This window comes from Staurois parvus, unplaced genomic scaffold, assembly GCF_062004578.1.
Source record: "Staurois parvus isolate SC_StPar_1 unplaced genomic scaffold, SC_StPar_1.0 ptg000153l, whole genome shotgun sequence".
Classification (NCBI taxonomy): Eukaryota; Metazoa; Chordata; class Amphibia; order Anura; family Ranidae; genus Staurois; species Staurois parvus.
In genome coordinates, this window is record NW_028317949.1 from 1,257,657 (window position 1) to 1,546,014 (window position 288,358).

The following is a 288,358-nucleotide window of genomic DNA, read 5'->3' on the forward strand; positions in this document are numbered from 1 at the left end:
GACTCACCCTAATCAAATCACAGAGTGCTGTATGTTAGGGCCCATTCACACTATAGCAGAGAGCTGTGTTTTTATGCATCAGAAAAACACAGCTCTTTGTAAGGGCACAGAATAAAAAATGCTTTTCTATGTACCCCATTCACACACCCCGGCAGCTGTCATCTGCAAGGCAGAGCTGTGTAGAAATCTGCAACGCTGCTGCAAATTTCCACTCTGTGGGCTCTGTGGGACCCTACGTTTTTATGTGTGGTTGCTCAGCACAGCTGAGCTGCTGCGTATACAAATGAATAGAATGTCACTTTGTGATGTTCCACTAAAGTTTAGAAAAAAAAAAGGAAACTGTGCCTTGAGACATAAATGTAGCACTACCACCTTAGGGATTGCTGATGAATTGGGTCCCCCTATAGTCCTGTATAGCCAGTCATTCAGCATGTCCCACACAAGCATGCACTTGGAGTCAGAAATCAGTCCTTGAGCATTTGTTTTGTTATTTATTGAGTGGATTAGAACTTGGATAGGATAAGGTGGTATAGGATGCCCAAGGGAACAGAAATCTGAGGACAAACTTCCTGGAAATATTCAGAGTTTCTCTTCTCGGTTACAGTCTCTGTTGGAGTGCTAGCCAGCAGGTCCAATTGTACTACCCCAGTCCCTAGATGAACTACTCTTCACCCAACAATCTGGAGACTTCTGTTCCTGAGCAGGGGATCTGGCTCCTGTCTCTTTTAAACCCAAGTGGCCAGACCATTTTTACAATTTTTCCATTTCTTAATTATGTTTCCCTTACAGCTTTCAGAGTTTGTAAAAAAAACCCCAGACCAAATATTTTCTGAAAGTACATGACCAGTAGAACAAAAAAAAGGTGCTACTGATTTTTAAGGCCCCACGATAGCGCAAATGTTTATCAAATTGCTACTTTCACTAAAATAACACTAAAATCCCTATTAGCACACATAAACACAACACAATTTACCAATCTCCTGCTAAATTCCTACTAAGGCCTTGTTCACATGGGTGTACTAAAGTCTATGCCCATTGACAGCCTTGTTTACCTGCACGGGGATGCACAAGTGTTCTGTGCATTCTTGTGCAGGCAGTCCTATTCATGTCATTTGTGATACAGCAGCTGCAAGGACAGACCTGACATCTGTGCAGGTATAGGTGCATGGCCCAAACACCGTGTAAGTTCAGGGACACTCACCCATACAGATGTCAGGTTGGGAGTAGTGGCTGTGTCCATGCTGGCACTGCATACCAATTCACATGGATGGGACTACCTGTAGAAGACTGCACCGAATACCTGTGCATTCCTTTGCAGCTACTGTGTCCCAATTGACATTAATGGGACTACCTGCATGGGGACAAATGGAAGACCTGTGCATCCCTGTGCAGCTAAACATGGCCTCCATACAGTATGCCCGCATGAATGAGCCTTAGGCCTTGTTTAGACTTGCAGTTGGGGATGCGTGTTTACCAGCTCCCCACTCTACATGCTGACAACGATACCCTTGGCAGCAGCTGCAGCTGGTGGGAAAGGATGGAGGGTGAGCTGAGCAGCAGTGTTGCATAGACGGGCCACTGGGGATCGAAAGGGGGGGCACTGAAAGGGGGGTTGCAGTGGCTGTTCAACAATTATTTGACTATTTTTAGCCTGTGGTTCCATGCAACTGAGGTCGGGAAAGGCAGAGGAGGGAAGCTGGCAATTGCATGGGACCCACAGGGGATTGGTGTTGGTAAGGGGGGTATCTGTGCTGAGGGTCACAGGTGCGGTAGAGGAAGGGGTCAGTAAGGAGGGAACAGGAAGCACAGGGTGAGAGGCACAAAGGCGGAGGTGATTGAATCACATTTTAAGTGAATAGCTATTGGTTTATTCAGCAGAGGCTGCAGGACAGCTCTGCTATATGTTCTGTCACTAAAGTGCCCATGAGCTTATAATAGAAAGAGGAGTGCCAGGTTCAGGAGAAAGCAGAAGCAGCAGACTGATGAGCTCATCTCTCTGTCACTGCTCTCTCATACTGTTAGCAGGCTCTTTACACTGTAATAGAAGTGATCGACTGCTTGTGCTGCTTCTCTCTGCCTTTATCTCTGTTCTGCTGTACAGGGTTAGAGAAGGCTGATAACAGGTCCAATTCAGGTACATGCACTGCTTACATAAAAAAAAAATTACATCCCCTTCCAGCCCCCCTCCTTTTTTTTTATTTCTATCTTTCTCTTTCCTTCTCCTTCTTCCCCTCCTCTCTGGGCCTTTCAGTTAATCTGTCTTCTCTCTCACTGTTTGATTTTGAGTGGGATAGTTCCAGTACCCCCCCCCCCCCCCCACCCTCGTAGGAATCACAGTTCAAGTTTCTGGGATACAGGGCTATGTCGAACTTGGATGAGCATTCTGATATTTTCTGAATGTTTTCATTTTCTCTCGTTCTACATTACTTTATTTTCTAAAGCAGGGGCGGACTGACAACTCATTGGGTTCCGGGCAATAGGAGATCACGGGGCCCCCTGTGTCCCCACCCACACTCAAGCCTCATCAAGATATCATGGGCAGGTGACAGGTACTATTAGACCCCCAATATCTCTTACTAAGGCCCCTTTCATACGGGCGTTCCGTATGTCTGTTTTTCATCTGTCCGTTTACGAATGAAAAACAGACACCCGTGTATTTCTATGGACTAGGAGATAGGAACGTAATGGACGAAAAACGGATATAAACAGACAAAAACCAGATGTAAGCAGATGTAAATCGACAAAAAACGGCTGAAAACAGATGTAAATGGATGAAAAACTGATGTAAAAATGGATGAAAACCGGATGAAAAAATGCTGTAAACTAATGTAAACTGATGAAAACTGATGTGAACTGATGAAAAACTGATGTGAACTGATCTGTTTTCTCTTGGAAAAAACGTGACTGAACTGATGAAAAAGAATGGAACGCACGTGTGAAAGGGGCCTAAGTGCTATTCCCCAGATATACACTGATATGTGTATACTGCGTGCTATTCCATATATATATATATATATCTATATCTATCTAACATCTGTACATTGTGTCACTCAGTGTACACATATCAGTGTTATATATAGGGAATAGTCAGTGTACAGATATCATTGTTATATAACTCTCTATATAGAACACTGATATCTGTACACTGAGTGCTATTCCCTATATGAAACACTGATATCTGAACACTGAGTGCTATTCCCTATATGAAACACTGATATCTGAACACTGAGTGCTATTCCCTATATGAAACACTGATATCTGAACACTGAGTGCTATTCCCTATATGAAACACTGATATCTGAGCACTGAGTGGCACTCAGTGTATAGATGTCAGTGATATATATAGGGAAAGGCACTCAGTGTACAGATATTAGTGTTATATATAGGGAGGGGAATAACACTAAGTGTACAGGTATCAGTGTTATACAACGCTGATATGTGTACATTGACTGCTATTGCTATATATAAACACAGATATCTGTACACTTAGTGTTATTCCCCATGTATAACCATATATCTGTACACTGAGTGCCTTTCCCTATATATATTACTGACATCTGTACACTGAGTGCCACTCAGTGCTCAGATATCAGTGTGCACTGATGTATATGGAAATCAGGATTATTAGACATAGGGTGAGGATAGGAAATAGCACCTGGTATAGACACTGGGCAGGACAGAACAACACTCGGCCTCACTGGTATATGCCTGACTGGTATATAGACAAATTAGGCTGCACCTGGGGGTTACACACTGACCTGCTGCACACAAGGTAGGTTGCCAGCATCTCAGCGACAACTCTGCTCTCCAATGTACCATCCGCCTGCCACCTCCAGCTCTCCAAGGTAGCACCCAGGGCAGTTATGTGGACTCGCCCCTCCACTGAATCCACCAGGAGGAGAGGTGGCCGGAGTGCCCCATCCACCATCGCTCTCTGATCCCGGTCAACATGAGTCCTCTCCTATAGCTGCATGAACTGCTGGCTGGGATTCCCAATGTGCACTGCCCCCTCTGGGCTTGCTTAAACCTCCTTTCTGCAGAGAAGCTGTGGGCTCATCCAGAGGGCTGACCAACCTTCTCATGGGGCCCTTTACTGACCCTGGGCCCTTGGGCGGTGTCCAACTGCCTGAATGGTCAGTCCGCCCCTGGTCTCAAGCTGTTCAACTGAATCTTGCCTATGTACCCAGATGTTTACATACTGTCCGTCATGGATGCTAACTTATGTCAATAAACTTTAATTTGAATGAAAAAAAAATGCATTTTATTTATTACTGAATTTACAGCACCATAATCAGTTTTATATCTGCCTGAAGTTCATCTTTAATTTGGCCCATTAATAATAATAAAAGTAATAATATACTATTATGGACAGCACAGTGGCTAAATGGTTAGCACTTCCACCTGGCAGTACTAGGGTCATTGGTTCAAATCCCAACCACAGCACCACCTGCCTGGAGTTTGCATGTTCTCACTGTGCCTGCATGGATTTCCTCCAGGTACTCCAGAAGGAAGACTGGGTGAAGATGGAAGCACCACAGCACTGCGCTGGAGGGCTCTATGTGCAGGTAAGTGTGTCATAATGTTGGCAGTTTACTACTGCTTTAAGTGAGGGTAAATCCATAATTCTCTAGAATAAAAAAATGAGGAAATTTTCCAATAGGGACACTTGTTCTTGAAGAGGGGATTTCCCTCATATTGGAAATATATCTTTCTATTTTCTGTTGAGTGGGGTTCCATTCACACCAGGTGCGGTGGGACTGTGTTGGGTGGCTATATAAGCGCAGTCTCACAGCACCTTCACCACAAGACAAGGCAAATGTGTGGCTGTTTCACTGGTGTGTGGGTGGTGTGCGATGAAAGAAAGTACTGTGCGCAGTACTTTTTCTAGTGCAGTGAGGGTCATCCAAAACAGTGCAATGCACCAGTATCAGTGCATCAACACTGTATTGGTACTAGCCACTGCGTTGCAATACAGCTGCCAGTGTAAACCAGCCCTAAAGGACAATAAATAAAGAAAAATCTCCCTAATGAAACACAAATGGCAAAAAAAAAATTGCAGTTGTAACTGTCACTTACTCTGTCCAAAATGGGAAAAAAATGGCTTCCTGTCAGCTGTAGACATATACAGTATGTACGAGTACAGACTGGGCCTTAGCCACATTTATACCTACCTCTGTTTTTGCTGGAATTGTGCTCGAATGCACTCTCCCAGCACAGAAATTGAGATGCCCCTGGTCTTGCCATAACAGTTGAAAGCCAGGGGGACAGACACATGACCATGTAATCACTCTGATAGCCGGTTACAGCGATCACTAGTTTCAGAATCTCCCTCTGTATCCCTTTCTCTGTTGTGATGCATGAGGGTTGATTTACTAAAACTGGAGAGTGCAAAAGCTGTTGCAGCTGTGCATGGTTAAAATTAAAAACCAGATGAACCGCGCATGGTCATAAACATGTGCATATTTTAGACATATCATATATTTTAGACATATCATAAACCAGTCCCATAATTAGTGTAAAAGAAAGTGCTCATGCTTGTGTTCAACTTGGATTCATTATTGGGTAGCATAATGGCTAAATGGATCGCACTTCTGCCTAGCAGTACTAGGGTCATTGGTTCAAATCCCAACCATGGCACCACCTGTCTGGAGTTTGCATGTTCTCCCTGTGCCTGCATGTGTTTTTCCGGGTACTCCAGTTTCCTCCAACACTCCAAAGACATGTTGGTAGGTTAATTGGCTCCTGTCTAAACTGGCCCTAGTATGTGTATGTATGAATGTAAGTTAGGGACCTTAGATTGTACACCCCTTGAAGGTTAGGGACTGATGTGAATGTACAATATATATGTAAAGCACTACATACATTGACAGTGCTATATAAGTACCTAAAATAAATAAATATCCTGATTTGTGCTCAACAAAAGTGCCCCACATGGACTGACACTCACCCTCATTCCATGGCCATCTATCTCTAGAGTGGTCATTAACACTTTGCAGGACAATCCCAGTAAGCCAATGGTCCCTGGATTCTTTAGCCTGTGATCATCTATCCTTAAGGCAGTCTGTGACATATAAGGAACAATTTCCAAAAACTCCCGCTGTCTCCACAGCTCTGCAAGCAGAAAAATAAATGTGTCACCATATATGAAGAAAAAGATCTACCCAAAGGTAGCAGTGTCCAGCTTCAGATGTTTGTCGGCTCCCAGCACACATGCAACCCATAGACACGTCTCCTCTCTACTCCTACATTACCACCTTGGTTTTGCTGCTTAATATGGGACGGGTTTATGATATGATTTATGATATGTCTAAAATAAGCACATGTTTATGATCATGCGCAGTTCATCTGTTTTTTAATATTGCTTTTTTTTGCCAATTTTACACAATTAGAAGACTGCTGCAATCAGGTCTAGTTTGTGTTGTTGAGTGGAAGATATCCATAAGTGCAGGAGCACGTTCTCTTTATTTATTTTATCACAGCTGTGCATGGTTGCCAATCAGCTTGTTCAATTAAGCTTTGACAATAAAACCTGGTAGCTGATTGGTTTCTATACAGAGTTTCACCAGATTTTTCACTTTCCAGTTTTAGCAAATCAACCCCATTGCATCTTTGCGGAAGCTTCCTAGAAAAGAATCTAAAATAATAAAAAGATAAGGTTAGGTCCCATTTACACTATGCATAGTACTACTTGCATCCCCGCTTGTGATTTTGTTTGTGAGATTCTCATGCTGAAACGCATGTTGTGCATAGGGCAACCCATTCAGTTTAATGTGCTTCCCTATGTGTGATTGTCATGCCAAAGAAGCTCAGGGACCCAATTTTAGCCCTGATCTAGGAGCAATTTTACACTCGCGTTTTGTCACAGATACCATGATTTTTGCATGAAAAAATGCATGAGAAAACTGCTCCACTTTTGGGGTTCCATTTAGAATGAATGGCATCCATACATTCTAGCATTTTGATTCTGCCCGCAATTCCAAATTGCCCATATGTGAACGAGGCTTTAGTGCTTTAGGTCAGCTTAAAAGAGAAGTATGGGTGTCAGGGCTCCGGGAATGACCAGAGGTGTGTGGACCGACACAGGGAAACACAGACTTCAGGTATAGCATGTAAACAAGATAATTTATTTATTAAGGACAACAGAAATATAAATGCAGTGCAACAAACCAAACCCAAAGCTAACACAAATACATACAACAAGGTGAAACAAACCCAAACCTATAAATATATAAATATATAAATATATATATATATATATATATATAGCACAACGTAGTCAGGCAGGCCGCTAGCTAATGGGCAGACAAGGTACAAGGAGTAGGCAGAAGATTGGTCAGGAGTAGCTGAGGTCAGTGCAGGCAGAGATCAAGCAGAGTCAGGATAAGGCAGGAAGCAGACAGGATGCAGGTACAGGGGCTCATGGGAACAATATACCAGGCACTGACTGCAGGCCTGGCCATTCCTTAAATACACCTCCTGCAATCAGCCTCAGGTGATGGCTTGATTGCAGGAGTGAGCTTCTGGCTGCTGAGAGCACCCGCTGGCCAGCCCTGGTACTGCAGCCCACACGGCAGGTGAGTCCCACCACCAGTGGTGAATCCATTCCTGACAATGAGGATTTAAAAAAGCAACGATATACTCACCTAACTGGATGCAGCATCAATCCGATGTTGCATCTGTCCCTTGCTGGCTCTGCACCAAGAACTGAGCGATCAAACACTGCTGATTGCTCAGTTCTTGTTCTCTGGCTCTCTGCACTGCTTACTGGAGGGGCAGAAAGGGCTGGCTCAGGCTCTCAGTGGATTGCAGAGAGGCTCAGCCAGGTGTTGGTCCAGACTTCTGGGTGGATGGATACAGACCATATCAGAGCTTTGACCGGCTCTGTGACTTCAGCAACAGCAGGCTTTAGCCTCCTGTTGGCTGAAAACGGGTCATAGGAGTGCAGGATAAAGTTTTGGCTATACTTCTCTTTTAAAAAATAGGGGTTCAAGGTTTACGTCTGAGGGTAGCAGAATCACGGGCAGAATAACACTTTCTGCCTGCAATTCCAGAATGCACAAAAAATGCATCAGAATGAGCAATGTGTGTTTGCGTGCCATTCACAGCTCAACTTCTACATCCCCATTCACAGCCCAACTTCTACATCCTATGCACAACTCACCTTTGCACAGCTTGTCCACAGCTCACCTCTGTACCCGCCTGTTCACAATTGAACTCTGCATCCACCCTACAGGTCATCTCCGCTCCCCTTCCACATCTGTGCCACATCTCACTTCGAAACCCTCTGTTCACAGAACTAAGTTTCGCACCCCTCTCTATCCGCAGCTCTCACCTCTGCATTCAGCGGTTCCCATTCCCTTCCCTACTATCCACAGCTCTTCCTTCTGTGCCCAGCACCCACCTATCCACAACTTTCTCCTTTCATTGCTGCACACTCCAAAACCTCCTTAGCAGCCGACAAAGGCTCTATTAGATGTGGACATCACAGTTTTTTTCCCCCAAACACTCCCTACTCCACTTTTTCGTGCAGCAGCACTGCTCATGGGCGGCAGGTGGTACTGGCACCCGGGACAACAGTCAAGAGATGTGGGACAAGTGTTCTGGGATGCAGCGATAGCAGTGCCTCTGCCCCTGATCTACAGTGAGGTGGTCTGGAGGACTGAAATCTGGGGTGGTGCAACCCACCCCATCACCCGCTAGATCCGTATCAGGGTTGCCAACCCCTCACAATTTTTTTTTAATGGAAAAAACATGAAAAAATGACTAATGGAGCCCATTTTTTCTGACACCTTAAAATATGACAGAAACTCTTATTATAAACTAGGGAAACTGATATTTAACCAGTATATACAATATGTAAACAATACTCAGAACAATCTGCCTGGCTTTACAATTGGAAACTCAAAACAGACTGACAAGATGTGAGCATGACTAGGATTAAGAATAGAATAAAAACGAAAAAATAAGTTCTACGTCGTACCTTACTGTACCACAAATGTACCACAAAGACACATATAAACCTCAGGACAAAGGATCATTTTGTTCAGGGCTGGTTCACACCAGATGCAGTCCAGTGCGTTTTTTTTTTTCTACATCAAAAATGCATACACAGCATTTTCCATGTATTCCAATGGCCCTAGTTCTCACCAGTGCAGTCAGTTCCAGTCAGTTTCCGGTGCAGAAAAAAAAGTAAAACATGGTGCATTTTTTCTGAACAGGACTGTACTGAAACACAGCAAAACATATCACAAAATGCACCAGAACACAGTGTGGTGTGAATTGTAAGCAAACATGCATCAGAAACGCATCCAGAGTACAATTTTTTGGTGTGAACTGGCACTTAAAAATAAACGCTTTCATTGCATATACTTTTGTGCACAAAAAAAGGATATCATTTTGTCTGACGGAGCCTACCTTAAAGAAGAACTTCATTAAAACCAGCAACTGTTCAGACAATGCACACCTTGGTCAGGACTATGTACTGTACTACATGATATATAGAGCGCAGGGGTCAGGACTAAGCAACAAAACAGCATAAAGAATGCAGCAGTCAGGATGAATGCTCTTTCACATCGGAATCCCCCCTTACATCACAGTCCTCAGCATTTCCCTATAGGTCAGGATTAGCAGAGTCCATCCTTACATCAGAGTCCCCAGTGTTCCCCCTTACACCAGAGTGCCCCTTACATCAGAGTCCACAGAATTCTCCCTTAAATCAGATTCTCCCCAGCATTCCCCCCTTACATCACAGTCCCCAGCATTTCCCTATAGGTCAGGATTAGCAGAGTCCATCCTTACATCAGAGTCCCCAGTGTTCCCCCTTACACCAGAGTGCCCCTTACATCAGAGTCCACAGAATTCTCCCTTAAATCAGATTCTCCCCAGCATTCCCCCCTTACATCACAGTCCCCAGCATTTCCCTATAGGTCAGGATTAGCAGAGTCCGTCCTTACATCAGAGTCCCCAGTGTTCCCCCTTACACCAGAGTGCCCCTTACATCAGAGTCCATAGAATTCTCCCTTAAATCAGATTCTCCCCAGCATTCCCTCCTTACATCAAAGTCCATCAGACTCCTCATATTTCACAGCGTTTCCCATTAAATCTCGTCCACAAAATTCCTCTTTGCATTACAGTTCCCCCATTAAATCAGGGTTCTCAGAGCCCCCCTTAAATCAAGGTTTGCAAAAACCCCTTTACATCAGAGTCCACAGAATTCCCCTTTTACACTGTAAGGGGGGCTCTGATGTAAGGGGGAACTCTGTGGACTCTGATGTAAGGGGAGTTCTGGGAATCCTGCCTTAAGGGGGGATGCTGGGGACACTGATTTAAGAGTGGATGATGTGGAATCTGGTGTAAAAGGGAACACTGTAAGGGGTCTCTGGTCTCTGGTCACCAGAGCTCTTCCTTGCATCAGAGTTCCCAGAGTCCCCCTTTCATCAGAGCCTGCAGAGATCTTCTTTACATCAGGGTTCCAAGAGTTCCCCCTTACACTGCCATTCCTCAGTTCCCCACATTCTAGGGCATTACAAGTCCTAGCATAGCCAGCTGCCATACCTCAGTCCCCCACAGAGGGCACTGCAAGTCCCAGCATGATGGGCTGCTATTCTTCACTGAGGAATTCTGTGGAGGACTGAGATATGGCAGCTTGCTATTTTGGGACTTGTAGTGCCCTCTGTGGGGGGACTGAAGAATGTCAGCCCACTATGCTAGGGCTTGTAGTGCCCTTTGTGGGGAACTAAGGATTACTCAGTCCCCTCACAGTCTATAGCACTACAAGTCCCAGCAAATGAGGATGTCATATCTCAGTTCCCCACAGAGGGCACTACAAGTTCCAAAATAGCAGGCTGCCATATCTCAGTCCCCCACAGAGGGTACTACATGTCCCAGCATAGGAGGCTGCCATATCTCAGTTTCCCACAGAGGGCACTACAAGTCCCACAATAGTGGGCTACCATCAGCTCCCAGACCCACACACACAGCATGAGGAGACCGCAGCAGCAGCCTTCTACCCCCATACACTCCCTAGCTGCTATACACCGTGCCACTCCCCTCCCTCCCCTTACATTAGTGTCCTCCTGGCGGGTCCCCCTCCAGAGTCTGAGCATCTCACTGCAGGGCGAAACGGAGGTGGAGCAAGTCTAGACAGGAGGAGGAAGTAACAGCTCCCTCCGCTGATGTGGGGCCCCTGCAAGCACCTAATTGGTTGCTAGGACACAAGGCTGTACTAGTAACCAATAATTTGAAAGGGTGGGCAACAGGTGGGATTTTTTAGTGTAAACTGGGGTGAACAGTTACAGGGGAGCCAGATGGTTGGCAACTCTTCTCCAGTCTTGGTTCCAGGACCCCCCACCCACTGGACCTGGACAGTGCCCGAATGGTCAGTCCACACCTGATGCCTGGGCAGGAGCAGCTTTTTTTTGGCAGAAAAAATGCTTGATGTGTGTAAACACATCTGTAACGGAACCGGACCCCGTCTGCGCCAGGGTATTTCCATTAGACTCTCGCTTCCCTGTCCGAACACCATCCACGGACCCCCACCGCTGATCATGCAGGAAATACACAGCACTAGACTCTCTTAAGACAGGAAGTCAACTGCTTTATTTTTACACAGACACAAGATATAAACATTCAAGGGAACAACCCACCTCCCTGCATAAGGACACAGGGCGGGGCAAACCAAATTTAGCAACCAGAGACACATCCCAACAGACAGTCCCATTAGGAGGGCTGCTGGAAACACCCCCCACCAAGTCAATACACAAACATATTAATAGAACAATGAGACAACATGGCAGTGAATAATGTACAATCCCCACACCAATATTAGAACATTTCACCCTTATGTCACAGGGTGCCTTAGACATAAGAGGAACAGGAGGAGCTGAGACAGGGGTCCCCCCACCCCCAAAAGTCACTCCCGTCACAACATCTAAATGTGCATGAATGGTAAGCGCATTTAGCGGTTGAGCAATAATTAAATTCAATGGCCAGAATATATTTGTCAGAAATGGACTCGCCAGTGGTGGTGGGACTCACTTGCCTTGTGGGCTGCAGTACCAGGGCTGGCCAGCGGGTGCTCTCAGCAACCAGAAGCTCACTCCTGCAATTAGCCATCACCTGAGGCTGATTGCAGGAGGTGTATTTAAGGAATGGCCAGACCTGTAGTCAGTGCCTTGGTGTTTGTTTCCCATGTGCCCTGTTTCCTGTCTCCTGTCTGCTCGACTCTCCTGCTTGACTCTGACTCTGATAGTACTCCGCCTGCACTGACCCCGGCTATTCCTGACCATTCTTCTGCCTCCTCCCAATGTACCTTAGTGCCTGATTGTTCCTGACCCGGCCTGCCTGACCACTCCACCTCTCCAGCCCTGACTGCACCTGTACCTATTAGTTTAAGGTTTGTTTTGTTTTGCACTGTGTTTGTTTATTTAGTGCAGCTCATAATAAATATTATTATTATTTAATCATTTCTGAAGCCTGCTGTTTCCCTGTGTCAGTCCACACATCTCTGGTCCTACCTGGATCCCTGACAATATTATTCTGACTAATTAAATTAATTAACGCCCAATCGCTTAATGCATCAAGATGTGTTTTCAAGCGTTAGGCGTTTTTTCTGACAAAAACTGTTGTCAGGACGAAAGTGTCTAGGAGAGATGAGCAAACACCTTGTGTGCATGAGGCATGAGAACTGTCCTTAAAACAGAACTCCAGGCAAAAACATCTTTACATATTCTTGTTGCTGATTTCCTACCTTCACTGAATATGTCACCCATCTTCTGATTCACTCAGTAGTTGCTCTGAAACAGCGTATTCATTTTCAAATCAATCCATTAATTCTCTTTGGTTTTCTGTTTGTCAGACCAGTGGCTGCTATCCCCCAGCCTGTGGTCTTGGCACATCCCTTCTGTAGTTCTTTCTCCAGGAAGCAGTGATGTAATTCAGCCCCACTTGCAGTGGTGAGCGGGCCAAGACTATCAGACACATTAAACATGTACAGGCCTAGTGTACCCGCCCACATTCGCTACAATACCCCATGGTTGATGGGAACTGTAGTTTCCTGTTACTACAGCGAGAGAGAGGAGAGGATATGACGTAATCCCGGCTGTTACACCTCCTGCTTGGCAGAGCAGAGGCTGTTATCTTTTGAATTACAGAGATGAGGTCATGAACATTCAATTAGACTTTTCTCCTAAATGGTAAGGATTTTCAAAATATTATTAACTGTTTAGTGTTTTCTGTAGGAGGGTGTACTACTGGGTGATCTTTTTCTTGCAGATCCTGGAGTTCCTCTTTAAGGTGAAATGCAGTGCTAAGGATCCATTCACACTTGTGCAACTCCAAAGTTGTATGACTTTGGAGAGCAACTTTGACGCAATTTTGGATGCGTGCGACTTGGGTGCTACTTTGGCTTTGACCAAAGATAATGGACAACTGTTGCACAACTGTTGCATGTATAAGATTCAGGTGCGACTTGACCTCAAATTGCATGTAAATTGGACCAAAATAGTGCATGAACTATTTTGAAGTCGCTGCAACTTTAAATTGCATAGATATGAAAGGTAATGGGGCATATTATTTGTCACATTTCAGAGGATGGGGCACATTATTTGTCACATTAAGGGCTGGTTCACACCATAGAAATGCCATTCAGATGCGTTTCTGCATGCACATTGACACTTTTTTGGCACTATCCGGTGCGCTTTTGATGCATTTTTGGTGTGGTCCAGTTTTAATGCATTCTGGTTCATTTTTCCTCTCTCTTTTCCTTCAATTTAAATAGGAACATGTGCATTCCAGTGTTTTTGGTGATTTTTTTTGTGTGTTCTGGTGCGTTTTTGATGTGTTTTACCACATTCCAGTACAGTTCTGTGCAGGAAAAATGCAGACTGTTCTTTTTTTTCTGCAACTTGAAGGCACTGGAACTGCAAGCACTGATGTGAACTGTGACACTGACAACCATATAACCTATTTTCTGTGCATTTTGGATGCAGAAAAAAGCACACTGAAACGCATGTAGCGTGAACTGGCCCTAAGAGGAATGCGGCACATTATTTGTCACATTTCAGAGGATGAAACACATATTTTGTCACATTTCAGGGGATGGGGCCCATTATTTGTCACATTTCAGAGGATGGGGCACATTGTCACATTTCAGGGAACGGGGCACATTATTTGTCACATTTCCGAGGACGGGGCCCGTTATTTGTCACATTTCCGGGGACGGGGCCCGTTATTTGTCACATTTCCGGGGACGGGGCCCATTATTTGTCACATTTCAGGGGACGGGGCCCTCTATTTGTCACATTTCAGGGGACGGGGCACAATATTTGTCACATTTCAGTGGATGGGGCCCGTTATTTGTCACATTTCCAGGGACGGAGCCCATTATTTGTCACATTTCAGGGGATGGGGCACATTATTTGTCACATTTCAGGGGACGGGGCCCATTATTTGTCACATGTCCGGGGACGGGGCACACTATTTGTCACATTTCAGGGGACGGGGCACATTATTTGTCACATTTCAGGGGACGGGGCACATTATTTGTCACATTTCAGTGGATGGGGCCCGTTATTTGTCACATTTCAGTGGATGGGGCCCGTTATTTGTCACATTTCAGGGGACGGGGCACATTATTTGTCACATTTCAGGGGACGGGGCCCATTATTTGTCACATTTCAGTGGATGGGGCCCGTTATTTGTCACATTTCAGGGGACGGGGCACATTATTTGTCACATTTCAGGGGACAGGGCACATTATTTGTCACAGTTCAGGGTACAGGGCCCATTGTCACATTTCAGGGGATGGGGCCCATTATTTGTCACATTTCAGTGGATGGGGCACGTTATTTGTCACATTTCAGGGGACGGGGCACATTATTTGTCACATTTCAGTGGATGGGGCCCGTTATTTGTCACATTTCAGTGGATGGGGCCCGTTATTTGTCACATTTCAGGGGACGGGGCACATTATTTGTCACATTTCAGGGTACGGGGCACATTATTTGTCACATTTCAGGGGACGGGGCCCATTATTTGTCACATGTCCGGGGGCGGGGCACACTATTTGTCACATTTCAGGAGACGGGGCACATTATTTGTCACATGTCCGGGGGCGGGGCACACTATTTGTCACATTTCAGGGGACGGGGCACATTATTTGTCACATTTCAGTGGACGGGGCACATTATTTGTCACATTTCAGGGGACGGGGCACATTATTTGTCACATTTCAGGGGACGGGGCACATTATTTGTCACATTTCAGTGGATGGGGCCCGTTATTTGTCACATTTCAGTGGATGGGGCCCGTTATTTGTCACATTTTAGGGGACGGGGCACATTATTTGTCACATTTCAGGGGACGGGGCCCATTATTTGTCACATTTCAGTGGACGGGGCCCGTTATTTGTCACATTTCAGGGGACGGGGCACATTATTTGTCACATTTCAGGGGACAGGGCACATTATTTGTCACATTTCAGGGTACGGGGCACATTATTTGTCACAGTTCAGGGTACGGGGCACATTATTTGTCACAGTTCAGGGTACAGGGCCCATTGTCACATTTCAGGGGATGGGGCCCATTGTCACATTTCAGTGGATGGGGCCCATTATTTGTCACATTTCAGGGTACGGGGCACATTATTTGTCACATTTCAGAGGATGAAACACATATTTTGTCACATTTCAGGGGACGGGGCCAGTTATTTGTCACATTTCAGGGGACGGGCCCGTTATTTGTCACATTTCAGGGGACGGGGCCCATTATTTGTCACATTTCAGGGGACGGGCACATTATTTGTCACATTTCAGGGGACGGGGCCCATTATTTGTCACATTTCAGGGGACGGGGCACATTATTTGTCACATTCCATTTGATGTGGCCCATTATTTGTCACATTTCAGGGGACGGGGCCCATTATTTGTCACATTTCAGGGGACGGGGTCCATTATTTGTCACATTTCAGGGGACGGGGCACATTATTTGTCACATTTCAGGGGACGGGGTCCATTATTTGTCACATTTCAGGGGACGGAGTCCATTATTTGTCACATTTCAGGGGACGGGGCCCATTATTTGTCACATTTCAGGGGGTGGGGCCCATTATTTGTCACAATCCAGGGGATGGGGTCCATTATTTGTCACATTTCAGGGGACGGGGCCCATTATTTGTCACATTTCAGGGGATGGGGCCCATTATTTGTCACATTTCAGTGGACGGGGCCCATTATTTGTCACAATCCAGGGGATGGGGCCCATTATTTGTCACATTTCAGGGGACGGGGCCCATTATTTGTCACATTCCATTTGATGGGGCCCATTATTTGTCACATTTCAGGGGACGGGGCCCATTATTTGTCACATTTCAGGGGATGGGGCCCATTATTTGTCACATTTCAGGGGACGGGGCCCATTATTTGTCACATTTCAGGGGATGGGGCCCATTATTTGTCACAATCCAGGGGATGGGGCCCATTATTTGTCACATTTCAGGGGATGGGGCCCATTATTTGTCACATTTCAGGGGACGGGCACATTATTTGTCACATTTCAGGGGACGGGGTCCATTATTTGTCACATTTCAGGGGACGGAGTCCATTATTTGTCACATTTCAGGGGACGGGGCCCATTATTTGTCACATTTCAGGGGGTGGGGCCCATTATTTGTCACAATCCAGGGGATGGGGTCCATTATTTGTCACATTTCAGGGGACGGGGCCCATTATTTGTCACATTTCAGGGGATGGGGCCCATTATTTGTCACATTTCAGTGGACGGGGCCCATTATTTGTCACAATCCAGGGGATGGGGCCCATTATTTGTCACATTTCAGGGGACGGGGCCCATTATTTGTCACATTCCATTTGATGGGGCCCATTATTTGTCACATTTCAGGGGACGGGGCCCATTATTTGTCACATTTCAGGGGATGGGGCCCATTATTTGTCACATTTCAGGGGACGGGGCCCATTATTTGTCACATTTCAGGGGATGGGGCCCATTATTTGTCACAATCCAGGGGATGGGGCCCATTATTTGTCACATTTCAGGGGATGGGGCCCATTATTTGTCACATTTCAGGGGATGTGGCACATTATTTGTCACATTTCACAGGAATAACTTGTAGCAGGTGCAGGGAAAGTTTCCTCACAGCAGAATGCAGAGGCCGGCTCGTGGTGTGAGAAGCGGGTTCAGTCTCCGCCCCTCACACGTGTCTCCTCCCCCTTCTATACCGGAGGATGGGATGGGATGGGAGGGGGTAGTTAGTAAGCGCATCATCCGGCAGCTTCCTCCTCGTACACCCTTTGGTGGCCGGTGCAGACAGCGGCTCCTCCCCCTCCTGGTCTCCTCACCATCCTCCAGAGACGTGTCTTGTCAGCTCCCCTCACATCCTCCCTCTCTCCCCTCCTCCGTAGCTTTCGCTTTGTGTGTGACTTCCCGGCCAGCCGGCTAATCGCCGCTAAGCATCCCCCGGCCTCGCAGCTCCCTCCCCTCCTTCTGGACATCTCCGGCTCGGATTAGAACTGCCGTCTCCCCCCCACCGTTGTCGGGAGGAACAGGAAGGGGGGGAGATCTCCTCTCCCTCCACCAGGCTCCATCACCGCTCAGCAGGAGCACAGCTCCATCCGCCGGGAACTTCTGGCCACAGGAACCTTTTGGATTTGTTGCATTCTCTATCGGTCCACCATCATTGTTGTCCATTGATCGGCATGAGGCTGGTGAGGAACAAGGGAACCGGTCGGGAGCAGGAGCTGGCCAGGCCGGTCAGGAACCCCTTTGTGCATGACCTGCGCTTCACCCCTCTCCAGAAAGCCAAAGTAGGTGGTCGGTGTTGTCTGTCCGCTCCCATCACGGGAGGCTGCTGGTCCTCGGGGCCAGGATGGCACTTGGCACATCCAACTCACACCTCGCCTGCCAGGCTGGAGATGTCATGTGTGAGGTCCTGGAGGACTACAGCAACCTCCTCCTCATCTCAGCCTAGACAAGGCTCATCATTTACCATGGAGATGATCACAACTTGTGTCACGGAAATGATGGTGACATTTTGCAGTCAGAGCAATGGTGGTGATACCACCAAAGTACTGTGACCCATAGGACAGCCATTGTCAACCTTTCTACATCAGTGGTATCCCTGAGATCATTCCTAGGTCTTAGGGGAGACCCTGCTAGTAACAGTTCATTGGGGTCAGTGGGAAGAATGCTACCCTTACAGTGATGGTCCATAGCAAGAATATGGCTAGGAAGAGCTGTCCTTCCTTAGGGTGGTGGTCCCTAGAAAGAGTGGCCCTTCCTTGGGGTGGTTGTCCCTAGGAAGAGCGGCCCTTCCTTGGGGAGGTGGTCCCTTGAAAGAGCGGCCCTTCCTTGGAGAGGTGGTCCCTAGGAAGAGCGGCCTTTCCTTGGGGTGGTGATCCCTAGGAAGAGCGGCCTTTCCTTGGGGTGGTGATCCCTAGGAAGAGCGGCCTTTCCTTGGGGTGGTGATCCCTAGGAAGAGCGGCCCTTCCTTGGGGAGGTGGTCCCTTGAAAGAGCGGCCCTTCCTTGGGGAGGTGGTCCCTAGAAAGAGCGGCCCTTCCTTGGGGAGGTGGTCCCTTGAAAGAGCGGCCCTTCCTTGGGGAGGTGGTCCCTAGAAAGAGCGGCCCTTCCTTGGGGAGGTGGTCCCTAGAAAGAGCGGCCCTTCCTTGTTGAGGTGGTCCCTAGAAAGAGCGGCCCTTCCTTGGGGAGGTGGTCCCTAGAAAGAGCGGCCCTTCCTTGGGGAGGTGGTCCCTAGAAAGAGCGGCCCTTCCTTGGGGTGGTTGTCCCTAGAAAGAGCGGCCCTTCCTTGGGGAGGTTGTCCCTTGAAAGAGCGGCCCTTCCTTGGGGAGGTGGTCCCTTGAAAGAGCGGCCCTTCCTTGGGGAGGTGGTCCCTTGAAAGAGCGGCCCTTCCTTGGGGAGGTGGTCCCTTGAAAGAGCGGCCCTTCCTTGGGGCGGTGGTCCCTAGGAAGAGCGGCCCTTCCTTGGGGCGGTGGTCCCTAGGAAGAGCGGCCCTTCCTTGGGGCGGTGGTCCCTAGGAAGAGCGGCCCTTCCTTGGGGCGGTGGTCCCTAGGAAGAGCGGCCCTTCCTTGGGGCGGTGGTCCCTAGGAAGAGCGGCCCTTCCTTGGGGCGGTGGTCCCTAGGAAGAGCGGCCCTTCCTTGGGGCGGTGGTCCCTAGGAAGAGCGGCCCTTCCTTGGGGCGGTGGTCCCTAGGAAGAGCGGCCCTTCCTTGGGGCGGTGGTCCCTAGGAAGAGCGGCCCTTCCTTGGGGCGGTGGTCCCTAGGAAGAGCGGCCCTTCCTTGGGGCGGTGGTCCCTAGGAAGAGCGGCCCTTCCTTGGGGCGGTGGTCCCTAGGAAGAGCGGCCCTTCCTTGGGGCGGTGGTCCCTAGGAAGAGCGGCCCTTCCTTGGGGCGGTGGTCCCTAGGAAGAGCGGCCCTTCCTTGGGGCGGTGGTCCCTAGGAAGAGCGGCCCTTCCTTGGGGCGGTGGTCCCTAGGAAGAGCGGCCCTTCCTTGGGGCGGTGGTCCCTAGGAAGAGCTGCCCTTCCTTGGGGCGGTGGTCCCTAGGAAGAGCGGCCCTTCCTTGGGGCGGTGGTCCCTAGGAAGAGCGGCCCTTCCTTGGGGCGGTGGTCCCTAGGAAGAGCGGCCCTTCCTTGGGGCGGTGGTCCCTAGGAAGAGCGGCCCTTCCTTGGGGCGGTGGTCCCTAGGAAGAGCGGCCCTTCCTTGGGGCGGTGGTCCCTAGGAAGAGCGGCCCTTCCTTGGGGCGGTGGTCCCTAGGAAGAGCGGCCCTTCCTTGGGGCGGTGGTCCCTAGGAAGAGCGGCCCTTCCTTGGGGCGGTGGTCCCTAGGAAGAGCGGCCCTTCCTTGGGGCGGTGGTCCCTAGGAAGAGCGGCCCTTCCTTGGGGCGGTTGTCCCTAGGAAGAGCGGCCCTTCCTTGGGGCGGTGGTCCCTAGGAAGAGCGGCCCTTCCTTGGGGCGGTGGTCCCTAGGAAGAGCGGCCCTTCCTTGGGGCGGTGGTCCCTAGGAAGAGCGGCCCTTCCTTGGGGCGGTGGTCCCTAGGAAGAGCGGCCCTTCCTTGGGGCGGTGGTCCCTAGGAAGAGCGGCCCTTCCTTGGGGCGGTGGTCCCTAGGAAGAGCGGCCCTTCCTTGGGGCGGTGGTCCCTAGGAAGAGCGGCCTTTCCTTGGTGCGGTGGTCCCCAGGAAGAGCGGCCCTTCCTTGGTGCGGTGGTCCCCAGGAAGAGCGGCCCTTCCTTGGGGCGGTGGTCCCTAGGAAGAGCGGCCCTTCCTTGGTGTGGTGATCCCTAGGAAGAGCGGCCTTTCCTTGGGGCGGTGATCCCTAGGAAGAGCGGCCCTTCCTTGGGGCGGTGATCCCTAGGAAGAGCGGCCCTTCCTTGGGGCGGTGATCCCTAGGAAGAGCGGCCCTTCCTTGGGGCGGTGATCCCTAGGAAGAGCGGCCCTTCCTTGGGGCGGTGATCCCTAGGAAGAGCGGCCCTTCCTTGGGGCGGTGATCCCTAGGAAGAGCGGCCCTTCCTTGGGGCGGTGATCCCTAGGAAGAGCGGCCCTTCCTTGGGGCGGTGATCCCTAGGAAGAGCGGCCCTTCCTTGGGGCGGTGATCCCTAGGAAGAGCGGCCCTTCCTTGGTGTGGTGATCCCCAGGAAGAGCTTGGGACGGTGGTCCCCAGGAAGAGCGGCCCTTGCTTGGGGCGGTGGTCCCCAGGAAGAGCGGCCCTTGCTTGGGGCGGTGGTCCCCAGGAAGAGCGGCCCTTGCTTGGGGCGGTGGTCCCCAGGAAGAGCGGCCCTTGCTTGGGGCGGTGGTCCCCAGGAAGAGCGGCCCTTGCTTGGGGCGGTGGTCCCCAGGAAGAGCGGCCCTTGCTTGGGGCGGTGGTCCCCAGGAAGAGCGGCCCTTGCTTGGGGCGGTGGTCCCCAGGAAGAGCGGCCCTTGCTTGGGGCGGTGGTCCCCAGGAAGAGCGGCCCTTCCTTTATGGTGGTGGTCCCCAGGAAGAATGCCCCCCTCCTTTGACAGTGGCGGTCCATAGGAAGAATGCCCCCTGCTTACCATCATGGCCCATGGCTCAAAATGTCACCCCAGTTACCATGGTGATATGTTTTTTATTTTAATAATAATAATTTAAAAACCTGAAGATTTACAATCACTTTAACATTCAGCATCTACAGTATACAGTATGTAGCTGCTGGCTTTTGATTTTCACACAAATGGGAGACGTTCTTAAAAATCTGTCAAAATCTGAAGGAGCCCCAGGTGAGCTTGGCTGCTGTGGAAGGTTATCAGAAAACAACTCGGATGAACTGACCATGAGATTTGTTGGTGGTGATGGCATACAACAGTTTGCTCACCATCATTGTTCTCTGCCGTCTTACTGAATATTTCCATAGGTGTCCATTTAGGTGTATTTTTGCTGTGAATTTTGTGGTATTGCTTGTGCCGTAAAACTAACTTGTACTTTGCCTGGACTAGGCAGAGTAACAGCTTTACCTGATAGTAGGCCAAACCAGGAGTCTGTGATAAAAGTGCATGTAAACCCGATCACTAAAATCTCATAAAGTCAATTCAATATTTTTCAATTAATAGATTTAATTATTAAAATAACATCTGGTGATCCTACAGTGAAGGTCTTGTTTGAGCACTCTTTATTATAGGGTGACAATGTTCTGTCCTTGTCCCAAGATGTTCTTCTATGTTGTCACCGTGTCACATCTCCCAGTGGAACTACTAGCAGCTATGCTGATGCATGTTGCACAAACACATCAAGAGATGTTGTCACCATCAAGAGATCAGCAGTACTAAGATGCAATAAAGCAAAGATGAAAACAAGTATTTCTTAAATAAAAAGGCGTAGCAATGATATACAGTGCTTGGGCAAACAGAACATCATGTAGGTCGTGTTTAGATGTACTTTAACCTTTTTCATGCTGTCTAACCATCCAACTTTGCTGATGTTTTCCCTAAAAATTCCTGTGCAAGTTTCAGCGGTCACAAAAAATCTGAAATTGCTCACGGCTGTGCATGCTTCCCCATCCAACATGACAGTGCTCAGGCATATGGTGCTACTGTATGGGAAGCGGGGGGGGGGGGGGGGCGTCATACCTGGAAGTACCTGATCTCCGGTGGCAGGTGAGCACAGGAAAGGTAAGTATTAACCCTTGATGCATTCTATCAAACATACCTGTCACCTTGCCTTACTCAAGTGAAGCTCAGTATCCTTGAATGCATGGTTTATGTTTTCCATATTGATTTCTAGCCCTCTCCTTGGATACTTTAGAACACACTTAAACTTTTTATTTTAATACCACTCAGAGTACATTAGCTGTAACTGTACACTATACAATCTGATTGTACAATCTCACTTCGGTTTATGAAAAATATGTAATGGAAGAAGACACCCAAACAATCTATTTAGTTTGTATTAAAGTGGTTGAAAAGGTAGAAGGTTTTTTACCTTCATGCATTCTATGCATTAGAGTGCAGCTCCCTCCAGCCATTTACTACCCCCCCCCCCCATGCTTTCCCAAGCCTGATCTTGATCCAGTAATGTGCAGGAGAGCAGCGTCTCTCTCGACTCTCTCCCTTTTCAAAGGCCTTTTAGAGACAGCAGCAGAAGCCATTTGCTCCCACAGCCGTCAGTCACAGCCAGTGAGGAGGGAACAGGGGACGAGGCTGAGTCGCGATCTGTGTGTCTATGAACACACACAGCCATCTTGGAAGACCCCATAGCAAGCAGCTTGGTAGGGTGGGCACTCAACGGTGTGGGGGATCCCAGAAGAAGAGGATTGGGGCTGCTCTGTGAAAAACCATTGCATGGAGCAGGTAGGTTTAACCACTTCAGCTCCGGAAGATTTTACCCCCTCAGGCTATTTTGGCACTGCATTACTTTAACTGGCAATTGCACGGTCATGCAACATTGTATAGAAATAAAATTAATATTTTTTTTCACACAAATAGAGCTTTCTTTTGGTGGTATTTGATCACCACTGGGGTTTTTATTTTTTACTATATGAATGAAAACTTAAAAAAAAATTATCTATTTTCTGTTTATAAAACATGTCTAATCAAAAAAAAAATCAAATTTCTTCATATATTTAGGCCAAAATGTATTCTGCTACATGTGTTTGGTAAAAAAAAATCCCAATCAGTGTATATAATTCAGTCTGTAGGAAAGCTATAGCGTCCACAAACTATGGGATATACAGCATCACATTTTTGTGAGTATTTTATTCTATCTTTTCATGTGACAACACTGAAGAAATGACACTTTGCTACAATGTAAAGTAGTGAGTGTACAGCTTGTATAACAGTGTAAATTTGCTGTCCCCTCAAAATAACTCAACACACAGCCATTAATGTCTAAACTGCTGGTAACAAAATGAGTACACCCCTAAGTGACAAGGTCCAAATTGGGCCCAATTAGCCATTTTCCCTCCCCGGTGTCATGTGACTCCTTAGTGTTACAAGGTCTCAGGTGTGAATGAGGAGCAGGAGTGTTAAATTTGGTGTTATCACTCTCACTCTCTCATACTGGTCACTGGAAGTTCAACATGGCACCTCATGGCAAAGAACTCTGAGGATCTGAAAAAAGAATTGTTCCTCTACGTAAAGATGGCCTAGGCTATAAGAAGATTGCCAAGACCCTGAAACTGAGCTGCGGCACAGTGGCCAAGACTATACAGCATTTTAACAGGACAGGTTCCACTCAGAACAGGCCTCGCCATGGTTGACCAAGGAAGTTGAGTGCACGTGCTCATATCCAGAGGTTGTCTTTGGGGAATAGATGTATGAGTGCTGCCAGTATTGCTTCAGAGGTTGAAGGGGTGGGGGGGGGGGTCAGCCTGTCAGTGCTCAGACCATACGCCGCATACTGCATCAAATTGGTCTGCATGGCTGTCTTCCCAGAAGGAAGCCTCTTCTAAAGATGATGCACAAGAAGCCCGCAAACAGTTTGAAGACAAGCAGACTAAGGACATGGATTACGGGAACCATGTCCTGTGGTCTGATGAGACCAAGATCAACTGATTTGGTTCAGATGGTGTCAAGCGTGTGTGGTGGCAACCAGGTGAAGAGTACAAAGACAAGTGTGTCTTGTCTACAGTAAAGCATGATGGTGGGAGTGTCATGGTCTAGGGCTGCCAGAACTGGGGAGCTACAGTTCATTGAGGGAACCATGATTGCCAACATGCGTTGTAACATACTGAAGCAGAGTGTGATCCCCTCTCTTTGGAGACTGGGCCACAGGGCAGTATCAACATGATAACCCCAAACACACCTCCAAGATGACCACTGCTTTGCTAAAGAAGCTGAGGGTAAAGGCGATGTACTGGCCAAGCATGTCTCCAGACCTAAACCCTATTGAGCATCTGTGGGGCATCCTCAAACGGAAGGTGGAGGAGCACAAGATCTCTAACATCCACCAACTCCGTGATGTCATCATGGAGGAGTGGAAGAGGACTCCAAAGGCAACCTGTGAAGCTCCGGTGAACTCCATGCCCAAGAGGCAGTACTAGAAAATAATGGTGGCCACACAAAATATTGACACTTTGGGCCCAATTTGGACATTTTCACTTAGGGGTGTACTCACTTTTGTTGCCAGCGGTTTAGACATTAATGGCTGTGTGTTGAGTTATTTTGAGGGGACAGCAAATTTACACTTATACAAGCTGTACACTGACTACATTGTAGCAAAGTGTTATTTCTTTAGTATTGTCACATGAAAAGATAGAATAAAATATTTACAAAAATGTGAGGGGTGGACTCACTTCTGTGAGATACTGTATATTTGAAAATTGATCAATCCTGATGTACTGATGGCTGATCTCATTTCTTGAGACCCTTAAAATACAAACACAATACAAATACCCCCAAAATTACCACTTTTTGGAAAGTAAACTAAAGCATTTTGTAAGAGGCATCACAAGTTTTTTTTGAAGTTGTGTTTTTTTTTTTTTTTTTTTTTTGTCACAATTTTTTGGAAAATGAAGAAATACATTTTTTTTTTTTTTTTTTTGCAATTTCTGATGGTTTTCCAGCAAGCTCATTCGGCAGAAGATTGCCTTCTGTCAAACAAGGACCCATACAGACTGGCCAAACGTTGGCCGGTATCTACTGTACTTCATGATTTCAGACGATGTTTAGCCCGAGTGTACAGAGCTGTAGACTCCTCATACACAATACAGTCTGATTCTACAATCAATTTTAGATCTACTGACATGTAGTGTAACAAAAGTCTTCTAGGTTGGATCAAATTGACTGGATAGATTAGGGAGATCTTCATATTACAAGTTGATTCTACATTCAGACCTCCCTAATCATCTGTCCTATCAATTTATATCCATACATACCTGTTGGAAGATCGTACAGTCAAATGGTAACTTGTGTGTGGTGAGATTTAATGGTTTCTTAGTCTTGAGTTTTGATTCTAAAATGATATTCAGTAACTGCAAGGCATTTTCCTGGGCCTTGTGTAATTCAAGGCAGCACTTTTTTTTTTTTTTTTTTTTGTTTTAGTTTTAGTTGGTCCTCAGACAAGTGGGGAGTACAAAGAGGACTGAGCTGGTTTGTACAGTTTGAGATTAGATCCAAGTAGTTCAAGTTTACCTCCACTGAGATCTATGCAAATAACAAATAGGTTCAAAGTTCCGGGTTCCAGTTACTGTCTACTACCAGCTAGTTCACCCTTGCATAGCAGCAGGTTTAACAGATCTTTCAGTCACTGATTTTCCTGACATGGATGTGCAGCAGTTATCTATTAAAGTATTCACTACATTGCCAAAAGTATTGGGACACTCTTCCAAATCATTGGATTCAGGTGTTCCAATCACCTCCATGGCCACAGGTGTACAAAATCATGGCCACAAGTGTATAAAATCAAGCACATAGGCCTGCAGACTGCTTCTACAAACATTTGTGAAAGAATGGGTCGCTCTCAGGAGCTCAGTGAATTCAAGCATGGTACCGTGATAGGTTGCCACCTGTGCAATAAGGCCATCCATGAAATTTCCTTGCTACTAAATATACCACGGTCAACTGTTAGTGGTATTTAAACACAGTGGAAGCAACTGGGAACAACAGCAACTCAGCCACGAAGTGGTAGGCCACGTAAAATGACAGAGCTGGTTCAGCACATGCTGAAGCGCACAGTGCGCAGAAGTCGCCGACTGTCTGCAGAGTCAATAGCTAAAGACCTCCAAACTTCATGTGGCCTTCAGATTAGCACAAAAACAGTGCATAGAGAGCTTCATGGAATGGGCTTCCATGGCCGAGCAGCTGCATCCAAGCCTTACACCATCAAGTGCAATGCAAAGCGTTGGGAGTGGTGTAAAGCATGCCACCACTGGACTCTAGAGCAGTGGAGACGTGTTCTCTGGAGTGCGAATCACACTTCTCTGTTTGGCAATCCAATGGACGTGTCCGGGTTTGGCGATTGCCAGGAGAACGGTACTTGCCTGATTGCATTGTGCCAAGTGTAAAGTTTGGTGAAGGGGGGATTATGGTGTGGGGTTGTTTTTCAGGGGTTGGGCTTGGCCCCTTAGTTCCAATGAAGGGAACTCCTTAAGGCATCAGCATACCAAGACGTTTTGGACAATTTCATGCTCCCAACTTTGTAGGACCAGTTTGGGGGTGGTCCCTTCCTGTTCCAACATGACTGAGCACCAGTGCACAAAGCAAGGTCCATAAAGGCATGGATGAGCAAGTTTGGGGTGGAGGAACTAGACTGGCCTGTCCTGACCTCAACCCGATAGAACATCTTTGGGATGAAATGGAGCAGAGACTGCGAGCCAGGCCTTCTGGTCTGACTCTGGTCTGACATCATTGTCTGACCTCACAAATGCGCTTCTTGAAGAATGGTCAAACATTCATTCATAGACACACTCCTAAACCTTGTGGACAGTCTTCCCAGAAGCGTTGAATCTGTTATAGCTGCAAAGGGCGGGGCCAACTCAATATTGAACCCTGTGGACTAAGACTGGGATGTCATTAAAGTTCATGTGTGTGTAAAGGCAGGCGTCCCAATACTTTTGGCAATATAGTGTATGTTTAGGCAAAACTGTTTTTACATTTTGGAAAGATTGAAGAAGGGTTAACAGTGGTCATTATTTATTTATTTATTTTTTTAAAGTAATCCCATAGACTGGGTCCTGTTAGATTGCAGTGGTTGTACTGAATATCCTTCTGCAGATACAAAAAAAAAAAAAATTACACATTGTACTCAACTAGGTGGATGCTGCAATGATACAATGCTGCATCTGTCCCCTGCCGGCTATGTAGTGAGAACTGAGCAATCAGACACCACTAATCTCTTAGTTTTCCCCTTCTGCTCTGAGTAGAGAACCAAGACTGTCAGTCACCAGCTCTCTGTTCTACCCCTCCAGCGCTCACTGGAGCAATGGGCTATGGAGGGAGTGGTGGCTCAGGCTCTCGGTGGATCACGAAGTGGCTGAGCCAGGTGCCGGTCCAGGCTTCTGGGTGGATTCCGACCATACGGTCGGGATCTTTTCAGAGCCTGGACCAGCTCTGTGATGTCAGCAGGCTTTAGCTTGCTTTTGGCTAAAAACGGGTCACAGGAGGGAAGAACTAACTGCACTGCTTTTGATCTATAGACGCATAGCCAAAAAATGTTTTGGCTATATTTCTTCTTTATGGACTCATTCACATAGACACAGAGAGCCATACACCATGAAAACCAGTATCCCTTAGTTTGGGAGTGATATGTGTTTGCATACAGTGGCCTGTACAGATGAATGACAGACTGCGACTGGTAACAGTACATCTGAACATTGAGCCCTAAAAGTTTAGTCACTTTTAGGCCCCATTCACACATCATGCAGCATGTGATCCCGCTCGCGATTTTGTGTGGCTGATTGTCACGTGATATGATGCATACGGCAGCCCATTCACTTCAGTGGGCTGCCCTATATATATTTTGTCAGTGAAAACAAGCTTCTGCTCCTTTTTGGGCGATTTTATCAATCAGTGGTGGCAAAATTGCATCATGTTTGGGATACCATTTAGAATGAATGGCACCCAAATATGTGGTTTGCCACGCTATTTGGAATTGCAGGCAAAATTGTGGCAATCCTGCCCTTGATACCAAATCGCCAGGTGTAAGTGAGGCCATGGGGAAGAGTGGTTTTCTTGACTTGCCAATAGCCTCTTCATATAAATACACAATATTATTCATATAAAGAAAGCACTTCACAGGTTTTTTTTTTTTTTAAATGAAACCAACATGTTAGAAGCAATTTGTTTACAAACATTATTCCCCAGTAACTGTGGTCAGGTAGTCTGACTCTACCCTCTATAGTATTGTAACCTTCTAATTAAACCATATAAAGCTTTTCCCAGCTGGTGGACACCAACCAGCATCTGTTTCTGTCCCCGCTCAGCAGCCACGCTCTATAATTGGCAAGCTCTGTTTCTTTAGAAACAACCCCTGTATTCTGTGTGGTCTCTGCTGGGAACTAAAAATAAGTAACCTGCTTCAATGAGACCCCATGCCATTGTACGGGCTCATTTAGTATCTTCCAACTGTAGGTGTGATGCTGTCTCCTTATTCTGGCTACAAGGTCTTTCCACTCAATGGAGTGCATCAGGACTTGACTATTGCTATTGTTACATCTGATGGAGTCTCGTTGTCTGATATATTTAATGTAATTGTCATAAGAGCAGAATGGGGGTGGTCATTGCTGACCTCCCAATAAAAGTCAGAAGTGGGTGATGTGCTCACTTGTTCTGGGTTTGTGCCTCTGAAAGCATTGAAGCCAGAGGATCAGTATGATAACTAGTCAAATAGCATCTTACAGCGGAACTCTGGGAATTTGGTAAAATGTACCCTTTGCAGTGATACACACGTTACTGCTCACTGTGTCCAGGGGTGCCAAGGGGCCCCCAGGCACCCTCAATCCATGCAACTGGTCCAGCAATGCCCAGCATTCCTGCAAGTGGTCACAATCCAGCCAAGGGACTGCCCAAGGGTCCGGGAAAGGAGGAGTGCTGGAGCAGGAGTTAAGGTCAGTGATAGAGCCTGTTCATCTCCCCCATGAACTTAGTATGCAGTATTATGGGAGAGGGTGGCCCACTTCAAGGGTACGTTTTGCTTTATTTGAGGAATTTGCCTTTAATAAAGAGGCAACCTATGTATTTCATTCTTGACAAACTTCCTATAAGTCAATGAGTACTGTGCAGTGTTATACCCTGTAGCTACCATATTTATAGTAGACCTCTAACATTCTTTTCATTTTTAATTGAGGGGGAAGAGTTAGAATCTCTGTTTTTTATTACCGTCTGTCTCCACTGGGGAACTATTCCTTACATATCCAGTCCTGATGAGGCAGTAGGAAGTAAGGAAATCCCACTAAGGGGACACGGTAAAAGCCTGGCAGACATTCTGTTCTCTTCCCCATTGTAGCTGAAATTAAAAACATTTTAGCTGGAGTTTTACTTTATTAAATGTGACTGTTCCTATCTGTTGAAAGGTGAACTCTTACTGGTTGCTATTGACTTTTATTATGTGTACTTTTTCTCCTTTGTGTCAGTGCATTTCTATCAAACACCTAGTAGGATAATGCCTTGAAAACAAATTCTATGTTCTTACGGCTATTTTAACCCATGTAGACCTGATTATTTATTCGGTGCAGTAGGGGAAGATATTAATTCAGTCAGTGTCTGGCTGATTCACTGTGAAGTCACATCACCCTTCTCATTGCATGCTGTGAAATTCCCCTAGGGATATTTGTATACATATTGTTTATGCATGAATGAGGCATTTCCTGCCAATGTTTTTTCTCACTTTTTTTTTTTTTTTTTTTTTTTTGAAACCCTTGACATTTCTTCTATATGCCATGCTAGTTAATTATCTGGTCATTGAAACCTATCTGCTGGTCCCATATACGGTAGTACTACTAACAACCTGTCAGTGTGTTGAAGGCTTGCCTAATTCACACAGATATATTGCACCGCTAAGTAAATTTGCTTTGCTTTGATATGCAAACCAAATAGGAAACACAGTTGTAAAATGTGCTGACGTGTCCTTTCGTTTTTAAGAATAGACTCTTTTTGGAGTTGAAAAAGCAATATATTTAATACCCACTTTTGGTTAAAATGCAGAAATGTTTGGTGATAGGCATTCATTTGGCAGAAGTAAATAAAGAGTGTCAAAATAGAAATCCAGGAGCTGCCATTGCTGACCTTGTGAATATGTATGCTGTGTCTTTGCTTTACTGCTTGGTGAGTTGTAACTTGAAATGAGTGCACGTGAGGTGTTACCTGCACAGGAAAAAGAATAACGTGACAGCTGCTGTGTGTCTATCCTTAGGCTTTTATTTAAAAGATATATCACGTTATAATGTTTCTTTCTATAACCCACTAATTCCCAAAACAGTTATTTAAGGCATGCCATGAATGATAACTGTTAAAGCTGTTGTAAATGTTACATTTTTTTCCTAAAATAATAAACTTGGTATACTTTCCTGACCTGTGCAGTAGAATTACACAGAGTTGCCCCGATCCTCCCCTTCTGGAATATCCTTCCAGCACTCTTGGCTTCTTCTGTTCTGTGTCTGTCACCATAGCAAGTTGCTTGCTCACGAGCCAGGCTGTGTGTGTCCACAGACGCACACAGAGCACTCGCTCTCTACTCAGAGGATTTGATTGAAAGCAGCAGGAGCCAATGGCTCTTGCTATTGCCTCTGTCACGTGAATTCAGGTAGAGAGCAGAGAGCTGCTACAGACAGACACAGCGCTGGACTGAGTGAGCACTCAGGGTAAGTATTTAGGGAGGTGAGGGGGTGATTTAGACCAACATTTTCCAGTCATTGAATGTTCATACAAATGTTTATACCACAATCTACTAGTGTATGGCCAATTTTAGATGGCTTTCTTGGCTATGAAGGCTAGGAGGGGTTCGTTCCTCTTTAAAAATGTGTTATTGTACAAATATTAATGAGGGGAATTTGCTAAAACTGGAGCAGACAGAATCTGGAACAGCTGTGCATAGTAACTATTCAGCTTCTAGCTTTTGCTTTTTTTTCTGGCTTCCACTCAATGTGTTGCAGTGGAAACCGTATTGCAATACCTTGCTTTTTGGATGTGCTAGCCCAGAAAGTGACAGCGGTGACCAGGAAGCGATGTCACACACATCGCCTCTCGGGTCACAGAAAGAAGGGGTAGAGAGCAGACGTTCATCCACTCTCCTTTCTCCCCTCCACCTGCCGACAACTGCCATGGCACTCCCCTGGGCACACAAATGGGCAAGCAGGGCCCAGGTACATGGCGGGAGACGGCAATGCAGCCACCTGACTGCTTCCATCTGACAGGCAGGGGTCTGCCTGTCAGTTTTATACAATGATTGTGTATAAAACCCCCCCGGCGTACGGACCTGGCAGCTAAAGGGTTAGGAGAAGTATGGCCCAAGCTTTTTCAGTAATATTTTGGGGTCACAGGGGTACACTTATTTCTGCACTCCTGTGACCCAGATCCAGCCAACATTAGGTTAAAGATCAGCAAGGACTTTAATGTTGGGATGCTTCCAGACACCTAACCGGCAGCCGGCTCAGCCACTCAGTGTGCCGCTGAGAACCAGAGCCAACCATTGTTGCCCCCTTCACAGCCTGGCGCTCCAGTGAGGATGCTCTGAAGACTGAAAACTTGCCTTAAGGGCCAATTTACACCAGTGCATTGATCTGCATTTTATCACACCTGTAAAACACAGATCAATGGAAGGACATCTGAAAAACCATTGTTTCCAATGTGTCCAATTTACATCATATTGCTGCATATGCATGTCACAGACCTCAGCGCATGTTAAAATGGTAATGTACTCGTATTTTCCATACATTTGGCCCTAAGTGAAGACTGAGAGACTAGGAGCTGGCAGGGACAGCTGCAGCATTAGACTGATGCTGCAGCCACATAAGTGAGCATGTAGATTTGTTTTTTTATAATTCCTGCATTTCTTCTCTAAGATATGATCATAAGTTATTGATCGTATCTCTTTCCCACAGTGTAATCTCATAATCTGATTAATTGAAATATGATCATATTCTTGAAACAAAATATCTCGGTGCAGCCAATCGATGCAAAACAATGGATAATTTTTCACCCTGGCCGATCGACTTTGATCAAATTCAAACTAATTTGATTCTTATAATAAAAATCTGTATATTATTCCTGCACTACCTTTAAAACCCACACTTCGGCTGGCCATACATGGGTGGATTTTCGAATTATTTTTAGTTAAAAAATCGGACCTAAGAATAATCGACCAATTTTCACTCCTTTCACTCCGGGAAAATGGAGACCATCTTCACATGCGGGCTCTGGGAAAATGGCACCTGTTGACGAGCACTTTGTCTGGACTACAATTAAGTTTTCATAGACATCAATTAGCAGGCATATCCCTTTGAAAACGTGCGTGTGCACGAAACATGTCAGGGAAGGAGCCTGCGCGTTAACGTCACGCCGCCCGACCACACAAAGGTCCGGTGGCCATCTTAGTGAGTTGTTTTATACTGTTTGTTTGTTTATCTCCACATGATTACTCTGTACCTTTTAATTAAGTACTACACTATTAGCCGATTTTCTCTGGCTCTTTTCTGAGCTAACTCCTCAGGATTTCTCATCACGGTTTGTATGCTGCTTGGTGTCATCATCCCTATCTGAGATCATCCTAGCCTTCGTGGTCCTATGGCTGATGGGTGTGCTGGGTGACTTACCTGGGGAAGAAACCAGCTGTTCATGCGCATTTTATATGCACTTCTGGTGAGTGCATCTAAAGGAATATTTTTTTCATGGATTCACCAGCACTGGATGTCACCTGTTCACAGATTTATTTTCTAGACTTTCTTATAACTATTGTTTATCACAATTGTGCCATTTGATATATGTTCACTATCAGTCACTATTCATTTTATATCACCCAATGCTGACCACTCAGTGTCACGGATACCATCACCACAGATATCAGTATATTAATTATTGCTATATTAAGAACTCATGAACTCTCACATTTTAGACAGCTAGCGCTGATTAGAGCGCCTCACTGTGTCTGCCTTTAAATATTGATGCTATACGATTTATTGCTGCTTCTATTCACCTTATTATTTATTTATGTATATGCACATGTTTTAGTAGTATTTCATTTGATTCATTCATTACTTTAGCGCTGCACCTTTTTATATTTCAGTCACTAGTGAGGATACCAAGGGCGGTCCTTTAGTGCCAGCAGCTTATACCTTTCTACACACCCATAGCGCTCACTGACATTCTATATACATAAACCTCAGTTGCCACATAGTTGCCCAATTAAACAGTGCATTGAGGTTGGTTTGTAAGTTGGAGACGTCCTGTAAGGACATTATTCCACTGCACAGCTTGGTGTCATCTGCAAAGACTGCAACAGTATTTTTAATCCCTGTCCCTATACCATTTTTAAATATATTAAAAAGTAAGGGTCCCAACACTGAACCCTGGGGTACACCAGTAACAACCCTAGACCATTCTGAGTATGAATCATTCACCACTACTCTCTGAATACGATCTTTTAGCCAGTTTTCTATCCATTTACATACTGATTTTTCCAAGCCTGTAGACCTTACCTTACACATTAGCTGTGTGTGTGGAACTGTTTGCAAAATCCAAGTATACCATGTCCACCACCACCCCTCTGTCCAAGTATACCACGTCCACAGCCACCCCTCTGTCCAAGTATACCACGTCCACAGCCACCCCTCTGTCCAAGTATACCACGTCCACAGCCACCCCTCTGTCCAAGTATACCACGTCCACAGCCACCCCTCTGTCCAAGTATACCACGTCCACAGCCACCCCTCTGTCCAAGTATACCACGTCCACAGCCACCCCTCTGTCCAAGTATACCACGTCCACAGCCACCCCTCTGTCCAAGTATACCACGTCCACAGCCACCCCTCTGTCCAAGTATACCACGTCCACAGCCACCCCTCTGTCCAAGTATACCACGTCCACAGCCACCCCTCTGTCCAAGTATACCACGTCCACAGCCACCCCTCTGTCCAAGTATACCACGTCCACAGCCACCCCTCTGTCCAAGTATACCACGTCCACAGCCACCCCTCTGTCCAAGTATACCACGTCCACAGCCACCCCTCTGTCCAAGTATACCATGTCCACAGCCACCCCTCTGTCCAAGGTTTTGCTCACTTCCTCATGAAAAGAAATCAGATTTGTTTGACCACTTCTTTCATGAATCCATGCTGTCTATTGCTTAAAATATTTTTTTCCAGCAAGAACTCATTTATTAAACTCTCCAGTTTCTTCCCAACTATAGAAGTTAAACTAACAGGTCTATAATTACTTGGTAAAGATTTTGATTCCTTTTTAAATATAACCACCTTATTGGCCTTACGCTAATCTAGTGGTACTATGCCAGTCATTAAAGAGTCCCTAAAAATTAGAAACAATGGCTTCAATTAAATAACACAGGGAGGAGAACGGTTAGTAAACAAACAGTTCTCCTCCCCGTCAGAAATCACTGGGCGCCGGCAAGTAATCACTCGGTGTTTGACAACACAGTAATCACTCTGTGTGCGACCAAAAATGGCGGCGCGGGTAGGGCACGTGTAGCGCCCTACCCGGAGATTCAAAATCACGTATATATACATGATTTTGCGCACCCGTGCTGCCCTGTAGCAGTGTGTCCACTATAAGGCATTCGGGAAGCGATTCAGGACCTGTGGGTGTATGCCATCCAGTGTTAGTGCTTTATTCACCTTTATTCTGTCTAAATATTTCTGGATCATATCAATTGTGAGCCAATGTGGATCATCTGGAGCTGTGTCAATACCATGAACATTATGGACAAGAGCTCCCCCATGCTCCTTTGTATACACAGAGCTGAGGGTATTTAATACATTTGTTAATTATCAAAATATGCCACGCTTCACTTCAAATTGCTCAAAATAAATAATAAGTGTATCCAATTGCTACTATTTATAATGCATATTAAAATAAATAAATATAAAATAAATGAATCAACCTATAGCAATTTCCAAAAGCAATGTCCATATAAATGTCAAAAACTGTCAAAAAAGGGGTCCATATATGAACTTCTTCAAACGTGCATAGTTCACTGTAGATTAAAATATCCCGTGCTTCTTAATTGATTTTTTGTGTGAAAAAAACTTGCTTTAGTGTTCTCCCCCATCGGTTATGCTATCACCTCAAGGATATGACCAAACTGTTAAGTAAGGTCATATAACGCTTGTGTCCCTTTAAATGGGCCAAAGTATGGATGGGATGGTATCTTGCTGTTTGGGGTCCTCCTCCACTCAGTTGACGGGCTCCCCTTTCATGGTGGTTGATCTAGAGGAATGAATCAAATCATAGTGTATTATCCTTTTTAAAACAATTTTATTAATAAAAGTAATGTACTCACATATACTCTGTATATAAACCGCTTTGTGCACAAAATGTGTCCTCCAGATTTTTTTTTAGTGGTGAAAATCCTAAAATTGCCAGCTGGTATCAGTATGGAACCATCGAGTGTCATGACATCAAAGCCCCTCCCCTACGCGTTATGCCACCGTTCACGTGGCTTCATCAGAAGGAATGATTGGATGACATGTCGCACTCATGCCTTATATAGGGATACTTCCACTACTTGTTGAAGCCAGGCATGGAGATCACATCGAGGTGATGCTCCATGTCCGTGCATTATACCGCTAGCTGCTACTCTGCAATTATACATGATCTTCAGTCGGCTTGTGAAAGTATTTTGGCCCAGCTAGAAAGAATAATGGGCCTACTTAATCCTTTTAAAACATTTCAGTGCACAGAATAAATTACAATAAAGCAGCATAGTTGTACATTAATATTCCAACAATATTTACATAAGGATCAAAACAGTGCTTCATACATCAGACACCCCATTAATATATCAACATTATGTACACTATTTAATGTTATAATCATCCTGTCATTTGCCATTGGTTTATAAAGTGGCATACAGGAGCCATATTTTTGAAGGCCCTCGTGGTATATATAGTTACTTTATAATGATATATCTTGCTCTGAATCACTGCAGCTCTTTAATAATTAAACATAAAATGTTTACAACAGCGTCTATATATTATTTTATGATATATGCAACCTTTTATTAACCTTAGGCAAATGGACACCATACCTCCCTTGCTGGGGTATTGGCATGGTATCCACTACTATTTTACCAACATTCCTGCAAAACTTTCCATAAACATCAAAAGCTGCACTATTTATTATATACCACTAAGTGAAGATATATATATATATATATATATATATATATATATATATATATATATATATATATGTATATATGTGTGTGTAAAAATGTGTAATGTGCCTGTGCAAGTTAAATAATATTTTAATAAAATATATTTATTTTTATTACCAAGAACATTTTATATATTTAAAATATGATTAAATGAGAATGCATAGGAGAAATTATTTATTGATTTAAAAATGTAATTCCTGTCAGTCTATAAAACTTGAAATGAATATTAATTAAAAAAATATTAATTCAAATTCAGCAATGTGCTGGGACCAGATATAAAAACCAACTTCTCTTCATGTGAATTTTGTATATGAAGCCATTATTTAAATAATATAAAGTATGACCATAGGGACTCCATGAAAAAATTGCCCATATTCCTATATATTACTAATAAAGCATGTTAAATCAAATTCCCTGTTGAGACCCATCGGGGCCAGGGAGTTAATTTCGTATGTCCATTTTGATTCCTTTTTTGCTACGTTCCCTTACTTTGCTATCTCCTCTTCAGTGTCTAGTGTGTTTCTTTATACCACAGAATTCCAACAGGATAGCATCTTTATTATGTGTGGTCCGAAAATGTAACGATAGATGGTGATGTTTGTATCCCCTATTGATATTATAAGCATGTTCTTTTATTCTTTCTTTCATAGCTCTTTTTGTTCTACCAATGTATAGAGGGTTGCAGGGGCATTTAAGGGCATATACCGCTCCTTTAGTCTCACAAGATATAAATTGTTTTATACTGAATTCCTTTCCTGTCCTTGGATTTTGAAAAGATGATCTTTTTTTGGAATTATTTTTAACTAGACTGCGACTGTAGCATCTCCCACATGCAAAAAATCCAGTTCCCTGGAAGAATGTGGGGTGGTGTGTGGTATTAGGGGGCTCTATGACATATTTGACCAACTTATCTTAAGTTGGGAGCTTTCTTGTGTATAAATTTGGGGCGTTTTGGTATTATAGTTTTTAAATGTTTGTCGTGTCTCAATACACGGCAATGTTTATTTATAATGCGCTCTACTGCTTTATATTGTGTATTGTATCTTAACACCACCGGTACATTGAATTCTTCCTTATCAGTGGGTACCTTATCCTGTAGTAGGGTATTTCTGTCTATTTCTCCTACTTTTATTCATTCTCTCTCAATGTCTGCTGATGGGTATCCTTTCTGGATGAATCTATTCACTATAATCTGACTCTGCATGGCATAATCAGACATATTTGTGCAGTTTCTTTTGATGGGCATAAATTGCCCTCTGAGGATGTTAGTAAGCTAAGGTTTAAAGTGACAACTAATTGCAGGAATATAACCATTTCTGTCAGTGTTCTTAAAATATTTTTTTGTATAAAAGTTATTGTTTTCCTTGACGATTTCTATATCCAGGTAGTGTACTCTAACGACTGATGTCCCAGCTTAATTTTACACCTTTATTACTCTGATTCAATATTTAGAAACATTCTTGTAGCGTGCTCGTATCTCCCTCCCATAGGATTATCAGATCATCTATTAACTTTCTATACAGTACAATTTCCTCTTTATTGCTGTTGAATATCATCTGTTCTTCCCATTGGGCCATAAATAAATTTGCTATACTGGGAGCAAACTTTGCTCCCATAGCTACTGCCATTGTTTGTAGATAATATTCTCCTTTGTACCAGACGTGGTTATGTTTTAGGCAGAATGTTAGACATTTGATAATAAACTTCTGATGCTTGTGTGTGAGTGTAGAATATTTCTTTAAAGCCCATTTTACTGCTTGTATTGCCCCTTCATGGTCTATATTGGTATAAAGAGCTGACACATCAGCTGTACTCATAATAGTGTTGTGGGTAGGTTCTATATTTTGAATCAATTGAATATGTTTAGTATCCTTTAGGAATGCTGGGGTATGTGTCACTAGAGGTTGCAGATAACAATCTACATACTCTTCAGTGCTAGCCGAGAGGGAGTCTATTCCATTTATTATGGGTCTGCCTGGGGGGGGGGGGGTGCTGTCCTTATGGATTTTAGGAACATATATATCACTGGAATTTTGCAAACAGAAGGGACCAGATATTTTTCTTCCTTTTTATTTAATATTCCTTTTTTAGTCCCATATTTAACTCCTTTTTCCAGCTTTTTTATATAATTTTGTGGGATTGTTATTCAGAATGTTGTTGGTGTTTCTGTCACTCAACATACAGGTGAAACTCAAAATCTTTGAATATCATGCGAAAGTTCATTTATTTCATAATGCAACTTAAAAGGTGAAACTAATATATGAGATAGACTCATTACATGCAAAGCAAGATAGTTCAAGCCGTGATTTGTCATAATTGTGATGATTATAGCTTACAGCTCATGAAAACCCCAAATCCACAATCTCAGAAAATTAGAATATTACATGCAATCAATAAATCAAGGATTGTACATAGAACAATATCGGACCTCTGAAAAGTATAAGCATGCATATGTACTCAGTACTTGGTTTGGGCCCCTGGATGCTTCAATAGCGGCCTTCAGCTCTTCTGCATTGTTCGGTCTCATGTCTCTCATCTTTCTCTTGGCAATGCCCCATAGATTCTCTATGGGGTTCAGGTCAGGCGAGTTTGCTGGCCAATCAAGCACAGTAATGGTCACTGAACCAAGTTTTGGTGCTTTTGGCAGTGTGGGCAGGTGCCAAGTCCTGCTGGAAAATTAAGTCAGCATCCCCATAAAGCTCGTCTGCGGAAGGAAGCATGAAGTGCTTCAAAATCTCCTGGTAGACAGCTGCGTTGACCCTGGACTTAATGAAGCACAGTGGACCAACACCAGCAGACGACATGGCTCCCCAAATCAACACAGACTGTGGAAACTTCACACTGGACTTCAAGCATCTTGCAGTGTGTGCCTCTCCATTCTTCCTCCATACTCTGGGTCCTAGGTTTCCAAATGAGATGCAAAAGTTGCTCTCATCAGAAAAGAGGACTTTGGACCACTGAGCAACAGACCAGATCTGTTTTTCTTTACCCAGGTAAGATGCTTCTGACGTTGTTTGTTGTTCAGGAGCGGCTTGACAAGAGGAATACAACATTTAAAGCCCATGTCCAGGATCCATCTGTGTGTGGTGGCTCTTGGTGCACTGACTCCAGCCTCAGTCCACTCCTTGTGAAAGTCCCCAATACTTTTGAATGTCCTTTTCCTGACAATCCTCTCCAGGCTGCGGTCATCCCTGCTGCTTGTGCACCTTTTTCTTCCACACTTTTCCCTTCCACATAACTCTCTATTAATGTGCTTTGATACAGCACTTTGGGAACATCCAACTTCTTTTGCAATTCCCTTTTGAGGCTTTCCCTCCTTATGGAGGGTGTCAATGATGGTTTTCTGCACAACTGTCAGGTCAGCAGTCTTTCCCATGATTGTGATTCCTACTGAACCAGACTGGAAGACCATTGAAAGGCTCAGGAACCCTTTGCAGGTGTTATGGCTTAATTAGCTGATTAGAGTGGGACACTTTGAGCCGAGAATATTGCACCTTTTCACAATATTCTAATTTTCTGAGATTGTGGATTTGGGGTTTTCATGAGCTGTAAGCCATAATCATCACAATTATGACAAATCATGGCTTGAACTATCTTGCTTTGCATGTAATGAGTCTATCTCATATATTAGTTTCACCTTTTAAGTTGCATTACTGAAATAAATGAACTTTTGCACGATATTCTAATATTTTGAGTTTCACCTGTATTACCCATAACTTGTTCCTAATATTCTTTAGGCAGCACAACTATCCCCTCACCCTTATCTGTGAGAAAAATTAGTTAAATATGGGAGTAAGAAATGAATGCAAGTTTTGTTTTTTTTTTTCACACAAAAAATCAATTTAAGAAGCACGGGATATTTTATGCTACAGTGAACTATGCACGTTTTGAAGAAGTTCATATATGGACTCCTTTTTTTGCCTGTTGACATTTATTGCTTTTGGAAATTGCTGCAGGTTGATTCATTTATTTTAACTTTATTTTGATATGCATTATAAATAGTAGCAATTGGATGCACTTATTATTTATTTGGAGCAATTTTAAGTGAAGCGCGGCACATTTTGATCATTAGTGTTGGTTTGGCACACTAGTATGAGTGTTAGGTGCAGGCGAGTCACAATTAGCACTTAGTAGTATTCATCACTCACAGCAACTCACAAGCTTTCACTTTTTATTTGAATAAATTTGCCTTCTCATTGTCCCCAGTCACCCACTCTAGATTATTTTGTAAAGGGCCTACATGCTCGGACCGGACCTTTTTACTATTAATATATTTGAAGAATTTTTGGGGGTTTGTCCTGCCATCATTTGCAATCTGTCGTTTTCAATATTTGCGGCCTTGATTTCCTTTTTACATACTCTATTATATTCCTTGTAATGTTTAAATGATGATAGCGTTCCTTCATTTTTATATTTAATAAAAGCTCTTTTCTTATTAGTTATAGCTTTTTTAACTTTGGCTGTGAGCCACATAGGTTTGATTTTTAGCCTTTTAAACTTGTTGCCCATCAGAATATATTTTTGCATAATGTTCACATACAGTCTTTTTGAAGAACTCCCATTTCTGTGCTGTATTTATCGATGCCAATATTCCCTTCCAGTCTAAGTCTTGGAGAGCAGCTGTCAGCCATAGAAAATTTATCTCTCTTAAAGTTGAGCATTTTTATTTTTCCCGTGTGTGCTTGTTGTTTACAGCTAACAATAAATGAAATCATGTTATGGATACTGCTACCCAGATGTTCTTTTATATGGATATTCATAATAAGCTCTGCATGGTTTGAGATTACCAGGTCCAGCAGAGCATCATTCCTAGTAGGGGCCTCTATGAACTGTACCATACAATTGTCCTGTAGTAGATTTATACATTTTTGCCCTTTAACTGTTCCTGCACTACCATTACTCCAGTCAATTTCCGGGTAGTTAAAATCCCCCATTATTATCACTGTCCCAGCCCTTGCAGCCCTTTCGATCTTTGCAAGGAGCTGAGTCTCCACCTCCTCATTAACACTGTGTGGCCTATAACAAACTCTGATTACCTTTTTGTAGTATGCACCCCCATGTGCAGTTCCACCCATAATGCTTCAGCCTCATCACACTCTTCATCAACTAGGTCCTCTTTCACACTCGCTCTGAGATCACTTCTCACATAAGGGGGAGAATTTATTTTGCATTGTTTTCAGTGGCGGGTAATGGTAATAGCAAGAAATATGTAGCTTGTCTAAACAAATTGAGGAATAATTCACCTGGATATAAAGTAGTTTCAAATATTTATATACAGTTTTATCGTGACCGCACAACCTCTGATCCAGCCTGTGCTGCCACATCAATGCGTAAGGCTGGACTTATGGGTCAAGTATGCATTGTGTTTAACTTGTATATGTTTATTTTGTGGATTCTTTAAATAATATCTGTAGTGTACTGTTAACGTGTTTTTTTTTTTTTTTCCTCTGTAGTGTACATGTCTGCTATCCCATAATCAGAATACTCATGTAGACTTAACAGATGTGGGGGAAAAAAAGAAAACAATATGCTGGGAGAAAAGTGAACTCAAGCCTTTCATCTAATTAGAGATTGCTAGGTCAATCATAAATTATTAGGTTAGTAGTTAAAACATATTTAAATTCAATAACATAAATGTTATGTAATGCTGTGTTCAAGTCCGTAGAAGCGGTGGCTGCATTAGTTTTCATTTTTAGGCTTTTTGTCTTGTATTTTCAATCCTGCCAGTGACACTTTATGTTCTGGAGAGGCAGTGCTTACTGGACTGTATTTAGGGAGAAGTCATGATTGTCACCTTAGGCCAGGACTGTATTAGTTTCATTTACACAGGCGCTTAGCCTCATGCGGCATGAAGAGCTGTTTGTTTACCTTTTTGGACACATTTGGGTTGTGCACCCATCCCGTGTATCTGTCAAGCTGAGCTGTGTGTGTCCATGCAGCCACTGTGTATTCATTCACTTGTATAGGCTGCCTGCACACAACTCAGCACTACTCTAAAAAAAAAAAAAAAATAAAACATCTCTGTGGGACTGAGACATGTGTTTTTTTTGCACTTCTTGAACAGATTAAGCCCTGGTTCACACCAGTGCCACTTGTCATGCGACTTGAGAGTTCAAAGATGCATGACAAGTCACACCCCATTAGTGCTGATGGAAATGTTCAAGTCGCAGCGACTTTGAAAAAGGTTCCTGTACTATTTTTGTATTTCATTGCAGCTTGCATTGACATCTGCTAAATGTAGTCGCATAGAGTGTCAGCAAACTTTAATGAAGTCGCACAGAATATTCGGGTCACACAACTTTGAAGCTGCATAGATGTGAGCCGGGGCTTAAAACCCCTTCAATGGTATATTTATAGTAGAACTAAACCATCTTATCCCTTACAACCTCTTCTTGATCTGCAGTTGCTTTTGGGCTGTACGTTGGACATCAGGCTATGTAGTGATGTGAGCTTGTTTTATTGGTACCACATCCACTTTTGACTGGAATTACAAAACCAAAATAATATTGGACTTTTGAGGTACCCAAATTTTTTTTTTTAATATTAAGATATTAAGAAACAGCTCTTTTTGTAACTCCCTCCTCGATGTATCCCTATGCCATATATCACATAGTTATTGTACCAGATACACATAAATGAAATATAAACTCTAAAGCCTTAGTGCTTACAAATGTTAACTCTATGATATTAGAACAGATATAGGGGTGATATTAGAACAGATATAGGGGTGATATTAGAACAGATATAGGGGTGATATTAGAACAGATATAGGGGTGATATTAGAACAGATATAGGGGTGATATTAGAACAGATATAGGGATCCTGATTCTTGTATGCTTTTCCTGGACCCATCTCACTTCAGGTTGGTAAGGGAGCAGGGTGAATAAAAATCAATATTTTTTTTAAAAAAATAAAAAAAAATCGGATTTTTTTTTATTTAAATCGGATTTTTTTTATTTAAATCAGATTTTTTTGACTAAAATGCTTTTTGAGGAAAATATATTACCATCCAAAGGTTATTCCATCATGAAATAAAGATTAGTTTTTTAATTATGTAGAATAAGGCTGTATATGTTTAATTTGTTTGGTAAATAAATTCCATGAATCCATTCACAATGTCATGCTCTTCCAGAGGTTTTTGTAAGATTATTGGGCAGTTTCTCTGCCTACAAGATACTATCACAGATGCTTGCTTTACTTTTGCAGTTCTCAAAACTGAATTTGACTCAGCGGAGATCACATGCCTCTTCTTCACAGCAAAAATGTTATACCATGAACAGAGTTAAGAAAAAGACCTTAATCCTAACTTCTACAAACCTATGAATACAGAATCAACCCCTTCAGTGCTAAGTTTCAAGAAGTTCAGTGAATAGAATAGAAACAATATTTTTCTGATTGTTTGGAGTGGAATAGATCTGCACAAGAAGAAAGTGAAACTAAGTGTGAGGAGGAAGGGGCTGACAGTCTAAGTTTCTTAAAATATATATATTTTGTTTAGCCAAATTAGTTAACAAACATGGATGTTTAAGCAAATCACATATGCTGGAATGTTATTGTTTCAGTTGAATAAATCTATTTAAATTGTTATTATTAAGGTAATGATTATTTTTCTGCTTCCTAAGTACAACAGAAAAGTTGTCTAAATATGAATGATTAACCTATTAAACTGGGGATAAAAAAACTAATATAAAAAGTTGTTGTTCTAAAAATCTTCATCTACTTGCATATTAAAGTTATACCAGCAAGAATTAGTCTTTCTGTAGAAAACTAGGATTTAAATCAAGCCTTACTGACTAGTGATTTAAATCGTGATTTAAATCAGTTTGATTTAAATCAAATCCACCCTGTAAGGTAGAATACTTAAGAATACATAGAAACTGGTCAGAGGACATATACTTCAATACAAATAGATCAAGCTGTTAAATGTTACGAACTATTTGTATTTAAGTGTGTCTTATGACAGTTTTCTATGTATTCATAGAAACTGTTCTCCTTTACCCTCCTGAAGTAGCGAGTCAGGTCCATGAAACACGTCCAGGAATCGGGATCCCTGTATCTCTTATAGTATTACAGAGTTATCAATGTTTATAGGCACTTGGGCTTTAGAGTTTAAATCTCATCTATGTTTCTGATACAATTATTATTTGATACATGGTATAAGGATGCCTTGAAAGGAAGAGTAAAAAAAAAACTGACATGGTTTTAAAGATCCTTTTCTTAATATGTTATTAATAAAAAAAACAAAAAAAACTTTTGTAGTAGTCGTTCCCTTAGATACCTCAGAACTCCAGTAACATTTTGGTTTTGTAAATCCAGATATTGCATCATCTATTTGATGGCATGACAGTTCAGTTGAGAGCACAAGCAACTGTGACAGTTGTCATTTATGGCATGCCTTGAATGTAATTGTTTTGGAAATAGTTAAAAATCTGGGTTTAGTTTTGCTTTAAAGGAGTATGGCCAAAGCATTTCTGACCTACTTCTCCTGTGAGTCTCAGTAGTGCACTTATTTTTGCACTCCTATGGCCCAGATTCAGCTGATAATGAGCTAAAGCCTGCTGTCAGCTGACATCACAGAGCCAGTCCAGGCTGTGCAAGGATCCCGACTTTAATGTCAAGATCCACCCTGATGCCTGACAGGCAGCTGGCTCAATCTCTCAGCGCACTGCTGAGAGCCTGTACCAGCCGCTCTTGCCTCTTATACCTGCTAGCGCTCCAGTGAGCACTGAAGGGGCAGAGCCAAGAGCTGGTGAATGACAGGTACAGATATCTGCTCATTGAGAACTGAGGGATCAGCGGTCATGTGATAGCTTGACTTTCGGTCTTATTGATGGGGCCAATTGCAGTATCAGATTGATATTGCAGCCATATAGGTGAGTATGTATGTTTTTGATTTTTTTTTTTAAATCAGAACTTCTCTTTTAACAGACCAAAAGGGACCAAATAGGAAAAGTTCATTATTGAGGTTTGACTGTTGGAGAAGGGACAATGTAGTGAATATTGTGTCAGTTAAACTTACAGGATGATCAGTGGCAGCAGGTTTATGTGGGATCTAGAGGTATACTGAAGAAGGCACTTTCAGGGGCCAGAGCCAAAGGACATATTGGGTGCTTGGAGCACTGTATTAGACGTAATCTAAAGTAGACTGATTAATTTACAGATTACTCATACATGTGTAGGCCCAAATCTGTATGGCAAGTAGGTGCATCATCCATTGACAAGGCAATAATTGGCATTTATTTAATATAAATGTAAGCGCAGATGCTGTGTTAACAGCACTAGGTATTTCAGCTTTATTTGCTGTCTTTGTCAATCTTGAGGTGGCCATACATACATTTTTTTTTTCATTTAGCAGGTAGAGTGAATCTAATATGTTCCTCCATCCACACTAAAGGACTCTGCTGCTGGGGCCACTGTCAAAATATCCAAACCGTGCTGATTGGATGCAGGCACAGTTCAGTCGACGGCTTGGCTCCAAATCATTCAAAGGATTTTGGGTAGGAGGGTTGTCGACAGGGCCACCCATAGAGCACATTTCAACCAGTTCATCAGGTTCCAGCTGAAATCTGCTATATGTATGGCCAGGTTTAGACTCGCTTCACACTATTGTGCTGCAGTAACCTGTAGCAATGCACACTACTTGTGCTAGTGTGATGCAGTGCCATTCCTACTGAACTAATGTTAGAATAAAGAATGGGCACAGATCTCTTTTCTGGGACATTAAGCCCTGGTTCACTTCTGTGCGGTCATGCGGGCCGCTATTTGAATGGACTCCCGTGCCCCAGAATACACATTGAAGAAGTCCCTGCACTACTTTTGCCCCCACGGGAACCGAGGTTCTCAGTATGGTTGCGATTTCCAGTGCGGGCGGCATGCCATTAATATTATTATTACACAATATTTATATAGTGCCAACAGTTCGCTCAGCGATGTACATTACAATGGGAGACAGTACACGAGGCAGTACAATAACAATACAATGCGATACACGAGGGGTTAGAGGGCCCTGCTCCTCGGAGCTTACAATCTAGGAGGGAGGGGATAGTGGTATGAGAGGGATAGCTGTGGGGGATGGAGTGGTAGGAAGAGTGGAGGAGATCGGCAATTAGCTGAGGGCGGGGTAGGCTTCCCTGAAGAGATGGGTTTTCAGGGTGCGCCTAAAGGAGAGGATAGTAGGTGAAAGTCTGATGGATTGGGGTAGGGAGTTCCAGAGGATGGGGGAAGCCTTAGAGAAGTCCTGGAGGCGGGCATGGGAGGAGGAGACCAGGTAACTAGAGAGAAGGCGGTGAGGAGTGGAGAGTACAATTTGGGTGGTATTTGGATATCAGGTCGGTGATGTAGTTTGGGGCAGTGTTATGGACAGCTTTGTATGTCAATGTAAGCAACACCATTAGAATGAATGGCACCTGCCTGTGGGTCCCACATTCCTCTGTGTAAGTAGTGCGGCTGCTGGTTTTTGTGCGGGTCCCGCAGCGGCACCACCAGCACAAATGTGAACTGAGGGTAAAGAGCTTTGCTAGAAAAATAATTCTAAATGGGCTTAACGCATGTGTGCTACTGTACTACTCTCTGGTGGCCAAGTGTGAACCTAGTTAGTAGAACAGGGCAGTTGTTTGAGCTCCATTGGCAGAATTCATTTATCTGCCAGAAATCCTAGCCTTTTTCGAGTTTTCACAAAGCACGTTTTTTGGGCTGACATAGAAGGTAATGTCCTGAACTTGTAGGAGGTTATGGCCTTCCAATCCAAGATGAACTCACTGTGCTGACTTGGTGATCTTTCTTGTGAAGTCTCTAGTCTTCCTGAAAACTTCATTGTGTACATTCTGTGACGTTTACAAATCCCTGGCCATATTCCTCTGTGTGAATTTATCAATCTGCCGTCTATGTTCAGCATTTCTGTTTCCAAGGAAACTGAAAGCCAATCACAGACTTGCAAGCCGATTTCAGCTACCGAAATAGTAGAAAATGGAAACGTTGCCCTTTTTTGCATTTCTTTTCCTTTCTGTTTATACAACGAATGGTAGGGATTTAATGAATACTATAGAAGTCTTTTCCATCAGATGTGTAGGTGTTTATAGTTGGCTGTGATGATACTCTTCTTGTATACGTACAGCTTTGGGGCAGGGAATGACCCTGCCACAGATGATTGGCCCGTACAGGTGACAACTTCCTAGTGGGTTTGCATACATGGGTTTAGATTCTAGTCTGAACACTTCTGAACTTATCACTCATAGCTAACTGCTGGTAGTTACTATTTTTTTTTTTTTCATAACATGATGGTTTAGTAAGTCAGGGACTAGACTTAGAACTTTGCCCCCCCCCCTCTCTGCCCCCCTCAATATTTACCTGTTTTTCTGGATTCTTCTCAAAATACATATTCACCTACCTTGCTAACCCAACTTTGTCTTGCAGAGATCCACTGTTGAGCAGTATGTGCATGTATCCTCCACCATATTGGTCCTTCTCCACCATATTGGTCCTTCTAAGATGGCTACCTCAGTGATGCAATCTGGCCTCAACTTCTGACAGCTCTGTGAATGGAGTCCTGCAGCCTCCTGGGTATATGACAGGGACATCCTTGAACAGCCTTTCTCAACTGGGGTGCCTTCAGGCTTTTTCAGGGTTGCCTTGGGAATATGCTTAAAAATTGCCCAAAAATTGTTTTCAAGCCAGAAGGTAGATCAAGCTTGCCTTTTAGTTACAAAAAGCCATAGGTTTTCATTGCGCACTTTTACAACCTGCCAGTTGTCGGCACCCTAACGACCAATTACATCATTAGTTGATAAGGAGGATGTCAGACGCCTGCACAGCATCCTTGTTTGCCCCTCATTATCAGCAGTGGGGTCACATTAGCTGAGAGAGGGAGAGAAACTAAGGGAGAAACACTGGAATACTAGTCAACACCAGTTTGCAAAGAAATATTTGCTTTGGAACAATAAATCACCTCTAACGTGTCCTACATGTGTAGATGTTGCTGCATTATGTAAAACTATTAGAATAGTTTTTTACATTTTAGAATGGGGTGCCCTGAGATTGTGCAGAATGTTAAAGGGTGCCTTGACTGAAAAAAGGTTGAGAAACACTGTCCTAGAAGGATGTGGGAGCAGAATGCCTCATTCTCACCTAGGTCACCAGAAAGCAAAAAATGCCCCCCAACCAAAATAAAAAAATGCTAATATTATTGCATAGGAGGGGGTGGAGGCAGAGACCCAAAAGCCCCATTGCAGGTTTCTTGTGACATTAGTTTGTTTGGACCAAGGTATTACCTTCACTAACAAATGTGCCTGCTGAGAGCGCTGTATAAACTGTATGTAGCATCAGTTACATAGAGTATACAGCACTAAGTTCTGGCAGCAAGACAGGGACTTCGCCTCTCGCTCCAAGAATAAAATCGAGTCAGCCATTCACAGAAAGCTTGCTCTTTCACTAATTAATACAGGGCTTTCTCTGATTGTCAAATCAAAAATCTCTGTGTATCCCCAAAGAAAAGCAAATCTTTCACCCTTGAAAGTACAAATATCATAAACCTTTTCTGCAATCCTTCCCCAAAACTCAAATTCTACCCCAAATTTCCAAAATAAATCTGAAGAAATGTCCACAATGCAAAGTCCACAAAATGTCCACACTATTCAATCTTCCAAATGTGATAAGTATCCAATTCGCCACTTCAATCCAAGATACCTCAAAAAAATTTAAACTAAATATAGTGCATTTTCCTTCAAATAATATAATCTGTGATGTCATGCAAAAACACTCGTGACAAAAACCAAAAAAAAAAAGATATTATATTTGTAAAATAGATATCTTTTTTTTTTTTTTGGTTTTTGTCACAAGTGTTTTTGCATGACATCACAGATTATATTATTTGAAGGAAAATGCACTATATTTAGTTTAAATTTTTTTGAGGTATCTTGGATTGAAGTGGCGAATTGGATACTTATCACATTTGGAAGATTGAATAGTGTGGACATTTTGTGGACTTTCTCTGATTGGCTAGAGGCAGGCAGATGATGTCACAATCTCCACCTCAGCTGGTCAGAGGAAGCCTTTTATCCATTGATGAAATACAATGCTTTCTGTGAATGGCATAACAGTGCTCAGCCCGACTCGATTTTCTCTGCTGCCTTAACACAGTGCTGTATACTGTATATACTTGATGCTACATCTTGGTTATACAGGGAGCATCTGTTAGTGAAGAAAATAGTTTGGTTGGACTAGCTTGATCCGAACTATTTAAAGTCATAGGAAACCTGGAGTTCGGCTAACCTGGAGTTTGGGAAGAGGGAACATTTTTAGACATAGGTAATGTTAAGCTGGCATTCAACTTGAACTGAACAGGCTGAGACTGGAAGCAGATTGGATACTGCGCACAGCTGCCCCATATTCTGTTTGCTTTAGTTTCAGTAAATTTCCTTCTCTGTATACAGAGCCAATTTGAGGGGCTCTGTACCCTGTCATGACCAATCTTGGCGTTCACAAATGTAAAACTGTATAGGGTTTACATTGTTAAGCCCAGTCCTTTCTTTCCCAAAGGAGGAACTAATGAATGAATGAATGACTCTGTTATTCATTAGTTTGATCAGTGGCTAGAGCAGCAGTAACAAATCATTTTTTTTTACCCTTTTCACGCCCCTCCTCTACTGTATATGTCAGCTCATCCAGTCTCTGCCTATGTTAACACCTTTGCCTTCCTTTTCTGCACATTAACCACTTAATCTCCATCCTCAAAATAGTATGTGACCTGTACTTTAACACCCTCACATCTTCCTCCCTCTGTGTATGACATGTACATTTAATGCACCTAGTGCATCATTAGTGTCCATGTTTTAGTTCCCTCAATACCAGCTTGTTTCTTAATGTATTCAGTTGTGGCAAAGTGAGATCCCTTTGTATTGTCTACTATCGAAAAAGGGGTTATTTTGGGGGTCTTAGTACTGTCTTGTCGATTTTATGTGTTCTGTTTTATAACAGAGCAAGGGAAACTTTTTTTTTTTCCCCCAAAATTGAAGGATAGGTTCACCTAAAAAATAAATAAATAAATGTGCTTGTTTTTGCTGGTTAAAAAAAAAAAAAAAAAAAAAAGAGCATTTATTTATTTTATTAGAATTCTGTAAAGCTTTGCACCCCTGATCAGCATATCATGGGTGCAATGCAGTCTGTCAGTGTAATCTGTCTGCTCCTACTAGGTACGGGCAGGCAATTACACAATGGCAGGAACCATCAATGAACCACCTAGAGCGCTCAACAGTGCCCTGGTAGTGTATTGAATCAAAAAGCTGGCAGCCGCATAGGCTGATGGTAGTTGTAGTTTTCAAATTCACAGAATTCTGTGAATGCTTGATGCGGCTGGGTGGGTGGATTTTATAAAAATTGTGACGGCGAGTTTGGGGAGAAGATCCCTGGCTTGCTTTCACTAGAGGCTTCAGCAATGGAACCATGTTACTTTTTCCACCCTAAAAACAGGTGGAACATGTAACATGTTCCCAAAGATGAACGTATCCTTTAAAGTGACACTAAACTCTGGTTTAAAAAAATTCTATTCAAATGTATCATCTTAACTCAAAAAGATTGCTCTCAGATTTTAAATCTTCAAATTCCTTCTCAATCATACAGTACAGGGCACATGCAGCTTTTTCATACACCATGGGTTATAGGTTCATAGCTATAGGTGATTGGACACACCCTCTGGGGTGCCTCCCCTATAACACTACAGCCCTCAACATTTTGCTAGTGTCTGTAGGTGATAGACCGTAAGTTTATGTAGAATAAACATTTTTTAAATATATGAACAGTCTACCTAGTTAACCTCCTCGGCGGTATGATTCTTTCTGATTTTTTGTGCTGAAAGCGGTACCATTTTTTTGCATGGAAATATGTAGTTTTTTATTGTAGGCTGTAATTTTTAGGAATAACTCACTGAAATCTGTACGAACAAGAGTCTAGTAAACATCCCGGGTATGATAAAACTTGAAACACGAAATCATAAATTATAATTTAATAAATAATCATAAAAAATAATATAATAAATTTAATTCAATAATTTAATCAAACCAAAAACACTGAAATTTGAAATACAGAGGCAAATTCGCACATTGCTGAGCAAAGTCACAAAATAGTTTTCAGTGTCTGACGAATTTCCCCACGAATCATTATCACTCAATTCTGCAAGTGGTTCTAATTTACTATCGCTGTTCTAAAACCGCTTTTGACGTAAAGGGATGCTTTTTGGACGCCATGGACTTTTCTAAGTTTCCAGGCAGAAAGAACATTCAAAATGCAGGCAGGGCACAGGACAAAGCAGTAGGGACAAAATGTATGTGAAATGCATTGAAACAGCAATGACAGCAAAAATGACATTTTTAAAAAACTTCAAATTTCCCGCCGGTTCCGGCGCCCGTACGTCCCGACGTCACAGGGACCGGAACACGGAAGCCGGATGCCGGCATCGGCCGGAGGAGATGGCCGGGGACGCTGCAGGGGACACATCACGGGAGCAAAGGACAAGGTAAGTGCTGCAGGGACCCCCTGAGCAACGCCGCAGGGTAAGCCTGAGTGTAGCTCGGGGTTACCGCTCTTGGTATTGAAATTTTACCCCGAGCTACACTCGAGATTACCGCTAAGGAGGTTAATATAAAAATCCTTTGCACCTTGTTGTCCTATATGACACCCATTAGATTATCCTATACTTATTTATTAATTGCCATCAATGTCCACAGAAGTGTTGTTAGGACTTGCTTACATCTGCTTTGCTCTCTAAAGAGCGTTCTGCGTTTAGGTTGTTCTTCAGAGAACATTTGACTGGCAGTGAGAAGGCATTGCATTGCCTCCTCACCACCTGTATTAACCCCTTAAATACTGGACAAATGTGACGCAACTGTGCACAGTTGTGGGACAGTTACACCGTACTGTTTGCCAGTTGCAGCAGCGAGTATAATTCCTGCCGCAGCTGCGAAGTGAAGCATCACAGCCTTGGCATGTGTTCCTTCCTGGCTGCTGCGTTGCAGCAAAACAGGAAGCAGTTGAGGGGTAGTGAAAACATGGCTCAACTGTGGGGTTTTATCACCCCCTCAATCGCCAGAGTAAATGAGCCCTTATAGTGGTTTAATGGAATTTATGGGCTGCACCTGCTCCTTTGGGACTGATCGTCCAAGTCTTAATAAATTTAATCTATATCTGTAAAAATCACTATCCCTAGTCGGCTCATCCAGCGTCCTCCCCCAGATCCAAGATAGTTCCTCGCGGCTCCACAATATGGCAAGAAAGAGCCACCTGGATAACGAGCAAAAAAAAAAAAAACCTTGCCAGTGAGCAGGAAGAAAGGAAAGGGGCATCTGTCTAGTCCACATTGTGCTGACCCATATGATGGATTTGCCATCTGGAAGCCTTCCTACCGGGCCGTTATGGGGAGAGAGAGGCCCGCACCACCTCCCAGTCTCCATAACTGTCTGAAGCCAGGATTGCTGTTGGGTAGACCTGGGGCATTGCCCTGATATGATGTGAAGCCAGGAAAAGTCTGGCTTCAGTAACAAACTGAAATGACTCTGAAATGGGCGACAAGGAGGCTTTTCTGCCTAATAAAGGTTTACTTTACAGACTTGTTCTCAATCATGTATTGACAAATGGAACACAGCCCACTTTTGCACTTTAATGCATTGTGATTGATTCTTATAGGAAGAAAAAAATCTAAAATGCAAAACCCTGATCTAGTAAGTAGGTCTAAACTTACTATAAAGTTTACAGGAATTTTCCTGTTGGACCTGCAACTGGAGTTAGATTCCTCGCTAAAACTAGACAGAATCTTAAATGTGTGTTTAGTTGGACTTTTAAAGGTCTAGGTGGTGACTTTGTGATCAGGTGCAGTACTTGCATTCCCAGAATTGGAGTTACGGATCCTTAGAATTACAACAGTGATCACTGAGCCCCTCAGGCACATGCAGTGTGATTGGCAAATTGCATAATAACTATTATCGTGTTATTAATGTTTATGGACATAATTGTACTTGTCACATTTCATTGTAGCAACAAATCATAATCTTTTCTCTCTTAAATGGCTGGGAAACTCTGGACGAGAGATTGGCACTGACATTTATTTTGAATTAAACTTTGGCCGCCTGTAGAGAGTGGACCTGTGCCTGAGACCTTATGGAAAGCCCTGTTTTTCTTTTGTTTTGGATAGAGGAAAGGTTAGATGCTCTGATTCTGGTTTTTATTAGTGTGCTTCCAGTGATACAGCAAGAAACTAAGGGAAATGTTCTGAGTAGGAACGCAGCAATAAAACTTGACTGAAAGTATATCCCTTCCACACTCAAACTTGAAGGGCCCATTCACACCAAGGTGATCTGTTGCCGTGAGTTTAAAGCTGAAGTTTTAGGTTTGAATTTTATTGCATAGTTATGTTGGCCCAGATTGGACAAAGTGAAGAGGACATCCCAATCCTTTCTGTCTACCTTGTCCAATCAGGGAATACCTTGTATTTACTGAAAAAGATAAGACATTCTGTGTATGGTGGCAGTGCCAAGTGAGCAAGTCCCTTTGGTTACTATGCAGAAGGGCCGCTGCTTAGTGCAGGACCCAAAAGACTGCTTTCACTGTAGTGACTCTCCACTTCCATAGGGATCACTCAAATATGGAGCTGGACCAATGTAACTGTGCAGTAAAATTAAAGAATATGTAAACCCAACATTTCGTATTCCTGATGCACACTTTGCCAAAAATATTGGGACGCCTGCAGGACGCCTGCCTTTACACAAACATGAACATTAATGGCATCCTAGTCTTAGTCCATAGGGTACACCAGGACATGAATACAGGACCTGTTAATGTGTTTCGCATGATCTTGTGCTTAATCATAACCCATTAGCACGAGATGGTGTGAAACGCGTTAACAGGTCTTGTATTCATGTCCTGGCGTTTTGTGTGTCCTATGTATCTATAAATATACACTATATTCATCTATCCTCCGGTGTGCGGCTGACCCTTCTTCGTGTTGCACAATGCAGTCAGGAAAGTACCGTTCTGGCAACCGCCAAACCCAGACACGTCCATCCGATTGCCAGACAGAGAAGCATGATTCATCACTCCAGAGAACACATCTCCACTGCTCTAGAGTCCAGTGGCGGCGTGCTTTACACAACTGCATCCAACACTTTGCATTGCTCTTGGTGATGTAAGGCTTGGATGCAGCTTCTCGGCCATGGAAACCCATTCCATGAAGCTCTCTATACACTGTTGTTGTGCTAATCTGAAGGCCACATGAAGTTTGGAGGTCTTTAGCTATTGACTCTGCAGACAGTTGGCGACTTCTGTGCAGTGTGCACTTCAGTATGCGCTGACCCCACTTGTGTGGCCTACCACTTGGTGGCTGAGTTGCTGTTGTTCCCTGGTGCTTCCACTTTGTTTTAATACCACTAACAGCGGTGGAATATTTAGTAGCAAGAACATTTCACAAATGGACTTATTGCACAGATGACAACCTATCACAGTACCACTCTTGAATTCACTGAGCTCTTGAGAGCGACCCATTCTTTCACTAAGGGCTCGTTCATACTTGACTTTATTTCTAACTCTTGCCAAACGCCCCTATGCAATGCATTATTGTGTATTAAGGTATGTTATGAAGATTCACCAGGGTATCATACTGCATTACTGCAACCTGCCATGAACAGGGCCAAAAACTAGGCTCCTGCAGACTCTTACTTCAGCTCTATGTCCATTTGTATGGGCTTTCAGTTGGAGAGCTGGAGGAAGTGTCAATTGACTGACTGAGTACAGTGGTTACCTCATTTGAAGTTAATTTATTCACAGTTTGTTGTGCATACAAAACCTATATGAAAAGTGGCAGCTGCTGCCAGGGCAGAAGAACCCCTGCAGAGTGTCTACTGATTGTGGTGCAATGTCAGGCTCCTGCGGACACTCCTGAGCTGCAGGAAGTTTTGAGAAACTATGAGGGTGCTGATTTGTGTCCTTATAAGGCACTGAAAACTACAAGCTGTATGCTGCAGTGGCAGATGGGACTTGTAGTTCACTCATTCACAGATCTCTGTGAATGAATGACTCAGCTGTGTGGGTTGAGGCCCACACAACCATGCCATTTTTAAAATGTGACAAGGGTTGCGGGGAAGAGCCCACGCCCACTGTCATGGGTTGGGGGGGGGGGGGGTGGGATGGCTGTTGCATAGTAATATGGTACAAAGGTGAAATGCTTTAAAGTCAAACTTTTATGTGAAATTGCTAGACTCAAACAGTAGAAAAATAATGTAACTCTTGGTGAATAAATAATTGGTCAAGAGTCAGTAAGATAGATATATATATATAATTTTTTTTTTTTTTTTTTTGACTATTCACACAAGATATAAAATTTGTTAATTTCTTTGACTTTCCATTTTTTTTTTTTTTGGTTGCTTTTTGCTCTGCAGCCATTATGTAGTTGTATTCTTACTGGCTGTACGTAGGCTAAAGAGGCAGCATTAGTCTGGGGAGCGTTTCCTTAGTGGAAAGATAAGTAACAAGTGACCTGCCCCTGACTTTGTGTAATCTTCAGTAACTACAAACAGGAAATTCTTTCGATTGGCTGTTTCTTTTTCTGTGTAAAACATTTTAAGACCCTATTAATAGCAAAGCAGTACTATGTATGCAGACCCGATCCCTCGAATTGTACAAATATTATTTTGCTTTGGAGAAGGAGATATGATTGGGGAGTTGTGGGAAAATAAATAGTGAGATGTCTTTAATTGCAGTTAATGTTAAAGCTAAAATAAACAAACATAACTTAATCCACTTATTATCGGTTCATTAGAAAATACTTAAAATTCACAATATAGAGAATTAGCATAAGTACCTGAATCTATCTTCATATCAGCTTCCTATTGTCCCTGTACTCAGACTGTAGGCAGCATTGTGGCTCTATGGCTTTGCATCAAGCTGCCTTTTATGTAACATGCTTATGGCATGGGAGAGCACAGTGAACCAAGATGTTGCTGCTCTTTCACTATCCATTCACAGGATAGGCTGTATCCAGGACCAGGTTGCATTGATTAAAGTGTTACTAAACCCAGGACCCTGCATTCACTATATCTGGGCTCCCCCCCCATACACAGAACATGGAAATGCAATTATTTTAGTAAATATAAACTGCTAAATATCTTTTCCCCAGCAGTATATAGCAGTCTCGCGACTTCTATCAGCACTGATTAAAGCTTGTAGGAGTCGTTTTCATTCTTCTCTGACTGTCCTGTGAGGCTGCATGACTCCTGACCCTTTGTCTGGACTGTGCTGATTGGCCCTGTATATCCAGAGAACAAGGTTACTGCACTGGTAGATAACATTGAGTCAATGATAATTTTATATACAGTGGGGATCAAAAGTTTGGGCACCCCAGCTAAACATTTGTATTAATGTGCATAAAGAAGCCAAGGAAAGATGGAAAAATCTCCAAAAGGCTTCAAATTACAGATTAGACATTCTTATAATATGTCAACAAAAGTTAGATTTTATTTCCATCATTTACACTTTCAAAATAACAGAAAACAAAAAAATGGCGTCTGCAAAAGTTTGGGTACCCTGCAGAGTTAATATAGAAAAAGTTCAGTCCATCAATTAAAATATAAATATCATCCTTTAATTAATGTGATAAAAATGGCATCTCGCAAGTCAGTAAACTGCCATAATGTATCATAAACTCAATGGGATGGATTTAAGTAATGGGAGCTTTGGTAACCCGTTGCACCTCTAAATGCAGGTGTCGGTCTGAATCCAACCGATAAGATGGCCACTGTTTGGATCAGCAACATTTCGGCCCGGAACTGACGTCACTGCTGGTCGGACATGATGTCAACAACACCCCAATCTACAGGACGGTAGCGCCAGTAAAAACCCAAAGAAACTGCAGATCTGACTACTGGAATGTCATAGATAGCGCTGCTCTCGTCTGTGGCCTTGGCTTAAGGAGGACACAACAGACATTTGCTGCACCTTGTTTAGTCTTGTGTAGATGTTTTGCTTTACTTATGATGAGTAGGTGGTCATGTCCTATTTATCTCTGTCAGTCACTGGTAACTGTACCTACCTATGCTGCACATTGAACCATAAATGTGACATGACCACCTACCTCCTTAAGCCCAGACATATTTTACTGTTGTGGGTTTCCTAACACTTTAATTGCACTGTACTGCAGAAAGGCCCACAGTCAGGCTATTCAGTCTGACTGGGATATCTGGTGCACAGGACCGGCTGAACAAAATTACAAATGATATGGCAGGTAAACGGTACACATTTTGTCATTTCACATGTGTGTTTAGTTTTCCTAATGTTCAGGTTTACTGTAGCTTCCCAAGGTTGAAGAAAACAGAATGAAAATACAAAGGCCAATTGGACCTTTTTTTGAAACTGCATATACCTAATCCTCCTTCCACCAGGAGCCTCCTATATCTACTGTATGCAAATGTATGTACAGTGGATATAAAAAGTATACACACCCCTGTTAGAATGTCAGGTTTCTGTGATGTAAAAAAAATGAGAGGTAAATCATTTCAGAACTTTTTTCACCTTTATTGTGACCTATAAACTGTACAACTCAGTTGAAGAACAACAATTTGAAATCTTTTAGATGGAGGGATGTAGAAATACAAAACTAAAATAATATGGTTGCATAAGTGTTCACACCCTTAAACTAATACTTTGTTGAAGCACCTTTTGATTTTATTACAGCACTCAGTCTTTTTGAGTGAGTCTATCAGCATGGCACATCTTCACTTGGCAATATTTGCCCACTCTTCCTTGCAAAAAGACTCCAAATCTGTCAGATTGCGAGAGTGTCTCCTGTGCACAGCCCTCTTCAGAACACCCCACAGATTTTCGATCGGATTCAGGTCTGGGCACTGGCTGGGCCATTCCAAAACTTTAATCATCTTCTGGGGGAGCCATTTCTTTGATTTGGATGTATGCTTTGGGTCTTTGTCATACTGAAAGATGAAGTTCCTCTTCATTTCAAATGTAAGTGCAGCACTAAATCATAAGTGAAAAATGCAATCATAGAGTACTTATGTGAATAGAAGTGTTCATACAATAAAAACAGATCATATAAAATCATAGAATCATAAAAAAACTCAAAAAATCTGAACATAAATAGTGAATATAAATAGTCCGTGGCACTAGAGGTCACAGAAATGTCAAGTGATACATGTGTGCTTTTTAGCAATATTAGTGATTATACATAGTCTGTGGCACTACAAGTCACAGCACTGCCTGGTGATCGTGGAACTACAAGGTGCAGCGATACCTGCTGGGATGCTTGAGTGCTCATGATCCAACATGGGAATCCAGCACCTTCTATAGATGTGCACTCACCAGAACGCTACTTGCATTAATGCTGATCCTTATGGGGGGGTCACCATCATAGGAGCCGAAGGTATGGCAATATAGTCACGCCGCCACGGCCGGAGTTCGGAGTGACAGCTATCTTGGTATTCTTTTATGCATTTATCTCTTTGCTGTATCCACATGGATTATTTTTAACTATTTACAATAAATACTACACTATAGTGCCATACCTTCGGCTCCTGTGGTGAGCTTCTTCCCCTAGGAGGATCCTTTGTGCTGGTTTTGCATAGCCCTCACCCTGGAGAAGTCCGGTCCCTATTTATGGGTTCCTGAGACCCCCCCCCCATAAGGATCGCCATTAATGCTATTATACAAGTAGTGTTCTGGTGAGTGCACATCTATAGAAGGTGGTGAATTCCCATGTTGGAACATGAGCGCACTCAAGCATCCCAGCTGGTATTGCTGCACCTTGTAGTTCCACGATCATCGGCCATTGCTGTGACCTGTAGTGCCACGGACTATGTATAATCACTAATATTGTTAAAAAGCACATACGTATCACTTGGCACTTCTGTGACCTGTAGTGCCACAGACTATTTATATTCACTATGTTAAGAGTCTTAGAGTTTTTTTATGCTTCTATGATTTTATATTATTATTATTATTATACAGGATTTATATATTATTATTATTATTATACAGGATTTATAGCGCCAACAGTTTGCTCAGCGCTTTACAATATAAAGGGAGACAATATAGCAACAATACAGTTCAATACAAAAGGGTTAGGAGGGCCCTGCTCCTTGGAGCTTTCAGTCTATATAATCTGAGACGTCTTTATTGTATGAACACTTCTATTCACCTCAGCGCTCTATGATTGCATTTGTCACTTATGCTTTAGCGCTGCACTTACACTGAATTGATTACTGCGGGTTTGTTACCTTGTGCTAGCAGCTACCATATTCTCTGCGCTCGCCTTATATCTTGTGTTATAAGCTCCTCTTCATGTTCAGCTTTCTAGCAGAAGCCTGAAGGTTTTGTTCCAATATTGACTGGTATTTGGAACTGTATATAATTCCATCTACCTTGACTAAGGCCCCAGTTCCAACTGAAGAAAAACAGCCTCGAGGCATGATGCTGCCACCACCATGCTTCACTGTGGGTATGGTGTTCTTTTGGTGATGTGCAATGTTGTTTTTGCACCAAACATATCTTTTGGAATTATTGCCAAAAAGTTCAACCTTGTTTGCATCAGACCCAAACACATTTTCCCACATGCTTTTGGGAGACTTCAAATGTGTTTTTGCAAAATCTGTCTGGGCTTGGATGTTTTGCTTAATAAGAAAAGGCTTCCGTCTTGCCACTCTACCCCATAGCCCAGACATATGAAGAATACGGGAGATTGTTGTCACATGAACCACACAGCCAGTACTTGCCAAATATTACTGCAGCTCCTTTAATGTTGCTGTAGGCCTCTTGGCAGCCTCACATACAATCAAATAAATGCTTTGTAATGATCTGGTAAATGTAGAAACAATATTCTGAATGACACCATAATATCACTTAAAGTAGAACTAAACTGCATCCAAGAACCACAAAACAAAAATACTATTTAATTCATTGTTAAAATTAACGGCAAACTTCCCATTCGTCCATGTCTACATGCTCTATTTTGCTAAGAAATCACTGAAAAACACCCTCTAGCCTTAAGCATCTTGAGTAAGGGCAGATGATTCATGTAGCATTTACTTCCTGGAATCCAACTTCCCTTCAATTTTCCACATAAAGCACCAGTTAAAGTCATTGGCTAAGATGAGAACCTTCCTTTCACTACTGAAGACTCCTGGGATGTATGACATCATTTGCCTAGGCATGGAAACCAGGAAGTAACTGAAGAAAAATGTAAAAAAACATTTAAGACACATAAATATGATATACTTTCCTATCCATTTTTAGAAATAATCCATGTTAGTTGAGAGAGTGAAATTCCACTTTAACCACTTGCCGCCCGCCCTATGGCCGAATGGCAGGCAGCAAATGTCATCAGCGTTCCGGGTGGACGCCATATGGCGTATTCCCGCACATGTGCAGATTGCGCTCCTGCAGAGCGGCACAGTGGCATGATCTGTCACCGGCCGTGACCTCAGACATGGCCGATGATAGATCTGAGTATCGGCCCCATTGCCGGTACCATGTGACCTGCTGTGACCAATCACAGCAGGTCACATGACAGTTGCATACAATGGATGGCTTCATTCATGCCATCCATTGTATACTACTGCCTAGCTGTGAATGGTCACAGCTAATCACATGCACATGTCATGTGATTAGCTGTGGCCAAATCACAGCTAAGCACAAAAAAAACCCCCTGAATGAATCGATGTCATTCAGGTAAATGCTTGCTTATAGCAAAGTAATTCTTTGCTATAAGCAAATTGTGTAAAAAAAAAAAAAATACTGATCACTTCCCCAAAGTAGTACAATGTTACTATGGTAACATTGTACTACTTTGGTCATAGTGAAATATGAAAAAAAAAATCTTAAAACAAAGAAAAAATGTAATAAAAAATAATACAAAAAATAAAAAAAATAAAAAAATATATATATATATTTTTTTTTTCATACTGTCACTAGTCAGTGTCCCTGATCACTGCCATGCCAGTTATATGATGACGCTGTACTGCACTGGTGACAATATGTAAAAAAAAAAAAATAGTGAAACGAATTTTTTTTAATTTTCCGAAAAATTATGACAAAAAAAAATACAACTTCAAAAAACTCGCCATGCCTCTTATGAAGTACGTCGGACTGTCTACTCTGCAAAAAGGGGTCATTTGGGGGACATCTGTACTATTCTGACATTCTTGGACCTCAAGAAATTAGATTGGCCGTCAGTACTTCAGGATTGATCAATATTCAGATCTATACCATAGTTTGTGAACTCTATAACTTTCCTACAGACTAAATACATCCTAATTTGGGTTATTTTCACCAAAGACATGTAGCAGAATACATCTCGGCCTAATTTTATGAAGAACAATTATTTATTTGCAAACTTTTATAACCGAAACACAAAAAAACTTTTTTTTTTCAAAATTTTTGGTCTTTTTTTGTTAATTTAGCAAAAAATAAAAACCCCAGCGGTGACTAAATACCACCAAAAGAAAGCTCTAGTTGTGTGAAGAAAATGATAAAATGTTAGTTTGGGTACAATGTTGTATGACCGCGCAATTGTCATTCAAAGTGTGAGAGCGCTGAAACCTGAAAACTGGGCTGGGCAGGAAGGTGTAAAATTGCCCGGTATTGAATTGGTTAAGATTGGACACCAAGCTGTTTTTTTTAATTTTTTTTTTGTAATGCTGTTATTTTATTTCAGAAGTCTTATAAGATTGATTTTAACTGGTGCTTTATATGGAAAATTCTGCTATCCGCACAACTACAGTAGTAGCCAGCAGCTCTGCATTTTGGCATGCTTTCAGTTTTTTTTGTTCATCTGCACTGGTCGCTTCAATGGCCAATCAGGCCCGTTCACATAGCAGGAATGTGCGTTCCCGCTTTCAAATTTGTGCAGGCGATTTACACATGTTCGCGCATAGGGCAGCCCATTCACTTGAGGCCCCATTCACATTTCCCGTAGAGGGACCTACTCAATATCAGGTGTGTGGTCATAGGCCTCCTGCACACTGAATGTTTTAACAGGTGCTCCTAGGGGCATCTGCCTTTAAACCCCCCTGCATGTTGGCCTAGGGGAGTTTAGAGGCAGAAGAGTTTGAGCAGAAAACCCCCCCACACTGCTACGTCCAGGAGCAGCAGTATTTTGGCAGGAAAAAAGTGCTTGATGCCTGAAAATGAGTCCAAGTGCATCTAAACTTTTGTTAATGCTAGGGCATTAGTTCATTTCAATGGCCACAATAAATTATTATTCTGGTTAATGAAATGAATTAATAGCCAAGCGCTTGATGCAGCTAAATGCGGTTAAACTGCTTTACACACTTTTACAAATGCCAGGCATTTTTTTTTCTGCCATAATGCTGCTGCCAGAAGGCAAGTCTTCTGGGCATGGCATCCACTGTGTGCATGAGGTCATAAAGTTATGGCTGATTGGTGTAGGTGAGAAGTATGGAGGGTATGGCCGTGGGCAATATGTGCAGGAGAGAAGTACAAAAGGTATTAAGGGGAAATTATCTTCTAAATGACTTTATAATAAATGCTTATTATTGTAGCAGTGTGCCCATTACATTCCTATTGTATCTGCTGTTCTAGGAAAGCCTTGTCTACTAAATAACCATTTTTGTTCTGTTTCTGGCAAAAACTCTTATCATAAAAAGAGGATTAATGTTGTGTTTACATTTAACCATTTCATATACACAGAACTTGTTATAGGGTGTTTTCTATATTTTCTGGCTGGAGATTCTTGATTAGCTGTACATAAAATAACTGGGAGAACTAGACTACGTCTAAATGTCTGCAATTTGAAGTTATGCTGATGTAATAGATACTATATGTGATTTACTACTTCCTGATTGAAAAATTGGCCAAGAAAAAAGCTAATTTTTTGACAGCAGTAGTAGTATAAGGAACGATTAGGTATTCACATGTCAGGGTGCAGTATTACGCGGCAAAACATATGCAGGAGGATACGACAGTAGGTATGTGCTGGAGAGAAATGTGGAAGGTACACCACAGGCATGTACAGACGAAGAGCATGGCAGACATGACTGAGGGAAGGACCGTTTATCTTTTGACTCACAAATGGAGGTTACCCATCTTTCCAAATTTGCAACAAAACCACAAAAAAAGATTAACAAAAAGTTAAAACCATACAGATGAATGATGGGGATAGAGAAATGTGCTCCATGGGTAGTGCAATTGAAACAGGAGGAGTGTATCAGGTAAGGACATTGGAGGTTAAAAGGGGACACCAAAATGTAATCGGGCTGTGAATGTGTCATGGAGTTCAGAAACAATCAAAGTAATGCTGGGGACATGAGAGATGGGGGAAGGACCTGCCAAGGATTGTTTGAACAGGAAATTAAGCAGCGGAGCTGAGATTCCCACTGGACCAGAGTCAGTGGAGATGAGACTGATATTTGGTGTGATGAGCTGAATAAATGTCAGGGATTATGGCTCATGCACTCGGCACCTCATGGTCATTACACATTTTACATGTTTGCTGGGTGCTGGCAGCTGAGGGATTAATGCACATTAGCAGAAGAATAGGTGTTGAGAGGTTAAAGCACATACACTGGGTACCGAGGGGTTAACAAGCCTGTCTTTGGAAATAATACACAGGGGCTGAACACTGGGCATTAAAGGGTCTTCACAAAAGTACAGAGGAATAGGTGCAAATGGGTTGACACACAAAGCTGCCTCCAGCTTGGAACAGTGTAAGTATACTTTGCCATACCTATGGGACCACTGTGGAAGCATGGGAATCCCTGCATTAGTTGATACTACTATAGTGATCACTATGGCCTTGCCAGTTTTTGTGCTGATTGGCTGCCCATCTTCATAGTAAGCACAGGGGATTACTTGCTTGACACAGCCCCCATTCACAGAACGTCTTGTATTCTTTCAGTGAATACAAGGCATTCTCTGATTGGACAAGGTAGAGATTGTGACGTTGCAAGTTAATGCACATACTGTACTGGTATAAAATTGGCTCTTGTGTATTGGGAGGGCATTTAACTGCTAGCAGGGGCGGACTGACAACTCATGGGGCCCCCGGGCAATAGGGGATCATGGGGCCCCTGTGTCCTTGCCCACACTCAAACCACACCCAAAAAAGCCTATGAAAGGTACCAGGGGCATATCATGGGGTTCCCCTACTGACCTCGGGCAGTGCCCGAGTTTCCAAATGGTCAGTCTGCCCCTGACTGCTAGCAGTGAGATGTGTGTCCTAACACGCACACTCAATCTGAACTGCACACTGAGAAGCAATGAGAATCTATACTATTGTAGAGAGGGGAAGGAACAGAGACTGCTGCTGAAATGAGCTTCACTGTGAGTGCTGAACCTCCAGACTGCGTGTCTGAGCTCAATGAGCAATGTGTATGGGGAAGTCAGGGACATTATATTGTAGTCCTTTTTTTTTTTTTATTATAAAGCAGATACAATAACATAGCTTAGATATATCATCAGCTATTTCTATAAAGCCCCATTCGCTTTTGGATCTCTGCGATTCTGCCTGCAATTCCAAATCAAACTGCAATAGTGACAAAACGCACCATGCGTGTTTGGGGTGCCTTAAACAAAGTGTGGTATTGCTGTAAACTGTATCATGCAAAGCTTGTTGCCCACAAAGTAGCAGGAGCTTCTTTTGGGCGATAGGCTTTGTACGTGACGGTTTGCTGCAGCTGCCACGCTGCAAAACCACACCGTATTTTAGATGCCATTAAAAAATGAATGGCACCCACACATGCTTGGTGCATTTAGCCACTATAGCAATTTGGAATCACGGGCAGAATCATGGTGATCCTAGACGTGAGACGTGAGCTGGGGCCTAAATGTCCTCCTGAGTTTACTATTCAAATTGCCCCCCCCCCCCCCCAGATACATTGATACTCTCCATTCTTTATGTTCCCCCTGTTTTGGGACCCATGGAGTCCTGTAAGAGTCCCCACTATGTTAATGCTCTCGCTCTGCACTTCAACTCTATGTGCAGCTGTTGCAAGTGCCGCATGCACTGATAGTGCTAGAGGGACACAGAGTCGCTGTCAATCATTTCTGTAGAGGAGGAGGAGAGGTGTGACTTGTCTGCTGGCTCTGTGTGTGACGCTTGCAACGGCTATGGGCCAGAGATAGAACAGGGAGTGTATCAGTGCAGCCGGGGGACAATTTGAAAAGTAAACTCAGAGGAGGAAATTTACAGAAATAACAAAATGCATATAAGTTATGGTATTTTATTTTGTGGGAGAAAAAAAACTTTGTCACTTTTAAGGTCTCTTGCTCACAGATTGTAATTATTTTCTGATGTTTATATGCAGGATCTGGCTGGCAAAGTTCATCAGCAACAAACACATTCAGTATATGCAAGTTAGTGAGCACAATCTTAAAGCAATTAAGGTCCACTTCCACATTCAAGCCTAGCGGGGTCAAGGATTTCATTTCGAAAATCCACTTTGTTTCCAGACGTGAAACTTGTCTGGTACTGTTTGAACCCCGCCAGTGGTGCTGTGTCACGTCAATCCCTGTAAACTTAAGGGAAGATGGATCCCTATGGTGAAAATCCCTATAATGCTTTGATAGGGAATGCTCCGGAAGCCCCTTTTAATATTATAAACGTGATCTCTGAGCAACAAACACATTATATTTGGTAAAGACCTTGCATTTGCTCCCTTAAAGGTACATAAATCTGTGTATAGATATATGAGCATAACATTCTTCTTCCTCTTCTAGCTGCCAGTGTTTCAATGTAAGTGTACACTCTTGTATGTACTTGTGCATACGCTCATATACTCATAATGTACTTCACACAAACTTAAAATGTTACCAAATTGTTTGCCTTTACTTTCAAACATATAAATGAACTAAGGCATGATAAATAAGCACTTATTTTTTTTAATTGATTGTCATCTAACGTATAAATCTTTTTAACAATACACTATAATTTTTATAAAGGATAGCTAGTGAGATTTAGAGAGGTTCTGCTTTGTTTTATAATCCTTCAGTAAACTACTTTCCCTCAGTTAAGTACGTTCAGGGGTATGAGGAGATGACTGAGGAATCTCAATAGCGTTTTTGGTACAAGAGATCTTTGTAATCAGCCTCTTTGTGCTCTAGCCCAAGACAAGGAGGCAGCTAATTAAAGCAGATATTGCCAGCAGCACCAGAGGAGCACATGACACAACGAACTGCTAACAGATTTTAGGGAAAAAAAGAACACTTAAAACGAGTCTTGCTATGGACTTTAATAAAAGAACAGCAGTCAAGACGCAGGTCAAAAGCATGCACATGGTTATGTACCGTAGGTATTAATTGTGATTAAATCGAGACTATTCTAACTACATTTCTTTATTATTTTCATAAAGTTTAGATAATTACCTGCTCTGATCTATTTTACAGAAGGAGGCACTCTGATAAATTACCTTATAACATGTGTATTATTATACTAAAAGGCCCATTGCAACCATATTGCTATCTGCTGTTCTAGTAAAAGTCTTGTCTAAGTAGCCATTTTAGTGCTGGTCCAAGGAAAAACTGATCATAAAAAGGGGATTAATGTTGTGTGGTTACATAGTTGGTAAGGTTGAATAAAGACACCAGTCCATCTAGTTCAACCTGTGTGGGTATTGCCCATACCCCTGTATACTGTGTTTATCAAGGTACCTGTCCAAGAGTTTTTTTTTTTTAAAACTATCAATTCTTTCTGCTGACACCACCAAATGTGGAAGTGAGTTCCACATCTTTACCGCCCACACATTGAAAAAACCCCCCTACTCCGTTTATGATTAAACTGATTCTCCTCCAATTTCTTTGAGTATCTTCGTGTCTTCTTATACTCAGAGATTGAAAAGTTTATTCCCTATGCTAGAATCATTAAGATGTTTGAGTATTGCTATCATATCCTGGCTCAAGTGTCTCTTCTCCGGAGACGATAAGTTTAAAGCGGAGCTCCACCCAAAAGGGGAAGTTCCGCTTTAAGGACTGCTCCCCATTAAGGATTAGCACCTTTTGGGGGGCGGGGAGGGGGGGTAGCGGGTACCTGAATTTGACAGTTACCCGCTTCCACTTCCAGTCCGATCGCCTAGGCCAGTGGTGGGCAACCTTTTTTTTCAACTGAGCCAAATCTCGCCAAAACCACGATTGAAATTTATTTTGAGAGCCACATTTTTAAAACTGAAAATACATCCCCCATATAGTAATTCATCCCCCATATAGTAATTCATCCCCCATATAGTAATTCATCCCCCATATAGTAATTCATCCCCCATAGTAATTCATCCCCCATATAGTAATTCATCCCCCATAGTAATTCATCCCCCATATAGTAATTCATCCCCCCTATAGTAATTCATCCCCCCTATAGTAATTCATCCCCCCTATAGTAATTCATTCCCCATATTGTGTCAATTCACTTACCTTTGCTCCGCACGTTCCTCTCGCCGTGTTCCCGCGCCGTTCCGGTCTTCAGGGCGGACTGTGAGAGGAGAGGAGTTCGTCACGCTGCCCCGCCTACATCCTGACAGCCAATGTTTGCCACGCTCTGCGGGCCGGATTAAAAGGTCCGCCGGGCCGTAGTTTGCCCATTGCTGGGCTAGCTGCAGAGTCCTGACTTTTGGGGTGCCGCCCGAGAGGAGGGAGGGGAGCGGGCGCCCGGCACACAGAAGAGCCGCATTAAAGTGTGTAAAGAGCCACATGTGGCTCGCGAGCCGAGGCTTGCCGACCACTGGCCTAGGCGATCAGAAGCGGAAGGTGTCCTCCCTCCCTGTAGTCTTTTGGGACACGTGACAGATCCCAGAAGACTACAGGACCATTCATGAAGCGCAGCACTACTTGCGCATGTGCAGTGGGTACCCGGCTGTGAAGCCGCAAGCTGTCACAGCCGGGTGCCCACACTGAAGATGCCGGCCTCCTGGAATACAGGACAGCCGGTGAAACAGGCTGCGGAGGACACACCACATGACCGAGGAACGGGTAAATGGCTGTTTTTTAAAAGTCGGCAGCTACAGTTTTTGTAGCTGCTGACTTTTATTTTTTCACAGCGTGAGTGGAACTCCGCTTTAATGTTTAGTTGTTCCTTGTAACTGAGGCCCTCCAGTCCCCTTATTGACTTCGTTGACCGTCTCTGGAATCTCTCCAGTTCCAGCACCTCCCTCTTAAGGATTGGTGACCAGAACTGGACAGCATTTTCCAGATGTGGCCAAAGCAGAGTTTTGCAAAGTTGCAGGATTATAGTTTTATCTTGAGTAAATTTCCCTTTTTAATGCACACCAATATTTTACAAGCTTTTCATGCTACGGCTTGGCACTGCATGCCATTGCTGAGCCTGTCATCTACTTTTAAGCATTTTTATCTACATGGAAAGATTCATTTTGGGGGGCTTTCTATATTTTCTGGCTGGAGATTCTAGATTTGCTTTATATATAAAATTACTGTGAGGACTAGATTTTCTGTTGCAGCTACTAAATATATGCTGTTTATAGTTATGCCTATGTAATAGATATGCAATTTACTACTTCTTGGTTGAAAAATAGGCCAGGAATAAAAGAAAATTGCTGTGGGAGTAATAGTATATGGAACGCAAGACGTGACTAGGTGTTCGCGTTTAATTGCTTTGTGTGACAGCTCCTGGATATGCTACACTATGTAATGTGCACTTGTCAGTTTTGTTATAACTACATACTTGTATGTGGGCAGCACAGTGGCTAAATGGTTAGCACTTCTGCCTGGCAGTACTAGGGTCATTGGTTCGAAACCCAACCACGGTACCACCTGCCTGGAGTTTGCATGTTCTTCCTGTGTGGGTTTCCTCTGGGTACTCTGGTTTCCTCCCACACTCCAAAGACATGCTGGTAGGTGAATTGGCTCCTGTCTAAATTAGCCTTAGTATATGTATGTATGAATGTGAGTTAGGAACCTTAAATTGTACGCCCCTTGAGGGTTTGGGACTGATGTGAATGTACAATATATATGTATACAGTAGTGCTGCAAAAATTGATGGCGCTATATAAGTACCTGTAATAAATAAATGCTACACTTTTTGTTGTGCCTAACAATTATCATAATAGAGAACGAGTCTTTGGAAATGTTGTTCTGGTTATTTTCCTGTGTCATTCAGTGTTGCCATACTTCTGGTGTTTTGGAGTCCTAGAGATTGGGAGCTGGGAACCGTAGTGGTCAGGGACGTTTTTCTGGATGTTGTTAGTGACCCTTCCATGTAGTTCCCAGACTTCTGGTGCCTTCCTTGGATCCAGAGTCTTAATAGTTAGGAATGTTTTTCTGGTTGTTTTACTGTGTTCTTCAGTGTAGTTATTAGACTTCTGGAGTCTTGCTGGGATCTGGAGTACTAGTGATTGGGAGATGGGACTCCTAGTGATCAGGAACGTTTTCTGGATGTTTTTAGTGACCCTTCCATGTAGTTATCAGACTTCTGGAGTCTTGCTGGGATCTGGAGTACTAGTGATTGGGAGCTGGGACTCCTAGTGATCAGGAACGGGTTTCTGGATGTTTTTAGTGACCCTTCCATGTAGTTATTAGACTTCTGGAATCTTGCTTGGATCCAGAGTCTTAGTAATTAGGAATGTTTTTCTGAATGTTTTAATGTAACCTATCCATGTAGTTACCAGCCTTCTCATGGCTTGATTAGCTATGTACATGAAATAGTTGTGGGAACTAGATTTTTTTCTCTTTCAACTACTTCTAAAAATATGCTGCTTATTGTTATGCTTATGTAATAGATATGTGATTTACCATTTCCTGGTTGAAAAATAGGCCAGGAAGGAAGAGAATTGTTGTGGCAGTAATAGTATAAGGAAAGTAACAGATGACCTAGGTCTTCACATTTCACTTCTTTGTGTAACAGCTGCCTGAATATGCTACACTATGTAATGTGCACTGTTTACTGCAAATATGCACTTGTCACTTTTGTTATGTTCACATCCTTTTTTGTTGTGAAGTCAAAAAAATCACCATTATAAATAACAAGTCTTTTGGAACTGTTTTTCTGGATGCTTTACTGTGTTCTCTGTAGACACTAGACTTCTGGTGCCTTGCTGGGATCCCAAGTCCTAGTGATTGGGAATTTTTTTTGGATGGTTAACTTTGACCTTTCCATGTAGTTAGTAGACTTCTGGTGTCTTACTGGGATCCCAAGTCCTAGAGACTGAGCGTTGTGAGCCCTAGTGATTGGAAATGTTTGGCCTTTTTTTTTTTTTCTCGATGTTTACTCTGACCCTTCCATGTAGTTACTAGACTTCTGGTGTTTTGCGGGGATCCGGAGTCCTAGTGGAAGCCCCAGTGGTTGGAAGTGTTTTCTGGATGTTATATTGCAACTTATCCATTTTGTTACTAGACTTTTGGGTTCCAGAGCCCTAGTGATTGGGAGGTGTCCTGACTGTCATGTCCTGGAGCATTATACTGCAGTGCAGAGGTGCTTTCCCTTCAGACCGTACATAAAGATATACAGTGGGGATCGAAAGTTTGGGCACCCCAGCTAAAAATTTGTATTAATGTGCATAAAGAAGCCAAGGAAAGATGGAAAAATCTCCAAAAGGCATAAAATTACAGATTAGACATTCTTATAATATGTCAACAAAAGTTAGATTTTATTTCCAACATTTACAAATGTCTTATCTGTAATTTGATGCCTTTTGGAGATTTTTCCATATTTCCTTGGCTTCTTTATGCACATTAATACAAATTTTTAGCTGGGGTGCCCAAACTTTCGATCCCCACTGTAGGTAGTCCCCGAGTTACATACATGTGACTTACATATGACTCATAGTTACAAATGGAGGGAGACAACAGGAAGTGAGAGGAAATGTACCCCTCGGAAGGGAAATTTACTTCAGTAAGAGTTATCATGGTAAAAAGGTGTCTCTACTAAAGCTTTATCACTAATCCTTGTTTCTACGACAGTCCAAATGTCACAGGAACAGAAAGTGAGATGACATCTTCTGAACATGGGCACAGTCAGCAAAACAAACGTTACAGGGGTGTTAACTATTCCCCATGCTATACAAAAAAACCTAAAAATAATTTTTGGGCTGGATATGCATTTAAATAAAATGTACCTCTCCAAGTGATATACAAATTCAGCTTAAGAACAAACCTACAGAACCTGTCTTGTTTGTGACCCAGGGACTGCCTGTACTATAGCATACTGTGAAAGGGCTTTACAAACAGATAATTTAAATTCTGCAGAAGCAGAGCCCACAAGACCTGAACAACAGAGGATATACTGTACAGTACATAATGTAAATGATACAATTCAAAATGAAATGGAAGGCTATCGCAGTCAAATTGCAGTCATTAGCTCTTTGTATATTGAAGTCCTGTGAGTGCTGTTATGGATGATTGGTTGCCCCTATGACTTGTACACACGATGACGATATCAAACAAATGATCGTCCTTTTTTTTTTTTTTTTTTTTGTTTTTGCATGCTAGTCCCATATTGAAAATGAAGAAGTTACTAAAGTTAAGAAAATACTCGTACGGCAGAATACAGTTTCGCAAGCAATGTAGTATATTGTATTCTAATGTATTCTTTTTCTCTTCTCAATTTCTGAACATGCTTGGTCGCTTGATTTTTTTTTTTTTTTTTTTTACAGACAAGTACTGTACTGAATAAATGAAAATTGTTCATTCTGGGATCATATTAGAAATGTTTGTGTGCTTGTCTCTTCAGATAATTTCACATGGACTGTTGTGATTGGCTCATGAAAGCTGTGTTATGGGATTATAGGACGGTCACTTCGAAAAACAGAAAACTGCACAAAAATACTGCTTTCGGTGTACTAGGCATTAGCCACACATGGTTCTTCCATGTACAAAAGTCAAAGCAAAGGTCTTGTCAAAAGAAGTCCTGAAAGCCCAGCTGTTTAAGGTACACTTCAGTCAGAACTGACCAGTTTACCCTCGAGGTACACTCACCGGTCGTTTTATTAGGTCCACCTTGCTAGTACCGGGTTGGACCCTCTTTTGCCTTCAGAACTGCCTTAATTCTTCATGGCATAGTTTCAATAAGGTGTTGGAAATATTACTCAGAGATTTTGATCCATATTGACATGAGTTACTGTTGCCGTTCTGTCATCTTGAACCAGTCTGCCCATTCTCCTCTGACATCAACAAGGCATTTTCGTCCACACGCTCACTGGATATTTTCTATTTTTTGGACCATTCTCTGTAAAGCCTAGAGATGGTTTTGTATGAAAATCCGAGTAGCTCAGCAGTTTTTAAAATACTTAAACCAGCACGTCTGGCACCAACAACCATGCTGCATTCAAAATCACTTATATCCCCTTTCTTCCCCATTCTGAGGCTCGGTTTGAACTTCAGCATGTCGTCTTCACCATGTCTAGATGCCTAAATATATTGAGTTGCTGCCATGTGATTGGCTGATTAGGAATTTGTGTTACAAAGCAATTGAACAGGTGTACCTAATAGGTGGCTGTGAGTGTACATACAGAGCACAAGGTTTTCCTGCTCTGTAAGTTTGTTCTTTATCCATGCATTGCCATATTGCAGCAGATCATCTCTTGTCTGTTTTGGATAATCTGGTGATCCTAGAGACACACCTACTGACAGCTACCATTCAGATTTCACAAAGTCCTCATCCTGAATGCAGACTCTTCTGAAAACGGTGTTTTTTGTGCCTCCTGTGAATGAGTTCTCTTGTGGTCATGAAGACAGCAATAGAGAGGAAGTTACACAGCATAATCTCCCAAGAAAGTACACTAATGACCTTTTCTGGAGCTATACCAGGCTGGATGCAGGGGATTATAGATATTTAATGGATGGCTTAAGTAGCCCAGTGATTGCTTTCATTTTGTGCTTGGAATTGATTTTTCAAGGAAATCTAAACACTGCTGTGTTCTGAAAATGCTAGTTGCCTGGATGTTAAAGCGGTATTAAACCCCAATGGCAACATTTTATTATATTGCATTTTACCATTTCTTAGATGTGATGGCTGTATATAGTTGCTTTTTTTAGGCTCCATTCACACTTGTGCAATTTTTAAAAATCATGCTTTTTTTTCATCGTGACTTTACAGTGCGACTTGATGTGAATTTGCGGTGGCTTTGGATTATTGTGACTTTGGTGTGACTTTGACTTTGACCAAGGATTATTTTTTGTGCTGTACAAAGTTGCACACAAAAGTTGCACACAAGTCTCATGTATATCATTCAAGTGTGACATTCATGCAACTTTGAATAGTTTACATTTTGAAGTCTATGGCCCTAAAGTCGCATGAAAGCCGGACCAAAGTAGTGCAGGAACTACTTTCAAGTCACTGCGGCTTGAAGTCGCACAGATACGAATGGTACTCATTGGAAAACATGGGGTGCGACTTGTTATGCGACTTTGGACCCCAAAGTTGCATGACAAGTCGCACAAGGCTTGCTTTCTTCTATTTTTCATCTGGTGATCTGGCCAATAAGTCTTGTTTTTCAAAAGAACAACCTCTTCAGCAGAACATATCAGTTACAGGGGTGAGATAAACCATTTAACACTAACAGGAGTACTTAAATTATCAGCTTTTATTTATGTAAAATCAAAAGTAAAAAAAACCAAAAAACTGTTTTACTGTAACCGCTTATGAACTATTAGCTGGAGTTTGGCTCCAATTTGTTAGTGTAACTGCTAGTCCTTCTAACACCCCCCTCCACCCCAGAATGACAATGCTGCTGTCCAAATGTCCCTCCTGTGCTCATTCATCCACAGTGGGGTACTCTAATACAGGAGGTGTTACTGGCCAGATCATCCTGTAAAAACAGAGGGGAAAAAAGCCTTAAAGAGAAAATGAATGCAGCCACCACATCTAATGATTGGTAAACTGCAATAGATTACTTTTTGGGGTTTAATACAGCTGATCCCAAGGTTTGAATGCTATTGGTTGCATATATGGAAAAGTATGCAGTTCTGATTTCACTGTGAATTTGCTGGGTGAATGCAGTATTTCTGAAGCATTGAAGCCAGAGTCTTTCAGTAGCAGGTTAGTTGATGTTAATACAGGTTTCCTTTTAAAGTGTTAAACCCAAAAACCATAAAGAAAACAATTATTATGTATTGCAGCATGCAAATCCTTAAATGTGACGGCTGCTTAGTTTTATTAGACTTTTTACATTTTACGTTTCACCTGGTGATCTGCTCAGTAACACACTTTCACTGGAGGAGCAACCTTTGGACAGAAGCTTTGTCATACAACTCCATTTATATTTGCAGCACGATGCCAGAATGAATAACTTTTGCGCATGATCGGGAGTGACCCCATCCTGTGCAGGCCAGTCAGGGTGACCGTTACATGGATGAAGCCGGGGAGAAGTATTCCTGTCTTTAATTCCACTTTAACTGGCTTGTCTCAACTCCTGAACTTCTGCTTTGCTGCACAGCTTGTTCCGTTAAAGTTTAAAAATACCAGACTTACTGGCCTGGATCACCAGGTGAAAATAAAGGAATACAAGCCTGAAAAAAGAAAACAAATGCAGTCACCACATCTAAGAATTGGTATGCTGCAAAACAATATATACTTTTTTGGTGATTTAAAGTGTTATTAAACCCACAACAGTAAAATCCATCTGTTTATGCAGTAAAGCATGCTTGTTATACTCACTGTAGAACCCAAGAGGTAATCCTCTGCATTGTGTATAAAGGCTGTTTGATCCTAACTTCTGTGATCATTCCCTTCTTCCAGTGTTCCCCTCTTATCTCTTGATTGGACATATCGTGTGGAGACACTCTGCACATGCTCAGTTTGGTGTGTATTGCTAGATACTTTTTTTTTTATCTTGGAAGAGTGCATGTGATCAGCACAAGACCAATCAGAAGTTTCCAGACAGAGGGTCAGGGGTTCTGCATCCTCCTAGAGCAGAAAGAATACTCCTCCTACAAGCTATAACCAGTGCTCTGCTGGACACTGATAGAAATCACAGGGCTGCTCTCTTTCTGCTGATGAGAAAAGTTATTGAGCAGTTTATATTTACTAAAATAATTGCATTTCCATGTTCTGTGTACTGTGGGAGACCAGATATAGTGAATTCAGGGCCCTGGGTTTAGTAACACTTTAATACCACTTTAAAGTGGATTTCCACTCAAAAACGAAAGCTCCGCTTATTTGCCCCCCCCCCCTCCACTGCCATGTTTGGCTCCTTTTGAAGGGGAGCGGATACCCGTTTTTGAAAGGTACCTGCTCCCACTTTCGGTTCAGTTCGCCGCTGCAAAGTGAGCCGGAAGGTCGTCCTCCGTCCTGCAGTCTCCTGGGAACTTTCACAGGTCCCAGAAGACTGTCGGACCAATTAGGAAGCGCAGTGTGACTCGCGCATGCACAGTGGACACCAATCTGTGAAGCCGCAAGCTGTCACAGCCTGGTCTCCACAGTAGAGATGCCGTGGAGGGGAGAAGGGACACCGCGGGTGACAACATCGCTGGACATTGGGACAGGTAAGTGTGTGTGTATATAAGAACTAAGCAGCTGCAGTTTTTGTAGCTGCTGACTTTTAATAAACACAAAAATGGCTGGAACTTCGCGTTAAGTGCTATGTAGTTTTGTTTTGTTGAGGGTATTTGACCTGAATTTTCAAATTGTTGGCAATTATTGGAAAGTACATTTTTAATTAAAATAAATAATTCATGGATGTTTGCAGAGTTTCATTAGTGGCCATAACATTTCATAAGCCTATACCAGTTCCTCTTACCAGAGTTGAGTCATTTCTGTTCTGTAGATTGCTTATCTGTGTTTCAAACCCGTTTAACCTGCAGGAATTTCCATCTCGTTTTTCTCAAATGCTGATTTTGCGAACATCAATTTATCATCTCTTAGATTTTGGTACACTATTATCTAATGTATTTTACGTTGTAATTAAAAATCAGGGTGATGGATCATAATTGTATGGAAAATTTCCATCTATTATCTGAGCCGAAAACAGATTGCTTGGCAAAATGTATGTATTCTCCTCTTTATTCTAGAAGTATAACCGAAATCTACATATGGGTTATATTTAGAAACCCCCAGACTAGGTAGAATAGAAGAAGTAGAAAAATCAGAACCGTTTTAAAGAGTAACCGGATTTATTTATACCCCATTTAGCCTTTATTCCAACTTTTTTTTTTTTTTTCCTTTTGAGAGATTTGATGCTGTGAAAACATTGCACCAAGGAATTTCCACAGCCTTGAGAACAGTTCAAATCATTTTTTTTTTTTTCCTAGACCCTTTCTGCACAGATGGTGCATTCATGTGTTGGCAATGCTTGGCATAAGACTGAGACAAATCTATCCAATAGAAAACAAAGATAGAAAAATATTTCCACATTTTTTTTTCTCATCTAGCCTTCACTGTCCAAAAGCGAGCTTTGCTTTTAGGGCCTATTCACACCATGCATTGGCATGAAAGCAGACCTTCCAGGAAAGCCCCCCACCCCCAAAATCAAGTCACCTACAAAGGTTTCAAAATAAAGCTAATGTGAAACAAATATATATGTGCCTGATCTCCAGCTTTTGATGCTTCTATAGGGTGGTGTGGTGTGATGTGATTTCAATATTCACATCACAGCCTTCTGGGAAATGTTCTGTAGCACTTTGCTGGATTTTTGGACCCCCAGCTTTCGAAGTATGCAGCAGCTAAGCATGGTGACGGCACTCAAGCCTCCCAAAAGCTGGAAGGTAAGAGTCCCCCCCCCCCCCCCAACATCTTTTGTAGGTGATTTGACTTTGGGGGTGAGGGACTTTCAGTGGAGCAGACGTTCTGTTTTCTTGGAAGGTCAGCTTTAATGTAAAGCAGGGGTGTCCAAACTTTTTTCAAAGAGGGCCAGATTGGATGAAGTGAACATGGTGGAGGGCCGAACATTTTTCCGAACATTCTTTGAACCATTACAATTAAATGCAAATAAATTATTTTATGCCAAGTTAATTGCAAACGACATACTTTTCATTTCATAACATTAAGATCAACTGATAGCTGAGTTTTCACAATGTATTGAAAATAAATTTAAAAAAAACTTACCTGGACTAATGTGAAGGGTGAAAAAGGTAGCTGGAGCTGAAGTCTCTGCTTGGCAGCCGGGAGGGGAAGAGAAACACACTTCACGCTGGAAGCCCGGCCCTGACGTCACCACCCTCTGTCGCTTCCAGTGCGGCGCCGTCATGCATGCGCACTGCTCTCAAGCAGAAGACTGTCTGCTACAGAAGGGAGGGCCGTGCAACAGCCGCATTTACACAGACCAGGGAGAACGCGCCACAGTCAGGCATGCGCATTGCCATCTGCTCTCAAGCAGAAGACTGTCTGCCATAGAAGGGAGGGCCGTGGGAGGGCCACATTACACAGAGCAGGGAGGGCTGTTGGAGGGCCGTATTAAACCGACCCCTGGGCCGTAAATGGCCCGCGGGCCGGACTTTGGACATGCCTGATGTAATGCATTATCTGGTGTTAAGAGTTATGGCCAATTCACATCAGTGCAGTACAGTGCAGCTGTAAAACACAGATCAACGGAAGGACATCTGAAAAACAATTTGTAACGTGTCCTATTCACACCATATTGTTGCATTGCGTTGCTCTAAAATGCAAAATGTATGTCAACGGACGTCAAAATGTATGTCAACGGACGTCAAAATGTATGTCAACGGACGTCAAAATGTATGTCAACGGACATCAGCGTGCGGTAAGACACTACTGAAATGGATGGAAATGTACATGCATTTTATCACCAGTAAGTGTGAATTGGCCCTTACAGTGTTAAGGCAGTCTGTTTTTAATTGGCTGGCAGCACACTTCAACATATGAAGAAACTGACATGATTTTTTCCATTTCCAAACATTTTTGGACACAGTTTTGGACAGAATGCAGAGAACGCCTGTCAGGTTTTATTGCTGTCTGTGCCCCTGTTAGGGAGATCCACCCTATTTGTCTTGTTTACCATTATTGTTAAAAGTGAAACAAAAATTTTGGGTTGTCCCCAGAAAAGTAATAATGGGGGGGTCTTCCAATGGGGACTCTAGATCTGGTGTCCAGGGGCCCCCAAGGAATTCCATTAATTTGCATTGACTTCATGTTTGGCTATAAGACAGGAAGTGAAAGGAAATCTCAGCAACGGGACTCAGGTGGCGACAAAATTTTTTAAAGGGGTTATAACCCTCCCTTGCTCTATCCTAAATGAGAAAAAAGTTTTGCTTATAGTTCTGCACAGGGGTGGACTGACCATTTGGAAACTCGGGCACTGCCTGAGGGCCCGGGGTCAGTAGGGGGCCCCATGAGATGCCCCTGGTACCTTTTTCATAGGCTATTTTGAGTTTGGGCAAGGACACAGGAGCCTCATGATCCCCTATTGCTCGGGGGCCCCATGAGTTGTCAGTCCGCCCCTGTTTCTGCATTAAATGCAGTACACCATAATGCATTATCCTGTATGTTTGTGGCAGTGAGGATGCATTGCCCATTACTGTAGTGGTGCGTTGGGGTGCTATTAAGGATTGATTAACGTGCTTGGTGGTAATGTACACTAGAACACATCTTGCTTTAACTGTGAATAACCCTTTAGGTCTAGCCATCTCTCAGTCACTCCATCAGCTCTGCCGTTAGAGGTTCCAGGGACATCTGGTCATATAAAAGTATCCATAGCAGCATCTGGTCCAAGAAATTCCAGCTAAATGGCAGAAAGTGAAGTTCCCAGGAAGCTGTTATGTTAGATTCTGAGAATGTAACATTGTAAATTAAATTAGCAGCAGGACATCAAGAGAACTTTCCCCCTAATTCTACTGCCTTGTGCAAATGTTGTAAAGATTATTTTCTGTATGGATTGGTCACAGAGTAGTATCACTTTCAGTGTACAGCGCCATACGGCGTAGTGTACAGTACAGTAAAATGTGTAAAATGTAACATTTGGGAAATTGGCTGCCAATAAGGTGTTTTAAAACCACAGGAAAGCTCTGCTGTAGTCTTCACTTCGCAGTGCTCTCATGGATGGGCTGTCATTTGCAAGTTATAGAATTGGTGCTCAAGGAAGTTGCTCTTGGCAGGAGTCCTAAGCAGCATGTAATTGAGAACAGGCTTGAGTCGCAGAGGTGAGAGTATCAATGACTACAAAGATTTAGCCTGGGGATTTATTTGTGTTGTATACAATATCTTCTGTTTATTTCTTCTAAAGTAAACCACAACATACAACAAAGCTACAGTACTGCTTTTACCTAATTGGGCAGATTCATGTGACTAGGTACAGTAATAATTTGTAAAACCACATGTAATAATAACACAATATTTTTTTCACTATTGTGGTTGCAGAGATTCTATTTTTATTAAAATAAGCAGATGTTTTAAAGGCTAATTTATCTTTATTGCATTTTAACATCAAATTTTACATAATGAAATACAAGAGATAGTGGTAACACATACAAGGAGGTAAATGTACAGAAATCTCGAACGGGAGAATGATCCAGAAAAGTTATATAAATTATGCTATATAGTGGAAAAATAACAGGACCAACCATAAAATAAGCAGATATTTTAAAGTGGTAGTAAACCGCAGGAAAGAGATACTAGCATCGCATGTAAAACTTGCATTAAAACGAAGCCCTCCAGCGGCGCACTATCACCGCTGCAGAGGCTTCCATCTTCACCTGGTCTTCCTGCTGGGTTCGCAAGCTCCAGCCGTCTGAAAGGCCGGGCCGCGATGATGTCACTCCTGGGCCACAACACACAGCTCTGAAGGAACGGCACGGGTATGCTGTTCCTTCACAGCCCATACGCCGGCTTAAAACAAAGAGAGAATATCTCCTAAATGGTGCATGTTTAGGAGATATTTGTTTCACTTACGGGCAAGCTTTATTATAAGCTTACCTGTAGGTAAAATAAAAAAAAATAAAATGAGTTTACTACCACTTTCAATGTAGATGCAAATTCTAAACATATGCATTCAAATTTTATATATAATATATATATATATATATATATATCATTTTTAATCCTTTGTTACATTTCAGTACTTATGATTTTCTGCAGTCACATTCTGTTCACATGCACTCCAGTGAATGGTATCTCTTGAGGCAGAATTCCTGGTGGTGACAACAATAGACCACATCTGCATAATGTGTGTTGAATGGCCACTTGTAGTCACCATCAGAAGTCTGTATGATGAAGTAGCGCAGTAGCATAACTGGGAGAAAGGGACAGTGTTGTCACCCCAAATCAGGTAGTGCCTAAACAACCAGAGAGGATCACTAGATATTATTTTATTGAAAGCTATGGATTTACAAATATTGAAACATATTGCAAATGTTAATTTTTAGATTTTAGTGATTGGGTCTACATAGTATGACAGATGTTTCAGTTGTATCTTGTGGATATGTTTCACTGAGTGGTTTAGGAAATTAAATGTATTGCACAAAATTACATTTGCAATGTATATGTATGCATTTGAACTGTTTGACACATGGTCGTCTGCATCTAGTGTAAGCAAGCCCTTATCTATATTTAACATGGCATTAGAAACTTGCATTGTGAACATGTCTGTGTATATATTATATTCTGTTTGTCATGCATGTCCAGTATTTTTTGATACATTGATTTTTATCTTTTATTTAGGCCATAATATTAAAGGGTGATTTTTAGATCTGCTTAACTCCACCTAGTCTTGTGTGTTACCAGCCTTGCTGAAATGAAGGAATAATAATACAATATTACAAAGGATGAAATGTTTACGTATCCTGGAGAAATGCTGCCCGATGATCCCTCTGATTCTGTTTGTATAACCAAAATCCCAGGCATTTGGTTGCTTTTATTTCTGTTGAAGAGACTGAGCAGCAGTCCGAATTCTGATCCTGCAATTTAGCAGAGATGCCCAACTGCCTAGGTGTTTTCTACCCAGTTATTAATAGTGTCATTATTGCAACAAAAATAAAACGGAAGATGACTTATCGTTTCCTCTCTGCTGTCCAAGCCTCCTATCTTCATTATCTTTATAAGCTATTGTGGCTGAAGAATATTCTGCATCTGACTCCTTTCTGGGAATGTCGGATGCTTTCTCCCTGACTGCATTTTGTGGTACCATCTGCTGGCCCCTATATCATTACTGGACACAGGAATAAAATTAGTACTTTATTTTTCTTTTTTACATTTTTTGCCTCTGCCCTTAGGAGGTAATACAGCCCCAAAACACACTAAATCGCATGTCATCACATAAGGGATAATAGTGCTTAACCATTTCAATACCGGGCAATTTTACACCTTCCTGCTCAGGCCATTTTTCAGGTTTCAGCGCTCTCACACTTTGAATGACAATTGCGCGGTCATACAACACTGTACCCAAACTAAAATTTTATCATTTTCTTCACACAACTAGAGCTTTCTTTTGGTGGTATTTAATCACCGCTGGGGTTTTTATTTTTTGCTAAATTAACAAAAAAAGACCAAACATTTTGAAAAAAAAAACACATTTTTCTTTGTTTCTGTTATAAAAGTTTGCAAATGAATAATTGTTCTTCATAAATTTAGGCCGAGATGTATTCTACTACATGTCTTTGGTGAAAATAACCCAAATTAGGATGTATTATTTAGTTTGTAGGAAAGTTATAGAGTTCACAAACTATGGTATATATCTGAAAATTGATCAATCCTGAAGTACTGACAGCCAATCTAATTTCTTGAGGTCCAAGAATGTCAGAATAGTACAGATGTCCCCCAAATGACCCCTTTTTGCAGAGTAGACAGTCCGACGTACTTCATAAGAGGCATGGCGAGTTTTTTGAAGTTGTATTTTTTTTGTCATTTTTCGGAAAATGAAAAAATTAAAAAAATTATTTTCACTATTTTTTTTTTTACATACTGTCACCAGTGCAGTACAGTGTCATCATATAACTGGCATGGCGGTGAACAGGGACACTGACTGGTGACAGTATGAAAAAAAAAAAATATATATATTTTTTTAATTTTTTTATTGTTAATTTTTTATTACTTTTTTTTTTTTTTTTTTTAAGATTTTTTTTCATATTTTACTATGACCAAAGTAGTGCAATGTTATCATAGTAACATTGTACTACTTTGGGGAAGTGATCAGTTTTTTTTTTTTTTTTTACACAATTTGCTTATAGCAAAGAATTACTTTGCTATAAGCAAGCATTTACCTGAATGAAATCGATTCATTCAGCTTTTTTTTTTTTTTTGTGCTTAGCTGTGATTTGGTCACAGCTAATCACATGACGTGCATGTGATTAGCTGTGACCATTCACAGCTAGGCACTAGTATACAATGGATGGCATGAATGAAGCCATCCATTGTATACAACTGTCATGTGACCTGCTGTGATTGGTCACAGCAGGTCACATGGTACCAGCAACGGGAGCCGGTACTCGGATCTGTCATCGGCCGTGTCCGAGGTGCACGGCCGGTGACAGATCGCGCTGCTGCGCCGCTCTGCATTAGCGCAAACTGCGCATGTGCGGGAGCACGCCAAATGGCGTGCACCCGGAATGCAACAACACTTTTGAAGCCGCCAAACGGCCATTGGCCGGGTGGCTAATGGTTAAATGTGAATATGGCTCTGGAGTTCAACTGTTTTTTTATAATATAATAACTATTATTTTTTTTTAATTAACTTTTTTTGTCTGTTTAAATCAACTTACTGTTGACTGATGCCTAGTACAGATGATGAGAGTATTGGACACATGGTCATCCGTATTGCACGTCCCTTCGGTTATTGTCGCATGAACTCTCGTGATCAGCTCTCGAACACTGTATACGAACAATCAGTTTATTGTAAGATCGCTCCTCATACGAAAATGTTGTATGATTTCTTATCCTGTGTATGAACTTTGACTTACTACCTCAGCTGCAAGTCTGTTCCAAACATCAACTACCCTTTCAGTAAAATAATACTTTCTAAGATTAGTTTAGAAATCTCCTCCTGCTAATTTGAAGTCATGTCCCGGTGTTCTTGATCTTCGTTAAAGAACATCTATTGCCAGAAGACCAAAAAAAGAAGCCTGTTGAGTTGTCTTGGGGGGTCCCTAGAAACGTAACACTTGTCCCCGTTAAATACCGAGCCATAGCAGTTAAATTAATCTTTTTTTTTTCTGTCGTTGCTGGCTGTAGCTTTTCCCTTCCTGAAACCTAAAAGTTTGGGCATTCCCCTGGGGACAGGGAGAGCTACATACAGTCACTACTGAGTACCACCCCCTCTCCATTCTGCGGTGCCCTGTCTCCTCAACTCTCTTCTTTGTTTTACACTGCAGCCTGCTGTTCCGAGAAGAGCGTAGAATCTGTCCATTTCTGTTGTGAATGGTTGCAGCTGCAGAAAAGGGCTTTATTCACAAAAATACAAGCTGACAACAACTCTAGCAAGGTACTACATTAGGCTTTCTCAGACAAGTGTAGTAGCCGGTGTGTGCTTATTGCCAGGTTGGATTTTTTTTTTCCTGCGAATAGTAGGCTGCAACTCTTGACTGACTCGGTGTAAACTAAACGAGATATGTGGAAACAGCACAGAGATGTTCTGTCTGGCAGATTTGGAGGAGAGTGGCTCTGTGCGCACTGCCTATCAGACCCCCTCTCCTCCTGAGTGGTCACTCCGAAACCCTTCTCAGTTAATCTATGATAGATCTAGATAGAATATGCTTCAAATGGGGGTGGGAGTAGGTTTTGCCTAGTTAGATTTTGTCTGAACTTCCGCTTTTATAAGCATCTACTCCTTGTAGTCAGTGAGGCCCCACTGTAATTTTTTTTTAGTTTTCTGTGTCCATAGTGGGGCTTTAAAGGCCTGTGTCATGGACATTTGTTTAAGTCACAATTGCTTTTATCCTTATACTATCAGTGGGAATGAAAAAACATCTTAAAGCAGCTTAGGAGGTGATTAGCTACAGGTCAGATTTTCATATAAAGGCAATGATGGATCCCAGAAGCACCTCAAACTGATTTCAAAGCAAGCTAAATGCAGGGTCCTGCAAACAGCTGGCAACGAGAGGCTGACGCATGTGTGAGCCTGGCCTAATACAAATCGCATTGCCTAGAAGAGTGACATAAAAAAAAATTAAATAAAATTTAAAAAAGAAATATATATTATATGTTGTCACAGGCAGGTTTGATTCCACTTACTATTGACTAACTGATGGAAGTCTATTTCAAACATCAGCTGGTTTTGGTCTTTTCTCTTGCTAGCTTTAGATCATGTCCCCATGTTCTTGATCTTGGTTTCATATTGAAAATACTGCCCTCTTGAACCTTATTCACCCCCTTGATGTATTTAAAGATTTCAATCATGTCTTCCCTTTCCCTTCTTTCCTCCCTAATGTACATACTAGGTTCTGAAGTATCTTGATATGTTTAATCTTTCAGATTTTTTACCATCTTTTGTTTTGTCTCAGGACTCATCTTATTAACCACTTACTGACCGCCTAACTTAGATTTACGAAGGCAGTGTGGCCACTCTGCGCTGGATCACGTACCTAGTATGTGATCTGTGCCCGCCAGCCTGGTTGTGCTGCGATCTTTTTACAGCACAAGCCAATCAGCAGTTCCCGGCCAATGGTTGACTGTTGGGACCTGCTGATCCCCTCAGTGTTTTGTAAACAATACAGAGCTCTGCCCACTGATGGGGAATCTTGCTGTTTTTTATTTCCTGCTAAGCAGGCAAAAAAAAACAAGATCCATTGGTAAACGCAGCAAATATTGCACACATTACACCAAGGTTTCTCAACCAGGGTTCCCCCAGAATTTGCTAGGGGTTCCTTGAGCAATGAGCAATTTCTGCCTCTCAGATGAGTTCCCACCAACACAATTGATCTTTTTAGATAACATAACTCTAATGTATCATGAGTTGTAGATATAGTCATTTTTATTAGGGGTTCCCTGAGCCTGGAAAGTTATTTCAAGTGTTCCTCTGTGTTGAAAAGGTTGAGAGAGGCTGCATTACACATTGTTAGACACACATGTAACCCCTTGATTGCCCCTAGATGTTAACCCCTTCCCAGCCAGTGTCTTTAGTGTAGTGACAGGGTGTAGTATTAGCACTGATCACTGTATTAGTGTCACTATTGGTGTCAGTGTACCCTCCAGCCAGCGTCTGCTAGAATCAGATTGCCCGCTATAAGTTGCCGTTCGCCACCATTACTACTATAAAGAAAAAAAAAAATTTCATTATCTATACCGTAGTTTGTAGATGCTATAGCTTTCATACAACCAAATACAAAGGTGCCATTTCCTCACCGGGAGTGGGCAACCAGTACTTAAAGCAGAACTTCCTCTTGGGTGGAGCTCTGTTTTAAGTTCCCATTTAAACAAAAAAACAAAACAAAATTAAGGCAGTGGTGCAATTTCAGGCTCCTGCAGACTTTCTCCAGCTCTATGTCCATGAGTATGGGCTTTCGGTTGGAATGCTGGAGGAAGTGTCAGTTGACTACATTTGCAGCAGTGACTTCACTTGTAATTCATTCATTCACAGATCTCTATGAGTGAATAACATAGATGTGGGGGTGAAGCAAATTTTGAAAAGAGACAGCTGCCGCCAGGGTAAATGACCCCCCACAAAATATAATTGGGAAAGTAGATGTGTTATTGGTATGGGGGTTGGGTTTGCTTAGCAGGTGCAACATATTGCAAAAGGCGGTGTTAACCTTTAATAATGACCCATAATTACGTATTTAAAATTAAGCATGCACAATGCATAGTAAGTGTTATTTTAGAACTTGAGTGTTGCAATGTATTTTACTATAGCTTGCATTTGAATGTTTGTCAAGGTAGTTTTGCAACTCCACTCTTGGTAGCCTATGTTGGACAGCTTGATACGATTACTGGAATGATTCATTCACATTGATTAAAATGAAGAAGCCGTATTGTTGTCTTATGAAGAGCTGCTCCAAGTCTTAAATAACATTTCAACTGATCCTGTCTGCAGGACTGCCACTCAGGCCCATCAACTACCATGCAAGAACCGGTTATCGGTCCCTAGTGTGCCTCTTACAAGCTCTTGCATGTTTAAAATTAAAATTAAAAGCCACATTGATCTATTTAATGGGATTCAGGAAATGCTTTTGTCCCACTTCAACATTATTTCTTTCTGGTCCTGTTGGTAAGCCTCGCTACTCTTCTGAGCGGAGTGGTGAAGACTGGAGCAATGGTAGAACTGTTTTTCATAGCAACTAGTCATGTACGATCCTGCAAAGGAACCATATGATTTTTGGAGTTCCATTTTTGTACAGAAATCATCCCCCTAACATGTTATGGATAAAGTGGATGATAAAGCTGGATAAAATGGGGAATTTCTAGAAGTCCTGTCAGGTTACGTTTGTTGTTTTTGTCTTTGGAAATTTGACCCTACTTCTGTTCCAGTGTCACATTTTAGCAATGGGAAGTGAGGGGGATCAATCTCCAATGAAGATACAAGCAGAAGAAAAACCACCTCATTTAGTCGGGGGGGGGGGGGGTGAAGTTAGAATCTCTATTTTTGCGACCAGTGGGATATTTTGCCTCAATTTCAACTGCTGCCAGAACAGCGGTTTTCCTTTCCTGCATTTTTAGAGGGAAAAAACTGGCTGATTATGGTTTAGGGTCTTATGCACACCTATAATATATGAAAAAAAAATCCCGCAAGCAGCCAAACACACCAAAAAGTAGTATAAAAAAAACAACAAAACAAAAAATCACTCCAAATGAAGTCGCTTACACCCTGCACAAATGAAATTTACGTCCTTTTTTCCCCACAAATAGATCTTTCTTTTGGTGGTCTGTGCGTTTTTTTGTTTTTTTTTGCTGTACTATTAAAAAAAAAATAAAAAAAAATAAGACCGACAATTTTGAGAAAAAAACTATATTTTTTACTTTTTGCTATTAAACATGTCCAGTAAAATAAAATTTTAAAAAATCAAATTTCGTCATAAATTTAGGACAAAACGTATTCTGCTACATGTCTTTGCTAAAAAAAAAAAATCCCAGTACATGTAAATTATTTGGTTTACCTGAAAGTTATAGCGTTTACAAATGGTATAGATACTAGAATTTTATTTTTTATGTTTGCTAGTAATGGCGGCGATCAGTGAATTATACCTCGACTGCAGCAGGCATTCTGACACTGGGGGAACTGACTTGGTGTCACTGACATTTTCGGTGACACCAATACAGTGATCAGTGCTAAAAAAAAAATGGCGCAAATGGCGGCGTGGGTAGGACTCGCACGCGCCCCCTACCCAGTAAAGCGAAAATCACGTGTGTGTATATACAGTTGTGTTCAAAATAATAGCAGTCAGACATCACTAACCTGATCACTGTTTTTGGTAGAAATGATATTTCTACATGGCAAATAATTTACTAGCAGGTGTAATAGAGTAATAGAAATCCAACAGACCCAACAGTCATGACATGCATGCTGCTGATTCTGTGTAATTGAATCACTAATTGAAAGGGGCATGTTCAAAATAATAGCAGTGTGGAGTTCTATTAGTGAGGTCATTCATTCTTTGAAAAAAAGGGGGCAATTATTGCCCTTATTTAAGGAAGGAAGGCAGCAAATGTTGTACATGCTGGTTACAGTGCATTTCTCTCTGAAATTCTGAGGAAAATGGGTCGTTCCGGACATTGTTCAGAAGAACAGCGTACCTTGATTAAAAAGTTGATTGGAGAGGGGAAAACATATAAAGAAGTGCAGAAAATGATAGGCTGCTCAGCTAAAATGATCGCAAATGCTTTAAAATGGCAACCAAAACCTGAAAGACGTGGAAGAAAGCGAAAAGCTACCATTAAAATGGATAGAAGAATAGCCAAAATGGCAAGGACTCAGCCAACAATCAGCTCCAGGAAGATCAAAGAAGGCCTAAAGTTACCTGTGAGTACTGTTACAATTAGAAGACGCCTATGTGAAGCCAAGCTATCTGCAAGAAGCCCCCGCAAAGTCCCACTGTTGAAAAAAAGACGTGCTGAAGAGGTTACAATGTGCCAAAGAGCACATTGACTGGCCTAAAGAGAAATGGCGCAACATTTTGTGGACTGATAAAAGTAAGATTGTTCTTTTTGGGTCTAGTGGCCGGAGACAGTTTGTCAGACGACCCCCAAACACTGAATTCAAGCCACAGTACACTGTGAAGACAGTGAAGCATGGTTGCGCAAGCATCATGATATGGGGATGTTTCTCATACTACGGTGTTGGGCCAGTTTATCGCATACCAGGGATCATGGATCAGTTTGAATACATCAGAATACTTGAAGAGGTCATGCTTCCTTATGCTGAAGAGGAAATGCCCTTGAAATGGGTGTTCCAACAAGACAACGACCCCAAACACACCAGTAAACGTGCAACATCTTGGTTCCAGACCAACAAGATTGACATTATGGAGTGGCCAGCCCAATCCCCGGATCTTAATCCAATAGAAAACTTGTGGGGTGACATCAAAAATGCAGTTTCTGAGGCAAAACCAAGAAATAGAGAAGAACTGTGGAATGTAGTCCAATCATCCTGGGCTGGAATACCTGTTCACAGGTGCCAGAAGTTGGTTGACTCCATGCAACACAGATGTACAGCAGTTCTCAGAAACAGTGCGACTACAACTAAATATTCATTAAGTGATTCAAAGGAAAGCAAAATCTTCAAACATTTTTCAGTTTATATAGTGAATGTTTGAGTTTGTAAAGAAGAATACAAACACGGCTATTTTTTGTAACAGTCTAATATTCACTTTTCTTCAATTTTCTTAGAGGAACAACACAAATTTGATATATTTTTCTTCATGTTTTGATTTGGAATAGAATGTGTAGTGTTCCCAATCCATTTGTGTGTATGGAAATAAAAGCTATTGGAAGGATTTTGAGCTTTATTCACTTTTTTCAACACACTGCTATTATTTTGAACACAACTGTATATACGTGATTTTGCGCACCCGTGCCACCCTGTAGCAGTATATCCGCTATAGGGTGGTGGGGAAGTGGTTAAGGAAGCTTTTCAGTTCAATGTGGTAGTGAGGAGAAAGTTCTTTTTGATACCTGATCAAAGGTAACATCCAAAATGTAGCAGTGCCTTGAGACTCTTCTTTTTATTTTATTTTTTTATTAATTTCTTTGCTAAAATGAGAGCTTCAGCCATTTTTTGAGGTATGGGAGGAAGAGTATGGAGGAGTAATAACCACTGCTGTATTTTATTTACTGCCCATTTCCCACTACTCCCTGTTCTGTTGCTCAATGAAGCAGGGAAACTTAATCAGAGACACAGACAGTGACAAAAATCTGACTTGTTTTCTAACTTTTTTTCCACTCTACCAGTACCTTCTAAGTCTGTGACTTGGAAAAGGAATACCCATTGTGATTTCGTATGTCCTTTCTGTTTGTGTTCCGGGTAGTGGCTCAGAACGACCTATGGGTCATGCGGTTTGCCAGGCAACTAGCAATTTCAGGAGAACTCCTTAGTGGTAGCGTGTGCATTTTTTTTCAGTGGATGCTTCCATTGTATCGCTGTTGGCTGTTGTGGGTTTTTGCACATGCTTGCTCTTTCTGTAGTAGTGTTAACTATGCCTGTTAGTGGACTTCAGCATGCGACACTGCTATAAATTTGGACTGTTGCATTTTCCATTACTATGTAATGTTCTTTTGAACATCATATATATGTACATAATTTATGATGAGATGAGGTTTCCATGTGCTTTCATGTTCACTGAAGCAGGATAAGAAATTTGATTCCCTTGACGTTTTTTTTTTTTTAGTTCCCTCAATTGACTGTAGAATTATCAGAATGTGAATCTGCACATAATTTGCAGCTGGTATGTTGCCGATGTGTCACTATATAAAATGTGGAGGTTTTGTTAAAGTTCACAACCGGTTTTTCCTGTCCCTTGGCCCTTGAGTCGCTGTGACAACTTCAGTGCAAACGTTTGCTTGAATGCGTGGAATGGCCTTGCATTGTCAATGCTCAAGCAGTACATGTATTTCTCATTACACTATACGGAGTTCTGATTTTCTTGTATACCCCTTAGTACTGAATCTTGTTTGTGCTCTCAAATTAAAGTACCTATAATCCGTTGGAAGGTTTATTGAATTATTCATCTGATAATGGTGTGAAGGCTCTGGCTTCACATTCATATTAATAGGCCACAGGGAATGTACAGTATGTGAATGAGCTTTTGTAGCAATACCTGGTGTTTAGGTGATGTCAGACTTGGCCAATGTCTTTGTAGCAGTGTACTGTAACTGGGAGGAAGGTACAGTGGTATGTGTGCATATATTTAAAGCAGATCTTCACTCTCTGTCATCATTGACAATTATTAATCCTTTTGCTGCTAACATTAGTAAATAGATCAGAAAGTATATCAAATTTACTTGTTTTTAGCATTTTTTTTTCACATTTCTTCAGTTAATTCCTGGTTTCTAGGCCTAGGAAAATGATTCATTCCATGAGTCTTCAGGAGGGGAGGAGGGGTTTTCTTGGCTAAACACACCCACATACCTGCATGCCTGAGCTACAGGCAGATGGATTTTAGGAAATAAATGCCACATAAATCATCCCTTACTCAAAATGCCCACAGCCAGAAATGCTGGGGGGGTTTCAAAGTGATTTCCCAGCAAAATAAAGCATGCAGACATGAATGGGTGAGTTTGCTTTGAATGTTAAAAATAAATTACTGTTTTTTTCACTTCATAGGACGCACCTAGATTTTAGAGGAGGAAGGCAGGAAAAAAAATATTCTGAACCAATGGACTGCAGACAAAGTACAGGAGATGGCCAGAGGCTGTGGACATAGTACAGGGAATGACCAGAGACTGCAGACACAGTACAGGAGATGACCAGAGACTGCAGACACAGTACAGGAGATGACCAGAGACTGCGGACATAGTACAGGAGATGACCAGAGACTGCGGACATGGTACAGGAGATGACCGGAGACTGCGGAAATGGTACAGGAGATGACCGGAGACTGCGGACATGGTACAGGAGATGACCAGAGACTGCGGACATGGTACAGGAGATGACCAGAGACTGCGGACATGGTACAGGAGATGACCAGAGACTGCGGACATGGTACAGGAGATGACCAGAGACTGCGGACATGGTACAGGAGATGACCAGAGACTGCGGACATAGTACAGGAGATGACCAGAGACTGCGGACACAGTACAGGAGATGACCAGAGACTGCGGACACAGTACAGGAGATGGCCAGAGACTGCGGACATAGTACAGGAGATGACCAGAGACTGCGGACATAGTACAGGAGATGACCAGAGACTGCGGACACAGTACAGGAGATGGCCAGAGACTGCGGACACAGTACAGGAGATGGCCAGAGACTGCGGACACAGTACAGGAGATGGCCAGAGACTGCGGACACAGTACAGGAGATGGCCAGAGACTGCGGACACAGTACAGGAGATGGCCAGAGACTGCGGACACAGTACAGGAGATGGCCAGAGACTGCGGACACAGTACAGGAGATGGCCAGAGACTGTGGATACAGTACAGGGGATGACCAGAGACTACAAACATAGTACAGGAGATGACCAGAGACTGTGGACACAGTACAGGAGATGACCAGAGACTGCAGACTTTTGGGGAGTGGGTACCAGAATTTGACAGGTATCCGCTCTCACTTCCACAGAGTTGTCCTTCCCCCTCCCTCCCCGTAATCTTCTGGGACATGTGACAAGTCCCAGAAGATTACAGGGCCATTCACAAAGCACTGCGCTTCTCGCGCATACGCAGTGGGCACCCGGCTGTGAACCTGCAAGCTGTCACATCCGGGTGCCCATGCCAGTAACGGGGAGAGAAGACTGAGGACACCGCTGGACCGAGGAACAGGTAGGACCACTGGAGGTCTGCAGAAAAGAGCTGAGTTTCCGGCCCGGTATTCTAACATGGGGGGAATATTGGGCTAGCTGCTGCATAAGACGCACAGACATTTTTCCCCATTTTTATGGAGGAAAAAAGTGTGTCTTATGGAGTGAAAAATACGGTAAATGGCATTTTTTGGTTTGTAGTGCTCAGATGTAGTGTAGTTCCACTTTAAGTAGAGTTAGTATCTGATTTTCCTTGAGGTGATTGTAGCCGTATTAGTGCATTTGCAACAGAAACAATTCAGTACTGTCTGTGATACTTTTGTTATTTGCACTAACATACAATTTTGAGGACAAGCTTTCAGGGAGTGTCCCCTTCTTCAAGGTCCAAGCAGTACTGTTACAAAGTTTTAGCAGAATGTTAGAAGATATGTGGGGATTGAGAAAAAAAAAAGGCAGAAAGAAACACCAGCCTGAGGTTAGCCTAGAGATAAGAACAGCAAAGCAAAAGCAAAGACTGGGGGGGGGGGAACAGCACTCACAGAGGGAGTCATAAATATGTTGGATAATGAGTGAGGAATCCCATGTCCAAGTTAAGGCCGTTATCTCTTGTGTCAAATAGAATTATCATTCTTAGTTCAAAAGTTTTTCTTTCCTGAATGGATTTGAAATTTCCTTTAAGAACTAAAACATTGAGATCTTCCATAATGTGGTCTGATTGTGTGAAATGGTGTCCCACAGGTGTGCAGAGGTCACCTTCTTTATGTTCCTTGATGGTATGTCTGTGCAAATTCATCCTTGTTAGCAACTCCTGTCCTGTTTCACCAACATAAGATCCTTTGCTGCATTTTCTGCACTGGATAAGGTACACAACATTACTGGAGGTGCAGCTGTATGATACGGAAATATTGAAGATCCCTTTTGAGTGTCTGACACTTTTTGATGGATTGATTTGGTTGCACAGTTTGCAGCGTTTCTTATTGCAGGGTTTGCTTCCATTATTTGTGACATTTTGATCAGAAGGAAGTTTCCTACTGATTAGTTTATTTCTGAGGTTGGGGGGTTGTCTGAAGGCCAACCTCAGAAATAAACTAATCAGTAGGAAACTTCCTTCTGATCAAAAATAAGAAACGCTGCAAACTGTGCAACCAAATCAATCCATCAAAAAGTGTCAGACACTCAAAAGGGATCTTCAATATCTCCGGATCATACAGCTGCGCCTCCAGTAATGTTGTGTACCTTATCCAGTGCAGAAAATGCAGCAAAAGATCTTATGTTGGCGAAACAGGACAGGAGTTGCTAACAAGGATGAATTTGCACAGACATACCATCAAGGAACATTAAGAAGATGACCTTTTCACACCTGTGGGACACCATTTCGCACAATCAGACCACATTATGGAAGACCTCAATGTTTTGGTTGTTAAAGGAAATTTTAAATCCATTCAGGAAAGAAAAACTTGTGTCAAATAGAATTATCATTCTTAGTTCAAAAGAGATAACGGCCTTAATTTGGACATGGGATTCTTCACTCATTATCCAACATATTTATGACTCCCTCTGTGAGTGCTGTCCCCCCCCCCCCCCCCCCCAGTCTTTGCTTTTGCTTTGCTGTTCTTATCTCTGGGCTAACTTTAGGCTGGTGTTTCTTTCTGCCTTTTTTTTTTCTCAGTCCCCACATATCTTCTAACATTCTGCTAAAACTTTGTAACAGTACTGCTTGGACCTTGAATAAGGGGACACTCCCTGAAAGCTTGTCCTCAAAATTGTATGTTAGTGCAAATAAAAAAGTAACACAGACAGTACTGAATTGTTTCTATCTGATTTTCCAAAATTCAAAAATATGGTTGTGTCACACAGCTGCCAGTCAGTTTCGTTCTGCAGCCTAATCTGGGAAAATGAAACATGGAGTTTGGTTGTATGGACAGCGCCTTATCTGTAACGCTTGTGTAACACATTTTAATAAGGGATTCCATTTTTGTGGTTGGCTTTTCTCTGCATTGCATAAATTTACAAATGGTTATCCCCGACACTATTTAAATCATTTTCTGATGTGCCTTGGGCTCTACCTTGACATCACTGCCAATAATCTTCTGCATTTCACTGCTTTCTCACCTGCTGAATGTACGCTTTCAGTACAAAGAATTCCCCTGGAGTCTTTAGTGTTATCCTTGTAAAGGTCTGTAATTTCCTTTTAGAAGATAAAATGATTTTCTTTAAAGTGTCCCTTTGCATAAAATGATTGTATCCTATTATCAAAATTCTTGTTTTGGGCAGCACAGTGGCTAAATGGTTAGCATTTCCACCTGGCAGTACTAGGGTCGTTGGTTTCATTCTCAACCACAGCACCACCTGCCTGGAGTTTGCATGTTCTCCCTGTGCCATCATGGGCTTCCTCCTGGTACTCTGGCTGCCTCCCACACTACAAAGAGTGTATGTGTGTGTGTGTACGTGTGTGTGTACGTGTGTGTATATGTGTGTGTATATGTGTGTGTGTGTGTGTGTATATCTATATATATATATATATATATACACAGTGGGGATCGAAAGTTTGGGCACCCCAGCTAAAAATTTGTATTAATGTGCATAAAGAAGCCAAGAAAGATGGAAAAATCTCCAAAAGGCATCAAATTACAGATTAGACATTCTTATAATATGTCAACAAAAGTTAGATTTTATTTCCATCATTTACACTTTCAAAATAACAGAAAACAAAAAAATGGCGTCTGCAAAAGTTTGGGCACCCTGCAGAGTTAATATCTTGTATTGCCCCCTTTGGCAAGTATCACCGCTTGTAAACGCTTTTTGTAGCCAGCCAAGAGTCTTTCAATTCTTGTTTGAGGTATCTTTGCCCATTCTTCCTTATAAAAGTCTTCCAGTTCTTTGAGATTTCTGGGCTGTCTGTCACGCACTGCTCTTTTAAGGTCTATCCATAGATTTTCAATTATGTTGAGGTCAGGAGATTGTGAAGGCCATGGCAAAACCTTCAGTTTACGCCTCTTGATGTAATCCCCCGTGGATTTTGAGGTGTATTTAGGATCATTATCCATTTGTAGAAGCCATCCTCTCTTTAACTTCAGCTTTTTCACAGATGGCATCAAGTTACCATCCAAAATTTGCTGAAATTTTATTGAATCCATTTTTCCTTCTACTCGTGAGATGTTCCCTGTGCCACTGGCTGCAACACAACCCCAAAGCACGATTGATCCAACCCCATGCTTAACAGTTGGACAGAGGTTTTTTTTCATTAAATTCTGTGCCCCTTCTTCTCCAAACGTACCTTTGCTCATTCCGGTCAAAAAGTTCAATTTTAACCTCATCGGTCCACAGAACTTGTTTCCAAAATGTATCAGGCTTGTCTGTATGTTCATTTGCAAAGTTCAAACGATGATTTTTGTGGTGAGGACGTAGAAGAGGTTTTCTTGTGATGACTCTTCCATGAAGACCATATTTGTACAAGTATCTCTTTATAGTGGAATAGTGTACCACAACTGCAGTGTCTGCCAGATCTTTCTGGAGGGATCGTGCAGTCAAACGTGGGTTTTGAATTGTTTTGCTCACAATCCTGCAAGCTGTTCTGTCTGATATTTTTCTTGGTCTTCCAGATCTTGCTTTAACTTCCACTGTTCCTGATGACTGCCATTTCTTAATTACATTCCGAACAGAGGATATTGACATCTGAAAACGCTTTGCTATCTTCTTATAGCCTTCTGCAGCTTTGTGAGCGTCAACTATTTTCAGTTTCAGTTTTCTAGACAACTACTTAGAAGAACCCATGGTGCTGATTGTTGGGGCAAGGTCAGATGAGTCTGGGCATTTAAAACCTTCGAGATTGACATCACCTGGTCTTCCCAGACGATGATTGAGAACAATCCATGACATTGGCATGTCTCAGCTTTGCAAAGGGGGCAGTGCATGCTATAAATTCTGCAGGGTGCCCAAACTTTTGCAGACGTCATTTTTTTGTTTTCTGTTATTTTGAAAGTGTAAATGATGGAAATAAAATCTAACTTTTGTTGACATATTATAAGAATGTCTAATCTGTAATTTGATGCCTTTTGGAGATTTTTCCATCTTTCCTTGGCTTCTTTATGCACATTAATACAAATTTTTAGCTGGGGTGCCCAAACTTTCGATCCCCACTGTATATGACAGATAAATAGGTTTTCACCTTTGCAATAAGCCCATCCTTGAAATTTCCTTGCTACTAATTATTCCACAGTCAACTGTTCGTGGTATTCTAACACAGTGGGGTCAGTGCATGCTGAAGCGCACAGTGCGCACAAGTCGCCAACTGTTTGCAGAGACAATAGCTAAAGACCTCCAAACTTCATGTGGCCTTCAGATTAGCACAACAACAGTGTGTAGAGAACTTCATGGAATGGGCTTCCATGGCTGAGCAGCTGCATCCAAGCCTTACATCATCAAGGGCAATGAAAGGCGTCAGATGCAGTGGCGTAAAGCTCACCATTACTGGTCTCTAGAGCAATGAAGACGTGTTCTGTGGAGTGACGAATCGTGCTTCTATGTCTGGCAATTCAATGGACGTGTCTGGGTTTGGTGGTTACTAGGAGAACGGTACTTCCCTTTGCCATGAGTTCCCTTCACTGGAACTAAGGGGATAAGCCCAACCCCTGAAAAACAACCCCACACCATAATCCCTCCTCCACCAAACTTTACACTTGGCACAATGCAATCAGGCAAGTACCGTTCTCCTGGCAATCACCAAACCCAGACACGTCCAACAGATTGCCAGTCAGAGAAGTGTTGATTTGGCACTCCAGAGAACATGTTTCCACTGCTCGAGTCCAGTGGTGGCGTGCTTTACACCACTGTATCTGACACTTTGCATTGCACTTGGTGATGTAAGGCTTGGATGCAGCTGCTCGGCCATAGAAACCCATTCCATGAAGCTCTCTATGCACTGTTGTGCTAATCTGAAGGCCACATGAAGTTTGGAGGTCTTTAGCTACTGACTCTGCAGACAGTCGGCGATGTCTGCGCACTGTGCACTTCAGCATGTGCTGACCCATGTTGTTCCCATGTGCTTCCACTTTGTTATACCACAACAGTTGACTGTGGAATATTTAGTAGCAAGGAAATGGATATGGATGGATTGCACAGGTGGCAACCTATCACGGTACCACGCTTGAATTCCCTGAGCTTCTGAGAGCAACTCATTCTTTCACAAATGTTTGTAGAAGCAGTCTGCATGCCTAGGGGCTTGATTTTATACACCTGTGGTCATGGAGGTGATTGGGACACCTGAATCCAATGATTTAGAAGGGTGTCCCAATACGTTTGGCAATATAGTGTATATTGGTGGCACTGTCCAATAGTTTTATGACCATTCTCACTCTTACCCCTCCCCCTTGCCCACCATTCCATAGCACACTTCTTTCCTTTGTTAACGATTACTGTATGTGAACCCAACAATTCATATTCTTGATATGATGTGCCTGCTGCACCATGTGCTTGTATGAAAAGTATCATGTTCTCGTTGTATAGCTTACTTTGTGTAAAATCACTTGTGTTTCTACCAGCCCCCCTCCTCTGTTTCCTATCAAAAACTGGCTACACTAGGCAGGAGAGCACAGCGTGGTCAGTTTTCTAGCTGTCCCTGAAACTGAGCCTGCTCTCCTCCAGTTATCAGACTTCTGCTGACACACCATCCCCAGCAGCCATTCACTGGGATTACCAGTGTTCTGCTGTTTCTCCTTCCCTTGTTCTCAGCTGCATAAGGAGCTCAGAGAGCAGAGGGTGATCACTTATAAAAAAAAAATGGGGTAAAAATTGTGTTTATAATGTTTTTTTATATGTGTACACAAATGTTTTTCCTTTGTGTCACTGCCGCTTGGACTGAAAAGAAGACAACACTAAAAGCCTGTCCTGAAAATGTTAGTGTTGGTGCAAACAAAGTATCATGGACAGACTGTTTTTGGTTGTGCAGTAAAATGACAGTTACTTCAAGCATGATATCAGCAGCCAGAGACATTAGGGTAGCCTGCTGCAGAATACGAATGCCCTGAGTGACAGTTACAGCCACTTGCAAGGTGTCGGCTGAATAAATTTAAAGAGACCCTGTAGGCGCATTTTTTTTTTCTAACTCCTGCAGTATCCCCTTATGCGGGCCATAGATGAGATGAAAAACCACCGAAAATCGGCCGATTTTCAGATCGTTAGTGCGGTAATCGGTTTGCCTTTTAGATTATCGGTCCTGCTGGAAAATAATTTGTCGGCCAAATTTGTCGTTCTGCCGATTTTCGCGGCAATGATGGACAAATTTGCCAATCTTTTTCCGATATTTAAAAATGCACATAAGCAGTGACATGAAAGAAGAAGGAAAAGAAGAAAAGGAAAAAAATAGAATATGAATGAAAAGAAGAAATAGAATATGAAGAAGAAGCAGAAAAAGAAGAAATAGAATATGAAAAAGAAGAAGAAGAAGAAAAAAAAAGAATTTCAGTCCAATATTATATTTGACATTTAAGTGTATAGCAACATTATATCTATTTGTATCCGAATAGAAACATCTGTATCCGAAATAGATACAATGTTGCAACTTTTTCTTCTTCTGCATATTCTATTTCTTCTTTTTATTCGTATTCTATTTCTTCCTCTTCTTCATATTCTATTTCTTCATATTCTATTTTTCTTCTTCATATTCTATTTCTTCTTCTGCATAATATTCTATATAATTGCCGGCTGTAGACAGGACAAAAATCAGCCGACCTTTTTTTTTTTTTTACCAATAGTGGTAATGTCGGCTGATTGAACGACTGATTTTTCGTTTTTCAAAAAAAAAAAAAAAAGGCCGGTTTTCTCCCCGTCTATGGCCTGCATTACTCTAGTTCCCTCCAATGCAGTTTGTGCAGTCAGTTGCTGTTACACAAAATCAACACTTCTCAGTGAGTCTTGGGCTGCCCATTGCAGCTATAACCCCCCCCCCCCCCAACATTATCACTGGCCACTATATTATCAGTCTATAACTGTTTCTGTCACATTTTTGGAAGATGTGAGAGCACACTAAGCTATAATAAGACAGTGGTGAGGCTGTCACCCCGCATCCTGAGTGAATTTGCTCACAGTAGTAGCAGACTGAAGTCCAGATTAAGGCTGGGTTTACACTGATGCGGTGCGGAATTCACGTTGTTTTCTGTGAGAATTCCGCAGCGCATCAGAATCGCACCCCGTTTATGCGAACCATTGCGGGTGTGTATGTTAAGTTAACAACACCCTGAAATCGGTCTGCAAAACGCTGTGCGATGTGCAGAATCGGATCACATAGGTGTGAATACCCATGTGATCCGATTCTAGTGCAGACCCAAAAAAGGGTCCTGAGCGTTTTTGGTGCGGTACAGTTAGAGCCATACATAATGTATGGCTCCATTCGCACCGCACACAAATCGCATGTGATTTGCACAAGAATGCGGTGCGGTTCCTGTGTGGATCACATGCGATGTACCACACCGCATTAGTGTGAAATTAGCCTGAAGGACCTTTTTGAAGGCTGTGAGATTTTCTGTGAGATTAGAGTTATCAGTGGAAAGTGTATCAATTATCAGTGTGCAGTACTGAATGAATGCTTAGAACTGAAAAATGTTTTGTCCAATTGTTTGTTTTTTATAAAAAAAATCTGTCAGTTGTCCTTAATCAGCCATGAACAGGTCCTTGTGGACAATATATGAAGCCAATGTATTTTATTAAGATATATTTTGTAATATGTAACATATTAAGTCTTCAGGTTGAGCAGTACCTCATGTGGTCAAGCAATTGAGGGTTATTCATTTACTTTTTCTTTAATTACACTGTTCAACAAATTTTTATTTTTTGCCAGTTTTGGAAACAAAAGAATGCTTTAATTACACTGTTCAACAAATTTTTATTTTTTGCCAGTTTTGGAAACAAAAGGATCCATTTCTTAATGAATTTCACATTCGGAGTTCAAATATAACAATGAAATTTGTCAATTGGCTCTAGTTTTTCTGTAAACGGAAAGTTTTCTACTATAGGCGTAATGACTACATAATGCACAATAATTATATAGATAGATGTCTTTCCACAAATATAAAGCAAGTGATATTGACTACATAACAAAGCCTAAATGGCATAATATATTGCATAGGATTACCAAGAAAAATTATAGCCATAAGCTAAGTTGAATCATTTTTAATACTTAGGATTCTCACTAGTTTTGTCTTCAGTTTGTGTCGGTTTTGCTTCTCTTGGCTTTTCTCTTGTATTCGAGGAAAGGGCTATCTCTTACAACTGCACGTGACTACATGCTTCAGGTTCTTCCTCACTTGACTCAACCACGAAGGATTCTGGTGCTTTAGGAATTGGTAGCCCCTCTCCATGAGGAACTGGACGTATTGCCGATGGAATATTTGGATAGTGCACAGATAACTTTTTCTTCTTATTTAGCCCTTTTACAATTGGAGGCACCATACAAAAGTAACAATTACTAACATGATCTGTTGGCTCTCTCCAAATCATTGGCACAGCGAAAGGCATAGATGCCTTTTTTCCATTCAACCATTGCTCCAGTGCCGTCCCACAAGAATTGCAGCATATATGTGGTGCCCAGCTCTTGTCCTGGTCTCCTATCTTGCAGCCAAAATACAAGTTGTAGGCTTTCTTAATCATTCCTGTTATCCTCCTTTTTTGTGAGATAAAAGTTATTTCACCGCAGATATAGCAGAAATTATCTGCTTTATTCACACAAGTTCGAGGCATTACTGAGTAGCCTATATAAGCATAAAACGAAATGTAAAGACGCTGTCGAACTACAATCAGCTACAGATACTGCAGCTTTTATGCAGTGAAGTGATGCAATTAAAGGCTAATATTGCATCATCTCAGTATACATGCAATTTTCTATTGGTCACCAGTATCAATTGCGCAATATGCAGCTGAAGTTGCATCATAATTTTGAATGGCTTACGTCATTAGATGGGTGAATATATCATGGAAACTAGAGCCAATCAATATTTTTTAGGGTCATTTTCGTTTTCAGCACCCCAAAATTATGTAAGATTAGCTAATTTTATGCCCAAAACTTTTTACCTGTTGAACAGTGTTACTAGGGAACGGTTCTGAAGGCCAACAATGAAATGATCTGAATAGATCATGGTAAACTTTTTGTTTAATTAATTTGATAATACCCAAGTCACTCGTCCTTAGTTTTCCTTTTGCTGACCTGTGCAGAAATGATGGAATCATGTGATCTGTTGTCGTCTTGTGTGCTTTAGCTCCCTGTTGCAGTTAGTAGATGTACAGTTGGTGTTCTAGAAGTAACTACTGATTAACAGTAAGTCCTCATGCACATTGGATGTTTTTGCAGCGGCTGGTTTTGGCTTTTGACATTTTTTTCTACAGCCAGAACCACCCAGCATGTTATCCTATGTCCCCATGCACACATAGACTGTAGTCAATGTTTTTTGGCTGGGGTATTTTTTGGCTGGAAAATAACCCCAGAACTAGTGGGTTTCTAGAGGAGGTTTTTAGCTGAAAAAACGCTCTAACGCTGAAACGAGGCAAACTGGCATTGGTAAAAGGAAAACGCTAAAAAAACACAATCGTGGCTAAACGCTAATGGAAAAACGCTGAAAACTCACATTTTTTATGTGACTTTTCACAGCTAAAGTTACCAGTGTTGTTAAAATGCCCCGTGTGCATGGAGCCTACAGTGGTGGCCAGCACTACAGAGGAAAGGGATTTGGAGGCACTTACTGTATTTTTCGCTCCATAAGACTCACTTTTTTTCCTCCTCAAAAATGGGGGGAAATGTCTGTGTGTCTTATGGAGCAAATATTGAGCAGGCCTCCCCCCGTTGCTGTGTTATAATACCGGGCCAGCCAGCGGGGGGGGGGGGGGGGGTGGTTGGGGCAAGGTCCAGAAGCCCCATTGACCCCGCCCCATGCAGTCTGTATGCTGGAGACGGAGCTGCTGTTGTAGAAGTTGTGATGTGAGTGGGAGCCCCACCCCCGGACCTCAGGATGCTGAGCACGGCTGGCCAGATATGTCCCCCCCCCCCCCCCAATAGACTGCCTGTAGACTGTTATACCAAACCCTGAGCTGTTTTTCACAAACTGTACATCTGTGCATTGCTGAAAGAACTCTGTTCATCCCCTGTAATATGTCTGCAGTCTCTGGTCATCTCCTGTACTATGTCTACAGTCTCTGATCATCTCCTCTACTGTGTCCGCAGTCTCTGATCATCTCCTCTACTGTGTCCGCAGTCTCTGGTCATCTCCTGTACTGTGTCCGCAGTCTCTGGTCATCTCCTGTACTGTGTCCGCAGTCTCTGGTCATCTCCTGTACTGTGTCAGCAGTCTCTGGTCATCTCCTGTACTGTGTCAGCAGTCTCTGGTCATCTCCTGTACTGTGTCCGCAGTCTCTGGTCATCTCCTGTACTGTGTCAGCAGTCTCTGGTCATCTCCTGTACTGTGTCAGCAGTCTCTGGTCATCTCCTGTACTGTGTCAGCAGTCTCTGGTCATCTCCTGTACTGTGTCAGCAGTCTCTGGTCATCTCCTGTACTGTGTCAGCAGTCTCTGGTCATCTCCTGTACTGTCAGCAGTCTCTGGTCATCTCCTGTACTGTCAGCAGTCTCTGGTCATCTCCTGTACTGTCAGCAGTATCTGTTCATCTCCTGTACTGTGTCAGCAGTCTCTGGTCATCTCCTGTACTGTGTCAGCAGTCTCTGGTCATCTCCTGTACTGTGTCAGCAGTCTCTGGTCATCTCCTGTACTGTGTCAGCAGTCTCTGGTCATCTCCTGTACTGTGTCAGCAGTCTCTGGTCATCTCCTGTACTGTGTCAGCAGTCTCTGGTCATCTCCTGTACTGTCAGCAGTCTCTGGTCATCTCCTGTACTGTCAGCAGTCTCTGGTCATCTCCTGTACTGTCAGCAGTCTCTGGTCATCTCCTGTACTGTCAGCAGTCTCTGGTCATCTCCTGTACTGTGTCAGCAGTCTCTGGTCATCTCCTGTACTGTCAGCAGTCTCTGGTCATCTCCTGTACTGTCAGCAGTCTCTGGTCATCTCCTGTACTGTCAGCAGTCTCTGGTCATCTCCTGTACTGTGTCAGCAGTCTCTGGTCATCTCCTGTACTGTGTCAGCAGTCTCTGGTCATCTCCTGTACTGTGTCAGCAGTCTCTGGTCATTCCCTGTACTATGTCCGCAGTCTCTGGTCATCTCCTGTACTATGTCCGCAGTCTCTGGTCATCAGTACAAGAGATGACCAGAGACTGCGGACATAGTACAGGGAATGACCAGAGACTGCGGACATAGTACAGGGAATGACCAGAGACTGCGGACATAGTACAGGGAATGACCAGAGACTGCGGACATAGTACAGGGAATGACCAGAGACTGCGGACATAGTACAGGGAATGACCAGAGACTGCGGACACAGTACAGGAGATGACCAGAGACTGCGGACACAGTACAGGAGATGACCAGAGACTGCGGACACAGTACAGGAGATGACCAGAGACTGCGGACACAGTACAGGAGATGACCAGAGACTGCGGACACAGTACAGGAGATGACCAGAGACTGCGGACACAGTACAGGAGATGACCAGAGACTGCGGACACAGTACAGGAGATGACCAGAGACTGCGGACACAGTACAGGAGATGACCAGAGACTGCGGACACAGTACAGGAGATGACCAGAGACTGCGGACACAGTACAGGAGATGACCAGAGACTGCGGACACAGTACAGGAGATGACCAGAGACTGCGGACACAGTACAGGAGATGACCAGAGACTGCGGACACAGTACAGGAGATGACCAGAGACTGCGGACACAGTACAGGAGATGACCAGAGATTGCGGACATAGTACAGGAGATGACCATAGACTGTGGACATAGTAATGTGTCTGCAGTCTCTGGTCATCTCCTGTACTGTGTCCGCAGTCTCTGGTCATCTCCTGTACTGTGTCCGCAGTCTCTGGTCATCTCCTGTACTGTGTCCGCAGTCTCTGGTCATCTCCTGTACTGTGTCCGCAGTCTCTGGTCATCTCCTGTACTGTGTCTGCAGTCTCTGGTCATCTCCTGTACTATGTCTGTAGTCTCTGGTCATCTCCTGTACTATGTCTGTAGTCTTGGTTCAGAATATTTTTTTTCTTGCGTTCCTCCTCTAAAACCTAGGTACATCTTATGGTCAGAATGGTTAAAAATCCTAGATATACTGTGTGGTTCATACAAAAACAAACTCTGTATTACATGGGGGGTTGAGAGAAATTACCCTCCCCATACAAGATATTGCACTAAACCTGCAGTTATATAAGTGGAAGAGAGGGTTTCATAATAAAGTTGGCAGTGCCTCCACCCAGAACAGGGCCTCTGTGAACAGAGGGGTTTCCCATCCTGGAAAATTTAGCAATAATCTAATCAAAGTAATTGGGAACAGTAATTGAGAAACTACTGCAACCAGTATATAACATTACCATTAGTATATAGGTGCACACCAATATGGAAATAATACAAGCTTTACATAAGAAAAGATTAATAATAGTACATACATCCAATGTACAAACCGGTATGATCAGCAAAGGGCCCGATGGGAGTCCTGGTGGAATTGTGCACATATACCCGGGTATATATAGTTACTGATAGAATTTACCTCCAGATAAATGCTACAGAAAAGCCCAATTGCAAGGGCCCCTGAGGTTGATCGCAATGTAGTGTCTGTCTTTGTGTTGGGGACATGAAGACAAGATCAGTGGTGATGGGGAGAACTGTTGTCCAAGCAGTCTGGAATGCAGCTTCTCACAAGTAGAAACTGTGGTGTGGCACTGGAACACAGTCAACCTATCTACTCTGAACGTTAGTCCCTCCCTAGTAGTTTCTAATCTGACATGCAACCAGACCTCTAACTATCAGAAGTGGCTGTCAGATGCCTAACCTGGCTCTAGCAAATGCTAGTTATCGAGTCCTAAACTAAAACTAGCAGTAGAATCCCAGAAGGAACATGGTTAACTAAAATAACAGGAGCTGTATATGAACTATATTGCTATAATCAGGTTCACCTACTAATATACAGTGCCTTGAAAAAGTATTCATACTCCTTATTGAAATTTTCCACATTTTGTCAAATTACAACCAGAAACGTAAATGTATTTTATTTGGATTTTATGTGATAGACCAACACAAAGTGGAACATAATTGTGAAGTGGAAGGAAAATGATGAATGGTTTTCAAATATTTTTACAAATATCTGAAAAGTGTGGCATGCATTTGTATTTAGCCCCCATGAGTCAATACTTTGTAGAACCACCTTTCACTGCAATTACAGTTACAGGTCTTTTTGGGTTGTCTGTACCAGCTTTTCACATATAGAGAGTGCAATTTTTGCCCATTTTTCTTTGCAAAATAGCTCCAGCTCTCCAGATTGGATGGAGGGCGTCTGTGAACAGCAATTTTCAAGTCATGTGACAGATTCTCAATTGGATTTAGGTCTGAACTTTGACAGGGCAATTCTAACACATGAATATCTAAACCATTCCATTGTAGCTCTGGCTGTATGTTTACAGTTGTTGTCCTGCTGGAAGGTCAACCTCCGCCCCAGTCTCAAGTCTTTTGTAGATTCTAATTTTTTTTTAAGTTTTCTTCTAAGATTCCCCTGTATTTGCCTCCATCTATCTTCCCATCAACTCTGACCAGCTTCCCTGTCCCTGCTGAAGAAAGGCATCCCCACAACATGATGCTGACGCCACGTTTCACGGTGGTTTGCTTCTAGCAAACTGCAAACAGGACTTCTTATGACTTTTTCAACAGAGGCTTTCTTCTTGCCTCTTTTCATTTTTTTTCAAGGCCAGATTTGTGCAGTACACAACTAATAGTTGTTGTGTGGACAGATTCTCCCACCTGAGCTGTGGATTTCTGAAGCTCCTCCAGAGTTACCATGGACCTCTTGGCTGCTTCTCTGATTAATGCTCTCCTTGCCCGACCTGTCAGTTTAGATGGACGGCCATGTCTTGGTAGGTTTGCAATTGTGCCATACTCTTTCCATTTTTGGATGATGGATTGAACAGTGCTCCTTGAAATGTTCAAAGCTTGGGATATTTTTTTATAACCTAACCCTGCTTTAAACTTTTCCACAATGTTATCCCTGACCTGTCTGGTGCGTTCCTTGACCTTCATGGTGCGGTTTGTTCATTAATATTCTACCAAACCTCTGAGGGCTTCACAGAACAGCTGTATTTATACCGAGATTAAAGTACACACAGGTGGACTCTATTTCCTAATTAGGTGACTTTATTACAGGTACTTGTATAGCGCAGTCAATTTACACAGTGCTTTACATATATATTGTACATGCACATCAGTCCCTAACCCTCAAGAGGCATACAATCTAAAGTCCCTAACTTACAGTCATACATGCACATACTAGGGCCAATTTAGACAGGATCCAATTAACCTACCAGCATGTTTTTGGAGTGTGGGAGGAAACCGGAGTACCCAAAGGAAACCCATGCAGGCACAGGGAGAACATGCAAACTCCAGGCAGGTGGTGCCGTGGTTGGGATTCGAACCAATGACCCTAGTACTACCATTTAGCCACTGTTCTGCCCACTTCTGAAGACAATTGGTTCCACTAGATTTTAGTTAGGGGTATTAGAGTAAAGGGGGCTGAATACAAATATACGCTATACTTTTGAGATACTTTGGAAATAAGAACCTTCTTTAGGCAGGCAGCTGTTGAGATTCAACCAGCCTCAGTTCTGTTTTTCCTGTACTGGATCCTGTGGGCCTGTTGCCATTTTGTTTCCTGTTGTCCAAGTTGAACATCTGAACCTGTGTGCCTTATTGAACAATTATGAAATAGGATTTATAGCTTGCCGTAAAATCCTTTTCTTGGAGTTCATCGAGGGGCATAGGTCCATCCACTCTTTTAATGCTTTGCCACAAAACTGAGGCATGCTGGGAGTGGGAAGGATTATCTTGCTTGACTGACATTTTTTTTTTGCCAGTGCCCAATTTTGTAATAAGCAATATAACCCAGTTTTCTCTGGATTTCTGTTCCTGTGTCCTGTAATGAACTGCATGAAAAGGATTTAAAGACCAGTTAAGATGCCTATATTCTTTCACAGGGGGTAGAGCCACACTGCAGACTCTTGGAGCAGAACGTCTCTTGAATGTTTTTACTCCGTGATATCGTTAATATACAAATTCACATCCCACCTGAAGTTATGATCTAAAGTGGAACATCAGGGGAGAAAACAAAAGGCAAGCAGACAGAATTTTAATACAGAAGAGACACTCATTACCTGCCTGTACACACTGTACACTGAGCTGCCCATTGGCAATGCTGAGATGCATGAATGAGTTAATTCATCTCGGCTTGGCCAATGGAAATGGCTGAAGATCGATAGCCGGAATCCGACTGGCTGGAGATGTCCAGGTCCAGCAGGGAGCTCCAGGACACTGCAGCACTGGGAGAGAAGGTGCGTACAGTTGCACGTTAACCTCTTCACGCCGACCGCACACAAATATGTGGCCTCTTGGTGGCTGGGCCTTGACACCAAGCGGTCACATATTTGCATACCATTTGTAAACAAACATGTGCTGTGAGCACGCACCCAGCACGTGTTGGCGTCCCATTAAAAGGTCCCGATCTTTCCTTGCGATTGGGACCTTTCCGATCATGTGACTGCCGTGACAGCCAATCACGGCAGTCACATGACCCTAAACCCTGTCCTGCTTCACGGCGTCAGAAACCCCTTAAAGGACTGGGAGACGCCAGTGTGCAGACGCCAGTGTGAAGATGTTAAATAATGCAGAAGTGTGGTTATACATTATATTGCCAAAAGTATTGGAACACCCCTCCAAATTATTGTATTCAGGTGTTCCAATCACCTCCATGGCCACAGGTGTAATAAATCAAGCACCGAGGCATGCAGACTGCTTCTACAATCATTTGTGAAAGAATGGGTCACTCTCAGGAGCTCAGTGAATTCAAGCATGGAACTGTGATAGGTTGCCACCTGTGCATTAGGTCCATCCATGAAATTTTCTTGCTACTAAATATTCCACAGTCAACTGATAGTGGTATTATAACAAAGTGGAAGTAACTGGGAACTACAGCAACTGAGCCACAAAGTTTTAGGCCACGTAAAATGACAGAGCAGGGTCAGCGCATGCTTAAGTGCGCAGAAGTCGCCAACTGTCTGCAGAGTCAATAGCTAAAGACCTCCAAACTTCATGTGTCCTTCAGATTAGCACAACAGCAGTGCGTAGAGAGCGCTTCATGGAATGGGTTTTTCATGGCTGAGCAGCGGCATCCAAGCCTTACAACATCAAGTGCAATGCAAAGAATCGGATGCAGTGGTGTAATGCATTCCGCCGCTGAGCTCTAGAGCAGTGGAGACATGTTCTTTGGAGTGACAAATCGCGCTTCTATGTCTGCCAATCCTATGGACGTGTCTGGATTTGGCGGTTGCTAGGAAAACGAAACTTGCCTGACTGCAGTGTGCCAAGTTTAAGATTTGGTGAAGGGGGGATTATGTTGTTTTTTCATGGGTTGGGCTTGGCCCCTTAGTTCCAGTGAAGGGAACTCTTAAAGCATCAGCATATGAAGACATTTTGGCTAATTTCTTGCTCAACTTTGAGAAAACCGTTAGGGGATGCCCTCTTCCTGTTCCAACATGTCTGCGTACCAGTGCACAAAGCAAGGTCCACAAAGACCATGGATGAGTGAGTTTGGGGTGTAGGAACTTGACTGACCTCAACCCAACAGAACACCTTTGGGATGAATTAGAGCGGAGATTGCTATCCAGACCTTCTCGTCCATTATCAGTGCCTGATTTCACAAATGTGCTTCTGGAAGAATGGTCAAACATTCCCATAGACACACTCCTAAACCTTGTAGACAGCCTTCCCAGCAGAGTTGAAGCAGTTATAGCTGTGGATGTGGCCCTGATGTCTCGAGATTTTAACCACTTTTGTTTTAGCAGTTATTAGCTATGACTAAGGCCATTGAAGGCCGAAATGCATTAGATGATTACTTGAAGTAGTTACATTTATTTGAACCAGGGTGGATAAAAATCAATGATTTTTTTAAACAAATCAAAAAAAATCTGATTTTTTTTAATTTAAATTGGATTTTTTTGAATAAAATGCTTTTTGAGGAAAATATATTACCATCCAAAGGTTATTCCATTATGAAATAAAGATTAGTTTTTTAATTATGTAGAATAAGGCTGTATATGTTTAATTTTTTTGGTAAATAAATTCCATGAATCCATTCACAATGTCATGCTCTTCCAGAGGTTTTTGTAAGATTATTGGGCAGTTTCTCTGCCTACAAGATATTATCACAGATGTTTGATTTACTTTTGCAGTTCTCAAAACTGAATTTGACTCAGCGGAGATCACATGCCTCTTCTTCACAGCAAAAATGTTATAACATGAACAGAGTTAAGAAAAAGACCTTAATCCTAACTTCTACAAACCTATGAATACAGAATCAACCCCTTCAGTGCTAAGTTTCAAGAAGTTCAGTGAATAGAATAGAAATAATATTTTTCTGATTGGAGTGGAATAGATCTGCACAAGAAGAAAGTGAAACTAAGTGTGAGGCGGAAGGGGCTGACAGTCTAAGTTACTTAAAATATATATATTTTGTTTAGCCAAATTAGTTAACAAACATGGATGTTTAAGCAAATCACATATGCTGGAATGTTATTGTTTCAGTTGAATAAATCTATTTAAATTGTTATTAAGGTAATGATTATTTTTCTCCTTCCTAAGTACAACAGAAAAGTTGTCCAAATATGAATGATTAACCTATTAAACTGGGGATAAAAAAACGAATATGAAAAGTTGTTATTCTAAAAATCTTCATCTACTTGCATATTAAAGTTATACCAGCAAGAATTAGTCTTTATGTAGAAAACTAGGATTTAAATCAAGCCTTACTGACTAGTGATTTAAATCGTGATTTAAATCAGTTTGATTTAAATCAAATCCACCCTGATTTGAACAAAGTGAAATTTCAGTGCGTCAGGTAATATAGCTTGTATATCTTAGATATTGGCTTTAACTGTTGATATCTTGGTTCAGTTAACCCGAAGTAGCTACACACTTGTTATACTGAAAAAAAGAAGGCCCAGCACCATTCCTGAGTAGCAGGAAAGAGAAAATCATTTAGGTTGATGCAGTGTCTCCAGCAACATGCACATTAGCCTTTGAATTATTCACTGTAATTCCCTAGGATTTATTCACGTCAGCAATATTGCCTCTGCAAGAGAATTAGTTGGTATTTGGACTAACCAAAGCATACACTTCTCTCCATCTGGGCATTTTGCACAGTTAATTTCTTATAGCTTTTTCTTCTTTTCTAATACATAACCATTGTAACACACAAATTCCACTGAGAAATAGCATTAAATGATGTTAATAGCAGTTAAACAAGAATATTTAAATGAATAAAAAAAACAGAGTTAAAACTGATGATAGAATTAATATTAAAGTGATACTAAAGGTTTATTTTTTTAAGAAAAAATAACAAATATGTTTACCTTACCTGCTCCTCTTCTCAGGTCCCCTGCAGGCTCTCCTGGCCCCTCCCTCCTGTTGAGTGCCCCCATAGCAAGCAGCTTGCTATGGGGGTACCCGTTGCTCCATGTGTCCAATTTTTCTCGTAAGAAAACCATACACATTAAATGAAAATTGTTGTTCTGTTCACATAGGAGAACAGTTTTGGAGTTAGTCCCTTAGGAAATTTTCGCTTGGAAAGTCTGAATTGGATATTGAAAGTTGTGTACATACTATATGAAAATTGAAGAATCGTTCCTCATACAGAATTTTTTTTCCAATTTTCTCATAGTGTGTACCCCACTTAATTCTTCCCTCACTAGGAGCAGGGCTGAAAGGTTCTCTGGAAGCTGCTTGGTAGGAACATTGCTGATGGCCTGTGCCATGCAATTGTCACACGAGGGGGACCTACCACCAACCAAGACTCGCCTGGATCTAGTTTTTGGATACAGCTTTTCTTGCTTTATGTAAATTCAGTATTTTCTTTTCCTGTATTAACTTGTTAGAAGAGTTGTCATACAAAATGATGCTTTAGAGTTTTTGTTGGTTAATCAATACTGGATCAAAAGTACTTGTCAGTATCGCTTGTATGTGTGAGCTCTAACCAGCCATGGATATACCCTCTTCATTCCAAAGAGTAAAGCCAGCCATAGATGGGGCAGCACAGTGGCTAAATGGTTAGTACCTCCGCCTGGCAGTACTAGTCTTTGGTTCGAATCCCAGCCATGGAACCACCTGCCTGGAGCTTGCATGTTCTCCCTGTGCCTGTGTGGGTTTCCTCCGGGTACTCCGGTTTCCTCCCACACTCCAAAGACATGCTGGTAGGTGAATTGGATCCTGTCTAAATTGTCCCTAGTATGTGTATATATGAATGTGAGTTAGGGACCTTAGATTGTACACCCCTTGAGAGTTAGGGACTGATGTGAATTTACAATATATATGTAAAGTGCTGCGCAATTTGACGGTACTATATAAGTACCTGAAATAAATAAAATAAATGTGTCCATTCACATATGGAGCCACGGCTCGGCCCCGCCCCCTCTCTGTTCTCATTGTCTCACTGGCTGTGATTTGACAGCAGTGTGAACAAATGACTCCCACTTCTGTCTCAGCCAATAAGAAGGAGTCTCGGGATAGTGGAGACTCCAATGCACATCGCTGGATCGAGAGGGGGCTTAAGTGAGTATTAGGAGGGGCTGGTAGGGAAATGCAGCAGACATGCATAGAATGCATGAAGGTAAAAAACCTTGAGCCTTTACAACCACTTTAAGGAAACAGTATATTTTATTGCATGTAAAAGTATATGTATAGTTCATATGCTCTTTATGTATGTGTAGTGTATGGCAAATGTCAGTGCAAGTGTATTTAGTTACATACAATAAAAAAAGGGTTTTGTCCCGCTAGTTAAACCAAAAAACATATGTTAAGGGCTGGTTTACACCTTCTCTGTTTAGTGCTGTGGTTTACTTGCGGTTTGAATGCTTTACCACTGAACACTGGAACTTGCAGGTTGAAAAAGATAGCAGGATCTTTTTATACCAGACATAAAATGCACTGGTTGGTATGAACAGGGCCTAATTCAAAGTTCAAGCAGAGGACAAAAAAAAAAAATATACGGCTTTACTAATGTTTTGTGTGCAGAAAATACTATGTGTCACAATCTCTACCTCATGTAAGTAAAGGGCTTATATTCACTGGAAAAAAAATGTATTGTATGAATGGCAGTGGTGCCGAGCACGTGACTCCATGTGGTCGGTGTGCAGGGGGGTAGTGTCTTGCAAGAAATCTGAGCAGCTATCATTGTTGTAGCGCTGACTACTACAGCAGTTTCCTGCTTCCCCAGTGGTCAGGCAGGTATGAGTGATGCATACTTACACTACCAAGCACTTACATTACCAAGCTGGGCCAATGTATGTATGCAATGCAAATAATTCCTGGAGTTCTGTTTAATTTACATCTTTGAATGTTCTTGGCTCATAGAATTTACCAGAATGAAACACTTCACCAGAGGTCAAGTTTCTTAGGTTGCTAGGCCAAGTCTGGATCAAATAAGTGGAATACTGATTCAGTTTTCCAGTATGCTTACTGCTTTTCTAGTTTAGCGGTCACTCAGCTTTTAAGGATGCAATATATTATCATTTAGTTACGTTAATGCGGGGAAAAAGCTACAGGCAATGCAGCAATAAAATGAATTTTAATTTTTTACTCTGTTCCTGTGAGGATTAACAATAAATTAATGTCTTTTAATTGACAAGTTAAGAATGTGGCATTACTGTACAGATAGGTTGTTCCTTGAAGAAAATTCTGTTAATAATGGCATTGTGACATGATGCATATAGTACATAAAGCAGGAACTCAGACATTCAATATGAAAATTACCCTTTAGAATCACTTTAGGTAAATTAGTGGTTTTAACGACTGAAGGTTTTTGCATAGAATGCATGAAGGTAAAAATCCCTCTGTGTGCTGCTCTGTCCACAGCCCCCCCCCCAATACTCACCTGCACCCCCTTTCGATCCAACGATGTGCACGGGAGCCTCTGCTGTTCTGGGACTCCCTCTCCTCATTGAGCCAATAAGGAGAGGGGGCGGGGCCTAGCCTCAGCTCTGTGTTTTATGGATGCATAGAGCAGGGCTTGTGAGTGAGTACACACCAGTGCCCCCATAGCAAGTGGCTTGCTATTAGGGGCACTGGTCAAGGGGGAGGTGCCAGGAGTGCTGGCAGGGGTCCAGAAAAGAGCAAAACCATTGCTGAGGGCAAGTAAGTATGCCTTTTTTTTTTTAAAGCCAAACCTCTAATATCACTTTAAAACAGACCTTTCCCCATTTACTAAAAATTACATCTGCACACAGCTCTTCGGGCTAATATGAAATGATCTTCCATTCATTATAAATTTTTTACTTATGATTACTGCTTTTCTACTTCCGGGTTGGGTAAGGTACTGGTGATGTAACCGGGGCCTCCATATATGCATCTTGGGAAGGCTATTTTACCACAATCCAAAATTCAATCCATGTTTGACCAGCTTAAGGCATCTGAAAAGCTTGCATCTTTAATAATATAACTTGGCCAATAAAGGGCATCACATAAGCTCACAATGTTCTGCATATTAGTTCATACAAGCAGATTGAGTATTGGCAGCAGGGTTAATGGCAGATGCCTTTCAAGGATACTCAAAATGTTCAGGTTTTGAGTAAACACATTTTTACAGTATCTGTCTGATGTGTGGGTTGAAATCCTAAATTTGCAGAGCTTACTCTCTTTACTCCATTCACCGTTTGAGTAATGATTTTCTCTCTTGAAAAGAGCTGTCTGCCACTGTGCATTCACAGCTGGAAGCACTATGCCAGCTGATCAATCTCCCCCAAAATCCAAACCAAACACTGCGTACCTGCTGTGATTGTTGTGCTTACTATGATAAAGGCTCTTTTTGCTGGCTTTTAGTGTGGAAGAATGATGTTTTTATTCACTACAGAGGAAAAATCATGGCAAGAACAATATATTTAGAGTGTTTACAGGACACGTCACATTACATTTTAGAAAATTATAATATTTTAGGATTAGAAAATGTGACTAATTGAAACATCAACTCAGTGAATCATGGTTCAAACAAGGCATGTCACCCAAATAAATAGAACGATTAAAGCTCAACTCTAGCAAAAACCTTTCTTTTTAATTAAAGAAGGGTTAGAACATCTGTCAATTATTGTACCCACTTTTACCCTCTATTCTAGTTGGGAATCTGTCATCTAAAAAGGATGTGAAGCAAAGATTTCTAGATGAGAACACAGATGACAATAAAAACGTGAAAGGTTTCAACACTTCCTGGCATCTCTAACAAACAGAATTTGTCCCTTGTTCACAGTTCACACTCATCAGACTGCACTGGCTGCATGCTTGTTCCTTGTTAGCGATTTATAAGGTAGTGAAGCCAGGGTCTGGTTAATAGCCCCAGAGCCTCCACCTTTAAAAATAAGTCAGTGATAGCCTAACCTATATTTCCTCTTAAATGCTTCTGAAAGCGATCCAACACAGATCACTTTTCAGAAGAGCTGCCATCTCTGCTGCTAGTGTTAAACCCAGCCTTAGATGTGGTGGATGTGTTTAGAGGTTTTTTTTATTCCCCTTTATATTCATCTGGTTACCAATGCCAATAACACGGTTCTTGTCCAAGGTTGACAACACACACTTGCTGCATTTGTAGCTATGGAGGAGCAGTGACTTCACCCTAGGACAGGAAATATGTTAGGACTACAAATCTCTCTTCCCACCTGCATTATCATAAAATAAGTTGTTCTTTAGTCCACAGATAGAATTAGAAACACTGCTGGCTGATAAGTCAGTGGAAGCAGAGTGTACAGGAAGTTTATTTGCACTTAGTAAAAAAGGTATAAGAAAACACTTCAATGGTATATTTATGGTTTACATACACTTTAAAGTGATTGTAAACCCTTCCATTTACCCAGTGAAGTGACTAGCCTCAGGTAATACACCGAGAAACACAACTCCTCCTGCATAAGTTGTACTGGACATGCTTTTCTGCAGTCTCCTCTTTTTTAGAGCCGTTTAAAGTGCAGAATTTATAAAGCTTGTTCAGAAAAAATGAGGAGCTCAGTGAGGAGAGCTCTGAGAGCTTATTGGAGGGAAGAGACACACCCCCTCCACACAGGAACAGAGCTGTGGCTGTCAATCTGCTGAAGGTCCCTCCCCTGTCACCATTTTTTTTTTCTTAGTGTCAGAAAAACATTTTGAAATTGATTCATACTGATAGCAGAGGAATGAAGTGGTGGCACACTATAGAGGGATATGCTTTGTTCAAATTTCTTTAATGAGGTTTACAACCACTTAAATGCTACAAATAAGATACTTCAAAGCCTGATTCACAGTAGTGTGATTTCAGATGTGACCTGAGTCACACAGAATTGCATGTCGAGAGAAATTACATCATTTTCTATGTTGCCATTCATATCAATATGACTTTTTTTTTTTTAAATATCGCTGCACTGCTTTGGTGTAGTTTACAGTGCAATTTGGCATCCATAGAATATGTAAAGCACATCCAAAATGCAACCACAGTTGCACTGCAAATTAAATAAAAAAATGCATCATAGTAGTGTGAAGCAAGCCTTAATGTTTTGAGGACATGCAACTGCTATGGTACCCAGCAATACAAGGGATCCAGTACTATTCAGCTATGTAAGGATTCTTACAGGCTGCAGGATAGAACCACTGTTCATCTTTCATTGCTGCCTGTGCCATTGGGATTCTATGACCAGCTTTTATCCTTGCAACCTCAGGACATGAAATGTGTTAGTCACTGGTGCAGAAAACAAGGACAGCAGCAAAAAAAAAAAAAAAATACATTTCCCAGCAAGGACAAAGCAGTAAAGACTGACCCTGATTCTATCCCTAGTTTTGTGTTACAGCTAAACGGGTCTCATTCATGTCATTGAGTTTCAGGTGAGTTAGAAGTTTGACCCTAACATAAATCTGCTGCGAGACCCAGCATAGATACTCCATAAATTATATATGTCCAAATGTAACCAATTTTTTACATAGTAATGTGTCTCCAGTGCAGTCAGTTGCAGAGATCAGGATTGATACAATTGAACCTTTTGTTTCATCAAATCAGCATTTGAACAAATTGATATAACTAAAACTGAAAATTATTTATTAAACATCTTTAAAGATTTACAGTAAGCAGCATGCAGGAATCACGGTGGAGTTATTTCTTTGTCAGAAGGGATTATGCAGCTTTGTGAATGGCATATGGTGAAGATTTCTAATGCTTTATGAAGATTTGACATTTTACCTCTGTATCTGCTTTGGGCTCTGCTGTAAGTAAAATGACTTCAATGTGAAGTATTGATTAGCAAACAAAATGCCCATCTCTAAATCTGTACATATAAAACCTTTTTGTGAATTACAAAAATAAATTAAGTAAAATAAATAAATTAATTTTAAACATATAATGTACAATAAAGTCCAACTAATCAAAGAGATGTCCAAAAAAGAAAGTCTGAAATAGTGTCCACAAAGATCCCAAAATTTTCCACTCTTTTCATCCAATAAAAGGATTGACTCCTATTTCATCCAAAACGCACCTCGAAGTAAAAAAATAATATCTAGTGCATTACCTACACAGCCATTTCCTCCTGTACCACTACCCCCTCCCTCCTAGATTGTAAGCTCGAAAGAGTAGGGCCCTCTTACCCCTCGTGTGCTGTTTGATGTTACTGTACTGTTTCATGTATTGTTCCCCCCTCTATTGTACAGCGCTGAGCAAACCCTTTGGCGCTATATAAACTAGATAAATAAATAATAAATAAATTACCTTAATAATAATAATAGCAATAATCACCCGTGCAACCAAAATACACTTCAAAAAACCTTTTGTGCAAAAAAAAAAAAATATATATATATATATATTCAAATCCAAATTATTTTCTTATAGTGCATATAATCACACAAATCAAACTGTGAGCACTCTGTGGTCACTGCAATTCAGTGTCTACCATCAACCAACACAGAGTAGTACTAAATACTATTACCCTCTATGGGTATTGAAATGCTCAGACAATATTATGGAACAATATTCATCCACATTCTCTTCAAAGAGGTTTTTCCAAGGTCCTCAGAAAGATAAGAAGGGTCTCAGGACTAGTATTCAAAGCATAGGGATAACTTTTTTTATTCATCACTTACATTAAAATTCAAAAATATCAGCTCCAGACATGGTTCCAAGCTTTTTCTATCAAACACTATAGAAAGCCATGTGTAGAAAACCAACAAAATGGCTGCGGCGACACTTCCGGTCTATGTACGTGCGTCTTGACGTCACTCCCCTAACGCGTTCCGTCACTTCCGGACTTCGTCTGAAGGGATCCCTTCAGACGAAGACCTGGAGATAAGTGGGTGTAAACTGACACAGAGAAATGTATGGACCTTCCAATCAGGTCCGTCTGAAAAACTGACTAGTGGACCTGATAGGTCGCCCGTGTGAAAGAGGCTTAAGAGGTAACCAAGACTGAAGTAGATATATTTAGGATGCTTTCCCTGACATAAGTGTAGAGCAAGGGTTGCCTGCTCTTAACAGTAAAGCATGTGCCCATAATATAAATCTGTGTATATAAACTTTAAATACAGCATAAGAACAATGGGAGATTAGGATGTTTGTTATAGTCTACTGTTAATAATTAGCCTTCTCCTTTTTGGAATAAAGTTGGTGGTCTGCTGACGCAGAATGTTTAAGAACATGATTCCACCCAAAACTGCCCATTACAGGACTACACATGCTATCAATGTGCATTTGTAGACACGCACCTAGCCCCAATGGCTGTCAAATTGGGACTAGTGGCTGTGTCTGTGTCCCAGTTTTACACGAATGGGACTAGGTGCATGAGAACACATGGCACACCTGTTGATCCTGTGCAGGTAAAGATGGACCTTCACATGTATATATGTGTAAGTACGACCATGTGAATAAGGCTTAAAAGTCAGTTGCTTCATATTACCTACCAACTATTGTATATATGGGTGTGTTACTCCTTTACAGCAACCCACCTATAATTCCCAAAAATATATGTACACTTGCACTTTAAAAATGTCTAGCATTTTCAGGTTGATTCCATTGATTTAAACAGGAACATATTTTCTGCCTCCTTAGTAGAGTCTCCTGGATATTAGATTGGACTTGCTGGCTCCCAAATATTGCAGTGATCTTTCTACCTCCTAGATGTTTGATTCAATACACAAATACAAATATTTAACTTTGTGGCTCAAAGTACCGGTACATTTACTTTTCTAGATGTTATAAGTGTCTCGATAACTTTGAGACTGAGTGAACTGGAAAATGTTGCATTAGTCAGCTATTCAGACTTGCTTTACCGCTCTGAAGTGTAGTGTTTGGAAGCCAGGACTATTTTAGGTATGATTTCCAGACACACGTCTATGTTTTCCAGTACCTCTCTGCATTTATTATTAAAAATTAAATAATGGCGTTGGGCAAGACCTGTGGCTTTTTATAATGTCATGGTGTAAAATCAATATGTCATTTTTACTTTTGTACCAAGTTAGTCATGCACCTATTACGGCAGCCATTTTTTCCTCAACTGCCAGTTTATACTATACTTTGCTGGAAGACATTGATTATATTGTGTTTTAATAGAAATATTCTATCTCAAGTGTCAGTCCACTAAAAATTTGGCTAGAAAAGTTTGGCTCTGGTGGGCTTAATAACTTGCTGGCTTCCTATTGCTTTGGAGAATCAAGGAGTGTTTTCTTCTTCTTAAAAAAAGACAATTTAGTGTGTAAATACATTTTATATTAAAAAAACATTAGTTTTTCTTTAATAAAATATATATATATATATTTTTTTTTTTAATCTTTTGTTGCACTCTGTGCAGCTAATCTTCTGCGGCCTTTGTTTTTTTGCAGTAGCTTCTGTCTACAGGCATACTATATTGCCAAACGTTTTGGGACATACCTCCAAATCATTGGATTCAGGTGTTCCAATCACCTCCACAGCCCCAGGTGTATAAAATCAAGCATAAAGAAGCAAGAAGCAGACTACCAAAGTAGGTAATAACACACCCAAGCAGAGTAGCATCACATGAAAAACCACTATTAGTTTCCTGATAAAAATAGATATCTTTCAACAGTGAAAATCTTACACAACCACTAGTAGACAATAATGAGGTATGGTAGCTGATGCTGAATGTTCCAAACTTAACTGGGCAATGACAACAGTAAATCCCCTTAACCACTTGCCTTCCTGAGGATTTACCCCTCTTAATGGCCAGGCCTCTTTTTGCTACTCGGCGCTGCACTAATTCAACTGATAATTGCGCGGTCATGCAATGCTGCACCCAAACTAAATGTACGTCCCTTTTTTTCACACAAATAGAGCTTTCTTTTGGTGGTATTTGATCACCTGTGTGCTTTTTATTTTTCACGCTATAAACAAAAAAAGACTTTCAGCTATAAAAAATATATAGTAAACTCAAAGTTAGTTACATGTTTTTATTAAAAAAAATCCCAATAAGTGTATATTGATTGGTTTGTGTGAAAGTTGTAGCGTCTACAAACTATGGTATAGATACTGCAATCTACGGCATTTTTTTGCTGTACAGCGCTGCGCTAGTTTAACGGACAATTGCGCAGTCATGCAATATGGTACATAAATTAAATTTGTCCTTTTTTCACACAAATAGAGCTTTCTTTTGGTGGTATTTGATCACCTGTGCACTTTTTATTTTTGGCGCTATAAACAAAAAAATTTTTTTTTTTAAAAAAACATTTTCTCATTTTGGTCATAAAAAATATCCAAAAAAACTAAAATGTCGTCATAAATTTAGGCCAAAATGTATTCTGCTACATGTTTTTGGTTTAAAAAATCCCAGTAAGTGTATATTCATTGCTTTGTGTTATAGCGTCTACAAACTATGGTATAGATAATGGAATTTACACAGCTTTTACTTTATGACTGCTCATCACATCTCTTGAGGTGCTAAAATACCAGGATAGTACAAACACCCTCAAATGACCCCTTTTTGGAAAGTAGACACCCTAAGCTATCTGCTGAGAGGCATATTGAGTCCATGGAAGATTTATTTTTTTTCCACAAGTTTCTGGAAAATGACAAAAACATTTTTGTTTTTTTTTACACAAAGTTGTCATTTAAATGATTATTTCTCGCACAAGCCATGGGTATATGTGGAATTACACCCCAAAATACATTCTGCTACTTCTACCGAGTATGGGGATACCACATGTGAGACTTTTTGGGATCCTAGCCACATACAGGAGCCTGAAATCCAATGACCACTTTGAAAGTCTGAAGGTGCGTAACTTCCTCATTTCACTTCCTCAATACCTATCACAGTTTCGAAGGTCCTGACATGCCAGGATAGCACCAAACTCCCCCAAATAACCCCTTTCTTGAAAATAGACACCCCAAGGGATTTAAAAAGAGGCATGATGAGTATTTTGCAGATCTGATTTTTTTCTCACAAGGTTTTGAAATATAAAAAAAATAGAAAAAATGTTTGTTTTCTTCAGTTTCCAAAAACTTGTAGCAACAAATGAGATCTGCAAAATACTTACTGTGCTTCTTATCAAATTCTTTGGGGTGTCTACTCTCCAAAAAGGGGTCATTTGGGGGGGGGGGTTAGGTGCTATCCTGGCATTTCAGGGCCTCCAAAACTGTGATAGGTAGTCTGGAAGTGTAATGAGGAAATAAAGCCCTTTAAAAGCCTGAAGGTGCTTATTGGATTTCTGGGTTCTGTACTTGGCTAGACTGCCAAAACATCTTTCACATGTGGTACCCCCGTACTCGGGAGAAGTAGCAAAATGTATTTTGGGTAGTAATTCCACAAATACCCATGGCATGTGTGAGCAGTAAACCATTTAAGTGACAATTATGTTTAAAAAAAAAAAATTTTTTGTCATTTTCCAAAAACTTAAATAAAAATAAATTCTTCTATTGATTCAACATGCCTCTCAGCAAAAAGGTTGCGGTGTCTACTTTCCAAAAAGGGGTCGTTTTGTGGAGTGGGGGCGTTTTTTGCCTAGCATTAGAAGTTTTTATGCCACACATTCCTCACTCTTCTAACCACCTGAAGATCAAGCCTTTTCTGACACTTTTTGTTCACATGAAAAAAATCTGTATTTTTTGCTAGGAAATTAATTTAAGCCCCCAAACATTATATATATTTTTTAAAGCAGACACACTAGTAAATAAAATGGTGGGTACTACAATTTTTTATGGCACATAGTACTCACGGAGTTATTTTTCAAAATAATTAAAAAAAAGAAAACACTTTTTTTACTATTAATGCACAAAAACACAATATATTGGCCAATTATTTGGTACAATATAACAGATGATGTTATGCCGAGTAAATAGATACCAAACATGACATGCTTTAAAACTGTGCATGCCCCGTTCAATGGCGACAAACTGCATACATTTTTAATATCCATAGGGGGAGAAGGGGGGGGTAAGCGTATGGGCTGAATGCAGGTGCTGGCAGGTGCCGGGGCTGATCCCGCTAACGCTGCGTTTTTGGGAAAGCTATACTAATGTAATACTAATGTTAACGCTGGTATAGTGCTGATCTGATCAAAGATATTGATCTGTTCAGACACTATACTAGCAATGGAGGTTTATTGTGTATGAGCGTGTTCCTGGCAATCAAGGTGTTAAATGTGATGACTGGTGTACTGACGGGCAATCTGACGCTATCTGGGAGGGGCGTGAACTCCGCTGGAGCGCGAATCACGTGTGTGTGTGTGTGTATATGTATGTGTATATATATATAATGTGTGTGATTTTGTGCACCCATGCCACCCTGTAGCAGTATTTCTGCTATGTGGCGGTCAGGAAGCGGTTACAGAAGCGGTTTGTGTTACGTTGCTGCATTACTTTAACTGACAATTGTGCGGTCATGCAACACTGCACCCAAATTAAATTTACGTCCTTTCTTTCCCACGAATTGAGCTTTCTTTAAGTGGTATTTGATTTCATCATAAATTCTGTCCAAAATGTATTCTGCGACATGTCTTTGCTAAGAAAATATCCCAATACGTGTAAATTAATTGGTTTTCGTGAAAGTTATAGCGTCTACAAATGGCGGGAAAGATACTGGGATTTTTTTTTTGTAATACTAATAATGGCGGCGATCAGCGATTTATGACAGTGATCAGCGACTTATGGCGGGACTGCGGCGGACATTTTGACGCTGGGGGGAACTGACTTGGGGTCACTGACATCCCCAGTGACACCAATACAGTGATCAGTGCAAAAAAAAAAACACTGACACTGTAATAATGGCACTGGGGAGGAAGGGGGTTAATATTTTTATTTAATGAAAGGATTAACTGTGAGGGGAGTCTTTTACTAGTGGGCGGGGGTGTGTACTTCAGAGGAACACACTGGTCCCAAGAGCTAAACTCCGCTCTCAGGATCAGTGTGTTAGTCACTGACAGGGAGCAGAGCTGCAGTGTTTACACTGCAGCTCTGCTCCCTGTCAGTGATTGCTGGTAATCGCCGGGACCCGGTGGGTAATGAGCGGCTTTGACCCGGTGATTAACACCTGTGGCCGCGATCGGCGGCGCGGGTAGGGCGGTCGCACGCAATCCCTACCTGTTTTGCAAAATCACGTTTTAAAACGTGATTTTTTGCGCAGCCGTGCCGCCCTTTTAATACAGTGGCTGTTCGGCAAGTGGTTAAAGGGGTCAATGGTAATAGTATTATCAATGGATTATGTTCTCGATATCAGGGCTTAAAATTTCAAGTCTTTAGCTACTAGCAGGCCTTAAGAGTTACTCGCCACCAGTTGCCCCACCCAACCCCTACCCTTTCCCGCCCCTAAACATGCCCTCATAAATTATCTCATGAAATGACACTGTGAAATGTTTTATGCAGAATAAATATTAACCTATTTAATAATATTAATAAAGCAATGTAAACACCTCCTCCATTCTATGTCTTTCTCCTTCCCCAGCCCCATCTCCCCCATCCCATGTCCTCCTCCTACCAGTCCCCTTTTACCATTAGAGCCCCCCCCATACCAACACAGTCCCCCCGTACCAACACAGTCCCCCTGTGCCATCAGAGTCCCTCCGTACCATAACAGTCCCCCTTCGCCATCAGAATCCCCCTGTGCCATCAGAGCCCCCACTTACAGAAAGAGCCCTCCTGCTGTGCTGGAACTGTGCATGGCGGGGAAGGAGAAGAGGAAAGCAGAGAACAGGTGTGGCTTGACCGAGAAGGCAGAGAGGAGTAAAAAAAGAGACTGAAGCAGCATAGAACATCTACACTGGAGAGGAGGGGAGAGATGATCGGGGAAGAAAGTGCAGCCAGAGCAAAGAGATCTAACCTGTCAGATGAGAACCAGCTTGTCAGGGAGCCATGGTTGGTGCGTCAGCACCCTGTACACAGTGCTGGCCCGCACATGCTCCCCTTAGTGAGAGACCTGGAAGCACATGAAACCAAAGCTGAGGGAGGAGAGCAAAACACCGCAGGTGAGCGGGGAGAGGAATGGGGGAATGGTGAGGGTGACTGGTGCACATGTCTGGGACGTGGAGCGCCAGGGTCTGTCTACCCAGTTGCCTTATAGTGTCTCCGGCTTTACCAGTGATTCACCCCACATTATTTCCATTCGCCAAATGCGAGCAGGCGAATGGAAATTTTAAGCCCTGCTCTATAGTGTTCAAAACACAGTGTAAGTCCATCGATCATAAAGGAACCATATAAGGGTTCAGAGTGCAGATGTAGCAGCTGTAGAGGTTTTAAATCTTTGCTTGTTATGGTACATATTGAAAATCCATTAAAGTTATTGCATAGAGGCAAATAGAGGATTTTCTATCCAAATATATATCCAAAAATATATGCCTTAGATCACGGGTGTCAAACTGGCAGCCCTCCAGCTGTTGCCAAACTACGAGTCCCATGAGGCATTGCAAGATTGAGAATTACAGTAGCAAAAAAGGTATCTCAATGTAATGTAACAAAAACTGTTTCAGATCTTAACCTTATTTCTTACAACTATTTATGCAAAATATCAAAAATTCTTTTTAATTTAATCAAGGAAAACCTTGATATTGAGCTCTATATTTTATAATTCCTTTTGGAATTAAGGTTCCGAATGTATAGATCCACTCCTTTTTTCTTTTTGAAGTAAGAGTTTATTGAAATCTCCTCTTCTCGAAGATATGTTTAGGGCAAAAATTCCCTTCACTTTTAGACCTTCTATTTGGTCATTATGTACTTCCCTAAAGTGATGGGCCAATGGGTTTTCCTTTCCCTTTTCACTAGTTTTAGATTTACTTTTTATGTCTCTCAAATGTTCACCTATGCGAGTTCGTAAATGTCTTTTAGTTTTGCCTGTGTAAAGTTTTTTACACAGGCATTCTATCATATATACAACTTTGCTAGTGGAGCAGTTAATAAGCCATGTTGTTTGATGGTTGAGGTACATCGATGATGTACTGATAATGTGGAAGGGCTCTGAAGAGCAATTTTAGGAATTCATACTTGAGTTAAACCAAAATGACAGCAATAGCCATTTAACATCATGCTATGATTATAAGGAAATTTCATTTCTAAATGTTGTTGTTTCCATTGGACAAGGCCATTGTGGACCTTGCAGACAGCCTTCCCAGAAAATGTGAAGCTGTTATAGCTGTGGATGTGGCCCTGATGTCTTGAGATTTTAACCGCTTTTGTTTTAGCAGTTATGAGCTATGACTAAGGCCATTGAAGGCCAAAATGCATTCGATAATTACTGGAAGTAGTTACATATATTTGAAACTAAGTGAAGAGAAACGAAGATGTTTTGAAGCTGTTATAGCTGCAAAGGGTGGGCCATCTCAATATTGTGAATCCTATGGATTAAGACTGGGATGCTTTTAACGTTCGTGTGCGTGTAAAGGCAGGCGTCCCAATACTTTTGGCAACATAGTGTATGGTTCTTCAGTGGTAGCTACACAGCATTCTTGGGTATGGTTTCCTGACTGCAAAAACAGTGATCATGACTGTGTGATGTTGAAATGGCCCCTTGTAGTCTGCATAGGTAATTTATGTGATAAAGCTGGTGCACAAATGGGTGACGGACAGAGCGTTGTCATCCTAGAACAGGAGGTCGTTGAAGAAAGACCTTCATGGTAAGCAAGATCACCACTGATATGATTTTATTATTTTTAAATATTGACGTGAAAGCGATTCCTGCCATTTGTATTTTTTCATGCCAAAGGCACTGTACATTGTCATATGTTTGTTCAGCATCTCATTTTTGTAACTATGTTCATTCTTAGGTTTCATTTTTAAACCACAAAGGAGATTTAAGTGCACTCAGTTTTTGCTAAAGCAAATGCCACTTTCTTATCACTGTGTAAAGTGTTCTCCTGGGCAGACATCTCTGGTTTACATCATTGTCCCCATTGTATTACCATGAACTGAGACCCTGCATATAGAAACCTTGCCCTGTGGAGGGCTCATTCACAGCAGAACACAGTATGCCACAATGAATACCATGTATGTCAGGGTTGTCTAAATCTGTTTCATCGTGGGCCACATCAGCAATATTATCGCCTTCAAAGGGTTGGTTATATATGTAAGACTAGACAGGGCTTTTTTTCTCAGAGGAAAGGTGGTGGAACTCCCCCACCCAAACCTGGCCACGCCCCCATCAAACCCTAGGACCACCCCTTTAGAGAACAGGAATGCAAGTAAAATTTGGGAGGGGCTTCCGATGACATCATTTCCCGTACATACCATATAAGGGAAATGATGTCATCGGACCCCCGGCTGCCTCTTGCATGATCTGCATGAAACACATGCATAGATATAAAATGACTAATGTACTGACACCAGAAACACATGCATAGATATAAAATGACTAATGTACTGACACCAGAAACACATGCATAGATATAAAATGAATACCGTACTGACACCAGAAACACACGCATAGATATAAAATCAGTACCGTACTGACACCAGAAACACATGCATAGATATAAAATGACTAATGTACTGACACCAGAAACACATGCATAGATATAAAATCAGTACCGTACTGACACCAGAAACACACGCATAGATATAAAATCAGTACCGTACTGACACCAGAAACACATGCATAGATATAAAATCAGTACCGTACTGACACCAGGAACACATGCATAGATATAAAATCATGGCAGGCCGTTTGTAAACGTCCAGCATAGATATAAAATCAGTCTAGCATGCATGTGTACCCTGTCTGGTAGATGTGCCTGCTCCTACAGGCTCCCCTAGGGTTGCCACCTTTTCCTCCAAAAAATACCGTCCATCACTGAATTTATCTTTCCTGTTCCTCATGCACAGGAGGGGCGCTCTCGATCGGCGCCGCTGAGCGCTGAGCAATTGCGTTCTGAAATAGTTTAGGTGGGCTCAGGTGGGTGAGGATAGTTTAGGTGGGCTCAGATAGTTTAGGTGGGCACAGGTGGTTGGGATAGTTTAGGTGGGCACAGGCTGGGGAGAGAGTAAAAATTTAGAGCAATACATGATACTGCAGTCAGTGACAGGGAGCCGAGCGCAGCTTACCTACTCCAAGCTGTACGGCCCCTGCGTCCACGCTGTCACTGCCGTTGATGTCGCCGCGCCGCCCCCGATGTTTACACGCCGGCGGGGGGGGGGCGGTGAAGCGTGCATAGTGTCCTCGCCCATCGTCCGCGCCCCCGATGTTTACACGCTGGCGGTAGAGGGGGGGGGGGTGAAGCGTGCATGTCCCCGCTCACCGGCTGTGAGCAGCGGCAGTGACAGGTGCCGGGCACGCGCAAGCATGACATAAACAAGCCGCGTCCGGCACCTGTCACTTTCGCTGCTCTGCATAGCTTGTCAGCTCTGCAGAGGCAGTCGGTGAGCGGGGACAAGAAGAAAAAGGTGGCGGAACGCAGTACCGCCGCGTTCCGGCAGAAAGAAAGCCCTGAGACTAGATGTCTAGAGGACCCCACCCCCCTTAGATCAGATTTCACAAGCCCCCTTCACTATGGGAAGTCGAGGCCCCACATTAGTGTACCCCTGTTACCTTGTGCTGCTGCTGGGAAGAAGCTGGGGGGGGGGCAGGGAATAGGAGATGGGAATCAGAAAGTGCAGGGTCTGAAGGAGGACCAGAGGACGGTTCGAGTCAGCTACCACAGTCTGAGACCAGGGGAGGCAGAGATGAGAGAGGTGTAGCAGCTGCACAGAGAGACATAGGATCTGTAGGAGTGCTGTCCTCTCTACTGTCGACTGCTAAAATGGGAGGGGGCAGAGACGAGCCTCTGCGGCTGCACAAAGAATCGTAGGATCTGGCAGAGGAGTTCTGTCCTCTGCTGCTGACTGTTGAGACAAGGTGAGGGCAGAGATGGTGGGGGGTTGCCACAGCTGCAGGGCCTTATGAAATGGCCTGGTGGGCCAGGTTGGGGCCTATGGGACATATGTTTGACACTTGTACTGTATGTTGAGGTGCCTTGCATTGGGCAGCACATTAAAAATAATTGCTTTTTCAGCATAGCTCACTGCACAGAAATATTGGTCCTGATGTATTTTTTTGCACCACAAAAGATTTTGCACTGTTCATACTATGAGAGCCCTGCAGAGCTAAAATATCAGTTGTGGATGGACAAAATTCATGCATAATGTAGCTGCACCCCAAAAAAAAGACTAAAACCAGCTTGTGGTTCTAGCTAACAAGGCACCTGCATGCCCCCCCCCTCTTCGCCTCTGCCCTTGTATTCTGCTTTCACCAAGCATGAGCATTTTTCTCCTCACTTTCATTCAATGCCCTCCCCAAATGTATCCCATATCTGCTGGAAGTCCCCCCCCCCCCTCCCTTCACCCCCCCACTCTCTCCACTGCCACCCCCTCTCCACAACACCACCCTAATCTACAAAATGGGCTGCAAATCTTATTAGAATGACAGCAAAGTTTTTCGCCTTTAGCTCCAAGGGCTCATCACTAGTAAGTTGATGTGATCTGGGTGGCAGAGCTGCTTTTATGTACCTGGTTTGGCCCTGCTAGGAATGTTATTGATTTTATTGCTGTTGATGAGATCATCCTGACAATAAATGTGTTTGTTTTTAGATATGATAATATGTACAGCTGTAGTGAAGTGTGCTTTACCGAATTGTAATATGCATGCTGTAGTTTGCATTTCTAATGAGTGATAAATATAAAGTATGCCTTAATTACCACAGACATTTAAATAGGTGGTGGTGAAAAGGGAGGCTTCTAACCTCAGAACAATTATTTGCTATCATTTTAACTGCTTTGGAAAGATGATTAAAGATCAGTAAAATTGCTCTAATTATATTAACTCTTGGTGTCAGTCTTTTTATGGTAATTGTTTTTCCTTGAAAGGCTAGAAAATATGAATGACAATCATCATGATGCGCATTTCTGAGATAAACATTGGGAGACGTTTTGTTACTCATGGTGGCGTTCTTGTCATATAATCCCATAAAAGAAGCCGTCTGTCTTCAACATCCATAACAAATTCCAGCTATCACGGCAATCATGACTTCCATCATCCAATCATGCGCACGCAAAAATGCTTTTTTTTTTTTTTCTTTATTATTCTTTGAATGTGATTGGGTATTCTTTTAAAGTGATGCTTTACCTCATTGAATAAGCTCTGGAGCAACTACGCTTGTAGAGTGAACAGTTTATTTGCCCTCCGTAAATCAACCCCAGTGTATTCATTTTCATGATCTAAATTAACATAAATGTTATATACGTACATCCCTACCTACCACAGCATAAAATCCATGACATTAGCATTGGATGTTCCAGATTACGTGCCAATGATTAGAACCTCCTTAGGCCCACTGAGCAGGCGGATGACAGGTCTGTGTCCACTCCGCTGCCTCAGAGCAGACGCTCCCTGCTGTCTTCTACGGGGTGGTTGGATGGAAACAGACCGCCTGTCCGTTTCCATCTGACTGCCATCTGATCCGATCCATCAAACGGTTGGGGAATGCATCCCCATCCGTCTTGTTTTGGCGTACAGGATTGGATCGGTTGCCAGCGGGTGTCAGTGGACACTTGTCCACTGACACCCGCCGGTCCATAGAGGTCTATGGATGGTCTGATTTGTGACCGCCTGAAAAACTGACAGGTGGACCCAATTAGACAGCAAGTGTGAAAGGGGCCTTAGGGCATATGCAGGTGGAACCTATCTTCGCTAAACCTCAGACAGTTATGGGTCTAGTGTTCTCTTTTCAACTGACATTTGTTGTCATGCTAAGATCAGCAGATCTCTAAGGCCCTCATAAAGAAATGATGGATGCCTATGAATCCAGCAAGGGATTTAAAAAGATCACCAAATGATAAATCCTAATTAATTTGATAGTTTGCATTTAGGACAACCAACGCATTTGTGAAGCTAGAAAACACTCCCTGTTAAAACAAAATATAGATATACTTGGAATAATCAGAAACTCTTGGTTGACATTCACATACATAACATTAAAAAATGAATATAAAATGGAAAATGTGTAAAATAGTTCATTATGAATTATCATTTTTGTCATTTTGTTATGGTTTCATTGTATGAGTATATATGCACAATGGTATGTATGGATTATGTAGTGTAATTATAATTCATCATTAAGATATTTCGAAAACACAATAGAGTGGTGGATCGGACTTCTGCACAACCAGCCTGCCTGTAACTGAACCGACCCAGTCTGCGCTTGGGTACATCCGTTATAATACCAATTTCCCGTCCGAACACCAACAACAGACACCACAGCCGACCAAACAAGACTAGACGACACTAGTCTTGAAGTAATCCAGAAAGTAGACTAGTTTATTTTAACACAGATACAAGATATATACACTCAAGGGAACAAGAGACACACCAACAGACAGTCCCATCAGGAGGGAGGGCTGCTGGGGACACCCCCCACCAAGCCAATACACATAAACACATACATTCCATAATAGTTTGCTCCCAAGCAAGACACACTATAGAACAATAGGATGCAATTACATGGCATTAAACAATCCACAGCCCCCACCCCTCCTATCTCCTAGACATGTCTACACAATACTAGGACAGATTGCCCTGTACCCATAACAGGCACAGGGTGATTTACACATAAGAGGGATATGGGGAGCTGAGACAGGGGTCTTCCCACATCTCCAAAATGAGCTGGGTTCCATGGGCCCCCCACCCAAAGTGACTCCCATCACACTGCCAATACATGGATTGAAATTTGGCCAGTTCAGTAGGAACCGGTGAAATTTCAGACCATGTATGGCCGCCTTAAAGTGGTTCTAAAGTTTTAAGGTTTTTTACCTTAATGCATTCTCTGCATTAAGGTGAAAAATCTTCTGTGATTAGGATCTCGTATCCCCAGCCCCCTCTTACTTGAGCCCAGTTTCAATCTAGTGCTGTGTCTGAGAGCAGCACCTCTCTCCTCTATCTTTCTCCTTACAGGACAGAGAGGCAGCAGCGGGAGTCATGGGCTCCTGCTGCTGTCAATCAAATCTTGTGAGGAGAGAGCAGAGGCAGGGCCAAGCTGCGCTCTCTCTGTCTATGAACGCAGACAGCCCTGCTCTGAATTGAGCTTGCATGAGTGTCCCCATAGCAAGTGGCTTGCTGTGGGGGCACACGTCAGAGGAATGGTCAAGAGCTCCAGCAGGAGACCCCAGAAGAGGAGGTTCAGGGCTGCTCTGTGCAAAAACCATTTCTCAAAGCCGGTAGGTATGACAAACCTACAGAAAAAAACCCAAAGAACTTTTAAATCACTTTAGGTCCCAGCAATACTTGAGTGCTTTTCTTCATTTAATTCTAGAAGTTTCCCCTGGAAATCATAAATGGTTTATAAAAGTGTGCTAGTTCTTTTAAGTTTAGGCATTTATTCTTTCAATGTGTGATTTTGTAGCTATTTTAATGTAGTAGTAATTACATCTACAGATCATTTGCACTTGGAAGGCTCCAAAGAGTGAGTTGTTGCCTTGTTAGATAAGCAAACTGCCAGGGTTTTATTTTTTTTGTATCTGAAATGCATGTGAAAGTAACGGTTATCTGGCAGGAAGATTCATGGAGCTGATTACCTCGCCACTGTCTGTCTGGCAGCTTCAGCAGTGTGCATGTGTAAACTTTGCCACCTTTCTCCATAAAGATGTGTACATTAATGCATAACTGAGGCTTACTGTCTGTGTGTGAATGTCTGTCTGCCACCTCCCAAGAGAACACAGTCATGGACCAGACTTGTAAAAGGAATGAATAGCTATGCCTTCCATAATGTGTGAAAAGAAACCACTGTGGTCCAGCTGTTCATCAATTAGATCATTGGGATTCTATCAATAAACTTTCTTCAAAGAGCCATATTTGATCATGACTTCATTATTCAACATTCAAGTGTAAGAATTATAAAGCTGTGATTTTTTTTTTTTCCTTTTTTATTGCTATTTTAATCTAGCTCTGTCTACAGTCCCAAGCAATACATCAGATGTATTGTCAGTGGGACTTTACACACAGCTAAGGAACAATAATACAATAAGTACATAGCAATAAAACAAATATAAACCATTTACTCGTGTGTTTTCTTGTTTTGGCCTCTTGCACAAAGGTGTCCTAAGTATAAATGAGAAGATACAGTACTAGCAATGAAGAATTTTACTCGCCTATACACAACATTACTCAGGTCTTTACACACAGTCTTTGGCCCCTTGCACATGGGCGTCACAAATGCCTCAGTACACATCAGTAATTTGACGCCCGCGTGCAAGGGGCCTTAGATCGAAGAGGTTATTTTCCACCCTAAACTTTAGCCAGTGGGCAGGTAGGTTAAATTTTCCATCACAACTGGCTTTTATTATCTCACAGGAATTTTGCTATGGACCCCCATCTAATGCTGAATTTTACTGGACCATGCACACCAGATGGCTGAAAAAATGAGAGTTTGAGAGTTACGATCCTTTGCTATGATAAGTGTTTTTTCCTAAATATTGCTCTCTGCTCATTTTTCACTTTAACTACTTGGTGCCCGCTGTGATTCTACACAGCAGGAGCCTATCAGCAAGTCCCAGCCAATGATTCATGGCTGGGACCTGCTGATTGGCTGTGTACAATCACAGCCCAGAGCTCTGTGTTGATGATAATCAACACAGAGCTCTGTACAGAGGGAATGATCTGTTTCTCATCCCTGCAAAGTAAGGATCAGAAACTAAGAAGATTAGTAAAAAGCAACACATAGTAATACACCCATTTAGGAACACATTAAACCACTTGATTGCTCTAGATGTTAACCCCTTCCCAGACAGTGTCAGTCTAGAGACAGTGTATATTATTATCCCTAATCATTATATTAATATCACTGGTAATTTCAGTGGCAGTTAGTTCCCCCCAGCATTAGTTAAGGTCAGATTGGCTGCCGCACTATCGCAGTCCCATTATAAGTCACTGATCAACGCCATTAGTAGCATTAAAAAAAAAAAAATCCAGTATACATTTATTTGTTACAGGTACTTATATAGCGCCATCAATTTATGCAGAACTTATATATATATATATATATATATATATATATATATATATATATTGTACTTCACATCAGTCTTTAACCCTCAAGGGGTGTACAATCTGAGGTCCCAAACTATACCATTGTTTGTAGGCGCGATCACTTTGAGGCTAACCAATCAATACACACTTACTGGGATTTTTGGTTTATCCAAGACAAGAAGCAGAATATATTTTGCCCACAATTTATGAAGAAATTTAGATTATTTTTTTTTGATGGATATGTTTTATAGCAGAAAATGAAAAATGTTTTTCAAAATTTTCGTTTTTTTTTTTTCATTTATAGCGCAAACAATTTTGAAAAACAGTAGTGATCGAATAGCACCAAAAGAAAGCTCTTTGAGAAAATTTTTTTTTTTAGTTTGGTTACAGTGTTGCATGACCACGCAATTACCAGTTAAAGTAGCACAATGCTGTATAGCAAAAAAAAATGGCCTGGCCATTAAGGGGATAAAATCTTACAAAGCACAAGTGTTTTATAATCCGTGTACACTAGAAAACGCCAAACACTCCTAAATGCTGCATTTATTTGCATTTAGGAGTGTTTATGAGCATTCAGGTGTTTTTTTAAGATCAAAAACTACTCTTCAGAACGGGACTTTTGCAGGGGTTTTTTTCTGCTTCTAAATTCCCCTGCCACTAAACTGAAAATGCCTATAGTGTGCATGGACACATAGGCTAACATAGAGGGGAGTTTGGAGGCAGAGAAGAAAAAAAAAAAACTCAAATGGCTGTAGAAGCAGCTTTTTTGTCCTGCAGTATGCATGAGCCCAAAAGTTCACCTTCTTCTTTCTGGGTTACCGAGATTGCCACTGGAGGAATGAGACATGTTCAGGGGCGGACTGACAACTCATGGGGCCCCCAGGCAATAGGGGATCATGGGGCCCCTGTGTCCTTGCCCAAACTCAAAAAAGCCTATGAAAAAGGTACCAGGGGCATCTCATGGGGAACCCTACTGACCCCGGGCCCTCGGACAGTGCCCGAATTTCCAAAGGGTCAGTCCGCCCCTGGACCTGTTAACAGGAATGTGCATAGCTGATACTTCAAGTGATACTAAGGGATCATGCACACTGCAGCGAGCTCTCTCTCTCAATCAAAACGGCTTCAGAAACTAATTTTGCAATGCAATTGTCATTTGGGAGTGTTTGTGGAAAAAACACTTATGTGCAAAAACGTGTGTTTTTAGCAGGAGCTTCTTTAAGATCATTTTTGGGGGTTTCATTTGAGCTGCAGTGTGAATGAGCCCTTAAGGTTCAGATGTTGTCTTTTAAAAATAACAAACATATCCTACATACCTGCTGTATGCAATGGCATAGAATGCATGAAGGGAAAAGCCCTTCAGCCTTTAGAACCACTTTTAGTGGAGAGGTCTTGCCTCTGAGGTGCGAGTTAGCCCATCAACAACCTTCATAAGATCCTAATTTAATGGATGTGCTGACTCTTTAAGATAACATACTAAATGGGGTGCTATAAAGGGGATGAGGACAGAAATGTGAAGGGGGGCTGAGGATTGCACTGTGAAGGAGGGTTCTATAAATGGGGTGTTGGCAGGAATGTGAAGGAGGTTTGGGGACTGCAGTGTGAAGGAGGGGTGCTATAAAGGGGGTGAGAACAGGAAGGGGGATGATATGAAGGGGGGCTGGGAAAGGCAATTTGGGGGGGGGGTGATATAAAGGGGGCCGAGGACAAGAATGTGTAGGAGGACTAAGGACTGTAATGTGAAGGGAGGAATGAGGGGAAATGAGAACACTGATGTAATAACAGGACTGTGATGTGAAGGATCAGAGTCTAGGTTCCTTATACACAGAAACTCAGAGAAAGAAGTCCCTGATCCTGGGGCGGACTGACCATTTGGAAACTCGGGCACTGCCCGAGGGCCCGGGGTCAGTAGGGGGCCTCATGAGATGCCCCTGGTACCTTTTTCATTGGCTTTTTTGAGTTTGGGCAAGGACACAGGGGCCCCATGATCCCCTATTGCCCTGGGGCCCCATGAGTTGTCAGTCCCCCCCTGCCCTGAACCTTTTTTTTTAAATGGCACTGCCCGAGGGCCCGGGGTCAGTAGGGGGCCCCATGAGATGCCCCTGGTACCTTTTTTATTGGCTTTTTTGAGTTTGGGCAAGGACACAGGGGCCCCATGATCCCCTATTGCCCTGGGGCCCCATGAGTTGTCAGTCCCCCCCTGCCCTGAACCTTTTTTTTTTTTTTTTTAAATGGCTCCATACTGAGCTGCATTGTACTATGGCACCAAACATGCCGTGAGGTGCCTTTAAGAATCAAACATGTGATTCGGACCTCTGCTGGAAGGACATTTTACTGACTGGACCTTTGTGAATTTTAATTCAATACCTCTGCTATAGATCATATAACTACTGATGTTTCTGTGGTTAATGTCTGAGCTAAAGCATTTCCTCTCTCAATGACTTTTATTCAGATAATTCTCCGGTGTACTTTGTTACATACTGCAAATATCCAATAACCTCACGTACTGGGAAAGTTAGGTTTAATTTATTGAAAGCTTGTTTAAACCCAAAAACTAAAACTGGAATACTGGAGCTTAGCAGTTCTTAAATGTGATGGTTGCATTTCAGCCTTTTTCTCTACAACTTCGTATGCTGATCCTGCCATAAACACATTTCTTGTCCTAGGGCAACAGTGTTTGCACACTGTACTGTATCTTTGTACAATGGTGCAAAAACTGTGATGTGTCTTCATTCATAGCAACCAGTTTGTAAACTGCCCTTTTGAAACATTATATAAGGTTAGCTTGGTATTACTCATTTGACCTTGTTTCTCTTTATCTGCTTGTCTTGTTCTAAAAGGAAATTAAAAGATTTGTTGGCCTTCAGTAAACCATCAGGGTTACTTCATTTTTTATCATACAGTAGAACAAATGGACTTTTCAGTATCTTTACAAGTCCGCAGTTATAAAACTCTTGACCTGCTTCAATATTGAAGAACTGGATGAAAAAAAAGAAAAACTTTACCTTTTTGTATTTTTTCAAAAATTAGTCAGTGAGCTCCAGTCAAGTGGCTTTGCATAGGCTGAAGTCATCAGTTTGCTATAGGCAGGAGGAAGCATTTCCTCAGTCTTCTCACCTCCAGTGATCATACTACTGCATTGTAATTTTGTAGTAAGCAACATTAGAGACTGCAACAGGGAGGCTGATCTGTGTCAGACGTTTGTGAACACTGCAAAGACAAGAACATTTACATGACTAATGCATCTGAGTCATCCTCTCATGTAGGTACTGACTGTGAGAAATGCTTGAATAAAGATGGAATGAACCATCTGGAGATAGAGGCAAATGAAGGCATTGGTGGAGGTGGTACTGTAGGTACTGTAAATTCTGAGAGGCAAATGAGTACCTTTTACAAGTGCTATTACTTGGCATGGATGAATTTATCATGAAAAGTTTTATCGTATGCTAGGTCATCTTTAGTCGTAATATTTGTTTGCAGGTTCTGTATAAAATGCAGTTGTTTCATTTTTAAAGTATGAGCAACACAACGTAACAAGTTTATTGTTTTTTGTCTTGTAGATTGCCTTCATGACGGTGACTCTCTTTCCCATCCGTCTGTTTTTTGCTGCTTTTATGATGCTCCTTGCCTGGCCTTTTGCTTTTATTGCTGCTATGGGTCGCACAGGGAAAGAACTTGAGATGCCTATGTCCTGGTGGAGAAAGTAAGTGCAATTTTAACAAGTTTCATATGTTGGGTAATTTTCTTTAAACAGATGTTTCTGCACACTCATTTTACTTATGTTGTGTGGCTTGCACAAGCAGCAGCTATATGTGTTCTGTTCATAGTCTGTGCTAGGAGCTGCTGTCAGTCATGTGTGGGGGAGTGGCGGCTATACGGGGAGGGCGGGCAGTGTAGTACATATGGCAACCAGGAAGGTGTTCTTTCTCCGGGGAGCTGCTATCAGTCGTGGGCGATCAGTCGTGGGCGATCAGTCATGGGCGATCAGTCATGGGCAGGAGTGTAGCAGCAACGCATAGTTCAAGTGGGTGGTCAGTGTATTACAACACACAGCAAGGAAGTACATTCACTACCTGTGTTCCAGAAAGCCTGTCTGCTATTGCGTTCCTGCTAGAAGCTGCTGTCAGTAATGGGGGTGGGAGGTGAGCATGGTTGCTAAAAAAATAAACAAGACAGAAGTTAGACATGTGCGTAGGTATGGCATCCTTTACCCTCAATAAAAAGAATTGGAATGTATTCTGACCACGCCAGCATGAATCTGCTTCTGTGCCTGCTGTGGTCAGGTTGTAAAAGGGAAGAGGGGGGAGCAAGAGAAATTTCCCAGTGAAATAAAAAAAGTACAGACTACAGCTAATAAAACATCTATTTGGATACTCAGACATGCACATGAGATTATGTTTTAGGTAATCTATACTTTAAATGTTTATGTATCTATAGAAGTGCATGGTGTGCTTTATACTACATGTTGACTTTAAAATGATGTATTCAGCCTCTCTTTGCTGCTTAAAGCGGAGCTCCAGTCAGAACATATAAACTGTAACTGCTGACTTTTAAAAAACAGACACTCACCTGTCCCTTGATCCAGTGGTGTGCTCTCACCGCAGCCAGTTTCACTGGCCATCCTCTCTCCCTGGTGCCGGCATCTTTAAGTATGGTCACCCGGCTGTGACAGCTCACAGCTTCACAGCTGGGTGGCCACTGGGCATGCTCAAGTAGCGTTGCACCTTGTGAGTGGTCCCATAGTCTTCTGGGACCTGTCCCATGTCCCAGAAGATTGCGGGGAAGGAGAGACCACTTCCGCTTCCGATCGCCTAGGCAGTCGCAGCAAAAGTGGGAGCGGGTACCTATCAAAATCAAGCACCCGTTTCCCCAAGGTGCCAATCGTTAATGTGGAGCGGGGGATGAGGCCTTAAAGCGGAACTTCCTCTTTTGGGCAGCGTGCCGCTTTAACATAGTGATTTTAATCGCTTGGTACTGAGAGATTTACCACTTTACTGCCTATATAGCAGCAGCTGTAAAAATCAAACAAGAATAGAGCATTGTGCAATCATGAGAGATTGATTGCAAATACAAGACAATTGTGTAGTTCACTCAATAGGAAGACATTGTTTCCATTTATTTAATAATCAGCTTCTACACCTAGTGGTTCTTGGCTAATGCTTGAATTATAGGATTGAACTATTAAAAATCTTTTATGTAGATTTAGTTTATTTAGGTGACTGCCAGCCAGTGGTTAAATCTTTTAGTCGCAAGATATTAATATCGCCCATGTAGTTCAGTCCTTGGGCTTCCGAATTATAGTGCTTTGCACCACAGTTCACCTTTGCTCCACTGAAATGTCGCTCAAAACTGGAAAAAAAAAAAAACCTTGGAAAAGTCCATTGGAATGACTCATTGTTGACTATGTGTAATATGCTAGTCAGTGCTCCCAGCCATGGCCTCCTTTTCCAATGTATATATAAGAAATGTGTGTGTATGTAGATCCAGCAAACTGCTTTGAAACGTTTTGTTTATGAATGCAGGGAATTGTGGAATCGCCCTGTTCTAGTTACATAATCCCATCCTTGGTATCAGGAAGGCTTCATTAATGCTAATCCTTCAATTTAATGAAGCCTTCTGATACCAAGGATAGGATTATATAACTAGAACAGGGTGGTTCCACAATTTTAACACCTCCCACCCTGTCCTTAGACACTAGCATCTACTTCTCAATGGTAATTGGATCAAAGCATCAGGGCTACCATTGTGAATATACAGTGCCTTGAAAAAGTAATCGTACCTCTTGAAATCTTTGTCATGTTACAACCAAAAATGTAAATGTATTTTATCTGGATTTTATGTGATAGACCAACACAAAGTCCCACATAATTGTGAAGTGGAAGGAAAATGATAAATGGTTTTCACAATTTTTTACAAATAAACATTTGAAAAGTGTGGCGTGCACTTGTATTCAGCCCCCGAATCAGTACTTTTTAGAACCACCTTTCACTGCAATTACAGGTACAAGTCTTTTTGGTGATGTCTCTCCAAGCTTTGCACATAAGGAGAGTGAAATGTTTGCCCATTCTTCTTTGCAAAATAGCTCAAGCTCTTTCATTTCGATGGAGAGCGTCAATTTTCAAGTCTTGCCACAGATTTTCAGTTGGACTTGGGTCCGAACTTTGACTGGGCCATTCTAACACATGAATAGTCTTTGATCTAAACCATTCCATTGTAGCTCTGGCTGTATGTTTAGGGTCGTTGTCCTGCTGAAAGGTGGACCTCCGCACTAATTTAAAGTTTTTGGCAGACCCTAACAGGTTTTCTTCTAAGATTGCCCTGTATTTGGCTCCACCCATCTTCCCCCAACTCTGACCAGCTTCCCTGTCCCTGCTGAAGAAAAGCATCCCCACAACATGATGCTGCCACCACCATATTTCACGGTGCGGGTGGGGTGTGTTCAGGGTGATGTGCAGTGTTAGTTTTCTGCTACACATATAGTTTTGCTTTTAGGCCAAAAAGTAAAATTTTCGGACTCAGCTGCCCAGTGCACCTTCTTCCATATGTTTACTGTGTCCCCCACATGGCTTCTTGCAAAACGCAAATAGGAATTCTTATGGCTTTCTACTTGCCGCTCTTCCATAAAGACCAGATTTGTGGAGTGCGTGATTAATAGTTGTCCTGTAGACAGATTTTACCACCTGAGATGTGGATCTCTGCAGCTCCTCCAGAGTTACCATTGGCCTCTTGGCTGCTTCCCTGATTAACCACATGCCGCCCAGCCACTGTAGAAATACGTTGGCAGGGCGGCACGGCTGGGCAAAACCACGTTTTAAAATGTGTGTTTGCAAAAAAGGTAGGGGGCGCGCACGAGGCACGCCACCGCCCTACCTGTCCCGCCGATCACAGCCGCGAATGTCAGTCGCCGGGTCACAGCCAGTCGTTACCGGCTGTGTCCCGCTGTTTAGCGGCAATCACTGACAGAGAGCAGGGCTGCAGTAGCTCTGCTTTCTGTCAGTTCCTGACATGCTGAGCCGGAGAGAAGAGTTTATCTCTCCCAATCAGCTGTCCCTGTGCAGTACACACCCCCGCCCCCTAGTAAAACACTCCCCTCACACAGTTAACCCTTTCAGTAAATGAAAAAGTTAACCCCTTCTTCCCCAGTGCCATTAGTACAGTGTCAGTGTTTTTTTTGTTTTTTTTGCACTGATCACTGTATTGATGTCACTGGGGATGTCAGTGACCCCAAGTCAGTTCCACCCCAGTGTCAGAATGTCCGCCATAGTCCCGCCATAAGTCGCTGATCGCCACCATAAGTTACTGATCGCCGCCATAAGTCGCTGATCGCCGCCATTATTAGTATAAAAAAAAATTTAAAATCCCAGTATCTTTACTGCCATTTGTAAATGCTATAACTTTCACATAAACCAGTTAATTTACACGTATTGGAGTTTTTTTTTAGCAAAGACATGTCGCAGAATATATTTTGGCCGAAATTTGCCGAAATTTGATTTTTACTTTTTTTTTACTGGACATGTTTTATAGCAAAAAGTACAAAATATTGTTTTTCTCAAAATTGGCAGCCTTTTTTTTTATAGCGCAAAAAATAAAAAACGCACAGGCGATCAAATACCACCGAAATAAAGCTCTATTTGTGTGAAAAAGAGGACATAAATTTCATTTATGTACCATATTGCATGACCGCACAATTGTCCGTTAAACTAGCGCAGCGCTATATAGCAAAAAAATTGCGTAAATTGCAGTATCTATGCCATAGTTTGTAGACGCTATAACTCTCACACAAAGCAATCAATATACACTTATTGAGATTTTTTTTACCAAAAACATGTAGCAGAATACATTTTGGCCTAAATTTATAACTAACTTTGAGTTCACTATATATTTTTTTTATAGCTGAAAGTAAAAAATATCGTTTTTCTTCAAAATTTTTGGTCTTTTTTTGTTTATAGTGTGAAAAATAAAAAGCACACAGGTGATCAAATACCACCGAAAGAAAGCTCTATTTGTGTGAAAAAAAGGACGTAAATTTTGTTTGGGTGCAGCATTGCATGACCGCGCAATTATCAGTTGAATTAGTGCAGCGCAGAGTAGTAAAAAGAGGTCTGGTCATTAAGGGGGGTAAATCCTCAGGAGGGCAAGTGGTTAATGCTCTCCTTGCCTGGCCCGTAAGTTTAGGTGGAGGCCATGTCTTGGTAGGTTTGCAGTTGTGCCATACTCTTTCCATTTTCAGATAATGGATTGAACAGTGCTCCCTGAGACGTTCAAAGCTTGGGATATGCGCAACAAGGCAGGTTGAGGGGCCCCAGGTAGTTTGTGTAATGTGGAGGAAACTGGCTTTTCAGTTTCCTCATTGTTTCATATAGTCTATTTTGGGACTTGGAACCTTGAGATTTCAAAGTGATTTGGGAGGGATGAAATATCCAATGGACCAGGTTTTAGGAACAGTTGCAGCCAGCCAGGTGGGTTCTGGGATTTTTGTAGAGACAGGACCAGGGTTCTGGGCTCCACCCTCCCGAGGAATTCAGGTGTGTGCAAGGAAGAAGCCAGAGGGGTGCATCTGTGCACTGGAAAGGACAGAGTCCCAAGCCTGAGGACCAGAGCAGCAAGGGGCTGCAACTGTGTGGACGTGTTGGCGAGGAAGTGGTCTGTGGGAAACCTATAGTGAAAGGTCTTAGCAGAACTGCTGTATGTGTGAGCCAGGAGGCTGAATAACTATTTTGTTGCCTGTGTAACCCAGGAGGCTGAATTTACCAATATTTTATGTTCCCTGTGTGGGAAACATACATAGTATGGACTTTTTTTTTTCTCTAATAAAAGTGGGCCAACAAGCCCGTTAATGACAATTGTCATGGACTGTACTTGCTGTTGAGCACTACCCTGAGCTAATCAGCGCCCAAACATTACAGCGGGTGGCAAACTAGTGCCTTAGGAGGTGCAAAGTCAGAAGGACGTGCAGTGCGGTCAGTTCAGACAGCAGTCAGAAGATGAGGTCAGTACACAGGCAGCAGGTTGGTCCAGGCAGAAGATGTGGTCAGTACACAGGCAGCAGGTTGGTCCAGGCAGAAAGTGTGGACAGTACTCAGGCAGCAGATTGGTCCAGGCAGAAGATGTGGTCAGTACACAGGCAGCAGGTTGGTCCAGGCAGAAGATGTGGTCAGTACACAGGCAGCAGGTTGGTCCAGGCAGAAGATGTGGTCAGTACACAGGCAGCAGGTTGGTCCAGGCAGAAGATGTGGTCAGTACACAGGCAGCAGGTTGGTCCAGGCAGAAGATGAGGTCAGTATACAGGCATCAGGTTGGTCCAGGCAGAAAGTGTGGACAGTACTCAGGCAGCAGGTTGGTCCAGGCAGAAGATGTTTTCTTTTGTTATTGCAATATACAGTAGTGATTGATTGTAATATACAATATTAATTCATTGTTTTACTTCCTAATACACTGCACAGCTTTGCTGCTTCCTCCAGACTGGGAATCTTTATAAGACACTATAGGATAAACTGCACACAAGCATAGTAAAAACTGGTTCTAACAAACATTTTTGACATTTGGAATCCCTATAGTACATCCTGTTAGACAACATCTCTGTCTCTAGTATGCATCACCACGGACCGGTTTCAGGGGTGGAGACTTTTCATCAAAGCCTTTTAACATAATCTACTATAGGGTTTTTTGCTGTGCAGTGCATTTTGAGGGGGTTTCTTTCCTGAATGTTTTTATATGTCAAAGTGAGTTTGTAAGAATGTTTGTGAGTACCGATTTTACTGTTTTCAATAAAGGTGTCACATAATGCTTGGGTGCTTTTTGTTCTAAAGAAGTACATGGCCCGCAAACAGGCAAGGTAGCAGATGTGGTTCGTAAACAAGCAGGGGTTGGTTCAGATTGGGATACAAGTACTGGAAAACAGACAGCTGGTGAGGCACATTAGCACACAGGGCTTGTTAAGTTTAAATCAGGCAAAATATTTAATTTTTAAAGGTACTTCTATAGCACAATCAATTTACTCGGTGCTTTACATATACAGTTAGGTCCATATATATTTGTTGGACACAGGCACAGTTTTAGTTTTTTTCAGGTATTTACCAAAACATATTCAAGGGATTAGTAATATGATGGATATGGACTGAAAGTGCACAATCTCGGGTTTAATTTGAGGGTATGTACATCCAAATTGGAGGAAGGGTTTAGGAATTACAGCTCTTAAGAGTAGCCACCTCCTCCCTTTTTTCAAGGGACCAAAAGTAATTGGACAGCTGACTATAATCATAAATAAAATGTTCATTTTTAATATTTTGTTGAGAATCCTTTACTGGCAATGACTGCCTGAAGTCTGGAACCCATGGACATTACCAAAGACTGGGTTTCCTCCTTTCTGATGCTTTGCCAGGCTCTAACTGCAGCTGTCTTCAGTTGTTCTTTGTTTGTGGGTCTTTCTGCCTTTTTAGTTTTGCCTTCATCAAGTGAAATGCATGCTCAATTGGGTTGAGGTCAGGTGACTGACTCAGCCATTGCAGAATATTCCACTTCTTTTCCTTCAAAAGCTCCTGGGTTGCTTTTGCAGTGTGTTTTGGATCATTGTCCATCTGTACTGTGAAGCGCCGTCCAATCAACTTTGCTGCATTTGGCTGAATCTGGGCTAATAGTATATCTCTAAACACTGCAGAATCTTCTGTCACATCATCAATGAACCCCAATGACCCAGTGCCACTGGAAGCCATGCATGACCATGCCTCCACCATGTTTTTCAGAGGATGTTGTGTGCTTTGGATCATGAGCTGTTCCAAGCCTTCTCCACACTTTTTTCTTCCAGTCATTTTGGTACAGATTAATCTTAGTTTCATCCGTCCAAAGAATGCTTTTCCAGAAATGATCTGGCTTTTTTAGATGTTTTTTGGCAAAGTCTAATCTGGCTTTTCTATTCTTTAGGCTTATGAATGGTTTGCACCTTGTGGTGAACCCTCTGTATTTGCTCTTGTGAAGTCTTCTTTTGATTGTAGACTTTGACAATGATACACCCACCTCCTGGAGAGTGTCCTTCACTTGTCTGGATGTTAATTGGTTTTTCTTTACCATAGAGAGGATCCTGTGATCATCCACCACTGTTGTCTTCTATGGACGTCCATGCCTTTTTATTTTGCTTAGCTCACCAGTGCGTTGATTTGGCCACTCCTAATGTTGCTGCTATCTCTCTGATGGATTTGTTTCATTTTTGAAGCCTTACAATTGCCTGTTTCACTTACATGAACAGCTCCTTTGAATGCATAATGTAGGTTCACAGCAATAGATTCCAAAAGCAAATACCACACTTAGAATCAACTCCAGACCTTTTACCTGCTACATTGAATAAATAACAAAGGAGTAGCCCACACCTGGCCATGAAACAGTTTTTGATTCAATTGTCCAATTACTTTTGGCTCCTTGAAAAAGGGGGGATGGCTACTCTTAAGAGCTGTAATTCCCTTCCTCCAATTTGGATGTACATCAAATTAAACCTGAGAGTGTGCACTTTAAGCCCATATCCATTATGTAACTATAGCTTGAATATGTTTTGTAAATACCCGAAAAACTAAAATTGTGCCTGTGTCCAAATATATATGGACCTAACTGTATATTATGTATTCACATTAGTCATTGCCATCAAGGAGCTTACAATCTAAGGTCCCTCACTCTCATTCGTACACAAACTAGGGCTAATTTAGACAGGAATCAACTAACCTACCAACATGTCTTTGGAGTTCCCGGAGGAAACCCATGCAGGCACAGAGAGAATAAGCAAACACCATGCAGGTAGTGTCATGGTTGAGATTGGAACCGCCGACCCTTGAGCTGCTAAGCAGAGATGCTAACCACTTAGCCACAGTGCTACCCCAATGACACAATGCAAGCCAATAGAATTCAAGCAGGTAGGTGTAATCTGTGGAGTCAGCAGAGGTGCACTGGGATGTGATCTAATCAACGGGATGAAGCAGCAGTGGTGTTCTGGGAAGGTGGCGTGACAAGATAAACCTCTGTGCGTGTCCACTGAAGCTCTCAATGCTTCCTTCTACCAACCGCCACATCACTTCTGTGTTTTGTAGTGATTTAGAGGTTGGCAGGAAGAACCACTGAGAACATGACATGACAACCTTGCACATATATGGCTGCAAGCATATGATCTTTCGGTGAAAATGCTGAGTTTATTGAATAACTGTAAAAATTGAACAGTGAGAATAAATAATCCATTGTTTGACCTATTTGTCCAGATAAATATTAAAATGCTTAACTTTTTTTATGTCTGTTTTTTCAATAGAAAAGGTGTGTGTGTGTGTTCTTTTTTTTTTTTTTTTTTTTTTTTTATTTGAACTTTGAGCTTGATACTGTCCCATCAGCAAGCTGGTTATAGGTTGGTAACCAGACTGTTAATTTAGTGGAGAAAGGTTAGGTCACTGCCTTGACTATACCGTCTAGGATTTCAGTTGTGTGCTATATCAGTGTTGTATTTAGTTGTTTGGCTGATTTTTTTAATAGCATTAGTATTTTGGCATAATTGAAAATAAAGCTTTTTATGTGAACCAGGCAGTACGGTGACAGCCTAAATGAATTCAAACTCCCCCAACTAAGCTTCGTAACCAGTGCTTGCATCTATTGCTACATGTTGAGAATATTGTTCTATTATTCATTGTCAAGACAAAAATAGCATAAAACGTGTTCTGAAACCTAGGCACTCAATCAGACACCAAGCAAATGTAATATTCATTACATTTGATAAATATGACATGTCCGTACACCCGCCGTATTTAAAAAAAGTCTCTTCGTGTTACAGGATTTTTGGTAAAAGTCTAAATATTCATGTAACAATCTTTCCAGTTCATTGCATGTATCATATGTCATTTATGAAACTCATTTTTGTCTTCTATAGGGGAAGTAGGTTTTGCTTAGAAACTACCCAGAAGGCAAAAACTGATATCTGTCCTGCAAATATCGTTATTTTATGTTGTACAGCATATACAAAAAACAGTTTCTAGAAGGAACAATCGTTTAGGCTTCCCCTTTGCGTCCCACAAAAGAAAATGAATACGAAGCAAACCCAAGAGATGGTACTTAAAGGCAAAGCAACAGCATGAATGATTGAGACCTGAGTCCTCGTCACATGGAGGGTGTTCCGAGCTTAGTCTACAAATACTGGCTTTCCTAAAACTTGGTATTTGAGTTAATTGGTAAACAAAAAACCCTTTGCGCAATCAGTAATACAACATAAATAAAACCTATACTATATATATATATATAAAAAAACAAAAAACCTATACATACAGTATACTTATGTTGCCGCTTGCACTGTTATGTTTTTCCACACACCATTTGTAACATATAAATATATAATCATAAAATGCAGAACAATTTTCACCTTTTAATATGTATCACAAATGAGTAAGTCACATGACTGACGCAACGCATAAACACACATGGTATCACATCACTATATACATATGGTGGTATTGGATATGAAAATTGCATGTAAAGAATGTCCAGTTTGATTTCTACTTAATGGTGTTTTAAAAGGTGGTTCTTATTTTTTATTTATTTTGTTTGTGGTTTTGGTATATAATGTACATCACAATTCTTTTCTGATACATATTACAGGGTGAAAGCTGTGCTGCATTTTATGAACACACACACAATATATTGCCAAAAGTATTGGGGCGCCTGCCTTTACACACACACTTTACACACACATGAACTTTAGTGGCATCCCAGTCTTAGTCTGTACGGTTCAATATTGAATTAGGTCACCCTTTGCAGCTATAACAGCTTTAGTTCTTCTGGGAAGGCTGTGCAAAAGGTTTTGGGGTATGCCTATGGGAATGTTTGACCATTCTTCCAGAAGTGCATTTGTCAGTCACTGATGTCAGACAAGGACTGGCTCACAGTCTCCGCTCTAATTCATCCCAAAGGTGTTCTATTGGGTTGAGTTCAGGACTCTGTGCAGGCCAATCAAGTTCCTCCACCCCAAACTCACTCATCCATGTCTTTATGGACCTTGCTTTGTGCACTAGTGTGTTGGAACATGAAAGGCCATCCCCAAACTGTTCCCACAAAGTTGGGAGCATGAAATTGTCCAAAATGTCTTGGTATGCTGACGCCTTAAGAGTTCCCTTCACTGGAACAAAGGGGCCCAAACTCAACCCCTAAAAAACAACCCCACACCATAATCCCCCCCCTTCACCAAACTTTACACTTGGCACAATGCAGTCAGGCAAGTACCATGCTCCTGTCAACTGCCAAACCCAGACACGTCCATCGGATGGCCAGACAGAGAAGCGTAATTCGTCACTCCAGAGAACATGTCTCCTCCACTGGTGAGGTAAGGCTTGGATGCAGCTGCTCGGCCATGGAAACCCATTCCATGAAGCTCTCTACACACTGTTGTGCTAATCTGAAGGCCACATGAAGTTTGGAGGTCTTTAGCTATTACCTCTGCAGACAGTCGGCGACTTCTGCGCACCGTGCGCTTCAGCATGTGCTGACTCCGCTCTGTCATTTTATGTGGCCTACCACTTTGTTGCTGAGTTGCTGTTGTTCCCAATTACTTCCACTTTGTTATAATACCACTAACAGTTGGCTGTGGAATATTTAGTAGCAAGGAAATGGCACGGCTGGATTTATTGCACAGGCTGGACTTATTGCAACCTATCACAGTTCCATGCTTGAATTCACTGAGCTCCTGAGAGTGACCCATTCTTTCACACATGTTTGTAGAAGTCTGCATTCACAGGTGCTTGACTTTATATACCTGTGGCCATGGAGGTGATTGGAACACCTGAATCCAATATATATATATATATATATATATATATATATATATATATATATATATATATATATATATATGATTTACCTTTTGTAGGACGATGTTGGTGTAGATTTACCTTTTGTAGGACGATGTTGGTGTGTTGAGGTGTGCATGCCAGGTAAAGATATGTGGCACCAGGTGATTGTAACCTTCTGCTGCTATTATTACTTTGTTTGCACTATAAATGATCCCAGTAGATTGGTAATATACTGTACATACACTGAATGGGTTTACCACAATTTGAATCTCCAGGTAGCTATATGACAGGTTCTTCATTTTTTCACAGTCTCCGTTTTTGTTGTTGACAATTTCATGTCAGATTTACTTTGAAATTTGGTTTATGAACATCCGGTAATTCCAGGGAAGGATAGAACGAAACTGAAAGAATAGAAATCTGAAGGATGCAACTGCTGATTTAGGTTTTTAAAGCGGACCTTGCAGTAAAATGCAAGGTCCGTCGATTAAGTTCGGGCCCCCTCCTCTTATGAAAAATCTTCAAAATTGTACATGTTAGGAAAACGGCTACCGGTAGATTATATACTTACCTTGCCCCCATCTTAGGCATTGCAGAGTAACATCAACATCCTTCTTTCAAAATTCTTGAGGAATACCGAGCAGCCTAAATCTCACAAAAAGGCGCTCAAGTCAAGTGCAAGAGCTTTGTCTTGAGAGATTTGAGCTGCTCTGCAACCCCCAGGATCTCGGTGGAAGGAGCATGACGATGCCTTCACCTAGGAGAAGTGGACTGAAGATGGGGGTAAGCGAAGTATATACTTTTATTTTTCCTTACAGGTACATTTTTGAAGTAATATCATGCAGTGATATTTGCAGGGGGGGGGGGCAGACCTAATTAGGGGATCTTGCATTTACTTCATAGTCTGCTTTAAGGGTGCACACTTCAGGGCCGTTTTCCTTCCCCTTCTCTCACTCCTTGGTGACTCACTGACCCAGGAACAAGTGTATATTTCAGTATTTTTCTGGCTATATGCTGGATTCTCCAGTGATTTTAGCTTGACACGTTAATTTGAGGGAGACTCCCTTTTCTTCTTTCTGTCTTTTCATCAGTTCAGGAAAGCTGACTCTGTTATGCTGAGTACACACTATAAAAAAATCAGGCGATTGTCTGGTTTTTCCTTTGTGTTTCACAGCAAATCAAACCCAAGCATGGAACTAATTGTACAGAAAATTCTTGAAAGACAAAGGCTTGCTTTTTTGTTTAACGTAGAAATGTTGTAGCGTGTATTATTGTTTATTGTTTCAGATAATGCACAGTCTTTCCTATCCAATTTTTCTCGTAAGAAAACCGTACACATTAAGTGAAAATTGTTAGTTCTGTTCACATATGAAATTTTGGAGTTTGTCCCTTTGAAAATTTTCGCATGGAAAGTCTGAATTGGATATTGAAAGTTGTGTACATACTATATGAAAATTGAAGAATCGTTCCTCATACGGAATTTTTCTGCCAATTTTCTCATAGTGTGTACCCCACTTAATTCTTCCTTCACTAGGAGCAGGGCTGAAAGGTTCTCTGGAAGCTGCTTGGTAGGAACATTGCTGATGGCCTGTGCCATGCAATTGTCACAGGAGGGGAACCTACCACCAACCAAGACTCACCTGGATCTGGTTTTTGGATACAGCTTTTCTTGCTTTATGTAAATTCAGTATTTTCTTTTCCTGTATTAACTTGTTAGTAGAAAGAAAAGTTGTCATACAAAATGATGCTTTAGAGTTTTTGTTGGTTAATCAATACTGGATCAGAAGTACTTGTCAGTATCGCTTGTGTGAGCTCTAACCAGCCATGGATATACCCTCTTCATTCCAAAGAGTAAAGCCAGCCATAGATGGGGCAGCACAGTGGCTAAATGGTTAGCACTTCCGCCTGGCAGTACTAGTCGTTGGTTCGAATCCCAGCCACGGCACCACCTGCCTGGAGTTTGCATGTTCTCCCTGTGCCAGCGTGGGTTTCCTCCCACACTCCAAAGACATGCTGGTAGGTTCATTGGATCCTGTCTAAATTGGCCCTAGTATATGTATGAATGTAAGTAAGGGACTGATGTGAATGTACAATATATATGTAAAGTGCTGTGTAAATTGACAGCGCTATATATGTACCTGAAATAAATAAAATAAAAATAGATGGTTCAACTCTTGACCTGTTCAGCAGTCTCCAGCAGAGATTTACTCCATTAATGGGCAGACTGTTTGTACCCAAGTCATCCATTGATTGACTTGAATACAACCAGCATGTTGGATTTTTAGGATGCGACTATTGCCAGTGGCTATAGCCGCTAAAAATGATCACTATGTTCTCCCAGCAGGGACAACTCCCTGTGCCCCACTGCCAGGAGAACACAATAGCTCCATGGGATATATTCCCTCACCAACTTTGACTGAGTTGATAGGGGAATCAAGCAGTTTTCTTTGCTATGATGTGTGGTTGCAGTAAAGAAAATCGCATCATCTATGGCTTAAACGGGTTTGACCATGGTGATGCATCACAAGTTATGGACCTTTGATGTTCCTTACAGATGACAATTGACGTAGGCAAATTACTGACATAGTAAATCAACAGGTAGAAATGTAATCTGTGAACCGACAAACTGTGTTTAACCACTTCCCGTCCGGCCGTTGTATATAAACGGCCAGATGGTGGCAGTGCAGGGGCGGGTGACCATTTATAAACGGCCTCCCTGTCCCCTGCTTGAGCGCGCTCCCTGGGAGCACGCAGCACCGTGATCCGGTGCACGCTGTGTCCTCCGGACACTGTGGAACACCGATCGTCGTACGGGACCTCTGTGCAAGGTCCCGATCATGTGATCACTGATTGGCCAATCAGTGATCACATGCAGAGTAGTAAGCAAGATGTCACTTCTGACATCATTGCTTACTATATGTGAAATCTGTGAATGATCACAGATGTCACATGGTACAAGGTTATTCACAACAGCCTTGTACCATGTGACAAGCTGTGACCAATCACAGCTCACACAGTATTTCTCAATGGCTGCAAGAATGCAGCCAGAGAGCAGAAAAAATTATTGCTTTTACAGCCTTTGTGGGTGTAAAAGCAATCAGTGTAAAAGAAAAAATCTTCATCACCCCCCACAAGTAGTACAGTGTCACCATGGTGACACTGTACTGCTAGGGTGACAGTATGTAAAAAAAATAAATATAAAAATGTAAAAAAATGTTTTAAAAAATTATTATAATTTTTGGTTATAAACAGATTTGGTTTTTTTTTTTTTTTACTAAAAAGATAACTGAATAAATTTTGGCCAAGATTTATGATGAAATATTATTTATTTGCAAAATTTTATAAGGAAAACACTTTTTTTCAAATTTTTTTGACTTTTTCATACATATAGCAAAAAAATAAAAATCCCAGTGGTCAATAAATACCACCAAAATAAAGCTTTATCTGTCTCAAAACAATTCTAAAAAATTCATATAGGTACAGTGTTGCATGACCGCGCAATTGTCATACAAAGTGTGATAGTGCTGAAAGCTGAAAATTGGCCTGGACAGGAAGGGGGTAAAAGTGTCCGGACTTGAAGTGGTTAAGCAAAGTCTTAGATCAGGTAGGAGTTAACCTGCATTCACACCAGTGTAGTGTAGAATATAAAATCGCATGCTGTTCTTGTACAGTCATTTTATTATTAACGGTACCCCAAACACATTAAGTAAGATGCGTGTTTTTGTGTTAAAAACCTGTGCAAAGCTCAAAAGGGCTGTGTGCTTCTTTTCTGCATTTTTTTTGCCCATTAAAAGAGAAGGCTGGCCCTGAAGGTTGAAATCCACCAGCTGCCCATGGATGGTAAGCAGGAATCATTGGTTCCTTATCCATGCCTCTCATTTTCTGCTGTATGCTGGGAAACAGATGGAACCAAATGGATTGCAGCTTCTAGAAGCTGCAATTTTTTCTCATTCTAGTTTTTATGAATCATTCCCCATAACTAGCTCTTTTTATCAAGTCAGCTTATGTTTTCAGTTGTCATGTAAACAACATCATTCTTGTAATTGAAGCGGTAACCGCTTTGAAAGATTACTACTGTAGATTGATAAATGTAAACCTTGTTTTTAAAGGAAAAGTTCACCTTTACAATAAAAATATTAAATGTACATACAGTATTTTTGCAGAACAAAAAATGTCCATCAACCTCCATGGCGGTATGATTATTTCAGATTTTTGGTGCTGAAAGCTGTAATTTTTAGGAATAACTCACTGAAATCTGTCCGAACAAGAGTCTATTAAACATCCCGGGTATGATAAAATTTGAAACACGAAATCATAAATTATAATTTAATAAATAATCATAAAAAATAATAACATAATAATAATACATTTAATTCAATAATATAATCAAACCAAAAACACTGAAATTTGAAATAGAGCGCCAAGTTCCCACATTGCTGAGCAAAGTTGCAAAATCGTTTTCAGTGTCTGATGACGAATTTCCCTACAAATCATTATCACTCAATTCTGCAAGTGGTTCTGATTTACTATCGCTGTTCTCTAGCTGGTCTAAACCCGCTTTTGACCTAAAGGGACGCTTTTTGGACGCCATGGACTTTTCTCAGTTTCCAGGCAGAAAGAACAGACAAAATGCAGGCAGGGCACAGGACAAAGCACTCGGGACAAAATGTATGTGAAATGGGTTGAAACAGCAATGTTTTACTATGTAAAATTTTTTTGGAAAAAAATGACTTTTTTTAAAATTTTCAAATTTCCCGACGCCAGCGTTGGCGCTCGTACGTCCCGACATCACAGGGACCGGAACACAGAAGCCGGATGCCGGCATCGGCTGGAGGAGATGGCCGGGGATGCTGCAGGGGACACATCGCAGGAGCGAAGGACAAGGTAAGCTCTGCAGGGAATCCCAATGCAGCGCCGCATGGTAAGCCCGAGTGTAGCTCGGGGTTACCGCTTTTGGTACTGACATTTTACCCCGAACTACACTCGGGAATACCACCAGGGAGGTTAAGTGTGTTTTCCTTAGAGAGCCTGGAAAGCATTGCACCTACGATAAGTAGATCATGGGTGCAATGTGGGCTCCTGCAGACCTGTCCTCCAGTGTTCAACCTGTACCTCTGTATGGACTTTCTGTTTGAAAGCCACAGGACATGTCAGTGGGCTCTGAGAGAGCTGATCAGCGCACTGCAAGACTATTGAAATTACAAGTCTGTCTGCCATGGTGTCAGACAGTGCATGTAGTTTATTTATTCACAGGAATCTTAAAGTATATTTTGTATGTTTTTTTTTTTTTGTTTGTTTCTTTGTATTGACTATTGTAGGTTTTTGTTAATACATACAAATCTGATACTAAATGTTTCCATCTTCTGTTAGAGAGTAAGATTGGTATTTGTAATTGAAGCCACAACTCCCATTTTTTTAAATTAAGCTAGCTGTTCTGGTGCTTTACATCTGTGCCTTTGCGGTAATGTGTATTATTAGGTGTGTTATTCATTGGTGCATTGCTTTGAAGTGCTGTATAGTTTAAAAGCCTCCCCAGTGCACAGTTGTGGTGTCAGAAAACTAAGAACATATCCATTTTGTTTTAAATGGGTAACATGGAAGATGAAAGGATGGCCTTAGTGTAATGCATTTTAAACACGCAAAATACTGGATGGTAAAGTGCTTGCAGTAACACGGTACAAAGATGTGAATGGAGCCTTTACTAGAACACTCTGGATCTATTTCTAATGTTAATCAACGTTATGCTTTTTTGTAATGTGCAATTTCGTTGGGAAATTTATGTATATTGTGTGAAAGTCAAGCAATTGAGTTTATAACACCTTGCTAATTCTTCTACTGACAGCTCATTCAGGCCAGCAGATAACTGTTTGTGACCATTCTGTACATGACCCATTCTGTATGGCCTAGGTAGTATGCAGTCCATTTCATTTGAAATTAAAGCCAGTAAAAGGAAAATAGTTAATTACAGTTTAGGAAAAAAAATACCAGTCCAGTTGTATTACTGGGCGTTTTCTAGATGGCTACAGTTCAGAAATACAGCAGTCAAATCTGTACATGTGTTGTTTGTTTTTAGAAGCTTGGTTCTGGCAATGCAGTCTCATGTTTTATTAATGGTTTTTTTTATTTGCAGGTTATTGGACATCCTCCTAAAAGCAATCATGCGTACAATGTGGTTTGCTGGTGGTTTCCACTGGGTGACTGTAAAGGGAAGACAAGCACTGCCCGCTGAGGCTCCTATCCTGACCTTGGCTCCACATTCTTCGTATTTTGATGCCATTCCAGTAACGATGACAATGGCCTCCATTGTGATGAAAGCAGAAAGCAAAGACATTCCTGTTTGGGGAAGTGAGTGACACATTCAAAGCACAAACTTTAAACAGACTATAACCTTTTAGGACTTTTTGTTTTTTTAAATTAAGGGCTAGTTCACAAAAAACTGATATTTCTAGCATAAAGGCATACATGGTGAATTGAGCTAATTGTGATATTCTTAGAATTTCTCATCTCAGAGTCTCACTTCTACTGCTATAACATGGTATTTCCAGGCAACTTATTGAAAATTATTAAAACTTGTAATGACCATGCCCCATTTATACCCATGCTCTTAACTGAAGCTGTACAAGACACACAAACTTATAGCTCTGTTTAATAATATATAAATAAATGTATTTTTCAATACAAGCAATGTAAGTACTTAAAGTGGTTACATATACCTGGTGAAGTGACTGGCCTCAGGTAATACACAGAGATGAAACCATTCCTTCTACATATGTTATACCTGCTTATCTGCAGTATTTTCTTATATACAGCCATTCAAAGTACTTTATTTATATAGCTTGCCTGAGTTTTCAGAAAGAAGGCAGCAGGGAGCCAAAATTACACTCTGCAGATCTCAGTGAGGGGAGCTGAGAGCAGAGGTAAGCCCCCCCCCTTTACACAGCGTACAGGAACAGAGCTGAGGCTGTCAATCACTGGCTGTGTGCTGGAGCTCCCTCCTCTGTCACTTTTTTTTATTGGTGTCAGGAAAACATGTTAGAAATGCTTCATGCAGATAGTAGAGGAATGAGGCTGGGGGAAGAACAAGACCTGTGAATGTTGCTTCAAGTGTAATGGTGGACAAAAGAAAAAAAAGATGGTTAAGAGTGTTAAAGTGATACTAAAGTCTGTGCTTTTTTTTTTTTTCTTTTAAAATAGCAAATACATCATAACTGCTCTGTGCACTTGTTTTGCATAGAGCAGCCCAGATTCTCCTCTTCTTTGGTACCCCGCTGATGCTCTTGGCCCTCCTTCCTGTTGGGTGCCCTCATAGCAAGCAGCTTGCTATGGGTGCACCCGAGCAGGTGTGCTCTCGAGCCATGGCTCTGCGTGTCCATTCACACACAGAGCCACGGCTCGGCCCCGCGGTCCATTCACACACAGAGCCACGGCTCGGCCCCGCGTGTCCATTCACACACAGAGCCACGGCTCGGCCCCGCGTGTCCATTCACACACAGAGCCACGGCTCGGCCCCGCGTGTCCATTCACACACAGAGCCACGGCTCGGCCCCGCGTGTCCATTCACACACAGAGCCACGGCTCGGCCCCGCGTGTCCATTCACACACAGAGCCACGGCTCGGCCCCGCGTGTCCATTCACACACAGAGCCACGGCTCGGCCCCGTCCCCTACCTCTCAGCCAATCAGGATTGAGAGTCACCGGAGAACCAAGGCTCTCCTGAACATCGCTGGATGCAGAGGGGGCTCAGGTAAGTGTTAAAGGGGGCTGAGGGCGGTGGGGCTGCTACACACAAAGTTTTTTTTACCTTCATACATACAATGCATGCAGGCAAAAAAAAACCTTGAGCCTTTAGAACCATTTTAACGATATTACTAGCAATGCTAAAGAATTGTCATTGCAAGCAGTATGTGAATATTATGCGTGTGAATGGTACGGCATCAGGGGAGGAGTGTGAAGGCCATGACAATGGGCAGCGTGTGTAGGGGTAGGAGTTTGGTATTAGAGCAGACAGTAAGTGCAGTGAACAGAGCCATGCTGAGTGTATAGGAGTTGGCAGATTGTGCAAAGGAGGAGTGTGGAGAGTAGGATAGCAGACAATGTGTACAGGGGAGTCCTGCAGAGGGTTTGAAAATGGGCATTGTGCAGAAAAGAGTGCTGGAAAGTTGTGCAGTGTGGGTATGATGCCGGGGCAGTTTGGGAGGTTTGCTTAGGGTATCACTGCAGGCATCTCTTAAGTCTACTACTGTTCTTTACTACCCAGTCAACAGGCAGGGGGTGCTGCGTAACAAAGTGGTATCGTGTCTGGCTGTGTGACAGGCTTTGTAGATCTTAAGACTGGACGGATAGAAATACAAATCCTTTGGTGGGTAAAACCGCTTCATTTACATATATTTTTCATCTGTGTACTGTTTGCCTGGCCTTCAGCCTTTGGTGGTATTTTGATTGAAGCTGCCAGCGTTGTGATTTCTCCATGCTCCTAAGTTGTCCACTTCTTTCTACAATATAGGTACTTTACTATTGTATGTAGACAACATTGGTTCATGCTGAGCTTTGTGATCATATTGTTTCTCTAACAAAGTTTTAGATCTCAATGCAGAAAATTGGATGCTTTTCAAAGAAACTCGTTTGCAGTTATTCAGTAGTCTTTTCAGGATGTAGGGTACGGAAATGTATAGTTTCTGGGGAAGTTAATAGACTGAAACTGTTTATTTGGTTATAGTGAAATTTACAGATCTACATACAACTTTGGGCTGCTAAAAATAAAAAAAAAATATTACGAGCAGAGCCCAGGGAAAGCTTCAGTGTGCAGGGAAATGTCTTGAGAACCAGGGAAAAAGTCTGTGCTTAGATCCAGACTATATGTTTACTGTAAATACAAACAGCTATATGGTAATAAGATGGATATGTCTAGCAGGTTATTGCAGTATGTATTGCTTTCTTTTAGTATATTCTCAATGAGCGAGCATTTGAATTGTTTGCTTTAATTTCTCACTTCCTTAAAAGCGTTATTAAACCCCAAAATAGAAATGTATTATTGCAGATTACCAGATGTGGTAGTTGTATCAGTTTTCTTTTTTTTCTATATATTTTCATTTCCAGGTGAAAATGAAGGAAAAATATCTTAAAAAAGGAAACAAATGTAGCCACATCTAGAGACTGGAAGGCTGCAATATGTTTTTGGGCTTAATATTCCTTTTAAGGGCTTTTTTTTTTTACACTATTGTAAGATGTCTGCAATAACACCTGCACATTTGTAATACGTTTCAGTCTATTGTTTGATGATTGGTTTTTATTTTTTATTCTGTTGACTTATAAATGAGAAAAATGTAAAAAATAAGTAGGTTAATAGAAAGTATTGTCTCCTGAACATGGAGTGCATTTTATTAGTATTGTAGAAATGTATGGAAAAACTCCAGAAACACACCAATGTGAACAGCTCCTTACAATTTTGTGGTGAAGAGGTGTTAATAGGTGTAGAAAATGTCATAGAACCTTCACCTTCAAATGTAAATCAGAAATAAATGTTCCATATTTCTGTCCTGGCAGACTCTTTAATATCTTTCAAGTTTCTGCAGATATTTCAAGACCACATTTTATTGTATGTTTTCATGTGTGCTCAGTGGAAACTAGGTTTTGACTTGCTTTTCACTTTTTTTAACCTGTGGTTAATGATCAGGTTTTATATGTTGATTTGTAGGTTCTCCCTCCAGTGACAGCCTGTATGTAACTTTGCATGATTCCCAAGTGCTTTTTCTGTGAGAAAATCAACCAGATTTTTAACCTAGAGCCCTGGTACCCAGCCTGAGGGCTGCATGCAGCCATTTTTCACTTACTGTGCGTCCCTTGCAGACAGTAGTCTGTTTTTAATGGTTCTTTTGCACCAGATGCAGTTGAATGCATTTTTAGATGCAGTATGAATGCATATACAAGAAAAATGAATGTATTTCAATAAGCCTTTGTGGTGCTTTTGTGTGCGTACAGCATGCTGCTTTCTTTTTTATTACACTGCAAAAGGCATGTAATAGAAACAATGTTAAAAAATCATAATACCTAAAAGCACACCAGATGTCTGCAAATGCATTACAAATGCATGTAAACACTCATGCAGAACTGCACACAAAATGCAGGGATTGTGGTGTAAGGCAATGAAGGAAAATATTGTCTTCGACTGGCTTCTAGTAGTTAATAATTCGTTTTTTTTTTATTTCACTTTGTACATTTCTGTGCTATACATCTCTTTTCACTCTGTAAGTCTTTTGTTTTTTCATGAAAGAAATTTTAAATATGACACAAGTAATATTTAAGTGGGCTCTATCAAGCACAGATATGGAAGCCTTGATTTGGGAAGGGGCTGTAGTAGTGGTTATCTCCAGTAGTCTCATGTAATGTGTCTCCAAGCTATAACCATCTCCTGAAGCTTGCCCACAGTCTCCAAAAACTCCTTTAGCATGTTTGCAATCTCTGACCATCCCCTTTTGCAAGTGTATTGTCCCTGGCCACCTGCGGCTGCAAGTCTGTACTCTCTGACCATCTTGACCATCTCCTGCTGCATGTTTGTAGACCCTGACCATCTCCTGCTGCATGTCTGTAGACTCTGACCATCTCCTGCTGCATGTCTGTAGACCCTGACCATCTCCTGCTGCATGTCTGTAGACCCTGACCATCTCCTGCTGCATGTCTGTAGACCCTGACCATCTCCTGCTGCATGTCTGTTGTCCCTGGCCATCTCCTGCTGCATGTCTGTTGTCCCTGGCCATCTCCTGCTGCATGTCTGTTGTCCCTGGCCATCTCCTGCTGCATGTCTGTTGTCCCTGGCCATCTCCTGCTGCATGTCTGTTGTCCCTGGCCATCTCCTGCTGCATGTCTGTTGTCCCTGGCCATCTCCTGCTGCATGTCTGTTGTCCCTGGCCATCTCCTGCTGCATGTCTGTTGTCCCTGGCCATCTCCTGCTGCATGTCTCTTGTCCCTTGCCATCTCCTGCTGTAAGTCTATAGTTTTTGACCTTCTCCTGCAGTTTCTGGTGGCTTTCTGTAGCGTTGCCATCACTGAATATTATGTGCAGCCCTTTGGTGCCAAGTAGGCTGACCACCACTAACCTAAACAGTATAATGTTTTCCTTTAAAGATTACCCTGATTTTGAAGGAATGATAAAGCACAATCACTCTCTTAGCCTGGGTTCACACTGATGCGGTGAGGAATTTGTAGCATTTTCTGTGCAAATTCCGCACTGCATCAGAATCGCAGCCCGTTCATGTGAACCGCTGCAGGTGTGTATGTTAAGTTAACACCCCAAACAACGCTGTGCGAAGTGCAGAATCGGATGGCATAGGTGTGAATACCCTTGCAATCCAATTCTGGTATGGACCAAAAAAAGGGTCCTGCACCTTTCTGGTTCAGGTGCGGTGCGATCAGAGCCATACAAAATGTATGGCTTCAATTGCACCGCACACATATCGCATGTAATTTGCACAGGAATGCGGTGCGGTTCCCGTGCGAATCACATGTGATCTACCGCACCACATATATGTGAACCCAGGCTAAAGGCTATACTACCTAACAAAAGGCCCAATATATACATGTAATAAAATATGATTGCCATGTGCACACAGGTAAAACGAAAGATAAACACAAGTTTTGTGACACTATTACATGTTGATTACATAGTTCACATTCAGATAGTTAACTTTCATTATTCTGCATCAAAATGTTTAAAGCTGCTTTCATTTGCCTCCTTTCCATACAGTTTGCTAATGTAGTTCTTTTGGTGTTGACTGAATTTGATAGCTACCTTTTAAATGCAATTGTATTTTTTCTTTTTTCACAGCTCTGATCAACTATATTAGGCCAGTGTTTGTTTCTCGCTCAGATCAGGATTCACGGAAGAAGACAGTAGAGGAAATTCGAAGACGGGCCCACTCTAATGGTATATGGCCACAGGTGTGTGAAATGCTTAGCTTTTGCCTTCATTATTACAGAAAGTAAATCTTTACATAATTCATTGTACCTGCATTCTTCCTAAAGTCGTTATAAGGCGTTTCTCAAATAACCCATTTAAACTGTATTTTCCACAATTAAAATAGTAGATTTGCAAATTCTTTAGGGTAATCCGTAAACTGCCATAAAGAAACAAAGAAAACTTCTAGAACAGTGACAACTTCCTAAGAAAAACATTAAAAAAACCTATTGATACATTTTTCAATTATATCTTTGCATTTCTGTATGCAAGATTATGTTGCTTCCATTTTTTGTTAATACTCCTGGCAGATTGCTAACATTACTGGGCAGTCTCACAGTATCACTGCCTCATTAGGATACAATGCAGGTGGCCAGCTTCGAAATTGTTAACCCCTTGTTAGGACAGTGTTCAAAACAAATTTAAAGCTCTCAGATTTCCCAGCGGATTGGAGCCGAGTGGGACGTATGTCACAGCTGTGCCCATCCGATTTATGCAGAGCAGACACAAATAGGCCATGCTGAGCTCTATGGGCAGCCAGGTGTGAACAAACTCTGCTTCCTGTTTTATGAGGCTACCTCCAATCCGCTCCTGAAATTTTTTTTTTTAATCTTTTGGGGAACCGATTGGACCAGGGGGAAGGCAGGTGTAGGCTAGGTTCACATCTGTGTGGGTGGTGTCGCTGCGGATCCGCACAAAAGTCCATGCAGCCGCACCACCCGCACAGAGGACTGCGGACCGGCGGGTGGGTGCCATTAGTTCTAATGGCACGCCGCCTGCACTGGAAAACGTAACCGTACTGGGAACCGAGGTTCCCATGCGGGCTACGTTTTCCAAAGAAGTGCAGGGAATTCTTCCCTGCATGTCAAGGGGTGCGGGAGTCCATTCAAATGAATGGCCTCTCATGCCCATGAAAAACGCAGCCCCCACGGTCGCATATATGTTAACCAGGGCTAAGGCTAGGTTCACATCTGTGTGGGTGGTGCCGCTGCGGATCCACACAAAAATCCGTGCAGCCGCACCACCTGCACAGAAGAATGCGGACCCGCGGGCGGGTGCCATTAGTTCTAATGGCACACCACCCGCAATGGAAAACGCAACTGTACTGGGAACCGAGGTTCCTGTGCAGGCTGCATTTTCAGAAGAAGTGCAGGGACTTCTCTGCGTGTCACGGTGCACGGGAGTCCATTCAAATGAATGGGCTCTCGTGTCCGCTCAAAATGCGTGCCGCATATATGTGAACCAAGGCTAAATAGACACAAGTCGATTTACACACACCTGTCCATTGGGCTGCATGGACCTTCTGATCAGTGAACTGACAGGTGGATCTGATTGGAACAGCCATGTGAAAGGACCTTATGCAGGCCATAGACGGGTCGTTTGTCGGGCGAATTTTCGTTCGCACAAAAATCAGCCAATAATCACGCCGTTAGTGGGGCCAGCCCGTCGGCCGTTTTTTGCGGATCTCCTCATTTATTTTTATCGGTCATGTTGGAAAATCCATGAAAAACGGCCATTTTTCGTGGACATGGGTGGCAGCATCAGCAACGGGGCCGGCCATTTTTTTGTTTATCGACTGAAAATTCAACCGATAAACGGCCCGTCTACGGCCTGCCTAAAGAAGATGGATTCAGTTACTTCACTATCCAGAAGGATGCATCACGATAAAATGTTTAAATTAAAAGATGCATTTAATTAAAAGATAACATCACTGGTAATGTGACATAATTGTGAGTGTGGCTTAAAAGACATTTATGTGACACATGAATATAGAGTAAAGCTTTATCCACAAAAGGGAAGACAAACAAAAACCTGAATTTGTGCATGTAGATAGTGGAGTATTGACAATCCTATCCAGTTATTACTTCTCTGTACTTAATACTGTTAAGGAAATAAATTGATCTGTTTTGTAGATTCTAGTATATGTAGTGATAAAAATGTGTTACCACTTTCACTAAATCACTGCAAAAGTATAAACGGTATTCTAAGAAATGCATTGTCTTTTTTCCCTCTGATGCACCTGGCGAGAGAGAGAGAGGGAGAGAGATTTTATTTACTAAAACTGGAGAGTTAAAAATCTGGTGGCGCTCTGCATAGACAACAATCTGCTTCCAGGTTTTATTGTCAAAGCTTAACTGAATAAGCTGAAGGTAGAAGCCGATTGGCTACTGTGCACAGCTGCACCAGATTCTGAGTGTTCACATTTTAGTAAATCCACCCGTGTTTCAAAGTATTTTGTTCTATAGGGCATGCTGAATACTGGTTACTTGTGCAGCACTATTAAGTGGGAATCAAAAGAAATGTTATTTTACTATAGTCGGTTTAACAAAATCTTTTGCATTGGTTGTAGATTAGGAAAGACTTTTTATCCTCTGGATGACAAAAAGGAAGGATGTAAGGTTAAAGCTGATCTCTAGGCAAACATAAACTCTGTTAAATCCAGCTTTATTTTGCATATTGCTGTTTTTGAACACATCAACAGAAGCACATGGGGGTTTATTTACTAAAGGCAAATACACAGCACAGTTTGCAAGTGCACATGCTCTAGAGCTTAGTAAATATGGGGAAACACTGTTGACTTCCATCATCCAATCGCATGCAAGCAAAAATGCTGTTTTTTTTATTTTACTTGCATGTGATTGCAAATACCCAAAGTCAAACTTCATCTCATTTAGTAAGCTCTGGAGCAACTGCACTTGCAAAATACACAGTCTATTTGCCATTAGTAAATTAAGCCCCACAGAGACCTCTCGAGTCTGCTGCCATGCTATCATTGTTTGTGTTCCATCAGTGGTTTCTGGATCACTTGACTGGCTGCACAGAATTGCAGTTCACATGTATGTATTCAACTGTATATATAAACAGTTTTCCTGGAGTTCATCTAAGCTTACATATGTAAAATATGACTTGAAATTTAGGGCCAGTTCTCACCAAGAATCGCACAGGAACACGCTGTGCGTTCCTGTTTGATTCACATACAATGTGGGTGCAGTGCGATTTCAGCCCATTCATTTGAATGCACTATGCTTGAGACCTGCGTTTGTGGTGTTAGCATTGCACTGACACCTGCTGCAGCTCGCAAGAGCAGTGCATTTTGCACGAGGTACGGGAAACGCACATGGAACACGGTATGCCACACTGTTCAGGTGTGAACTGGCCCTAAGTGTGTTTGGAACAAACGTCTGTCTATTTGTATATGTAGTGTATATCCTTTGCTTTCTAGGTAACATTGTATTCAAAATGCATAGTAGCTCATGTTCTCTGTTCTTCCCTGCTATTGCTAGTTTTCGGCAGATAATTAACTTTTTTTCCCTTGTTTACAGGTAATGATCTTCCCAGAAGGAACCTGCACCAATAGATCATGTCTCATTACCTTCAAACCTGGTAGGAAATTAATATTTTGTGTCGGAATGTATGCCATAATTTATGCCTCTTCTCTAGGCAGGTATTCTGTCAGTACTGAAATCACAAAAGCATCATTCAGTCTATGCCAGCTCTTACAGCTGTTTGTATTGCACACTTGTTTATTCTGGTTTATCAATTTTTCTCCTGTTAAGTGCAGCTGATATTTGTACAGTATTACATTAATGTTTACCCTGTGTCCAGAATGAGTCCTTCTTTATGAACTCTATGGACTCTAATTTGCACACATGAACTCACATTTGTATGGGTGAGGTTTCATCACCATTTGTGTTTAGCTTTCCTAGAGTATTAGGTAGCAATATTGAGAGCATTAAAACTCATGCAGAGGTATTCAAAGTACTCTCAGTGAAAGTGGTTAGTGACGGTTTATAATTACTGCTAGCAAAAAATATATAAAGTTATGTATTTGTTTTACTTTTCATTGATTAAAGCAAACATTCCACTTTGCTCACATCCATCCATCTACCTCCAAATACATATAGCTTAAACCTTCTTTAAAAAAATAAAGCTTTGTGGAACAAATAGTCCTCCTGGCTTCTGAGGCTTTCAGGAGGTGTGGGTGACAGTACTTTGGATGCTCAAAATTTCAAAAATGTCAGGCTGTACCCTCAGCTTTAGTTATAGCCAGGGGCGGACTGACCATTTGGAAACTCGGGCACTGCCTAAGGGCCTGGGGTCAGTAGGGGGCCCCATGAGATGCCCCTGGTACCTTTTTCATAGGCTTTTTTCAGTTTGGGCAAGGACACAGGGGCCCCATGATCCCCTATTGCCCGGGGGCCCCATGAGTTGTCAGTCCGCCCCTGGTTATAGCCTTTTTTTCCTGTTTCAGAAGCTACAAATAGTTGCCACCAGAGACATTTTTCTGCTTTGCTTTCTCAATCTGTTCCATATTCCTATAGATTTGCTTTTGGCAGAATGATTTGTGCCTAGTAGTTTGGTTAGTTTTGTGGACAAAGAATAACTTCATGCCCAAAGCTCATTACATGGCCAACTATAATATTTCAATAAATATATGTTTGTATTTTCTTAGCAGTTTATTTTGTACTGTTTTTCCCTGTGACAGAGGGATACAGCTCTCATTGAATAGAGAATTTAAACAGAGAGTTAAAACCTCCTTTTTAATTTTTCTTTTTTTTTTCCTTTCGGTTGATAGGGTGAATTCCCTTCACACCCAGTCTTAGAGATTTGCTACCACTTCCTGTTGTATCTCCAAGTATGGGAATTCCCATATCGTAGACCGTTATCACCAGAATATTTCAGTTTCCACTGGAAGATTTTCCTCACCTCTTGCTTTCATGACAGTTTTTTGAATCTTAGGATTTCCTCTTACTTTCTGTTTTGGTGACAGTGATCACCGAGAAAGATAAAGGATAATTTTTCTTTTGTATAAGGCCCCTTTCACTTGGGCAGACCGATCGGGTCATGTGTCCATTTACACCCGCCTGCATTTGATCCGGTCCACTAAAAGCAGAAGGGGGATTCATTCCCCATCTGTCTAGCGGATTGAATGATAGTCAGATGTAAACAGACAGCTGGTTTGTTTACATTTGACCGGCCATAGAGAACAGCGGACTGTGTCTTTGCCCGCTTTGCATGAGTGGAGTGGACACGGACCTGTCTGCCTGCTCAGCGGGGAGCAGCGGACAGATCCCCGCTGAGCAGGTGGATCCGCTGGCGGAGTCTGCCCCGTGTGAAAGGGGCCTTACAGACCACAATAAAGATTTGGCAGAGGGTGCAACACTTCCCTACTCTGGGACTAAAAAAAGATTTGCTTTTACATCCACTTTAAATGGCATAGCACAGGTTAAACTGTGTCATATATTTATATAGTGTTCTGCTAATTGTTCTTGCATTTTACACATTCACAAACATCATAGAAATTATGCAAATATAAAGAATAATGAACAATTGGAGAACCTGAATATTTGCTATAGTTGTGTTTTCTACCATAAAATTATACTTTAAAATGATACTTATTTCTGTCTTGCGGTTTGTAATATAGTTCCTCCTGTTATGATATAGAAAGGCTTATCCAATCCAAAGTGAGATGCCACAGTGCATATAGTAATTGTATCAATTGTATCCTTAGAGTAGGAAATGCTGAGTAGATAAGCTGAGCTTCACCGTACATGAGTCCTGAGTCATGATAAATGTAATCCTCTTTCTAAAATCAAATATCTTGGCTTGAAGGTGATACCGCATGGTACTTGCCATGACCCATATTTGTTAATGTGTTTTATAGAATGTTTAAGTCCATTTAGATTCTGGCTTATTTATTAAGACATTATAAAATGCAGTGATCCATAACCATAAAATTCATACAGTTACAAGATTAATTTTAGATGTTTGTTGAAAATGTGATGTAAATTGAACATTTTGGCATTATGTCTCACTGTATACTTTTTTCTTCTTCTTGCAAAAAAAAAAGAAAGAAATGACAGTCTCATTTGAGGTGAACATGACTGCCATTCATTTATTTGATCTTTTTCTGAGTTTGAGTGGTATATGAACATTTGAGTTAACAACACAGACACTTTATTTCGGGTGATATAAATGTATTTTTATTGAGGATATTATTATTGTACATCAATATTTATTTTGAGTGTGCAGATAGATTGTTTCACTTTGTTTTTTTTTTTCATTTTTTGTTATATTTGCTTGTGTTAGAGTTCAATAGCGCAGAGGTTTATATTTTGATGCACTGGTGAGTTTCTATTGATTGTTTGGAATAGATCGATCACTTTTGTTGCGCTACATGTTTTTGATATAGAAAAAAATAAAATAAAGCCCTAAAAAAAAATTACAAAAAATCAACACTCTGACCTTGTCAGACTAAATTCAAAATGACATCAGTGTTCCTTTAAATGCTTGACAAACTTCTAATTAAATGCATGATGAGTTCTGCCAGTATAGTCAACAACAAACCATTCCCATCCATGCTTTATTGTGTGATCTATAAAAAAAAAAGTGTTCCGCAATAGATGGGTTGAAGAATGCAGTATATATTCATTTTAATGAAATTGTACATAAAGGGAAAACACATTAGAACCTTATTGCAGTATATGGAAAATACATTTATTGCAAGTATTTGAGTTGGACCCTTAACCTCACAATGTGTATCTTATTATATAATATCATTGATAATATAATTAGCTTTCTGTTTTCCTAGGTGCGTTCATTCCTGCTGTGCCAGTCCAGCCAGTGGTTTTAAGGTACCCAAATAAAATGGTAAGTACAACAGCCTTGGCTACAGATAAATAAATCTTTCTTGTCAACTCCTTTATAAGGTTCTGCTATTGCATTTTCTTACTGTTGTCAGAATGCTCAAGGAAGCAACAAATGGCAAGGCCTGTAAATATCGGGAGGTCAGACGTGCAGGGCATGGCCTAAGCAATCTTGTTTTTATTTCTTTATTTTTTGGTGCTATTTTTTTGTCTTGCAAACATCAGCCCAGCATACTTGTCATAGACATCTTGTGTATGAAAGATAGAGACTAGTGCTGCTAAATATAACTTTTAAATCTAATCAACAGAAATCATAAGCAGTTATAATCTGGTCACCTAAACATTTCAGCCTAATTATCCCAACAAGCCATTTATTATATGCTGTGATGGCATACATAAGGGATGCATCATTTTTGTAAATTCATACGGATTACACTGAGATTGTCTCTTGGCTGTAGAGATGAAAGCAACGTATGGGCTGAGCAGAAGTCTCTGTAACCTGCATGGGGCTGTAAATATTGATTAAATCTTATGTGCACCATCTGGGAAGGTGGGCCAGGTTTAAATCACTTCGGTCCCTGAGTCTTTATTTGTGACAGAAAATAAATAAAGATAAGTCATTTGGCTTTTGGGAATTTAAGAAATCCCTTGACTGTAATGTATCTTGTTTACAAAACCAATAGCTGCGAAGAGCAAGCAAGGACCTTTCCCTGGAGCTGAGTGCAGAACTGTCACATTAACTGGCACATGAGAACTTAACTCCTTCCATTCTGGGTAATGTTTATACTATACACAGCACAGGTGACCTGACCGAAATCTATGCTAAGTTTGTGCTTCTAGAAGAGAATTTAACCTTGGCATCCCATGTTTGTACTCTATAGAGCATTGTTTCTCAACCTTTTTCTAGTCGGGGTGCCCTTGAAAAGTATTTTCAGTTCCGAGGCACCCCTTTCCAAGGCTTGGTTCACATTACTATGTGTCACTGAACGCACGTGAAATTGCGCTCATTCCTGACACACAGACAAATGCTCTGCTCTTTAGGAGTACCCCATACATTGGCAAACGCAGGGTGTTTTTGGTGTGGTGCAATTTTAAAACTATGGTCAGGGACGACTTTCCGTGCATTTCTGCAGATAAGGCAGCCCATAGAAATGAATGGGCTGCCCTACACACAGCCACACAGATGTGAACCAAGGGCCTGTTTACCTGTGAGGTTGGAGGGCGGTAAAACCACGCAACTGAGCTGCTTTTACCACGCCCAACTGCCCCCTCTTTAGCTGCAGAAACAGCAGCTGGGGATATAAACATGCTGTTGCCACAGCTGGAAGTATACCTCCAGGTGAATGGAGTTGAATTACAACCACCTCGCAACTGTGTACACATTGCATGCAGTTGTGGTGTGGTGATTGATGCTGGGGTTAAACCAAGTGGTGAGGAGGCAACATATTTTGCCTCTTTACCACCTGTCATATGCCTCTGAAAAGCAATCTGAGCATGGATTGCTTTTCAGAGGAGCTGCAGTCCTTGCTGCTATTACGAACAAGTCCTAAAAAAGCAGCTCTGATAGGACAGGAATAGGGGGTCGAGATTAAATGTAAAATACATATACACACATATAAAAACAAGCACACATATGTACACACACACACAGATACACACATGTACGTACATACACATACACATGTACACACACATGCATACATGTACACGTACACACACACACACGTAAACATGTACACACACGTATACACACATACATGTACACGCACATACTCGTACACATACAGGCACATGTATACACAATTATGGAAAATTACAGTACCTTACCTTCCATCACACAGCTGGGTACTGCACACTAGGGGGAAGCAGAGAGCACAGAAGACACTCTTCTGCTTTTGCTTTCATTTTGCTGAGCGGTGTGACGGCTCCCAGTGCGGCTGGGGATCGGGAACCTGGGCTCAAGTGACAGCCATTCTCCCCATGGCACCCCTAAAGATCTCTGGCAGTACCCCAGTTGAGAAAGGCTGCTCTAGAGGACTATTTATAAAGGTTTGCATTTTTTTTTCTTTGTTCTACCACACAATATCACCTATAGAAAATAAGTGGTAGTAAATGCAGATAAAAAAAAATTCTGGGCCCCCTGCAAGGTACTGTCATAATGTGGTAGTATGCATCGCATAATTCCACATTTGCTGAGAAAAAACATTCCCCCCTGGGTGATAAATGTACACTACAAGGATCTTAGCAAACTTTGTTGCAGACGTGTACCTTTTCTTCTTCAAACTTCTGGGAAAATTAATGAGCCAATCACACAAGCAGGAACTGACATTTCTGGACCTTTTTTTTTACAGTTTACCAATTTTTAGATTTGGAGAAGATGCTTTAGTTTCTTTTTAATCCTTTTTTTTTAATGAACTAAGCTGTCTAGCAAAAGTGTCAGAGGGTTAAGACAAACGAGGTAGCACTGATAAGGGTGCTTGCAATGATCGGCCTTGTTCATATATGCAAGACCTTTAAGGAAACAAGCTGTTGTAACTGCTTAAAAAGTGTTAGCAGAAGTTTGACTTTTAATTCGTTAGTCAAGTCCATCTAAATCTGCTAGTGCATTTGACACTACCCCTCCCCATATTGATAATGCTGCTGTCCAAAGGTGCCTCCATTGCTGCTCCTTCCAGAGTGGAGACACCCAGGATGTCTATTACTGGCCAGTTCACCCGGTCAAAATACATTCTTAACCAATTGTCCTCCAGAGGTTTACCCCCTTCCTGAACAGGCCATTTTTTGCGACACGGCTCTGCGTAATTTTGACAATTGCTTGGTCATCCAACACTACATAAATGAAATTTATGCTTTTTCTTTCTCGCTGTGTCATCTCGAAAAAATCCATTGTGCATTATTTTAATTTAGGCTCCATCCCTGGTTACATTGTAAGACTGGTGGCATCTATACTGTGTATTCCCACAGCCACCAGTCTTGTCTTTGCTCCAATGTAGTTCTGTACAGTGAGTTGTAACGAAACTCCAGAAAGTATTCACAGCGCCTTACTTTTGCCACATTTTGTTATGTTACAGCCTTATTCGAACACGGATTGAATCCATTTTTTTTTTCACAACATTCTACAAACAATACCCCATAATGGCCACATGAAAGAAGTTCATTTTGAAATTGTTGCAATTTATTAAAAAAAAAATGAAAAAAAACCACATGTACATAAGTATTCACAGCCTTTGCTCAATGTTTTGTTGAAGCCCCTTTAGCACCAATTACAGCCTCAAGTCGTTATAAGTATGATGCTACAAGCTTGGCACAACTATTTTTGGGCAATTTCTCCCATTCTTCTTTGAAGTACCTCTCAAGCTCCATCAGGTTGGATGGGGAGTGTCGGTGCACAGCCATTTTCAGATCTCTCAAGAGATGTTCTATCAGGTTCATGTCTGGGCTCTGGCTAGGCCATTCCAGGACATTTACAGAGATGGCCCGTAGCCACTCGTTTGTTATGTGGGCTGTGTGCTTAGGGTCGTTGTCCTGTTGAAAGATGAACCGTTGCCCCAGTCTAAGGTCCAGAGCATTATGGAACAGGTTTTCATCAAGGATGTCTGTACATTGCTGCATTCATCTTTCCTTCCATTCTGACTAGTTTCACAGTTCCTGCCACTGAAAAACATCCCCCAAGCATGATGCTGTCACCACCATGCTTCACTGTAGGGATGGTATTGGCCAGGTGGTGAGTGGTGCCTGATTTCCTCCAGACATGATGCTTGGCACTCAGGCCAAAGAGTGCAATCTTTGTTTCATCAGAACAGAGAGTTTTGTTTCTCATGGTCTGAGAGTCCCTCAGGTGCCTTTTTGGCAAACTTCTGGCGGGCTGCCATTTACCTTTTACTGAGGAGTGGCTTCCGCCTGGCCACTCTACCATACAGGCCTGATTGGTGGAGTGCTGCAGAGATGGTTGTTCTTCTGGAACCTCCCTGGATAAGACCCTTCTCCCTCGTTCGCTCATTTTGGCTGTGGGGCCCACTCTAGGAAGATTCTTGGTGGTTCCAAACTTCTTCCGTTTATGGATGATGGAGGCCACTGTGCTCATTGGGACCTTCAATGCTGCAGAAATTTTTCTGTACCCTTCCCACAGATCTGTGCCTTGATACAATCCTGTCTTGGAGGTCTTCGGACAATTCCTTGGACTTCAAGGCTTGGTTTGTGCTCTGACTTTCACTATTAACTGTGGGACCTTATATAGACAGGTTTATGCCTTTCCTAATCATGTCAATCAACTGAATTTCTCACAGGTGGACTCCAATCAAGTTGTGTAAACATCTCAAGGATGATCAGTGGGAACAGGGTGCACCGGAGCTCAATTTTGAGTGTCATGGCAAAGGCTGTGAATACTTATGTACATGGAGGTTTTTTATTTTTAATAAATTGAAAAGATTTCAAAACAAACTTTTTTCACATTGTCATTATGGGGTATTGTTTGTAGAATGTTGAGGAAAAAAATTAATTGAATCCATTTTGAAATAAGGCTGTAACATAACAAAATGTTGCAAAAGTTGAGCGCTGTGAATACTTTCTGGGTGAACTGTACGTCCCTGCTCGCTGTAGTGGGTGGATTCGGTAGTCTTAGACTCCCGGTCTGAGCTGCGCACAATGTGCATGTGACTGCAGCTGGCTATGTGCGTGTGCCCGGGGTATAACCCTCGGCACGAACTCCACCTTTAACTCCTCCTCTGATTCACTTCTGGCTGTGACTTCCTGCTTTTTCCGTTGCATAATGGGGAAATGTAGTTTTTGCTTTCCCCCAATGGATATAATGTGCAGCAAGAGAGAAAGTCCTCCTCCCAGCACAAGAAAGGAGCACTCTTTTTCAAGGATTTCCTGATGTCCCTGAGGCTGAAAATTTGAAATTACAATAAAAGTAAGGCACGATCATTTGCACATTGTCAGCAGTTTAACAGAGCTTAGGGAAAGGGATATGCATTTGCAAAATAGCTAGATCCCGGAGTTCAGTTTTAAGGTTCTAACAGAGTTGCTGAGAAGACTGTAAATCCAGCCCCTACTGACTTCACGTATTTCTCACAGACTTGCATCCTGTTAGGGCTGAGTTTTTTTTTCCAGGACATGCCACTAAGGGACATTTTTCATAAGTTCAATGTCCACTGAAAAATGTTGGTTCCAGCAAGTATGTGCTATAGTTGTGGGATGTAATCTGATGAACGTGAGTACAAAGCTTAGAAGAAAACCAAATTTAGCTTCATGTTTTAAATCCAGGTCTTAGCTGCACAGCGGAAATGTCAAATGTTCTCTAAGCGGAGCTGTAAAGTTCTGTCATGATATGTTATATGCGTGGCATCTGGAGACAGGACAATGTAGCTTCCAAACTGTATGTTTACAACTAACAAGGCTTCAGCCCCCATACTAAACAACTACAAACTTCAAAATTGGACATCATCGGGTAGTTGATCATTTTTCACTCTCATTCAGAAGGGCCAAGGGGCCCATTCTTAAAGGAGATCTCTGGACACTGCAGTGTTAATTCACACTTCCCCAATTCCAAATTCAATTAAATTAATAGAGCTTCAGGATTCCCATCAGAGTTTAATGCACAATTTAAAGCACAGGGCTATGTATAGTAACACAATGAGAATTCCAGGCTCACAACACTGCTGCAGGCTTCATGTGCGCACCAAGCGAAAAGACAATTGCAAATGGTTTAATCAGTTTATTAAGCTCGGAGGAGCAGAAGGGTTAATTCACAAAGCTTACGATTTTAGGAGATCAGAAATGAGTGCAGGTAACATTTATAACCGTTTAGGTTTCATGTCAGTACTGTACTATTCTGAACTATAAACAAAACCAGTGATTTTTTTTATATTCCTGGGATATAGCATGTGCTTTACTAAATTACTCCTGGAGCTAGATTTTTTTTCAATATGAATAGTGTTTAATCACTTGCTGTCAGGGACAAATTTGGTATTTCTTACATGCATGCCAAAATCTGCATTTTTTTGCTATAAAATTACTTAGAAACCCTAAGCATTTTATATTTTCTGAAAGCAAAAGACCTTGGAGAGTAAAATGGTAGCTGATGTCAATTGATATTTGTGCAGCCATTTATAAAACACAAATTTTAGGAAAATAATACACTTAAAGGAATTTTTGTGCACTCAAACACAATATAATACCCAATTCTTTGGTAAAATATAAAAGATGTTGCCTCGAGTAAATGGATACCAAGCATTTCAAGATTTAAAATTGAAAACTCCTCTGAAATCGTGACAAACTACGGTACCTAAAATGATCAATAAGTGACGCTTTAAGAGCCTTTTGCAGGTTACCAGTTTGGAGTATAAAATGAGCTGTGGCACTGGAATTATTGTTCTCGCTCTGACATTCATGGTGATACTTCACATGTGGTGTGATCACCGTTTTACATATGTATGCGTATTTCGCATGTGCCCATTTTCGAGTGTGCATGGGGGTGGGAGTAAGACAAGGGTGTTTTGAAATTTATTTTATTTACATTTTTTGTTTACACTTTAAGATTTATTTTTTCATTCAACTTTACTGCCATCGCAAGGGTTGTATGCCAACCCTTGTGATAATTTGGCCAGTGACATGCTCTCTTTATGGCCCCTGCTCTGCCCTCCAGGGCAGCCAATCAGAGAACTGAAACCTGAAGTGATCCGTCATTAAATCATCTCCCTTTTGACACCAAGCTGAAAATGCCAAAGTACGTGTGTATACCCACCCCCTCCCTCCAGCCTCCTGAGCAGAGACGGATGGTTCTTGTACATGCGCACATACAGCGGCTAGGCCACGGTGCAGAAAATAACCACTGGTCTGCCCTACTAAGCTTACCTTTTTTTGGTCTATAGAAAAACAAATGAGATGGGGTTGTGTTGCAACATGACTAAACTAGTGCCATTCGGCATAGTGAGCTGGATTAAACACCTACATTTATAGTCACATTATTGAACGCAAAATCTGTACTCTGAAATGATGTAGCTAATTTTGGGATTGTCCTTTTAATGAATGCACTGGAATTATGTTTCTAGTAAAAATACATTTTTAATGCTACGTTACAAGAATGAACAAACACAAATTTTAACATTTAATATGTAAATAGTAAAATAAGTTGGTCAATAAGAGATCACATTTTTATTTAATTACTATTTTCGTTACATTGAAAATTTGCTGAATATGGCATTGTGTGCAGATCAAAGTATTGTCCCAAGACACTAAGAATGGCCTTATGCTGTTTTTTTTTTTTTCTCTCCATTGAGCCAGCTTGCTGAACGAAAAAAAATGGATTCCTTCATCCACACAAATGAGGAGGGAGTTGATTGACATTAGCTGCTGATAGCAAAAAGTATTTGAACATGTCTTTTCGACAGTAGTAAATCAACTAAGAGAATATTGTTGAGCAGGGATACCGTACACTGATCAAAATGTGGCCAGTTCTGCTAAACTCTGCTTAATAAATGAATCGTAATATCTGGCTTTTACACGCCATGCAGATTACACTGATCATGTGGAACCCATCTGTAATACTGACAGAGGATACCTGCTGATTACACCAGGAGAGTATCACTCCCAGTGATATTTTCTGTTTGATAGCCAGGTCCTGTAGAAGCAGGTGATGTCTATACCCAGCTACTTCCCACTGCAACCATGCTTCCAACCTTCTTTTTGTCACAATAAGCCTAGGTTCACATATCTGCGGTGCAGCAAGTGCTGTGCGTTATCCGCACTTCATTGTAATCGCACCATGTTCATGCAATCTGCTGTCAATATTAAATTAACGACACACCAAAAGAGGACTCGAAACGCAATGTCATTACCAGAATGGGATCACATGGGTGTGAACACCCATGCAATCTGATTCCAGTGCAGCAAAAAATAGAAGATGAATAGGAAAATGGTGCTGCGATACCCAAAAGAAAAACAACTTGTATACTAAAGATAATCAATATGTGTCATATGTGAGAAGATAAATAAAATAATAGATGAATATGAATAAGCATGATAAAAAGTGACAAACTAAACAGATAAAAAAAAAAAAACCAACATGAACGTGACCCAATAAGTGATCCAAATAACTAATTGCATGGACAAAAAATATATATATATATAAATATATAATAAATATATAAATTACAAATATATAATAAGTGAGCAATAACAAAAAAAAAAAGTGAAAAAAAACAGAAGTGCACAGTCCCAATAAATCTGCATATCTTCAAAACATTGTGACACATCCAGTGACCACTGCAAAGATCAATTCTCCACCAGCTAGCGTGCACGCTCACCTGCAGGCTGCGACCCACACAGGGTTATAAGGCTTTCATTGCACTCAACCAATGTTATTCCTGTATGTCCCTTTTGCAATAATCAGGGCAATCCTCTTGGCGGGAATAGTGAACACTCATAAGGATAACCACAGATGTGATGTCCTTAACGGAAATGGCCAAACAAACACCACTCAGATGACCCCCACATAGAAAAATTAAACCAGAAAACTGCCCATAGTGTACTAGGCAACAACATTTATAGGATAAAAAACAGCAAAGTGCCTGCTCACATAAGAACAAGGGTCCACAGACCCATCAGGCATAAAAACTGTAATCACACACACAAGTGTATTCCACTGAGGTGTACCAAGATGTCGGCTGCGGTCCGTGCCAGAAATGACGTCACCACGCTTCCGTCCTATGCGTTACGTCACACATCATGTAACTTCCTCAGGGCAAGGAAGGTGGTGATAGGAAGCTTCAAGATATAGAGAGCCCACAGCTGAAATCACTTAGGGGATGGACTACGGTGGCCATTTTATTGAAGCCCAAATACACGGATATCAGTAATGCATAACTACATATCCCTCCACTTAAGGCAGAAGCACTAGACATAAATAGATAAAAATGAAACATGATAAATGGTACATGGAAAAAACGGACCACAGCCTCACAAAGGGAAATATAATTGTAGCTCAACCACTCCTAAAAACAAGAGCTAAGAAGAAAAAAATAATATATAATAGACCAGGGCAATAATAGCAGCAGCAGTAGGAACTAAAGCTAAAAACTACAGCAATGTATAGTAATGAAAATAAAAATAATAAAAAAAAACATAACCTAATGGCATATAACTGAGGCAATGGTGGTAAACCCGAACAGAGACCAAAAACACAAATAATGTATAAAAATATGACCACAAGGGCCCTATATAGGACAAGAAGGCATATAAAGAATCCAGTGTAGTAAACTACGAAATATCCCCATCAAACCCAACAGTAGGAGGGGGAAACAAGGGGGGTACAAAAGGGGGGACAGACCCGAATTAGGGTACCTAAATAAAATACCTCAAGAGACTAACAGAAAAGAGAGACTGATCAATAAATACAAAACCCAAATTAATAATCGCTAATGAAACAAAATCAAAATCAATATTATGTCCTACAGGGGCCAAAGTTTGCGTGGTGAAAATCCACTGCGATTTGGCCTAACTCAGGGCTCGAATCTTGTTGCTCCCTCTCCAGTGTTGGAATTTCTCAATCCCCCAAAACACCAACGGTGAGGGATATTTACCATGATGAGTGGCAAAGTGTCTAGATATACTATGTTTGGGATAGCCTTTCTTGATATTTTGAACATGCTCCCACAATCTTTTCCACAAAGTTCTTTTCGTTCTCCCAATATATTGTAAGCCACAGGAACATTGCAAGACATAGACCACTCCCTCCAATCTACATGTAATGAAATTATTAATATGAAACTCCAGCCCTGGTCGTCACAAAGGCATAACACCGTTTACGTTCATGTTATTTGTTTTTTTTTGTCTAGATTGTCACTTTTTATCATACTTATTCATATTCATCTATTATTTTATTTATCTTCTCGCATTTGTCATATATTGATTATCTTTAGTATACGTGTTGTTTTTCCTTTGGGTAGCCCAGCACCATTTTCCTATTCATTTTTTGCACTATTGGTAGTATAGTTAGGTGTCTGCAGCCACTCGGTGTTTTTTGGTAAGGTATTGGCAGTGCAGGAGGATAGCTTTTATTAAAAAAATAGAAGATGCACCTTTTTTGTGTAGTGCGATTTGAGCCCATACAAAATGAATGGGCTCAAAGTACACTGCACAGAATCGCATGTCATTTGAACGGGAATGTGATGTTTTTCCTGTCCAAATCTCATGCAGTTCCTTGCACCGCACCAGTGTGAACCTAGGCTAAAGGATATGTTTTGCTATTAAGGTAAATGCTTTGAAATAATCTATTCAGAAACTTAAAATTGCTGCTATATCTCAGGTTTGCTTTTGTTTTTTGTTTTTAAGGATACAATAACGTGGACATGGCAAGGTCCTGGGGCGTAAGTGTTTTTTATTTTTTGGTTGGTTTGTTAAAGCATGGAGTACATTTATGTAACTGAATACAAGGCATTTTTCTATCCTTTGGGCAAACGTAATTAAATAAGGTCTCCTTTGTTGCTGTTCTCTCTGTTGTTTTAATAACTGCAAATAATAGTCTTCTTAAACATTTTTTTTTTTAATTCTATTAACTTGATCAGAAGAAGTTGTGGTTCGTACAGTTGGCAGGGCAAAAAGAAAATCCAAATACACGTCCATAGGACCCTCTGCATCCAAAGCAGTGGAAGGCAGCCTCTTATCTACATTGCTCTTTTCTTCCCACTATATTGAAGGCAATAAAAGTTGGCTGACCTGCATTTAATGTGTTTTTAAATGCACGTCCAACACAGGAAGCTGTCACACAAGATTTACTACATGCAGGATATTACCGCAATATTAAAACTTTTTAAAAATTAAAGACCCAAGTAAGATAAATATAACTTTACTCCTGCAAACACTACTTTCTGAATAATGTGGTACTTGGTACTTCCAACTCCTGTCAAAACTTTTAACTCTACTCTTGGATAGAAAAATTAACATCTGCTGTCTATGGATTCATTGTGAAGTTTTCCTTCCAAACTTTTTATCTGCTACATCAGGACAAGAAATGAGGGGCTGTGCAGGGGGTGGGGGGAATACTAAGCATGAAGGCATAAAAAGCAATAAAAAGCTCAGAGCTTCTGAAGTTTGTTTTCTTGTTTTTTTTTATTCCACAAAAATGTGTTTTTATTGATGTGTACTTATACTCTTCCCTCACTCCCTGAGCATTATTTAAAATCTAAGCAAAAAGTATTTTTGGCAGTGGTGCACCGAAATTATAATTTTAAACCGAAATTAAAAATTCAGAAATTGAACAGTTACAAAAAAAAAAAAATATTTTTTTTTTATACTTGTGCTATATTCGACTTTTTAATTAATAACATGAAATTAAATGAATATGAAATTAAAAGCTACAATTCAGTAATGTAAAATAATTTTTATTGAAAGTAACACACAAAAAATTGGACAGAAAAAAAATTAAATATATATAAAGTTTAAAAAATGTAAATAGAGGCGTTTTTGCATCGAAGTCAAGAGGGGGCATTTTTGCATTGAAGTCGAGGGGTTTTTTTTTTTGCATTGAAGTCAATGGGATGCGATTTTGCATTGAAGTCACTGGGATGTGATTTTGCATTGAAGTCAGTGAGATGTGATTTTGCATGAAAAAATCACATCCGTTTAACTTCAATGCAAAAACACCTATTGACATCGATGCAAAATTGAGTCCCATTGAAGTCAATGGGACTCAATTTTGCGTCTACGTCAATAGGAGGTGTCTTTACATTGAAATCAAAGGGATGTGTTTTTTTTCATTAAAGTCAGTGGGACGAGATTTTGCATTGAAGTCAGTTATCATTATCAGCCCCCTTTTTTTTTTTTTCTTTTTTTTTTTTTCGGACGATATATCGGTGCATCACTAATTTTTTGTTGAACTTCTGTTACAGTAAATTGACCATTGTTGTGCTCCCGAATTAATGACAGCCATGTGTTTCAGTAATGACATGGAAATATTTGTATATTCTTACTCTAACTTTGTAAATGGCAGATTGGTTCTCCCAAGTTTGTAAGGTGAGAAATGCAGATATGTACATTTGAATAAATGTATTCTTTTTCTTCAGAATGAAAATACTTTGGCTTTCTTTATGTCAGTTTCACAACTATGTAGAAATTGAGGTAAGAAGCTTTTATTTAGGAAGAGATTTGTTTGTTTTGTATAGATGATTTGCAATACATATAATTATAGCATTATTTTCTGGATGATCCTTCCTGTACGGCTGATATTTCTTGCACAAATCTACCAGTTTATGGCCTGCTTTAGACTTTGTGGGTTTGGGGGAGGGAAGAAGTATAACTGTACAATAGTACAGTTATCCTGTAGTCCATAAAATTGCAAGTCTTATGAAAAACCATTTAGTATCTAAGACAAGGTAATATCTGATGGTTTGTGTAATCACTCACCTTAATAATTTCCAAGCATTTGGTAGGTTGTTAGAATTGAGAACGTGGTTCAGAAAGAGCCCCAAAAGCTGGCAAAACACTTTAAAATAACAATTAATAGGGAAACTAGGATGAATCACATTGTGAAGAAGACCTAATACCTGCTTCCTTGAATGCTTCCATAAATTTGGGCAAGGATATTTTTGGAGTGAGTACTTGTACAAATGAGTGGCTGATGCCTGTTGTGATCACCCGGAAAGGATCAGATGCTATGCCACTGACATGCTTCTTTGTCACATTTGCTTACCGTTATACACTCACCAGCCTCTTTATTAGGTACACCTGTTCATTTGCTTGGAAACACAAATTTCGAATCAGCCAATCACATGGCAGCGCAACTAAGTGCATTTAGACGTGGTGAAGATGACTTGCTGAAGTTCAAACTGAGCATCAGAGTGGGGATTTAAGTGACTTTGAACGTGGCATGGTTGTTGGAGCCAGATGAGCTAGTCTGAGTATTTAAAAGACTGCTGATCTACTGGGATTTTCACACACAACCATCTCTAGGGTTTACAGATAATGGTCCGATAAAGAGAATATCCAGTTAGCAACAGTTGTGTGGATGAAAATGCCTGGTTGATGTCAGAGGAGAATGGGCAGACTGGTTGGAGATGATAGAAAGGCAACAGTAACTCGAATAACCACTCGTTATAACCAAGGTATGCAGAATACCATCTCTGAATGCACAACACGTCAAACCTTGAAGCAGATGGGCTACAGCAGCAGAAGACCACACCGGCAGCCACTCCTGTGAGCTAACAACAGCAAACAGAGGCTACAGGCTACAATTCACACAGGCTCACCAAAATTGGACAATAGAAGATTGGAAAAACTTTGCCTGGTCTGATGAGACTCAATTTCAGCTGCGACATTCAGATGGTAGGGTCAGAATTTGGTGTAAACATGAAAGCATGGATCCATCCTGCCTTGTATCAACGGTTCAGGCTGGTGGTGGTGGTGTAATGGTTTGGGGGATATTATCTTGGTACACCTTGGGTCCTTTAGTACCAATTGAGCATTGTTTAATTCCCTTGGCCTACCTGGGTATGTTTGCTGGCCATGTCCATCCCTTTATGACTACAGTGTACCCCTCTTCTGATGGCTACATCCAGCAGGATAATGCACCATGTCACAAAGCTCAAATCATCTCAAACGGGTTTCTTGAACTTGACAATTAGTTTACTGTACTCCAGTCACCAGATCTCAATCCAATAGAGCACCTTTGGGATATGGTGGAATGGGAGATTTGCATCATGTATGTGCAGCCGACAAATCTGCAGCTACTGCATGATGCTATCATGTCAATATGGACCAAAATCTCTGAGGAATATTTCCCACACCTTGTTGAATCTATGCCATGAAGAATTATGGCAGTTCTGAAGGCAAAAGGGGGTCCAACCTGGTACTAGCAAGGTGTACCTAATAAAGTGGCCGGTGAGTGTATATTGTACAGTGAGTGGTTGGCATGCATAGCTATGCCATCCATCAGTACTTGGCCTTAAACTACAGTATCTTTCTACAGCAACGTTTTGTTGGTGGTGCCCCTCTGGCTAATTTTGTAAACCTGTCTGTAGAACAGAATAAATTACACAACATATTGTTTTTGCTGCATATTTGATTTACTCATCTCTTCTAACACAGATTAATCGAACAATATCTTTAAAATACCACAATACTGAACACACTGGACTAATGTGTCACATCTTTATACACTATTAGGCATTATGTAAAGCCATCATGAGAATGTAGGATGAACCTATGTGTTAGGGAAAGGCTCATTGAAGAAAAACATAGCATGACTGTAGAGGTTGCCTAGTTTTTTGCAAACTCAGAGTAATCAGAACTGTAGGAATGCATTTTTCATGCAGCTGTCATCCCTATGCTGAATATTCTAAGGAACATTTTTTTCATTTATATGTTTAGTTTCTTCCAATTTATACTCCTTCTGAAGAAGAGAAGAAGAACCCTGCCTTGTATGCTCACAATGTAAGGCGTATTATGGCAAAGTACGTATTTCCGTTTGTTTTTTATTATTGGTAATAGTGGTATTTATATTTCTAGTGGCCTGTAACCCATGTTGTGTCTGGTTGCAAATAAACAGTTCCTAACACTCAGTCCAGCTAGTCAGTGCAAAAAGTGTTTTTTTTTAAATCCGGTTTTATTAACTTTATCAACCTTACAGAAACAGCACAAAATTAAAAAAACAAAACAAAAAAAGGTGCGTATATAAACACAGGGAGCAGTAAAATGCATTAAAACCCTTGCAAGTATTTTTATCATTTTGGGTGTGTTTATATTATTTAAATAAATTCAAGCAGTAGGGCAGATTCCATGAGTGCACCAGACTATTAAAAAAAAATCAAACAATGTACAATCACACAACAATGGGACATGTGAGAGCTTGAAACTCTGTGTGATACGTTTGGCCACCTATTGTAGTCCACCAATCATCTGTCTACAACGATTGTAGAATACTGTAGAATAAGATATGGGGTTGTCTCCAAAAAAGATTTACAGAGGATGGAGGATTTTAAATGAAACCAGCTTGCCTATGTTTCAAAATATGTAACAAGGATTCTAAATGGCTGCTGTAAATAATCAGAAGTTTTCCTGTATGCACCCTTCTCATACATCAGCTGCATTGACTTGCTAGTAGAAGAAGAGTGTAGATCGTTTATAACAAGTTTCCTTAAAATGAAAATGGTCTCTTGATTTTTTTTTTTAACTGAATTGCTTTAGTGACCTCTTAAGTTTAAGCAGAGTTGATTACATCCATTTCACTCTTTGCAATGTTATCACTACAGTAGTTGAACTGAATAAATAATGTGAGTTACACTGACTTTATCTTCCATTGTGTGCCAAGATGTAATGTGAGTAAATTGCTCTTTCACCCATGGAATTTATTCACTGCTTAGCAGAGGTGAAGCAAGCAGTGCATGTGCTGACATTGGACTTAATTAGTAAAGTGCACAATAAAATATTATTGTGTGCATCTGCAAGAATTCAGTCCACTGTGAATTTATGGTACAGCTAAAATCAAATCAAGCTTTAAAAGCATTGTCTGTAAAGACTGCAGAAAATATGGCACCGAGTGATATTCCTCTCAAAATTCTAGAAATGTTTGATTATTGATGTTGGAATGTTTTGATATAATTTAGGGAATTTCCTATTTTCATTTGTCTTGGCTTTTTTTTTTCCCTTTTATTTGCGCTGCCTTCTATTGGAAATAGATGAGGATTTAAACCGCAGTAAATAACCTGCATTAAAAGATTGTGATCTGCAGACACCAACAATCGTATTTATAGTCCAATTGTAATCTCTATTAAATTGTTCAGTGTATAAAACCTAAAATTGATTTTTCAGTATGTTCAGTATGTGCCTCACTTCTTCCAAACATTTCTGGTGAATCTGTTGCAAAGTTTGTAGCTTGGAGAGCCTGCCATAAAATGCATTTCCTGTTTAAGACTGACCACGGTAAGCTGCTGTCTTACAATTAACAGTAATGTTGTCGGCCACCTGTATTTACTCTTTCAGTTGGCCGTTGAGTTGCCTAGCAGGCCAGTACAAACTTGATAGGCTGCCCAACATTTAACTGAAGAATGGGACCAAAATGTCCACAAAAACACACATCCCAAAATGTGCAGCAGGTACTGGTCTGGCTTGTCACTGCAGGACTTCAAATAAACAAAGTGAGTGACTGCACACTGGGGCATCATGAACTCCTCCAGTTTCTTAATTTTAGCCATAAAAGAGTCACAACTTCACAGCAACACAAAATGAGAGACGATGTTAACGTTTTTCGTGCCAAAGGTGCTTAAAGTAGAATTCTGGGCAAAAACTTATTTACACGTACTTATTGCTGATTTCCTACCTTCACTGAATGTCACCCATCTTCTTATTCTCTCAGTAGTTGCTCTGAAATAGCCTATACATTTTTAAATCAAACCATTAATTATTTTTTTTCCTGTTTGTCAGACCAGTGACTGCTATGCTTCCTATTCCCCCAGCCACTGGTATTGGCACATCCCTTCTGTAGTTCTTTCTCCAGGAAGTAGTGATGCAATTCAGCCGCTATGGTGGGCAGACCGAGACTCTCAAACACATTCAGCATGTACAGGCCTAGTATACCTGCCCACATTCACTACAATTCCCTGTGGTTTATGGGAACTGTAGTTTCCTTTTACTGCAGTGAGAGAGGAGAGGATATGATGTAATCCCGGCTGTTACACCTCCTCCTTAGCAGAGCAGATGCTGCAGGGATGTGGAAATGTTTTAAAACACTACTTGTCCAGGGACTAAATCGGGGACCCAATCTACTTGTCCATCATGACAATCTACTTGTCCTGATAAAAAAAAATTTATTTTAACCAAAACCCTTTTTCAATCTGAGGTACTTTTAGGAATGTCTGGAGCTTTTAAAAATAAAAGGGGCTTTATGGCGACTTAAATTTTTAATATTTTTAACCTTTTGCTGTAAAGCTCCTCCTCCCCTCCCTGCCTGGCTCCAGCACCGCACCCAGGGACTAGTAGGGAGGGGAGAGACCTTGCAGTGTAATGAGCACTGATTGGGTGCTCGTCAGGAAAGGGGAGTGTCAGGCTTATCCTATATCCCTTTCGCTGCCAGGGCCTTTTTTGTGTTTTTTTTGCACACGTTTAAAAAAAAAAAAAAAATCATTGTAGGCCTGAAGATTACACAAAACCCCCCAAACATTAGCTATTTTCTGAAAGCAGAGACCCTAGAGAGCAAAATAGTGGCAGTTCCAATTTATGCACATATTACCACAAAGGTTTAGGAAACGCAAAATTTCAGTAGAAAAAAAAAATTAATTTTAGGGCACAAAACAGCATTTTTTGTTACAATATAAAAGATGAGGTTGCGCCGAGTAAATAGATATTCAACATCTCAAACCTTAAATTCGCATGTGCTCATGAAATGGCCACTAACTTTAATACCCTACATTTTCTATAGGCGACACTATTAAAGCCCCCTATAGGTCATCAATTTAGTGTTTCGGAGGGGGTCTGGTGCTAGAAATATTGCTCTTACTCTGGCGTGCGTGGCGATATGTAACGTGTTTATGTGCTTGGGTGTAACTTTTTAATTGTTTACAATTAAAAAAAAAAGTGTTTTTTTTTTTTTCATCACATGGGGGACAATAGGTTCCCTATGTGATGAGTTTTGGTGACCTGTTCTCTTTGCGACATGCACAGTCTAAAAGAGCCTGCATGTCTCTCCTTTACTGCACTGAATGTAATGCACTGCATTACATGCTTTCTCAGCCTCGATGTTCGGGAAATCTGTGAACAGGGACCAGGAAGTGACCTCATAACGTAATTTCCGGGTCATGAAGAAGAGTAGGGGAGGAGACATGTCTGCTGTCATCCTTCCCCTCTACACACTGGCACCTGCTGAACTGGTTGGTCCCAGGCCTGCAGATGGGCAATCGGAGCCCGGAAGACATAGCGGGCAGGACAGAGGTACACAGGAAGGGGGGGGCTGGGGGGCAGAGACTGGCACTGTGGGCTGTGTGGAAGCAATCGATGGCAGCACTGCCACTTGAATACTTCCACCTGACAGGTGAGCCCTGCTGCTTGCCCACAGCAGGGCTAAAGGATTAAAAAAAAAAAAAACTACCTGCCCAGCACTCAAAACTACATGTCAAATGAAACATCCCTGTGCTGTTATCTTGTGATCTTTTGAATTATGGAGAAGAGGTCATGAAAATTCAATTAGGCTTTTCTCCTAAATGGCAAGGATTTTCAGAATTGTATTAACTGATTAGTGTTTTGTGTATGGGGTGTACTAATAGGTAGGTTTTTTTGCCTATCCCAGAATTCTTCTTTAATTATAACATGCCACACCTGAAGCTACAGCTGTTTAAATCCCCCTGCACATACTTGACAGTTTAATCAGTGACCCATTCTTTCAACACACAAAACAATATATAGTTTCAATATAAAAATAATAAAGTACAAATGTTCCAGACAACAGCACAATCAGAAAAAAACATATATTGCAAAAAACTACATAAACCCACGATTATAATTAGGAAAATAATGAATAAAAGGCACAAACTGACATCTTGTAAGATAACCTTATAATCCAATGAGCACCCGCACTTAGCAAAGAAAATGTCCTTATCATAGGGGAAGAATGTATATGCTATCATCTGCAAGAGACAGACCAGGTTTCACTCAAAAAATGAGTGACATCCCAACTCAAAAATCCTGTGAGCTTCCTTTTGGGAGATCTTACCTTCTAAAAAGCCTGAACATAGGCCGAAGACATATCAGGCTGCATTGGTGGAATGGTGCTGTTCTAGATTAGGGTTCTCCAAACTTTATGGGGCCGGACTGTGGCCAGTGGGAGTAGAAAATGCCCTAGCATTGGTGGGAGAAAAATGCCAAAAGGGCCAATTACATCACTGGTGTCAGTGGGAGGAATAGGGCCCCATTATTGGTTACAGTGGGAGAATTTGTTCCCCATCTTTGGTGTCAGTGGAAGGAACAGTGCTGCGTATCAGTGGAAGGAGTAGTGCCCCAAGGGCTAGATAAAGGCAAGCAGAGTGCTACAGTTTGGAGACCCCTGTAATAGATTATAAATAAGGTCATGAACTCAATCTCTTAATCTCCTAATAGTCCTTCCCACATATTGGATGGAACAAATTTTGAAAATAATGACATATATAACAAGTATTACAATTCAAAAGGATTTGATTTTAAATCACCTCCCCAAATGTGGGAACAGCAAAGAACTTTAGTGATTCTACAATGGAAATTACTGTTAAAATGCAGTCAAGTTGCAGAAGCAAAGAGAAAGGACAAATCACCAAAATGTGCATGATGTTGATTCTGTTCCCTGGTACTATAGCATCGTTCAACAGAATTTGAAAATATCGATCTATGATTCTTTTAACATGATTAAATTGTAGACTGTATGCAGTGGGGAACACTGGTATTCCCCCCCAAACCAGGATTCCCATTATTATTCTCACATAAAAGTCCTGTCCTGGTTTTAGTTTTAGCAATGCCATATGCCCTGTTCATTATAGATCTTTGCCCTGCCAATGAAGCACTGGTACATTAGGGTAGCTTTCTGTTCAAAAAAGCTATTCAATACAAATACTTTATAATTGTAAAAACTGCCCATCAGAAGTGTTCTTGATGATATGCCTGGGATGTCCCAACTGAGCCTGCAATAAACTATTCCCTGATGGGGGCTTCCTATACAGTTCTGTGAACACCTTTCCATATTTTCCCACCAAACATACATCCAGAAATCATTATCATTCAAATAGGTAAGGAACATATCAGTCAAGGTCACCAAACTTTATCTCACACAAAATTCAAATCATCAGTGTAGCATAAATATATTTTAATATATGATCTGAATGTGTTGCCACCTTCATAGATGCAGACCTCCTCTACCAACCCATAAAGAGGTTGGCAAGTTAGGGTGAAAATTTGGGCCTCATAGCGACCTCACATCTCTTTAAGTAGCAAATCCTACTGAAAGAAAAGGAATTGTGTACGAGTAAGTATTTGAGCACTTCAAGAACAAACATGATTCTCAAAAGGATAGCCAGTGTGATATTCTAAATCAAATTATACTGCTTCAATAGCCAAGACATGCAGGATGGAGGATTATAAACTTGCAACATTACATGCAATCCAAACAAACCATTCCTCCCATATACATTTACCCATCACATTCAAAAGATGCTTCGCATCCCTCAAGTACGTTGGCAATTGAATTACTAAAGGTTGAAGGTTGGTTATCCAACCAATGGCTTATTCTTTCATTGAGTGAGCCTGTCCCACTATAATTGTTTGTCATGCAAGGGGTTTAACCCCTTGTGTGTTTCGGGTGAATAAAAGAAGGCTAAAATTTGGTACTCGGGCAACACCATTTGAGCTTTTTTCGAATTGAAGATATCCCTCTAGTCACCAAATCAGCCAGGGCAGCTCTAAAATAATTAGTAGGATCACCCTTAAGCACCATGTAGTTACCTCTATCCAGCTTCAAACCTGCATACCTAATGGATTAAATTTTGTGAGCGGGATGTCACTCATTTTTAGGAGGGACATCTGATCTCTTTCTCTTGCAGATGATCGTGTATAGACTCTTTGATAATTAGATTATATTTTCTTTGCTAATTAGATGTGGGTACTCATTGGATTATGAGTTTATCTTGCAAGTTGTCAGTTTGTGCCTCTTATTTGTTATTTTTCTAATTATACCCAGTTAGGGGTTTATCTAGTTTTTTTGTTATTAAATGTATACATATGTTTTTTTCAGACTGTGCTGTTGTCCTCAACATTTGTACTTTATTATTTAATATTAAAACTATACATTGGTTTTATCTTGTTCTGTGTGTTGAGAGAATGGGTCACCAACTATACTCAACTGCGTGTTTTAACTAAGTACAGGAGGATTTAAATGGCTGTAGTTTAAGGTGTGGCATGTTTTGAGTAAGTATCTTTGGCCAGGAAAGTGTTAATATATTCACTCACTTTGTGCTGCTGTGAATCTTTTATTAACCTCCCTGGAGGTATTCCCAAGTGTAGCTCGGGGTAAAGTTTCAGCACCACAAGCGGTAACCCCGAGCTACACTCGGGAATACCCTGCAGCGCTGCTCCGGGATCTCTTCTTCACTTACCTTGTCCTTCGCTCCCGCGATGTTCCCCCTGCAGTGTCCCCATCAATGTCCTCCGGCCAATTGCCGGCATCTGTCTTCCGGGTTCCATTCCCTGCGACGTCGGGACGTATGGGGACGGAACGGCGGGAAATTTAAAAATGTACACTACAAATACACTAAAATCACATAGTAAAACATTACTGTATCAAAGCATTTCACATATATGTTGTCCCGAGTGCTTTGTCCTGTGCCCTGCCTGCATTTTTACCATTCTTTCTGCCTGGAAACTGAGAAATGTCCATGGCGTCCAAAAAGTGTCCCTTTAGGTCAAAAGCGGTTTTAGACCAGCTAGAGAACAGCGATAGTAAATTAGAACCACTTGAAGAATTGAGTGATAATTCATGTGGAAATTCGTCATCAGACACTGAAAACGATTTTGCGACTTTGCCCAGTGATGTGTGAACTTGGCGCTCTATTTCAAATCTCAGTGTTTTTGGTTTGATTACATTATTGAATTAAAGTTATTATATTATTTTTAATGATTATTAAATTATTATTTATGTTTTCGTGTTTCAAATTTTAACATACCCAGGATGTTTACTAGACTCTTGGACAGATTTCAGTGAGTTATTCCTAAAAATTACAGCCTACAATAAAAAAAAAACATATTTCCATGCAAAAAATGTACCACTTTGAGCACAAAAATACTGACATAATCAGACCACTAGGGAGGTTAAAGAAACTGAAATTCATTGTGCACCAGTGTGCAGTCATCCACTTTGTTCCTCTGAAGTTAACTGAAGTACACACATGATGCTGACAATGTTGGTACTGATTGCAAGGCAGTGTCTTACCATTGTTAGACCTCTTTCACACGGGTGTCATGCTTTTAGTCATGTTTTTTCAAAGAAAAAACTGATTCAGTTTATATCAGTTTGCACATCCGTCTTCAGTTCAGTTTATATTAATTTAATTCAGTTCAATGTATATCTGTTTATATCAGTTCAGTTTACATTAGTCTACATCTGTTCTGTTTCAATGGATCTGGATGCCTGCTGTTTCATTTACAAAAAAGAAAAAATGGACCTGAACTGACATCGATGTAGGCAGATGTAAACTGATGATCATCCGTTTACATCCACCCACCCATAGACATACATTGTGGTTCTGTCTGGACCCGACTGAGAAAGACAGATAGATCTAGGCTAAACACCCATGTTAAAGGGACCTTAGCCTGAAATGGTAAGTGCCGTTATCAGAATAATACTTGCAGAAAATAAAATAAAAATAGTTTGCTTTGGAAAACTGTATATAGTGAGGCGTAATGTCAAACATACTGAAAATAATGTTTTGGATTCAAACACTTAAATGACTGAAGTAAACATCACTAATAAAGAGAAAAATCTTTTTTTTTTTCATTTAAAAAGTGTTTATTTACTGCACCGCCTGGCATTCACTGAAGTTGCAAAGAAGCTGGGACTTCTGTAGAGACATTATTTCTGCAGACAGTTCTTCACCCACTTTTGTGGGGCAGGCCAGGTATGAATATAGGTGCAAATTAAATAAACACATTTTCCTGCTCCAATCCAAGTATGGTAATAAATGAGACAAGCCCCTATTGAAACTCTTTAAGTTGGCGGTGTTTATTATTATTATTATTATACAAGAGGTATTTAATATTTATTTGAAGTTTTGTTTTACCTGAAAAGGTTTGATTATGTTTCTTGCAATAAGAACTGCTATCGATAGGTGGTGCTCAGACTGCATCAAGCAGCTCATTTTTATTCAAGTTCTGGTTCATTCATGGAAAGAATGAAATGTTACAATTGACTGACATTTATTTTTCTCTGTTATGTTTACTTTGAATTTTTCTCTTAAAGAGCATTGGATGTGTCTGTCACAGACTACACATTTGAAGATTGCCAGCTAGCATTAGCGGAGGGTCAGCTTCGTCTCCCATCAGACACTTCTCTCTTGGAGTTTGCAAGACTTGTAAGAAGTCTGGGGTAGGTAATGTTTACCTTCTGGAATATCCATTTACATCTGTGGAGAGATGAGCAGAATGATCCAAACAGAGTTTGCTAGCGTTTCTTGGATTGCCCATTTTTATAATTCAAGGACAGGTTCAAGGACTTTCATCTATGCAAACTATATTTACTGATTTTGTTTTTGTAATTTCCTTTTAATGATTATTTTTCATTATAGCCAGGTATGCCAGATATGTCCTTGCAGTTATTGTTACACATTATGCTATCTCAATGGCATCTTATTTTCCCTGTTTTGAAGGTGACATCCTAACTTGGTTTATTAGCAGAATGTTTAATGCTGAAATCTAGGTAAATGGCTAAATGCATAGCTGAAATACTGATGTTTTATCTGTTAAAGGATGTATACTGTAACTTTGTCCAGCCCTACCATACATGAACAGCCAGGTCAGTGACATCACTTTTCTCTACCACAGCGTGATCACCTCTCTTTACCCCAGCCTCTGGGGGGATAATGAAGGAACAGCAAATATACTGATGAGGTTACTTGCTTACAAAAATCATGTAGAAATACATTGAAAAGATGTAATACATACATAACTGCACTAACTAGTGTTATTAAATCTGCCCAGTGTTTAGCTTTTATTGACACATTCATTCTTATGTATCACAAACAATCCCACGCTTGCCAGTCAAAATACTAGATTATTATGTGCAAAATCAAAAATAACTAGTTGTTGCCGCTTGCGATTGTTGATGTGTTTCCACATCAACATATATAATACCAAAAAAGTGCTGCGCAAACCAATAATTCGTATAAATGTGCAATTGTAATACACATACAAAATAAATCCTACAAAAAAAAGTGTACCAAATATAAAACATACTTATCATAATGATAAACCGAAATAGTGTGACCATATAAAGTTCTGAAAATATGTGATCGTAGATCTAGTCCTTAAAGAAATTTGCAGAACAGTCCTCTGCTGTTAATGTGAATAACCTAAATTCACATGCTTAAAACGTGCTTGAATTATTGTCCACAAATATATATAAGTGTGCTCCAAATATCCATGTGATGTACCATCTTGTGCTTCCACCTGTCAGTGCTCCCGCTTACCTCCACTTCTTGACCCACTCTAAAGTTAGGTCTAAATGTGCCTTCCCAATATTACGGGTTATAATCCTTCACTCTGCATCAAATCTCAGAACCAACCATCCTGTCAGCAGCTCAGTAATTTAAATAGTAGCCAATTTACTAGGGAAGAAATAGACGCACTCTCATAGTATAGTAACCTAAAGGATGTAGATTTGTTAGCAAAAAAAAACAGAATAATACTCGCAAACATGGTGCACTACACCAGTGCCCAGGAATAATCACCTGTTTCATTAAAAGACAAATTGCCCCCTTAAGCATCAAAAGCCTTCCAAACTACAGAAAGAAAGATGGTCAACCTTAAATGTCTGGCGTGATGACATCACGTAACCTCAGGGAATTCATTTTTTTTGTTCATCCAGCAGGTTGAATGAAGGAAAAACAAGGACTCAATGTGGATGGGGAAATCCTCCCTGCTGCGCCTTTGTATTCTGACAGTGGAGAGACTTCCCTGTCATCAGAATACACTTATCAATGCTGCTGCCTATAGCTGGTGATGCTGATGGAACAGAAATTTTCAAACAGGGAGGTTGTACAGAAGTCAATTAGTAGATCGGCTTCTGTACAACCACCCTGCCCATACATGGATCGAAATTCAGCCGGTTCCTACTAAACTTCCTGCTGGCTTAAGAAAATGAGAATTATAACTCTATTTAGTTACTTTGTGCTTGCCTAAATATGCCTTATTTAATAGGAATTTTGTTCACAGGTTAAAGCCAGAAAAGCTTGAAAAAGAGCTAAAACAATTCTCAGAAAGTGCCAAGAAAAGGAAAGGGGAGAAGATAAACCTAAAAGAATTTGCAGAGTACCTGTCTGTTCCAGTAACAGAGAAATTAGAGGACCTATTTGCCTTATTTGATGAAGTAAGTGCTTTAATTTTCAAAAATATTTTAAAATCTTAATAGGACTAGTTTGTTAGCAGGTAATCTAAATTTGTCAGTTTTACATGGTATGTTTTTTTAAATAAAGTGGTTATAAAGGCTATGCATTCTATGAAGGTGGTTCTAAAGCCTTTAAAGTGATTCTGAAGCCTTAAGGTTTATTAACAACATCGATCCAGTGCTGTGCACTGGAGCAGTAGCAATATCTGCTCTTTCCCTCTTCACAGGGCAGACTTATAGCAGGGGGAGACATGGGCTCCTGCTGCTGTCAATCCTATAATAAGTGAGCCGAGGGTGGGGCTAAGTCTATGTTTGTGGATGCAGGCAGTAGAGCTCAGGAGCAAACCCACATAAGTACCCCCCTTAGCAAGCAGGAGGATCAGGGCTGCTCTGCACAAAACCATTGCACAGAGCAGGTAAGTAAAACATTTGTTATTTTTAAAAAAAAAGTAAAACTTTAGAAGCACTGGGTTGGATCCACTTTCTGCCTACTTACATCTTGCAGGAGCGAAGTGGTGAGATTTTCTTGACATATTGATTGTTTTTAATCCTTTTTCACATGGCTATATTAATGGTGTCAATCCCTTGTAGCTTGATTTCCACAATGTCTGCTTTTGCTCTAAGGGAGTCCATTGAGAAAAAAGACATCATTGTCAGTTATCACCCAACTGCCATGACCATTTCAAACACTATGGCAGTTGAATGAAAGTGGGAATTTTTGTAGGGATCTCATGATCTTATACAGATGTCAGGATCCAGCAAATCATTTAACTTGTCCGCAAATAAAGTTCAAAACTGCAGCAGTGATTTCTGACTTAATGATGTCACAGGCTTTGCTTAAGCCTAAGACAAAGTTTACTGAAGAACAATTTCCGAAACCTTAACAAACATTTTATTTTCTGATTGCTGTCTCTTTTCACAGAATGAAGAAGGTGCAATTGATCTAAGGGAGTATGTTATTGCATTGTCTGTTGTGTGTAGACCTTCCAAGACCTTGGACACCATTCAGTTGGCTTTTGAGGTATTTGTTTATTGTTGTGATATTAGAAGTTCGGTCTAAACCTATCTAAGCTTAAACCTGCTCCCACCCCCTTTCTAAACCCTATACTAACTATCCTGTAAAGAAAATATGTGTAAATTTACCTAATGTAAGCGTTCTCCGGTGGTCTTGTGATCTCCCCAGCAGTCCGCTTCGGGGAGAGGAAAGAGCAGCAACAATGGCTGCAGTGCCTGGGCAGTGACATCACTCATAGACTTACTATAGGGCCTCCATTGTTTGCTGTCTCTCCCCTCCCCTGAAGCTGGTGCTGAGTGCCAATCACAGGATCGCCCTTAGATGAGGTAAGTATACACGTCTTTCCTTTTACTACTTTAGTTAGTACAGGGCCTAGAATGGGGGTAGGAGCAGGTTTAATTTTTTTTCGTTTTTTTTTTCACTTTAAATCTTAAAATATTTAGAAAAGAACAAGAATAGACTAGAATAATATATACAGTGTGATAGTAATTATGCCAGTATGTTGTTGGAGAATGCATAACAGGCAGTATAAAGGCAATCAGTTGCAGGATATTCAGACGAGACTGAATAACCAGAGTAACATTAATGAAGGGAAAAGAGGAGAGGTGTAATCAGGTTATTTGTTGGCTATGGCAAAAACATATAATATCAGATATGTATAGTAAAGTGAATTATATAAATAAATGCAGTGGGTTGTTTTTACGTTTTAAAGTAGTAAAACAAAACTGGCTTATTTCTACTTATCATTGTGTGCCTAGCTACAAAACCCGCTCTAAAGAATCCTGGGAAAGCACTGGGAAAAATACCTGGGTTTTGCACACCACCTCCTGAAAATGTTGGTTGTTTGGTTATCTTGTTGTTCCAATGACTGCAGTACTTTGAATCACTAGCATGGAACAAGAGTGTAGGCCTGAAGTTTTGACTTCACTATCTGCATACCTGTTTGTCGCTGACTGAGCATGCCATTTTCTGTTTTCGTTCAGTAATGACATCTTTCATTTTTCTCTCATTACCAGCTTTCTTTAAATTAAACCTGCCACTTAGTTATATATACCTTGTCTGTGTAACCCTCTCCCATTCCTCCTACAATGCAGTGCTCATTATAGGAGGAATATGAAAGCATAACTCACAAATGTAGGATGATAAAAGTTCCAACAGACATCCTCTCGCTGTTCGTCCCTCCACAGCGGACATGATGATATTGAAGTTCTCAGCAATGTTTTTCATCCATTGTCAACTCCTAACTGTATAGCATGCTGATAACAGTTTTAGAAACATGTCTGTGGCAGAGAGATGCGATTTCAGGTACTTATTAAACTAATACATTTGATTTGGGAAGCATACGCACGGCGACCTTTGAGCTGTAGCTGGACCTGTCACTTTCAGGTTTAGCATCCAAAGGTTATGCTGAGGAAGTGATAATTTGCATGGGTGTGAATATAGGGGGTGGCTTTAAATCCCCTACAGTTTGGAACCTAGGAATGCCGTGGATGAGGTTTTACAAAGCTGGGTTGCTGGGATAATTTTGCCACTGCAGTAAAGGGACACCGTGGTAATAGTGATGCTTTGTAGTAGGGGGGCACATTGGGGATAGTGATGTCCTACAGTAAGGGGACACAAAAAGACATTTGGTGATCCTCTGCAGATAAGGGTGGCAAATGGTAGCTAACTCCAGGCTTTTCCCCACCAGTCTCCACAAATGGTTCATTCAGTTTTTCTTTTTTTGAAGAATGGGGCCCAATTTGCACACAGGCCCTACTGCATTCAGAAAATGCCCCTGATTTATATGTTTAAAAAAAAAACAGATCCTAAAACTGCTCTTCAGCTTTACTGCTCTGTCACTTTAAATAGTTTGTTTAGGCCAAGATGGCCCACACAAGCTATTTTCTACACAAACAGTTGTGCCAGTTGAGTGCTGTATGTAAGCTGGGGGTACAACCCGTTTATACAGCGTGCCCAGCGGGTACATCTGTTAGTGCACAAAATGGTTTATTTTGGCCATCTTGGCCCAAATTAACTATTTAAACAAACAGTACAGCTAGAAATCAGTTTTAAGCAAATCGTTTGTTTCACAAAGCTGCACTTTTAGGTGATATTTTGCGAAATAGTTATCTTTTCACTGGCACTTATGTTAAGCTGGCCATACATGACTTAAATTTCTGCTAATTCCCGCTGTAACAGCCAAAATTTAGGCTGTGGGTGGCTATGTAGGCACCATCCAGCACCACAAAAAAAAAACATTTCAAAAGAACTGGATAGAAAATTGTCAGTAAAACAGTGACTTCATCAAGTTTAGTGCAGTCACTGTTCAGGCATTCAATGGAAGGTGCTGTGACTGTCTAGGAGATTCCTTCATATACGCAGACTTGTATTTATTTATTAAATCAAGCTTTCTATATCCTGTTGAGGTTCAGCACTCCCTCAAAAATGTAATTTCCTGCTCATACATTTAGGTTACTGCTCTTTCTAGTAGCTTTTTCTTTTTACAATGTTGTGCCTGATTATATGACCATAGAATGTAGACCATCCCACTTAGTGTGTTGTAACACATAACACTGTGTGCACAATTATTAGGCGAGTGAGTTTTTTGGCCAAATCATAATGCATCATTTATGCGTATTGTCCAACTCCAAGCAGTATAAACTTGAATGGTTATTGGATTTAAAAGAGGTGATTTTAAATATGAGTGATGTGTATTTGTGTAATGAGGAAGGGTGTGGAGATCAACACCCTACATCAAGGTGTGCATAATTATTAGGCAGCTTCTTTCCCTCAGGCGAAATGGGCCAAAAAAGAGATTTATCAGACTCTGAAAACTGAAAAATTGCAAAAAGCAATTTCAGAGGGATGCAGCACTCTTGAAATTGAAGGTTCTGTGATCACGCCCCAATATCTTAGCAAGCGTTTTGTTGCAAATAGTCAACAGAGTTGCAAGAAGCGTGTTGAGAAAAAAACACACAAATTAACTGCCAAAGATTTGAGAAGCTTCAAGGAACCCATTATCCTCCAGTGCTGTCATATTTCAGACCTGCAACCTGACTGGAATGTCTAGAAGTACAAGGTGTTCAGTGCTCAGAGACATGGCCAAGGTAAGGAAGGCTGAAATCCAACCACCAATGAACAAGACACATAAGTTGAAACATCAAGACTGGGCCAAGAAATATCTGAAGACAGGTTTTGCAAAGGTTTTACCGACTGATAAGATGAGTGACTCGTTGGGCCCGTGGCTGGCTCAGTAATTGGTACAGAGCTGTACTTTCGACTCAGATACCAGCATGGTAGAGGTGGGGTACTATATGTGCTGGTATTATTAAAGATGAGCTAGTTGGACCTTTTTGGTTGAAGATGGACTCAAAATCTACTCCAAAACCTACTGCCAATTTTTAGAAGACACTTTCTTCAAGCAGTGGTATAGGAAAAAGTGTGCATCTTTCAAGAAAACCATGATATTTATGCAGAACAATGCTCCATCACATGCATCGAAGTACTCCACTGCGTGGATAGCCAGTAAAGGCATTAAAGATGAAAGCATAATGACATTGCCCCCTTCCTCACCTGACCCAAACCCTATTCAGAATTTGTGGGCCCTTCTTAAACTGGAGAGTTATGATGGACAACAGTATACCTCTCTGAACAGCGTTTGGGAGGCTGTGGTTGCTGTTGCACAAAAAGTTGATTGTCAGTTTCTTGATCTGTTCACAGACTCCATGCATGAATGGCTTATGACTGTTATTGAATAGAACGGTGGCTATATGGGTCACTGATTTTTTTTTTTTTTTTTTTTGAAATGTCAAAAATGTTTATTTGTAAGTTTTGAGTTTGTTATTCTCACTTCAACAGATGAAAATAAACAAGTGAGGTGGGATAATTTGGGATTTTTCATTTGCATAATAATTCTGCAAACTAATAATTGCTCAATAATTGTGCACACATAGATATTCTAAGAATCCAACACCTCACTTTTACTTTAACTATTCAGGTTTGATGTTGATTAACATTTTGGATTGTCAGAGAGCACTGTAGTTGTTCAATAATGAAATTAAGCCTCAAAAATACAACTTGCCTAATAATTGCACACAGTGTATATACGTCCATCAATTAATATAAAATGGTGTAGCGCTAATAAATATAAATGCATACAAATAAAATAATCACTACATACATGTGCATAACGTTTCACTTTCATCACGTACATGATCTTCGTTGGTGGATCACATGTTCACATGTGATTTTTTGAATTGGACTTGTTTATATGGACTGAATATTAATATTATTAATTTATGTATATTCATTTATTTGTCACTATTATTGTTTGATGTGGTCCAGTGTTTGTGACACATATCACTTTGAATTTGATTCATCCCCTTGTTAGGGGACGCACTTTATTTTTCCCCACATAGGGGACTCACCTTTATTCAACACTTATTATAATTACTTTGTTCTATTGATCCCCCAGTTGGGGATAGGGAGCTATGTACCTGTGTTCCTACTTCACAGGATTTTTCTGTGGTACACTATTCACTTAAGATTTTCATTATTTTATTTGTTTTTTGAGTGTATTTATCACTTGGGATTTATTCATGCTTGCGTTATGCACATTTATGTAGTGATTATTTTTTTTTTTATGCATTTATATTTATTAGCGCTACACCATTTTATATTAATTTGTGTTTTTCACCTACTGGGTTTAGGATTGGGTGTGAGCAGCTTAGGTATAGGGATCATCCGATAAAGCGCTGGAGAATCCATTTTGTATTACGTCCATTAATTATTGGTCTACAATGCAGTGCTAGATGAGGAATTTAGTAGCCAGAAGATATTAATACCAATACATTCAAGAAAGCCTAGTGGGCACACTCTGTACATACTTTAAATATAGCCAACTTGTAAAAGGGCAATTCTGACAGAAATGTCTTTTAGGCCAATTTGTGTTTGATGATATGATCATTTTTGTTGTTTTTAGATGTACCAGTCAGAGAATGATAAAACCATAGTAGAAGACGACTTGGCAGTGATTCTGAAGACTGCACTGGGAGTGTCAGAGCTTAGTGTAACAGATATTTTTAGAGCAATAGATGAAGAAGAAAAGAGTAAAATTACATTTGGTAAGTACAAGATGTATCAGGATAGCCGTGTATTTAGTATATTTTCATTCATGCATAGATTTAAATAGCTCAACGGCCTCATCACTGCGTCTTTTTGTAGTTATGTTTCTAGCTGTATTTATACCTAATAAAATGAATTGATTAATTTTTCTTACTAAAATGAAAAAAGCCACTAATTTCATCGACCTCCCCCAGCACCTGTAACCTACACCATGGTGTCCATAGCACCTTTAACATCATGGTACCTTGGAGATCTGGAGTGACATCACATCCTCCACTGCTAGAAAATAACACATTGTTGAGGTGTTGTGGAGCTCTTTATTTCTTTGTCTCAGGAGGATCTCATGTGCACAACAACAAAGCCTGTACTTACAGGTGAATCTTTGTCTACACAACCGTGTTCTGAGAGCTGTGGTTGGCCAGACCGCACAGTTGTGTCTCATGTATGGTCATTTCTAGCAACTTAGGGGTTATTTATATAGAACCTCAAACCTCTCTATAATGTGTCAGTACATAATTATTGTTGCACACACTGCACGTTGCCCGTGTACTATATGCTGGGCATTGTACCTCTTTATTCAAAATCATGCTTCATGTCTACCTACAATACACAGCACCTCATAATTTTCTGTTGTTTACAATGCTTTGTGTCTATACACAGTACTTCATGCCTCTCTTCTCTCTTAAATTCAGTTCCTGTCTGCCATATTTATTAGAGATTCTCATTTCTCTATACTGTACACTGGCCATACATGTTAGTCTGATTGTGCAGTTTATACACTTTCTAAGAATCTAGTGTACTGAGCATTTAACAGATTGCTTAGGTTGGCTCTGGACTATATAGTTATTGGAAAATCTAAAGGAGATTTCAGACTGTTGTAATTTGTGGGCTGCTTAAAGCAGAACTTAACTGTATCTGAGAAAACGCCATTAATCCACTTTTAACATTTTAAAACAAACTCACCCAGCCATCCATGTCTCTGTCGCAAACGCACGTCCCAGAGACTGACGCAGTCTGCCATTTTGTTAAGAGTACCCATGTATTTCCCTCATTCTCCTTTCCCCTCCCTTCCTGAGAGGCACAGTGACAGATGTGTGTGTGTACTGGTTATGGGTCACTGGCCGGCCAAGGGATCTCTAGCTAGGTGTCGAGTTGTCTGTGAAAGTTGTATCCTTTCTCACCTAGGAAGAGATAGGACCAGCTTTCCCAAGAGAGCTGGAGTCTCACTGGCCAAAGTACCTGTGTAATTTCACGCCTCGTGAAAAGATAACGGAGCCTTCCCAGGAATTCAAGGCATTCCCAAGAAGCCCACACCAGATAACATTTTTTAGAAATCAGTTTTTCCCCTATGTCTCATATCTTGGAATATGAGAGACCTACATAAAAGCCGGACATCTCATCAGATGGACGATGAGCAGGCGAACAGTTTGATGGGTCACTCGGGACCGGGAAGGCAGAGAAATAGATCTCGCTAACCGTGTAGCATACAATTTCATAATTCATATCTAAATAATTCTCAGGCTTGTCTGCATAATAATATACCCACGGGTGGACTGTCGCTTGTGCAGATGGGAAGGTATGGACCAGAATATGAATTATGAAAGATGTTGGAATAAAGTACAACAGCGCTAGGTGTCTAATACTTAATCGGATGAGTAAATCAATATATATATATGGATGAGAAAATTAATTGAATGAGCCGCTAGCATAGAAAGTAAACCTCAAAGAACTTCAGATAGTATGTGATAAAAAATATGCAGCGCTCATATATAGAGATTAACCTGATTGCATAAGTTCAATTAAAATTAAGCAAGATTCATAATGAAAATAAAACATTAGAGTATAGAAATATTGAGCTCGTGACTTCTGTGATGAATCCACGGTCGAGGAACCAGAGGGAAGTAGGTGACTCTTGTGATGTAAACATTGAGAATAGCTTGCACTAACCAGATGTCTCAGCATATGAAGCATGGAGTAATTAAGACCTACTCCTGGTGCTCTGAAAGGAAGCCACTGCAGAGGATGATGTCATCTTAATTCTCGCCACTAGATGTCATGTTCCCAGGACAGCAGGACGGGGATCCCAGAGATATACATCAGCCAATGAGGGAATTAATCCAGCAAATCAGTCAGCAACCCGGAGGAGATCAAGAGGAATCCAGCACCTTCAAAAAGCCCGGGCTCCCTCCAAATAAGAGAGCCACAGGCCCAAAAGCTCTGATAGTGTAGTATGTAATTTATTTGTGCAATAATACAGATAGGTAAAACACACTTACAAATCCAATAACAGGATCATAAGGTTGCTAAATAGTAAGTCCCCTTTGAAAACGTGTGTGTCACACAAAACGCGTCAGCGAGGTGCCCCCCAACTGTCTGGACCCCTTTGAAAACGTGTGTCAGACGAAACGCGTCAGTGGTGCCCCCAACTGTCTGGACTCCCTTTGAAAACGTGTGTCACATGAAACGCGTCAGAGAGGTGCCCCCCAACTGTCTGGACTTACTATTTAGCAACCTTATGATCCTGTTATTGGATTTGTAAGTGTGTTTTACCTATCTGTATTATTGCACAAATAAATTACATACTACACTATCAGAGCTTTTGGGCCTGTGGCTCTCTTATTTGGAGGGAGCCCGGGCTTTTTGAAGGTGCTGGATTCCTCTTGATCTCCTCCGGGTTGCTGACTGATTTGCTGGATTAATTCCCTCATTGGCTGATGTATATCTCTGGGATCCCCGTCCTGCTGTCCTGGGAACATGACATCTAGTGGCGAGAATTAAGATGACATTATCCTCTGCAGTGGCTTCCTTTCAGAGCACCAGGAGTAGGTCTTAATTACTCCATGCTTCATATGCTGAGACATCTGGTTAGTGCAAGCTATTCTCAATGTTTACATCACAAGAGTCACCTACTTCCCTCTGGTTCCTCGACCGTGGATTCATCACAGAAGTCACGAGCTCAATATTTCTATACTCTAATGTTTTATTTTCATTATGAATCTTGCTTAATTTTAATTGAACTTATGCAATCAGGTTAATCTCTATATATGTGCGCTGCATATGAAAGATGTTGGCTCCAGTCTAGGGTTCCGCCTGACGATCCCTCCTTAAACAGGGGATTGGTCTTTTACTTCAGAACCACCCCCTGCTGGGTAACTTTAAAGCAGGCTGTCAAGCCTAAGAGAAGTGAGTTGAAAACATTCTCCCATTTTTCCATGGTAACACAGGGAGATCAAAGCACCCATCTGCTCTAAAACTTGGATCTGCTAACCCAAGGCTTAATGGCAAGTAACTTAACCCTTTAACATCTCCCTGTTATCTCTTTGCTATGCTGTGTTGTTTTCTGTACATGTATGTATATATATATGTGTGTGTGTGTGTGTGTGTATATATATATATATATATATATATATCTTAGTTACATCTTCTCTGTAAATCTTTTTATTGCACCTGTTTGACCCTTTTAGTAATAAATCTCTCTTTCTGAAAGTGTTGAACTGTTTCTATAGCTCTTAATTGCAATCTACGAATCCCTGCCTTTAAAGAGACTCTACTGTTTGTTTTAACCCTCTGTATAACAGGCCTGTATTATGACCGGGTTATGCAGTCGATTATATCAACCATTATAGTGTTATAGCGGAACTCCGAGTTTCCTCTTTCTCTGATTAAAAAGGAGGAGGTGGCAGTGTGAAGGGGTTAATTGCGTAATTAACCTGACCCAGTAACAATCGATTCAGGCTGCTTGCACATCGATCGGTATCCATTAGCTGGAAAATCGTTGTGCGGGGTGCAGCTGGGTGTGGCATTGTTATGCACGTCACATCGCAGTTTTAGGTTGGCTAGCCCTTCGGTCACAGGTTTTGGTGAGAAGGTCTGGGGTCTGACGCCGCGATCGTGACAATCTCCATACCTTTTTTGTTTAGAAATCACTTTGAAAACACCCCTAGCATTTCTAGCTATGATCATCTTGAGTAAGGGTAGATGATTTAATCTAGCATTTACTTACTGGAATCCATCTGCACTTAGCTTGTGCATGCCTACCTGAGATATTCCCTTATCCCCTCCACCAGATGAAAGAACAAAAATGCTCATGACCCAGTATTAGCAAGGTATACCTAATAAATTGGCCAGTGTGCCTGTATGTATGTGTGCGTGTATGTATATATATGTGCGTGTGTGTATATATGTGTGTGTATAGATAGATAGATAGATAGATAGAGATAGATAGATATATATATATATATATATATATATATATATATATATATATTCTATTGGGACACTCCTCCAAATCACCTCCATTGCCACAAGTGTAAAAAAATCAAGTACTTAGGCATGCAGACTGTGTCTATAAACATTCGTGAAAGAATGGGTCGTTCTCAAGAGCTCAGTGAATTCAGGCGTGGTACCATGATAGGTTGCCACCTGTGCAATAAGTCCTTTGAAATTTCCTTGCTACTAAATGCTCCATGACCAACTGTTAGTGGTATTATAACAAAGTGGAAGCAACTCGGAACAACAGCAACTCAGCCACAAAGTGGTAGGCCACGTAAAATGACAGAGTGGGGTCAGCACATGCTGAAGCGCACAGTGCGCAGAAGTCGCCAACTGTATGGTGTGGGGTTGTTTGTCAGGAGTTGGGCTTGGCCCCTTATTTCCAGCGAAGGGAACTCTTAAGGCATCAGCATACCAAGACATTTTGGACAATTTCATGCCTCCAGCTTTGTGGGAACAGTTTGGGGATGGTCCCTTCCTGTGCAAACATGACTGCGCACCAGTGCACAAAGCAAGGTACATAAAGACATGGATGAGTGAGTTTGGGGTGGAGGAACTTGACTGGCCTACACAGAGTCCTGACCTCAACCTGATTAAACACCTTTGGGATGAATTTGAGCGGTCAGGGCGAGCCAGGCCTTCTGGTCCGATATCAGTGCCTGACCTCACAAATGCACTTCTGGAAGAATGGTCAAACATTCCCATAGACACACTCCTAAACCTTGTGGACAGCCTTCCCAGAAGCGTTGAAGCTATTATAGCTGCAAAAGGTGGGCCAACTCAATATTGAACCCTACGGACGAATACTGGGATACCATTAAAGTTCATGTGTGTGTAAGGGCAGACGTCCCAATACTTTTGGCAATATACTGTGTGTGTGTTACTGTGGTGCTAATGCAGGTTGATGCCCACAAAAGAAAAGTATTCACTAGTCTGGCTTTGTTCCTATGTTCAGCGAGAGCAGCTTGAAGCCCGGCATATGAGGTGTGCATGGCCAGGTCTGCCTAACCTACACAGGCAGCCTGCTAAGCTTGTCTGTGTAGGTTACGCAGACTGAGAGTGTTGGAGATTTTGAAAGGACCAAGGTAGCCCACGTCTGAACAGACAGGCTGCTCTGAGCAAGTAGCAGTCTCTATGTGAGCAGAGGACAGGTCCAGTCTGTAAACTGAAGGGACCAGTTAAGCAAGGAGGCTGACACTGGGGCAATCTATGTTAATTGCGGATAAATACTGTAGAAGTGACTACGCTGTGTGGACTGTACTCTTGGACAGGACACACACTCACACTCTTCAGTGGTGGAACAAATACCTACCCTGTACAGGTAGCAGATGAATTAAAAATATTAATAAACTTTATTAAAACTTATACTGTAGTTCTTTATTAAGCCCAAGTAGAAAAAGCTTGATGGTGAGAAGTCTGTGATCCTTGAATGCATTTTAAAGGTTCATTTTCAGTTTGGTATGAGATTTACCTCTTACAAAATCATGTAAAAATAGATTAAAAATAAAAGTTCACCTTTTAAAAGAAATATTAAATGCAAATTTTTATGCAGGTAAAAAAAGTGCATTTATTATTATTTTTCTTGGAGCCTTACAGCATTGCAACAGTGATCTCCAGTATGCGGGTGCAATGTCTGGATCAAGCCCATATCGTACCTCTGATACGGACAGACAGTTACTGAAATCTAGGAAGCTCAACGGACTACGAGATTGCTCAACATTGGGGGAGATGTGCTGGATGCTCAACATGTTGCACCCTAAGTATGGGTGTAACATGTTGAGAAAGGTGAACTTATCATTTAAGTTAGCCCAGTTATATTATATCTTTTCTTCATTACCTGGTAATTGTAATACACTGTTCTAGTGTCTTCAAGGTGTACTGCTGATTTATCCTCATGGAACTTCTTTAGGTCTGAGAACTTGTTTCCTTTCTAGGATTAATGTAATTAGTTGTGGTTATAAAAAAATCAAAGGCTTAATTAATGGGTAGACGTGTTGCTGCAGGCACTAGTGAATACAGATATAATCTGCACCTGTACTATATTACATAATATTTAATGTAACCTAATAAACTGCAAAGTGCTTCACTATGTTTAAAGACCAGTGTGCATGTATAATAATTTGACTGAAATACAAATATACACTGTAAATAATATTGCATAATTAAAGGTTTCTTAGATGTACTATATCTTGTACTCAGGAGACCAAAGAGCATATCTGGCTGAACTCTCGTTATTATCCAGCTTTCTCTTTCCTCTAACATTTTTGTTTAACCACTTGCCGAATGCGCTATAGATGAATGATGGCTACAGTGCGGTCGTCCAGCTCTGGGAGGGCGTCCTATGACGTCCTCCCAGAATGGCTTATGCTGCGGCACGCACCTGACACTCTGTGATTGCTGTGTTTTTTGGACACAGCTGATCACCTGGTAAACACACTTGCCGGTTATCAGCAGCACTTTCCTCACACTGTAACAGTGTGAGGAAAGTACTGCTGATAACCAGCTTATGTGAAGGGAGACATCATCAAGGATAATCGGTGCCCTGATTAACAGTGCACCTCCAACCGGGCCCATCAGTGCTGCCTATTATTGCCAATCCGTGCCCAACAGTGCTGTCAGTCAGTGCCACCTGTCAGTGCTGCGTATCAGGACCCTTCAGTGCTGCATTTAAGTGCAAACTCATCAGTGCACATCAGTGCAGCCTCATCAGCGCACATCAGTGAAGGAGAAAAATTACCCTTTTGCAAAATTTTAGAATAGAAACTTTAAAAAACATTTTTTTCTACATTTTCTGTCTTTTTTTTTTCTCTTTTGTTTAGCAAAAAATAAAAACCCCAGTGGTGATTAAATACCACCAAAATAAACCTCTTTGTGTGAAAAAAATGTATATGGGTACAGTGTTGCATGACCGTGCATTTGTCATTCAAAGTGCGACACTGCTGAAAGCTGAAAATTGGCCTGGGCAGGAAGGGGGTGAAAGTGCCCAGTAGGCAAGTGCTTAAAAACAGGTAATTTCTGTCAGTAATATAGATTTTTTTTTTTTTTTTTTTAAATCAGAGACAAAACGACTAGATTTCTGGGTATGGATGCACATTGGGTGGGCAAAGTACAGGTTTGATTTAACAATGAAATGCAGGTAGACATGGTATGCAGTCACCCCCTGCACTGCACTAGTTGTTGAGAGTTGCATACGCCCATAATTAAGAAAGCAACATTACATACACATTTTTGAGGCCACACAATGTGCAGATAAATTATTTTTTTGGCACCTGATGAAAGTGACAACTATCTTAATTTTGCAAATGAATTCCTTAACGCATACAGTCAGGTCCATAAATATTGGGACATAGACACAATTCTAACATTTTTGGCTCTATACACCACCACAATGGATTTGAAATGAAACGAACAAGATGTGCTTTAACTGCAGACTGTCAGCTTTAATTTGAGGTATTTACATCCAAATCAGGTGAACGGTGTAGGAATTACAACAGTTTGCATATGTGCCTCCCACTTGTTAAGGGACCAAAAGTAATGGGACAATTGGCTTCTCAGCTGTTCCATGGCCAGGTGTGTGTTATTCCCTCATTATCCCAATTACAATGAGCAGATAAAAGGTCCAGAGTTCATTTCAAGTGTGCTATTTGCATTTGGAATCTGTTGCTGTCAACTCTCAAGATGAGATCCAAAGAGCTGTCACTATCAGTGAAGCAAGCCATCATTAGGCTGAAAAAACAAAACAAACCCATCAGAGAGATAGCAAAAACATTACGACTAGCCAAAACAACTGTTTGGAACATTCTTAGAAAGAAGGAACGCAACGGTGAGCTCAGCAACACCAAAAGACCCGGAAGACCATGGAAAACACCAGTTGTGGATGACCGAAGAATTATTTCCCAGGTGAAGAAAACACCCTTCACAACAGTTGGCCAGATCAAGAACACTCTCCAGGAGGTAGGTGTATGTGTGTCAAAGTCAACAATCAAGAGAAGACTTCCCCAGAGTGAATACAGAGGGTTTACCACAAGATGTAAACCATTGGTGAGCCTCACAAACAGGAAGGCCAGATTAGAGTTTGCCAAACGACATCTAAAAAAGCCTTCACAGTTCTGGAACAACATCCTATGGACAGATGAGACCAAGATCAACTTGTACCAGAGTGCTGGGAAGAGAAGAGTATGGAGAAGGAAAGGAACTGCTCATGATCCTAAGCATACCACCTCATCAGTGAAGCATGGTGGTGGTAGTGTCATGGCGTGGGCATGTATGGCTGCCAATGGAACTGGTTCTCTTGTATTTATTGATGATGTGACTGCTGACAAAAGCAGCAGGATGAATTCTGAAGTGTTTCGGGCAATATTATCTGCTCATATTCAGCCAAATGCTTCCGAACTCATTGGATACCGCTTCACAGTGCAGATGGACAATGACCCAAAGCATACTGCAAAAGCAACCAAAGAGTTTTTTAAGGGAAAGAAGTGGAATGTTATGCAATGGCCAAGTAAATCACCTGACCTGAATCCGATTGAGCATGCATTTCACTTGCTGAAGACAAAACTGAAGGGGAAATGCCCCAAGAACAAGCAGGAACTGAAGACAGTTGCAGTAGAGGCCTGGCAGAGCATCACCAGGGATGAAACCCAGCGTCTGGTGATGTCTATGCGTTCCAGACTTCAGGCTGTAATTGACTGCAAAGGATTTGCAACCAAGTATTTAAAAAGTGAAAGTTTGATTTATGATTATTATTCTGTCCCATTACTTTTGGTCCCTTAACAAGTGGGATGCACATATGCAAACTGTTGTAATTCCTACACCGTTCACCTGATTTGGATGTAAATACCCTCAAATTAAAGCTGACAGTCTGCAGTTAAAGCACATCTTGTTAATTTCATTTCAAATCCATTGTGGTGGTGTATAGAGCCAAAAATGTTAGAATTGTGTCGATGTCCCAATATTTATGGACCTGACTGTATAGTGACCATAATCATTTTGTTTTCATTGCATGAGACTCACAACAGTCTTCACAGAGATGAAGGAAATTTCCAGTTAATTTTACCGACCATACATGCTGTATGAGCAGCACATTTGGGTCAGTTCACTAAAGGTTACCGCATGCAATAACACGATCACATGACTCATTCGCATAAATTATCACATGAGATAATAGTCAATTCATCAAAGTAAATTATCAAATGTGAGGTAATTTACTGCAAAAATATTAGATAAATCATTAAGCACTTGCTCTCCAGAGGATTCCCCCCCCCCCCTTCCTGACTAGGCCATTTTGTGCAATACGGTGCTGCGTTACTTTAACTGACAATCGCGCGATCATGCAACGCTGCACTCAAATGACATTTACATCCTTTTTTTTCCCCACAAATAGAGCTTTCTTTCAGTGGTAATTGATTGCCTCTGCATTTTTTTATTTTTTGCGCTATAAATCATAAACAACGACAAACATGTCCAGTAAAAAAATTTTAAAAATCTAATTACGTCATAAATTTAGGCCAAAAATATATTCTGATACACGTTTTTGCTAAAAAAAAAAAATCCCAATATGTGTAAATTAATTGGTTTTCCGTTAAAGTTATAGCGTCTACAAATGGCAGTATACTGTATATACTGGAATTTTTTTTTTTTTGTAACTAGTAATGGTGGCAATCAGCGATTTATAGCAGGACTGCGGCGGTCATTCTGACACTGGGGGAACTGACTTGGTGTCACTGACATCCCCAGTGACACCAATATAGTGATCAGTGCTAATAAAAAGCACTGACACTGTACTAATTGCACTGGGCAGGAAGAGGTTAACATCTGGAGCTGTTAGCTGTGTGCTATTTTACTGTGTGTGTGCTTAACACTGTAAACACACTGCTATGCAGAGCCATACAAAGCAGTGTGCAGGAGCTGACAAGAGAGATCTGTGATGTCTATACACAGGTCTCTCCCCCGTCGGTGATACTCGGCGATCGCTGGGTGCCGGCGGGAAATCACCGGCTGAGACCCAGTGATTTGACAGCTGAGGCCGCAAATGGCGGCGTGGGGAACTGCAAAATCATGTGTGTATTTACGTGATTTTGCGCACCCATGCCGCCCCGTAGAAGTATGTCTGCTATAGGGCAGCGCGGAAGCGATTAAAGTCAATTCATTAAAGACACACACATTCGTTATTTATCAGGTGTTTGCTGGCGATATTTTAGAAATGTACAAAATAACAATTTGAGTAACTCTGTATACTTTTCACTTTCTGGCCAGTGCAATGTATCAGTGTAAAAATGTTCTCTTCGCTCAGGAAGAGGGAGATCATTTTGTGAATGAAAGAACACTACAGTGTTTTCCTAGTTTCACAATATTGCTGTGTGCATTCTGATGTAATGTTAGCCTGCAAAAAAAAAAAAATTGTGAAAAAAACAACACCAAAAATAACACAAAATTTAAGTGCTAAATATTGCAAAACATAAATATTTGACGCATTTGGTAAATAACACATGGCTTTTAGTGAATTGATTACCTTTGAAATAAATACTGCATGCGTTATTTTAACTCAAAAATTCATGTGATATTTATCGCTTGGTGAATTGACCTCATAGTGATCTAAGCAGACAAGCACAGCCCATCCACATAGGGTGGCATGCAGGAAAATTTTCATTTATTAAATCCTCTATGCTAGCCATACATTAAAAATAAACTGCTTTCATGTAATAAAATTCAATGATCCACAGTACTCTTTTCAATGTGGTTTCCAGCATATCCTAATTTCCATAAACTGAGCCACTAAAACTGTGGTGTAAATGCTTTCAAAGGACATTTTGATTGATTTCCAAAGCAGGAAACAACTGAGTGGCAGATTGCTGTGGACCACTCACTTCCACACTTTTTTCAAATGGCTGAAAGAAAGCTTCCAGTATTTCTATGAAATTGTCATCTTGGTCAGCTTTAGGCCTCTAATTTATAATGTCTAGAGGGGAAGGGATAGCGACATATTGCTGAAATTATAAATCCTCCTTTAAGTCTGTGGCAGAGCCTTATGGTACCCAGAATTGGAAAATGGGTGATATATGAAGACTGCTAAAATAAAGTCATTGTGTATAGCAACAAGTCTGAATCATTGTTTCATGTTAACATGGACTGCAGGAATGATATGTAGAAGATGACTAGTTGCTATTGTCAACAAAAATGTTTTTCTGTAGTACTCATACCTGGTCCATAAGTGATTCCACAGAGGTTCCTATGAATATGCAGTGGATGTAGATACTCCCAATTCAAGCATTGTTTGCAATAATATGGCCCTCTGTAACCATCCTAGTAGGTATAAAAAAGTTAACCATTTATTAGAGCCATTCATTAAAACCCCAAGAGATTTTTTGACCTGTTGGAAAATCCTATTAGCGATGCTAAATCCTTCCCTTTTCTGTTCAGAATGTTGAATCGTTTAAGGCAGGCCATACATGGAGTAAATTTCTTTCCTGCAGCCATGGGACAGTGTTGATAGAGGAATCCCTCCCATTCAGCCATTGTATGCTCATGGGGAGGGGGGGGTGGGGGAATGCGGGGGAAGCCATCCCCACTGGGAGAAGACAGTGATTATTGCTAGAGGCCATACCAGATCAACTTTGGTACATTCAGCCTGCCCATATGTGGTTCGAATCTCAGTCGGTTCCTGCTGAAGTGGTCGAGATTTGAACCGTCTATGGTCAGCTTAACCACTAGGGGACCGCCCACAGTACATATACTGCGGCAAGGCAACCCCTGTGCGCAGGATCACGTTTATAAACATCATCCTGATTTCGGGGTAGGGGGCGAGCGACCGCCCTACCCGTGGCACCGATCGCGGCCATGGGTGTCAGTCACTGGGTCCCGGCTGGTGATTACCCTCTGGCGCCAGCAAACACTGACAGGGAGCACAGCTACATTTTCAATGGAACTCTCCTCCCTGTCTGTTTTCAGCACACTGCTCCGAATTGCTGAGTTCAGCTTTCCAGATGATTGTGTAACTGTGAAGAACACACCCCCCTACCCCCTAGTAAAACACTCCCCTCACACAGTTAACCCTTTGAATGCATTCTAATGTTAACCCCTTCCTCCCCAGTGCCATTAGTACAGTGTCAGTTCTTTTCTTTTTTTTTTTTTTTGCACTGATCACTGTATTGGTGTCACTGGGGATGTCAGTGACCCCAAGTCAGTTCCCCCCAGTGTCAGAATGTCCGCCGCAGTCCCGCCATAAGTCGCTGATCAACGCTATTATTACTTTTTTTGTTTATAGCAGCAAAAATAAAAAGCACACAGGTGATCAAATACCACCAAAAGAAAGCTGTATTTGTGTGAAAAAAGGACCATATTGCATGACCGCAAAATTGTCAGTTAAACTAGTGTAGTGCTGTATAGCAAAAAAATGGTGTAAATTGCAGTATCTATACCATAGTTTGTAGACGCAATAACTTTCACACAAAGCAATTAATATACACTTATTAGGATTTTTTTTTACCAAAAACATGTAGCAGAATACATTTTGGCCTAAAATTATAACTAACTTTGAGTTTACTATATATTTTTTATTGCCAAAAGTAAAAAATATTGTTTTTCTTCAAAATGTTATGTCTTTTTTTGATTATAGCGCAAAAAATAAAAAGCGCACATGTGATCAAATACCAGCAAAAGAAAGCTCTATTTGTGTGAAAAAAAGGACGTAAATTTAATTTGGGTGCAGCATTGCATGACCGCGCAATTATCAGTTGAATTAGTGCAGCGCCAAGTAGCAAAAAGAGGCCTGGTCATTAAGGGGGTTAAATCCTCTGGAGGGCAAGTGGTTAAGGTATTGCACAGGTGCCAACATGAATGTTTGCTAATTATTTAGGTGGGTCCTGATTCGACTGTAGAGCAATCCGTTTAAGAATGAGCAGATATCTGACTGCCTAGCATTCCATGGGAGATATCTAAAGATGTCTATTGTCTTTCCCTACCCTACAGCTTAAGGCTGACAAGAGGATAGACAGCAACAAAGGCATAATCCATCCAGCTTAAGCTATCTTGCTGGATGAAAACAATTTTGTAGAGTTGTATGGAGAGAGAGAAGACCAGTGAAGCGTTGTTACCAATGAGCAAAAAAAGCATAGCCAGTGTTTGAATAAAGCACAGTTGGTAACTAATCTATTGTGATATCTGTTTTTGAGTTCCTGTATTTGCATAACAGCTGTGTGCATGTTGAGTGTGGGGAAAGGGGGTACCACTCTGTTTTTTGTGGGTTTTTTTTATTCATTGTATAATATAGAGACTGCAACATGAGGCACTGTAACGCCCACTGAAAGGTGGGCAGAACACACAAAATTCCCAAGTGGACATGGACAGAGCACATGTAAGCAAAAGAGTTAAAAACACTATAGCATTCCTTTAAGGTGTAGTGTAAAGCAGCTCCCTCTGACACATTGATACTTGCCTCTGGAGCGTCCCCTTGCCTCATTGTCCTTTATCACAGTCAGCACAAAATACCTGGTACTTCTAGGGTGTGAAGGTGCAAGTGACGACTTCCCATGACAAAGTAGGTGAGCATTTTCACATGACAGGGACCAGGCCGCTGCTCTCTAAGCTCTGGCACCATCTGGTATTTCTGACCTGTAAGCAGAAATATATAGGGCCTGTTATCTCCTTCTAAAAATACAAGTACTAATACAAGTACTGGGCAGCACAGTGGCTAAATGGTTAGCACTTCTGCCTGGCAGTACTATGGTCGCTGGTTCGAATCCCAACCCCGGCACCACCTGCCTGGAGTTCGCATGTTCTCCCTGTGACTGCGTGGGTTTCCTCCGGGTACTCCGGTTTTCTCCCACACTCCAAAATACATGCTGTTAGGTTAATTGGCTCCTGTCTAAATTGGCCCTAGTATGTATATGTATGAATGTGAGTTAGGAACCTTAGATTGTACGCTCCTTGAGGGTTAGGGACTGATGTGACTGTACAATATATGTATGTAAAGCGCTGCATAAATTGACGGCGCTATATAAGTACCTGAAATAAATTAAAAAAAATAAAATAAAGTACTAACTTGCATGTCTGTTTTTTTTTTTTTTTTTTTTTTCTAGAGGACTTCAACAGATTTGCAGAACTGAACCCCAGTTTTGCCGAAGACTATATTTATCCAAATATGGTGGACTCTGAAACTCTTCTAAACAGCCCTTCTCCCAATGCTCCAAATGGCTTCTGTACTGATTTCACACCTGATGACATGGAAGAGACACAGTACCACAGGGATCAAAAGAAAACAAACTAAATCGGGACCTACTTCTCCCTCTCCTGGTGAGGGGCTTATGTGTATTGTACCTCTGAATATATTTAGACTCATCTATACACAGTAGTCTTTTGTTTGTGACAATTTCCATTTTTTGCCCAGCTTTCATCTATTTTATCGTCTTTATTACAATCATAAGGTGTTTAAATTGCAGAAATTGCGAGTGATCTATACTCACTGTGTACTGAAAAATAAACAACTGTCATCAAAAAAATCTTACAAAAGTGCCTTTTTCTATGATGGATTCACTGGCTGCTTTCTGACTGACTGACATTCTATGATTAGGTAGTCCCTCCATGCTTTAAAAGTGGATTATGAAAGATAAGGGTCCACCTTGCTTTAAAGTCATAGGGACAAGAGGTCTGTCATTTTCTAGTTATTACTTTGTAAGTTTTTTTGATACATGTTGTGTTGGGATATATATTTAGTCTGCTTTGCAAATAAATAGTTGCACCATTGTATAGCACTTAAGAAATGTGATATTGTATGAATTTTGGTGTGCAGAATTATATTTCATGGACCAATAAACTTAAAATAGGGTTTTTCCCCAAAATTGTTTACAGTCATGGACAGATAAAGTTTTAATAGTGAAAAAAAAAATCAGAGACAAAGATAACTTTGGGGAAAATTAAAGCTAAATTCCAGGCAAATGGCTTAAAACACCTTTAAAATACATATATGAGAGCTGTATTACCTGCCAAAGGACTTTATCTCTATTGATTCAGTCTTGCCAATGGACGTGTATTTCTGTCCATTCAGCACAACCAGCCTAGTGACCTGACTTTTTCTCTGTTGCAGTTAAGCAACACAGGTTGATCACCTGCCTTCCCCATGTCTATGATTGGAGAGTGAATGGGCAAAGAGAGACTGAAGAGGCCAGCCCCTGTTCTCTCCACCTGTTGTCTAGTGCAGCCCCCCCCTCAAAGTCTGAGTGCTGCTGTGGAGAGGATTCCAAGAGAGTGAATTCATTTTACAATTCATGCATTTATTTTTAAAAATTCATAACTGCATTCATTAGTGTTTTTTTAATATCTTCCTAGAGTCCAACGTTAAGATTTTCCTTACCTTAGCTGGTTTCCTTTCTAATAAGTACTAATAACTGGAAGACAATGTGGAATAATAAGCCACGTAATAGGTTACAGTAAATACAATATCAGCAGTGAAGATTTCTGTAGTTTTACATTTGCAAATGAGAACATTCTTTCAGATAAATATATCAATTTAATTAATATAATTAAGTTTATTGGTCCTAAGAAAAATTCCCTTGCAAACATCCAGCGCGCACATAAACATTTAGCGTGTTTTCAATGATTTGTACAATGTGTGCATGTAGAACAGATGTTTTAACTGGTGTGGAATTTATAGTGCACTTTGGTGAATAGTTGTTTTAGGTCAATGTTTTTTGTGTTCATTTGTTGCAAAAGCAAACTTTTTTAAGTGACTCTTTTGTTCACTTTTATTACAATTCAGATATGTGTAGTATTATGAACAAAGCAACTATTTTGTAAATGGCAGGTTGATTACATCAATTGGAAGTCTTTCCTCTTGTATACTGGTATGTGTACACTCAAATATCCATGCTAAGTGTGCTCAGTAGGGTAAATTGTTTTCAGGTTTTCTCTTATCTCATGCTTGCTCTGTTTTGGAATTTTTTAAGAATTTCCAGAATTGTACTTCAAAACCAGCTCCACCTTTCCAATGAATTTGGTGCTCTAAATCATGAGAGCTTATTATAACCTTTGCAAAACAAGCATAGTATTGACTTTTGACTACCTGTGAAATCAAAGTGAACCTCTGCTTGCACACTAAAGTATATAGAAGCCGTAAAAGCACTTTAATACAAGCCCTCGTTCATCTCTATATCTATAAGCATTGTATAGAAATTCACTATTAATAAGGCAGCATCTGTGTTTGCTATTGGAGCCAATCTTGGTAGGCTGTCAGCCCTCTAATGTAAAAACAACCAGCAGGTTTTGTACGTTGTAGGGCCTGAATTCATATGTTTGGGGCATACATCTCTGAGTGTATACAGCTCTAAATGCTGGGATTTAATACGAATGGGCCAAATCGTCCATGTGCTTATAACCTTTGAAACTGAAACCCCACTTTAGAGTCTTGTTGTGATTTGTGGATTTTTGAGAAGGAATAACTCAACATTAAAAGCAGCTAGAGAGGTAATTGATGGCTTTTTTTCATGCTGCATTAATGTTTAAGATTATGTAAATTAAAGACCATATCTGATCACACGTGCACATTAAAGTAACCCTGTCAAAAAAGATGACTTATCTGGAAAAGGAATACTATATACTTACCTTTCCCAGGGGCCCATGTGTTAAAACATTGCTGCTGAAGATATTCTACACTTTCAGCTTTGTAGAATGAGCTCCCCCCTGCACGCTGTGGTCCCTTTCACTGATTAGGACATATGAGCAAAGATGGAAACCACTGTGTATCAAGGGGAGCAGTTATTCAAGCCACCCAAGGTGCAGAATATTTGTAATGGCCAGAGTGCTGCAATGCACTCCATTTCAGCACAGGACCAATAGAAAGGTTAGTCTATGACATCATCCTTACAGGTACAGTATGTCTTTTTAGTTTTGACCCTGCAGTGACAGGGTCACATAGTATATTCTCAATAACTACATGAGTTTTGAGTTATTGTAATATGACATTTTGATATTGCTTTCGTATTTTACTGCCTTGCTGAAGCATGTGACAGTAAATGTATTCAATATAGAATATATAGAAAGATGTAGTTCAGTGGTGTAATTCCCTGTACATGCAATAAAATAAATTGTGAAAAGTACCCTAAAATCATCTTCTAAATGCAGATCATATAATCCTTCTAACCTGCTTACAAAAGATGTTGCCTTGGAGAACAATCACTGCAAAGGCCCAAGTTGGTAATATGTGATATAGTTATATGATATGGAGGCAATATGCTTTGCAAAACACTTAATAGGGGCAACACAAGGAAGTACTGTGCTGTGTCTGCCTGTATAGATTAAGCAAGAGGCTGTGATGTAAGTGGAGGGTGCTGCCTTAAGTGCACTCTCTAAGCCATTGAAGCACCAGAAACTTAGTGCCTGATGTATGGAGAATGCTGACTGCTGAGCAATTCACATAAAAGCTAAGGCACATTGACTATGGGTAAGGATTGCTACCAAGTGTGGGGGGGGGGAAATGTGTCTTGACTTAACTTTATTACAGACTATTATGTACTACTGCTAATCAGGAGGCAGTCTGCATATGGGTAAATATAGATGCCCCCCAGAATTGTTTACATACTAAAAAGAGAACTTTTTTTTAACAATCAAATATTTGATCAAATTTACATTCAATTTATCACATTCAAATATATCAGGATAAACAGCCTGTGGATACCCTTTAAGAAACATTAATTCCATGTAATCATTATGTAGATGGATTTAAATAGCTGTGTCTTCATATCCTCTGCAGCAGTTAGCACAATTTAAGCTTCCCATTTATCACAATTTCAGGATATTGTGCAAGAACACAGGAAAAAAAAGCTCTCATTTGAAAAACATTTCACTATCCTACCTGATCTTCAAGCACCATATTCAGTAGAAAGGTGGAATTATGATTTAAAGACTAAATCTTCTGCTGCCTAAAGATGAACTCATTTCTTATCTGTTTTTGGCAGTGAATCTGATATTTAATAGTCCCCTAGTTGAATACAGAGCACCATACTGAGCAAAGAAAGGATGTACTGCAGCATCAAGAGGCCTTGGACTTCAAATAACAGGACTTTCTGCAGGTTGTAAAATCTTTTGATTGACTGAACAGATTTTTACATTTTCAATCAATCATTACACATTGATGTAACCGTTTTCAGAAGGACCACTCAAAATCAGAAGAAAATTTTATTTTTTCAAGACCTATATTTTTGAAGGGAGTACTCTATGATCCAAATTATCTTTGGAAATGGATGGGATTGTGTAAGGTAAAGATGTGGTGGTAAAAATATAAAAATGAGCCAAGTGCTGAATGCTAGGTGTCATAAAGTGCCAAATCAACCTGTTTATAAGAAACATCCCTTTGCCAGTGGCTTCCAGAGTATGATGAGGATAAGTATTTCCCCATAACTGCAGCTCTTGAGTCCTCGGGCCCCATTTGGTGGGGTCGTGTACACAACTGTGGAAATAAAAGTACTTGCATAGGAAGCAAAGACTTGGGGCATATTCTTGCAACACAGGTATGATCATGCACCTTACAGTGTCTACCATTCAGTGGTTGCTATTTTTATTACCAGTACATTTATGCTTTCAACACAAAGCACAGTGGACTTTGAAACAGTTGGCAGTATACAGACTGCAGCACTCCTTGGCTACCAGTTACAAATATTTTTGTTAGTACTTTGATGGAATTTGGAACAAGACTGGTAGCTATAGGCAACTTCATGTCCCTATTTGTAATCTAAAACAAGACACTTTTGCCGAATTAATTGTCAAAGGTCGGCCACCCATCTATATTTTCTTATAGGTAGATGATCTCTTTACTCCTTGTTTGTTATGCATTGAAATTAGTATTCTTTTGTAAATCCATACCATTTATTTTTCATTTATGTTCTTGATTCCTGGTACATTGCAGTTTTTTTCTTAGCTTTTAAAGATTAAACAAATATTCAAGCTTTGTATTTTAAAATTAAGGCACTTTTCCCTGTTAATTTAGAGGGAACTTCTGTTACAAAGGAAAACACCTTCTCAGAAGCTAGTGATCGAAGCTGCCATTTCCCAATTCATGGACCTCCTAATAGTTCACAGTAGCAATGGTTTAACCACACTGCACCAAAACTATTGAAGTCCATGAGTTCACACTACTTTCATCAAAATCTTCTGAGACCCGGTGTTCACTTCATTGACAAATTCCATGATTTTTATTTTTTTTATAGTAAAGGATGTTCTGATTGTGCTAAATGCTATGGTCCATGAATGTTTTACATTAAGATGTCAGTGAAGAAACCTCAGGTCGAACATGTGTGGATGCAGCAAGTGAAGTTTAAACGGGTCTTCATAAGCTGTGCTTTGATGGCTCTTCTGCAGTCCATTTACACATATTTTAATACATTCACCCTTTGGGTTTGACCATGAACATTCGTATGCAGTTGACTTTTACTGATTCCATGTTATTGCTATATAAGAGATCTCAATAACTTAAGTTTTCTTGAATCATTTTTCTTTCAGTTGTTACTGTGAATTTACTAGAAGAAATTAGTTAAGGTTTTTACTGTTGCCGATTTGTGGGTATTGGGAACTCTTTAGAGCTTGCTGTTGTATTACTCCTGAAAAAACTGTGTACTCGACTTTCTTAACATTCCCATTTCTTGCAAATCTAAGAGCACACACTTGAGCTGAACAAGTGATTTATTAAAAATGTGCCACTGTTTGATGGGTCCATTGATGTTCCTTTGACCTCAAATAGCTCAAGATGGAACGTGCTATTTGAATGAGGAATGGAGAACCCGGATAGGTGGCACCTACAAAAAATGTTTTACGTAGCAAGAAAAGAAAAACTAAATCATGTATAACTATATTTCTAATACACTTTCAATGTGTGCATTTCTATAAACTGCATATGTTTGTTTCTTACAGATTGGCATATTTAGTGTTGTGTATAGCTGTGCACAACTTATATAAAATTTTCTGTTACAAAGTATTTCTGCTGTATGGGAACACTTTGGAATTTTCATTCACTGTCTTTCTGTTTTTTAGATTTTGGGAATTTGAACTGATGCTAGTTTAATTACAGACTCTATTTAGCAGTTTATATGGCAAAAATAAAGTCCTATTTACAGTACTTTGCTTCAGGTTATTTAACCACACAACATAAAGTGGGGTGTTCTGATGTTAACTTGTTCCTGTTTTACTGGTTGTTAGTTCAGCAATATGTTTTAGCCTTTTTTAGGTTTGGTACAGATGAACAGATATGTTAAATCTTTATTCCAGCAGCAGTTCACAGATTTTTTAACTGATGTCTTAACTCCAGCTATGTGTCTAAGATGGCCCTGTTTTATTTTAGGTGGATTCCCAGTAAAGGATTTCCATACAGCTTCCTCATAGCACTATGAGGTGGTATAATCATGCTGTTCCCTTTACTCCAGGCCATTCTTAAGCTTCTGGTAATACTGCCACCCTAAACCCATAAAATGCAGGGTTTGAGCCCAGGCTTACACATACAGTTGTGTCCAAAATTATTCAACCCCCACTGAAATTGAGTGTTTTGGCCAGTTTGACATTGCTTTTGATCATTCAGTCATCTTGCTTACATTTACATTAAAGAGGCACTTGTAGGTCAGACAAATATAACATAACAGTTATAATGAAATAACCACAAATGTCTTTTCTGTGCTCACAGCATTATCAGTTTTATTCAACCCCCAAGTGACATTCAATCTTAGTACTTAGTACAGCATCCTTTTACAGTTATAACAGCTTTTAAACGTGAAGCATAGCTTGACACAAGTGTCTTGCAGCGATCTACGGGTATCTTCGCCCATTCTTCATGGGCAAAGGCCTCCAGTTCAGTCACATTCTTAGGCTTGCGCACTGCAACTGCTTTCTTTAAGTCCCACCAGAGGTTCTCAATCGGATTTAAGTCTGGTGACTGCGATGGCCACTCCAAAATGTTCCAGCCTTTCCTCTGCAACCATGCTCTAGTGGACTTGGAGGTATGCTTGGGATCATTGTCCTGTTGAAAGGTCCAACGTCTCCCAAGCCTCAGGTGTGTGACGGACTGCATCACGTTTCCATCCAATATCTCCTGGTACTGAAGAGAATTCATGGTACCTTGCACACGCTGAAGCTTCCCTGTACCTGCAGAAGCAAAACAGCCCCAAAGCATGATTGACCCTCCACCATGCTTCACAGTAGGCAAGGTGTTCTTTTCATCATAGGCCTTGTTCTTCCTCCTCCAAACATAGCGTTGATCCATGGGCCCAAACAGTTCTAATTTTGTTTCATCAGTCCACAGAACACTATCCCACAACTTTTGTGGTTTGTCCACATGGCTTTTGGCATACTGCAGTCGACTCTTCTTATTCTTTGGAGACAGCAAGGGGGTACGCCTGGGAGTTCTGGCACGGAGGCCTTCATTACGCAGTGTGCGTCTTATTGTCTGGGCTGAAACTTCTGTACCCACATCTGACAAATCTTTTCTCAGTTCCTCAGCAGTCACACGGGGACTTCTCTCCACTCTACGCTTCAGGTAGCGCACAGCAGTCGAAGTCAGCATCTTCTTTCTGCCACGACCAGGTAGCGTTTCAACAGTGCCCTTTGCCTTGAATTTGCGAATGATGCTTCCTAAGGTGTCTCTTGGTATGTTTAACATCTTTGCAATCTTCTTATAGCCATTGCCCTTCCTGTGAAGAGAAATCACCTCTTCTCTTGTCTTCCTGGACCATTCTCTTGCCTTCACCATGTTTGTAACCACACCAGTAAATGTCTAGAAGGAGCTGAGTATCACAGTCATTTTAAAGCTGCCTAATTGGTGCTTATTATGCTTGATTGCTGCTCGGTGACATCCACAGGTGTTTTCAATACCTGATGGAAAGCACCTGTATGAACCTCTGTTCTTCAGAGTGGTAGTCTTTAAGGGGTTGAATAATTGTGGCAATGAAGAAACCACATAAGAACCATTTACTACTGTATTACATAAACAATTGATGTCATTTTAGTTGCATTTGGGTAGTTACAACGTCCTTGTAGGATTTGATTCTGAATACAATTCCAAATGTACACTATAGTCCCTAAACCCCTTTACAGCATTGGGGGTTGAATAATTTTGGACACAACTGTAGGTGTCCAAACAGATTAAGCCACACTGCCAATATTCTTTCTTAATATGTTAAGGTAGTTGTAAACCTCTTACATAAAATATGAACAAAGCACATTCTTCTAAACTGTGTACTTGTCTATCCAAAGAACTGAGTGTGATTTCTCTCTGTTATCTGTATGAATCACTTTTCCTGACTCCTGGAGATATATGGTGATTGAGGAGAAGTGCTCTGGCACACAGCCTGTGATTGATAGCCACAACTGTGCATTTTCCCATGCTGTGTGTGTGTGTGGGGGGGGGGGGGCGCGATGGCCATGAATGACTGCTGTGGGCAGGGAACCACCATGGCCAGGATCGTCAGTGACTGATGTACGGCCATCTTTGAAATTCCATCCAATCAGAGCTCTCCTCACTGATTTCTGCAGTGTGAGACTTCAGATCCCTGCCCCCTGCTTTTCAATGCTGGGAGATGCTTTGTTCTAGAAGGCAGTAAAGTAGGGAGGGCTGCATATAAACAGGTACAATGTATGTGTAGAAGGATTTGTTTGAGCTCTGTGTTTCACCTGAGGCTACTCATTTCACTGGATATATGTAGGGGTTTCCAACCACTTTAACTGTTGGCAGATCTGTTACCAAAAACCATCAGCAGAGATAAACCTGTGCTCATCTGGACTACCACACTGCCAAAAGCTGCTTTTACCTTTCATCCTTATTGAACCAGCATATGAAAGCAGAACAAGCATGATAAAGGAAGCAAATAACCAGGTTCAGAAAATCCCCTCTTTCTGTTAAAGGCAGTAAACAAGCACTTCCATTGTGTTTTGTTAGCATCACTTGTGGATATCTGGCCAGTTCTATTCAGTACTAAAATATGCCTGATCTTATACCTATGTTTTTCAAAATTTTGGTTTCAATCGAAACCACCACAAAATATTCCTAAAAATGCAACTGCTACTTTCTTTTATTATATGACTATTGTTTTAAGCAGGGTAATGGGGTAATAAAGATTGCAAATAATATCTATTACCTGTCTTGTAATATTATGCCTGCAGAGGCTATTAAAGGAGAAGTATTGTCAAAGCTATTTTGGCTGTACTTCTTTTATGGATTAAAGGAGTGCTCTTCGTTCTGCACTTCTGTGACTTGTTTTCAGCCGACAGCGGGCTAAAATCCACTGTCTGCTGATGTTACTGAGCAAGTCCAGGCTCTGAAAAGATCCCGACTATATGATCAAGATCCACCTAGAAGCTTGGCCCGACACCTGGCTCAGCCTCTCAGCAATCCGCTGAGAGTTTGAGCCAGCCCCTCCCGACCAGGGGTGTATTTACGACAAGGCAAACAAGGCATTTGCCTAGGGCAGCATTTTTCAGGGGGGGCAGCACAGCCCCTCGGAAGAAGGGATGGAAGCAAAGACACACGCGGCATGGGGACCTGGTGAATTCTAAAAGAAGCTGCGGGTTTCATGACGTTGTATGCACAGTCTGACTTTCATTCCTGGGGATGTCTGGAGCTGTGAAAGTGACTTTCTCTCTCTCGCCATGGGGGATGGTGGCTGGTTTATGGGGGGTTGTGGAAGGCTGTCCTGGGTGGGGGCAGGGGTGTTCTTGATCAATGTCGGGCTCTGTGTGTGTGTGTGTGGGGGGGGGGGGGCGATTTTTGTGTTGCCTAGGGCAGCACAAAAACTAAATACACCACTGCTGCCGACCCCTCAACATCCCAGTGCTCCAGTGAGCGCTGGGGGGGGGGAGAACAGAGAACCGGAGACTGACAGTCATGGCTCTCCGCTCATCGGCAGTGTCTGATCACTCAGTTCTCAGCCTTAGAGCCAGCGGGGGACAAATTTAGCATCAGATTGATGCCGCATCTACCTAAGTGCGTATACATTTTTTTTCCTATAAAGTCAATACTTCTCTTTTAATCCATTCATTGTCTCTAGATGTTAATGTTTTTTTTTTTTTATCTAGCACCCTTATTGCCAGTCTCCAAAGGCCTCTAGTTATATCCAAGCACCCACTGCATTGTCACCTGTTGACGACATTTTGTCACAATGCAGATACCACTATAGGCAGCTCTTCATCGCTGCAGACCTGGCTGCCAAATCACAGCAATGTTCACAGGGCCTGAACAAGCATTCCATAACTAGACGGGTAATAAATAAACACTGCATAGTTACCTGTTTTTCCTGCTTTCCTATATTAAATTGTGACCACCTAGAAAATTGTTAAAAGCCATAATAGAAAAATGACATCACATTTCAGATGGGTATTTTTTAAGGATTAGTCTTCCATGTGTGCAAACAGGGTATTCAGAAATGAACCTCTGGTCAGCAGGTATGGCAGGACCTCCATACTTAGGAAGGGAGCACAAGAGGGAGATGAACTGCTGCATTCTCTTTAACAAGTTAGTTAACTGGTAAGGGGTTCAGATCTCTTGCCTGTAAGCGCAAATAAGTGATCCACAGCAAACATCTGATTGCTTTGGGTCAGTCCAGTTATTACATCTATACATGTAACTATCCCTTTGTTAATAGTGATATACTAACAAAAAGATCTAAAAATTTGCTGAAAATGTAAAAAGGAAATCTTTAATATTCTCGTACATTCCAGACTTACTTTTGAATGATTCAGTAATGCAGTCAAAGAACAGCAATGATATGTGAAGTGCCATAACCTGCAGTAACCAGATTTTAGAGTGATGTGGTCAGATAACTGAAGGAGATCGGTTACGTTGGGTTGCTGCACTTTAAACATTGTTTTTTCTCTTTGCTTGCCTTCTTGAATGACTACAAGTGGGCTGGAAGTTAATCTTTATTTACTTTAACAATTCCCAGGCTGTATGTATTTCTGTATGAGCTGTGAACATAAAATGTTGCACTTTCTTTTATTTTTTTGTATGTGATATGATGTGTTTTTTTTTTAACTGATGGTCAAGGGGGAAGCCCTTTCAGTGCATGAAATTCTAGAATGTTGCTCAAAATTTAACACTGTCACAAAATAGTACTGGTGCAGTATCTGATCAATTTCATACATTGTAGAGTATGTATTTTTTATCTTGAGTTTATTGCTTTTTTCAAAACCAGTGTTTTTTTTTATTTTAGAAAGTAAATGTGTAAGAACTGTGGTCCTTCCCAAACACTTCCAACTAGCAGTAGCTCAACAAAGCAGGCATCTCTGTGCATCAGGAGCCCCAAAGGCCAATCCAAGGGGAGGCATTACCATATTTAATGTGTGAGCACACCTGCTATAGAAGAAAAATAAAAAGTATTTATAATGTGTTTTGTGGGGCTTACAAGTGGTTTAGGTGGTAGATTGGACAGAGCAGCAGTTGGACCCAGGCGCATTTTGCAATCACCCTGCTGCTCTGTCCAATCTACAGCCAATCCTAGATGGCAGATTGGACAGAGCAGCAGGGTGATTGTAAAATGTGCCTGGGGTCCACCAGAAGAAATAAGACTTAGGGAACACCTTCAGTGCTGCAGTGTGTTGTGGTGTGGTAACGTGTCATGCACGGCACTACATAAATGCATACATGCTGCATTTTTATGCAGAGCACCACACCTCAACACAGCATTATGATGGAAACAGGGCACATAGAAATTATTAGTTTTCTGTGTTCTTGCATTGAGCCTGCATTAATTTATGCAGATCAACACAGCTCAGGGGATCTTGTTTGAACGAGCCCTTATTCTTCGCATACAACCTGTTTGATGAAAATGTGTCTTTATAAGAACAAAATGGTTCATTTTTTTAGTAGTAGAATAACTGCATTCCACTCCTGTGTTATGTTGCAAGACAAAGGCTGTTTACAAAAAACCTGTCAGATACTGCTCATATATCAAAAGCCCCTTGAAGACTTGCTCACATGTAACAAGACTGTCATGCACCTTTAGAAACTGTGTGCGAGGTGCAGAAAATTGTCATAGATTGCTTGTATGTACTGCAACAAAGGACCGTAAGGCGGCAATAGACGTTAGTCTGGTTGTACAGTTTCTTTAGTCTCATTGACATTTACTAAAGCCATGTGGCAAAACATAACCCCTTTGCGCCGGCGCCTCCCGGCCCTTTAAGGGTTTCAAAAGCTGGGAGGCGGGGCTGGATTTATGGTCATGTGACCGCCGTGACGGCATGTCACATGATCAGGAAAGGTCCCGATCGAAAGAGGAGATTGGGACCTTTCCGTGAGTACCAGACATGCGTGCTGGGAGCGTGCAGGGCGCGCGTTCTCAGCATATATGTCTTTTTTTTAATAGAATGCAAATGTATGGCCGCTCGGCGCCTAGGCCCAGACGCCGGGAGGCCTCACATTTGCATTCGGCCAGCGTGAAGAGGTTAAACAATTCATTTTGTATCCAATCGCATAGGCCCTTATACTACTACTAGTAGCATGGTGTGGCACTCTGCTCCCACCTTCAATATCCTACCTTTTCATCATGGCCACGAACTTCCCATGAGAAGGGTATGTTTTTCCTATTTGGTAAGCACCCGCTGTGGGATGTTTGTAGCCACTGCCTTTGGGTATAAATCTGGGGAAGCACTGCCTTCCATGGCATCTCCATAATGCTGCCTCTATAGGGAGCCCCCCTAAATTCAGTTACAGGCATCTAGAATTTCTAAACATTACTTATCTGGCTTATAATTGGCCTGAGATTTCCCGCCAGCACCTGCGAACGCCGTAGAACAGTGACGGGAGAGACCTGTGTGTAAACAACACAAGTCTCTACTCTGCCAGCAGTAACATGCTGCTGTGTACTTCTCTGCACAGCAGAGAAATACACAGTAGCATGTTTACATAGTAAAACACACACGGCACATTCAGTAAAACATGGCACACAGTTAACCCTTTGATCACCCCAGATGTTAATCCTTTCCTACCCAGTGTCATTAGTACAGTGTCAATGCTCTTTATTAGCACTAATCACTGTATTAGTGTCATTGGCAGATAGTTCCCCCCCAGTGTCAGAATGCCCATCCCAGTCCTGCTTTAAGTCGCTGATCGCCGCCATTACTAGTATATAAAAAATTTAATTCCAGTATATATGCCGCCATTTGTAGACACTATAACTTTCACATAAACCAATTAATTTACATGTATTGGAATTGGGATTTTTTTTTTAGCAAAGGCATGTAACAGAATACATTTTGGCCTAAATTTATGCCGAAATTTGATTTTTTTACATTTTTTTTACTGAATATGTTTTATAGTAAAAAGTCAAAAATATATATATATATATATTTTTTTTTTCAAAATTGCTGGGCTTTTTTTTGTTTATAGAGCAAAAAATACAAAACACAGAGGCGATCAAATACCACTGATGGCTCTATTTGTGGGGAAAAAAAGGACACAGATTTCATTTATGTACAGCGTTGCATGATTGCGCAATTTTCAGTTAAAGTAACACAGCGCTGTATCGCAAAAAATGGCCTGGTCAGGAAGGACGGTAAATTCTCTGGAGGGCAAATGGTTAAAGCCACTTATGATGTCTGCTGGGACTGACTACTGTTAGTATGGTATGTTTGAGGATGACTTGTTCAGAATGAGTGACACTATCTAATGAGTTTTTCCATTTGCTAAAAACTGGTAATGTCAGTGACTATTTGATGTAAAATGATTGGCCAAACATTACTTCAGGCTTATTCCACAGAGAAGTATGGCTTTGAGGTATGCTAGTAAAATCCAGAACAGTACAGGTTTTGTTGGTGTGGCCCTCTCAAACAATTTAATTGAATGCTTGGCATTGTGACTTGGACTTAAATACATGGCACTCCTACAAACACAAATCCATTGGCATTTCTATCCCAATCCAGGAGCACAATATTAGCACAGAATGTATGTAAATCTGTAAAGTTTTAAATGCTGAAGTTCTCTTTGAAATTAGAATTGAAGAGTTCAGAAACTTAGTTTCAGCATGAAAAAGGCTGGTCTTTAAACTAAACTTTTCTTCACAAAATGTAGGAGCTTGAATGTAGTGCCTGGGCATACCTGTCATTATTTATAGAAGGTTACTAACAAAAAAAGGGCTGCTGTGCTCTCCTGTAACTCCCTGTTGGGTAGCATTGCGTCAGACTGCCACTGTGTAGACATTATAGTAAGGAAAGGTTTACTTTATAATTGCCTTCCTAGTCCTGCCAGGGTTTTAGAACATCAGGTATCAGGCTCCCTTACTGTTGTTTTATTAGATTAATGTTAAATAGCCTCTGGTGTTTTTCAAAGCCTGTACTGTTTGTGGATAAACTGGAGCAGTGTTTGAGTAATTATTATTATTTTAGCACTTAAATACCTTAATCATATTGCATGTAATTAAAAACCGCACAAAAAGATAGTTAACCACTTACTGCTGTGACATTTGATTTACTCCCATTCCAGCATCACACCAAACTGCAAAAATGTTTTTTTTAAAATGCTTGCCATTGTGCGTTTATTATTTCATGTTTTGCATTTTTAAGGAAGGATTAATGGTCATTTGTAGCTCAGTATACTGCAAGATATATTTATGTTGTGCTAACACTTAATATGAAGTTGGTTATACTGCACATTTAAGTATATTTTACTGTGACTGTCTAAACTCTATTTTTCAGTGTTAATCAAATAAATTACAAAACTTGTTTTGTCATTAATGAGTTCCTGTCTTTTTTCTCTTCTGGCTATATGGTTTCTTTGATAGCATTATGGTATTAAGTGATGCATTGTGCAGATACTGTATGCGTCCTTTGACCGTGCAGTGCTCAGATATAGCAGCCTAACAGTAGGCCCAAACATGTCAGCAGGGGATGATCTTACCACATCCTCTAGTCTTCATACAACACGGGGTATTTTGATGCTTGCTGTGATGGGACACTGAACAGAAGAGTATTAGTGGATAATGGGGTATTAGGGTTGGAGAGCAGGCAAGTACAGATGCAGAATCCTGGAAAGCTTGGATGTAGAATAGAACAAATCAGGAGGGTAGCAGCATTGGATAAGATTTACAACCATGACCTCCCTCCTCCATGCCTTCCTTCACCTAATATATTTTAGTTGAGCTCTCCGTAGAAAAAAAAAACTAAAGAAATGCCATTTGGTATGGTTGTCAGTCAATCAGCCGTTGCCTTTATTTTACTAATCTGCAGCCATAAAAATTATATATAGATTATGATTATTAAAGTGGTTATAAACCTTAGACATAAAATATGAACAAAGCATATCCTTCTATAGTGTGTTCCTTCTATAGTGTGTAGTCTTAATTAAGAGCACTAATTGTCGTTTCTGTCTGCTGCTTTGTTCCTCTATCAACATGAGTCACTTCTGAAAAAAAATTTTCTGACACAAAGAATAAAATGGTGGCATGGGAGGGATTTCCAGTTGGCTGACAGCCTCAGCTCAGTTCCTGTGAGGTCTGTGGACAGGGTGTGTTTCTTCCCTCCAATCAGCTTTCAGAACTCTCCTCACTGAGCTCTGCAGAGTGTAACTTCAGCTCTCCACCACCTTTTTCTCCGAATTCTCAGACAAGCTTTATAAATTCAGCACTTTGAACAGATGTAGAAAACAAATACTGCAGATAAACAGGTACAACGTATGTAGGAGGATTTGTTTAATCTGTGTATCACCGGCCAGTCACTTCACTGGGTATATATAACGGTTTACAACCACTTTAAGCATCAGCTCTTTTTTGTGCAGTGGTGTTACTTTACATTCTTATATGCCAGAAAAAAAAATTGATTTTTTTTTGCTTTTTTTTTTAAACCTAGAATGTTAAAGATAAACACACATAAAAAGTTAACATTATTCTCTTCCTATTGATGTGCACTGTAAATGTGTAAATGATGTGCCATATAAGCCCATAATAATGAGGATCCCAGTGAACTCTATGAACAGGCTGGTGCACTATCTTGGGACAGAAGACATACGATGTTTACCACATGTGTGCACCTTCATGCTATCTCTAGATAAGCTGGCACAGTATAATACATCTCATAGTCCTCATATATGCAGGAAAATAGCATCATGGAAATCGATAAGAACTAGGAAAATTGCAGCTAAAACGTTTTGAACAGCTATTTTCACAGTCGACTGTATAGCTTAGCGATGTCTTTATGTTCTGCTGAAACACTGGTGAATTCGTAAACGAAATGTAATCCAGCTGCATTATTCACAGGAAGGCTAATTAATATCACACTATTTCTTTTATTGCTGATATTTGTGTTTATTCCTTTATCTACATTTATGTGTGACAGCCTGGCCACCAAAGTGTTCAGCTTAGCTGATAGTAGCACAGAAATGCAGTTTATTCAGCTCATCTTCTGTCAGGTGTACGCCAATGCTGCCATCTAGTGGAAAGCAATACACCTTGGCGTCAAGCTGACCATGAAAAATTCTGCTTTTCTACTTGGTGGCAGGAGGTTGGACTTGCAGCAGATTTGGCCACCCACAGTAGTGTTTAAATCTGACAGATCTTGATGAGGCACAACATAAATGGTAGTCGATAGCTATACATGTACAGTGTGATAATGGCACACCTGACAGACTGTATCTTCCATCCTTCCTAATCCCTCCTAAAATTGGCCACCTATGAATTGCAAGTGTCTTTTAAATTTAAGTTGGTCATTATTATTACAATACAGGATTTATATAGCACCAACAGCGCTTTACAATATAAAGGGAGACCATACAGCAGCAATACAGTTCAATACAAGAGGGTTAGTAGGGCCCTGCTACTTGGAGCTTACAATCTAAGAGGGAGGGGCTTAGTGGTACAAAAGGTAATAACTGTGGGGGATGAACTGATAGGAGGAATAGAAGATTCCATTATTAGCTGAAGGCAGGATAGGCTTCCCTAAAAGGTTTTCAGAGATCGCCTAAAAGTGGACAGAGTATGTGATAGATTGGGGTAGAGAGTTCTAGAGGATGGGGGAGGCTCTGGAGAAGTCCTGGAGATGAGCATGGTAGAAGGAGACAAAGGAGATAGAGAGCAGGAGGTTTTGGGAGGAGCGGAGAGGACGGTTTGGGTGACAATTGGAGACAAGACTGGTGATGTAATTTGGGGCAGAGGTATAAATGCCCCTTCATAAGAAGGGACATTAGCAAATTTGTAAATGAAATACAGTTACTGAAACATGGAACTGCAAACTGTAAAATGAATGCCCAGTATTACTTTCAGATACCTTTTACAGGAATGCCACAAAGGTCTTAATATTAAAATAAAAAAAAAATTCACCTACAGAGCACAGGCTGCACACCAATGAGGTGATGATTTTGCACAAGCTTTATGCAACCACAAGCAGCATACAGCCTGCCCCTGCCTGAAAACCACCCCTCCCTTAGAGAGACTGTATGCTGCTTGTGGCTGATAAAAGCCCATACAAAGTAGTGACATTATTGGTGTGTCCTGCGGTTTGATATGGTTTTGGTGTTTAGAGCATGGATGGCTACTTTGCCGGCACTCAACGAAGCCATGGTGGATAAGGAGCTCGACTTTAGGAGTGGTGCTGCTTGGCTCAGATCACCTACCAGTATTCAGCTTGATGCACGTTGTCCTTTGTTAGCAGGACGGAAAGTGAGGATAATCTCTGTAACAAAGCCCAGATAGCTGTTAAAAAACCAACACAAATTCTAATCCTTCCACACTATCTATAACTGTTGGCTTGACATTTATACATCCAGCAACAATAATGTATTGGCCAAGTAAAATTAGGTAACCCTTTCACCGGGCCCTTAGACTTTACACAACCCTTATCCAAACCCTACAAATTACCCTAACCCCTAAATTAACACTTAACCTCAGCTCTTAACAAGACCCCTTAATACATAACTCTGGCCCTAACACTGAAAGTGTTACTAAACACACAACAGCAAAATCAGTCTGTATATATAGTAAAGCATGCTTGTTATACTCACTGTGGAACTTAAGGGGTTAATCCTCTGCATTGTGTAAAAAAGCTGTTTGATCCTGTCATCTCTGATCCCCCTTCTACTGTCCCCAATTCATTTGCTGACAGTATAGAGCTCTAGGAGTCACTCTGCACTTTCTCAGTTTAGTGTGTATTGCTAGAGATTTTTTTTTTTCTTTGGCAACGTGCTTGTGATCAGCACAGGGTCAATCGGCACTGACTGGACAGAGGGTCAAGGGATATCACAGGATAGTTAAGAGTAGGATGAAAACTCCTACAAGGTTTAACCAGTGCTTAGCTGGACACTGATAGAAGTCACAAGACTGCTCTAATGTCTGATGAGCAAAGGTATTTAGCAGTTGATCTTTACTAAAATAATTGCACTTCCATGTTCTGTGTACTGTGGGAGACTGATATATTGAATGGGTTTTGTAACCCTTTAATAGCTGTAAAACGTAACTAAAGAGAAAGTACTGGTATATATCTTTTATTTGCACACTCCCACTCTCCATTGATGCTCAATGTTTCTGCACTCCCATTTATGTTTTCTCATTCACTCCTATTCTTAACTGCCTAACAAGATCATCATCCAAACCACATGGTTTTTGCACACAAAATAAAAACAATAAATAAATAAACTCTGCTGAAATATGGGAACTGTTTTACTTGCCAAAGATTTTGTAACATATACACCCCTCCTCCAGGGGTGGACTGACAACTCATGGGACCCCCAGGCAATAGGGGATCAATGGGCCCCTGTGTCCTTGCCCAAACTCAAAAAAGCCTATGAAAAAGGTACCAGGGGCATCTCATGGGGCCCCCTACTGACCCTGGGCCCTTGGGCAGTGCCTGAGTTTCCAAATGGTCAGTCTGCCCGTGCCCTGCTCTAAAAGCAATGGAGAACCACCTGCGCTACCCTGAATACACTATTATTCTAGGAATGGGTTGCCGCTGACACCTGGCTATACACCTGGATAGAATGGGATCACAATTATAACAAAATTGGTGCTGTGCTCCCACACTTATCTAAATAAATAAAAAATGAGGTTTCAATTACATCCCTAGTGAATCCTCCTGAGTGTAATTATCCCAAACTCAATATTTCATATTAATGTACAATCTTATGCAGTGATGTTTGATAAACCATGTGACAAAAAAATGATAAAAATGTTCAAAAACACATAAAAACACAATACATAAACCCATTTGTCTCTCTAAACAGGGTGAAATCACAAACATGTATTAAACCACACGTGATAAAACACTTGGCATAAATGAATGCCCAAAGCTGCAGTGGAAACAGACTGACAAATGGCACTGTTGTGCCTATAAAACAAACAATAGGACGGTCAGGATAAATTTACCCTGACTATAAGACAATCTACAAGGACTATAACAAATCCTTCAACATAAATGTGTGACCACCACTCAACAAGTGCCCACATGTACCAAAATAAATTGCTGTGAGCTAGTCCCTAAACATGGGACTATACTGCTATATAAATAGCAGGAAGAAAAATAATTAAATAAATAAAAATAATTAATTAAAATATTGAGTGAATCCACAAATGAAAATCCAGTAACACTCTATGATAAACACATAACTTAAATTTACAACAAAGTCCACTAGAACACGTGTCACCAATTATTAATAAACAAATCGTCCATGTGTGTAATCTTCAATATGGCTGGATATATAGAAAGCTCCAGCGATCAATATAAATCTGGCAGGTGAACAAAAACTTAATCCTTCACTGGTAAGATTGCCCCCTCACCTTCATGAAGCGACCCCACAGGGTCAAACCACTTTTTTGCTATCAAGCACAGCCAACCGCTCAATCCTCCACGTCAGATTCGGTATCACAAACGGTGGTGGTATCCCCCTTCAGAACTTACAGGTATCACCTCTCCTGATATCCGGATGGTTTTCATATGATCTATTTTTACCTCAGCTTCCTCTTCGCTGTTTATAAAACAAGAAGAAGAATCCTTCCATCGTGTGATATTGTTTCATTTATTGATATAAAAGAATACTATAAATTCTCACTCATATGTGTTATGAAAAAAATGCTCACAGATCCTCATAGGAACTCCTGGGTGTACTCCTATGGGTGTATCAAGATGGCCCTTCCGCTGGAAGTGATGTCACCAAATCTCCATCTCTCGTCCGACTAGTTGCGTCACTAATCGCGTGACTTCATTCATCTGCAGACGATCAGGGCCTGGACCTCCACTTCAGCCATATGATCTATATGACCAAGAAGAAGCAGCAAACCCTGATGAGTTATCAATTCTGTTTTCTCTTATTCTATAAGAATAGTTACTTCTAGCATTCCCAACAGTGACCCTTGCCCTCCCAAAGTACTATTGTACAGAGCATTACAGGAGGCTGGATCAAGATTTGAATATTTACATTCTTTGCATGTGAAAATACATTAAACGGTAATTTAGTGAATAACTGTAATACCTTTTTAAAAAGCTGTTTGGAAGTCACCTTTAACTGCCTCCCGCCCGCCATATAGTGCAATGATGGGCGCAAGGTGGTTCTCTCATTCTGGGAGGACGTCATATGACGTCTTCCCATTCTAACCGCGCATGTGCAGCTCTGGGAACACGCAGCGTTGCGATCGGCGGTGCACTGTGTCCCTCAGACGCAGCGGATCACCGATCAACGGAAAGAGCCGAAGATGTCGGCTCGGTCATGTGATCAGCTGTGTCCAATAACAGCTGATTGCATGTAAATAGGGAAATGCCGGTTATCGGCATTTCTCTCCTCACAAGCTGTCACCCTAACAGCTCGAGAGGAGAGGAGAACCGGTAATCGGCATCCCTCAGAGGGGACATGTACACTGATCATCAGGGTACTGATGATCAGTGTGCCCTGATGATCTGTGTAGCCCCAGCAGTGCCTCCTGCCAGTGTCTATCATTGCCAGCTGTCAGTGCTCATCCATGCCAGCTGCCAGTGCCACATCAATGCCACATTTCAGTGTCTACCAGTGCACATTAATGCCACATATCAGTGCCCATCTGAGCTGCCTTTCAGTGTCACCTATCAGTGCCAGTCAGTGCCACCTATCAGTGCTGCCAATCAGTGCCAGTCAGTGCCGCCAGTCAGTGCTGCCTATCAGTGCCGCATAACAGTGCCAGTCAGTGCCAGTCAGCGCCGCCTATCAGTGCCATATATGAGTGCTGCCTTTCAGTGCCCCTCAGTGATGCCTGTCAATGCCCATCAGTGCCACCTACCAGTGCCTCCTCATCAGTGCCCATCACTGGAGCCTCATTAGCGCACATCAGTGAAGGAGAAAAATCACTTATTTACAAAATTTTATAACAAAAACTAAAAAAAAAGTTTTTTTCAAAATTTTCTGTGGTTTTTGGTTTGTTTAAGAAAAAATAAAAAATCCAGAGGTAATTAAATACCACCAAAATAAAGCTTTATCTGTCACAAAAAGATAAAAATTTCATATGGGTACAGTGTTGCATGACCGTGCAATTGTCATTCAAATTGCAACAGCGCTGAAAGCTGGAAATTGGCCTGGGCAGGAAGGGGGTATAAGTGCCCTCTAAGCTAGTGGTTAAAGTGAACATGTACCCATATCATCACACTAAAATATTTACATATTCTGAACAGTAAAGGTCATGTTTAGTGGAGATCCTAAAGCATATCTACCACCTCCAAAATTATAATTTTTCTCGTCCATTGAGGGACACTCAATCCAGGATAACCCCTCTTCTAGCCTTAGTTTTCGGCTAGTCTCTTATAAGGATGGATGCCTTTTCTTCAGCTCTCCTAAGAAAAGTCTAATCTATTTTTACTAGAATTTTGATTCTCGGATTCTTTTTCCAATAACCAATCAAGTTTCCTCACTACATTGCTGCTTGGCTGGTCTGTACACAGCAGCTATCCATATCAGCTTTTCCTTGACTTGCTTTTGGAGTGTCCAGACCTTGTTGGACTTGACATTGCACAGCTAGCCTGGAATGTTGCCTTCAGACCCTGGGCTGGGCTTGTGATGCTTTCCAGATATACACGGTAAAGGCTTTCTTGGTCCAGAGCCATTGCATTACCTCAATGATTGCCCTGTCTCGGAAATCTCACTCTGTTGAGTAGGTCAACTGGACTGAAAACCAGGAGCTACCTTTCTATTGCACTGATGAACATGTAAACGTGCAGGGGCACTGATGCAATTCATATTCAAAGAGCATCTGAATAGCTGGCCTTTGAGAGATATCATCTCTTTGGACCTACACTTGATACTACCATTGAGGATTCCACAGGAGACCAGAGTGTACACCTTCCTCTGCTGAAGGACCCCCTGAACTACTAGGTTGACTGGTACCAGTTCTGATTGTTTTTCACTTTCCACATTGTTGTCCATGTGCACCTGTTAATTCATGGATCATTGACTCCTGTGTTTGGCCTAGTGCCTTTTCTTTTCATCTCCACTGTGGGGTTCTTAGACAACCTCATGTGAAGAGAATCTGCTTCACGAATCCAGTTGTCAACATATTCCTAAATGGCATAACACCTGCAGGATCCTGCTGGATCTAGCTTCATCAAGTTCCAATGTTGGAAACTGTCTTAGCTCCTTGTTTTGAAGATCCATAACATGTGTACCTACAGGCCCCAGGGAGTTACCCTGTCTTTTCCCTTGTGGCAGCATTGGGCCCTGGTGTACCCTCCTCGCAGGGTCATCTCACGTTGTTCCCTTGTCATTTTTTTTCTGCTTGTTTCTGCCCCCTTCTCCACTGATGTGAGTCTTGTTCTGGAGTAGTCTAAAGTGTCTCTATGGACCAAGTAAGCTCCTGTGTGATAACTCTCTGTTTCCCCCTTTCGGTTGGCTGGATTGCATTTGTCTCCCCATTCTTGGGAGGCCTCTATCATTAGGAAATTATTTTTCTCTGGGGCTACTCTCTAGCTTTCCAGAACAGGTGTTTCCTTCTCCATCGTAGGATCCCTACTTGGGCAGATCTCTTGGTTCAGACACTGTTGGGACCCATCTAGCTGCTGCTGTGCTTTCACCATGAGAAGGAGTGGGAGTCCTTCCTGCAACAAGATAGGCTATCTGGTTCCTGTGCTGGACAATATAGTAAGTCACAGCCTAGTCTGTTGGATTCCCTGAAGAACGACACCTTGGGAACCGGATCTTCTCAACTGGTAGCCTCTAGATATTGAGGCTCACACACCTAAATGCACATCAAATCCTGCATGATATGTAGAGGATTTTACAGTGTGTACAAAATCCTATTATATTAGCTTCACAGGGATTTATGGAGAGCGCTTAACAGCTGTAATATAATCTGATTTATGGAGAGGCAACATGAACACCTAGGCTGCTCTCCTGATTTGTACCACAAATACTTACTCCTATCCTTATCTTTATTACATAGGCAGATATTTTTTATTCAATATTTGAAAAGAATCTTGCGAGCCCAATATAAAAATTCCTGTTTGTTGGATCGCACACCTTTAACACATAACTACCAATGTGAGAACCGTGAAAATAAAATAAATAAGGTATTGCGCTCACAACACTTCCATCTGTGCATTTACACAAAGAAATGTGTATTATTGAACACTGATGACCATATTTGTAACTCTTATGGAATCATTTGAATGAACAATATACAATGAACAATATACATGAAACCGTGAAGAAATAATCTAATAAATGAAAATAAAATATATATGAATCTGTATAGTGATAATATCTCACAGTAACAGTGACTTTGTGCTGAAGAATCTTCAATATTATCAAATAAAACAATATATATGATTCTGTATAGTAATAATGTCCCACTCAAACAGTGAATTTGTGCTGTTGAATCTTCAATATATATAAAAAATGGTGACTGCTTGTGCCTCCTCCCTTAAGTGAAGATATGCGCTCACCTCATGAATAGCCTGCAATTAGGCTATTAACGCTTGCGGTTCACCTCCTTTGGAACCTACTAGTTTTAGAAACTCCTGTGTGAAAGATATCCATAGACTGCGACATGTGATGTAAAGAAAAGATCTCCTCTCATGGGGTGTCACTCCAGTATCTTCCTGGCTCCTTGCGGTTCTCCATAAGTAAGAAAAAATCTTGACATGGTGCTTTATCGTTTAAAAGTTTTAATTATGCTGACAGGTGGCACTCACATAAATTCGTATAGTGGCAGTACAAATATATTGCAAACCGCCGCTGGCTGCTGGAGCTGTGTTCTCGTGGTCCGATTGTCGGACTGGCTTCCTCCGAGTGACGTGCACTGTCCCACCCCCGGGTGGGACAGTGCACGTCACTCGGAGGAAGCCAGTCCGACAATCGGACCACGAGAACACAGCTCCAGCAGCCAGCGGCGGTTTGCAATATATTTGTACTGCCACTATACGAATTTATGTGAGTGCCACCTGTCAGCATAATTAAAACTTTTAAACGATAAAGCACCATGTCAAGATTTTTTCTTACTTATGGAGAACCGCAAGGAGCCAGGAAGATACTGGAGTGACACCCCATGAGAGGAGATCTTTTCTTTACATCACATGTCGCAGTCTATGGATATCTTTCACACAGGAGTTTCTAAAACTAGTAGGTTCCAAAGGAGGTGAACTGCAAGCGTTAATAGCCTAATTGCAGGCTATTCATGAGGTGAGCGCATATCTTCACTTAAGGGAGGAGGCACAAGCAGTCACCATTTTTTATATATATTGAAGATTCAACAGCACAAATTCACTGTTTGAGTGGGACATTATTACTATACAGAATCATATATATTGTTTTATTTGATAATATTGAAGATTCTTCAGCACAAAGTCACTGTTACTGTGAGATATTATCACTATACAGATTCATATATATTTTATTTTCATTTATTAGATTATTTCTTCACGGTTTCAGAGATATTTTTTATTGTTCAGATAGGTGCAAAGATAGTTGATAGAATATAGCTGGGAAAGCATTTTAGTTTTGTGTTGGCTGTGTTTTTTTTTTTTAACTTGACAGTCTGATAAAGCTTGTTAAAACGTGTTTAAAACGATATCTCTCACTCACAAGATCTTTATCCAATACCTGCACTGTATTCCAAAGTATGCAATAGAGACTTCAAGAAAGTTGTGTGAAAGCAACTTGTGTTGGTCCATTTAATAAATATGTTACAGGTTTTGATTGATGCTTGGAAGAAAAACTATCTGACTTTTTTCTTTCTATCTATGGATCACTTAGTGCCTTAGACTGCACTTTCCACCAGAAATGAACTCATATAAAAAAAAACTACCGTAATCAATAACACAATGGTTAGTATTTACTAAGCACCTCAAAGCTAGACTTTTCATCTCAGTGTTGCTCTCTCCTTTGTGATCCAAGCCTTATTTATTTATTAAAAGTGAAGCAGTCCATGCTCTCTGGAGACAGGCAGATTTTTTTTTTAGCCAAAACTTGTCCTGCTTTGCTGAGAAGAAACTTGCAGCAGGCCAGGCCAGCACCCTAACCATGTATTGGGCCAGCTCTAGCCAGTGGCCCCAAACTGCTCTGTGTTACTCAGAAGAACCTGATCCAGCAACTGCTCATGCACCCATCTATAAGTGTTTGGGTTTGCTGCCCACCCCTCCATCTTTATTGTCCGATAGTGGGTACCTAGTGGCTGTTGGAGAATGGCAGCAAGTCCTCCCCCTTCTGGAGTCCCTTTTGACTGCTGTGCGTCCAGTACCCTGTTTACCAGGCCACATAGGATAGTTTCCCTTATCCCTGCCCAATCACAGTTTACCATTTTTGTAACCTTTTATAAGAGGGACAAAATGGAGCAGGAATTCCAGATGAGGAGCCACAGCCGATGGAAAACCAAATCTTGCCAGAGCCAGTCCTTATCAGGTAGTCATTCACATTTTGCTGTTGCTGATAGAGTCTCTGGAGCATAAGCAACAAATATTTCCAGCTCATGGGGGTACAGCATAATAATATGTTGGGTGCAGTTGGTTTTGTAGATGCATTTTCACCAGGTAGGAGCTGTAAAACTGTTTTCAAACCTTCCTGGTCTGACATAGCAGATCTTTAAATCCTGAGTAATTGCCCAGGAAACACTGGAATACCAAGCTGAAGACATAGGTCAGACAGAGCATGTGTGGCTTCTAAATTCATGCTGTTTTCTCTTGGGATGGCGTTTGCTTTGGGTGTTCACTCACCTGCAGAAGCGAACCTCCTGCTGCAGCCACAATGTCATTGATTTAATGTACAGTTCCTACAGTCAAACATGGTGGAGGTACACTGATGTTTTGGGGTTGCTTTGCTGCTTTAGGCACTGGATATCTTGACTGTGTGGATAGCATTATGAAATCTGAAGACTACCAAAGAATTCTGGGGAGCAATGTAAGGCCCAGTGTCAGAAAGTTGGGTCTCCATCAGAGGTCATGGGTCTTACAGCAGGACAATTGTTAGGATACTCAATTTCGTGCTGGCGGCCTCCATCCAATCATAACAGGTATAAAGTACTTTGGGAATAATGCAATTCAGGCACTAAAGTGTGAAATGCAGAATTCGAAGTCTTTATTATTGCTTGAGTTTTAATACCGAGATAACACTGAATATTTCAGACGGTGTCCATAAAGCACCAATCAAAATACATTATAGATCTTACAATAAGTCATCATATGGTGCGCAAAATAAATATAGCAAACAAAATAATAAGTTCTGCAAAACTCCATGTCTGAGGACACTTGCATAGACAACAACATACCAGTTTCCGGAGAACATTTTGTTTAGAAAAATTAAAAGTTGGTTAGTAAGCACAAAGCAAAGGTTAGTTAACTATTAACCCTTTCACAACCTTCCTTTTGTCACAATGTGACAACTAATATATTTGGCCTTTATGTCATTTTCCTGTACTGATTCACTGAACGTATCATTGTCACCAACATGGGAATACATTGTATACAACAGCATAATCCAATTAGGCCACAACATGCTATTATCAAGCTACCAGTGATTTGCCTTAAACTTCCAAGTCCAGGTATCCATCCAAATAACCTGTCCCAGCAGTTTAATTCCTGAGGCCAACTCATGTAAAGCCCATATATGTGATTGTATAGAGGTGGCATAGATTAAAACAGCACATTACTTCAGAATGTTCACAACCATAATTAGTTTTAAGCAGTAAATAATCTATAGTCAATCAATTTTGAAGCACCACTTTTTTACGGGTTCCTTGGAGGTTGAGTATCAATTCCTACAAAGCCATGGAAGTATGATTAAGACGTTTTGCCATACTACATGCTAAACATTAACAGCTCTTGTATTATATAATTCTACTACTGGTACTCCTACAATAGATACAGCTAAATTAGTGTATTCAGCTTGGGAAAGCAATGTAATATCTGATATACAGTTGCAAGAAAAAGTATGTGAACCCCTTCGGATTACGTGGAGTTTTGCATGAATTGGGCATAAAATGTGCTCTGAACGTCATCTAAATCACAACAATAGAAGAACACAGTCTGCTGAACATAATACTACACAAACATTAGATGTTGCCATGGTTTAATTGCACATAACATGTAAACATTCACAGTGTAGGGAGGAAAAAGTATGTGCACCTTTGGACTTAATAACTGGTTGACCCTCCTTTGGCAGCAATAACCTCAACCAAACATTTCCTGTAGTTGCAGATCAGACCTGCACAACGATCTTGGGTAATTTTGGACCACTCCTCTTCACAAAACTGTTTCAGTGTAGCAATATTCTTGGGATGTCTGGTGTGAATCGCTCTCTTAAGGTCATGCCACAGCATTTCAATCGGGTTGAGGTCAGGACTCTGACTGGGCCACTGCAGAAGGCGTATTCTGTGCTGTTGCAGCCATTGTTTTGTTGAATTACTTGTATGCTTTGGGTCATTGTCCTGTTGCAACACCCATCCTCTGCGGAGCTTCAGTTGGCGGACAGATGGTCATACGTTTTCCTGCAAAATGTCTTGATAAACTCTAGGATTCATTTTCCCATCAATGACAACAATCCGTCCAGGCCCTGAGGCAGCAAAGCAGCCCCAAACCATGATGCTCCCTCCACCATGTTTTACAGTGGGGATGAGGTTTTGATGTTGGTGTGCTGTGCCTTTTTTTCTCCACACATAGTGTTGTGTGTTCTTCCCAAACAACTCAATCTTGGTTTCATCTGTCCACAGTATATTTTGCCAGTAGTGCTGTGGAACATCCAGGTGCTCTTTTGCAAACTTCAAACATGCTGCAATATTCTTTTTGGACAGCAATGGTTTCCTCCGTGGTGTCCTCCCATATACTCCATTCTTGTTTAATGTTTTCCTTATTGTAGATGTGTCAACAAAAATGTTAGCATGTGCCAGAGATTTCTGTAGGTCTTTAGCTGACACTCTGGGATTCTTCTTTACCTCATGCAGCATTCTGCACTGTGCTCTCGCAGTCATTTTTACAGGACGACCACGCCTAGGGAGAGTAGCAACAGTGCTAAACTTTCTCCATTTGTAGACAGTCTGTCTTACCGTGGACACATGAACATCAAGGCTTTTGGAGATACTTTTGTAACCCTTTCTAGCTTCATGCAAGTCAACAATTCTTGATTGTAGGTCTTCTGAGAGCTCTTTTCTGCGAAGCATGGTTCACATCAGACAGTGCTTCTTGAAACCAGTAAACCCAAAACAGGTGTGTGTTTTTTAAGGGCAGGACAGCTGTCAGCAACACATCCAATATCATCACACTGATTGGAGTCAAGGTTGGCTCACTCCTGGCTCCAATTAGCTCTGGGAGAAGTCATTAAGTTAGGGCCTCACATACTTTTTCCTCCCTGCACTGTGAATGTTTACATGTTATGTGCAATTCAACCATGGCAACATCTAATGTTTGTGTAGTATTATGTTCAGCAGACTGTGTTCTTCTATTGTTGTGACTTAGATGACGTTCAGAGCACATTTTATGCCCAATTCATGCAAAACTCCACGTAATCCCAAGGGGTTCACATACTTTTTCTTGCAACTGTACAATCTTCTGATACATGCTCAGTGTCCCTTTTTGATCTTAGGTCTCTCTCCTTAGCTTTAGGATGCTCAGGCAATCAATACTCAAATGGCTCAAAGTACAGGGCGCTCCAGTAATATTGTGTGGGATATATGCATATGTGGTATTTCCACAAGAAAACAACCATTCTAAATATAGTTTGGCATGCTTAATATGGCTGGGTTGTGGTAAAACATGATCACAAGTAATTGTGCTATGTACTGAAGTAGATGTTCTATTAGATTTACATAAGATCCTATAATGAGGGGATAGGGTTGTTGGATTTGGCCCATCTTAGATACCAACACGGGGGAATCCCTTCAGAATCACATCATATTATAACATACATTTCCTTGGTCATATTTTCCCAGCGTTTAAATGAATCTGGACAATTCCGACAGTACTCATACAATGAAATACAGTAGATGGTACATCATCCATTCTCATATCAGTATCATTAGTTAGTACTCTGAAGCTATTTAGCAAAACTTGTGCTGGAGTAGGAACGGCTGCCAAACATGTAGTTAAAAGGTCAGTAGGATTGAGTAAATCTGACAAACAGAAATTGGAAGCATTCATCACTGTCCTAGCCATGTAAACCCATACATTATTCAATTGCTTTAACAATTCACATGGACATCTAGGTCTGGACAGGAGGTCAGTCTCTTCGGGTTGCGGGCAAATATACATCAAGTCCTGAGGGTAATAATAACATATACTAATCATCCAAATCGGAAGAAACACTACCAGTGTGAGACAACCTAATAAAATGAGGATTTTCCAAGAGGTTTGCAGTAGCAAAAGCATCAACATCTTGATCAGTCACTTTTTGGATGTCTTCCAGAGAGACTCTATCAACGACTTCACTCTCTAACATGTCTGTTTCAGGGGCTTCAACAACTGCTTCGTCCTCTTTGTCTGTACCCAGCTCCTTGGGTCAAGGAGAATCCGGGACTTTCTTTATTCTTGACACATGGATCCAGGCCTGAGAATCCACTGTCAAAACTGCTGTATGTGTCACGGCTGTTATCACGGTGGGCTCTGCATAAGGTGGGTTTGGGATCTTGTGTTTATGTAGGGCCTTAACAGCCACGTTGTCTCCTGGTTTGAAAAAATGTGTTGGTTCCTGTGAAGGATGTGGAAAAGAGAGAGATACATCACCGTAGATACCATTCAAAAGCCTTATAAGATTTGTCACATATGTTTCTTGGATCAGCTCTAGGTCCCCAGGCATAATCACCATTGGACCTTTGGTCCAGGAGGTAGGAAATAGTCTACCCATCAAAATTTCAAAAGGTGACAATTTAGTGGTTTTGCTTGGTGTCATCCATATTTCAGCCAATAAGGTGGGCAGATAAGTTTCCCATTTAGCAAATGTACCCCCAAAATGTACTGCAAAATACTTACTGTGCTTCTTATCAAATTCCTTGGGGTGTCTACTTTCCAAAAAGGGGTAATTTGGGGGGGGGGGGGGGTTAGGTGCTATCCTGGCATTTTAGTGCCTCCAAAACTGTGATAGGTAGTCTGGAAGTGTAATGAGGAAATAAAGCCCTTTAAAAGCCTGAAGGTGCTTATTGGATTTTGGGGTCCTGTACTTGGCTAGACTGTCAAAACGTCTCTCACATGTGGTACCCTCATACTCGGGAGAAGTAGAAGAATGTATTTTGGGGAGTAATTCCACATATACCGATGGCATGTGTGAGCAGTAAATCATTTAAGTGACAATTTTGTGTACAAAAAAAAATATTTTTTTTGTCATTTTCCAAAAACTTGTAATAAAAAAATAACTTCTATTGATTCAACATGCCTCTCAGCAAATAGTTTGGGGTGTCTACTTTCCAAAAAGGGGTCGTTTTGGGGGGTGGGGGCATTCTATGCCCAGCATTAGAAGTTTATGCCACACATCACTCACTCTTCTAACCACCTGAAGATCAAGCCTTTTCTGACACTTTTTGTTCACATGAAAAAAAATCTGTATTTTTTGCTAGGAAATTAATTTAAACCCCCAAACATTATATATTTTTTTAAAGCAGACACCCTAGTGAATAAAATGGTGGGTACTACAATTTTTTTATGGCACATAGTACTCGCGCAGCGATTTTTAAAAAACAAATGTTTTTAAAAAAATACACTTTTTTTACTTTTAATGCACAAAAACATAATATATTGGCCAATTATTTGGTAAAATATAAAAGATAATGGTATGCCTAGTAAATAGATACCAAACATGACATGCTTTAAAACTGCTCATGCCCTGTGCAATGGCGACAAACTGTAAACATTTTTAATATCCATAGGCAACGCTTTAAAAGCTACCATTTTAGATTTATAGAGGAGGTCTAGTGTTAGAATTACTGCCCTTGATCTGACGTTCACGGCAATACCTCACATGCATTATTATTTTTACATTGTACTTTTCATTTTTTTTTTCTTTTGATCACTTTTAATGTTATAACAGGGAATGCAAATATCCCCTATAACTTCAATGGGCATTGTCATATATTGTTTTTTGAGAAATCTGGGGTCTATCAGACTCTAGATATCTCCTCGGCCCTTACATTATCTAATCAAACCAAAATTGGTGTGATCAGATGCTTTCCCAATTTACAAATGGCGCTGTTTATATCCTGCGAAACTGAAGTGATGAAATGCTCGTAGCTTCTGAATTCTTAGACTATAGAGATGATTGGCACCATTCCGGTCTCTAATCAGCTCTATGGTCAGCTGGCAGAAACTCCGGCTGCAATCTCAGGTTCCCCCGATGGCACGAGACTGCCTGAGAAGGCCGTGGAAGGCAGCGGGGGAGGGGGGCATCATCTCCCGCTGCTTGTAAAAGCAATCCTGCAGCTAATTAGCCACTAGGATTGCTTTTATATGAAATCCGATCGCTAGCTGAAAAAAACGACACTAGGGTGATGCCTGCAGCTGTAGGCATCATCCTGGTATAACCATTCAAATCCAGTGATGCACCAGTGCATCGCTGGTCCTTGTTGGGTATATATGCTATGTTCTTTTTTTTTTGTATGCAGCCTGTGGACTGAATGAAAAAATGAGAAGAAATCTCTGCCAGAAAAAGTGTGTGGTATGCCCACCATTAGAATATACCGCCCTGCATCCACCCACTTCTAATGGTGGGCACACACTTTGCCACAAGCACCAGTTCCAAGATTGTACAAATGTCTAAATAGTGGCACGCTTGAATAAAAATTGTCCACGTATAAGTGGTACCCCATATGGAAAAAGCATTACACCAAGTCCCAAACTATCTTGTCACTACTCCCCATGTAGTGTGGGCATCCGGGGGGGGGGGGGCTCCACGTGACTATCTTTTCCCTCGTAAATCCGAAACATTAAAGTATAGCCTGTTGCCCTCTCACAGGTCTTCTACATCTTGACCCCATATCTGGCACGCTTGCAGGGGAGAAATTGTTTGAATGCAAGGTGGCCAGAAAAATTAATGAGGGACTCCTCAACGCAGATGTTTTGCTGGGGAGTATAAGGTAATTTGCGAAGGGCTGAATTTTGTGGAGCCGGTCAAATTCAGGGTTACCCCGAGGATGACAGAGTGTATTGTCGTTGAAATGCATAAAACACATTATACTCTCATATCTATGCCTGGCCATGGCAGCAGAGAACACGGGATATGATGAATTGGGTCTGTGGACCAATACAACCGCAATTCATTTGTTTTAGTAATGCCCATGTTGAGAGTTAGGCCCCAAAAAAATGTAAATTCGAAAACCGTAATGTTTCCATGCGAATGGTTTGGCAAGCTTTGAATTTGGGTTGGCGGCGATAAATTGTTGTGCATGTAAATTGCTTTGATCCACAATCAACGCATACAGATATTCCGTGAATAACAGCTCCAAAAATCAAGGAGGTACTCGCCAGTTCACCAAAAGGTAGAGCGGCACTAATACTGGCACTCTGCTGCATATGAGAGTCATCAAAATTTACCGGCAAGTGCTAACAGAGATCAGGCCTGATTCTGCGAACACTGCGGTTTTGTGTGCAATGTATCAAGTGACAGTGACCTACTGACACTGCACTTGCTGGGGGAGAAGGGGGGGTAAGCGTAGGGGCTAAACGCAGGTGCTGGCAGGTGTCGGGGCTGATCCCGCTAACGCTGCATTTTTGGGGACGCTATACTAATGTGAACGCTGGTATAGTGCTGATCTGATCAAAGATATTGACCCGTTCAGACACTATACTAGCAATGGAGGTTTATTGTGCATGAGCATGCTCCTGGCAATCAAGGGGTTAAATGTGATGACTGGTGTACTGACGGGCAATCTGACGCTATCTGGGAGGGGCGCGAAAACCATGGGAGCGCTAATCACGTATATATATGTGATTTTGCGCACCCGTGCCGCTCTGTAGCAACATTTCTGCTATAGGGCGGTCAGGAAGTGGTTACAGAAGCGTTTTGTGTTACGTCCCTGCATTACTTTAACTGACAATTGCGCGGTCATGCAACACTGCACCCAAATTAAATTTACATCCTTTTTTTCCCACAAATTGAGCTTTCTTTTGGTGGTATTTGATCGCCTGTGCGTTTTTTATTTTTTGCGCTATAAAAAAAAGGCTGTCAATTTGGAGAAAAAAAACAATATTTTGGACTTTTTGCTATAAAACATGTCCAGTAAAAAAATGTCAAAATCAAATTTAGTCATAAATTTCTGCCAAAATGTATTCTGCAACATGTCTTTGCTAAAAAAAAATCCCAATACGTGTAAATTAATTGGTTTACGTGAAATTTATAGCGGGAAAGATACTGGGATTTTTTACATTGTCGCCCTTGAGTTGCTCTTTTCAAGTAGTTGATGGCAGCAGTGGGGTTCCTTCGAGGATCAGGACAACCCTCTATGATGCCATAAACTTCAGTCATTTCCCCTATGATGCCATAAACTTCAGTCATTTCCATCGGCATTACCACCACATAATTACCCACAATGATGTAAGGGTAAGCTTGGATGGCTCCCTCGTTGTCTCTAGCACATTTTCTGGCTCTCAGATGATACCTACCAGATTCTTCTGATTCATCCTGCTCAGGCTTACTCACCTCTGACTCCTCACTTGCTGCGTCCCTCTCCTGTACAGCTTGCTCCTTTACAACCAATTGCTGTTTACTTAGTTTTGTTACCTTCTTGCTACCTTGCCCCTTTTACCCTTTCCCTTCTTGGTCTTGGGTGTCATAGCAGCCACAGTTTCCTGCATCTGCTCCAACGCCTTTCCCTGTATAACTTTTGTTCCTTCCCACTCTCTTCTTATTTCACATACTGATAAACCTTTAACTGATTCTTCCCCTGAAGAACCCTCACTACCCCCATCCATCAACACCAAACGGCTTTCTTGATCAGCTGGCGATGCTTGGGTAGAATCAGGGAAGGGAACACCTGATGGCTGTGGAGGGGAAACCAGTGGAGCAGTAGGCATGACCCCATGGGCTGGGGCAGAATGTAATGAATGTCTCCTCCAATTGCATGACAACAAATAATCCTCATCCTTAGGATGCAATTGAGCATAATCAGGAAGTGCAGTGGCTGGTGCCAAAGAAGTGTCAGGAAAAAGAATTATTATTCTGCTTGGCTATTGGGGTAGAAGGGGTTTGTATTGGGCACTTGTATCCTGGAGCATATTTCTACCAGTTTAACACTCACCCTTTCATATAAGTCATATCCCATTCGGGATCTGGATCAAAATATGGAAAGGCAGTTTGTCCCCTGAACATAGACCCTTTACCAAGTCCATATGAAAAATCATTATTGTCTCCATCCCTGGGAAAAGGGCTGGAACTACCCATAGTTTCAGTACATGTCGCCAAGTTGTCCAGCCATGGGTTAATATAATAATAATCCCAAGGTGACACTCTGGCAACATATTCTTTACATGTCTCATTTACTGGTGGCTGGGGTTTTCCTAGAGCTAATACCTTTTCTTTAGTTATTTTTTTAACAATTTCCTTTCTCTTAATACTTTACGTGGTGGCTTAGGAGGATCTGATCTGGGTACTTTACCTTACCTTGTCACTTAACCACTTGCCCTTCAGAGCATATACCCCCCCTTCCTCCCACATGGAAGAAAAATATATTTGAAATATATTTTACAACTACTCCTCCCAAATATACTGACATATATTTGAAATACTACAATTTTGGCCATATTCAGTATATTTCAAAACATATTTCAATACACACACACACACATATATATTGCATGTTGAAATGCATTTTTTATATATTACAAAATATATATTTTTTAAATATATTCTTCAGATATTTTTAACCTATAAAAAAGTCATTTTAACATATATTTTTACATATATTTGTAAATGCATTCCAAAAATGTAGATTAAATGTATTTTTTAAAACATACAGTATATTTGAAAATGTATTTTTAAAAATATTTTTCATATATTTTGTAATAAAATGCATTTCAACATACAGTATATATATATATATATATATATATATATATATATATATAATACAGCCTAAATTGTGGTATTTCAAATATGTTAATATATTTGGAAAGAATATTTTTAAAATATATTTCAAAAATATTTTTCTTCCATGTTGGCTGACCAAGCTATTTTTTGCGATACAGCACTGCGTTATTTTAATTGACAATTGCGCAGTCATGCAATGTTGCACCCAAATTAAATTTATGTCCTTTTTTACACACAAATGGAGCTTTCTTTTGGTGGTATTTGATTGCCTCTGTGTTTGTTATTTTTTGTGTTATAAACAAAAAAATATATATGGGGTATGTAGCGCTAAAGAATATGTGAATCAATCAATAAAAAGCATCAACATATACTAAAACAGTATATAACACTCCTATTATAGAGGCTAAAGGTCAATTAAACGTAAAAAGTTCATGTAATATATAAAATTAAGAAGAGGCAGTGGATGTAATCCAAATGTGCTTCAAATCCAACTTGATAAAATGGAAAATCTAGTGTGGTTATGCGCTTACCACATAGACATACAATCTGAGCATTGTATGTAAATCATCCTAGGCTGGACATCAAGGTCTGGTCAGCAGCATGAGCAGCATCTGGTCACCATAGTGGACAGTCAGGGATGATGGTACACACACTCGAGGGTCCCCTCAGACTCACCAGCAAGTCCAACGTTGTCCAGGTTTCTAATGGTCCTTCACTCCAGAACACCACCTTACAAAGCTCAAACATGCCAATCCTTAAAATTGTGGGCACAGTATAGCAGATATCATACAGCAGGTCTCCCATGTGCTGTGCCTTTTGCTCTTTTGCAGAATGCAAGCTGCTATCATCAGATAAAACAGTTTTATCAGTTGTAGACTGGGGAGCAGTGTCTGTTGATGTACCCTGGTGGCCATCATCCGATCTGACAAACTGAAGCATCGATCCAGGCAGTGTTTTGAGAGAATCAATTCTTCTCTTTTTTGCTTTTCTTTGCTGGCATCCACTTGGCCTCTTTGATTTATGCACTCCATGTGGCATGATAAACTATTGCTGACCGATAAAAAAACCATATTAATAAATTTGTAAATAATGAAGAAATGACAAAAATATGCACCACACCACTGTCACCACAATAATACCAGTGGTCACGCCACACGCGCTTGTTCGAGGTCGAAGTACTGACTTCAGTGAAGCTGATTGGCTCAGACTCCAAGCCTCCGACGACGTGTGACATTAGATTCGATCACATGCACAGTTTGGAACTGCCAGTTCCTACCTGTTCCTTAATCCCAGTGCTTATTATTTGTTTGAAACAAATGATCAATCCAGAATTTGGCACCACTGCCTTGCAAAAGCTTGTGGAGAGGGTCCGGCCGACCGGCCCAAATATAATTTCTGCTCTTTTTTAATTTTGGTGTCACCCGGTGTGGCGATAGGTGTCACCCGGTGTGGCACGCACCCACCTAGGGATGCCACTGCTATCCACCTAGGTAAGTATAACTGGGCAAAAAAACAAACTTTTAAATTCTCTTTTAAATTGAACTTGTATGTAAGTTGGAACAGGAACATCTTTTAAGTGTAACTCAAGCTAAAAAAAATAATTTTTCTGTTTTTTGGATAGCATAGGGAAGGGTTAACACCCTGTAACATTTGTTTTGCTGTCTGAGCCCCTGTTCAGAAGGTTATACCTCACTTTCTGTCAGTGTAACAATTGGATTTTGAACATCTTGGGTTATTGTGGAAACAAGGATTGGTGATAAAGCTTCAGTGGAGACACCTTTTCCCATGGTAACTATTACAGGAGTGAATTGCCCTTCCTAGGTGTAGATTTCCTCTCAATTCATGTTGTTTCCCTCCATTTGTAAGTATAAGTCTTATACAAGTCAGATGTATGTAACTTGGGGATTGCCTGTACAGAAGTATTAACAGCAGTTTGAAAAGTCATAGCAAGGCAAATGTTGAGTACAGTCATGCAAAGTAGCCCAGTGTTTCAGAGAAAAGTGGAGTCAGTTACCGATGGCTACAGCAAGACAGATGTAGACTACAGTCATTCAAATTGGCTTAGTGTTGCATTGATGAGTGGAGTCCGTTACCGATGGCTACAGCAAGGCAGATGTGGATTGCAGTCAGGCAAAGTTGATTAGTGTTTCAGGGATGAGTGGAGTCAGTTACCCGAAAGAGCAAAGAAGACATGATGAGAGGATGATGAGATGAGATTTGTTGAAACTGCCATGCAGTTAGCATAGAAAGGGCATTTTGCGCCCAGGACTATGCAATATATGTCAGCAACTGGTATATAATGCATAGAACAGGACTATGCAATATATACCAGCTGCTGACATAACATGTAGAGATGCTGCACAACTAACAATGCACTTCCAAGGCTATAAAGACTAGTTGGTACAGTCTTTAACTAGACACTCCCTGCAGGGCTGGGACAAGGGGTTGGCAGGAGGGGCGGCTGCCCTGGGCACAGCTCTTAACTATATGGATGGTGGCACCAGTGAGTTCATTCTGATACAAGGCATTTTGAAACGTGGATGACTGCTGGGGGTAGCATCCCCTAAGCATGCACATAATGAAGGGGGAGGTGCAGTTTGGATTCTTTGCCCTGGGCATTGGATGGCCATGTCCTGACTCCCTGCCTCTCTCTGCTGCTCATTTAATTTCAATTTCCAAAGACAGGGCTTAGGAGACTTGTTGTCTTCTTACGCTTTAAAAGACTGTCATATATCATTTTGTACTGAACTTATCTAAAATATACTGTTGGATTCAACTTGTATGTCTTATTAGACAATAGAATTACGCTGCCTATTGATTGTGCCAAGTCCGAAAGTGGTCACACCATCAACATAGACAGAGTCTAGGAGGTATGCCAATGAAACTGTGACAAAGAATACAGTGGAGGGTGCTGTGGGAAATGTGAGCTGGGAAATTACAATGACTAACTGCATTTTTTTGCATACCACTGTATGTCCATTTACAATCAAAAACTGTACAAAAATGTGACTGTAAACCCTGTCAGGACTTTAGATCTGAGAAAATAATCAGTATATAATTTATGAAAACATCTGGATCTGGAATTAAGAAGATTCCCTACTAAGTTTCATAAATTAACTGATAATCCGAGTTCTTTATTTGCACTAATTTGAAACCGAAATAAAAGCAATAATTTACAAAAATACATATTGATTAATAATAAAAATCAGTGCAAAATGGTAATTAGAATATAATAGGTGATTATAAATAATAATTCAAAAAAGCAGTAAAATGATCTAATCAAAAATAATGGTTAGAAATTCAAACCAGCAATTATTTTTAAATATTAATGCATTAAGACTAACTGTCTAAAAATGTAGCGTAGGAAACTATCAGTAACTCAACAACATATGACAATAAAAATGAACCATGTAATCTCTCTACAACCAGATATTCAAAGCTCAACGTTTACCTTGGCATGAATTGATTTAGAATACCATACACAGGCCAATCCAATAAGCTGAGAATCTATCTGAGGTCAGGAACAAATGTTCCACTAAGTTGTCTACTTTGTCATATATATACAGTTGCAAGAAAAAGTATGTGAACCCCTTGAGATTACGTAGAGTTTTGCATGAATTGGGCATAAAATGTGCTCTGAACGTCATCTAAGTCACAACAATAGAAGAACAGAGTCTGCTGAACATAATACTACACAAACATTAGATGTTGCCATGGTTTAATTGCACATAACATGTAAACATTCACAGTGCAGGGAGGAAAAAGTATGTGAACCTTTGGACTTAATAACTGGTTGACCCTCCTTTGGCAGCAATAACCTCAACCAAACGTTTCCTGTAGTTGCAGATCAGACCTGCACAATGATCTGGAGTAATTTTGGACCACTCCTCTTCACAAAACTGTTTCAGTGTAGCAATATTCTTGGGATGTCTGGTGTGAATCGCTCTCTTAAGGTCATGCCACAGCATTTCAATCGGGTTGAGGTCAGGACTCTGACTGGGCCACTCCAGAAGGCGTATTCTGTGCTGTTGCAGCCATTGTTTTGTTGAATTACTTGTATGCTTTGGGTCATTGTCCTGTTGCATCACCCATCCTCTGCGGAGCTTCAGTTGGCGGACAGATGGTCGTATGTTTTCCTGCAAAATGTCTTGATAAACTCTGGAATTCATTTTCCCATCAATGACAACAATCCGTCCAGGCCCTGAGGCAGCAAAGCAGCCCCAAACCATGATGCTCCCTCCGCCATGTTTTACAGTGGGGATGAGGTTTTGATGTTGGTGTGCTGTGCCTTTTTTTCTCCACACATAGTGTTGTGTGTTCTTCCCAAACAACTCAATCTTGGTTTCATCTGTCCACAGTATATTTTGCCAGTAGTGCTGTGGAACATCCAGGTGCTCTTTTGCAAACTTCAAACGTGCTGCAATATTCTTTTTGGACAGCAATGGCTTCCTCCGTGGTGTCCTCCCATGTACTCCATTCTTGTTTAATGTTTTCCTTATTGTAGATGTGTCAACAAAAATGTTAGCATGTGCCAGAGATTTCTGTAGGTCTTTAGCTGACACTCTGGGATTCTTCTTTACCTCATGCAGCATTCTGCGCTGTGCTCTTGCAGTCATTTTTACAGAATGACCACGCCTAGGGAGAGTAGCAACAGTGCTAAACTTTCTCCATTTGTAGACAGTCTGTCTTACCATGGACACATGAACATCAAGGCTTTTAAGGATACTTTTGTAACCCTTTCCAGCTTCATGCAAGTCAACAATTCTTGATCGTAGGTCTTCTGAGAGCTCTTTTCTGCGAGGCATGGTTCACATTAGACAGTGCTTCTTGAAACCAGTAAACCCAAAACAGGTGTGTGTTTTTTAAGGGCAGGACAGCTGTCAGCAACACATCCAATATCATCACACTGATTGGAGTCAAGGTTGGCTCACTCCTGGCTCCAATTAGCTCTGGGAGAAGTCATTAAGCTAGGGCCTCACATACTTTTTCCTCCCTGCACTGTGAATGTTTACATGTTATGTGCAATGAAACCATGGCAACATCTAATGTTTGTGTAGTATTATGTTCATCAGACTGTGTTCTTCTATTGTTGTGACTTAGATGACGTTCAGAGCACATTTTATGCCCAATTCATGCAAAACTCCACGTAATCCCAAGGAGTTCACATACTTTTTCTTGCAACTGTATATATATATCCAGCTAAACCATTGACTAGAAGCTGAAATTAGTTGTGGGATATTTCAAAGATAATCCTCCCCCCAGAGAATTGAAATGAAAATAATTTATACTGCAGTTAAAATTATTTCACATCAGCTCCTTTGCTAACCATAACCGTTATCAGACTAAACGGTTTAGTTGGAGATATAAGGCAAGTATAAACTGTCTGCAGAAAAATGAGAGTTATACGTTACCAGGGGTGGACTGACCATTTGGAAACTCGGGGACTACCCAAGGGCCCGGGGTTAGTAGGGGCCCCCATAAGATGCCCCTGGTACCTTTTTCATAGGCTTTTTTGAGTTTGGGCAAGGACACAGGGGCCCCATGATCTCCTATTGCCCGGGGGCTCCATGAGTTGTCAGTCCGCCCCTGTACATTACCAATATAGATTCTATGGTATCATTAATGTCAGCTCACTCCTGTGTGTGTCTGTGTCCATCCATTGTTTTCTTGTCTCCTGTCCTCTCCTTGTCTCTGTCCATCCTCTCACCCCAAAAAACCTAGGTGGGCACATTTTTCTCTCCTAATTATGATGTCACACTAGGTGTCATTTTCTTTCCTAATTACCTGAAGGGGGCAATATAGGATTAGGAATAATTTTGGATTTTCCTTAAATTTCCTGTACCATGTCAAGAGCTGACCTCTATCCTTCAGCTTGTAAAAATACAATAAATGTAATAGATATCTGCTCTTTTGACAGAACTGGTTAGACAAACTGGGACCAGTGTCACTGAAAATAATGTATTACCTAAGTGATTCTGGAGAAAGAAAAAAAATTCTACCTATACATTTTACAAACATTCGTTGAGGTCATTTGTACTGAGATTTCCTAATTATCTAACTTCTTCTGTAGCATACAGACATTGTAATATAATGGCCTCAAACTAATTATTTATAATGTTGAAAACATAATATCCACAATATATACCAATATGCATTAATTGGAAAAAAACAATTAATATAGATAAAATATATATGTATATAGTGATAGAATATAGTAATAATAAAAAGCCAAATTACTTAATTATGCAAGTATTAACTTCATACAATAATAATAATACAATTGACATTTTTGATTAAAATAATCCTGTCAAATAATACTAACACCATATGCAAAGTAAAGTTTAATATGAACTCTTCTCCAGATGTTCATGGAAAAAAAAAAATCATTGTGACATGGAGTCCTCAATTTATCTTGTCCAGTCTTTATCTCATAGTTGTCTGGTACTACCATACCCCCCCCCCCCACAAAAAAAAATGTATAGCCTTGGAAAATATGCTGTAAGAAACTGAGAATGTCTGCTGTTAGAATCTCTGTTTAGAAACCCTAAAAATAGAATTTAAAGAACAAAATGACTTCCACCATGTCCATGTTACTTTATGTTGATATAATAAGTTCAGGCCTTCTAGTTTAATTCTGTGAGCCCAGAATATTTCCGACAACCCACAACCAGGAAAGTCTGTTGCTGCCACTGAGGATGAGGCTGGTCACTCACAAAGCTGTCACGTAATAACCAGAGATCCATGCAAGACAAATGGGGTGCCAACAACAGCCTATAGTTAACCTCCTCTTCTGATCCATTTTGGAATAAAATAACACCCTAAGGTGTATACATTTATGAGGAGCATGTGACTCAGTTATCTCCTTCCCACATAAGGCCAGGTTCACACTAGCCCACACACTGTGGGCTAGTTGCAGAAATCAATGCAATTCCCACACCTGCAACCACCCGCAGCTGTATCGTGTTATTCTTGTGAGACATGGGGGGGTTGCCATTCAATCTGAATGGCACCCCCACACATCTCATCCCGCAGCATGATCGCAGGTGCAGGAACCACACAGAAACTGCATGGTCAAAAAGACCATGCGGGGTTCCATGCGGATGTGTTTTGGAAAAAATGCATGCACCTTTTTCTTGTGTGAAATGCGGTCACAGCAGCCCATGCAAATGAATGGGCTGCCATGTCCACGCAAATGCGGGCTGCTTGGCCCACACTAGTCTGAACCGGGCCTCAGAGTGCTAGTGCTTGGTGACTGGCTTTTCAAGCACTTAGTGGTGTGACATGGGGTGGGAAGAGGGTCCCCACCCCAAAGTAATCTTTAAGCTGATACTTGGAATATACCCAGGGCTAAGTTTTTTGGGGCCTGGTGGCTAGATTTGCTGATGGAGTTTCCACCAAAGTGAAGCAGGTGCTTTGCCTTGTAGGTCAAATTTAAGATGAATTTTACCTGAAGTGCCTCATCTACCAATGGAGCTGATGTATAGCTCCATTGGTAGATGAGGCACTTCAGGTAAAATTGTGATACCTGAAGGTTCCCTCCCTCCTGAAGCTAATCCCAACCAATTAACATTCAGATGCCAAATTCCAAATTCTCATTGGGTTGTGGAGGCTCTGGCATTTTACAGCAGGCATGGTTTTTAGTTAGAAAGGGCTGGAGATAACTCAAAGCCCTGCGTACAGCCATGTTCTACAGTTCAAGAGACTCCATAAGGAAACAGGAAGGAAGTCATTTGCAGGTACTTGACAATCTTGCCATGTTCAGGTCCCTCCTGCACCAATTTACTCCAACACCAGATATAGGTTTTCTAAAAACATACTTCCATGACCAAAATCTTGGGATTGGAGCTTCTTCCTGAATGTGATCCAAGTCACTGCTTAGCAAGCCAGATGGAGGAAAATTCATGCACCCAGAGGAAGAAAAATGCCTTAAAGGACCAATAAAAAGGAGGTAAATCCATGTTTGCAACTTCCTGTTTCACCTGTCTGACTCAAAGGTCTATACATGAACACAATCACATTGCTGAGGTCCTTCCTACTTCTGTACCAGAACACTTTCCCTTCCAGCACCTAATACCTGAAAACATTTTGATCAACATCAACAGCTTACAATCCAACACTGCATACCAGTACTTTGCAGTTTTTTTTACTCTATTTTTGCTAACCGTGCAATGACTCTATAAATTATAGTACTATAAAAATTATTCCAATCACCAATACCTTTAAAGTGTAATTAAAGCCAAAATCGTTTTTTGTTGTAGATAGGGTGTGGAAAGGGAATAACCTTTGTCAAGTTTTTATTGCCACTTGTGTCCCCAGTGGGGAGATTTCCCTTTTCTATTTCCCTTCCCTTCTCTATTTATCCAGGAATCCATTGTCTCAGGTGTAAAAATTGATGGGAAATCCAAAAGATGTGGCAGGAACAGAAGTGAGGGGAGACCTTTCTATGGGGACACATCTTCTTATTACAATTGTCTAAGAGGACATATGTTTTTCCTTGCTTTGCAGAAATCTCCTTAGAATTAAAGGGAAGTCTTCCTGACAGTGCAAAGACGGCAAAAAAAAAAATCAATGGATGCCCAAGAGATGGTTGTTTTTAATAATTCTAAAGAATTCAACTAATAGCAGAAAAATACGGTTTCCAAACAATGGTCAGCAGGTGGCTGTACAATCATGATTTAAACCCAATTCAAAAAAGAAATCATATATATATATATATATATATATATATATATATATATTTATTTTAAAGAATATGTATGTCACCATCCTGATTAAGTCACTAGCTTGTAGAATTACTTTTTAGTTCATCCATCATTTTTTGTGTTTCAACCTTATAATGGTCAGCTCTGAGACTCTGGGGCTCATTTGTACAAACTGGAGCAAACAAGAGATAGGCCTGGTACACATGTCAACCAATTGGGTATTAGCATTACCCTTCTACATAGAACCGGTAACTGACAGCTGAAATTTCACTGGTTGCTGTGGGAAACCACTCTGTTTTTCTTTGCTCTACTTTTTATACATGAGCTCCTGTGTGTAAATCAGAGTGACTCCTGTAGCTGATCTGAATATACAGAGCAGTGAAAGCAAAGCTGTTATGCTGCATGACAAAAGAAAGCTTACACTGAGCAGATACTGCTGTGCTATGTGTTGGCCTATGTCCTGGTGCTGGATGTCATCACAGATCAGACTCTCACTTTTGCTGGCAAGAGCAAGTTGAACGTGAAGGTGGCAGTGCTTCCTGAATAAAAAGCATGCTCCCAGGACAGCTGTAAAGGTGCAAAGGTAACATTTTGTTTTTTACTTTTGTAAAGCATACGCCAGTGTGTTTGTACTTGGAAAGTGGATATATTATCATTTTTAAAAAAAGGAATGCACTGTGAAAAATGTCTTCTACAATAGAATACATGGGTTACTAAAAGTCTTAGAAAATCTTAGAAGCTTATACTATAGAAACGTCAAGCACATTTTTTCCAGAATTGAAGAATTGTGTCTGTAACTGTTTATCCAGACCATAGTATCACGAATAGCAGTTAGCTTCATTCATCTGTTCTTGTTCTGTGACTTGTTCTTTAATGTTAAAGATGTTTCATATGTTATCCTTGCTGCTTCTTGAACTGATTAAGGAGTAGCTCCACTTTTGTTGAGGAAAAAACATTCCCTTTTGGTGACAGGTACATTGCAATGATTTTAACGTACTATGTTGCAGATTCTTATGTTTTGTTACTTAGAAGAAATAGCTGTTTGTCGGTGTCCGTGTGCGGAGTGAATGTGAATGGAAGTGATTTTATGAATATCAATCAGCTGCTGCACTTGCAGGGTTCTAATGAGGAAAGTGGCAGGGTCTGCATCTTTTTAGGCATGATTTCACCAAAAATGACATTTTTGTTGCAGGGAATGCCCAAAATCTGACTTGTATCCTAGTGCAGACTTCTGAAAAAATCAGTAAGCGCATTGCACAAGCAGGAAATTACACTTGGGGAGGGGGGGGATTTCTGTACACCATCTGTGACCAGAAGGCCTCCAGTTTGCCAAATTGCATTGCATTTTACATAAAATTACAACAGATTGAAAAGGAGAGTTAATTGGTAATGACATTGAATTACAATATGACTGTTGTTGTGATTGTGTATGCTATACTTTTTTGGTTAACCTTTAAGTGTATTGGATAAGTTACAAAATATCTTCATCTTTATAAAGTTCAGTTGCTGGTGTATATAATTGTTAAAAATGCCAAAGGCTATACTGTATACATTAGTGTTTTGATTTTTTGGTGGAATATTATTATAAAATAGTAAATACAATACCTACTCACTTCAACAGCAAGCTGTTTTAAAATCATATTTTTTTTTAATTTTTTCTTCATTATACTGTTGAGTAAATTGATTTTTGAATCTTGTAATTTTATTTTTCTTTGGTGCTTGTGACTAATGAGTCAACTCAAGCTATTTTTGAAGCATCTGAGTTTATTTTCTTTTTTATTATTATTATTATTATTATTACTACTACAGGTACTTATATATTTTAATGGGTTTCCCCATCATCACTAGCATCCATTATGAGAAAAGTTTTCCTGCAAGAGTGATGTATTTAGGTTCTCCTCTACATAAAAGAAAATGCATTATATACATACTGGTAGATAGAATGAGGCAGTGGTAGATTACAAGCCCATCAGTGTGTTCAGTTACTCTGTTGGGCTGACTGAACCTGTCATTATTGTTTGAGAAAGCCTTTTCCAAACTATCATTGTTTTCCTAACAAGAGCAGCTTGTGAATGAAGTGGATTGGAACAAAATGGGACTTAAAAAGCAGCAGACAAATTAGCTACTTGCGCTAATTTGTCTGCTGTATTATGGTCCGTAATAAAAATACCTTTCCTCTTGTTTTTGCTCATTCTGTCACTTTTTAACACTTTTCTGTAACTTTTAAAAGCACTATTTCTCTGTATTGTTTCTTGGTGCACGGATTTATACATAGGTGTTTTTAATTCAACAGCAGGACTCCCAGTGAGCTTGCTTAGAGAGTGGCTTCAGAACAAATACTTTGAAATATAGTGGGAGTCAAAAACAAGTTTCCAAATAAAGTATTTTAAATAAAACATTTAAATAAGGTAAAACTTGTAAGAAACAAGTTCCCTTACATCTAAGTAATGTTACATACACTACTGTGCAAAGGTTTAGGGTTGTTGCCCTACTATAGAATCAATAAATTATATCAATGACTACAATTAATGAATAATTTAGTAATAAATAAAATACAAAACCACTATGAATTCAATTTAAAGTTATATTAATCCCAAAACAAAAAATGTAATGTATTGCAGCTTACCAAACTTTACATGTGCTGGCTGCATTAGATTTTTTTTTTATTTTCTTTTCCCTCTGTTTTTAACTGGTGATCTGGTCATTAACACACCTCCTGTATTAGGCTACGTTCACACTAGCGTTGTGTGCAGGCGGCAGAGAGGCGTTTGGGAAGCGTTTTTACCGCTTCCCAAACGCCTCTGCCAATTCTGCACATTACAGCACATGGTGCTGTTCTAACGGGAGCGTTTGCGTCGCGTCGCGGCAAAACGGACGCCTCTGGTCAAGTCAGGAGGCTTTGAAGCCTCCTATTCTCGTCTATGGTAAAACAGCCAAGTGTGAACAAGCCCTTAGAGTGCCTTCACTGTGGATGAAGGAGCACAGGCAGCACCTTTGGACTGCAGCATTGTCAGTCTGGGGGGAGGGTAATGTTAGATGGATTAGCAGATTTAAATACACTTACCTCACTGAAGCTAAACTCCAGCTAATACTTTATAAACAGTTACAGCAAACATTTTTTTTCCTTTTAGGACAAAAGGTTTTACATAAATATATTAAAACTGACCAATGTAAGCACCCCTTTCAGTGGTAAATGGTTTGTCTCATCCCTGTGACTGCTCTATTTTGCAAAGGAACTTGTTTTTAAAAAACAAAAAAGCTGACTTACTGGCAACATCACCAAGAAAAAACAGAGGGGGAAAAGCCTAACAAAAGAAAACTAATATAACCATCACATCTAAGAATTGGTCATATGCAATATAATACATTTTTACTTTTGGGTTTATTCCTGCTTTAAGTTCCTGGAGCTGGCTCAAACTCGGTATACTAAAAGCTGCACATTTTGGAGAGATGTATATTTTTATAAAGTAGCTGCTGATTTATTAATTTATTTCCAAACTCAGTGTACTAGAGAGCTTTTTTGGAAAGAAATGTAGCTATTTTTAAACCTGCTTGCTTGCTTCAAGGCCAGGAGCTAACTTTTTCCCAAAATTAGTTTACTAAAAGTTTTACGTGTTCAATAAACGTAAAGGTCTCATTTTGCAAAACACCTGATAAAACACTGGCAGAAGCTCTAACCATTTCCAATTCTGTTTAAAATGTATTTTTGTTGAACCCCGTTGAACAAAATTTCCAATCACTTACTGCACTGACAAGAAGTGGGGATACATCTCTTCAACATGGCTACAGATGGCAATAAAAATCCAGAGTGAAGCTCTAACTCTTCTCATTAAAACAAAAAGCTTTATGGAGGCCATAGATGGGGAGAAAACCGGCTGATTTTTCTTTAAAAAAACGAAAAATCAGTCGTTAGCAGGAACAGTAACAAAAATCGGCCGATTTTCATCCCGTCTACAGCCGGCAAAAAGTGTCTCTGCAGAGAGCACTGCTATTTCTTTGACAGTTCTTTGACATTTATAGCAGCTGCAACATTGTATCTATTTGTTTCCATTTGGGATACAGATGTTTTTATTCGGAAACAAATAGATACAATGTTGCAGCCGATATAAATGTCAAAGAACTGTCAAAGAAATAGCAAACCTCTCTGCAGGGACACTTTTTGCTGGACTGGAATTCTTCTTCTTCATCCTCTTCTTCTTCATCCTCTTCTTCTTCTTTTTGTCTTCCTCTTGCAGGTCACTGCTCATGCGCAGATTTTTTATCGGTAAAAAGATCATCCAATTTGCACATCATTGCTGCGAAAATCGGCCGATCAGCAAAATCGGACGATTTTTTTAAAATTTTACCGATAAAAAAAATCTGCCAAAATACCGAAAAATGGCCAACCTATTAACCCACTAAAGGCCGATTTTATTTTCAGACGAAAAATCGACCGATTTTTGACCCATCTATGGTCTGCATTAATCTCCAAAACAAAGGAAGCTTTGGTTGGAGTAGTGCTTTAAAGTTGTACTTCTTTTGAAAAAAAAGTGTCCTTTTCCACAAAACACCTTGCAGCTTTATGTCCAGCAGATGGCCACTATATCAAATATATTAAAAAATATATTGTAATTCTTTGACTTTTGACTTTTTGATGTGTAAATTTTATTTGATTGTACATTTCACATGTGTTGAATCAAACAGCATGTAAACTTACACTGTGCATCTCTGTTTTAAGTAAGTCTTTCTGAAATGCTACATGACTCAACTTTGTTATGCCACTTTATGAATAAACTTCAACTGCTTAAAAAAAAAAAAAAAATATATATATATATATAACAAATGGAGGTTCATATTAGTCCCTTGCCAACTGGCCAACAGTAATTTTACTGCTGCCTGGCGGCTTGCCCATACACCATGACATACCCATATGTCATGGCAAACATTCTAGTTTACAGGTGCATGCGCCCCCTGCTGCTCTGTGCTGTGATTGGCCACAGCACAAGTTTGGCAGAAGGTTTACAGTCAATGATTTTGGCTGTAAACTGATGGCTGTTGGCCAACCAAAGCACAGAGATATGTGTGTTTGTAAAGACAACACACAGGATTTAGCAGGTTCTTTCTTCCTGGTCTCAATTACCGTTCAGAACTGAGATCAAGGAGAGACCCAGCCAGATCTGTGAGTAAAATCAGAACCTACACTTGTTAGGCACACAGGTAACCCATTCATTGCCCTCCTGATCACCCCTGTCATTATTACAGTGTACAGTATTATCACTGTATAAGTGTCACAACATCAGATAGAGTCAGCTCTCTACACTATCACAGTCACATTATAAGTTTCTGATCACCACCATTGCTAGTATAGTTTCTGTCTGGGTCTGTATCCTGGTCATGGTCAAAACTTTATTAGTGTCCCCAAAGGCACTGTGTTAGCAGGATCAGCCCCGATCACTGCCAGCACCTGTGTTTAGGCTTTCCGTCAACAAGTGCAGTGTCAGTCAGGGGCAGACTGACAACTCATGGGGCCCCCGGGCAATAGGGGATCATGGGGCCCCTGTGTCCTTGGCCAAACTCAAAAAAGCCTATGAAAAAGGTACCAGGGGCATCTCATGGGGCCCCCTACTGACCCCGGGCCCTCAGGCAGTGCCCAAGTTTCCAAATGGTCAGTCCGCCCCTAGTGTCAGCAAAGTTCTTCTGATCACTGCCACCACTGATACATTGTCAACAAAACTATTACTGATAGAGTCACACTGAAGATGGTTATTTATTGCAGATGGTTAGATGGCCACAAGATAGCAGTGCTCTGCAGTTCAGCTGGCATAGGAAATTGTACAGCAATGTTAGGAATTCTGGGACTTGTATTCTGCAAGCAGGGTTTCTTCCTTCAGTTTAACTGACACAGAACTACAATTCCCAAGTGAAGGAGCAAAGGGGCGGGAGCAAAAAAAAAGGAAAGCCTAGGAGCCCGGAGAGGAGGGGGGGGGGGACTGTGAGAATGTGGGGATGTGTGTGAGAAGGCAGTGTGGGACTCAAAGGACCCAGGTTGGATTGGGTCACCCAGAGAGCCAAAAAAAACTGTGCAGATTGCTGGTATCACTGAAAGGCAGAAGAGTCAACCCTGCAGACAGGCAGATCATGGTATCATTATTGGCATTGCATCTTTTGCAGTAGGACCAAGAGAACAAGGGGACCCCCCCCCAACCGAGAGACCATCATTCACTCTGTTAAGACTACAGACCGGGTGAGAGGGTTATATAACCCAGTCTATCATGAGTTACAAGGGATTCTGTTGTTTTTCAGTTGCTTCAGTTCAATACACATTGCATCACAGTTTGCAGCTTTGAGACACAGACTTCCTAGCCCATTCAGTACTGCGACCTTCTAGCTTGTGTGTCTCCCTATTGCGTTGAATGCAGAACTCTTTCTACAGCACATTTCCCTTTAGACAAGAATGCTTTAAATAGCTAATTTCATGCCTCTTCCAGCTGTAAAGGAACTTGCTTCATCAGGCTCATTCACCACCTACAAGGGTTCAGTTCTGCTGAAGTCTACATCTCAACATTAACAATTTTTTCATTCATCTTTTGTGTTAGAGGGACCTTCCCCAGTTTTTCACCATCAGTCCAGGGGGAACCTTTCTTGTTGCTGTATAATCTTCAAGAGATCCTTTTTCCACTCAAAAACTTAACTCTGATGTGCACCAACTAGGGTCCCATCAAGCGCACAAAAAGTCTGTTTCTATGCTTGGGAGCAATACTAAAGTGGACGTTACTACAATTTGAGAGTTAAACCCTGTTTCTAGTCATTGATAACACATAAGTGGGTTAGCCTGATTTCTTTTTATACTCTATCTCAGCTCACTTTGGGGGAAAAACATCTCAAGGCTGGAATTAATGTTTAAACTCTGGTTCTGCAGGACAATTAGGTCTATTTAAAGTGGTGCTGTGTATGTTCATTTTGGTTAAGTTTTCCAGAGTGATTGTATTTTGTACACCTACTATTGTTTCTTTTGTGCTTTCATTACTTTACTTTAACTTCAATACAATCAGAGTGTTTGTTAATTTTAAACTGTGTGATTATTTTGTGTTTCATAGTCAGGGGGTTCTCCTGGTCAAGGTTATTCAGTGGTGTCAGCAGGGGCTGTGCTCCAAATCAGGCTCAGAGTTAACAGGGGACCCAAAATAGCTCCTAATGGGGTAGCACTACATTAGCAGGCTTGATCTCTGCTAGCACTAGCAGTTAATTTTATTCCTAGCACCCAATCAGTCCCTGATTGCTAGCGAGGAGCTCTTTTTCCCATAGTCGCCACTAGGTACCTGTAAAGATAGTGCCCAAAATGTCCCAAAAAAAAGGTACACTAGTGAGTAGCCATACAGGATTCTGAACATGACAGATGAAAGCGAAGGGGAGGCCTCACTGTAAGAATCAGGTTCAGGATATGAACCTGTCACTGACAGTTAGCGTGGACAATGGTAGGTAGATCCCTACTAAAACAAGGCATACCTGACCCCATGTTGCTGAAGGCTAGAAACACATAATTATGGTCAGATGGTGTAGAGCTCAAGTACTAGTGCTGCACTACTTTTTGGTGATCTGGCAAGCAACAGTAGTGTAATACATCCTGGCTTTTCAAACACCAACACTGCAGTATTTCATAGTGAAGTGGCAAGCACCAGCAGTGCAGTACAAGCTGGTGATGTGGCTAGCACTAGTAATGTAATGTAACCATAGCCACCACGAATTTTAGTCTAGGCCTGTAAAGCCCATAATAGCCCTCTAGAGGTGCTTGCAAACCCTGATTGACAGTCCCTTAGATTCAGCAGAACCTGCTATCCCCCCATTCACAGCCCAGCCCATGGTTCAGGTGTTAACAGGCAACTTAACAATGCCCCGACTTTTTTTAGCTGTTTTTCACTGAACACCTCTATAATTTGATTGTGGACCAAAGTAGTGTTTATGCCTAACAGTACATCGCCTCTAACCCAAATGCATACCTTGCCAGTCCATTTAAGTGGAAACTTTTTACACTTTCTGAATTTAAAACGTTTTCTGGTTCTAACCCTTCACATTGGCATTAAAAAAAAAATGCCCCCGTTCTCTGCTGCAATGCCCAGGAAAAGGTATGAGATAATAATGCGTTTTATGCATCTTAGTGTCAATAACCTCTGTCATCCCTGGGGTGACCCTGACTATGAGTGGCTCCACAAAATTCGTCCACTCATAAATTAACTGTTCCAGAAATTTGCAGTTGTGTATGCGCCCCAACAAAACATCTGCATAGGCGAGTCCCTTGTACATTTTACTGGCAGGTTGCAAGCAAGCAATTTTTCCACAGCAAGCGTGCCAGATATGGGGTAAAAATATACAAGCACTTTGAGAAGGCCACAGGCTATACATACTGCTTTACAATTTATGAGGGAAAATACATTCAAGTGGAGTCCTCCGGATGCATGGGGAGCAGTGGTAAGATAGTGTGAGACTTGTTGCCACCCTTGTTCCGTAAGGAGTACCATTTGCATATGGACAACTTTTATGCAAATGGGTCACTTTTTAGAAATTTGTTCCTTAGAAAAATTAGCTGTTGTGGCATGCCATGCAACCTAATCCAAGGGGCTTACCCTAATGGCTCAATAACACCCCAGTTAGAAAGGGGAGAAAGCCTGCTTGCAGAATGAACTACTAGCAGTAAAATGGAAGGACAAATGTGATGCATTATGATGCATTGATCCTGTCTTCCATTCACCCAGGCACATATAGTTACATAGTTAGTCTGGCTGAAAAGAGACAAAAGTCCATCCAATTCAACCATAAAAAAAGTTATAATCCTACACCTACAGGTGATCCAGAGGAAGGCAAAAAACCCAGCAAAGCATGATCCAATTTGCTCCTGCAGGGGACAGAATTCCTTCCTGATCCCCCTAGAGCAGGGGTAGGCAACCTGCGGCTCTCCAGCTGTTTCAGAACTACAAGTTCCATCATGCCTCTGCAAGTCATAGCTGTAACTGTCAGTTTTGTAATGTTGCAATGCCTCATGGGAAATGTAGTTCCACAACAACTAGAGAGCCGCAGGTTGCCTACCCCTGCCCTAGAGGCAATCAGATATTCCCTGGATCAACTTTACCTATAAATGTTAGTATCCAGTTATATTGTGTGTATCTACGAAAAAATCCATGCCTCTTTTAAAGCAATCCACTGAGCTGCCCAGAACCAACACTTGAGGTTGTCTTTTCCACATTTTCACAGCTCTTACTGTGAAGAAACATTGTCATGTTTGGAGATTACATTTCTTTTCCTCCAGATGTAAAGAGTGCCTCCTTGTCCTTTGTGATTACTTTAAGGTAATTAACTCTACACCGAGTTCACTATATGAACCACGGATGTATTTATACATGTTGATCATATCCCCCCTTAATCTCCTCTTCTTAAGAGAGAATAAATTCAGTTCCTCTAATATTTCCTCATAGCTGATCTTCTCCATGCCTCTTATCAGTTTGGTTGCCCTTCTCTGTACTTTCTCCAGTTCCCCAATGTTCTTTTTGTGAATTGATGCCTAAAACTGAACTGCATATTCCAGATGAGGTGTTACTAATGATTTGTACCGGGTAATATGATATCTCTCTCTCTGGAGTCTATACCTCTTTTAATACAAGAGAGGAATTTGCTCACTTTAGAAACCGCAGCTTGGCATTGCATGCCATTATTAGGCTTGCGATCTACCAGAACTCCCAGATCCTTCTCCACCATTGATTCCCCCAGTTATACCCCCCATATTATTTTATTTATTATTATTATTTATTACAGGTATTTATATAGCGCCATCGATTTACGCAGCGCTTTACAATATATATTGTACATTCACATCAGTTCCTAACCCTCAAGGTGCGTACAATCTAAAGTCCCTAAATAATTATACAAAAACATATAGATAAAAAACAACACACACTCTCACTCCCCACAATGTGTGCCAATCAATAACATATATTGTAAACATTTAACATGTAATCTTCTTAAATTGACCATAGCTGCTCAGCATATTAGATTCAAATATCTTTAAGTCATCTTCAAGAATAGACATCTCCTGTATCACAAGTTTGTGCCACTCAGAAGAAAGTGTGATTGGTTAAAGCCCCATATTGATAATGATAATGTGTAGTCCAAAGGAGGGTAAACATCTTGTACACAGCGTAGTTCCTAGTAACCTCCCTCTTACACTGAGATTGTAGCCATATAGATATCTCATTGGAGACAAACAGTGAAAGCATTAAAATGATCCCAGAGTGGTTTCCAGACTTGATGTAATCCAGAGGAGGAAATACTTCCTATATTGTAAACTCCAAGGAGCAGGGCCCTCAAATCCCTCCCGTACCGAACTGCACCGTCGCTGCACTGTCTCTCATCATACTGCAAAGCGCCGAGCATATTATGTATGATGCATGCATATTCTTAGCCCCCAAGTGCATAACCTTACATTAATCATCATTAAATCTCATTTGCATCATAGTTGCCCAATTAAACAGTACATTGAGGTCGGCTTGTAAGTTGGAGACATCCTGTAAGTACGTTATTCCACTGCACAGCTTGGTGTCATCTACAAAGACTGAAATGGTATTTCTAATCCCAGACCCTATATCATTTATAAATATATTAAAAAATAAGGATCCCAACACTGAACCTTTGAGTACATCACTGACAACCCTAGACCATTCAGAGTATGAATCATTAACCACTACTCTCTGAATACGATCTTTTAGCTAGTTTTCTATCCATTTACATACAGATTTTTCCAAGCCTGTAGACTACCTTACACATTAGCCTTGTATGGGGAACTGTTTCAAACGCTTTTGCAAAATCCAAGTACAGTATATCATGTCCACCACCACCCCTCTGTCCAAAGTTTTGCTCACCTCCTCATAAAAAGAAATCAGATTTGTTTGACAACTGTCTTTCACGAATCCATGCTGTCTGTTGCTTAAAATATTTTTTTTCCAGCAAGAACTCATCTTTCTGGTCTTTTATTAAGTATCTTCCCAATTATAGAAGTTAAACTAACAGGTCTATAATTACTTGGTAAATATTTTGACCCCTTTTTAAATATTGGCACCACATTGGTCTTACACCAATCCAGAGGTACTATGCCAGTAATTAAAGAGTCCCTAAAACTTAGAAACAATGGCTTTAAAATTACAGAGCTCAATTCTTTAAGGACCCATGGGTGTATGCCATCCGGTCCAGGTGCTTTATTCACCTATATTCTGTCTAAATATTTTTGGATCATATCAATTGTGAGCCAATGTGGATCATCTGGAGCTGTGTCAATACCATGCCCATTATGGACAAGAGCTCCCCCATGCTCCTTTGTATACACAGAGCTGAAGAAGGTATTTAATAAATTTGCCTTCTCTTTGTCCCCAGTCACCCACTCTAGATTATTTTGTAAAGGGCCTACATGATTGGACTGGACCTTTTTACTATTAATATATTTGAAGACTTTTTGGGGTTGGTCCTACTATCTTTTGCAATCTGTCATTCGTTTTCAATTTTTATGGCTTTTATTTCCTTTTTGCATATTCTGTTATATTCTTTGTAATGTTTAAATGATGATAGCGTTCCTTCATTCCTTCATTTTTACAGTGGGGATCGAAAGTTTGGGCACCCCAGCTAAAAATTTGTATTAATGTGCATAAAGAAGCCAAGGAAAGATGGAAAAGTCTCCAGAAGGCATCAAATTACAGATTAGACATTCTTATAATATGTCAACAAAAGTTAGATTTTATTTCTATCATTTACACTTTCAAAATAACAGAAAACAAAAAAATGGCATCTGCAAAAGTTTGGGCACCCTGCCGAATTTATAGCATGCACTGCCCCCTTTGCAAAGCTGAGACCTGCCAGTGTCATGGATTGTTCTCAATCATTGTTTGGGAAGACCAGGTGATGTCAATCTCAAAGGTTGTAAATGCCCAGACTCATCTGACCTTGCCCCAACAATCAGCACCATGGGTTCTTCTAAACAGTTGTCTAGAAAACTGAAACTGAAAATAGTTGACGCTCACAAAGCTGGAGAAGGCTATAAGAAGATAGCAAAGCATTTTCAGATGTCAATATCCTCTGTTCGGAATGTAATTAAGAAATGTTAGTCATCAGGAACAGTGGAAGTTAAAGCAAGATCTGGAAGACCAAGAAAAATATCACACAGAACAGCTCGCAGGATTGTGAGAAAAACAATTCAAAACCCACGTTTGACTGCACGATCCCTCCAGAAAGATCTGGCAGACACTGGAGTTGTGGTACGCTATTCCACTATAAAGAGATACTTGTACAAATATGGTCTTCATGGAAGAGTCATCAGAAGAAAACCTCTTCTACGTCCTCACCACAAAAATCATCATTTGAACTTTGCAAATGAACATATAGACAAGCCTGATGCATTTTGGAAACAAGTTCTGTGGACCGATGAGGTTAAAATTGAACTTTTTGGCCGGAATGAGCAAAGGTATGTTTGGAGAAGAAGGGGCACAGAATTTAATGAAAAGAACCTCTGTCCAACTGTTAAGCATGGGGTTGGATCAATCATGCTTTGGGGTTGTGTTGCAGCCAGTGGCACAGGGAACATCTCACGAGTAGAAGGAAAAATGGATTCAATAAAATTTCAGCAAATTTTGGTTGGTAACTTGATGCCATCTGTGAAAAAGCTGAAGTTAAAGAGAGGATGGCTTCTACAAATGGATAATGATCCTAAACACACCTCGAAATCCACGGGGGATTACATCAAGAGGCGTAAACTGAAGGTTTTGCCATGGCCTTCACAATCTCCTGACCTCAACATAATTGAAAATCTATGGATAGACCTTAAAAGAGCAGTGCGTGACAGACAGCCCAGACATCTCAAAGAACTGGAAGACTTTTGTAAGGAAGAATGGGCAAAGATACCTCAAACAAGAATTGAAAGACTCTTGGCTGGCTACAAAAAGCGTTTACAAGCTGTGATACTTGCCAAAGGGGGCAGTACAAGATATTAACTCTGCAGGGTGCCCAAACGTTTGCAGACACAATTTTTTGTTTTCTGTTATTTTGAAAGTGTAAATGATGGAAATAAAATCTAACTTTTGTTGACATATTATAAGAATGTCTAATCTGTAATTTGATGCCTTTTGGAGATTTTTCCATCTTTTCTTGGCTTCTTTATGCAGATTAATACAAATTTTTAGCTGGGGTGCCCAAACTTTCGATCGCCACTGTATATTTAATAAAAGCTGTTTTCTTATTATCTATAGCTTTTTTAACTTTGGCCGTAAGCCACATAGGCCTAATTTTTAGCCTTTTAAACTTGTTGCCCATGGGAATATATTTTGCAGTGTGTTCACATACAGTCTTTTTGAAAAATTCCCATTTCTGTGTTGTGTTCATTGATGCCAATATTCCCTTTCCAGTCTACCTCTTGAAGAGCAGCTCTCAGTCTTGGAAAATTAGCTCTCTTAAAATTCTGCTACCCAGATGTTCTTTTATATGGACATTAGTAATAAGCTCTGCATGGTTTGAGATTACCAGGTCCAGCAGAGCATCATTCCTAGTCCTAGTTATGAATTGTACCATAAAATTGTCCTGTAGTAGGTTTAAAAACATGTTTCCCTTTAACTGTTCCTGCATTACCTTTACTCCAGTCAATTTCCGAGTAGTTAAAATTCCCCATTATTATCACTGTCCCAGCCCTTGTAGCCCTTTCGATCTGTGCATGGAGCTGAGTCTCCACCTCCTCATTAACACTGGGAGGCCTATAACAAACTCCAATGATTACCTTTGTAGTACGCACCCCCATGTGCAGTTCCACCCATAATGCTTCAGCCTAATCACACTCTCCATAAACTAGGTCCTCTTTCACACTTGCTCTGAGATCACTTCTCACATAGAGACAGACACCACCACCGTTCCTATTTACCCTGTCTCTCCGAAAGAGACACGACTGTCTAAATTCAAATGGTGTCTGGTGTTGTTTAAAAGCCTCTCTATGTCCATGGATATAATCTAAATATGGGAGGTGTAAATTTCAACAACCAAATGATGAAGTCATATTTAGCCTCCCACATAGCTAGACACAAAAAGGTGTCTACAGTATATATCTATATCTGTCTATATTTAAAGTATTTCAATTGGTCCTATACAATGCATTTGTTATTTACAAACCTACTGAAAGAATTGGATCCTTCCTAAAATTTCAGGAAGTAATTGTCTCAGCCCTTTTCTAGACATTCCAAGGTATTTGCTAAGATGCATGGCGAGCATTTTGCAGATCACATTTGTTGCCACAACTTTTTGGAAAATGAAGAACTACAATAAAAATTTATTTTTTATTTTCTTTTTTCAAAACCTTGCCTGATTTTCAAAAAGGGGTCATTTGGGGGTTGTTTGTATTATCCTGGCATTTTAGGGCCTCCTACACTGAGATAGGTAGTCAGGGAATCAAATGAGCAAGTTACGCTCTTTGAAAGCCTGAAGGTGCTCATTGAATTTTGGAACCCTGTCCATGGCTAGGCTGCCAAAAAGGCTCTCACATACTCTGGAGATGTAGCAGAATGTGTTTTGGGGTGTAATTCCACATATACCCATGGCATGTGTGAGAAATATGTAATTAAATTGACAACTTTATGCAAAATAAAGAAAAACATATTTTTTTTTGTCATTTTCCAAAAACTTGTGGCAAAAAATAAAATCTTCCGTGGATTCAAAATGCCTCTCAGAAAATACCTTGGGGTGTCTATTTTATTAAAAGGGGTGTTTATACTGTCATGGTATTTTAGCGCTGCAAGAAATGTGATAGGCAGTCAGAAAGCCAGAGCTGCCTAAAAGCTGCGTAAATTCCAGTATACAGTCATGGCTAAAAATATTGGTACCCATGCATTTCTATCAGATAATGAACCACTTCGCCCAGAAAATTGTTGCAATTACAAATGTCTTGGCATGCTCATGTTCATTTCTTTTGTTTGTATTGGTATGACACACAAAAGTAGAGAAACTTCTCCCAAGTATGGGGATACCACATGCATGAGACTTTTTGAGAGCATAGCCACATACAGGAGTCTGATATCCAATCACTCCTTTGAAAGTGTAATTTCCTCATTTCACTATCTATCACAGCTTCAGAGGCTCTGAAATGCCAAGACAGCACACACTCCCCCCAAGTGATCCCTTTTTAGAAATTAGACACCCCAACCTATTTTTTTTACACAACATTGTCATTTAAATGATACACTATTTTGCCAAAAACATTGGGACACCCCTCCAAATCATTGGATTTAGGTGTTCCAATCACCTCCATGGCAACAGGTGTATAAAATCAAGAACCTAGGCATGCACACTGCTTCTACAAACATTTGTGAAAGAATGGGTTGCTCTTAGGAGCTCAGTGAATTCAAGTGTGGTACCGTTTTAGGTTGTCACCTGTGTAATAGGCCACATTAAATGCGCGGGGTTAGTGCATGCTGAAGAGCACAGTCAACTGTCTGCAGAGTCAATAGCTAAAGACCTCCAAACTCCATGTGGCCTTCAGATTAGCACAACAATCATGCATAGACAGCATAATGGAATGGGTTTCCATGGCCAAGCAGCTGCATCTAAGCCTTACACCACCAAGTGCAATGCAAAGTGTTGGATGCAGTGGTGTAAAGCCCACCAGCACTGGACCCTAGAGCAGTGGAGACGTGTTCTCTGGAGTGAAGAATTACGCTTCTCTGTCTGGCAATCTGATGGCCATGTCTGGGTTTGGTAGTTGCCAGGAGAACGGTACTTGCCTGACTGCATTGTGCCAAGTGTAAAGTTTGGTGGAGAGGGTATTATGGTGTGGGGTGCATTCTCGGATTCCCCTGCAGGACAGGAGAGACCAAGAAAACTGGGGAAGGCAGCGTTGGGGGAAGGGGGGGTTTCTCCCTTCCTACTGCTTGTAAAAACAATTCAGCAGCTAATTGGCAACTAGAATTGCTTTTACATTAAAGCCGACCGCCAGCTGAAAAAAATTATACCAGGATGATGCCGGTAGCTGCAGGCATCATCCCCGTATAACCACTCAAAGTCCAGCAACGTGCCAGTACATTGCTGGTCCATTTTGGGTATACACCGTTTCCCCAAAAATAAGACCTACCCCGAAAATATGACCTAGTGCTATTTTGGGAATTGCTAAAGTATAAGATCTACCCCGAAAATAAGACCTAGTTGTGATCAGGGCTTTTTTTCAGCTGGAACATGGCTGAACGCCATTCCACCACTTCCAGCACTGGCCCTGCGCACACACATATCTACTGCCTCTTATAAACAAAGAAGCGCGGCTGAAGTGACAGCACCATCCACTCCCATAGAACCTCCCTACCTCTGTACTCACTGTGGGACAGGGAAGGAACAGATATCTGCGGGTGCAGTATGCAGTGTGTTTAGGGGTGGGGCATCTCCTCCTGCAGCCTAATGCATGGAAGCCGATGCCCCAGGGGTGATCACTGGCCAGTGGGGAAGAGGCGGAGCAGTGAGTAAGTGTGCTTGGTGCACTGTGTGGGAAGATAGGATAGGTGTGGCATAGATAAATTGAGTCAGGTGAGTTGCAGACAGGGTGCATAGGTGAGCTGCAGCTGGAGGGGTGCAGAGGTGAGCTGAGTTGCAACCCACCTTTGCACCCCCCAGCCACAGCTCAGCTCTGCACCCCCTGGCCACAGCCCACCACTGCATTGCCTGTCTGCAACTCACCCCTTCACTCTGTCTGTGGCTCATATCTGCACCCTGTCTGAAACTCACCTGTCAAGTAACCCCTGCAACACCTGACTGCAGCTCACAACTGTCATCAACCTGCCCTCTCCTTAACAATTTCCCTCCCAGCCTATGGCCAAATGGCGGCCGGCAAAAACCCTCACCTTTCCGGGTGGACGCCATATGGCGTCCTTTTGGGCATGCGCAGTTTGCGCGCCTGCAGAGCCGCGCAGCGGCGCGATCTGTCACCGGCCATGTCCAAGGTACAGATGACAGATCTGAGTACCAGCCCCGTTGCCGGTACCATGTGACCTGCTGTGACCAATCACAGCAGGTCACATGACAGTTGTATACAGTGGATTGCTTCATTCATGCCATCCATTGTATACTAGTGTGTCTAGCTGTGAATGGTCACAGCGATCACAGCCCAGCTGTGTCATGTGATTAGCCGTGGCCAAATCACAGATAAGCACAAAAAAACAAAACCCCTGAATGAATCGATGTCATTCAGGTAAATGCTTGCTAATAGCAAAGTAATTCTCTGCTATAAGCAAATTGTGTCAAAAAAAAAAATATTAAATTAGTACAAGGTTACTATGGTAACATTATACTACTTTGGTCATAGTGAAATATGAAAAACAAATCATAAAAAAAAGAAAAAAATGTAATAAAAAATTAAAAATAATAAAAAAAATTATATACATATTTTTTTCATACTGTCACCAGTCAGTGTCCCTGATCACCGCCATGCCAGTTATATTATGACACTGTACTGCACTGGTGACAGTATGTAAAAAAAATAGTGAAAATAATTTTTTAAATTTTTTCATTTTCCAAAAAATTATGACAAAAAAAATACAACTTCAAAAAACTCGCCATGCATCTTATGAAGTACGTCGGACTGTCTACCTTGCAAAAAGGGATCATTTGGGGATATCTGTACTGTTCTGACATTCTTGGACCTCAAGAAATTAGATTGGCCGCCAGTACTTCAGGATTGATCAATATTCAGATCTATACCATAGTTTGTGAACTCTATAACTTTCCTACAAACTAAAAAATACATCCTAATTTGGGATATTTTCACCAAAGACATGTAGTAGAATACATCTTGGCCTAAATTTATGAAGAACAATTATTTATTTGCAAACTTTTATAACAGAAACAAAGGAAAACGTGTTTTTTTTTTCAAAATGTTCGGTATTTTTTTGTTAATTTAGCAAAAAATAAAAACTCCAGTGGTGATTAAATACCACCAAAAGAAAGCTCTTGTTGTGTGAAGAAAATGATAACATTTTAGTTTGGGTACAATATTGTATGACCGCGCAATTGTTATTCAAAGTGTGAGAGCGCTGAAACCTGAAAAATGGCCTGGGCAGGAAGGGGGTAAAAGTGCCCAGTATGGAAGAGGATAGTAACCCTCATCCACAACTGCCTGCAGCTCACGTCTGCACCCCCTGTCCACACCTGGACATTTAAAAAAATAAGACCTACCCCGAAAATAAGACCTAGTGTGCTTTTTTGAGCCAAAAAAAAAAATAAAACACTGTCTTATTTTAGGGGAAACACAGTATGTAACAGCAGTGAACATGGACATATGATGAATCAGGTCTGTACACCAATATGACCGCAATTCATTTTTTTTTGTAATGCTCAAGTCAAGCCCATAAAAGTTTTAAATTCTGAAACCGTGACAGTAAATTTGGATGGGCGGTGATGAATTGTTGTGCTTTGTCCCACAATCAGTTGGTACAAATATTCTGTGAAAAACAGTGGAGGGTCTAAATGTTAGTGATGGCAGCGAACAGCGCTGATCCAGCTAACACTACATTTTTGGGGACACTATACAAAGGAGGCACTAGTATAGCTCTGTTCATGATCAATATATTGATCAGTGCAAATACTATACTAGTAATGTTGGTGATCAGCAACCTATAGCGTGAGTATAAAAGTGTGCAAGCAATCTAACGCTAGCTGACCGTGGCTGGGAGGGGAGCTTACAGACCCTGATGCTATCTGATGTCGCTAGTGGCAGTAGTACAGTGATTAGTGAAAATTCTATATACTGCCACTGTACTAATGGCACTGGCTGAGTGACGGGGTGATCAAGGGGTTAAAAGGGGCGATCAAGGGGGTAAATGTGCTAATCTAACATGTGTGTGTAAAATGTAGTGCTTTCTTCTCTCCCTGGAATGACAAGGGGGGCAACAGAGGGCGCACCTGCACACCTGGAAATAGAAAACGAAGTAAGGGTATGTCGCTTTGCCGGCAGACAGTTGCCAAGTAGTTAAACCCCCCCTAAAATAAATAATAAAATAATTTTAAAAAGTACTATTTAACCACTTGACCTCCAGAGGATTTACCCCCCTTAATAACTAGGCCTCTTTTTGCTACACGGCGCTGCACTAATTCAACTGATAATTGCGCAGTCTTGCAATGCTGCACCCATACAAAATTTACGTCCTTTTTTTCACACAAATAGAGCTTTCTTTCGGTGGTATTTGATCACCTGTGCGCTTTTTATTTTTCACGCTATAAACAAAAAAAGACCAAAAATTTTGAAGAAAAACAATATTTTTTACTTTCAGCTATAAAAAATATAGAGTAAACTCAAAGTTGGTTATAAATTTAGGCCAAAATGTATTCTGCTGCATGTTTTTGTTAAAAAAATTCCCAATAAGTGTATATTGATTGCTTTGTGTGAAAGTTATAGCGTCTACAAACTATGGTATAGATACTGCAATTTACACCATTTTTTTGCTATACAGCGCTGCACTAGTTTAACGGACAATTGCGCGGTCATGCAATACGGTACATAAATGAAATTTACATCCTTTTTTTTCCCACAAATTGAGCTTTCTTTTGGTGGTATTTGATTGCCAGTGTGGTTTTTATTTTTTGCGCTATAAAAAAAAAGGCTGACAATTTTGAGGAAAAAAAACAATATTTTGGACTTTTTGCTATAAAACATGTCCAGTAAAAAAAAAATTTAAAAATCAAATTTAGTCATAAATTTCTGCCAAAATGCATTCTGCAACATGTCTTTGCTAAAAAAAAAACAATACTTGTAAATTAATTGGTTTACGGGAAAGATATAGTGTTTACAAATGGAGGGAAAGATACTGGGATTTTTAGTTTTTTTTTATACTAATAATGGCGGCGATCAGCGACTTATGGCGGCGATCAGGGACTTATGGCAGGACTGCGGGACTGCGGCGGACATTCTGAATTTGGGGTGTACTGACTTGGGGTCACTGACATCCCCAGTGACACCAATACAGTGATCAGTGTAAAAAAACCCACTGACACTGTACTAATGGCAATGGGGAGGAAGGGGTTAAGTTTATTTTTCACGGAAGGGTTATCTGTGTGAGGGGGGTGTTTTACTAGGGGGCGGGGGTGTGTACTGCAGGGGACACCGCTGATCAGGAGAGAGAAACTCTTCTATCCCGATCAGCTTGTCCTGGAGCTGTCAGGGAACTGACAGAAAGCACAGCCACTGAAGCTTTGCTCTCTGTCAGCTATTGCCGCCGATCGCCGGGACATAGCCGGTAACGATCGGCTGTGACCCGGCAACTGACATCCGTTATTGGCGGTACAGGTAGGGTGGCGGCGCACCTCGCACGTGCCCCCTACCTGTTTACAAAACACACGTTTTAAAACGTGGTTTTGCCTGCCCGTGCCGCCCTGCCGCCGTATTTCTACAGTGGCTGGGCGGCATGTGGTTAAAAAAAAAAATACTTTCATCAGAGTAGTTCAGTGGTACCATAGTAACATTTTACTACTCTGGGGGGTGATCAAAGATTTTTTTCCCCTTTACATTGCAGGAGCAATAAAGATCATTATTAAATTGAATAATGCACTGTGGAAATACCCCACACTCTCGTTGTGCAAAGCTGTAAACACACTCAGAGGATATCCCCTTCTCAGTACCAAATCTAAATATAAATCAGCACAGAAATCAGGGGACTGATTTACTTTCTATGGACTGTTTGGGATGTTTTTTTTATTTTTCGTTTACCTTTGACCACTATTTATTTATGCAGTATTGTATGCACATTATTAACATATTTGTTTGCTATTGATTGTTTTTGCTTAGCGCAACACTGATTTATATTTAACCACTTGCCCACCGGCCTGTATGCCGAAGCATAGGACAGATCGGTGCTGCAGCTGAATGGCGTTCCTGCAAAGAAAAAAATGGTTAACAATAAAATATAGTACACAACAAAACATTAACTTAATAAAATGACAACTGTTTTTTGCTTTATTTATTTATTTATTAATGTTTTTTTTTTTTTTTACTTTTTTTGGAACTTAAAAGAATGGTCAATTTCAAGACTGATATTAGGGTCTCTCAAACGTTTCCTGCCTACCTCACATCTTTCAAGACGCTGTGTAAATGTGTACACTACACTGTGCTGTGCTGTACCCTTACACAGTCAGGCAACATGCATTTTCCTCAGACCTTACACACAGGAGACAGTAAACAGTCCATGAGCTTGTTTTTTGGATTTTATTAGGGGCAATAAACTTGGATGGGGCTAAGAGGTTTATGGGATGCCCAAGGGAAGTGTGAACTGAAGACAAACACCTTAGCAACTATGTACAAATCCATTAGACAACAAAGGCTCTTGGTTGGAAGAGCTCTCCAGCCCTCCAGGTTTACCACCTCAGACCTCAGATTAATTCTCATTTGCACCCAGGTGCCTGAGGGAATCTTCTGGGCAAGGGGACCCTGAATCTGCCACTCTTAAATCAGCAGTCCCAGATGGGGGCTAGTCAGGTTTCCCACAAGAATGCCCTCTCCCCTTATCTGGCCTGGGGTGTCTGGGATTACTCACTCAGTCCTCTCCTGGAAACTTGTGGGATGGTGGCTGCCTTTAGGCCTCACACTGGGCTGACTCCTTCCCTGCTTCCCAGGCTGACCTCTCTCAGGGGACAGTTGAGGCTGAGAGATCCTCCCTTCCAGCCCCTACCTGCAGGTAGGCCTCTCTCCTGGGCCCCCTCCCAGGCCCCACACTCCAGCCTTCTCACTCCATCTTCTAGGCTCAGCCAAGATTAAAGGCTGCCTTGGCCCTATGCCAAGCTACCTTAGATCCTCTAAGTGTGTAAGCCAGCTCCCCCTCAAACCCGCCCACTGCTTCTAGAACCTTCTCCAAATTTCTAGAGCAAGGGGAGGTATCAGGGAACTGACCTGCAGAGCCTCCCAATAATAAATACCTAAAATAACCCTCTGACTCAGCCCAGGCTACAATTCAACCTTCCTAGCTGAAAAAACCCTAGCTAGCTCCCCCTAGCTACCTAGGAGGGTGCTACATTCACCCTAGAAAACAGTCATATCCTCATTGGCTGGGGGAGAAACAAAATAGTTTCTTAGCCAGGAATGGGGCATCGCATACAGATAAAAGAAATAGGAGAAGAAGGGAAAAAACTTGGAAGGGGATATATGCAAATAAATATTTAGTAGAAAAAATATAAGTTATGCAAAATGTACAAATTTACTTAAGTAAACATATTTACATCCTGACTAATGCTAACTAACTAGCTGCAGAAAATTGAATATATTACCAAACAGAAACCAAAAGGGGAAAAATAAGGAGGTAGGGACTTTAGGTCACCAAAGTATATGACAAAAACTGGTATAAAATATATAAAAAGTTTATTTATACAAAATGATAAAAAAGCTTCCAAAGGCTGACATATCCCAACATATACATAAATATTATATTAAACGCATACAGGAGAAAAATGGAACATTCTGTGTATAAAATATGGAGGTCATATACATGTATTTGTAACATACCTTGGTTGAAGGCCTAGTTGACAATATGGCTTCCCTTGCAGCTCTGGTCAGAGTACTTCTGAATGTGCTGACAGAGGTACAAGGCTCAAAGAAGCACGGGTGCCGGTAGTTTAATAGCAGGTGACTGCCATGGTCAGGAATGCAGTCAAGGTAAACCAGGATCATACACAATGAGACAGCAGCGTGGTCAGGAGACAGGCTGCAGTTGGTACCAGGTTAGCAAGAAGAGCAAGGTCCAGAGGCAAGCCGGTGTCAGCTCCAGGAGATCAGGCAGAAAATAGAAGCAAGCTGAGGTCAGCACCAGGAGATCAGGCAGAGAATAGTCAGAGGCAAGCCAGGGTCAGCTCCAGGAGATCAGGCATAAAATAGAAGCAACCTAAGGTCAGCACCAGGAGATAAGGCAGAGAATAGTCAGAGGTAAGCCGAGGTCAGCACCAGGAGATCAGGCAGAGAATAGTCAGAGGTAAGCCGAGGTCAGCGCCAGGAGATCAGTCAGAGAATAGTCAGAGGTAAGCCGAGGTCAGCGCCAGGAGATCAGTCAGAGAATAATCAGAGGTAAGCCAAGGTCAGCGGCAGGAGATCAGGCAGAGAATAATTAGAGGTAAGCCGAGGTCAGCGCCAGGATATCGGGCAGAGAATAGTCAGAGGTAAGCCGAGGTCAGCGCCAGGAGATCAGGCAGAGAATAGTCAGAGGTAAGCCGAGGTCAGCTCCAGGAGATCAGGCAGAGAATAGTCAGAGGTAAGCCGAGGACAGCACCAGGAGATCAGGCACAGAATAGTCAGAGGTAAGCCGAGGTCAGCGCCAGGAGATCAGGCAGAGAATAATTACAGGTAAGCCGAGGTCAGCACCAGGAGATCAGGCAGAGAATAATTAGAGGTAAGCCGAGGTCAGCACCAGGAGATCAAGCAGAGAATAGTCAGAGGTAAGCCGAGGTCAGCGCCAGGAGATCAGGCACAGAATAGTCAGAGGTAAGCCGAGGTCAGCACCAGGAGATCAGGCAGAGAATAATCAGAGGTAAGCCAAGGTCAGCGCCAGGAGATCAGGCAGAGAATAATTAGAGGTAAGCCGAGGTCAGCGCCAGGATATCGGGCAGAGAATAGTCAGAGGTAAGCCGAGGTCAGCGCCAGGAGATCAGGCAGAGAATAGTCAGAGGTAAGCCGAGGTCAGCTCCAGGAGATCATGCAGAGAATAGTCAGAGGTAAGCCGAGGTCAGCTCCAGGAGATCAGGCAGAGAATAATTAGAGGTAAGCCGAGGTCAGCACCAGGAGATCAGGCACAGAATAGTCAGAGGTAAGCCGAGGTCAGCGCCAGGAGATCGGGCAGAGAATAGTCAGAGGTAAGCCGAGGTCAGCGCCAGGAGATCGGGCAGAGAATAGTCAGAGGTAAGCCGAGGACAGCACCAGGAGATCAGGCACAGAATAGTCAGAGGTAAGCCGAGGTCAGCGCCAGGAGATCAGGCAGAGAATAATTAGAGGTAAGCCGAGGACAGCGCCAGGAGATCAGGCAGAGAATAGTTAGAGGTAAGCCGAGGTCAGCGCCAGGAGATCAGGCAGAGAATAGTCAGAGGTAAGCCGAGGTCAGCGCCAGGAGATCAGGCAGAGAATAATTAGAGGTAAGCCGAGGACAGCGCCAGGAGATCAGGCAGAGAATAATTAGAGGTAAGCCGAGGTCAGCGCCAGGAGATCAGTCAGAAAATAGTCAGAGGTAAGCCGAGGTCAGCACCAGGAGATCAGGCAGAGAATAATCAGAGGTAAGCCGAGGTCAGCGCCAGGATATCAGGCAGAGAATAGTCAGAGGTAAGCCGAGGTCAGCGCCAGGAGATCAGGCAGAGAATAATTAGAGGTAAGCCGAGGTCAGCGCCAGGAGATCAGTCAGAAAATAGTCAGAGGTAAGCCGAGGTCAGCACCAGGAGATCAGGCAGAGAATAATCAGAGGTAAGCCGAGGTCAGCGCCAGGATATCAGGCAGAGAATAGTCAGAGGTAAGCCGAGGTCAGCGCCAGGAGATCAGGCAGAGAATAATTAGAGGTAAGCCAAGGTCAGCACCAGGAGATCAGGCAGAAAATAGTTAGAGGTAAGCCAAGGTCAGCACCAGGAGATCAGGCAGAGAATAGTTAGAGGTAAGCCGAGGTCAGCACCAGGAGATCAGGCAGAGAATAGTTAGAGGTAAGCCGAGGTCAGCGCCAGGAGATCAGGCACAGAAAAGTCAGAGGTAAGCCGAGGTCAGCGCCAGGAGATCAGGCAGAAAATAGTCAGAGGTAAGCCAAGGTCAGCGCCAGGAGATCAGGCACAGAATAGTCAGAGGTAAGCCGAGGTCAGCGCCAGGAGATCAGGCAGAGAATAATTAGAGGTAGGCCGAGGTCAGCGCCAGGAGATCAGGCAGAAAATAGTCAGAGGTAAGCCGAGGTCAGCGCCAGGAGATCAGGCAGAAAATAGTTAGGGGTAAGCCGAGGTCAGCGCCAGGAGAACAGGCAGAGAATAGTCAGAGGTAAGCCGAGGTCAGCACCAGGAGATCAGGCAGAGAATAATCAGAGGTAAGCCGAGGTCAGCGCCAGGCGATCATGCAGGGAATAATTAGAGGTAAGCCGAGGTCAGCGCCAGGAGATCAGGCAGAAAATAGTCAGAGGTAAGCCGAGGTCAGCGCCAGGAGATCAGGCAGAGAATAATTAGAGGTTAGCCGAGGTCAGCGCCAGGAGATCAGGCAGAAAATAGTCAGAGGTAAGCCGAGGTCAGCACCAGGAGATCAGGCAGAAAATAGTCAGAGGTAAGCCGAGGTCAGCACCAGGAGATCAGGCAGAGAATAATCAGAGGTAAGCCGAGGTCAGCGCCAGGATATCAGGCAGAGAATAGTCAGAGGTAAGCCAAGGTCAGCACCAGGAGATCAGGCAGAGAATAGTTAGAGGTAAGCCGAGGTCAGCGCCAGGAGATCAGGCAGAGAATAGTTAGAGGTAAGCCGAGGTCAGCGCCAGGAGATCAGGCACAGAATAGTCAGAGGTAAGCCGAGGTCAGCGCCAGGAGATCAGGCAGAAAATAGTCAGAGGTAAGCCGAGGTCAGCGCCAGGAGATCAGGCACAGAATAGTCAGAGGTAAGCCGAGGTCAGCGCCAGGAGATCGGGCAGAAAATAGTCAGAGGTAAGCCGAGGTCAGCGCCAGGAGATCAGGCAGAGAATAATTAGAGGTAGGCCGAGGTCAGCGCCAGGAGATCAGGCAGAAAATAGTCAGAGGTAAGCCGAGGTCAGCGCCAGGAGATCGGGCAGAGAATAGTCAGAGGTAAGCCGAGGTCAGCGCCAGGAGATCAGGCACAGAATAGTCAGAGGTAAGCCGAGGTCAGCACCAGGAGATCAGGCAGAGAATAATTAGAGGTAGGCCGAGGTCAGCGCCAGGAGATCAGGCAGAAAATAGTCAGAGGTAAGCCGAGGTCAGTGCCAGGAGATCAGGCAGAAAATAGTTAGAGGTAAGCCGAGGTCAGCGCCAGGAGAACAGGCAGAGAATAGTCAGAGGTAAGCCGAGGTCAGCGCCAGGAGATCAGGCAGAGAATAATCAGAGGTAAGCCGAGGTCAGCACCAGGAGATCAGGCAGAGAATAATTAGAGGTAAGCCGAGGTCAGCACCAGGAGATCAGGCAGGGAATAATTAGAGGTAAGCCGAGGTCAGCGCCAGGAGATCAGTCAGAGAATAGTCAGAGGTAAGCCGAGGTCAGCACCAGGAGATCAGGCAGAGAATAGTCAGAGGTAAGCCAAGTTCAGCACCAGGAGATCAGGCAGAGAATAGTTAGAGGTAAGCCGAGGTCAGCGCCAGGAGATCAGGCAGAGAATATTTAGAGGTAAGCCGAGGTCAGCGCCAGGAGAACAGGCAGAGAATAGTTAGAGGTAAGCCGAGGTCAGCGCCAGGAGATCAGGCAGAAAATAGTCAGAGGTAAGCCGAGGTCAGCGCCAGGAGATCGGGCAGAGAATAGTCAGAGGTAAGCCGAGGTCAGCGCCAGGAGATCGGGCAGAGAATAGTCAGAGGTAAGCCGAGGTCAGCGCCAGGAGATCGGGCAGAGAATAGTCAGAGGTAAGCCGAGGTCAGCGCCAGGAGATCAGGCAGAGAATAATTAGAGGTAAGCCGAGGTCAGCGCCAGGAGAACAGGCAGAGAATAGTTAGAGGTAAGCCGAGGTCAGCGCCAGGAGATCAGGCACAGAATAGTCAGAGGTAAGCCGAGGTCAGCGCCAGGAGATCAGGCACAGAATAGTCAGAGGTAAGCCGAGGTCAGCGCCAGGAGATCAGGCAGAGAATAATTAGAGGTAGGCCGAGGTCAGCACCAGGAGATCAGGCAGAGAATAGTCAGAGGTAAGCCGAGGTCAGCGCCAGGAGATCAGGCAGAAAATAGTTAGAGGTAAGCCGAGGTCAGCGCCAGGAGATCAGGCAGAGAATAATTAGAGGTAAGCCGAGGTCAGCGCCAGGAGATCAGGCAGAAAATAGTCAGAGGTAAGCCGAGGTCAGCGCCAGGAGATTAGGCAGAGAATAGTCAGAGGTAAGCCGAGGTCAGCGCCAGGAGACCAGGCAGAGAATAATCAGAGGTAAGCCGAGGTCAGCACCAGGAGATCATGCAGGGAATAATTAGAGGTAAGCCGAGGTCAGCGCCAGGAGATCAGTCAGAGAATAGTCAGAGGTAAGCCGAGGTCAGCACCAGGAGATCAGGCACAGAATAGTCAGAGGTAAGCCAAGTTCAGCACCAGGAGATCAGGCAGAGAATAATTAGAGGTAAGCCGAGGTCAGCGCCAGGAGAACAGGCAGAGAATAGTTAGAGGTAAGCCGAGGTCAGCGCCAGGAGATCAGGCAGAAAATAGTGAGAGGTAAGCCGAGGTCAGCGCCAGGAGATCGGGCAGAGAATAGTCAGAGGTAAGCCGAGGTTAGCGCCAGGAGATCAGGCAGAGAATAATTAGAGGTAGGCCGAGGTCAGCACCAGGAGATCAGGCAGAGAATAGTCAGAGGTAAGCCGAGGTCAGCGCCAGGAGATCAGGCAGAGAATAATTAGAGGTAAGCCGAGGTCAGCGCCAGGAGATCGGGCAGAAAATAGTCAGAGGTAAGCCGAGGTCAGCGCCAGGAGATTAGGCAGAAAATAGTTAGAGGTAAGCCGAGGTCAGCGCCAGGAGATTAGGCAGAAAATAGTTAGAGGTAAGCCGAGGTCAGCGCCAGGAGATCGGGCAGAGAATAGTCAGAGGTAAGCCGAGGTCAGCGCCAGGAGATCAGGCAGAGAATAATCAGAGGTAAGCCGAGGTCAGCACCAGGAGATCATGCAGGGAATAATTAGAGGTAAGCCGAGGTCAGCGCCAGGAGATCAGTCAGAGATTAGTCAGAGGTAAGCCGAGGTCAGCGCCAGGAGAACAGGCAGAGAATAGTCAGAGGTAAGCCAAGTTCAGCACCAGGAGATCAGGCAGAGAATAATTAGAGGTAAGCCGAGGTCAGCGCCAGGAGAACAGGCAGAGAATAGTTAGAGGTAAGCCGAGGTCAGCGCCAGGAGATCAGGCAGAAAATAGTCAGAGGTAAGCCGAGGTCAGCGCCAGGAGATCGGGCAGAGAATAGTCAGAGGTAAGCCGAGGTCAGCGCCAGGAGATCAGGCAGAGAATAATTAGAGGTAAGCCGAAGTCAGCGCCAGGAGATCGGGCAGAAAATAGTCAGAGGTAAGCCGAGGTCAGCGCCAGGAGATTAGGCAGAAAATAGTTAGAGGTAAGCCGAGGTCAGCGCCAGGAGATTAGGCAGAAAATAGTTAGAGGTAAGCCGAGGTCAGCGCCAGGAGATCGGGCAGAGAATAGTCAGAGGTAAGCCGAGGTCAGCGCCAGGAGATCAGGCAGAGAATAATCAGAGGTAAGCCGAGGTCAGCACCAGGAGATCAGTCAGAGAATAGTCAGAGGTAAGCCGAGGTCAGCACCAGGAGATCAGGCACAGAATAGTCAGAGGTAAGCCAAGTTCAGCACCAGGAGATCAGGCAGAGAATAATTAGAGGTAAGCCGAGGTCAGCGCCAGGAGAACAGGCAGAGAATAGTTAGAGGTAAGCCGAGGTCAGCGCCAGGAGATCAGGCAGAAAATAGTGAGAGGTAAGCCGAGGTCAGCGCCAGGAGATTAGGCAGAAAATAGTCAGAGGTAAGCCGAGGTCAGCGCCAGGAGATCGGGCAGAGAATAGTCAGAGGTAAGCCGAGGTCAGCGCCAGGAGATCGGGCAGAGAATAGTCAGAGGTAAGCCGAGGTCAGCGCCAGGAGATCAGGCAGAGAATAATTAGAGGTAGGCCGAGGTCAGCACCAGGAGATCAGGCAGAGAATAGTCAGAGGTAAGCCGAGGTCAGCGCCAGGAGATCAGGCAGAGAATAATTAGAGGTAAGCCGAGGTCAGCGCCAGGAGATCGGGCAGAAAATAGTCAGAGGTAAGCCGAGGTCAGCGCCAGGAGATTAGGCAGAAAATAGTTAGAGGTAAGCCGAGGTCAGCGCCAGGAGATCGGGCAGAGAATAGTCAGAGGTAAGCCGAGGTCAGTGCCAGGAGATCAGGCAAAGAGTAGTCTAAGGCAAGCCGAGGTCAGAATCTGAAATCCACAGAACAAGGTTAGGAACAAGCCGGGTCAGCAACAGAAGATCACTGATTACAAACAGGAATAAAGATCATAGGAAGTTGAAGAACATCCAGTGATTAGTATACAGCAGAGTCTCCTTTAAATAGGCAGCTTGGCGCCAATGCGTGAAGATGTATGCACCTACGTGTCAGTGCTTGCTGGATATTAGCCTGAGCCTGTCTGTGTGCTGGTACAGATGCACGAGCATTAGCTGCACTGGAATGAGCAGTAGCTGCACAAGAACTAGCATCAGTTGAAGAAGAATTAGCATTAGCTGTACTAATTTCCTGACAGTATTGATTCAATAAACACAGAGAAAAAACTTGTAAGTCCTCCTCAGGGATTACCAATTATTTCTCTGATATCAAGCCTGAAATAAATACAAACAACAAAAACAACATACAGAAAGGGCAATACAGACAAAAATTCCATTAATCAAGGGGGAGTAACATCACTGATACCTCTAATTCTCAATATGTCTTGTACAAAAGCTCTAAGGCAGAGTGCAGAGTGGGGTTAGAACTATGGATCCTTAAGGGGGCCATATACTATTGGAATGGAAATGTAAACAATGGATGTTACAAGTGCACTGTACTTGTGAGTGTTTTTAACCACTTGCCCTCCAGAGGATTTACCCCCCTACCTGACCAGGCCATTTTTTGTGTTACTTTAACTGACAATTGCGTGGTCATGCAATGCTGCACCCAAATTAAATTTACGTAATTTTTTTACCACAAAAAGAACATTCTTTTGGTGTATTTGATCACCTGTGCAGTTTTTATTTTTTGCACTATAAACAAAAAAAGACTGCCAATTTTGAGAAAAAAACTATATTTTTTACTTTTTTCTGTATTATTACATGAAAGTTATATCGTCTAGAAATGGCGGTATAGATACTGGAATTTGTTTTTTTACTAGTTACTAGATCAGCTATGCAGAGCCATACAAAGCAGTGTGCTTACAGTGAAGCACGCACACACAGCGAACATAATGAAACAGCACATAGTTAACCCTTTGCTATGCAGAGCCATACAAAGCAGTGTGCAGGAGCCGACAGGGGAGAGATCTGTGTTGTTTATACACAGGTCTCTCCCATGTTGGCGATCACCGGGTGCCAGCGAGTAATCACCGATCAGGACACAGTGACTGACAGCCGAGGCCGCGAATGGCGATGTGTGGGTAGGTTACAGCATGCCACACTCTGGTGCATAGATTTGTTGAGGGTGCAGGAGAGTTGCTGTGCCAGGACCAAGGGCGGACTGACAACTCATGGGGGCCTCGGGCAATAGGGGATGATGGGGCCCCTGTGTCCTTGCCCAAACTCAAAAAAGCCTATGAAAATGGTACCAGGGGCATCTCATGGGGCCCCCTACTGACCCGGGCCCTCAGGCAGTGCCTGAGTTTCCAAAAGGTCAGTCCGCACCTGCCCAGGACTCAACCCCTCTCTGGATCAATTCAAGACGCTTTCAAACTTTCCGTTTTTCTGTCTTCTCAGTACACAATCCTGAATGCAGATCTGCCGTATATCTGTACAAGGAACCAGATTGCTGGGCAGCAGCCTGGTCAGTGACACTTCACTATCCCCACACCTGATCCATGCTCCAATCAGGGTGGTCAGCCTCCTGTAGTCAGCACACAGCAGACCCACTCTCTCCACTCCTTCCACTAATCCCAGAGCAAACCAGCCACTATGCTCCAGGCATACCCCAGTGTCCACTAGGGTAATCTCAGACAAATCGGCAGTGCAGATGCCATCTTCCTCCTCTCATGCTCTCTCACGGCATGCTGGGTGTACCGGAGACTGCTGTGCAGGAACTTTCCTGCACTGGTGTTAACTCCTGCTGCTCCAAGTGCAGGTGTACTGACTGGATTGCAGGTATTTGAAGTGCCAAATCAAAGACACTGAAGTAGTTCACTGGCAAGGACAGGGCACTTAGCTAGCAAGGAAATGTGACTAACACTGACTTTTGCATGCTTAATTAATGGCAAGTGATGGTCATGTAATTAAATGTGATGGTAATGTAGTGGTGGGCAATCTGATATTATCTGGGAGGGGTGCTAACTGACGCTAATGCAGGCCATAGATGGGTCGAAAATCGGCCGATTTTCTTTTAAAAAAATGAAAAATCGGTCGTTCAAGCGGCCAACGTTACCAGCAACGGTAAAAAAAAATCGGCCGATTTTCATCCCGTCTACAGCCGGCAAAAAGTGTCCCTGCAGAGAGCTCCGCTATTTCTTTGACAGTTCCTTGACATTTATAGCGGTTGCAACAATGTATCTATTTGTATCCATTTAGGATACAGATGTTTTTATTCGGAAACAAATAGATACATTGTTGCAACCGCTATAAATGTCAAGGAACTGTCAAAGAAATAGCGGAGCTCTCTGCAGGGACACTTTTTGCCGGACTGGAATTCCTCTTCTTTTTCATCCTCTGCTTCTTCCTCTTCTTCTTCATCCTCTTCTTCTTCATCCTCTTCTTCTTCTTCCTCTTCTTCATCCTCTTCTTCTTCATCCTCTTCTTCTTCTTCCTCTTCTTCATCCTCTTCTTCTTCCTCTTCTTCATCCTATTCTTCTTCTTCCTCTTCTTCATCCTCTTCTTCTTCTTCCTCTTCTTCATCCTCTTCTTCTTCTTCCTCTTCTTCATCCTCTTCTTCATCCTCTTCTTCTTCTTCTTCCTCTTCTTCATCCTATTCTTCATCCTCTTCTTCTTCTTCATCCTCTTCTTCTTCTTTCTCTTCTTCTTCCTCTTCTTCTTCTTCTTATTCCTCTTCTTCTTCATCCTCTTCTTCTTCTTCCTCTTCTTCATCCTCTTCTTCATCCTCTTCTTCTTCATCCTCTTCTTTTTCCTCTTCTTCTTCTTCATCCACTTCTTCTTCCTCTTCTTCTTCTTCTTCATCCTCTCCTTCTTTTTCTTCCTCTTTTTGTCTTCCTCTTGCAGGTCACTGCTCATGCGCAGATTTTTTTATCGGTAAAAAATCGGCCGATTTGCCCATCATTGCCGCAAAAATCGGCCGATCGGCAAAATCGGCCAATTTTTTTCCAACTTTACCGATAAAAAAATCTGCCAAAATACCGAAAAATGGCCGAACAATTAGCCCACTAACGATCCGAAAATCGGGCGATTTTATTTTCGGCCGAAAAAGCGGCCGATTTTCGACCCATCTATGGCCTGCATAATGTTATCTAAAGTCACCTGTGACACTAACACAGTGATCAGTAAAAAAATCTGTACACTGTACTAATTACACTGGTGACAGGGCAGTGAAAGGGTTAACTAGGGGGCAATCAGGGTGTTAAAATGTGCTTAACTATGTGTTTTAGGTGTGTGCTGCCTGTACTCACATATCTGCTTTCTTCTCTCTCTGGAATGGAATGTGCTCCAGAAAGAGAAGATTGCATCATTTACAGAACACAGGCAGAGGATGATCTCTGATTTGGTACAACCGATCAGCAGGCCCATTGGCCTGGATCTGGTGAGTGATCAAGTGCTGTACTGAATCACAGCGCTGGCACACGTGCACCCATGGCCCAGTTACACGGCGGGAGCGCAGATCACGTTTATATAGTGATTTTGCACAGGGAGTCTGCCCTGTAGCAGTAAAACTATTATAGGGTGGACTGCAAGTGGTTAAAGTAGCACATTGCTGAATAGCAAAAAATGTCCTATTCATGAAGGTGGTAAAACCTTCTCGAGATCAAGTGGTTATCTGC

At 41.4% G+C, this 288,358-nt stretch overlaps 1 protein-coding gene across 1 annotated transcript; it reads left to right on the plus strand.

Annotated features, from left to right (window-relative positions):
• Positions 1 to 17,261: 17,261 nt before the first annotated feature.
• Positions 17,262 to 217,566, plus strand: LPCAT1 (lysophosphatidylcholine acyltransferase 1). Its single transcript, XM_089674823.1, has 14 exons — positions 17,262 to 17,819; positions 136,138 to 136,280; positions 153,506 to 153,720; positions 159,197 to 159,309; positions 162,649 to 162,709; positions 165,918 to 165,976; positions 176,305 to 176,339; positions 178,035 to 178,089; positions 180,337 to 180,419; positions 188,933 to 189,058; positions 190,903 to 191,056; positions 191,997 to 192,095; positions 197,053 to 197,194; positions 211,544 to 217,566. Exons 1-14 carry the CDS (start codon positions 17,712 to 17,714, stop codon positions 211,729 to 211,731), a joined length of 1,581 nt encoding a protein of 526 aa, XP_089530949.1. The 5' UTR covers positions 17,262 to 17,711; the 3' UTR covers positions 211,732 to 217,566.
• The last annotated feature ends 70,792 nt before the right edge of the window (positions 217,567 to 288,358 follow it).

Bases quoted from the DNA above. Each gene is read 5' to 3' on its own strand.
- LPCAT1 (XM_089674823.1), top strand. From the start codon at position 17,712: ATGAGGCTGGTGAGGAACAAGGGAACCGGTCGGGAGCAGGAGCTGGCC. The intron at 176,340-178,034 runs GTAAGTGTTTTT...CTTTTTCTTCAG, and splicing joins ACATGGCAAGGTCCTGGGGC to AATGAAAATACTTTGGCTTT. The intron at 197,195-211,543 runs GTAAGTACAAGA...TTTTTTTTCTAG, and splicing joins AAAGAGTAAAATTACATTTG to AGGACTTCAACAGATTTGCA.